We start from the raw sequence: 249,461 nt of genomic DNA on the forward strand, positions 1-249,461 counted from the left end.
TCCTTGCCCCGGTCTCCATGCGCTCTCCCGCTCCCTTCCAGCACAGAATGGGCTCAGGCAGCGCGGGCCTCCAAAGCACGAAGCCTCGCGATTCTCCACAGCTCAGCCTGCAGCAGGAAGCCGGGCACACACCGGTCCATTGCACGCCCGGCCGCACAGCCCCGCTCCCACCATGACCTTTGGCCGCAAGCCCGGCGAACAGAGCGCTGCGCGAACACGAAGGAAAAGCTGAAGCGGGAACAGCTACAACGGAGCGACCCAGAGCCGGGCAACCGCACCGGCTTCCGCTCCTCGATCCGGCCCACGGCCCGCCTCCGGAGGCCCCGACCACGCCGCGCTGACGCCGGGGGCCGCGCCCGCCTCGCCGCGCCGCCGCAGCTCGGCGCGTACCAAGCCAGCGCCGCGCGGGGGGGAGCCGCGGCGAGGCGTCGAGAGGCGGCACGCACCACCGCCGCCAGGCGGAGGGGAGGCGGCTGCATCCTCCCGTCGCGCTGAGGCGGGCGAGGCAGGAGGCGCGCTGCGACACACCCCTGTTTGCGCGGCGCTCTTGGTGCCGCCCGCCCGCAGCCCACGTGAGCGCTTTCCCGGCGCTCCCTGCGCTCGGCCCCCGCCGCAGCTTCCCCCCGCGCCAGCTCCGCGGCCCGGCCCCGCGCTCGCTCTCCGCCGCCGGCCGTTCGCCGCTCATCTCCGCTCGGCTCCGCCGCGGGCCCTCCATTCCTCTCCCTAACCACCCGCTAATCCCCATTCCTGGCCGGCGGCCGCCAGGGCGGGCGGGAAAGGGCTCTCGGAGGCGGACCCGGCGGCCAGGATGTCCGGAGGGGACTCGGCGGCGGCGGCGGCCACGGCCTCCCCGCAGCCGCTGCCGTTCTCCCTGCCGAAGCCCCCTCCCCTCATGCAGCTGACGCCGGGGGACGCCGTCCGTCCCGTCGCTTCGGCCGCCGACCAATCGCCGAAGGGCACCCGGCTGGCGGGGCGCCCCGATTGGCCGGCCGGCAAGCCGGTCAGCCTGCTGGCCCCGCTGCTCCCGCCCCGCGGGGAGCCCGAGCCGCTGATGCCCTTCGGCCCCTCGTCGCGGCAGCCACTCAGAGGGCGCCTTCTTGGCAGGTGCGGCGGGGGCAGCTTGCTCAGCCCCTCCATGCGGCCCGGCGCTGTGGACCGCAGCTCTCTTATGGTGAGTGCGGGGGGGAGGGCAGGGCGCGGTTCCGCCCCGGGAGGCGGCGCGGTTCTGCAGGGCTCGGGGCGCTGCGGGGCGGGAAACCTTCGTGTGGTGCTGAGGGGGGGGGAGGAGGGGGAGCCTGCAGGTCTTGGGTGTCTTACTTTAATGGTTCTATGACACTTTTTGTTTGTTTGTTTTTCCTGTAAAGATCCGTTCTGGAACGGTCGTTTGTTTAGGGACTGTTTTCCTATTAGCAATTTTAGGGCATTTACACGCATACAGAAATACAGAGCTAAGCCTTGTAGTTTTCAGAGTAAAATCCTTCCAGCATGTGTCCCATTACTACCGCTGGTGCCAATGGCTAGAATGGAGTCGTAGAGCATCCTGATTCAGAATGGTCATCGAGTCCAGCTCCTGGCTCTGTGCACAACCACCCAAACACAAGGCTTTTGCTGCATTTTGATATATATGCATACATATATATCTCAAACATTTCCCCATCGCCATACCAGGTACTGGAACAGCAGCAAGCCCCATGTTTGAAGGAAAATAAGTTAGTGATGATCATATTTGGTCTGACTTGATGTATTTTGGTCACAAGGAGCAGGAGAGGTGTTGCTCGTCCCACAGGGTGACTTGTGTTGATCTAAGTTCAGTGTGTTTTTCTGTGGCAAGCCATAAGATAAATAATTATCAGAGTTTTGTTTCCTGTTTGCGTGTTGATTTTGAAAATTTAAATGCCCTTGTTAGTTCTCAAACTCTGACAGGGGGATGGATGTAGGAGACTGAATGCTATTTGTCGTTACCTTGCTTGCTGCCAGGCAGGATTGAGCTAAAAGCCAAAGTGAAGTACGTAACTTCCAGCTCGGCGTTGAGCATCTCTTTGTTATCAGTGGTTTTTGAGGGACGGGGGGCTTGTTGGCTTCATGCTCACTTGTTGTTTGTTGCTGTCTTTCAGATGGGACACCCAGGGATGCCGCATTACCCGCCCATGGGAATGCACCCCATGGGGCAGAGGCCACCAAACATGCCTCCAGTTCCACATGGCATGATGCCTCAGATGATGCCCCCGATGGGAGGACCACCAATGGGGCAGGTGAGCCATTTTTATGATTATTTTTCTTTTTTCTTCCTATAATGATGTCAGGTCATCCAATGTAGGTAAGTTGCATACAGTAGCTTGCAAATGAGGTTAATAATTCAGGGTGTTCTGTGCCACTGTTCCTATCCATGCAGAAAATGCTGAAACTCTTCTTGTTGTAACAGGTAACTGATGCACTTTGTTTAGAACTTTGGTTGTAAATAGATGTAGGTATTAATCTTTTTTTATGATTTTTTAATAAAAAGCTCATTGCTAGATTATTTTTTTTTAGATTTTGAAGAAGTAAAAACATCACCTTAATACATACTGGAATCAGAAAGGTTTGGTTCTTCTCAGGTGTTGAAATAAGAGAGCTCCTTGTTTCTCTAATTCCTGGCTGTTATGTGCATGCAGATGAAGGCTGTTAAGGAGATGCAGGGGAGAATTAATTAAGACTTGAGATTTGCAGAATTCCCTCTTGAATCCTAGAGAGTGAATTGTAGCTGTGTAATATACTGTTGTTGCTAACATATTATGCAGTTTGAAAAAGAAACTTGGCTGTTCAGATCAACGCCAGTGAAAGTAAGCTGACAGGTAGAGTAGCCAGAATCAGAGCTGTGCCTTTTGCACATTTAAAACTTTATTCTCAGTGATGAAAGAGCCTTTGTGCTTTCTGATCAATTTTTGAACTTGTGAAGGAAGCAGTTCTCTTTCTGTTTGTTAGGAATGCTTCAGTAGTACTGCTGTCATAGCAGCTTGCCTTAGGAGAAACCGAGGGTTATCAACTAGATGGTAGAGAAGAGAGGGTGATGTGAGTGATTAATGCTCTGAGAAGAGCCCTCAGGGCCCTGCTGGCAACTCCTTGCTTGGTTTCCTTTGCAGTACCTTGGGTAGAGGCTGTGGATGGGGCTTTTTGTCTTGCTCGTGTGTAAAAGCATGAGAGGAACCTTCAGCATAATTCTGCAGCCTGTTAGAATGGCAAAAATAATGCAGTAGTAGATTAGGAGAACTTGACCACTGGTATGACAGTTAACAGTGAGAATTTTTCTTTGTATATATTAAACTCAAACAGCAATTTTGTTTTATTCCTCTGCTTAAGAGGTATGCTTGTCTTAACTTCTGTTCCACTGTGCTTACTCATTCTGTGAGTATTTCAGTCTGCAATATTTTAATGAGCAATAGTGATGGAGAGCTCAAGAATAGAGTAAAAAGCTTTACTGTAGAGTAAAAGGCTGCAGGTAAATGGCTTGGCAGTGAGGGGCTCAGTTATCCTATGGCTTTGAGGATGGGACAGGACAGTGGCACACTCACACCAGAAGTATGAAGGTGTCAGCTTATGTTGGCTTGTTTCCTTGGGTGATAACCTCTTTCTTCCAGCATCTGTCTGAGGTTTATTTGTAAAACTTTGCAGGATGGAACGTTCCTGTAGCTTGTTCTTCTCCTTTCTGAAGAGAACCACTGCAGGGCAAGTGACTGCACAGGCAATAGCAACAGTAGTATGACCTGGCAGCATCGTGCAGAGCAAGGCCTTATTTTTTCCTTTCCTGTGTTGGGCTGGCATCACACAGAGCCCAAGCAGCGTTCAGGGTTTCTGGAGGACCTGGGCTAGGGCTTTTAAGAAGCTGCAACAGTGTCCCAGCCCTCTTAGATGGAAACAGCAGTGGGGCAAGAGTGCTTTCTGCTCCAGCTTCTACAGGATGGCGAGGAACAGGAGGGGCTGCCTTCATGTCTTTCTTTCCTTCCTCATCCTCCCAAGAAAACCTTATGGAATGAGGGTGAAGCTGCAACCCTACCCCATATTCCTCTCTCTGCACAAAGTGCAAGATGAGGAGAGCGGTACCCTGATAGTCCCTGAAGATACAGGGGGATGGGGTCACTTGGCCAGCCTGCCAAGGACAGTGAAGGTAAAGGGACATAACTGAAAGGATGAAGAGGGTTGACTTCTAGAGGTCTATCTGGGGTCAGTGAGCAAAAAATCCAGTAGGAAGGGACCTGAATTAAATATTTTGTTGCTTTTGTCATTTTCTTTTAATGGCTTAGTAGTTCTTAGAAGCCACATCAGCAAAAAAGTTAATGGTAAGCATGCAAAATATTAAACTTCCAGTACAACTTTTCAGTATATATCACTTCAGTGCATGGCTTCTGCATAAGCATCCCTTTGAGACTGTAAGCAGAAGTATCTGAGCAAAGCTAGCTTATCTGGGTAGCAGCTCTGTGGCTCTTCTTTTGTCTCATCAGACCTCCCAGCAAACTCAGATACAAGTCTAGGCTCAAAATTCTGTGATACTGTATGTACCCCCACTGCCAAGTTCACGTTGTGTATGGCTTCATATTGAATGTCACACCAAGGGGTTTTGTTCAGATGTTTTGATGTTTACATGGAATAGATCTCTTCATACTGAAGTCATTTGGAGAAATGCATTCTTCCAGTGTCCCTGTCAAGTGTTTCTTCTTGCAGAGCTAAGAGGAAAGGGAGACAAATTGAAAGCAGCAAAAACCTGTGAGCAGAACTAATCAGAGTTTACCTTTCCTGTGTTTAATTAATTCCATGTGGCCTTGGAGTTTTGAGGAGATCTTTACAAACCTCTGTTTTTCCTGTTTTAACTTAGGATTTCAGTCACAGCTCATCTAAAGGATGGCACGTGGTATTTATTGTTGCTCTTCTGTAGTTACAGTAGCTGTGTTTGTTATTACTTCATACGTGACTTTGGAATGGGGGGTTGTGTTGTTCCTCATGTAGATTTTGTAGGAATCAGAAGGGAATCAGAGTTCTGCAAGCTTAACTTATGTTGCCAAATTCTTTGTAAGTGGTTTGTTTTGAAGTGTAGTGTCATTTAATTATTTGAAACCAAACCAAGAAAAGAATTATCACATTAAATGTCTGAAATATCATAGAATGATAGAATGGCCTGGGTTGCAAAGGAGCACAGTGCTCATCCAGTTCCAACCCCCTGCTGTGTGCAGGTCGCCAACCAGCAGCCCAGGCTGCCCAGAGCCACATCCAGCCTGGCCTTGAATGCCTGCAGGGATGGGGCATCCACAGCCTCCTTGGGCAATACCACAAGGTGCACTGTTTAATTGCAGATGCCTGGAATGATGCAGTCAGTCATGCCTGGAATGATGATGTCTCACATGTCCCAAGCTGCTATGCAGCCTACGGTTCCGGTGAGTTTAATTTCACTTCTCCCTATGGTGACAGGTCTGTATGTCTCTTGGATTAGCATAGCTATGTCTTTGTTTTTCTTCAGCTAGGTACGAGAAAGGTGGTGCTGATGGCAGCAATAGAGAGGACACTGCTCACGTTGAGGTGTGCTGGGTGACTGAGTGTTGGTGCTAGGGAAAGGATGTCAACTGAAGCGTTGGGCCTTCATCAAGTTCCTGCCTCTTAGTTACAAGTCTGCTTCTCACTGCTGCTGTTTGGTGTTTCAGGAGTTGTGTGTTACACTCAGTGTCATTTGAGTGAAGTTTAAGAACTCCGGGGGTAAATTCATGGCAGCAGTGCTCTGTTAGTTCCTGTGCTCATGTCAGTACTCACTAATGTGCTGAGTGTTTCAAAAGCTGCCAAGCACAGAGCATGTTGGTGATTCTCCTCTGTCCCCATGCTGAAGTCATTACGGATTTCTGATAACTGATGCTTGAGATATTTGGAGATGAATCTGAAAATGCTGGAGCCAAAAGAAATTGGAAAGGAAGGGAGGAAATCAATGCTAAGCTCAGTCTAATTTATTTATGTTCTGTTTTTTTTTGTTATTGTTGCTGTTTTTACATATTCTGGCAGATTGCTTTTCTGGAACTCAGTCAGGGCTGAATTTTTGTTCAGTAGGTGGATGTGTGATGTTCATGAGGCAAAGAAGCATTACAGAGGGCTCCAGCTTGTAATTGCACGTGTAACCCCCTTGGCAGAGATGGCAGGAGCTCACTCACACCTTTGTGCACATGTGAGACAGTGTGTCTGTTACAGCAGCACCCTTGTACCTCTCTGCAGTGGCAAGCACACCACAGCCTGCAAAGCATTTTAAAGCAAAGTTTTCACTATTTCTTAGCTTAAAATAATCTGTAGGTGGAAAAAAAAAATCATGACTTTTTTGTAACCTTGATGACTTGCCTGGTAAAATTCCAACTTACTGAGTTAGTGTTGGCTGTCTCTTGGACAATGCCATCTCCAAGTCCCAAATGTAATCTGAGGGTCACAGAGGCCAGCAGGATTGTTATACTCCCATCTTTGTTCCATAGGAGTGTGATGGTCTTTCACCCACTGCTGTGCAGGTTGGCTCTGTTTCGTGATCTATGTGAGCAGTCATTTGCAGGCAGCTGATGAGAAGCAGTGTGATTTATTTTGCACTTGCCCTTGCTGGGAGAAGCACTGTATGTACTGATGGAGTTACAGGTGCAGTCAGCACTTAAATATCTTCCTTTGTTTCCACAGCCAGGGGTGAACAGCATGGATGCACAAGTAGGTAAGTAGAAGTTCTTTGTTGCTGTTTCAAAGCATTTCCCAAAGTCTTGAAAAAATATGTCCATTTCTCTGTAAAACATCATTTATCTTCATTGTTTCTTAGAAAAACATACACTCATTGAAATCTTTTTGCATTCTTGTATGAAAAAATAAAGCAACCAAACTTTTCTTTTTATTGTTTCAATTAGGTGTGACACCTCCTGGAACTCAGGTAAGTGGACACCAGCATTCTGGACATCTGTAAGTGTGGTGTTGTGCAAACATTGCTTTGCAGATGCAAAATAAAACCTTGTCTTTCTGTTTTTTCTTCTTTGCTGCTCTGCCTGTGACTTAAGGTTTCATTATCAATCTGAAGTTAACACTCAGACTAATAGCTGCTGGTGCTTTTCTTCTGCTCTGTCAAGTACAGATGGTCGCCATGATTGTTTTTGTGACCTTAGCGTTTTCATTTAAAGGGACTGAGCTGGAGCTAAAGCAGAAGGTGCTTTCTGCTGCGTTTACATCCATTCTTTAATGGTGAAATTATTTATTTGTGGATTTCCAAGTGGAGGTGGCAGCTCCACATGCCCTTCTTTAGGTATTTTTGACTTACCTGAACAGCATGTGAATTATAGCCCAGGTACTTTAAAGCTGCCTCTTTTCAAATTAAAGCCTTTGCAAGGGACTGAAGCAGAGTGAAAGTTGCTCCTTTTTTTAATCCCTAAATCCCCTCTGTGTATCACTGAGCACTTTACAAGCAGATTTTTATCTCACGTTGGGGTAACTTCTTACATCTGCCATACTGATGAACGTTTTGCTTTGGCAGTTCCAGTGCACGTGGTAGAAATCTGTGTGCAGTTCTCGTGCTGTTCCTTAACACAGGTGTGCTTTGCAAATGACGTTTACTGGAGGCAGTGCTGACTCAAATTTGTTCAGCTGTTGTTCTGCTGCCTTTCTGTCCCTACTGAGTGGTTTAGTGTATTTAAAATGCACACTGAAATGAAAAACAAACAGTAACCAGAATGTCTTTTCAGAGCTCTGTTTTGTTTCACCCTCAGACAACACATCCCGTGGTTTGTGCAGCTCAGCAAACATCCACGACCAACAGTTCAGGCAGCGAGGAGCACTCTAAACAGGTTTATCTGCTTTCCATTTGCACTGAATTTGTTTTAGTGGCTTTCAGCAGCATCCTGGTCAGCATTCATCATTAATGCTCTGCTTCATTTGCCCAGAAATCGACGTGGACGGAGCACAAATCGCCCGACGGCAGAACCTATTACTACAACACTGAAACAAAGCAGTCCACGTGGGAGAAGCCAGATGATCTTAAAACACCTGCTGAGGTAACAGTTCAGACAGACTGCTGTGTGACTTCGTGTGAAGGCACAGTTCACTACCATGGCTACCACATGGCAAAGCTGTGCCAATGGATTTTCATCAGTGGCAGCAAATGCCTATGCAGGTTTTTTTTGCAACTTTTCTAATTTTACCACCCTCCTTACATTGGTGCACCTTGAAGCTGCAAACTAAACAAAATTCTAAGCGTTTTTTCCTCAATTCTAAGGTAAATTTCCTTTACTGAAAGGATGGCACTGGTATCTCAGTGATGTGTTTGTGTCACTAGAGAGTATCAAGGGTCAGTGAACACAGTGAACATGATCCCTTGTGTTCGTTGGTCCTTAAATTATCACTTGGCTGAGGAGTATTACAGGCTCACTTCTAGCAACCTCTTTAGTTTTAAAATATTACTGTAAGTTTGATTTTGTGTCTTTGTTTTTTTGTCCATTAGCAATTGCTGTCTAAGTGCCCCTGGAAAGAGTACAAATCTGATTCTGGAAAGCCATACTACTACAACTCCCAAACTAAGGAATCACGCTGGGCAAAACCCAAAGAACTCGAAGATCTGGAAGGTAATGGCTGTGACAAGGATGAGCTGAGGGGATGGCAGAGGATTGCAAGCTGTGCTATGGCAAAACATTGTTTTCAGTGTATAGGAGTTACAAATCTGTTAGGCAGTAGTTAGAATGTAGCATGAGATTTCTACAGAGCGCCAGGTTGTGTTTTCTACCTCACCAGCCCTTCTTCCTTTATACCCTTCATTTTCCCCTGCTTATGTGGCAGCAGCAGCTGCTCCCCCTCGTGTCCATAAACGGGAACTGAATTCGTATGGAACTAAGCTTGTTCAGGCTGGGTGAATGCTCTGTCATTGCATCAGGCAGTGCCTCAACTCTTTCTTCACTTCAGACCCACTGCAGACCCGTTTTTCCTTACTTAGCAGTCAGCCCTATAGAAACTTTTAGTAGGACTTCTGTTCAGGTTGGTGAGGGAAGGCAAGAATTTAAGGGCCACTATAGCAATCCACCTTCACTTGGGGCAACAGGATGAAAGGTGCTGGATTTCTGTAGTGCTGTGCAGCTCATAACTGAGTAAGAATTACTGACACTTTGTTGTGATTTCTTGGAAGAATTTGAGAAACAGTGCTATGCTTCATAATGAAAACAGAGCTTGTCTACTGAAAGGCAGAATTGTGTGCAAGGCTTTGCTTCGGTGTTATTTGCTTATGTGTCTTGAAATTGTTTGGAGCAGCTGGAAATGCAGTTGGTGGGTACACTTGTACTGCTATTCCCTGTTGTAAAGAAAGTGTCCCTTGGCCTTCCAAGCATAATGTGCTCTTGTTCTTCACTTTTAGCACAGTTTGTGTGGTGTTGTGAGGGAAATAAGGTCTTGGCAAAAAAGAAAAACTACAAAATCAGCTGAGTATGAAATGAGTACAGAAAGGTCTGCATAGAATAAACATCAGTGACTGTTAGAATAAAAAAGAAAGATGCATTCCAGTAAGCCTGACTTTATCTGTTCTTTAAACGTGTCTGTTGAAGTTGGAATAATTATTTTAAATGGAGAAATGTACCTTTAATCTTTACTCAGTGGGATTTCTACAGTTTGTTTTAGATGGTATTTTTTCCAGTTTTTAAAGGGGAATAGGAACAAAAATATTTAAAGCCAAATTGTCTACAGCAACTCTTTACAATGCACAAAACAACTTTTTCTAAAGCTGTGTTTTAATTGTTGTTTGTTTTTCCCTTTCTCTTCTAGCACTGATCAAAGCTGAAGAAAACAGGTGTGTTGTCACTTTGATACTACTGCTGTGTTTTATAATAGGCTGTCTGTTACTTTTTTAAGAGTACAATCTTGTCTTTGAATCCTGAAACATGGCCCTTGCAGATTTTCATTCAAAATAGTGCCTTAATATATAGAAATTCTTAATTATCACAGAATGGCCTGGATTGCAAAGGAGCACAGTGCTCATCCAGTTCCAACCCCCTGCTGTGTGCAGGTCGCCAACCAGCAGCCCAGGCTGCCCAGAGCCACATCCAGCCTGGCCTTGAATGCCTGCAGGGATGGGGCATCCACAGCCTCCTTGGGCAGCCTGTTCCAGTGCTTCACCACCCTGTGTGTGAAAAACTTCCTCCTAATATCCAACCTAAACCTCCCCTGTCTCATTTTAAAACCATTCCCCCTTGTCCTATCACTGTCCACCCTCACAAACAGCCGTTCCCCCTCCTGTTTCTATTCTCCCTTCAAGCACTGGAAGGCCACCATGAGGTCTCCCTGCAGCCTTCTCTTCTCCAAGCTCAACAAGCCCAGTTCCCTCAAGCTTTCCTCATAGGAGAGGTGCTCCAGCCCTTTGGAAGTGAACTGGCTGGTCTGCATAGATAAGCAGATTCAGTAAAGCATTTCCTCTTTCAGAGCTCCTCTGAGGCATACCTTTTGTACAGCTCCTGAACATCACTAACTTCCTTTAGCTGCAGCCTTCCCTAAGCTGTCACCTCTTAAATGTGATTGTTTCCACTTTTTGTACCTGCAGCACCAAGACTGAAGAATCTGCTTCAGCAGCTTCTGCTGCAGCCGATGCAGCCAACGCAGCCACCACAGCCACGGCTGCTGCTGAGGCTGCCACAGCTGGTGCTGCTGGTGCTGCTGCAGCCTCCGAAACAGAAAGCACTGCTGCCTCTGCTGTGGTAGAAAACGAGAGTGTTGCTGCAGCCACAGCTGAGGATCAGGGGCAGCAAGCAACTTCAGCTCCTGCAGCTCAGGAACAGGGTGCAGAAGGTGCTGCTAACGCAGCTGATGACTCCAAGCAGGACGGTTCAGCAGAGTAAGTCCTGTTGTGTGGGATTCAGCTCTCCTGCAGTTATTTCTTTGCAGATTTGGTTCACCTCCCGTTCCGGCTGGCTGATCTGCTTTGACAACTAGTTAGTGAAACATGAGCATCAATCTCAATGGCAGTGCAGAAGGAGGAATAAGAGGAAGGAGCACTAAACCTGTTTTTAGGAAAATTAATGCCTTCCCCTTCCTGGCCTTCACCCAAAGCTCCTAGAGAACTGCCTGTGGTTCAGACACTTGATAAACTTTCCATAGTGCTCTGGGATAATGTGATATGTTTACCTTGAATGGCTCTTTGGTGGTTCTATCTTAAGATAAAATGCTTAAATACTAAAATCATTAGTTTTTATTTATAGTGCTTCAAAGAAGGAGGGCGATGATGCGCAGCCAGTTAAAAAAACCTACACCTGGAATACAAAAGAAGAAGCAAAACAGGCATTTAAAGAACTCCTAAAAGAAAAGGTATTTCAGTCAGCTTTCTTTCTCCTTTATAGCTACCAAAGCTGCATTTACCAGGAATGGCTCGAGGTCTGTTGTTGTTAAAGAGTTGTTCACAATGAGGGGAGAGAGATTTACAAGAAATCTGAGAAAGGAAGCATGGATGGCTTAAGCCTTTACCAGGAACATTTTGAATGAGGAGCAAAGTGTCTGATGTTCATCAGAGCTCTCAGTTGTTTTTCTTTTCTACCTTTCACATGACGCATCATAACCACTGTAATGTAAACTAACCTCTGTAATGTATCACCACTGCAATGTGTCACCACTTGGTGTTTCTCCAGAATTCAGTCTGGAGCAGTGAGTGATTTGATGGGCACCTTCAGCAGGTGCTTCAGAGACAGGTTAGAGATCATATGGAAGGATGACAACCTGAAGTTTGGGACGCAGCATTCCCATAAGCTGGTCTGTTTTAGAGATAGTCTCTTCTTCTGTGAAGTCAATTTCCAAACAGAGAATGTATTCCTAACCCCAAAAGTGTAGTGCATTGCTCTTTCACTGTTGGATGTTGATGCTAAATGTGATCAGTAATGATGCAATGTCTTGACAGCGAGTACCATCCAATGCTTCTTGGGAGCAAGCCATGAAGATGATCATTAATGATCCTAGATACAGGTACTGCTTGGTTCTTTACTCATAATATCTGTAAATGAGGGACTGGACTGGTGTCACTGATGTGAAGTACAACTCCTAGCATTAATTCCTGACATGGGAAGGATGTGGCAGTTGTCAGTGCTATTCTGTACAGTCGATGTGGTTTGCTTAGGAATGAAGACACACTTTTGATCATGATGGAGATAAATCCTTTCTAGGTTATTTTGGAATGGGTGCCTGCCATAAACATTCACAGAAAGGGAGCTTATATCCACTGTAAGAGTAGTATTGCAGTGTGAAATGGGTGAATACAAGCTGGTATAACCCTGAGGGGCAGGCAGGTCTGTGACTGGTGGCCTAGATCATATTTGATTTCATCTCAAATATTTGGGTTACTCAAATCTGTTTCGTGCTTTGGGTCTTTGGTTTTGATGTTTAAATGTAATTACCTTTCCTGTAACTCATGTTTTCTTTTTGATACGAAGTGCTTTGGCAAAGCTGAGTGAAAAAAAGCAAGCCTTTAATGCTTACAAAGTTCAAACAGAAAAAGAAGAAAAAGAAGAAGCAAGATCAAAATACAAAGAAGCTAAAGAGTCCTTCCAGCGTTTTCTGGAAAACCATGAGAAGATGACATCCACAACACGATACAAGTAAGGCACCCTGAAATCAAGTTCTGGTCTTGATGACCTCGACAAGTTTGTCCTTAAGTCTTTCCTGGCAATGCTTACCTTGCTACGTGCTCAGCCTTGTAAAGCCTGTACCTAAAATATTGATAGGAAGACACGTGTGCTCAGTTTGAAAGAATGAAAGTAAAATTCAGGTTGGTTTTTTGTTTGTAAATCAAAGAGAGGAAGCTGTCACCCAGGCTGTCCGTGACAGAAATTAGGGAGATGTTGCACAAAAGAATTACTGCTTATGAAACAGTTGATTAACGTGATTGCAAGCCAGCAGGGCATTTAAAATCAGTTATGAGCAGTAAATTATTGGATGCTTTTTCTTTGTTTTGTACAGAAAAGCTGAACAAATGTTTGGGGAGATGGAGGTCTGGAATGCAATATCTGAGCGTGACCGCCTGGAGATTTATGAAGATGTTTTGTTTTTTCTGTCTAAGAAAGAAAAGGTAACTTTCTTTCAGACTTGCAAGTACATTGATCAGTTGCACTGAGTACACAAATCTTGCAAGCAGTGCAGTTCTGTGCATTGCTCAGGGACAGTTGAAATGCAGGCAGAAGGGAAGGAATTTGTAGCACAGATGTTTGAGAAGCAGGTGAGAGCATTGCTGCATTACTGCATTTTCTTTGCAGGAACAAGCCAAGCAGTTACGGAAGAGGAACTGGGAAGCTCTGAAGAACATCCTTGATAACATGGCCAACGTCACTTACTGCACGACTTGGTCAGAGGCTCAGCAGTACCTGATGGACAACCCTACGTTTGCAGAAGATGAGGAACTTCAGAGTATGTAAAAAGTCCATGCATTTGTTGTGAATGAGGGAATGGCTTTGTGGGGATTCCTGGTTAAGGTTTGCTCTCCTGCAGTCAGGAGCAGCTGTGACAGCCAGTGAGCAGCAGGAGTAGAGAGATATGATGTCTTACTTTTGGGGGAGCTGAGTCAGCTTCAGAAGGCATTGTTGATGCACCCTCAGTGATAAAACAAGGGGTTCCTTTTTCCTGGAGATCCAGCTACCTCGGTATTTGTTACCCCCTGAAATTTGAAGAATTATTTGGCAGCATAAGCAGTGTGGCAGATAGTTGGGCTTCCTTCTGTTAGACTGAGGTCCTGCTGTGTTTGTTTACTTAAAAGTAACCATTACTCTTAGAGTGAGAAAGTAGGCTTTTTCATTCTGACCTGATTTCCTCATAAATGGGTTGATCCTGCATTTTAAGAGCAGCATTTCCATTTGCACAGCCACGGAAGTATTTGACAGATGCTTTGTGTTCTGACTTCCTCCTCATGTTTGTAAGATACCTGGGGTAGTAAAAGGGAGATTGTTTTTCTCTTCAAGACTTCTGTGCTCTGTACTGACAGTGAGAATTTGGGCAGGTTGGAGGGGAAGTGGGTTGGTTTTGTCGCTGCTTTTGGTGTTTGGTTTTGTTGTTGTTGGGTCATTTGCTGCACAGGTTTGTCACATATTTCAGTGGCCAGTGAATCTTCCTTCACTCCATCACTAATAAATTTGGCAGCAGTTAGTCATCTCTTAAGAAACACTGTAGTTAGTGTCACTGCTGAACACTTACTATTCTGTTGTTACCTGTTGCTAGATATGGATAAGGAGGATGCACTGATCTGCTTTGAGGAACACATCAGGGCATTGGAAAAAGAAGAGGAAGAAGAAAAACAGAAAAGTTTACTGAGAGAAAGAAGGCGGCAGCGGAAAAACAGAGAATCTTTTCAGGTTGGTGGAGCTGCTGTTTGTCTCAGACATGGTCAGATGATGACACAGCCTGTGCTTTGTATTTCTTGGGGATAAGCTAATGAGCAGTGCATGTATTTCACAGATATTTCTAGATGAGCTGCACGAGCACGGACAGTTACATTCAATGTCCTCTTGGATGGAGCTGTACCCAACCATAAGCTCTGACATCAGATTCACTAACATGCTTGGTCAGCCTGGTAAGAATATTTCCAACCCTGTAAACAGTAAGGCGTAAAGCTCTCAGGTGCAGGCAGTGTGAAGCAGGGTTGTTTGTATGTTGTTTTAAAATTAAAAACAATTAAAAAAACGCAGCTCTTGTATTAGAGCTAGCTTTTGACTTATCTAGTTTCTTCATCAGGATCAACAGCGCTCGATCTCTTCAAGTTCTATGTTGAAGACTTAAAAGCACGTTACCACGATGAAAAGAAGATCATAAAAGATATCTTAAAGGTGAGAGGGGAGATTGCTGTCTTTCTTCTAACGACAGATCTCCCTTTCTTTTGGAAGATATGCCGTGCACACAGTGGGAAGCCCCATGCTGTGCTATTAGTGTGACAGTTCCTGACTCAGCCCCTTGCCAAGAGAGTAAGTTTGTTTGTTTATTTACAGGATAAAGGATTTGTAGTGGAAGTGAACACTTCTTTCGAAGACTTTGTTACAGTCATCAGTTCAACTAAGAGAGCCACCACTTTAGATGCAGGAAATATCAAGCTGGCTTTCAATAGTGTAAGTATGAACAATAGGAGTGCAATATGAGATCCCTGTAAAACAACAGCCAGCACTTATGTTCCCTGTACCTGTGTTTGAGAAACGCCGCTGTGTGCTTTGAGGTACTGGGCAGTGATAAACAGAACTCCAAAGATGAGCTGTCTGTTGGGCTTTCCAGAAATTGCATGAAACTGAACTATGAATCTTCCCTTCTGCTGTTCTTCAACTGATGTCACAACTTCATGTCACGCAGCTGCTGGAAAAGGCAGAAGCCCGTGAAAGAGAAAGGGAAAAAGAAGAAGCTCGCAAAATGAAGCGGAAAGAGTCTGCCTTCAAGAGCATGCTGAAACAGGCTACTCCTCCCATCGAGCTGGATGCTGTCTGGGAAGATGTATGTATTGCTGCTTGGCTCTGGAAGTCATTCCAAATGTATCAGCCACCTGAACACATGCCAACAACTACGCCTAGATTCTCTGTGCTGGAGGTTCCTGTCTATGCAGCACAGACCCATAGGAACGAGTCGCCTCTTCAGCAGGCATCAGAATTGGAGTTGAAAAATTTAATTCTACCAATACCTGTTTGGTTTATTTTTAAGTGAATGGTTTAAGAGGAGATACAAGCACTCTGCTTAGCTAAAAGCCTAACTTTGTCCTGGTAGGATTAAAACCTTTCCTGTCAAAGCAAACTTCATGGTAGACGGTGTGCTTTTACTTAGCTTGTGAGGCATGTGCAGAAAAAAACCCAATTCTGCATGCATGTGTATCCATTTGTGCAATTGAGTTAAAGATCCTGCTGGTTACAAAGCTGACAAGAAACAATGTGACCCTTTAACAGCACTGTGGCTTTCCCAGCTGGTGCAGTTATGTCATCTTTAAACTTCAGAATGTCTGCATTTCATGTCAGTACTTCATTGCTATTTCTCTGACAGATCAGAGACAGGTTTGTGAAGGAACCAGCATTTGAAGATATCACTCTAGAGTCTGAAAGGAAAAGAATATTTAAAGATTTCATGCATGTACTCGAGGTAATTCTTATTTTATCTTTTCCTGATGAGAGAATAGATGGTGTGCAATACTTAGTTGATTGGTTCTTAAATTCTACAGACAGGGATGTTCTGCATTGCCAAGGAGCACAGATGTTAAAACCTCACCTTGAAAATAAGGCAGAGAAGAAATGTCTTAGCATTATTTGATCCATGGTTGTTCTGATGTGCACTGCAAGGATTTTCAGAAGTTAACATCAGGATTCCCTGATTTATTGTAGAGCTGTGGGGAGTTCACATTTTGTCTGTTTGACTGTGAACAGCTTGGTGGTGGTGGCTGGGAGGGTTGTAATGTAGTTTCACCGTTTCACCCTTAACTTTTGGATCAGCCAAAGATGTTAAGAGTTGATTTGCAGAAATCTTGGCACTTCAGTCTTGTTCAGAAAGGTGTTATCTTCGATAGGTAATGAGATCCAATGTTTGTTTGTTTCACTCGCTGCAGTTTGTACACGTTCAAATGGTTTCATTTCAGAATTTCAGATGTTGCAAAGCAAGGCTTGCACTCTGTTCTTGGCCAACCCAAGCAGTCACTTCAAATAGGAAGCACTGCAGCAGGGATATGGGAAACAGAAGCTGTGTGCATCCATGCCTGAAGCTGCCTGTTCCCTTGCTGCTGAAGGCTTGTTCTAACTTTAACGTGGCACTGCTGTCAGTAATGCTGTTCTGTAATCACTGCTAGCTGTGGGTGCCCTGTGGGTGATGGGAGACGTTGTTGGTTTCACGGTGTGCCCTGCAGACTAACGTTTGTCTTTTCACGTTGTGCTCCAGCACGAGTGCCAGCATCATCATTCAAAGAACAAGAAACATTCTAAGAAATCCAAAAAGCACCACAGGAAGAGGTCTCGCTCTCGCTCGGTAAGGGCTCTGTGGTGCCTTAACATCTGCTCCTGTCACTGTGGAGGCCTTGCTGTCCTCTTGCTAACCACATCTTGTATCTCAAGGGCTCGGAGACAGAGGATGATGATAGCCATTCAAAGAAGAAAAGGCAGCGTTCAGAATCTAGATCTGCTTCTGAGCGTTCTTCCAGTGCAGAATCTGGTATGAGACTTTTGTTTCTTTGCTTTAGAATGACTGTTACTGATTTATTGCTGGGCAATTGTCATAGAATCAGAATGGCTTGGGTTGGAAGAGACCATAAAGGACCATGAAGCTCCAGCCCCCCTGCTGCAGGCAGGGCCACCAACCTTCACATTCAATGCTAGATCAGTATTAAATTATAATCAAATCATAACTATTGATTTCCCTCCCTCCTTTTGTTTGCAGAGAGAAGTTACAAGAAATCAAAAAAACACAAGAAAAAGAGCAAGAAAAGAAGACACAAGTCTGTAAGTAGAGCTGACTTTTTTTGAGTTGGCTTAAGGCTCAGCTTGACACCTCATGGCCAGCCTCAGTAATCCTGTTTGTTATAAACTGGCTATAAACTTGTTACCAGCTGGCTTCATAGCAGGCAGTTCTCTAGATCAGACCTGGTTATGTGTAACTTAAAACCATTTAGAACAGTAACGTGGGGGGCTTTAAACTGCAACTACAGAAGCAAATATGAAGGAGTGCAGTATCTTGCCATTGGCTGCTTGTCATTGCAGTGTGTCTTGGAGTTACTTCTGCTGTGGAGTGCTGGATAGAATCCCAGCATCTTTTCCTTTCACCTCATGCTGAGCATCAGTCCTTTCGTCTGCCTCAGTAGCAGGATTGAGTTAGCAGCTCTGACATCAAATGAGCAGCAGCATCAATAGAATGTAAAGAGTAGAAAGAGAGCTTTCATCCTCTGTACGTCACTTGAGGCCAAAGTGTATTTTTGGTGCAGGTAAAGGAGGGAGTTGATGTCTCTGAACTCAGGTTGCTGCAGAACTTTTCAAAGCGATGCTCTGTTGTTTCTGTAGCACGTGAGCAGCTGGCTGTGCCCTTCAGTGGACAGCATTCACACAGAGATGGATACCAGTGTTAGACATTGAGTAATGTGTCGGTGCCAAAGGACTGCAACACAGACAGGGTCACATCAACTTAGCTGGGATGAAATGCAGAATGAAAACAGCCACAGCACCTGAGCCCTCAGTGCACAGAAGTCCAGGAGCATGAGAGCATTCAGAGGTGGCAAAGCAGCCACATGAACAGATGAACAGTTAGCAGACTTCACCCTTTGCAAAGCTGTTATGGAATGAGTGGCACGTGGGTACAGAAGGGATTTATTGCATGGATCCAGCATGCCCTGTCTTTGCATGCACTGAAAATGGTGAACGTTTTTCAGGACTCTCTCCTTCTGCAGTAACTTCAGTAATGTTTCTGCAGTACTTATTTCTGCCCTGGTTACTAGGATGTGTTAAACTCACAGCCACTTCCAGCAGTTTCTTTCTAACGTGGCCTATATTAGAATGAAATCAGACATTCTGAGGTGTATTTTATAAACCATAATACCTAATACATTTAATAATAATATTTAATATTTTCCCTTTATTACAAAGGATTCACCAGAATCTGATATTGAACGAGAAAAAGACAAAAAAGAAAGAGAGAGAGAAAGTGAAAAGGATAGAGCTAGACAAAGATCTGAATCAAAACATAAATCTCCGACTAAAAAACGACCTGGAAAAGATTCTGTAAGCTTTCTTATTTCCTTTTTATGTGATGCCTTTGGGCTTTGTATATCAGTGGGATGCTAGAGTATGCAAGCTCTATAGCTTCATAAAGAGTTTACTTCAAGTGAGGTGTTAAAGCTTTATTTATGTTCTGATTCCATATGTAAAAGAACCAGATGCTCAAGCAGAGCCAAATCATGCAGATTCTATGCCCTCACTTAGTATTTGTTACTAATGGATTTATTATTTGGCCCAATACTGCTTATTGCTGGTTGAGGTAAGGTGTGAATGAGGCTGTCTGTTTTATAGATGGTACTGAAGCTTAGCCCACAGTGTGGCAGAGTACTGTTTATGACCAAACTGCTTTTCTTTTTTCCATCCAATTTGCCAGATTGATCTCAAAGGAGATGAGGACAGCTGGTTAAACGCTGAGGTGATTGTGCAGCTCTTCCATTCTGAAATTTGAGTACTCTCAGCACTGCTGTAGTAGTGCTGGGCTGCTGCTGGTCTCATACTGGAGGAAAATCTTAATTCTTGCACGTTTTGAACTGGAAAAGTCACATAGAAGCATAGCTGTGCCCATGGTCTGACTCTTTGCTGCGATGGTTCTGTGTACAGTTTGTTTTGGAAGGGTCAGAGCAGTGTTTCAAAGATGTGTTTGAATGGAGAAAAAAAAAGAGTGGAACAGCATTGTTTGGGTTTGATGAGGGGCAGTGCTCTGCCTCACCCAGCTCAGCTGCGCTGTGCTGATGGTGCTGTCCTCTGTACGATTCACCGTGGAGGGGTGGGAGGCAGACAGCTGCTTTTTGTTGTGCCTTCTGAAAGTAATCCGCTTTGGGCAGCCCAGATCCGTGCTGAATGCAGACATCTGCCAGGAGCAGGAGCTCAGCTGTGGCTGTGAACACAGGCCCAGGAGGAGCTCAGCCCTTCCCCTTGCAGTGCCTTGCTCTGAGCGCTGCCCTGTGTGCTCTGGGAGCTGACACCAGAAACACCAAACGTGAATGTGTTGCATTAAAAATACCTGTAGAAAAATCCCTGTGGAAAACGTAGAGCCCATCTGTGTCTTCCTGCACAGAGCAGGGTGTGGGGGCACGTGGCAGGGCTGCAGCTGGGAGCTGGGCAGCCTGGCTGAAGCTCTCACCACCCCTTCTCTCCCTGCAGGGCAACTGGGACACCTCGGGCAGCGAGCTGAGCGAAGGGGAGTTGGAAAAGCAGAGGCGGACTCTTTTGGAACAACTGGATGAAGATCAATGAGAACGTTATTTATACCAAATATGTTTACATTGTGGCATAATAAAAGAAACCAATGTTTAATTCAGGATGTGGGTTCTGATATCCTGAGTTCCATTGTTGAAATTAGGGTGGGTTTTAATTTTACCACATAAATACATCCAAGTATTCTTACGGGCCCGGCCCCAAACCTACAAAAGTGAATGAAATTCTGAGTTAAGCCGAATGTCGTTGGGCAGCACGGGTGCTCTGCTCCCCTGGAGGGAGTCCTGGAAGGGAACAGCGCCATGGAAGACGCCTCGGGTCTCACTGGACCTCACCTGCAGGCTGAGCAGAGCCTCGGCACCTTTCTAGCAAAGCATCTCTGCGGTGCACTCCTTCCTAGAAAGGCAGTAACTGTTCTTCCTGGCCGTGCAGGCAGGTAGAGCTTCGTTTTTTAGAAAGATTCTTAATATAGTTTCTTGTGGCTTAATTTGTTTTATGAATTTGTTGTTATTTTTGAAAGGGGGAAGGCAATGGGTGTAATGAATCCGTTTCTTGATCTGTACTGCAAAAAAAACCTGTCAGCTATTGGAATTGCTCCTTCATGATCCGCGTTCCTACCCAACCCGTTCCAAGCACTTATGTGAAACAGAAGACTGCTGAGAGATTCCTGTCCAACAATCACTTCCAAGTGAGATTGTACAGTAATTAAAAGCAGACGTGGCTGATGGGACTGCATTCAGCCTCCACTGTGGCATCAGCAGAGGGTGCTGCCGCTCACAGCCGCCTTCTGTGTTCACATAAAGCAGCTCCGGATGTTCTCTCTGTGCTTATCTTCACTATCAAAAATCAAACTGTAAGTTGAGACGTTGCCTTACAAACCTGCTGAAGAATGTACCAGCCCCACACAAACAGCAGCTGCAGCATCCGTGCAGGACGTCAGCGTCAGCCCAGCCCTCGCAGCGCCGTGCTGCTGTGGTACACCTTCTGCAACCTTTGATTGGAATATTTTTGTACATTTCTAGCAATTATTAAACCTTGTCTTCTGCTGTCTACTGGTATTTATTTCTACTTCAATGCTGCGTACAGCTCTGATAATTTTTTCCTGTCAATGATTTCTGGATTCAAGCCACCTCTGCTTACAGGAAAATACTCCCAAGTCCAGCTTTAGCTTTTGGTTTCAGTGCGTTCCGTGTTGCTGAGCAAATGCTCCTCTGGAAAGGGTTACCTTTATTTTCACATTTAATAAAATCAAGGTGTTCCTGGGGGTTCCTGTTGTTCAGGTGTGGGGTCTTCCGGGGGGTTTTTTCCCTACTTTTTAATCAGCTCTGGCACCTTCAAATAAGACAACACCAACCAGAAGCAGAATTTAATTCAAAGGCTGTGAGAAAGCACTTGGGGGGGGTTTGCTTTGGCTGTTGTCTATCTCCCTGTCCATCTGTCTGTCTGCCTTTCTGTCGTGTCCTTTGTATGTCCATCACTATTTGTCTCTTCTTCACCTGTCCATCCCTCTGTCCTTCCCTCTTTTTCTGTCTGTCCCTCCATCTTTCTGTCCTTCTTTCTGCCATCCAAGGGACAGGAAGATGGAAGACAGATGGACAGGCAGACAGACGGATGGGCAGATATGTGGAAGGACAGGTGGAAGGACAGATGTTAAGACAAAAAGGAACAAAGGCAGGTGGATGGATGGAGGGACAGACAGGGATGAAAAGATGGACGGAAACACAGAATAACAGAGGGACAGACTGATCAAAAGACAGGCTGATGGATGGACGTACAGAAGGATGGATGGGTGGAAAGACTGGAATATGTACAGATGGACAGACAGACAGCTGCTGGTAAGTCACCCTCCCTGGTTGTGCTGTTAAACCCTCCTATCAATTACAGCTCAGGTATAGCACTGGTTTCTGTAAGTTTAGGACTTCAATACTCTACTGATGTTTTTCACATGTTTAGGGGGAAATACTCACCAGTGCATCTCTGTGCATGAAGCACTGACTGCAGAACTGCTGCTGGGGGCACAGCGGGGCTCCTGCCCTGGCTGAGCTGCACCGCAGGGCTGCTGCAGGGCTGGAGCCTCTCTGTCCATGGCAATGCTGGGCAATGGGGCACGGCCCCATCAGAGGGCAAGAAAACGCTGTAGAAGTCACTTAAAAAAGGAAAGGAGGGATTACAGTGTAGTAGTGTAAATAGTTTATTTGCTCTTATGCCAGGGACAGACCAGGAAAGTAACATGAACTGCTTTTATAAAACACTTCTAATATTGCTAAGAAGCAGATCTATGACTAGAAAAATATGAAAGAGAACATGCCAGCGTTCCATTCCAGTCAAATGATCATTTTTGTCTTAAATTTAAAAACAAAACCAAAACAACAAAATACCTTTGAGCACAGGAATGAGGCAGTGGAGCTGTGAGCCCTCTGACCACCACTGTACCGAACTGCTGGCCCGACTGAATGCTCTCCCAGTGCAGGGAGGCAGTGGCATGTTCCCTTCAGCACACGGTGCTGTGAGTGCAGGGGTGGCTGCTGATAAAGGAAACGCTCTGGAAATGGGTGAGCAGAGGTCAATGCGGTAACTGAGCCCCCAGCTGTCCATTTAGTTAAATATAAAAACAAAAACTATAAGTTAAAATAACATTCGGATTGTATAGCACAGGATGATGCTTTTTTTTTTTTTTTTAAACAATATTTACAATATTACCCAGAGGCTAAAGTGGGAGTGAAAGAAGTGTAAAAACCATAAAAAAAACGGCACCGATTTTGTAGCAAAATATCTGTACATTTAAAAACAGATTATCATATAACTACACATTATCCAAGAAAAGTGGGACCTTCACCAGTGGTTCACGTAAGCACAACATAAAAGAAAAGAAATTCAGTGGTTAAATACTATACAATAAATTTTACAATTAACATATTGATGCGGCGATGCCAGGAGGGGAAGCTGTGAGCACAACGAGCTCGGGAAGCACAAACAGAGCTGCAGTCCCACTCCTCCTCTGGGCCGGACAACCGCCGGCTCCAGGCGGCGCTGCAGGCTCTGTGGGGCGCAGAGGGCGCTGCTCCGTCCCTGGGGAAGCTTTCGGAATGTGACACCAAACCTTGCAGGGCGGCTGATGGACGCGTGAGCCCTGAGACTTAACTGGAGCTGGATTGTCAGAGGGAGCTGTGGGGTCACAGCGCAGCCGGAACCGCGGCCGTACGGGGCACTAATGAGATCTCTGTGCTACTACTGAGCTGTAATGGTCCTCGGAACCCTAATACTGATTACTGAGATGTTAATACCTTAGTGCTAATTAATAAATACACTGTTAGATGAAAGTGCCTCTAACTGAAGAGCAGGCAATGCGTTCTCTGCCATTCGCACGCTGCGCACTTGCAATGCACCGCTTCCCCCGTACCCCTCGTGCCTCAGCCCCGCACTGCACACCACCAAACCCAGAACCTTACAGCAAACACAGGGTTCACTGCCAAAGATCTCACCACAGAATTACATTACCACGTCCAGCTACGGCGCATGGAGTCTGTATGGCGGAACGAGGTACGGAGCTCTTCTTGTTGCTATTTCCCTACTAGATACAGAAAGCCCTTAAATGTTCTGTTTCTTTTTAAAAGAAAAAAAGCCAGTAAGTGCAGCTGAAGCCAAGGTCAGCCCTCGGCCAAGGACAGGAATGCATGTAGAAGCCCAGCAGCAGAGCACATCCAGAGTTACCTCTTTCCAACCAGTCGGGATCCAGGTCCGGCCAACAGAAGACCGATCGCTAAGTTTTCACATAATCAAACCCAACTAAACACCCAAAAACAACACATACTTTACTTTTTGGTTAAAAATACTGAATAACGTATTGGTGTCAAAAGATACCCAATCAAATCAAGTCCTATTGCTTCGATTAATTTGAGCAGGTACTTCCATTTTAGGCACTTGTTAGCTACGGCTGAGCGGAGAGCCCATCGCTGACGTTCCTATGCATTTCTAGGTGTCTGAGCCCTTTAGGGGTAACCATACTGTTCCCAAGGCGGTCAGGGAGGGGCACCGCTGGCAGCCCGGCCCTGCGGAGGCCTCAGCTCACATGGTGATCTCAGTGCCGTTGGCAGAGCGCAGGGTCTGGTCGTCGAAGCGCCGCCTCACGCTCCTCCTCAGCGCGTCGGCCCGGCGGTACGGCTGGTTTCGAAGATCTGCAGGGAGGAAAGCGGCCCCGGTCAGCGTGCACTGCAGGGATCGGGCCTGCTGGAAGCCAGTCAAAGCAGCTTGGGTAGCAACGGGAGGAGGGAGTGGGTCCTAGCAGAACAGCTGATGGGCCCCATGGCAACACACCGAGCAGCAGGCGGTGCTGGTGTGCGCCCCAAGTGCTGGGGGCACTAACGGAGCAGCGCTGCTGGGCTGGGTGTCTGCCCACCCCTGGGCAGCTCGTATTCACTAACACTGTTTATGCAGCCTCTAAATCCCTGAGATGAGAGACATGGAACTGGGGGATGGGGTCAGAAGGGACCTTACAGATCGCCCAATTCCACCCCACAGCCTCGGGCACCCCAGGGATGGGGCACCACACAGCACCGGGCAGCAGTGCCAGGGCCTCACCGCCCTGCGCTGAATGAGTTCTCTGATGCAGGATGGAACACGGTGAATGTGAAACACAAGACACAATGGGATAAGTGCTGACCAAAACAGGCATGCATTTACGTGGCCCATCCGCCCATTCGACTGTCAGAAGGTGCCCTGAGAAAAAGCAGGCATCCCCCTGCGCCCAGCCTGCAAGCCTGCAGCCACAGCTGCCACCCGAGGGGTGCAGGGCTGGGCTGCTGCTGGGGCTGGGAGGGGAGAGGAGGGCAGTACTGAGCATGCGATGGAGCTAACAATGGAGAAAGCCGGCAGTGGGGGTTTAACAAAGCCCGTGTTAAGAGCGTGGTGAGGACAGGTGACTGCTTGGCTTCTTGTGCTATGGAGATGAGCTACACCGCATGCTTGGTGCACCTTACACATAATTGAGGTAGAAATTTTCTTTTTTCCTGGGAGAAAAAAAATGGGTGCTTCGTTGGGGAAACCCTCCCGTGCACTCCCTAGATGACTTACAGCTCACTCTAAACCCCACTTCCCAACTCCTCAGCTCTCATCACAGCAGAAGCCACCCATGCTGCCCTGTGCTCCCAGTCTTCACTGGTGCCCCTTCCACGGCCGCAGCACCACACACCTGCGTAGCACAGGCAGCAGGAGCTGGGTGCTACAGCCAGGGATTTACGGGCTGTAACAACCTGGGACAAGGCTGCCTACCTCGGGCTCAACTTGGAAGAGAAAGGGCCAAAATCGAGAGAGCAGGAAGGTGGCGACCAGCCAGCAGGCTCAGCAACCCCCTGCCACACAGAGGTGGGAACCAATGGGCTGAATGTCCGCTGCCTTCAGGCCCTCACCAGCACTATGCTTAGCCACAGCTGCTGCCAGGCTTCGGGCATACAGAGAGAGGAGGAAGCTAAGTAAAAAGTGATGCTTGCCAGCTCTGTGTATCCTCCACCACCGATGTGCTAGAAGAAATCCTTACCCTCGAGTGAACATTTGGAAATTTAGTGATATTATTCTTCTTTAGGGCTAAACAGAAAAAAAAAAAAAAAAATGATGGTTAAGTAAAAAATGGGATGGGAAATGGAGAGCAAGTCAACTGAGCGTTCAAAAATGGCAGGCATGTTAGCCAGCAGAGCGAGAGGAGGGGTGAGGCCGAGGCCATGAGAGGTTAGAGGAGGAGAGGAAAGGACACGAGGGCCACCCTTCCCTCTTGCTAACCAAATTCCAAGCTGCTTTGAAGATTGGCTCCAGGAAGATAATACAGCAATTAACTTGAAAGAGCAAATAACTGTTGAGCTGATTATAGTTTGCAATTTTATTAGAAGCATTCATAAAAATACATATTGCCAAGTGAACACTGTTGTCTTCTTAAGCCATCCGTCCTTAATTCAAGACAACAGTGTTAAGAGACATGCAGGGTTAAGCACACCCTCCTGACACTGCACACCACAGGATTATGGTGCTCAGTTCCATGCCAAGCTCTGCCCCGTGCCCATAGCTGTGTGCTGGCACATCCCAGCCCTGCTGCCTCCCACCCAGCCCAGCTCTCACCCCACGCTGTTACGAAGCCCACGGCACCGTGCCGGCCTCTGTGAGAATTGGTTAATGCTCAGCTAACATTACCAATTTTAGTTTGATAAAAGTTGGCATGGAACTGAAAAAGTTAGACGTGGATGTGAACAAATGAGAGAAGATGTACTCCATTCTGTGTCTGACATGCAAACGTGCAGGCAAGGGTTAGAAAGGCCGAAACGATGCTCCTTGCACAGGGGACACATTACCACAGATAACCCTTCCAGACCAGTAAAGCAAAGCCCAAGGAGGTCCCACCAAAGCCATGCACAGTTCCCCCTAGCTTACAGCTCAGTTATTACATGCAGACTACTCAGGTACATTTGCATGCAGAGGAAGATCTGCAGCCAGCAGAGATGACATAGAAAAGCCAAGTGAACTGTCACAGTACGACTGTGTTTGTCCTGAGCCTTGTCCATCCTATGGAGCCAGCACCAAATCTACTGTGACTTCCCCCACTTGCTGTTCTATGGCACTTGTCACCAGGGTTAGCAATGCCTCTGAAATGTGAGGATGGCCAAAAGCATCCAACACAGACTGAATGGGATGAAATAAAACGTTACTGAAACACAACACATGCAATGAAGGTGACATCGATACGACTTCAGGCGGACGCCGGACATTGCTATACACTCAACATTCACACGATCCTGGCTGAGGTCCATACAAATGGAGAAGTGTCAAAAAATCTACAGCAACCTTTTTTTGTCTAAGAGCATCAGATGTGAAAGAGGAATAGTTTAGTAATGGAATTCCTCAGTGAGAACAGGTTCGCAGAAAAACCGAGAGCCCCGCTTGGCGGTTCGAGCTGTAAAGGGCACAGTCTTCAGCACTGCATGGGAATAACAGCCAAACAAACAGAGCAGTGAGAAGCACAGATCGATGGCATTAGTACACGGTTAGCGCGTGGTTAAGGACAACCAGGTACAGGATTGCACGTTCCAACCAGCCCATGACACCGCAGCGCAGGAGGATTTGGTAAGGAGGCAGTTTTAAGTCACTGAGTATCTGTCTCTGGTTTTGAAAGACTGTTGCTAAAGGTAAAGGCTATGACTCTGGAAGAGCGTGGCTTCAGACCGCATCCCATCCTGTCCCAGCCAGCAGGGCTTCCCCGTGCACCTGATGAGGCACTAAGCCAACATCAAGTGACACCTCTGATTATTTCCATGCCACTGCACGAGCTGTCACAGGCTGCAGCCAAGTGACCTCAGTTCAACCTGACATTCTGTGCCTCATGTGTCACTGCACGGCCCAGGGCCCCGGGGCACCCCATAGCTGGAAGGGCTGGGCACCACAGGGGATGGTCAGGTTGGCTGAGCCTGGCATGCTGGCATGGGGCTGCACGCAGGCTGGCATCATTTGCACCATCTGTTTCTCCCACTGAGCAGCAGAGACACTTCGCCAACTACACCAGCTTCCAGGAGTCCAAAGGAGACGTAGAAGCAGGAGTGATTGGGTATTACAGCAAGTCTGCCTCTTACATGGAGAATATTATCATAGGAATCTCTTAATCAAACGTTAGAAAGAGTTGTGAAAGCTTCACTAAGAGCATTCCAACCCTCTCATGCAGCTGGGCAAAAATTCCTCACTGAGAGGTAAAGCAGCTCTCCTCTTCCTCCCAGAGGGAGGAAACAATATGACAAACATCTGGGAGAAGCAGTCAAGGCCGTATCGCTCAAAGATTGTTTTGCTGACTTTCTGTGCAACAGAATTCAACTGCTGTAAAGCCATCAAAGTGTTACAGTCTTGATCCTTCCACACCACAGGTGAAGAAGTGCACTAAAATCCCAGCACTGCAACGAGAGCAGTGGCACAGACTGCTGAGCACAGCACGACTCAGAGGAGCTCTAGCAGCTCACAACGTCCCTGCTTCCCTAGCACTGATGGTGGGTTCTGTCCCCCCCTGCAGCCCAGTGGTGATCAGGGCAGACTTCTGCCAAACTGAAAAGCAGTAAAACCAGAAGCTGCTCAGGGCCATCCATTATTCAGGTTTGACTAAATGATTTCCTGTAAGTGTGCAATAATGTGGTGCAATTACTGCTAGTCCATTTTAATGAAAATGCAGGCTCTTAATAATGTTAAACATCTGTCATTCATTCCAGTTACGGGAAAGTAAAGATTTCTGGGAAAGATCTGCACAGCATGCATATCCCCACCGAATATCAGCTGAGATCTGAGCTGCTTACTCTAGAGATCAGAGACCAAGTGTGTCCCAACATGCTGAAAGAGAAGAGGTCAGAAACAGCACGTGCCCCAAGTCTGTGCTTGTGACAAACACGGGCAGCACCAACAGTGAACACGCAAAAGCAGGTTACTGGGCTTTGTCTGCTCCCTTAGCAAAACCTTCTATCACTGATTCACGTCATGTAAACAATCTCCTAAGCTGTGCTCCAGCAGCTCTACAAGAATCACATAATGCACGTACAATAGCTATTAGGCAGATACGCATTTTTAACCTTGGTGAAAGGGCCTCTGAGATTATGGAACAAAAGGGCTTTACCTGTTATAATATCTTCAATAGCACCATCCTTCCCTTCGTACACATGCCTGTTATCCTTGACCTGCCGCCTCCTGAGCTCTGCAATTAGCTCCTGCTGCTGCCTCTTTGTTTTATGAGAAGGAGACTGAAAGCAAAGAAGAGAGGATTTGTAACGATCTGTAAGGATCTTTGCTCCAGTTCTTCTGTCTGAAAGACCAGGTGACCCCACCTGCAGCAATGAACACCAGTAACTGCCACCTTTCTGCCCAGTTTTGCAAGCCCAGGGAAAGACGTGAGCATGGCGAGCTCAGGAGCTGGGGGTGACAGCCAGAGTTACAAGCTAACTTGGCCTGGCTGCCAAGCTGTTTCTCTTTCTTAGGTTTGCAGTTCCATCCTAAACCTTCTCCTCACTTGGAACAAGACTCCAAGCCTTCTCCTCCAAGTAGCATTAAGTGAAGGAGGAGAACAAGCTTTCCATCCAACAGAAAATGCCTGGCTGGGATTAAGGGCACCTGTTAGGCATGAGAGTCGCATGAAGCAGCTTCAGCAAACACAAGGGCCATTGGAGCTGTGGAAATGCTCCAGCACATCTAAAGCATTCATTTAGGGAAAAAAATAAAACAAAGAAAAGGTCATAAAATTCGTATCAAGTGGTAACACAGGGCAAACTCCTGCTGGGATGCTCAAACAGGGAAAGATCTGGAGATCCCTGCAAGCAACGGGGGGCTCTGCACAATGAATACAGAGGGGATTTTTAAAACAGTAAAATGCCAAAGCAGGAAAAAAGTGTGGCCAACAGCAACACGGGCTAGGTGACTTTTTGTCTGTTTGGCTTTCTGAATTTTGCAAGCTCTGAAGTAGAATTAGAACACACTTGGATTCTTTCAGTCAATTTCAGCTTTCCCCACAAAACGAGAAAACTTTCAGAGACCACATTTCTGGGTCTGGGTCATTTCTTCTAAGTCTGGGCAACTCAAGCACTGCACAGAGCTGCAGGTTCTGAGCTGTGAAGAAAAACAGGTGAATGCACCCCACCTGTAAGACCTGTCTGCTCCATACCTTTTGGTCCTGTTGCTCCATCATCGCTTCCTGTTCCATAAGTTTTTCCATTAAGGCCTGTTCCTGCTTTTTTCTCAGTTCGTTCTCTTCTTCTGCTTGCTATTTATCACACACACACACACACACAAACATACATAAAAAGACCCAAAAAGTTACATCTTTAAATCACTACAAGGAACCTGAATGTTACAAATGAACTGCATTTTCCAAGGAGGCAAACTGAGGGTGCAGCAATTCAGCTAAGCAAAGTCTGAAATCAGTGGGCAGGGAGAGACTTCCAGGTCACACAAAGCCCCTGACCCTGATCCCAAAGGGTCAGGGTTGAAGGTGAGAACTTTAATCTCACAGACGTTGTTTCTGAGGACTCTTCTGGCATTTCAGACAGCAGTGCTGCCTTTCAGCCCTGAAAATAATCCCAAACCAACTATTGGTGCAGTCCTGGGCTGGTGCTGCTGTGCTCGCATTGCATCGAAGCTAGGGGGAGCTACAAGCTGTGCTGTTGGGAACCTTGAGACAACAGATGGCAAACCATGCTGAGAACGACAGAAGAGAAGGGGACGATGCTCCTGCTTACCTTATAGGCCTTCACAAATCGGACAAACACTGGGAAGAAAACTGAGGGAGGTGTTGTCTTCGGATTCTCCCCAAAATACTTCACAGCATCATCAAAGGCATCCTACAAAAAGCACACACTTCAAGATATGCTCACCAGCATATCAGAACTTGGTGTAAGGGGTTGACATTTCCTCCGAGTTGGAATCCCTGGCTGGCATGAGCACACCTACACTCAGCATGGGGACAGGAGCAAACACAGAACTGCACCTCCTCCTCCCTGCAGTGTATATAAAAGCAAGCACTTGCTGTGACATGTTGCTACTCATTCGTGGCTAAAGCCTGTCTCAGAAGTGAGCAGGAGAGCTTGAACCAGAGTTTGTCAAGAACGTGTGCAGGGCTGTCACCAAGCTCATGGAAGTAAGACGTATCTGCAGCTAGAAGAACTGCTAGGAAAAACAGCAGCACAAGCAAATAACCTAAGGGTGGCCTCACCACAAAAGAGAAAAAACGAATGGTAAGAATGCATGAGGGCAGCATCATGGGAAAAACTTTTATGCACCATGACAGACTAATAATTCCTCATTTCACAAGTAATGCACATTTTATACATTCACGTCAGAACAAAGGAGAGCCATGGAGACTCTGTGCCTCTTCACTCAAACCCCACTGCAGAGTAACTCAGTGTCAGCAGAAAACACAGAGTGCTCTGCTTCTCCAAGTCATTCACACCCCAAGAATTAAGAAATACCTGGGCAATTTTGGCATCATCCTGCAGTTTCTTCAGCTTTCCTTCATTGTTCTGAATGAACTCCTTCAGCATCGTGTTGTGGTCATGCATGGTGTACTCACGCTTCGTCAGATCCAGGCCTCTCTGGAGCTCCTTCACATCCAAGAGGACGTTTTCTAGAGACACTAGGAAACAAAACAAAACTGCTGAATCGCTCCTGCTGTGCAAGCACCCAACCCACAGCATGACCAGCTCCCTACTACAAAGTGCCCCCAACCACAGCAGTGGCTGCCACTGCCCCTCACCAAGTAGGGGAGGTCACTGCTGTGATGCTAACAGCACCAATCCCTGCTGTGCGTGCTAGGCCAGGCAACCTGCTGGCACTAAGGGCCCTCCCTAAATTGGCTCTGCTACCACACTGGTAGATAACACTGAAACCACCTGGTTTTGTTCTTAGAATGGTCCAAGTGGGAAAGCACTGAGAGCCCAGCAGGTGCACTAAGGGCACGGCCATGGTTACAGTACCTGCAGCAGCCTTCTCCACGTAATGAAGCTCATTGTAAAAGAGGGATACGTGCTGGTACTTCTCCTTGACAACATTAGAAATATAGTGCAACAGGGTTTGTTTTCGGTCTGTTGACTTTGTTTCTAAGAGCTGAGGAGAAAAAAGCAACAAGATTGCTGGGTTAAGGTGCAGCAGACACCAAACAAAGCAACTGAAAGGGTGTTTGTTTTCCCGAGTGTTTCTCCATCTGACAGAGATGGCTGTAAAGACCCACACACGTGGGTGGATTTCCACAGCGGTCTGAGGATTTGTGGCCTCCTTGTGAGGGGCCACCAAAATGCTGGTAAGGGTCATCTCAGAGGGAGTGCAGGGAAGAGCCTCCCCCTGACCGCTATGCTCTACTGCCTCTGCCTTTATTGGCTGGGGACTGATGAGCCCCGAGCAGCCACTCTCCATTTAAAAGGATGCATTTCAGCTCATGTCCCCTCGTTGCCTCTGGTTTACTCACCAGGTCTAGACTCTGTAGCTTAAATCCATACACCGCTCCTCGCTTACTGCTGTTCATGTAGTTACCGAGAGCCAGGATTATCTGCCAGAGCAAAACAGAGCAGAGAGGGAATTTTCAGGGCAAATGCACAATGAAACCTCACTTTGCCCCTCACTGCAAGAAAGATATTGAGGCCCTGGAACGTGTTCAAAGGAGGGCAACAAAGCTGGTGAGGGGTCTGGAACACAGGGCTGATGAGGAGAGGCTGAAGGAGCTGGGAATGTTCAGCCTGGAGAAGAGGAGGCTCAGGGGAGACCTTATTGCTCTCTATAACTTCCTGAAGGGAGGTTGTAGTGAGCTGGGGGTCGGCCTCTTCTCTCGTGTCATTAGTGATAGGACCAGGGGGAATGGTTTCAAGCTACACCAGGGGAGATTCAGGCTGGACATGAGGAAGTATTACTTTTCAGAAAGGGTGGTCAGGCACTGGAATGGATGCCCAGGGAGGTGGTGGAGTCACCGAGCCTGGGGGTGTTCAAGAAAAGGCTGGATGTTGTGTTGAGGGACATGGTTTAGTGGGAGCTATTGGGAATGGGTGAACGGTTGGACTGGGTGATCTTTTAGGTCTTTTCCAACCTTGGTGATTCTATGATACCTCTGAGAGTCTGTACACCAGCATCCACGTGCACTTTCAGTACACATAAAGGGATGCAGTGGTGAGTGGTTGAGCACAGCCAAAGTCAGACATACCTCCAGTATTTTCTTAAGCTTCTGAGACGACTTTATGGAGACAGATGCAGCTATAATGGCGTGAAGTTGCTGCAAGTAAACACAGGGAGAATTTTGGTTAATGCACAACCTGAAAGTAAAATTAAATTCAAAACACTTCCACTGTAAGGAAAACAAAAAACCAGCAACGTTTTCAATCAATTCAGTGCGTCCCAGCATGAATGCTACCCTGCCCTGGCATGTCAGGATTTCAAAAAATTAATTTGCACTGCAGATTTCTAACACTCAGATGTGGTTGAGGAAAACTATTTATATTTCAGTCCTTATGACTGTGAAAGATGCATGGGACATACTTCAAAGAGCCCTCAGACCAGCACTGAAAGTAATTTTCTGTGATGGCACAGACACGTAGATTTTCATTGAAACTGGTTTTAAACTTCTACAGGGTAAAGAAATAGGATGATGTGGAGCAGTGCAGGGTATAAGCTGCCACAGAAACAGTGCCTGGGATCTCTGAGTCACTGTTAGATGAGAATATACCTAGAAAAGCACTTCTTCATTCATGCAGTTGTTTCTCATTCTGCCTCTGTGAGAACTCAGAATGACTCTATGACACTCAAACCATCACTGTGTAAGGAAAATTAAGATCTCTACAACCTGCCCTGGCAGCCCCATGTCAGCACCTGGCTGCACTGTGCCCTGCAAGCCTGACTTGCACCACAGAGAGCAGCTCCCACATTTCCCACCCATGTGGAAATAGTGTCCCACACCCAGACACCCCCAGGTCATTTCCCCATGACTAGCACATCTCCAGGGCTGTCTCCCACTCACCGGGGTCAGCATCTGGATGCTTTCAGCAAAGTTGCCTATGAATGCCATGATGGTCATCTTCTGCATCAGCCTCTCAATCTTGCTGAACTGCATCATGAACCGATCTTCATCAGACAGGTTCTCAATGGGTTTCCTCTCCCGCTCGTAGAGCCGCAGCACCTTCACCTCGTTCTCGGTGGGCAGGAACCTCATGAGGCACTCAACAAAATCCACTGGCAGCGTTTTCAGGTCAAACCTACACGACAGGATGAGAGGTGATGGCTTCATGTTGTGCCAGGGGAGGCTCAGTTTGGATAACAGGAACGATTCCCTCTCCAAAGAGCAGTCAGGCACTGGCACAGGCTGCTCAGGGAGTGGGGGGCCACCATCCCTGGGGGTGTCCCACAGCTGTGAGCACAATCCTGCCCATGAAGCTGTCTGCACATAAAGATGTTAACCTGCTTACTGCGCAGAGACAGCACGGACATAAGTGCTGGTGTGAATGCTGCTTGGCACCTTGATTCTGTTTCCAAAGAAGGAGCTGGCACAGCTGGAGGGCTGGAGCTGGAAGGTTGGGTCCATACCCTGCAGGATGGGGCATGGTAGGATCCTATGCTGCAGTTATGCTTGGACACACCTGTATCACATTTGGGTCTGGCACTGCGTGGGGTGATTACATAAACCTCACTGCGTGCAAAATGCTTCCAGTGCACTTGGACTCAACTTGTGCTTTGTGGAGCAAGCTGCAATGGTAGATACTCTGCCTCTGGAGTGTTCATTAGAACAAAAAATACCATGTACATCAAATGAGAAATTCAGTATGCAATGACATACTGTGGATGAACACAAATTAGCTTATTTAATGAAATATGTGTTAATTTGTTAAGCCCATATAGTGATAGAGCAACACAAAACTGCAAGTTAACATACTGTAGTACAAGGGAATCCGATTTGTGGGAATTCAGATTGGTTCCATCCTTACTGATGGATTTTTTCCAGATGCAAAAACATTTACATCAACTGCCAATTCAAAGCCATTCCACTTACCAAAAACCACAGTAAATCTTGAATATGATTTCTTTGCTGACAAGTGTTTTACTTACACGTGAATAGCTTTGCATATTTCATCCGCTGTCTTTCCAGCTTTCCTTAAAGTGATGGCAAGATTCTTGGCCCTGTTTGCATCCAATAATGTGACTTTGTTCGACCCTTTCTGAGTTATTTTTTGCTTGCTTGATGTAAGATCAATGGCCGGACCTTGGGCTTTTGTTTTGAATATTTCTTCAAATTCATCCACATTTAAATCCTAAAAAGGAAAGAAAGTGATTTATCCTTCCCACGGCAAGTATTATATCCCACACTGCCCAGCATCATACCAGAACTGCAGTAAGACCCTGTGGCTGCTGTGGCTGCAGCAGAGAACTCCAGCCAGGGGTTGCACAGTGTAGTAAACATGAGCTCCTGAGTCAGTAATCAGGAAATTTGGCCTCCAGCCCCAACAGCCCTATGCGTGTTCAGAAGTTCAGGCAAACATTCACGTTAGCACTCTCACTTCATCCAGCCACGTGCATCTACCTCATAGCACAGGGACCACACAGCACCTGAGTGCTCAGCCCTGCTCTGGGCTGCTTTAGGCCTCTTTCCCTGGTACGATGCCACACACCAGCCCTACCCCTAGCTGTTGGCCACAGTACATCTCTGCAAGGGCCAATACTGAGCTGTGGACAGACAGGGGGAGCGGAAGGCAGCCAGCACTGCTCGTACCTCCAGGATCCTCTCGTCGTCTATTTCGTTGAAGACCGTCCCGTTGATCTGGTTGGGTTTGAGGGCCACCCAGTTGAACACCGGCATGCGGAACTTGGTCTTGATTGGCTTCTTGATTTTCACAGCTAAAGACACCAGTGGAAAGGAAATGATCAACTCCCCAGCAGCTGAAAAACACCCCATGTGCCCAGACCGTGATCTCTATAGAGCTGGCATTCCAGCACTGGAGGAAGAACTGGCCATAGCTAAATGATCACCCTGAGAAGCCTGAAAAGATCCTGCTGCCTTGACAGGCAGGCAGTGCAGAGAGGCTTTTATCCAACCCTCTGGCTGCTTCAGGGCCAGCGTCTGCAGAATGGGACTGAACGCCAGAGGCTGTGAAAACTACACAAAAGGAAATGTGTTATTACTTTTATTGCCCCGTGTTGTCTGGGCTGCTTTAAAAGCCCATGTTATTTTTAAACACTAAAGAAAACTGATGGAGCAGCCAAATTTAACCCTGTCCTGCTGGCTGCAGAGCCCACCTCGGCACAAGCTGGTGCATGGCCACGCACAGTGTAGGGCTGCTTGAGCACGTGCAGCCCAAACCCAGCTGCTAACAGCAGCACAGCAAGCAGCACCATCCACATCAATGAAGGCATGGTGGCCTCAGCCCTTAGCAACAGCTAAAGCTGCCAACTGAGGACACACCTCCACCACTGAGGTGGAGGATGCGTCACTGGCAGTAGATGCATCACAAAATTCAACCCAGAACAGGTGATAAGAAGGAAAAAAGCTCCTTTCCCAAGGTTCCACTGCTGCAATGGGGCAGTGCTCTTTCAGAGGGGTCAGGGCCACCTTTTAAAGCCAAAACAGGGGGTTGCAGCACACATGAGCTTTCGCACACTTTAAGTAATGGCTTTCATCTTTTCAGGTCATGCAGAATTCGTGTCTCAGTAATCCACATAGAGAAGCTAAAGAAACTACTCTCATTCATCAGTGAAAGGAGTACAAAAAGTAACATAGGAGCAAGCAAAACAACTTCATTCCTATTCCTAACAGATCTGGAGGGCACATGAACATTTCTGTTAATTCAGTGCTCAGTTCTTTGTATGCTGATGAAAACACGTAGCTGCTAGTTGCTGCAAATTCAGGATCTTCATTGCAGTGATTGATGAATGTGGCACTCCAAAAGTTTTAGTAAAGAAACCATTTCTTCCCAAACTGCAAAGAAGAAACAGAAGCCCCTCATCTCCAGTGCTGGAGAAAAGAGCCCCTTTCCTGTGAGCAGGGCCAGGCAGGCTGAGCAGCATCATGCCCATGTCCCGACCCTCCCACCCAGCTCTGGGCTCCCTGCACCGCACAGCAGGTTCACATCTCCCCAAGGTGGGGACAGTTTGTGTTTGGCTCAGCTCAATTCAGCGCTTGCTCCGAGGAAATTCTGACTGCTGCCTACCCTGCATCCATAGCAGGGGCATCTATTCGACGCTACATAGAGATGCTGGATTATCTTCTCCTTGATCTCACAAGACACTTTCCCAGCTCGCAAAGCACTTGAGCAAATAACTGTTTTATTTTCCCCTACTGATGCTGCACGTTTTTGCCATGACAGATCAGCAGTTTCAGGACACAGCCTCTTGTGCACCAGAACCAGGTGAATGCTGAAAACACCACTCTTGCTTTGTCCCACCACTTCCAAAGCAACAGTTGAGTTGTGTGTCCGTGTACATTCCAAGTCATGTTCCTTTTTGCAAGGATGCTGCAAAGAATAAATTCCCAGCTAGAGAATTTGCTCAAAACAAATGTCTGTGAGTGACAAGGAACGTACACAGTATTCAGCCTGAAAGTCTGAATACTCTGAGAAATATATTTGTCCAACTGGAAGACATGAACACCATCAACTTCTGCTCATCTAAACCAAATGGCTTTACACTGTGTACAATGAATGTGTTTAATCCTAAGTAATTCCCAAAATAAAAGACTTTTTTCCAAACTAAAACTCCCATGAAAAACACATCTTCATCTCATGCATACATTGGAATAGATTAGTAACTGCTCCCAGGTTATTTCAGGACAGCTCCCTCACTCAGCTGAACAAAATGCCTTCGAAATCTCTTCCTTCAAAATCTCCTCCCTTACCAAGACACGCTGTCAGCTGGCAAGGTGATGTCCTCAAGAATTGCACTGCTCAGGGCAGCGCAGCGGGGACATGGTCGTGGCTGGAGGGCAGCCCAAAAGAAGCCACATCTTAATTACGTGCTGAAGTGCTTTGCTGGATCAGGGCCTGGGAAGGCCAAATCCTGCTGGCTGGCAGCAAACCCAAAGCTAATGCGTGCCTTGTGTCCACCAACCCCTCTGCACCCACCTCGGCCCTCCCACCACCTCCGGGACACAAACACACAGTCACAGGCACACACAGGGCACAGCAAAGCAGGACAGAGGGAAAGGGAAAAGGTAGTTAAATACTTAGCAGAAAGCAACCTACAGAAGAGCTTGATCGGCCCGTCTTACCAGGAAGCAGAAAGAATGGAGAAAAATATGTTAGCAGTGGTCAGAACAGCAGGATTTATCGCTGCACCCACTTCCCCCCAGCCCAGAAGGGTCCTGCCCTGAGAAGCATTACTTGCCATGTAACTGGTTTATCAAGAAAAGGCGCTTTCATTTTCCCTTTCAGTTCTAATCCACTACAAAATGCCCACCCTGCCTGCCTGTGGACATGTCCCACCTGTACCACAGCCACATCAAACACCCCCTGCCATCAGCCTCTGCATACATAACTGGGGAACCTTCTGGATACTCAGCTGGGTTTTAAACATTCTGCAATCTGACATACTGCCCCAGCATCTCAGTCCAAGTGCAAAGCTGGCAGCAGAAACCAGAGAGGCATTGTAAACTGCTCTGATGAATCCTCTCCCCATGGCACATGGTAAAGGACACAACAAAAATCAAGCCAGCAGCTTTGGAATGAAAAGGCAGCAAGGCAGAACAGCTCTGACCACAGATACATTGATGCCAACCCCTCCATGGATCCCTCTCAGCCCATCAGCACAGGAAACTGCTGGGCAGAAGGGCACACCTGCCTTTCTGTTGCTGCCCCAGCCATGGTGCCAATGAGCTCTGCATGCTGCAGAACCACTGGGCTGCTCTGCAAAGCCCATTGGGGAGAGTCAAGGCTCCTAAGTCTCTCTTTCTGAAATCATAATGTGCTTTTGAGATTTCCTGGAGGGGAAGGAGTGTGATACCAATTAACAGCCATTTGCTGCATGGGCTGCTTGGCATAGGACAGAGTGTACATAAAAACACGATTAAAGACTCTCAGGAAATTTTCCTTCCTTCCAAAACATTACAAAAAGTTTGCTATTCTTCTGCACAGATTTTTCTTCATCGTGCACTGGGAAGAAATCAAAACCATGAAGTTCTGCACTTTTGCTCACTTAAAGCCAAAAATGATCACGTTAGAAAAATATTTCTGGCAGCAGCTTCAGTTTCACTGAAGAAGCTCTCTCCTACAGATCAAACCAAATCTGTTTAATTGATAAATCATCTTTCCTTTCGCAACCCTTTCTAAGTATAACAGCAGATAGACATGACGAGTATTACCCAGGGGACTGAGAGAAAAGAAGTCCCACCTCTGCATCCTGCCCCCCCAGCCAACACTCCACGTGCCTGGCAGACACACGGCTGCCTTACCTGCAAGGCCTGAGTTGAAAACCACGGTGGGAGAGGCGGTGCCAGGCAGGGGGGGTGCTGATGGTGGGGGTGGTGGGGGCAGAGGGGCGGCAGGAGTCGTGTCCAAGGCAGGACCCGGCAGCGGCGGTGCTGGGGGCGGCGGTGGAGGCGGCGGTGGAGGCGGAGGTGGCACTGGCACCGTCACAGGGCCATTTTGCACTGTGGAAAGGAGAGGACAAACTGAAGTGCACAGGAACCAACATGACACAAGCAGACGCAGAACAAATCCCAGCGGGGCCCACTACCTTCCCTGTCCTGACTGCATCTCTCTACCAGCCCAAGTATTTGTTGGACCCTTCACCGAATTATCTCAGTGTACAAACATGGGAGGAAACCACCCTCACAAGGGGAGTTAGTATTTTCCAATGCCTAATTAAGAGCTCAGAAATGGATCAGACAAACACGGTCTGCAACCTCGTAACAACAACTGATGGTGTTTTTTCAGCGCAAGGCTACTGTGACTGACCCCAGAATAACAAACCACCTCCAGATCACAGCCAACTTGTGGCTGGGGGACACGACGCTCCTTACCTGCCTCAGATGCTGCTGCTAAGGCTGGTAATGGTGGTGGAGGTGGTGGCAGTGGTACAGAAGTTGTGGCTCCAGCAGTGGATGTGACACACGTGCCAGCTGCAGCCTCTGCCCCTGCCGGCACCATCCCAGAGGCCAGAGCAACAGGAAGGATAGAGATGTCACCATCGCCTTTCTTTTGGATCTTAATGGTCCCCTGCTTCTCCAGTTCATGAATCTTTTTCTCCAGTGTTGACTGTCGCTGGATGGCTTCCTCTTTTTCCTTCACCATTTTCCTCAAGGTGTGAACCTGGCTATTTGCATCCTTGTAGATTTCCTGCAAATGCCACAGAAACGAGCGATTTGCATTTGTATTCACAAAACAGAATACCAGCACCAGAAACAGAAGGCAGCCTGACACCAGACCGTGCACTGTGCCAGGCATTATCTAACAAGGCATTTTCATGCAAACCATACATCTTCAAGGGTAAGGAAGAACTTGTTTTATGTTTTTCCCACGCCAGCATTAAGGCTGTGTGCAGCACTGAGCCCTGTGAGAAAACTCACCAGATACCAACACCTGGGGACACAGAAATTCTGATTGCTATTTGTTTTATTTTTATAATGCCTCCATTTCTTATGTTAATCTTAAATACATAGAATTAGTATGCTACCTCGATTTTTCCTCTAACACAGAGTATCAAGCCTTGCTGGTTGCTCTGCCTATGAGCAGATGTTGACCCATAAAGGGAAGTAGGAACAGAGCTCCTGATCCGAAGCAGAGACTGAATCTGCAAGTAGCCAAGGCAGACATTCAGAAGAAAACCTAGATACCAGTCATGCTGTGGGTCAACATTTAGGCTGAGGTTAGTTAATATTATGTTATTAAAATAGCATGCTAAGAAATAATGTCTGGATTGTACACCGAAAGCAGGTTGTGCTAGATACTTTGCAAACTAAGTCTGGAAGATTCCAGTTCCACCCTGAACTCCTCTCCAAAGCCAACCACATGTGCAAAACTCAACCAGGAACACTACAGACCTGAGCAGTACGATGTACTCGTCTGGATCGCTGATTTGCTGGCATACTGAGCGAGTTAAATGCCCATCTTTGAGAGTACAGACAAGACGTTCTACTTGGATTCTGTGCTATGTTCAATATTAGAAAGCTAGCAGAAATTGCTCAGCCCATTAAAACAGCCATTGCCTCCCAGACACAAAATGCACACCAGATCCCTCCCCTGAAACGTGGCATCCAGCCAGAGTTTTCCCATCACGCTTACCCGAATCACATCCAGTTCTTTGTTTCTCTGCATAAGCTGTTTTTCCAGTTCCACAATCTTTGCCATGGCTTCATTTTCCGTATCTTGGAGTTTTTCAGATAGCTATCATAGAATAGAGAAACAGATTATATAAGTAACAACATCTTTCTCAAACAAAATGTCATCAACACTTGTTGGAGCAGTGGTACGTGGTAAACTATTGATGTCCACCAAATCCTGAAGTTTTTCTTGTGAAAGAGAAAGGGCTCCTGTGTGTGTGGAGGAAGGTGGCACTAAGTGCCCAGCTGCAGGCTCCTGTAATGATGAGCATTACCCTTCAGTTATGACTAGCAGGCAATCTGGCTGGACTGCACTCGTGACCCTGTCCAGCTAAGAGAGTCCACCCTATAATAAAGAACTTAAAATGCAATTATTTGGAAAAAACACTGAAGCTTGATCCAAAACACACAATATTACAATGGCACTGTTGCAAAGTCAATAGGTGCTGAAGTGGTAACACCTATAACGACTTCTATATACGACTACCTATATAGGACTTCTCGCAACAGAGCTAATTTAATAAGCAATGAATGAAAGAGAATTTGCATGTTGCTATTTTTTTCCCTGTGGTCTTTTAATTTATTAGTATCTTTTGCAGGCCCCAGAAATCCCTGGGGTTTGAAAGCCACGATGCTCCTGTGCTGCACAGCCCAGATCAAACTGTCCCTTGATATACAAACTGTATGGTGAGCCCCACATTAATAAGGCCATTCCAGTACTTTACAGCAACCTGGGGACTGAGTGAAATAGGAAAGTAATTAAAAGGCAAAAAAAAGACATTTTCTCATCAGGTCAATAAATACCTTATGAACAAATCTTTGAAGCAAGTGATGCACCCATTAACACAAATATGCCCCACATGAGGTTCAAAATACAGCAGGGAAACACCCCAGGAAGTTTACCTGCACGAGACTTCCTTCATTTGCCAAATATCTGAACATCACCCATAAAGAAAGCACAGTAGTCCACAAGCTTTCCTGAACACCCCAGAGATTCTATCTAGCTACACCTGCACGTCCACCTCCCAGAAGAGAAAGGTGATACTGCAGCACACAGGAAGAGCAGGCTGTGCATCACTCCACAGGGAAAGGTGACTTCAGTTTTGTACTAACGTGGGAAATGTTTTCTTCCAGTTCTTCAACTCTCTCCAAGGCTGCATTCTTGGTTTCAGCATCCTCCAGTAATGCTCCCACGTCAAAAACGTTATCCAGATATGCTTGAATTTGCACCTGCAGTTTGTCACTCTCTGTATGTTTCAGTTTCTGTATAGCCAAAAACAAAAAGGTGTCACTCAGCACCAGCAGCAGCCTGAAGCACCAGAACTGCCCACAGTGCAAAGGGGAGGGAGAGCAGTGGGAGTTTGGCCACCTCCATCATTCAGGAACACACTCTGCATTTCAGCATTAGCTGAGATCATACATGAAAAGCAATCATTTCCAAAGACCACATGCAGGAACCTGCTCATACTCACGTCCAAATACTCATCCAGGCCCAGCTTTGTAAATTCGTACTGCAGGTGGACCCGGAAGTTCATGTCCTCCACTGAGTGCACAACGATGTTGATGAACTGCATGCAAGCCACCTGCAAGAGGAGCCACCACACATCAGCATGTCACGGCCCTGAGTCATAGAATCATAGGATGGCTTGGGCTGGAAGGGACCTCAAAGACCATCAAGATCCAACCCCCTGCCCAAGCACTAGGGCCCTGCCCAGGGCCTCATCCAACCTGGCCTTAAACACCACCAGGGACGGAGCACCCAGCACCTCTCTGGGCAGCTGTTCCAGCACCTCATCACTCCCTCAGTAAAGAACATCTCCCTGATATCCAACCCAGATCTTCCTTTTTTAGCTTAAAACCATTCCCCCTTGTCCTATCGCTATCTACCTGTTGATAACTCTCATGTTTATAAACTCCCTTTAAATACTGAAAGGCTGCAATGAAGTCTCCCCACAGCCTTCTCTTTTCCAGGCCAAGTAAGTCCAGCTCCTTCAGTCTGTCTTCATAGGAAAGGAGCTCCAGCCATTTGATCATCTTCATGGCTTCCTCTGGACCTCTCCAAAAGGTCCCAGTCCCACACACTGGAGCCCAAAGGGATGCCAGGTCCCCTGGGCCAACCAGCACTGCCAGGGACTGCATTTTGCTATGGCTACTGCCAAGGAAAACTGCCATTTGCTATTCTGCAGCTTTCTACCCCACCAGTGTTGGATTCAGGGTTGCAAAGACTTCATAAAAGGTGCTTTGTTATTTGTAGGAAACATACTGTGGATTGCATCCCAGCACAGTGCAGGCAAGTCAAGGCCCTCAAGTAAAGGGAGCCAGAGCCCCTTGGACAGCAGGGTGAGGTACCTGCAGAAAGGCAGGAATCATGCCTGAAGCCCCACACAGTTTTGCCCCACTGAGGAATGTAAGGCACAGCCAAATCCCTCTCTGCACATGCCCAGCACTCCTTCACCTCTCCAGTGACCACCTCCAATCTGCAAGAAGAAGCCGTCTACCTCATCCTCGGTGGGTCTGAGCAGGGCAGAACCCAACCACTGTAGATGCAGAGACAGAAGTAACGCCAACTTCTCAAAAGTTATTGAGATAATTCTTCCCAGAGAATAAACTCACGGGGAGGTGTTTGCTGCCCAGCAGCCTTTGACGGCAGGTTTGGCTGGGATGCCCACAGTGCTTGGGTTCATCAGGGACCATATGGACATAAACTGTGCTACTCATGCCATTAACTTCTGAGATTGTGCACAGCAGAAGACTCTTTCTAGCTCCCCTGGGGAGCTCTGGTTCCTCCTGGTGCTGGAGCTGGCCTTGGCCAGCTGAACGCTGCTGTCCTGTCAAATCACCCATTGCCAAGTTCCTGTATTTCAAAAGTGCTCTTGTTATACTTGCTTTGGCTCTTGCAGCACTGGGGCCAAAGTCTCATTTCCTTTCTCAGATCCTTACATATACAACTAAGGAATTTATCAAGTCAAAAAAAAATTAATCTAAGAAAGTTGCTTTTAAAATGAAGTATGTCAATGTCAACAACAGGAACCTTCCCCAAAATACTTCTGCCTTTTTATTTCTCTTTCCTCCCATCAGATCAGTGCAATTAACTGCAACCCCTTTTAGCTCCAACTTCACAGACAGCTTTCGTCTTCTCCATCTAGGGCAGCCTGAAAGCCAGCTCCTGCAGGAATAGCTCTGTTTGTGTTCAGCCCTTGCAACTACTTGAATTACTCGAGCTTTCACATTACATCCTGGAGATTTGGCTCCAGGACCTGTTTGATTCCATCCTGCAGAAAGGAAGGATTGCTGCCTTAGTACACCCTTGGCAAGCGGCGCAGCCCTGCGGTGCAGCAAGGCAGAGGGGCGGATAGGAGCCCCAGCATGGCTCCTCACAGCCCCACAGCCCTGCTCACCCCCCAGGAGCACTCCTCGGGTGCTGCCCACAGCAGCATGTGGAGTGCATCAGGGCCAGATGGTGACAGGAACGAGCAGCCCTGCCAAATCATTTGTCATGAGCTCCCTCTTCGAGCTTTAGCCTTGCCAGACATCCAAGCCCTCGGCTGGTATAAGCGACACAAAGATGCAGGCTTCATAAATATGTGGGCAAGTTTCAAAAAACAAACCAAAAAAAAAGTATTTATCCTTTTTCAAAGAATTCACCACTACCTTCAACCTACAGCCTGAGAGGACCAGGGAGTTTTCCTGAAGATGAAACAGAACGCCCAGATGGATGCTGGATATTCACAGCTCACTGGGCTCATGCTCACACTCCCTACTCCATCATTATCACCACACCACTCCTCATGTTAACTAAAGGTGAGGGATATTCTTAATAACAGTGGCCAAGGTAGCAAGCTGCAGGCTGCTCCCACTGTCTTGCTTCTGGCCTGCACTAAGCTGCACTGCTCTCCTGCTCCCAGATACCTGCCCTGTCAGCACGGGAGAAACAACTGAGTCGGGCACTGGGGACAGACAAATCTTTCTGCTAAACTGCAGGCTAACTAAAAGTACATCTGAGTATACTTAACAACACTGTGACTAGCAACATATCCTTACTGGGACTGCAATAATAAGGAACAAAACCAATGTGATCTATCACAGAGTTACTGAGAGCGGCTTGCTAACTTTAGTACAATTGCAGAGACCTCTGTAACACAGCTTTTTTTTTGGACTGTGAGTAAAAAAGGTCATCCTATCTCGCTCTTTTTATTTTGCCATACTCCCACGGTGCAAGCCTGGCCTTGCCCACTGGGGCTGCAAGTCACTGGCACCCACATTTTCATGGCCCATAGGAGGCACCAGAGCAGATGATTCTACACCTAATTGCTGGCAGAAAGATGCCTGTAACAAAAAGCCTGCACCTGAACAGTATGAAGTGTCATGCACGCTTAACAGAGACAACAGAACAGTCAGCATCACCAGGTGGGAAACCCTTCTGCTCTTCCCTCACTTCCAGATGGGATCATGTCATAATAATGAGCAGTGCATTACCATACCTGAGCTGCATCTGTTCTGTAATTAAAAATGGAAGTTCTAATCAGCATGACCACTCACTTGCCACAGACTTAAAGAAATGGACACAAAAATATTTCTGATATCAAATTTGTAACCAGCTAGCTTGTCCTCACTGTCCCAACCCTCTGCCTTTCACATGTTTGCAATGTGCAAGTTGGCACTGTCATCTGTGGGTGCCAGTAAGGCCTTCCTCTCTTGCTGTTTTCTGCTGTGCTCCAGGGAAGTGGATTTGGTGAATAATCATGCACATGCACAATGAGGAACCAAAGTGGTGAAAACTACTGCTATATTTACCCCCAGATAAGGACAGACAGCTGCAATGAGTCTCTCCCACACTTCCCTGTCTGTGATTTTGAGGATGTTGGCACACGTACAGAATATGCTTCTTGATACTGCAGATGCTGCTATTCTGCCACATAGAAACAGTACAGGCAGCCAAAAGCTCCTTTCCCGTTAACCTCTCTATGGCACTCGACATTTCTTGGAGGTAATTAAACTGAACCTAAGCATGAGAGTTACACTATGCAGTTTGGCAAGTGAAAAAATGGTACTGCAATAATTTCAGGCCAAGGGTCAGAACCACGTACATCTGAACGCTGCACGTGACAGCAGGAGCACACAGAGCCAGCACCAAAGCCAAAGTCCACAGATAAGGAGTGCTCACCATGAAGTCTATGTTGTTGTCCTCGTTTCGGAAGTGCTCCATCAGCTTCTCAAAGCGCTGTTTCTCTCCACACACCTACAAAAGAATCCCCATCTGTTTGTTAAACTGAGCTTGCAAGAGAGAACATTGAAAACATTTAAGAGCAGCCCCTGTGCTTGCTCAGTACCTTTCTGGGCAGGTTTTCTGTGTTAAAAATATTCTTTGTGACGAATCCAGCTGAGGTATCACAGGACAACACCTGTGCTGCAATTACATATAAAGGTCTCTGCCTGCCTTTCCCCTAAAAATGTAATGACACCACTGCTGGCACAAACGTACACAGCAGCTCCAGCAGGCTATGCCACAGGAAGCCTCGGCCTCCTTATGGCTCAGAACTGGTTCTCCATTGTAATGTAATGTAATTAGGAAGAAGACCAGATTACAGAGAGGAAAAAAGGAAAGTTATCACAGGCTAAATGAGGAGCGAAGTACATCAGTGTAATGATCAGCTGGTCAGAATTACAGAGCCGTAACACAGGCCTGGTGGAAACACGTCCAACTTGAGGGAGAAATCAGATCTAAGATAAAGCAGGTCTCTGAATATTGCTTAAATCTTATTACTTCCCCTCTCTGGTTTGGCTCTAGTTTTCTCAGCAGATGAATGACTTGCAGTCATTCACAACAACATCCCAAAGCACCAAATAAGCTGAAAAGCCAAAGGGAGGGTGAGAGGGCACTGCTGCCCTCCTTTTGTGTGAAGAGCAAACTCCTGGGAACTTCCTTTCCTACCCAGATATCAGCCAAACATCTGGGGAGTGCTGGGTGTTCCCACCAGGCAAACACAAACCCCATCACCATGATTATGGTAGGAGGAAGCTGGCCACTTCCAACAGTGGTAGTAGCTCCAGCCAGCTATTGCCACAGCTCCTCACTTCCCAGCTGAGAACACCAGCTGCTGCTTCCCTTGGGAGCAGCTCATCGTGCAGTATTCCTGTGAAATGACCCAGTGAAAGGTGAGGAAGGACTGGTGGCAGCCATAGGTACTTCTTTAGAAGCTGAACTCTCTGGAGCAAGGATTTCCACAGCATCTCCTACAGTGCAATCAAATCCCCAGTGCAATGTTTCTATTCCCTCCCCAAAAGCAAACTCTACAAAATATGCATTATTATTACCATCTCCCCATTAGATCTCTCTTTTCAACTCCATCTGCCCTGCAGTGTGCATCTCCACAGAGACAAAGGCCCTGAGCTCAGGGGGAGTCCTTGCACAGACTTCATGGGAAGCTGAATGGAGCTGATCATTACATCCGCAAAGCACCTCATGCACTGGGCTGCTGGGTGATCTCCCTCTACGTGTTCTGCTGTCTGCTATAAAATATATTACTGATTACTTATATGGCTGAATAAAATATATTACTAGTGTAAATCACACATTTCCTATCATTCCTACGCAAAATCTTCCTAACTGGGTTATTATTCAGCTATATGCGGTCAATACCTGACATCAGTGGGAATTCTGCCAGGGGATCTCCGTCAGAGGTTGGTGACAGCAGTTCCAATGAACCTTCATGAACCTGCACTTCAGTCCAATGAACTCAATAACGCGCCATCAACATTCATGGCCTCATCCCACAGCCTGCACCCATGGGCAGGCCCAGCAATCCACAGGCACCTCTATGCAGGGTGCTCAGGGAGCACTCACTCACAAACATGGTATTTACAAGAGCAGCGTGCTTCCAGCTAAACCCCAAAAACTCAGGAGACAGAATAAGCACACTTTACAAAGCATGCACCTTGTGAAAAAAATGCCTTTGTTGGCCAAGTGCTGGGCTCAGGGCTGCAAGGAGGCTTCCACTAGGAAAAGCTGAAGAGAAAACCAGGAGCTGGCAGAGCCTGGGGAGCCCAGACGCTCTGCAAGCATCAAAGGCAGCAGCTCCCAAAGCGTAGTTCGACTTTGGAGATGTATTCTGGGCCTGATCCAGCCCCTGCTCCAACTGAACCCAGAGAACCTTCTTCCTCAGTTCCCCCATAGGCTGCTCAGCTGCACTCACCCCTGCGTTAGTGCCCAAGCCATTTATTTCCTGATACAGCACAGCTGAATACTGCACTTCAATCCAACCAACTGCAAGGCCTTCCTATGCTCTCTGTGCCCTCCCATCCCCACAAAGCAATCAGAGCTGATACAAGAGCAGAACAAAAAGGTTCATCTCAAGCTTGAGCTCAAAATAACCGTCTCTCTCTTGCACCCAACTCAGAAAAACTGGAACGGATATAAAAAAGGTCCCTTCTGTACAATGGAAAGAACCTAACAACGGCACACATGATCACTCAACAGTAAAAGCCAGAAGGGCTGATTTCTGGGAACTCTGTGAACAGTTTCACGTGGGTGAGAAGAGCTGACACAAACAAGTCTGAGCCATTCAGGGCTGAGGAATTCAATGCTGGAGCAAGCAGCAGCCCCGAGCCCAGCAGCCCGCTGCCACCCCGGGCTCCAGCAGCCCTGCCTGGGGGCAGCTGACAGCAACAGGAGGAGCAGCAGCAACCTGCAGCTTTCGGAGGCTGCTGGCAGCTATCTCACACCATCATCAGATGAGTCAGAGCTGGGAACATGTGCGCTTCAGGAGACAGCGAGCTGACTTTCATGAAATGATATAATTTATCCTGGAAGATTAAAGGGAGTGAAACTGTAGATGAAGCCTCCAGCCTGAAGATTGGCCCAAATCCAAGATGAATGCTGAAATCAAATCCCACCGCATGAAACCATATGTTGCCATTTCTATTTGAATACATTTCCAAGGTCTGTCATTTGCACTGAAAGTATGGCTGGGACTAAGAAAGACTGATCTTTCTTTTATTAGCATTATTCTGTGTAAGAAGAAAGATTAAACAGGCTACCACAGCTATAAAAAACCTCTGTCTCCACTTAGGTTGCAAAAAAATCCTTTTAGGTTGCATCAAGCCCACGTCATGCTGGAAGAACAATGTGGCTTTATGGGAAACCACCCACGAAGGGTCCTGTCCTGGGAAGGGCTCCGAGCACTAACGAGGTACGCCCCGCTCAGATCCATTACAGAGGTACAATGCGATCCTATGAGGAAGCAAATAGGATCAGTTATGAAAAATGCAGTGGCAATTATACCTACACCACCAGGCAATGCTTTCAGGTCGCACTGTTCACCCCAAGACCACCCAAGAGCAAAGTTCAACCCACCAGCCCTCGCAGTGCTCCCACTCACGTGGCCCCACTGCTAAAAAGCTCCAGAAAGGCAGCCGGGCTATTCTGAAAACAGCACTGCTTTCTGTGTGGAGTCAGAAAGTGAAAGCCCAGGCTGATGGGAGCACCTCATCCTCCTGTCCTGACTGCTACCTCACAGCACAAAGCACCACTGCTCTGCTGGAAAGCACAGCAGAGAATCTCAGAGCTGTGGGGGTTGGAAGGGACCTCTGGAGCTCCCCAAGCCCAAGCCCACAGCAGTTCCCTACAGCAGCTGCATACACTGTCCAGGTGGGTACAAATATCTCCAGAGAAGGAGAATCCTCATGTCTCTGGGCAGCTGTGCCACCATAAGGTGAAGAAGTTTATCCTCATGTTTGTATGGAACTTTTCCTGCTGTAGTTAGCACACTGCTGGCTCACAGTCAGCCTGCTGGCCACCAGGACATCCAGGTCCTTCTCTGCAGAGCTCCTTTCCAGCAGCTCAGCCTGGTACCCATACTGATGTGTGTGGCTGTTCCTCCTCAGATGCACAACCCATGCTGGCTCTTGCTGAACCTCATCAGGCTCCTCTCTACTTGTCCAGGTCTCGCTGAATGGCAGCACAGCCCTCTGGTGTGTCAGCCACTCCTCCCAGCACCAGGCCATCACCAAGTCTGCTAAGGAAGGACTCTACCCCTTCACCCAGCTGACAGCCTCAAGTCCATACAGAAAGTGAAATCATTCTGTCTGCATTTACAACTGAGGTGAGTATGGTGTGACACAGCAAAGGACCTCGAGCCAGAGAGGAACAATCCTCTGAGGGATTTAAAGCACGTAACCTTTAGCAGGGGCTTAGGTACAAGACATTTTATGACACAGAACAGCCATCTACCCACGTGCTGCCCAGGGTCACTTCAAGCTGCTCCCTCCTCCTTCCCCAGCTTCTGAGAGCAGCCCCATCCCAATGCAGACACACACAGCGCAGCACACAGCCCATGCTGGACACGGTGTTATGAACAGCCTGATGGATATGCAGCTCCAAAATTCCCAGAGCCTTTGTAAACCTTTCCTCCTGCCTGCACTGCTTTGTCCCAGCAGCACAATGCCTGCTTTCTCTGCCCCACAACAGCCCTCTGTGGGCAGCCGCCCCTCCGCAGGCAGGCAGTGCTCACAGGGCACTTTGTTTTGACTGATGCTGCTGATATTTCTGCAGCGTGCTGAAGAACAACAAAGCAATTTTCTCTTAAGTTACTGGTTAAGTAAACAGTTGTTCATGCTTACTAGGTTAAAATACCTTGTACTCCTCTACCAGCAGGGTTAAGGCTCTCAAAATACTGCTGGGGGGGAAAAGACAACAAACGTATTTACATTTTCCAGCGCTTGCAAACTGTTTCTTCTCACGCTGGGCTATTACAATGGTCAGGAAGAATAATTCAGAACTGCTGCTTTCACTGCTGTCAGTCATTACTCTAACAGAGAAATGTGACTGAATTAGGTATTGTGAAAAGTTAGGGCTGAACAACATGGTCTCACTTGGCCGGAGTGACTACAGGGAGGCAAACAATGCTCCTGGGCCATGCCTCAGCTCAATGCACAGCCACTCACACCCACCTGCCACGGCGTGCACACAGAGCCATAAGCAGACAGTGTGAGTTCTTCTCACCTGTCAGGTAGTGCACAAGTCAATCAAAGTGATGTTAAACGAGAGGGCATCCCAGGCCTGCTCCTCTCTGATCCCAAGCTCCCCAAGGAATGACGCCGACTCTTCTCTGCAGAGCACAGATGTTGGACAGCCACCAAAGGATGAGCTGCCCTAAAGCTTACTGGATTATCTGAATTCCAAGTGTCTTTTTGGCATTTTCTCTTGTCTTGCAGCAAAATGAGGGGTCTCGTGAGAAATACAATCCATCTTAGGAAAAGCACCTGTGTTCTATTTTGATGTACTAAAATTACTTCCCATAAGGAGAAGCACACAAGCATACCCTCACCTTTCCAAATGCGATTATTTTGGTAAATGCTTACATAATAATCAATTTAGCTGCTTTGCTGGATTGAAGCCAAAGCAGGCAGTGCTTCCTGCAGGGAGTCAGGACTGCTCACAGCCCTTCTGTCTCACAGCACATCGCAGACAACTCTTCTTCCTCCTGGATCTGTTCTAAAACTACCATTATGCCTACTGCAAAGGGAGAAACAGAAGAGTGGTAGAGACCTCTGGTCCTCCCTCAGAAAAGCTTACTTGTTATTAAAGTACATTCTGTATTTCAAATGGAGATTAATGAAAAGCTGAGTAAGGATGGAAGATTCTGCTTCACAAAATGCAATTCGGAGTGCTGTGCAAAAAATGTCACTTTCAGATCTTCACAAAAATGGAATTTATATTTGCAAACAAAAAAAACCAACAAAAACACCCACAATTTCTTTGTAACCCTTTCCATTATGCAATCTCATTAGAGCTGTTGGATTGGGATTTTTCTCATCATATCTGTAAATGTATTCAAGTCATTCATCTATTGGGTACTGCACCTTTAGTAGAAGAGTTATAAAGCATACAAATAAGACAGCAATTAGAAATGCTGAAAAAAGATATGGAAGAAAAGCCACAATAATAGGAAAACAGCTTTTAAGGGTCGTTGAGCCTGCGAATGTAAGTTTCATTTAATGAGAATTTTTTGTTAGTTCTATTTCTGGATGCTCTTAGCAGTTCTCATGCCCAGACTCCTCTGTAAGCACAAGGTCCTTAAAGCTAACCCAATAGTCAGAGGTGCATATATATCCACTGACATATACACAGATATATGTTGATCACAGCATCACAGAAACAAAAAGGCTGGAGAAGCCCTCTCGGATCCCTGCATGAAGGGCAACACATTCCCACACTCACTTCACACCCCCTGGATGGAGGCCTGGCAGGATGCAGGCTGCCCCAGCCACAACCCCTGGGGGTGGAAGTGCTGTCTGAACGGGAGATGGGCACCTGCACCTCACTGCAGAACATGGGAACTGCAGCTTGGATACTCTCCTGTTCTTAGGGACATGGCTTAGTGGGCACAGTGGTGATGGAGTGACCTGGGCTCGGAGATTTTAGAGTCTTTTCCAGCCTTAATTACTCGATGGTACTGCGATTCCCAGCTCAGTGTAACCTTCACCTTCCAGCAAGCACCAACTGCGGCCAGATGTTTCCTGTGCAATCTATTCTCTGCACAGAGGTGCTTCAGCAGAATCTGCTCCACGGCACCAAAGATTAAATGACAGTCTCAAGTTGTACAATCTCATCAACAAGACAGCATCCTTCCTCGAGAAGGCAACAGTGGAAAGAAAGGCATTTTGATGATGGCAAAACTGGACAGCTTCGGGATGCTGCCTTCTCTGCACCCCAGATCAGACATGTGGTGCATGAAGCAGTGCCTGTGTGCAGCAAGCAGAGGTGATGAGGGGCTGCATATGAGCACCACGAGGCTCCCACAGCTCCTGATGCCCACTGCAGGCTCGTCAGCACAATGAAGCACTCAATGCCCACAGCCATACGGCCCCACACCACCCTGGCACGGCAGCAAGTAATGATATAACAGCAAAGCAAAGCCAGCAGTAAGAAACAGCAGCTGTGTTCTCTGTATGACCACATGTACACTCACACCATTAAAATGAGTTTACTCCTCTGAATAAGCACTAGGAAAATATATCTTGTTTTCCAACAGTGCACTCAGCCCACTTCAATTTAAATGGGGCTCAGGCTCTCGGCATCTCCTCTGTGACCCACAGCTCCTGCAAAGCCATCCTGAGGCTAACTCTCCTCATTTTCCCCCAGGCATTCTGCTGAAGTGCATTTGCTCATCCCCTGACACAAATCCCAGGCAACTCGGATAAAACGGTGTAGCCAGTTCTCACAGATCCATGGAAACAAGCACAAAGGACCCAGGAATATTGCTAAGGAAGCCCAGTTGCAAGTGGGTAAATGCAGGGGTGGTGGCAGGGCTGAATAGCTTGGGCAGCCCAAGCTGCCACAGCCACGCACACAGTTATGCTTCAGTGCCGGGAGGAGGGGCTGCAGGGAGCACCAGCACGGGGCCAGCAGCTCACAGACACAGCAGGGCACAGGACTGGCCCTGGCCCTCACCATGGTTATGTGCGACACAGAACTCCCCACCATTCCCAAAAAGGCAGCAGCATTCAGCTAAGCATCACCCAGCTCCCACCTCTTCTGCCCCAAACTGTTCTTTCCCACCCGGATCCCATTTCCCATTACTTACAACCGTTGAGCATTTTTCCCCATTGGGATCTTCTGTACCAAATACCCCCTCGAGCTCCCAGGCTGTCACACACTCCTGGCGGCTCCAAGATATCCAGGTGCTTCCATTTCCAGAAAGGACCCTTCCAACATCATCCCAGTTATTTACTGGAAAGAGAGCGCAGGGCAGCGCAGAGCTGGGTCCCTGCACTCCAGAACTGAGGGTTTCAGTTCAAGTAAGTGAATCCCTTTCAAGAGACACCTGAAGTAAAACCACCCATGTGAACATCCTGACCCCAGACAGAAAAAACCTGGCCCATCAAATCATTTTCAAAGGAAAAGCCATTTTCAAAACGAGTCCTCAACAAGACTCAGATCAGCTGTGGTTTCCCAGCTCAGTCAAACCCTGAGAACCAAATTCTGTTCTCATTTACATCACTGCAAAGCTCAAAGCCTAATGAAATATTTGATGTTCACCCTGATGCAAATGAGAGCTGAATTTGGTCTGAAGTATCCTGTTTTCCTCTTGACTTTATTGCAGGGTGAGCATGAGACAGGAGTTTGGCTTCCTTTGAAGTTATTTCATGGCACAGAGATAGGGTGGCAGAGATCCTGTCTGACCATCCCAGTGGCTGGGATGAAGGAAGAAGGCACACTGCAACACAGGCTCATGGAAACCTGCAAACACAACCTTCAGCCTAGGCTGCTTGGAGGTCCTTAGTATTCCAGCTATAGAACCATGAAGGCTGGAAAAGACCTGTAGGATCATCAAGTCCAACTGCCATCCCACCCCACTGTGCACACTGACCACATCCCAGTGCCACGGGAATGAATTTAAAACATGCTTGAAACTAATACTGAAGGTTGCCCAGGAGGAAATTGGAAAACAACAGTACACAGTGAGAATAAGCAGAACAACTGGGTAAACAGCAGAAGAGCTGAAGGAGGAAACTGGAAAGGTGGAATTCCCCTCCTTGCACAGCTGCTTCTCCTGCTCCATCCAGCAGTTCCACAATCAACAGCCCAACCAGGCACCAGCAGCAACAGAACAGAGCAATACTGCAAGACAAGCTGATGGGGCTACGTAAGAATTTCTGCCCAAGACTGCCACTGGATAAACCAAAGGAGGAACAAACTGTAACTCCAAGCTCCAGCCCTGCAGACCTCATCCCATTGCAAACTGAATGCCTTATTTTCACCCTCCCTGCTGGGCAGGTCCCACCAAGCTGAGGCTGCAGCCCAGCACACTCTGGTGACGACGCTCTGCTCCATCTCCATGTGCTGCCAATCCTCCCAGCACCACAGCTACAGCAGGGACGTGTGCTGGGCAAACACAGCAGATGTAAAACAGAGATTGGTATCTCTTCACCAGAAGCAACTCCCAAAACATAAAAAGAAGGGGAAAAAAAGAAACAACTTGGCTTGTTGATCATCTGCACCAACTACCTATGGCAGCAACGGCAATAAGGAAATAGCTGCTGCATGTTCATACACAGTCCAGCCTGGACTCATCAAGTTTAACCATTTTGGAGCTGGTACGACTAGATTCATTTTCCCTTTGATAATAAATCCACACCTATACCCAATATTCACAACAACTGGAACCACAGCTTGCTTGGGCTGCATTCCCACACCAGTAATTCTGAATACAACCTTCTCAAGTCCCATTAACCACTGTATGCAAACGTGATACACTTGGATGTATGCAGACACAAAGGACAGCTTTACACCAGCTGAACAAACCAGAATGCTTGTGTTAATTTCAGCAGACAGGGATACAGAAACTTGATTTTTGAATTTCCTTATAAATAAAAATTCTACTGATTAAAAAAAAAAAACACAGGAATTTTGCATCTCAAAGGCTTATGTAGACGGCCCTGAAAATGGAGGATCTACACAGCAATTCCAGTTATTTCACCTAAAAACATACAAACACATTCAGTCAGACCTGCAGTAAAGCTCTCCAAATCTCCATTCCTTTTCCCATTCAGGGACACAGCTCAACTGGCCAAAGGGAGAAGGAACAATTCACAGACAGGATTCACCCTGCTGGGATTACAGCTCTAGAACACAACAGCACAGAAAACGATGGCACAGACACTGCTGCTGTCTATGCATGGAAAATCTGCAGCTTATGGAAAACCCTTAGTCTAAGAAATAGAGCTGAACACGAAAGCTCTAGCTGAGAGCTAGGAGAACTAGAGACACACACATGAAATTCTGACAAAGCAGAACACGTACCTCCTTGAAGTTATCAAACGCAGACAAAATGATCTCATGACCTCCTCTGACGAGACAAACAGCAGCCAGGAGCTCGAGGACAAGGGCCTTTGTCCTGCAAAGAAAGCAAGCCAAAGCAGTCAGTGACGAGCTGGTGAGGAATACCTTCTACCTGTTTGCAAAGTGCTGTGCAGGCACCGGGAGAAGTACTTTGCATCCAGTGGTTCAGCCTCTTGAGACAAGCAAACCTGCAGGACACAGAATGCAGAGCAGTGTCTGATCCAGGGTAGTTTGAGCCTCCCGGGATCGTGCAACTCTCCCCCATTTTAATACTTCCCAAAAGATGCACAGATTTACATCACAAATTGTACTTGAGGAAATCCAAGCAAACCAATGGTGTCTGCATCAGCCTGGCAGCTGGCACTGTGGGAGCTCTCCTGCACAAACCCACAGGGGGAGGCACAGGGGGCCCCATGTGGTCCATGCAATCGCTGCTAGGAGCAGCCCATGCCTCAGCCCCTCTGTGGCCAGGGCTTTTAGGTCTATGTGCCCTGCCCTGATGCACATCTCAGTTATTCTCTGTGACAAGTTGTGTTACTCACAGCCACAAAAAATGCAAGGCGCGGTTTGCTGAAGTGAAGCAGGGTGCCTTAGCACACCTCCCCCTCCAGCATCTGAAACCTGGGTGCTGACTGACAGCTAACACAGCGTATCAGGGAGGGGAGGATACAACTGATTGCTGAAAGAAAAGCATGCAACTCTTCGTATAGCTCTGACATAAATAATCCCCAGTTCTCTCTTACAGAGTTCACGTAAGGCAAAAGCACCAATGGGATCTTACAGCCAGATGAGCTGGGAGCAGATACTGAAACCATGCAGACACACATGAAATTAGTCTCATGCTTGAGCATTAAACCAGATGTTGCAGAAAAAGAAATACCTTTTGGCTTTCAAAGTGTCAAGGTTATCTTTGGAAACCAGATAAAATGTTCACTTCCCCAGGAAATTTTACACGGATCACTTTCAATTCTTACTCATCCGTTTTTTTGTCCTGCCACAAGAAGAAAACCCAAGCTCTTTCAGACAGGCTTGTGGAGCTCTCCCTATGGCCCACTGGCAACATCCTCTAAGGGCTGTGAGCTACAGAGATGCCAGGAGGATGCCCAGGTCTCAGCATCAGGTGCAGCACCCACTCCCCTGCTGCATCTGCGATGGGGCAGGGATGGGGCAGGACACTGCTATGCTGGCATCATTCATCCCTTAATCACCTGATTTGCAGACACAGAACACCACAAATGATCACAACAAACTTCCTGTATCCTTCCCATCCATGCTTGCTGACTTAAGCCTAAATAGAAGAGAGGAAGGAAGGACCCACTTCCACCAGGCCAAGGTTTCAAGCAGTACACTGCACAGCAAGCAGGCAGCTCAGGCAAAGGAGTTCTCTCTATATGGTGCAGTGTAGTTTTGTCTCATCCCTGTTTTTCCGTTCCCTAGCAAACACCAGAACTCAGCTCTGGCATCATCAGGTATATGGGATGCCTGCAACTCCAGGTCTGGCTGGATGTAGGTGCCAGCTCACAAATGTGTACAGCGAGGAGAGGGGATATAACCTTGCAGCAATCAGTTCTACAGTGTGATTACAGGACTGCTGCTGTGGTTAAAGAAACACCTGGAACTTAGTCAGGCACTGGACAGAGGCAGAACGAGTATAAAATGTGCTCTTAGAGGAGCTCAAACCTGAAGGTGGCTTCAACAAAATTTACTGCAGAAAATTTAGCTTCTTCAGGAAAACCCCATGCAGAGCTGCTCCTGATCAGCAGGGTCTCCTCTGCACTGCAGCAGCAGTTGAACTTGAGCAGCAAAGGCAGAGCTGCAGAGTGAGCAGCTTCTGAGACCAACGGAACCAAACGGCAATCGCCCATCTAACTGCACTGCAACACAAACTGAATCTGAGTCAGAGCAAAGGCTGATTTTCGCTGCAGCTCTGTACGTAAGTCCATGAAAATCCTTCTACTCTTCACTTTTCTGCTTCTTAAACTCTCTAACAGCAAGTACAGCCTACCTGGGATTCTTGTTGTTCAGGCTTAGTGCAATTTCGTTAACGGCATGCGGGTGCGACATGACCATATTGAATCCATACTGAAAAGAGAAGAGGAAAACATCGTTTCTGCTCTGAAACTGAAATGATTCGTTTTAAATCCCAGCAAATTACCCGTGTCTGACCGGATCTGGCTATTGAAATCACCAAGACACACTCAGCACACTCCTATCTCACACCATGCCCATCAGCTCCCCTGTCACCACCGTGCCCAAAGCGCTCGGCCTGGCCACTCAAAAGGGTCCCAGGGCTGATCCCACCCCACTGCCAGCCCCTCTGCCCGTCCTTCCCCAACACTGTTAACATTGACAGCCAAGCATGCCATTTCCTCTTTAACAGGGAATGTGCAGCTCAGCTGCCAAAATCACTTCTACAACATGCATGCTGCCACGGAGCAACTGCTGCATGCAGCTACTGCGTGAGTCCTGCTGGGTCTGCTTCCAAAACCAAAGAAAGGAAATGCTTTGGAAAACACAGCATGGGTTATTACCACAACTGCACTGTTGCTTGCCACCTTCCCATCAGAGGTAGGGAGCTCTGTCAAAGCTCCCATGCAGCAGTGCCAGAAGCCCCCTGTAAGGTCACACAACTCATGCCAGGCTTTCCTTGAAGCACTTAACTGTTAGTTGTTACTGGTTTAGCAAGAAATTCAGCATCTCAGAAACTACCTGGGCATGCCATGTGACCACAGCATGCCTCCAAGGAGAGAAGAAACTCATGGAAACACGATTAGTTCGGTGCAGTTTATTCTTGGACTCGCAGTTATCGCAACAGCCCCGCAATCGACATGCAGCAAAGTGAAATCTTCTCTTTCCCACCAATGTCTAACAAGAGCACTCCAAAAATCCTCCTATTTCCTCCAGGTTAATGCTAAACTCTGATAGCAGTTACTGTGCAGGTGCACGTCCAATGAGTTAGTGCCAACAGAGCCCAGCACTGCAAACAGGAGCATGCGTGTGCTCTTATCTGTGTCCTCACGTGTGCCAACCGTGCGGGTGCACAAGGACTGTGCCAGGCAGCTCCCAGCTATGCTGTCTGACAATAAGAATTTCATCCTTCACATCAGTTTCACCTGAATCATGTGCAGCTAACCTTTCCCCCCAACAACAACGGTGCTGCGGGCCAGAAGAACAAAAAGGGCAATACCTGGTAGTTCATGATGGCACGCAAACACATGATGCAGACGTGAACGTCGTCTTTCTTACTCACTAGTCTGGAATTTTTCAGAGTTCTTCGGCTTGGCAAAGTATTGTACCTGCAAACAGAAACAGCCTCCATCAGTCACAGGGCTATTCTTAGGTGGGAGGAAGAAAGGAATGGGAATATTCCTCCATTGGGTTTAATGCACACACTTCTCAGTTGTGTGGAAAATCCAAGCAGCAGACATCAGGGAAGTGCAGAGCATCCCGACAGAACGAAGAACTGTGCCTCTATTCTGTTCTGCAGCCGAGCTTCCTGAAAGCTCTCCAAACTGAGGAAACCCAGCCTTTAGGAACTGTCCCCAAACACAGGCATTAATTATCCTAACTGCAACCCCTAGCTGGTAAATCAACCTTGAGTTCAACTCAGTAAGTACATGGAATAAAACAAAGGGAAATCTTTCGATCTGCTGCTTCTACGACATAGTAAATGAAACCCACATTTCAGCTCTTCCCAAGATGCTGCTTATTTTCTTTAAGGAAAACCATGCTTTGTGAGCTGAGCACAGGCAATTGGAGACAAGGAGACAGGCTGCCATATGAAATACATGTATATTCTTACAGCCATGTACAGCGTTGAATAAGCAGCAAATTTTTAATCCTAACTTACTCCTATGTAAGAGAGAGGTGAGAACAAAGTGACAGAGCCTGAGGCTGGTCCTGCATGTCCCCAGCTGCAGCCCAGCAGAGGGGCAAGGCGCCGACACACTGCAAATTGTCACACTCTGAACTGAAAGCCGAGGAAGCAAGCATAAAATTCTGCTGAAAGGCAGGCAGAAAGGAAAGCAGCATGACGCATGTGCAGCTGAGAGCTCTGCAAATTCTGGCATTTGTTACACAAAAGAAATCTGCAGATGAAACTTGACTGGCACAGTAAATACTGGTAAAGCCAAGGCTACTTCAGACAACTGCAGCTTCACCCCACCAGTGCCACTCTGCAGCCTGGGCAACAACCACAGCAGTCTTAGAACTATTAAGGCTGGAAAAGCTCTGTAGGATCCCCATGGCCAAACCTAACTCCCCCAATGCCCACTGCCCTCATCCCTCGGTGCCACATCCCCACAGCTCTGGGACACCCCCAGGGATGGTGATCCCCTACTCCATGGGCAGCTGTGCCACTGCCTGACTGCTCTTTGGGAAAGAAATGTTTCCTGTCACCAAACCCAACCATCCTCTAGCACAACTTGAGGCCATCACCTCTGTCCTGTTAAAGAGGAAGGCTTCTCTTGTGTTGACTATGGGAAAAAACTTGGGGATTTCAGTATCCCTAGCTATGACCACATCCCCAGCCTCAGTGCAAATGAAGCAATGTTGGTACCCAGCAGTGACCCAGAGCACAGCTGCAAACGTTCCAAAGCAGGGCAAGTTGAGCTCTGACATGGATTTCTCTGCTGGAAGAGGCAGAGAGAGCTGCTGCATTCATGCAAGTGTGGGCAACGTGCAGGCAGTGCATGGGGAAGGAGTTGTCCTTATGACTTGCAATGTGGGAACCAAGTGGCATCAGATGCCATTCCCAGGTGATGGGATGAAAGCAAACCTGCTCGCTGTACGGCTCCACAGAGCGCTGCCAAAGCACTCAGGCTGATTCACAAAGGAAAAAGCCACTGGGAGCTATGAACACAGGATGGGCTGACAGATAATCATCCTTAGGTTGGGAGAATTAAATCTGAACTGCCAGAGATGGAAGATGGAAGAATGTACCAGAAGAGAAGCAATCCCCTTACTGCCAATGCTGCTGTGCACTCACTTGCTTCATTCATGCTACTCATTTTGCTTAGAAGTGTAGCTTTAAAATCAGTGATTAACATCATTATTAATAGCCAAGGTTAATAATAGATACAGGAACAAGCAGTAACAGGGCAGGAAAGGGGAAGCACAGGGAGCTCCAGCACAGCACAGAACCAGCCTGGCCTGCACAGAGCTGTGCTTGCACTTTGCCTTCTTTCCCCAGCAGCACTGACATGAAAGAAACCCCAAAATTCAAAGCAGGATTCAGTCAAACAGCTTTTTTTCTTTCCCATAGACATGAATGCATAAATCAGCTCAGGGCACTCCAGAACGATTTGGGTTTGTGGGAAATTCGACCCAGTTTTGCCTGAGCCCAAGAGAGCGCTCAGCTTACTGCCAGCGAGTCCCAAGGAGCCCAGCACACGGACAGGGGAAGCAGTGAGCTGGGAGCAGGGGACTGATGCAGGGAAGATCTGGGTACCTTGGGATTTGGTGAACGAAACCCCACAGGTGCTGGCTTTACCCTGCTGCTCATTCCCTCCTGTGTCAGGGAAGGCTCTATGGGGCCAGCAGCCTCACACCAAGCTGCCTGCAGCGTGTCCCATAATAGAATCATTAAGGTTGGAGAAGCCCTTTTGGATCCCTCTACCCAACCACTCCCCCCACTCCCCCATGCCCACTGCACACATCCCTCAGTGCCACATCCCCACAGCTCTGGGACACCCCCAGGGATGCTGACCCCCCACTCCATGGGCAGCTGTGCCACTGCCTGACTGCACTTTGGAGAAGGAATGCTTCCTAATACCAACCTGACTCTCTTCTGGTACAACTTGAGGCCATTACCTCTTGTCCTGTCCCATCCCAACCATTGGGGTGCTTGGATGCTTTGTGCTGCTGCTCCCTGTGGGATCAGGGATGGCCAAGGAGCCCCAGCTGCATGCTGCAGGAGCAGGCACACTGGTGCTGCTATGGGCCCTTCCCTCCAGCTGTCCCCAAAACCACAATGCATTCCCAGAACTGACACAGAAAAACCTCAAGCATCAATTCACCAAATCACAGAATCACAGGGGTTGGAAGGGACCTGCAGATCCTCCAGTGCAATTCTCTGCAGATGGATGGGATTTTCCTTTTAACCCACACTGTGAGGAGCAGAGCTAAGGAAGGCTTACCTACACCTGTACTTGGGGGAATATTGCTCAGGTGACAGTCTCTTGAGTTGCCTGTAACTCCTGGGTGTCAACACACAGCTGCACAGCACGTGAGCACAACCCATCACTTCCACAGGCAACTCCCTAAATATGAAAAGTGCCTTGATAAAAAGATGGAAAGCCTTTTGCAGTCGTACAGAGCTCTTTGCTATAATGGCTTATCTCAGGTTGGAACTGCTAAAGGCTGCATACATTACTTTCTTTCAAATTTTAATAAGCAGAGCAATGAGATCTGTATCTAGAAGAAAAGAGCCTCCTCTGTGTCTGCTGCACCATCTCCCCCCATTTCAGAGTGCCTTCACACACCTACCATGTGGGAGCTGGGCTCCCCCAGCCAAGAGAATCAAGCACGAAGCTGCAGCTTGCAATTTCCAGCCCAGTGCCCATCAAAGCCACCCTCCTGCTCTGGGGCTGGGAAACAGGCAACACACCCTGTGCCCATCCATGCCTCTGTGTGGCCGGGCTGAGAAACCCACATGCAATCTGCAACTGAGATCTGCAGCACAGAAAAACATCCCCAGCACAGATAGGATTCTGCCCTACATTTAGCTAGGTTTCCCTGAACAGATGCAAATTTCTTCTCACAGGCATGAGTGCCAGGAACTGATGGACTTTTTCTGTGCAGAAACCCTTTTACGATGATGGGATCAGGGACTGTGATGCTTTCTGTCGCTGACTGCAACACCCTGGGTCTGTTCCCTCCCTGGGCAGGACAGGCCAACAGTAGTCCCCACCCCCTCCCTTCACACAGTGTGGACGATCTGCCTTCACTCCATTTCTTGCTAGCAAACATCAAGCATCTGGGCAAGCTGCTGCTTCTGATTTCCTGCCTGCTGCAGGTCAGAGATGCGTCACCAAGAGCGTGTTTATTCTACTAATTCAATTCAGATGGCTCCGCTCTTGTTTTCTCCGCTCCTCCTTTAAGGGAGAACTATAAAACCCTACTTCTGAAAACAGCAGCAGCAGAAACCCAACCACGTGTGGCTGTGTCACACCTTGCAGTGCCAGGCGGTGGGACAGGGCTGGGCTGTGCTGGCACCCAGTGCTCCCCAGGGGGACAGAGCAGCCACGTGGGAGCAGCACCGCCAGGAGAGGATCGAGGCAGGATGAAATGCAGTGCCGGGTCCTCCTCCTCGCCCAGGCTGCTCTGGAAGAACTAGTTCATCAGTTGTACTGAAATGCAACGTGTGAGAGTGCAGAACAGCTCATGTGGATGCTGAAGGCCCACGTACAGCTCATTAAAACACCTACACAAATGAGGATGCTCCAAGTAAAGCCCTTCCCAGCATGGTAGGTGTGTACACAGCTCAAACCAAGCTGCTGCCACCTCTGGCAGCTCTGAGGGGACCTCCATGCAGGGGACAAGGACATGCACCCAACCCATGGCACGGAGCCCCACTGCACAGCATTCACAGCAAACAAAAGCTCCAGCAGCTCTCTGCCAGCACCCCAACCTTACTCCCTACTGCCCAGCAGAGTGGACCTGCATGCAGTGGGACTCCTGGTTCCATTGGGGTTTTGGAGGTGTTTGCAATAGGACGCTGTTCTGATAGCAGACGGGGGCTCTGAAAGGGGGAGGCCCTGCTGTTTGCTGCACACTTGGGATTTCTCTTGTGGATGGGTCTGCTGGTTGTGGGGATCCCGAGTTTGCACTCTGTGCAGGGTGCACAGGGCCCCCACAAGGACTGTGCTGCAGTCAGGGCACAAACACACTGGGTGACACAGAGCAGGTGGCCACGGTGCCCAAAATTTTCCCTTCTGTCATTCCAAACCAAGGCAACAAGGTTTTGAGCCACAAATGCGAAGAGAAGGAATGACCCTGAGCCTCCAGTTTTTGTCTTATCTGATGGAATCTGGGAAAGTCATCCATCTGGAGAGCTGCAGAGAACTTTGCTGCTTTGAAAAAGCCAGAAAAGCAATAGAGACAGCCTGCTTTGGATTCCCCCTCCCTCCCCAGCCACTGCACCAGCACAGAGCCAGCAGCAGTGCACAGAGCCTGACACAGGGATGCAGCTGCACAGCATTAATGGAAGTGTTCAAATGCAAACATGCAGCATAAGAAGCAGTGCCAAAGGGGAGTCCAATTTTTCAGTGCGCTCAAAGCCTATTTTTGGATTAAAAAAAAAAAAATTAAGTTTCTGAATTGAATCCATATAAAAACTGAAATATCTGACTCAGAAGAAAGGGAATTTCTAATGGGCTGGGACATTGCTAAGTCTGTATGAATATTTATCCAAAAGGAAAGTCTGACTCTCATGTCAAAGTACTGCTCTTCTCACTCCCAAAAAGCAGCAAGAAAATCCCCTAAGATTCGTCCCCATTTTTTATTCTTCTGCCCTCATTTTGGTGTTTGCCTCCCAAATCCCTGTGCCTCTTCTTGAAAAAAAAATCTCAGTTGCCAAGGAAACACGGAGCAGGGAATTGGCAAGGTCTAACACTGCTAACGAGAGCTCCAGGAAGTCAAGAAAAGTTACAGATTGAAAACGGAGAGCCAGTCCTGCAAAGGGATGGATGGAAAGGCTCCAGAAGGGCTGTGCTGCAGAGTACCTGGCTCTCTGTGTGGGCACCTGGCTCTGCAGCAGGGCACCTGGCACAAGGCACTCTGCACTTGGCAGCAGGCATCTTGCACAGGACACCCCACATCCAGGGGGGCTGGAGCACCTCCCCTATGAGGACAGGCTGAGGGAGCTGGGCTTGTTCAGTCTGGAGAAAAGAAGGCTGCGGGGTGACCTCATGGCAGCCTTTCAGTACCTAAAGGGAGCCTACAAACAGGAGGGGAATCAACTCTTGGAAAGGGGAGATAACAGCAGGACAAGGGGAAATGGTTTGAAGTTGAGGGAGGGCAGATGGAGGTTGGATGTCAGGGGGAAGTTCTGTGCTGTGAGAGCGGTGAGGTGCTGGAACAGCTGCCCAGAGAGGCTGTGATGCCCCGTCCATCCCTGGAGGTGCTCAAGGCCAGGTTGGATGGGGCCCTGGGCAGCCTGGGCTGCTGTGAAATGCGGAGGTTGGTGGCCCTGCCTGTGGCAGGGGGTTGGAGATTCGTGATCCTTGAGGTCCCTGTGATTCTGTGATTTTGCAGCAGGGCACCATGGCATGGCTACTTGCATGGGAACCATTTGCTGCAACAGAGCTGAGCCGCTTGCAAGCATGCAAGGATGCAGCCCTGCCCAGCACTCCAAGAGTGATTCTGTGCTCATCACCTGCTACCTCTATGTGCACACATCCCAAGGGCTGCAGTGACTGCAGTTGCAGGCATGCAGAGAGCAGCACTGTGACACTGCAGACAGGCAGCAACTCGAGAGAACCACATGCTAAAGACAGCACAAAACGTGTCTGTTCAAATCAAATGTCAGCATTTAATTTGGGATGCGTGTGTAGCACACAGTATTTATAAATTCATCCAAAAATTATTAAAAAATAACTCTTAAAAACACCCCGTGCTTTTACTTTTCCAATCATACATAGCCCCCATCCACAGAAAAGCCACCTCCTGCAGAACACAGGCCTTCGTGCAACGAGGCAACACACAGAAGTGCTGTCAGAGAATCTCACAGTGCTGGGCACCACTGGAGCCCCAGCCCAGGTCACCCCCCAGCCCAGCAGCCCCTGCCCACATCGAAGAGTGAGCCAACACTTCAGCAGCAGCTCTATTTAAAACATTAACCAAGGCACACAACAATTAAAGCTGGGTGTCTCAGGGATAAAACTTTTTGCAATACTACAAGCAAACTAATCTCTTGTTTCAAAGTAAAACGTGCTTTATTCCCTCCTAGCTAAGCCCACTACAGCGGGAAGCTACAATGCAATAAGCACACGGCGTGGAGGCTGAGGCTCCCCAGCACTCAGGGCTGCTCCCCACGCAGTGTGATTATGGGACTATAAGGCATGGGAGCAGCACAGGGCCTCACAAAAGGGGCAGCCCCATGAGGTGTCACCCTGGCACTTACAAGGTTTTCTGGCTCGAGGCCCCATCAGCAGTGTGCCAAGCGAAGCCGCTCCAGAGGCAGCTGGAAGAAAAGCAGCTCTGGTGGTGTTTGAGCTGAAGCTGCTCAGGTAGGGAGACCATGCTGATGGCACGTGATGGCAGGAGGGTCACGGATGCAGAAGGAAGAGTTGGGAAGGGAGGTTTGGAAGAGGGAGGGAAAAGGAGGATGTGAGGAAGGGGATGTGGAAATGGAAAATAAAAAAAGGTAAGAGGGGGATGTGAAAAAAGAAAAAAGGTGGAAGGAAACGAAGAGAAAAAAATGTAAGAGACATGTAATGCATAGCTGACGTGCATTTCTGGCACAATGAACCGCTGACATGCCTCCCAAAGACAGAGAGCAGCATCAGACCCCCTCCTGCAAACTTAAGGCCATACCTCCTCTGCTGAAGTACATAAAAATCACAGCACACCAACAGCACTGAAATCACCTTTGCAGCATCAAATAAAAACAACTCAACTGATTCTGCTGCACTCCACAGCTCACATCTTTTGCCAGCACTCTGTGCCTACCTCCTCCTCTCTGCTTTCTCCCTGATGCCTTTGATACCTTCCAGATACCACACCCATCACTATTCAGCTATGGGTAGCAGTCCTGAACACAAAACACACAGCCCATATTAGCAGTGACAAACCAAAGCTGAGCTTGGGCTGGAAGGCAGCAAAAATCTGCTCACTGCTTCCATCTCTGCAGGACTCCTTTGTGCTCACAGCACCGTGGAACAAAGCTCTACAAAAGCCCACAGAGTCAGAACATGCATAAAGAAAGTCCCATCCAGCACTCTGAGCTGCGGCCCTAATGAACAGTGCTGCTATAAATGCTAGCTAGTCTGGCTTGTAGGAGTGAAGAATTGTAAGAACGTGAAGTTCTGTAACACAGCTGACTGCCATTCACTCCAGGGAAGTGATCTTGCCTTATCTACAAACGGGAAGAAAAAAAAAACCACCAACAAATATTCAAAAAGGGAGACTTCAAAGTAAGGCCTGATGTGGTGCTTGAGTTACCAGAAGGTTTGAAGGATGGAAACGGCCTTTAACAAATAAACCTTGTTCAGCACAGAATGGAATGGATACGCTTTTGGACGAGCCCTTACTGAATGAGGCACCAGGTCAGAGCTCCAGCCTGGCTGGGCCCATGGAAACGCTGACACACAGTTTGGAGAGCAGTAAGTGCTTCCTCTGGGCAAGGCACATCAGACCTGACGGAAACGTATTCTGCATCCTTAAACCACTCAGCCACTGGAAACAGAGGCAGCACTGCTCATCTGACTTCCTCAATCGCTGCCCTGCGCTGTGAGCTTAGCACTTCCTTCCACCTCAAAACCATCGCTGCAACGACAAGTTTCCTACATGTGCCAAGCCTGCACTGTGCAAAGAGGGAAGATGGAAGCCAGTGTAAGCAGAAAGCCCCATGGGCACGGGGTGCCTGCAGGCCTCCTGCACGGCTCGGTGCCTTACCGCAGCGTGGAGTGCCGGCCGGAGCGCGACGCACTGCTGCCAACTGGTGAGGGCAGATTGCTGCCCCTGTGCAGGTCCTCGATCGAGCGGCTCCAAGGCTTGGACTTGTCCATCGAGTTTTCCACGTTGTTCTCCAAGCTTTCAAAGTCAAACCTAAAGGAAATAGAAATGTTGGAGCTGGGTTAGACGGCAAAGATGCACACAGCGTTTTCCTTCCTGTTAAACATCTGCAGATTTTGTAGCTCCCTAAAGACTCTGAAAAGAAAGGAAGAAAGCGATGCAGACTAATTTCCCTTCAGCTGCAGTTCAGAGCGAGCTTCAAATCCACACTGCAGCAAATTTGGCCCCTGCCAAAAGAGGGAAGCTAACCACAGCTCAGAAGGATCAAACAGCCATGCGTTATTGTACTTCAGTGTAAAATAAACTGTGCAGATGAACAGCTTTGTCTTGAAGGAAAGAAGAAGAACGCTCCAAGTCGTCTCCATTTTATTCTAATAAATGGATATGCTGTAAAAGTACAGTTTCCTCCCCTACAGAGCGCTCACACCGGCCCATCAGCCCCCACCAGCCTCAAGCATGTGTGATGTATTACCATCATCACTGAAGATTCTCCTTGATTTCTGACTCTGTGCCCACCATACTGCTATTGCAAGGAAAAACTGCTTGTTCCCCTTGCAGCTCTTGAGGTTATTACTCATGTTTACCACGTTAGAGAGGGAAAAAACCCAGCAGGATAACATGCACGCATTCATATAATTTTAGGAACAAAGTCTTTATACAAACCCATCTTTTTGCTGTGCAGTATTTTCCAGTGTTAGGGACATTTTGAAACATATAATTTTCCTTCATTAATTTTACTGCAGCTCCACCAAGAATCTCATTTCTGTCTGATGGCACATGTACATCTGATGGCATCGTTTTAAAAAGAAACCATCAGCTCTGCTCAAGTTCCCAACTACAATGGTATCTTTAACTCACCATTTATTTTCATACATTTTGTAATAAAAAATTGCTATTGCTCCAATATATCAAAAGGAAAATGTGCAGACACACAAAACCAGATCCTCATCTGAGCATGTATTTCAAACTGTGATCTAACGACTAACGAAAACGGATCTTCTCCTGATTTGTTTTAGCAGAGTGTATTCAATGATCTATTATTACCTAAATGACCAACTCTGAGCTGGCCGGGTGTCAGAATGGCAAAGTGGGGAGTGGTCAGGGTGGGGATGCGGCTTGGAGCACAGCAGGCAGTGCCTGAATTGGTTTTCCACTGTAACTTAAGTCTGAGGAGGCTCCAAAGCTAAAATCCATGTCAGAATGGCCTTAAATATAATCATAGAACCAGGGAATGGCTTGTGGTGGAAGGGATCTTAAAGATCACAGAACCACAGAACAGTTGGGCTGGAAGGGGCCTTAAAGATCACAGAACCATGGGAGAGCTTAGTTTGGAAGGGACCTTAATGCTCCAGCAGAGGCAAGCCTTACTCACGTGACTGCATACTGTGCAAACGACAAGTACTCCACCAGTACATCCAGGCCTTTGTTTTCTTCATTCAAGAACTCCCTGACCCACCTGTTAGAAAAATCAGGAGACATTAAAGCACTTCACTGGGTTTGTGCAACTACTGGAGTTCTTTTCAGAGAAACTGGAGACACATCCATCACAGGAAAGACACCCAGGAAGGAGCAGTGCCAGCCAGGGTCAGATCTTAACACTGATCCAGCCTTTTCTTTTTAAAAAGTTGTGACCTATGGCTGTAAATTTTAGTCTGCCGACTCTACGCATTAATCTGAAATTCAGAAAAAAATGATTATTTTCCAAAGCTTTCAGAAATTTAAACATGTCAAGGTAGGTTTAAATCCCACTCCCAGGCTGTGCAGGAGCTGTGAGCCCCAGTAGCAGGCAGGGAGCTGGGGGGGGACCACAGTGCAGTCAGGTTGGCTCCTCCAGCCCAGCACAGTGTGGGTTTGTTACCTCCAGCCTTCAGGCTTTCAATCTTTTGCAGTTTACATGCTAAAATAAACAACTTGCCATCTCTGTAACACATCTTTTGAAACACATCCTCCAGCCAGGTGAGCAAGATAAATAAACGTTGCCCTCGCCCGTCCCCTTCATTGAGCTGGTGCACTGCATGGGTTCCTCCTGCATGCCCATGAGCCATCACAAAGCCCCACAGTGTCTCATTTGGGATCTGCACATCTCTGGTGGGAAACCCTTTGTGCTGGAAAAGGAGGGAAGCAATGCAGAAGGCAGCCCAGGGGTGCCACAAATGCCCTCGTTCCTGGCAATGAGGGCAGCATCCTGTAAAATGGGTGTAAGTTGGCTGGGCACACACTGGGATCACAGCACAAAAATCAAAGAAACCATACAGCCAACACACCGAGGCTTCTGGTGCTGAGACCCTGAGCAGACAGATGGAACCAGCCAGCAGAATGGCTCCACCTCTTCAGTGGAGTCTGAAGTCCCTGTGATTCTTTTACTTTTGCTATGTGAGAAGAATTTTCTGCTTTTTGAAAGCCAAATACTGGCAACATTACTTACGGCCAGGCTTCACAAACCATATTGTGTTAAAGCTATAAACCAGCATGTTTTAATATACATATTTTTATAGCTGCAATGCTATTCGAGAGCCAATTATTCAGACTCCTGCTCTGAGTTACCAAAGATGAGCAGAAGTTGGTTGCAAACTTTTCATGGCCTAATGGAGATGTGCATTAACCCCAGCACAAAAGGATCAGGGCTGCCCAGCCATCCCTACCCAGGGCCCTTCAGGCTCCAACAAGGGAGCTGTCACTGCTTAGCAGCAAAGAGACATCCTCTGAAAGACATCTACAAGCAGATGTAAATGCAACGAATGCAGAGGGCATCAGAAATTCTTACCCAATGTGGTTTGTTCGCAAAGAGATTTCCAGTTCTCGGAGTACTTGGGTGGACTCTTGGACTCGTCTCCTGAATTTCTGTAACGGAGTGAGGAGGCAAAAATAGCTCTTAGGACTCCCACGATGCTATGAAAAATATCAGCATCTCATATGGCACAGATTGAACAAATACAACATTGGGGTAAGCTGAGAACTCTCTAAATCCTCAGGAATGCTACAACAATAGCCAGGCAATCAACAAAAACAAATTCAGAAAAATAACTTCTGGTCCCATGCACGTTTTTGAGTTTCCAGGATTAAGAAAATGAAAAGCCTGTAGATAAATACACATTTCTTTACAGTACAAGCTTTGTTTCAGTATCAAACTGTCCACTGAGAGCTGCAGTGTGTGGACTTCACCCTCAGCCCCGTGCTTTAATCTTGCTTCTGCAACTCTATACCCACACCAAAAAAAGGCTGCAATTTCTGTGTAATTACCAAACTCGTAGGTGCGAGTTGATAATGAAACACACATGTGCTCCCATGTGCACAGTGTAATAATTTGTGCTCCCAAAATAGCATCTGCAAAATCAGAAGCTGGAAAGAGGCCTTCAAATGGCAGCAGTGAAATGCTGGGCAGCAACACAGCACAAAGATGCTTGGTGTCACCTCCACGTGGGAGCAGCAATGCAGCAGGAGTCCCAGGTTCAGAGCAGGCACTGGGGAGGCAGAGATCCTCTAAACACACACATTAAATGCCCCATCCCAAGCCAGGAGAGCTCCTGAATCCCCACAGAGCCTGCAGCAGGGCTGCCCCAGAGCACAGCAGTCCTGCTCTTCTCCCAGCTGGGGAATACCTGTGGTTTTCTTCCTGCTTTGTGCTCCCTGTGCTTGGAAGTGTACCAAAGCAGCCCCCAGGATGAGAGGGCCTTACTCTGACTTATCCTACCTAACCCATGCAGATATATTATCCCAGAATAGTAGAAGTGAGTAAGAATAGAAGCAGATGGATAATGAGCATCACCCTGGAACTACAGCATTTGCAAACCAACTTGGTCACCATTAGAGCACACACACGTGTGACGTGCTGGGAAAGACTGGTAGGGTTATGAGCTCCTAGGACACAGCGATGCTCCAAGCACTGTGCCCTGAATGGTTTTCAGGAGTGGATGGATTGAGGTGGGAATGGTGAAAGCCCAGGACTCGCCTCACCTTGATGGCCTACAGAAGGTTACCAGCAGCCCTTTTCATGAGGGTTGTGGCACAGCCCAGTTAGTTACCAGTGGCTTACTGGGCTCAGAAGACCATGGCTGGCCCAAAATGAGTCTCACTGTGAGGTCCTGGTGGACACAGGGCTCTGTTCACTTTCACTTTGAAATAGATGGTTGCAACCAGACCTAAGGTTTCTCTGCACGACAGAGAACTAGCTCAGAGTACAAAAACCCAGTGCCTCCTCTCAGAGAGAGCTGATATAGATACAATATAACCACAGGCAGTAAAATCTTACATCTCTAGAAGTAAAGGGTAAAGGGTAAAACAGTGATGTAGCAGGGGGTAGAGACAGGAGCCAGGGTAGAAGGGCACAGTAGAAACAGGCAGCCCGACCCCATGGGGTTTTTTGGCAGCCACGACGGCACTAAGTGCCTTGGTGCCTTACTGGCCCTAGAAACCTCCAAACTGGAATTTCTTTTAACATGTCTGATCTCCACATTTCAAGTTTTCTGTGTCCAACCTCAGCTCAGACTGAGCTGAAGTCATTGCTTTCCTGGGAAGTCATCAGGGTCCCAATGACAGCCCCAAGTACACAGATGACAGCAGTGCTGAGAGACTTTCTCTTGGCCGTGCTGGGAGTTACAGAATCACAGAATGGCCTGGGTTGCAAAGGAGCACAGTGCTCATCCAGTCCCAACCCCTGCTGTGTGCAGGTCGCCAACCAGCATCCAGGCTGCCCAGAGCCACATCCAGCCTGGCCTTGAATGCCTGCAGGGATGGGGCATCCACAGCCTCCTTGGGCAGCCTGTAACAGTGCCTCACCACCCTCTGGGGGAAAAACTTCCTCCTAAAAGCAAGAGTGCTGACCCAGCCCCAATGACAGCAGTAATGGGGTATCATTCTCCCCACAGCATCTGCCCAGAGGTTCTCTTGGAAATCCTTCCCACTCCAGGCCCAGGCTGAAGGAAGGCTGCTGTTGGTACAGAATAACGCAACAAAAGGGAGAAACTCAATGCAGTTATTTTTAGGCTCCTTCAGTTTTGTCATTTGTCATGAGACTCTTAGAGCAGCATTAGGATAAGAAAGGCTTCAATGTGCGTTCACCACAGAGCAAAGCCAAACACTGAACGAATTTCAAAAACCCTGCAGGAGAAAAACACAAAGACCCCTGTTCAGATTAAAAAACAAAACAAAACAAAGCCAAACCCACATAACCAGCTACGGCACAATTCAAGGTTTCCTCCTAAATGGCTTCCAGCTCCTTGTGGCAGCCTCCAACAAGAGAAGTGCTGTCGGAAGGCATTAATGCAGCCCTCGGGACAGCAGCGAGGAGGTGTGGGCAGCAGGGCAGGGTGCCCACCTCCTGTGCCTGCAGAGCAGGGTGCACTGCTGCCCTTCCAGCCGGCCCTGGCCCCAGCAGAGTGCCAGGATGCACATCTTACCCCCGGGCACTCAGCTGGGTTAATTGCACTGCAACACAAAGCAGCAATTGTCAGGGCAGCGCAGAGAGCCAGCCGATGGCAGGAACTGCTTGCCCTGCTGCCTTTTCTTTAGGCTGTTGTAACAATCAGCACAGGATATGAGCTGATGTCCACCGTGAGAGAATACCAGAGGTTCAGTGATGGTCCTCTAAACGGGGATGTGAATTTATGCTGTTCTGAAATCCTAGAGGCTATTGGTAAGCCTTCAGGAGAGGTGCAGAAGCTTCAGAAGCAGCCAGCTCTGGAGATGTACTACAGGGAGATACAGACAGGGCTCTCTGATGGCTCTGCCAGCAGCAGGTGACCGCTGTGTGCAGTCACTTCATGTGCATGCCCAGAGAACAAGACACAGAGCTGCAACACCCCGTCCACGGGGTGAGAGAGGTGCCAGAGACATGGGATTTATCTGCCACCAGTACTGCCCACGTGGGAAGCCAGACCTGGAGCACAGCTCAGCGACAATTTGTCAGACTGTTTATTGGAGCTAAAGATATTAGAACAATTTGTTTTATGTGTCAGATGGCCCTCTTCTTTGCAACATCTGTTCTGCTTTCTAAGCCACAAAAGCCACAGTGTCTTTCCAACCTTCCTCTGCATTTTGTTACATCTCCAGGACTTTTCTGAGAGCTCCATGGGGCCTTGCACACAAAGGCAGGAAGGAATCAGGACCCCAGGAGCTCCTCTTGCACGAACAAAGGACAGCCAGGAGGAAACAGGATGCTCCTCACCTTCCTGGTGACAGCCGGGTCCAGATAGCCCTTCAGCTTCTGGATGTACGTGTGTGGGGGATTCTTCACTTGGAACCTTTCCTGAAAAGGATGTAAGAATAAACATCAACCATCTTACAACATTTTCTGTATTTACTTATGATATGTATGAAGTGCATGCATACACGTACATATTTAAGCAGAACACACACTATAAATATATACGTACATACCCTATATTCATCTATAATCTCCACATGTACCATATGCATGCAAATAAACCATCTTTACATGTATCTTGATTTTCTGAAATTTGATATGTATATTGGATGCATAAAAATACGGCTTACATATTCAATTACAGTTTTGAATTCCAGTTACAGACACAAACAAACACCTGGGACTGCAGAGCCTCTGTTCAGCAGGAGCATGGAGGGCAAGAGAAGTGCTGCAGGAGCAAATACTTGCCCGAGCTGGATTGAAAGGCACCACCAAACAGAGCCCGGCCCCATCCCCTGCCCTTCAGCTGTGGGTCAGAGCTGCTCAGACCCCTCAGCCATCTCTCCTTTGGGTGCACAGCTCCAGGGCTCTCAGCTTGTCCCCATCAGGAGGTGCTCCAGGCCCCAGCAGCTCTGCAGCCCTCCATGGGGCTGCCCCAGAAGTTCCCAATCTGCCCTGAATTGGGGAGCCCAGCACAGAGTACAGTGCTCCAGCTGTGCCCCCTCAGGGCAGAGCAGAGGGGAGGAGCACCTCCTGCCCTGCTGGCCATGCTCTGTGCAACACACCTCAGGGTACCATGGGCCTCTCTTGGCCACCAGGGCACACCACTGGCTCACCATCGCCCTGCTGTCCACTAGGACCCCCAGGTCCTTCTCTGCAGAGCTCCTTTCCAGCAGCTCAGCCCTGTACCCATACTGATGTGTGTGGTTACTCACCCAGCTTGTTCTCAGCCCACCTCGCTGCCCATTCACCAACCCTATGCTTGCCTACAAGGATGTTATGGGAGATGGCATCAAAGCTTTGATTTCAGCAAGGCACACACCTCCCACTGCTCTCCCCTCATCTCCCCAGCTCTATGGAGCTGCAGTGAAACAGGAGTTAGTCTGCAAGAAGCATGCTGTGTCCATACCTGGTAAGAGCATTACCAAAAGTTCTGATACTATTTGCATCTTGGAAGAATTTTAAACTATTCTGTCCTTTCCCTTGAGGAAAGGCCTCATAACAATTTCCTCCTGGTGCTACAGCTTCGCATTCTGTAGCTGATACCTGAAACCCTCACATATGAGGTCAGGATGCAATTCTGCCTGCATTATCTGGACGTTATTTCCTACCAAGGAGCATGCTGCTGCCAGTACCAGAACGCACTGTCTGAACACCAAACTTGTTCCTGTTATTATCTTGCTACTTGCTGTAAAAAAAGCCATTTATCATGGTCAGAGAGGAAAAATGGACTCACAGATCTATCCTGCGGTCCAGCAGCCCCAGGCTATGGCTCCTTAAGATACAAAGCAGACATTTCTGCCCTGCATTATAGTAGGATTGCTTCCCATGCACCCTCACAGATGGAACTTGGCACTGCCTTTTTATCTCAAAAACAGCTCAGGAACCACAGAGCTGTGCACCCATGGTCAGTCCCTTCACTCCCTCTAAACCTCAGGGAAATGAACACAATTTGTGGTGATGGAGGTGAAGAGGGAACATTTGGATCACCCAGCCCATAAAAGCAGAGAACAAGCCATCATGTAGCAAGCAGCCACACACAGGACTGGTTTCAAGAAGCCCAATCTAACTGCTGAGAGAGGAGGCAATCACTGCTACAAGCTCATTACCTGGCTGGTGCATTGCCAGGGGGCCAAGGAAGCTCATATGTTCACAGAACCTCTCTCTTCCTTAGACTCTTCTATCTGTGTGCCTCAGTGTGACCGCTGAGGAAATGTCACAACTGTAGTTAAATTGCTGTTAATTGGAAGTGCTGTCAGGGTGCTGGGAGAGCCAGGTGCAAGAGGCAGCGTGGCATCACGGGGAGGGCTGCAGATGGGTGTAAGGCTTCAGCACAGCTCCTGCCCTGCACGGAGAGCACCTGCTGCAACCCTGATCCTTATGAAGAGAGACAACAGAGGCAGGAACCCAAGTATGTTGTCGGGGACTTCAGAATACAGAACATTTAAGCACAGAAAGTAAAACATCTAAAAGTATAACATGTCAATGTTCAAAGGTCTTTAACTGCTAGCTCGGTGTAAGTGCTTTTTATGGAACAGTTGGGACAGTTTCACATTTAGACATCCAGCTTCCCCAGGACAGAGCCCACCATGGCTTTGCAGTGGGCAAAGCGCACAGAAGTGATTTAGAAGTAGTTCCATCCATCAACTCATTTCAGAACTCCTTTACTCTGGCAGACAGACAACAGAAGCAATTTGCTCTGAATGAGAACACGTCCTAAGGAGTCACCAGAGCTTCAGGACCACCACTGGAGCTTTGTGTCAGCTCTGGAGATATCCCAGCACTCAGCACTGATGTCCTCCTCTGCAACTGAACCATGAGAGTATCAGTGTGCCTGCTGTTCCCAAGCACTGCCCTGGGGCTGCAGGAGGGCCGGGCCATCCTTGGAGGCAGCAGTGGGGGGGGGGGTGTGGGCAGCAAAGGGACAGCTGTGGGATTGATCCTCCTTTTGGGGAGCTCCTAGTGCCACCATGGCTTTGATGTGTTATACATAATCCTCTAGAGAAGCTGTTTTACTCTTTCAGAGTCATTTCTTTCATTCAGGAATGGGGCATCATCTGCTAAGTGGCACAAGCTTTCCCAGCCCTGGGGTCAATAACTGAAGTCTTCAGCACAAACCACTTGAAGAGACTCAGCAAGCAAGCCCAGCAGTCTGTGACGCAGATAGCACACACTTTTGTGTGTTTGTTTTCTTGAAACCAGCCATAATTATGTACTTGTGTAATGATCTCTACAGCAAGGTCATTAAATAAATACTGCTCATTATCACATAGCAGAATTACTTGGGCCGAAGGACTGAAGCCTGCAGCCATCACCAGGTCCCACGCAGGGAAATGCTAGTCCCTTTCCTCTGCTTCCTCAGCTCTTCCTTCCCTAAGGAGGCAAGCCCACTGCTATCCTCCCCTAGCCCTTAAGAACCAGAAATAACAAGCTAAAGCTATTGCTTTTACCCATCCTCTCCTCCTCTGGCAATCCATAACTGTTCATTGGCCAAATCTGTTTTCAAAATAAAAACATCTCAGGCTGTGAGTCTCACACTGTGTGAGGTTGGGGGTCTCCCCCACAGACACACAGTGCTTCCAACTCGATCTCACCTCCCCAGATTTCACCATGCAGGAGGCAGGTGGCTGCATGGAGCAGAGCCGGGCAGACACAACACTGTTGTGAATCCCAACCAAAAGCTGTTTTATCTGCTCTGTACAGACTCGAGGCACTGCTGCTATCTGCAGCCTCGACATCAGAAAGGCATGGACCAGCAGTAACCGCCCTGCCTTTGTCCAACCACGTGGTATGGAAAATCATTTTGCAGAAATAATGGGCCCTTTCTTACTTACAACCTGCTGGGGAACCTCAGCCCAAAGGCTGAAATGGAAGAGCACTGTCCAACACTGCAGTGAGCCGCTCTGTGCCTCCCTGAGAGGAATGAATGATGGAGAATGATTCAGGGAGAAGCTCGGGCTGGGGACACAGCACTGCTCCCACTGCCCTGCATCAGCACCTTCTCCTGGTGGATACAGCAAGTGAGGCCAGGGGTTTCACTTCAGCAGTGAGGAGGAACTGCTGGATTCCTGCATTTCCTCTTCCATGCAGTCCCACGAAGAACTCGATACATCCCTTGTTCACCTCAATCTGGGAAATGTATTTATTCCGAAACCAGGAAACTGTGGCTTTTCCAGAGATATTCTGCTTCCAAAAACATTCAGGATGTTTTCTGTGTTAATGACATCTGTTATTATTGTTACCCTTGCTGGCTCATTCTGCTCTCAGGGCTCACACAGGCCAGGTAAGCATTCAGTGGGTCTGACTCGGCACTGCTGGGGAAGCTGTGTGCCATTTGCCCTTTGGAAGGCTGTAAAAGCACATGTGGGCTAGGCTGGGCAGCATGAGCTGCTGTGAACCTCTCTGTCACCATGCAGCTTCTGGCAGGATGGAGGGCTCAGCAATAAACATTTCTCTCCTCCTAAGAACATGATCTAACAACTACAGCCAAAGCTCCTTTCAGCTCAGTGCCAATGAAGACAGTCTCAGGGTCCCTCTGTGGTTTAGATGTTCTTCCACGGGCTATTTGGAGCACTGTTTGTTTCTGATGGTAAAACCTCAACACAGCTCATTTCTGGGCTCAGGCTCACGCACAGCCTGGCCTTCAGCCCGGCTCCCTCAGGCATCACCAGCATTGCTCCTTGGGCACTGCAAGCCCAGGAGAAGCTACCACCATCCCCGTGACCCCACACCGGCCACCAGCCTGCCAAACTGTCCCTTCCTTCCTCTGGAGTCCCAGCACTGTTGGGAAAGGGCTCCAGCAGCAGCTCAGGGCTGAAGTTCGGGTGCCACCACACTGCTTCCATCTTGGTGCTCTTCATTAGTTGCTCTCCATGCACCTCCAAGGGACAGGACACGATCTCCACCCCTGCCACAGCTTGCCATTAGAGGGCAATGAAGAACCTCCTAAGATGCTCACAACCTCTCAACATTCATGTCCCCCCAACACTTCAGCGCACACAGCTGGACCGAAATGCCAGCAGTGCCACTAAACACTCCATGAGAGTGGCTTGGCTCATCAAGCAGGGCACATTATCTCCTCTCCCTGCCTGGAAGTCGGCTGCTCACATCACATCCTCCAGACCTGGTTTCATTCTTCTCCTCCTCCTTAGATGTATTCCTTGTTCACCGACCCAGAGAGGCAGGGAGCAAACTTATAGGGAAGCTGCAGCAAAGCGTGGATGACTTACAAGGACAAAGGAGAGGGAGCACCGTCCTGGCTGATTCCCCACAACCAGCACTGCAGCCCCTGCAATGGCTCACCAGAAAGCACATCCACCTCGTCAGAGCAGACACAAAATTTATTATTATAGAAAACAGCAATCAAAGTTTGCTTCCTCTCTAACAGCTTACGTTCCATACAGAATCTATTTCTAGAAGTGTTTGCAGCCACGTACCATAATTACACGGACAGATATAAATATTTCACACACCATATGCTGTGCTATGGTGCTGTTACAGACACCTGCTCCACGCTGCTCCAAACCTCAGTGGCTGGCGAGCACCCAGCAGAGACGTGGGGCAGCTGCAGCAGATTGCAGCCGTAAGCACATCCTCTGGGACAGTGGGACCCTGGGAAGGGTGGATTTGGTAACTGGATTTCATTGGAGGCTCTGCCACTGTAATGGGTATAAAGGAAGTGTCCCACAAACCTATTCATAGGACACTCCTAACCTCACAGCATGACTGTGCCTTCTGCTGAACCATCATCCTGATACCTGTACTGCCATCTCAAGGAAGCATCCCACTCTTTCAGCCCTGGATCAATCACTTTCATTAGCAATCACTTTGAAGTTTATGGCAGATCTTGCTGCTGGCTCACAGATGCACACCCCACCTTCCACATGCTTCACTTTCTCTAAAGAATGCTGTTTTTGCCCATTTGTTACAGCAGACCAACCTGTTAATTGCTACACACTGCTGCCAAGCCTGCCCTGCACACAGCTGTGCATGAGGGATACCTCAGCATATGGTGCTGCTTAATCCCAGGCTGCTGCTCAGGCTCTGGAGGTGAAGGGGAGTTCAGACTGCATCACCATTTGTCTTTCACCAAAGGTGACAGCTACGGCCATATGGGGCAATGGCTCAGGACAGGGAAAGCCACGCGCCCAACTGCATCAACATCACTCACTGACATCACACAGCTTACTTACAAGGTGAGAACCCATCCACTGCACACAGATTCCATGAGTTTGTTACCAGTTACGAGCACGAGGCCAAAGAAAGGAGTGTCAGAAACCATCCAAATGCTCATCTCCTACAAGGTGCCCTTTTAGGGTCCTGCACTGACAAACCCCATGCGTGCTGCTAACGAGGTGTGTGCCATCAGCCCCCCGGCCACCTCACCTGGTCGCAGATGAGCTCCCACTTCTTCTCATTGTCGTACTGCCGCAGCAGCCGGGCTTTGTCGGGAGGCAAGTTCATCGCGTTCTGCAGGGAGAGAGAAAGGAGCATCAGGTAGTGGGCTTGGCTTTGGGAGGCAGCAGATGTGGGTGAACCGAGGCAGCAGGGCTGCACTCACCCTCATTGTTTTATGTGAATTCCTGTTGACAGCATTACTCAGAAACATTCCCTCTCAGCATTGCCTTTGGCCCCAGAAGTGCCAGCAATGCCCCTCGTGCTGCAGGATGCACTGGGATGCAGCGGGAGCCTTCCAGCCCTGAGCACACTGATACAGCAAGCACCTGGTGCCGGGCACTGCAGAAGGCTGCTTTTCTCCAGACGAGGTCCTTAAAATCCATTTCATTCTATTTAAACAGCAAGATGCTGTTCAGGTTTCCAAATGTCACCACACGCAGCCCTATTTGCTTTATAGTGTAGCTGGAAGCACAGCTGCCCACCACGACACAGTGCAGGACAGCCCAGCTGGGTGCCTACCACCCAGCACACTTTGGAGTGGCAGCACTCCAAAGCTATTTGCACAGCACAAGGAGAGCTCTGCAAGCACCACATCTCGAGAGCCTCCTATCAGCAGGATGCAGCACAGGAAGGCCACTTGCCAGAGCACAAAGCATCTCTCCAGCTGTAGCTCACATATCTCGCTCTGAGACACAGGCACCTGCTCGCCCACCCCAGGCCCCGCTGCCTTCCCACCAGACCTCACTACTTCCACCAGTGGATGAGTGTCACCCGCTCCCAGAGCCTTTCCACCACTCTGTTGCTGCTCTTCCTGAAGCTTGTTTTCTATCAGATAACAAATACTCTTCTCTTTGCTCATCTGTGCTGTCATGTCAATAGTATTTACAGGCTGTGATGCTATCTGCTGTTGATTCCCCTCTCAGTCTCTCACCATACACCTTATCAGTTCTGCTTACCATACACCTTATCAGTTCTGCTTATCATTTTAATGCACTCCTTGGTATTTTTCCTGGGGCTCTGTCAAGTGCCATTCCTTACTTGTGACGATGCAAACGTGTTTCAGAGCTTCACTGGGCCTAAGCTGTAGGGGAAGCCTCTCTGTTTACCTGCAATGCATGTCCTGGGACCAGAAGCCATCCTGGAGAGCTCTGCAGAGCGCAACTACTCTCTCCAGCTCCTTGAAAAGAGGTTGGAGCAAAGTGCAGGTCATCTCTGCTCCCTGGTAACAGTGATAGGACAAGAGGTGATGGCTTCACAGTGCACCAGGGGAGGGTCAGGGTGAGTATGAGGAATAATTCCTTCTCCAAAGAGCAGTCAGGCAGTGGCCCACCACCAGGGAGTGGTGGTCATCATCCCTGGGGGTGTCCCAGAGCTGTGGGGATGTGGCACTGAGGGACGTGGGAGGGTTAGGGATCTCAGAGTTCTTCTCCAACCTTAACAATTCTGTGAGTGCAGCCTGAAGGAGGGAAACAAGGCCCAGGCAGCGATTTGGATGAACAAACTTCAAAACAGATTAACTCTGATTTCATTCTGAAGTGTGAACTCCCCCAACTCTACATCTCTTGCATCAGCAGCTATGGCACAGAAAGCTGCTCCATCGCCTTGGCTCAACCCTTCTGCTTGCACAGCTTTGGCTCCCATCACAATTAACCACACATAATCGCAGTCTGTATTTCTTGCTCCCCGCAGCCCAGTGAAATGACTCCCAGGCATCTCTTAGCCACTTCCAGGTCCTCTGGTTAGGGGCATCACACACAGCAGCACTTTCTGGCTATCTGCAGGCCCAGCACTGCCAATCTCCCACCTTCCCCCTCCATGCAGCTCGCGCTCGGAAGCCTTTGGCATTCAGCTCAGAAGCTGCAGCTCAATCCTGTCTGCAGAGGCCGATTCCCGGCTGTATTCTGGCTCCAAGCACACATAACTTCTCTTTTTCCCCACAAATTCCAAAGTTATTCATGTCTACTGTCCACGTGCCAAGTCATATAGGTAAGGTTTCCATTTCGTTTGCTCTGGACTGGCATTATAAAGCTACAACTTCATTTAATCACAGTAGCAGATGGAAAACCAGGGGGAAATACTAGCAGGCCCACAAAATATTAAATTGCCTAAGAGTTAAAAATAAAACTAGCGGTGCATCAAGGAAATATACACATTTAACCTATTGGACAAAGCCCAGCTCCATCCAATTCAGCACCCCCACAGCAACCCCAAGCTGCAGAGAGGCACTGCACCCCCAGCCCGGCCCGAACCACCCCAACCTCTCCCAGCTGCCATGCAAGGACAGAACTCAGCTTCCTCTAACTTATTCTTCATTTTAATGACAATGTACAGGCTTATTGTTTTGGAAAACAAACGTGGCAGCATCTTGAGTGACTTAAAAGCATAAGCGTTGCTAATTAATGGCATTAAGCTGTTGCTCTTTCTTGCTAATCTTATGATCTTTAAGTCTAAATCCTTTTTATTTATGAATCATGACATAAACGTGCCAGCATCAAACAGGACAGGCTCCTCCTAATCCATCCGCTCACAGCAAAGGCCCCGCGTGCATCAGTAAGCCAATTAGAGCACATCCATCCCAAAACACGAGACCTTGCCACCAGCCTCCAAGCACAGAAAACCATTTCCTACTCATGGGAACGTCCATGGGAGCCGTGCCCAGTAGCCCGAGGACACGGCCATCCACTCCTCTGTGTGAGAAGAGCCTGAGAAGAGCCCTGGGGACAGCAGGACGTGGGCAGCAGAGGAAGCACCCAGTGCCCATTGCAGAGACTGTTGCCGTCTACCAGAGCCCCACACACAGCCAGCAATGCATCCCCTGAATTCCAGCAGCAGCTTGGCAGGCATGATGTGAGCGCAGGAGAACACAGAACACATAACTTCCCATAGCTGCAATGGCAGAATTAAACCCCAATTCTGCTAATGAATCCTCTACACCGGGAAACCTCACGCGCTGCTCCAGTGGCTCCACGGTGCAGCTTAACGCCAGCTCCTCTCTGAGACGTGGCAGAGCAGCTTATATTCCCAAGCCCTAATTCCCAGCTCACTTTCTCCTCCTTCCCTTCCTCTGAGTGGGATTATTTCCGATCCGCACAACCACAAGAGAGAGGAAAGCAAACCTTTGCACATTTTTGGCTTCATGGTAGTACTGATGGAACAAACCGGAGCTTCCACAATATCCTTGGTCTCGTCAGATTCACACTAAGCTGAGCCTTGCTCATTTCCTCACCTGCTGACTCTCTCACCTGGAATGTCCCAGCTCACAGTGGCACTCCCTGCAGGCTCTGTGCACAGCACTTGCTGACTGCCCGGCTATCGCCTTCTGCCTCCAGCACTCCTGGCTCTATCTCTGCTGCCTCCATGATGATAAGCTGCACCCTTCATTTTTTCTGTGTTATGGCCATGACTGTTTTATGGCACTGCCTGAACTATTTCAAGCTTTTTTAATGTTTAGTGAGTTCTTACAAAGTAAATCCAAAATTGGTCCGTAAGTCAAATCCATACCTCCCAACCTGTAGAACTGAGAAAGAACAGGCATCCTTCCAGCAGGGAACCTGCAGGTCAACGAAGCTCTGCTGCAAACTTCAGAGCTTGCCTACTAAGGCAGCCCTCTGTACTTTGGTACAGTGTTACAATTTAACTGCAGGATCCACAGTAAAAGAGCCCTTCATGTTCCTGTATAATACTAAAATTCAGCTTTCTGTAACTCTGCATGGCTTCACTTCTCAGTCCTGCTACAGTGTGTTTATTTAGGAAAGCTAGAGGCCAGTGAGGCAGTTCTGGGTGTGTTGACTTTACGAGGAATCCATGCAAGGCTAAAATTAAATCTACTTATTGTTCTCATCCTCCTTCTCCCCTTTTTTTTCCTTATTAAACCATTCTTTGATCTGGAAGCCCAGCACTCAGCACACAGATGCTCCCAGCAAGGCAGCTGTCCCGGCAGACATCCATGTGCAGGGCTGGGACTGAGTGCAGTACTCTCATTTACACTGTGTGCACCCAGGACTTCTCAGCAACCCCACATACCCTACCTGACATCATTCATTGCTCCCTCCTCTGTGCTCCCCACTGAAGCTGCTGTGCTGCTTTGCACATCACTTCTTTGCTTCCTCAGCAGTAACACATGCATATTGATTACACACTATCCTAACCTGAGAGCTCTTGGAGATGTGAATCTCATACTGCTCCACTGAGACCCCCACTAGCATCAGCAGTGCACAAACAAGAGCAGGGTCGGGATGTGTTTCACCACGCACACACGGGGATCCCATGCAGACAGCCTGTGCACGTTTTGGGGAGCTCAGCTCTTCCCCAGTACTCCCAGCAAGCACTGGGAGCTGCAGCTGCAGCCCTGGGGCAGGAGCAGAGGTGTGAGCCAAGCCGGGTGCTGCTGACATTCGCTGCTGGAATTCCATCTGAGAAGCATCTCGAACGTCTTGGTGGCCAGCGACTGCCGCTCTCACCACAGGGCTGTTTATACCATTCAGAAATTCAGACCCAGACTAATACTTTTCAGATTCTGGAAAAGCTGAAACCTCATTAATTCGACACCGAGAAGCCGTTTCACGCTGCAAAAGCCCCAGAGCCCAGCTCACAGCTGACTCACCCATCCCGGAAGATCACCGCCTCACTGCTTTACTCACTCATTCAAATGCACTCACCACTGATAAGGCACACCACAGAACCCCAAATTAAAGAGCTTTCAGTGAAACGGCTGGGAAAGTGCATTCCAGCTCGAGCCTATGCTCACATCTGCCAGGAGCCGGGAGCCGCAGTACAGCAGCATGCACCCAGCTGCTGGGAGCCGTATGTCGGACGCGGTGGGAGATGCACAAAGGAGATGTGTTGGACATCTCATTTCTACCACTGCCATGAAATGCTGAACACGCTGTCTGGAGCAACCCACCTCCTGTCTGTAGGCTTGCACCTTCCTGATCCCCTGCCAGCACGCAGCAGTGCAAAACAGAAGGTGAAGGCTGAGCACTGGGACAATCAGTCTGCTCCCAACTTGCTGATGGGTTTTTCTTCTTACAATTTATTAGTTTTTATCAGCTTTATAAGGATTCCACCGAAAAAAAAAGCTTTGCTCTAAGCAGAGGATTCCCATCCTGCACGACACTGTTCACTACAAAGCCCTCAGAGCAAACACTGCAGACCCAGCTGTGTAACTGAATAGCTGCCTATCAACTACTCTGCTGAAAAGGAAAAATTAACAGCACAGACAGCAGCACCTATCAGTGAGTGTCAAAAGCCATCTGTGCAAGAGGACTGCACAATCTCAGCACAAAAGCAGCTGTAAGGAACAGTCAGCTCGGAGGCCTCGCTCTATCCAGAGGTGTAAATCTCATCTCCCAAACACCCCGGTGCTGTGTAACAGAACACAGCTCTCAGAGAACCCCATCCTGCAGCTGAACCACAGTACAAGGACAGAGGCAGCCCCTCCATGCTGGCACCTGCACCACTCCCCACCCCGTGCACGCAGCCCCAGCCCTGCAGCCCTGCCCCACATCCCTGCCCAGCACCATTCAGTGCAGGGCTGAAGTTAACCACGCTGAGCCAGGCAGCAGGTGATGAAGTGAGAGCAACTCTCCCCACGCACGCCTTCAACACACTGGAGTACTGGAGGTGGTTTGCAGAGGAATGGCTGTTGTGCATCACCTCCAAACTTGCTGCTAACTCTCCTGGCCAACAAAGCTCCTGCCCTGCTCACTGGCAAGCTGCGAGGTCACCTCGCTGGGGAAGAGCTGCAGCTCTCAACAAAGTAATAAAAGAGCAGTTAAAGAAATTTCCCCTAACTGGAATTTTAAAAGCAGCTGAAAATCACAGCATGCTACTAAGAGATAAGGAGAAGTGTTTTCCCAACATGACAGCAGCAGCAGAGCCCCACTGCAGCCAGGATTGCTCGTGCTGATGTACCTGAGCAAACACCACCCGTGGTGCTCACCCATGCACCAGCAGCCAGGCCAACCCCAGCAGGATCCATGTCACTGCTCTGGATTTTCACTTATTTAGATAATAACCCACGTGAGGACCTAATTATGGTAGATTCACTTCCCACTTCACCATTTGCTTCACACTAAGCCCACCACCAACAAATGTTCCGTGCTGGTATCCTTGTTCTGGAGATGCACTTTCACTGCATCCATCCCATGCCCACCAACCAGAGTGGGCCCACTAACAAAACACAGAGGGTGTTACAACCACAGCTTCATCAGTTAATTAACAGTACTAAAAAACAGCCTGATTAGTTGCAAGCATTTAAAGCACGCAAGTATCCAGTCTGGGCCTACCCAGCCTCTTCTGTCAGATGAAGCACTCAGAGGGTGGTGAGGCACTGTTACAGGTTGCCCAAGGAGGCTGTGGATGCCCCATCCCTGCAGGCATTCAAGGCCAGGCTGGATGTGGCTCTGGGCAGCCTGGGCTGCTGGTTGGTGACCTGCACACAGCAGGGGGTTGGAACTGGATGAGCACTGTGCTCCTTTGCAACCCAGGAAAGCCATTCTATGATTCTGTGATTCTCAGGGCTCACCTCCCCAGCCCTGTGCCCTGCACCCATCAGCTGGAGGGGATGCTCACCAACAAACCACTCTGCATGCACTGGACCAAGGCACACGTTGGTAACATTCGTAAATAACTCGAATTCACAAAAGATTTCAGTGTCAGAAAGCCAAAGCTCAGGAGGACCAGGAACTCCACGAGTCATACTTGGTGCTTTAGACTAAGCAAACGAAGCTATAAACAGTGAAACAAGCAGAAGTGATAAGCACTTCTTAAACACTGCAAACTATTTACCTCCTCTTTTCTGCATTCAAGTACTTGATGAACTGTGAAGGCAATTTATCTGAAAGTTTGTTGTACTGAAAAATGTAAACATGAGCAAAAGCTCCCATATGCCAGGCTCCAAACCCATGTGAATTTTTACAGGCGTGCCATAAACTCCAGTTTATACTGGAAATATTTACAGGTCTGAGTACTGCCAGCACCACTGCACCCAACAGAAGAGGCAAATGGCCAAAGAAAACCACAGCCGTGTGACTTTCTAGCCATAATGAGAAACTCCTCGTGCACTGAGGTTGCTCTGTCTCCCACTGCACAATATCTGACCCCCAGGGCTCTCCCGCCTTACGTCTGCTTGTGTTACAACAGGAGTGACTACAAACATAATGCACACACACACTTATCTACACGTCACATGAGTAATTCTCATGCCTAAAAATCAGGCGTCTCCAAGCCACCAGTGCAGATATCTGTTGTTTCACCAGTCGCATTTTCACACGGACCTTCCTGTATTTTTTCCATTGCCCTTCAGTAACCAAGTGTTAAGTTCCAAGGACTCAGCAGCTTCCTGCAGAGTGGCGTGAGGACCTGCCTGGATGATCAGCTGAGCAGATCCCTCTGTTTCCCAAGGACAAGGCAGAGCTGTAGCTGGCAGGGAAGCCTGAGAGCATCACGAGAGAACGCAGCTGCCCCACAGCATCATTAAACATCGCCTGCAACAAGCAGGTAAAGCAAATCACCAAAAAGCAGTAAAGCTCTGTTTATGCAATTGGCTGCACACACCATGAGGCAATTGGCTGCATTTGTGAGAACTCAATACTCACTTTGAACACGTGAACCATCCGCAGCAGACTGCGTGGGTCTGAGACGTGGCAGGGTCGCACTGCACCAGGCCCAGTCCCAAACAAGGCTGCTCTGTGCTGGGCAGTCCCAGCTCCCTCCCAGCACTCCCACCGAGGCCCCAGGATGCCTTTTCACTAATGGAAAGTTCACAGCCATTTTACTGCAGGCTTTTATCAAGCTGCAGGAGTAATGGGATGGACTGCCCACCAACCGATGGGGTCTCGCTCTCAAGAGAAATCAGAACAAGGCTACTTTTAAGGCTGCTTTTTAAAACTAACTAGGTTTAAAAATAAAATAGAATTGACAGACTGTGAAAGTGAAGCCAAAATTCAGCTCTGCTAAGTGCAGCATGCTTTGAAAGACAACAGCAACTCTTTGACCTAGGTTAGTGGGAAGGAGCAAGAGCTCGACACCAACACCTGCCCATCCCCTGCCCTCCCAGCCAGGACCCCCCTGCACGTAGGATCCCCCCTGCTGCAGCTGCATCAGCAGTGCTTCCCTTGGCAGACTGATGTCCTTGACAAGAGACCAGTGCTCTTTCTTTTTGTACTGTCATCACAGCTCCCAAGCAGCAGCCTTCAGTTTCCCTCATATTATTTTGGCCTCATTTGGGAAATATAACTGATTGCAAAAAGATAGCACTGTGAACAAAGCCCATTCCTTTCCTGATAGCCTGGATAGCCACAGGCTGCCCTTGCCCACATCCATAGCCAGGCAATCCTCATTGAAAAGCTCCTGCTCTCCTTCTCCGCCTCCCAGCTCACTCACCATCATGAGATGGAGATTGCACAGCACTCCCAGTGTCAAACTGAGTACTACATTAGCTCTTACACAGTGCACACACACTGCCAGACACCCTGGCATGAAAGATGAATGAGGAGCTGGTGCAGGCAGAGGCAGTCTCCAGTGCTGCACAGTTCCTTGCAGGGCACTCACACAGCACCGAGCCAACACAACCCAACAGCAGATATGTGCACTACGTGTGTCACAAACACTGCTTCTAGCAGCTTTCAGACTGGATATTAGGAAATATGTCTTCTCCAAAGAGCAGTCAGGCAGTGGCACAGTGAGTGGGGGTGTCAAAGGGCTGTGGGGATGTGGCACTGAGGGATGTGGGCAGTGGGCACGTGGGGTGGGTGGGGTTGGACTTGGGGATCCAACCTTAACGATTCCACAATTCCACAACTGACTGCTACATGAATAGCTGCCATAGCAAACAGAGCACATAGTGACCCAATGCACCTCACCGTCCCCAGCTTCGGGTTAAGGAAATGGAGTTTCTCCAAGTGTCAGCCTTCCCCACTCATCCCACTTGAGCACCACCCCTGCAGCCCCAGGATGCTCTTCTCAGCACAGGAACATTATCAGTCTCCCTGCTGTGCATCCCCACGTGTACAGCCACATCCCTTGGCCTAGCGGCACTCTGCTTGGTTTTCCTCCCAAAATCTGGAAGCGAAGATGTGGAGCCTGGCACTGAAACCCCTGCAGCAACATAGAAACTCTTCTGAGCTCTGAGACAGGGACAAAACTCCCCTGGGAGACATGCAGTAACTGAACGACTGCACAGGTTTGGTTATTCTTTAAACACTTTTACTGCGGCCATCCCAAAACCAATCCTAAAGTTCAATGCTAGACCCATAAAAGCTTCTCCATAAAAGCTTCTACTAGGTTACTTTTTCCAAATAAAGGCCTAACCACATTTTCTGGGCTTCTGCTTATGATCAGCATGCTGAAGTTTCCAGTGCACACCGCAGTCACTGAACCTTCATGGATTTCATCTTTCCAGGGCCTAAAAAGCTGTGCTGCTTCTAATCCACTTCCAACAAACTTTCACAGGATGTCACTGAGTCACTCACAGCATGCATTACCTAATGTCACACTCAGACATGAACCATATAAAATGTAATTCATGCAGAGTTGTGCACATTCAAGGACTGTGCTCAGATACTGGAAAATAGTGGGCCATTCTGGATGCTATTTTAACCTCCGTGAGAGGCCAAACACCAAACATCCGAAGCACTGCACTGGTACCACGCCAACACAGACACCTGCAGCCAGAAACACAGCTCTACTCTTCATACGTGCCATACAAAAGCAGTTAAGTGCGTTCAGTGCATTCCACGAGGGCCTCTCTCTGCAAAAGCCCCGAGCTGCACACAGGTCAGGTGGTGGCAAACCCACTGCAATGGACATAGCGATGGGACGAGAGGTGATGGCCTCAAGTTGCACCAGGGGAAGGGCACACTGGATATGGGGAACAATTTCTCTCTGGCTCCAGCCATACTTCCAGGGTCTTCCTTATTCCTGATTCCTGCAGGTTTTCTCACCTGATGATAACACACATGTTACAATGGCCTTTGTTTACCCACAAACATGCTTCTTGTTTCAATTTCTCATCGCAGAGATCTTCCACCAAGATATCTGCCTCATGATTTTCACAGCGCAGTACGTGAAGACTGTAAACAGAACTTTGTATTTCATCAAGAATCCCTTTGATGTATGTTGATAAACTTGAATTAGAGCACCCATAAATGTGCCTGCAGCACTGCACCTCCTGCCTGGAGCAGCCATGGGCAGGGTGGAGGTGCGGGGCAGAGCAGGGCTGGCTGCACAACCAGGGCACAAGGGGCACTTCTGGAGCTGGTGCAGGAAGGCAGGTTATCCACAGTGACTGGAGAGATGCTGGACAGCTTTGTTTAATGACTGCGCTGTAAGATCCTTCTAGAATCCCCCACTCATTGCCAAGGAGATGGAGAAAATCCACAGGTGTTAACAAAACTGAGGTCATATTTACATCTAATGAATATACAGACGTTTTATAACTGTCCAGCTTATGCTGTGAAAGCTGCCTGCTACCTGCCCATGAATCTCTCCTGAGTTAATCATAACACAGTGTATTTACTGGGGAGTGAGCTGTGCTGGCTGTGCTGTGCTGCTCCCTGCAGCCCCCGCAGTTCCACAGACCAACCCCGGCTCACATTAACCATTAATACAACACCATATTCCTATTTTCACGCCGGCAATCCACCAGAGATGAGAGCTCCATCCCTTAGAGCTCAGTCTGGGCTCTTTACAGCACGTGGAGATCCGACAGCTTCCACTGCCATCTGGTAAAGCTCTCTCCTTCGAGGTCCCAGCAGTGCCCCCGCACCGCTCCCCAGCCCTGAGCTCACACAGGCTGCCATACGCCTGCAGACTGCAAGGGATGTTGTAGGTTCACAGCAGGGGAAAATCCAACCCACTGCCTTGTCACTGCGGTGGGAAATGATACGGCTAGCAGGGAGCAGCGGGGCTGTTGCACAACTATCCAGACAGGACGTAGGGTCTCATTCCAGAGCAGCTTTCCTGGGAAGCGCTGTCTCAGGCCGATGGCAAACAGCTCACCCCTCCAGAAGGGAGCCGGGAGCGTGCAGCCCTCCCCTGCCTCTGCTCTAATTCTCATTTGATGACCTTGACACTGTAAACATCGACAAAAGAAGAAGAAAAGGAGGCTAAGCTACCTAATACCTCTCCAGAAGGCTCCACTGTTCATTAAGAGCCCCAAATTAAGTGCTAATGCTCTTCTGATTAACCCCCATTAACGCCAGCACTGTTAGCAGAGGTGTCTGGGATGAGCCTGGAGTCACAGGCTGTGGGGCATTGGGACAACCAAGAACTGAGAACAGCTATTTAACAAGGGGCTCTTTTCTGCTAATGAGCACGTTTTAGCCCCTGTTGCACACCACATCACGTATCCACGTGGAGGCACACAGCCTGCTACACAAACCAAGAGGCACCTACATGCAAGGGCATCTCCCAGCACCAGTGACATTCTGTCCTTTCTGTGGCCAAGCTGCACGCACTCAGAGCCCTTTGGAACACCAGGATGAAGACATCGCTGTGCAGCCAAGCCCCGACTCCCTGCAGCTTTCCAGGTTGGATGGGAACCGGGTTAAACCACTGACACAGGAACCAGGCATGGCACTGCATGAGGATGAGCCACAGCTCTCGGGCAGCATCACCGAGCTGGGAGCAGAATGAATCCTGCCTGGCACCATGGAGCAAAAAGAGGGACCGGGTGCCGAGCAGGAAACCTGAATTTCTCATGGAAGCACATCTGGTATTTATTAGAGGGATTCAGGGGATCTAGTTACATCTATTTTTTCCTCCTTAAAGCAACAACTCACCAGGAAGTATTAGTATGAGCAAGCAGCACATGCAAATTGGTGCAAGAATCTCCAAAGCACAAAGCAGCAAAGCACACAGGGAGCAGCACAGGCTGCCACAGGACAGGGCTCGGCTGCCCGCCCCCACCCACCCTCAGACTGCCAAAAGGTGAAGGAGGATCCACCACAAAAAGGGATTAAAAAAGGGAAGAAAAAAGGACACTTCTGTACTGGGAGGGCAGCTGCAGCCCTGCACCCTGGCAGGGAGACTCCAGAGTGCTGTGCTCCAGCTGCAGGCAGCCCTCACCCTCTGATGAAGATGGCAAGGGGAAAAATACTCCTCCCTGCACTCGTGCACCACTGCCATGCTCACATCCAAGTGCTCCCATCCACACAGCTCAAAGACACAACCAGCCAGGTCTGCCGCGCAGCTTCACTGCCTTCCTAATAAACACAAACGTGATTGGGAATGGAGTCGCTCCGTGGCAGCAGCAGCCTCAGAGCCAGCAGTCGCACTTGGGCCGCAGCTCTCCTCGGGGCAGCCCGTCAGTTCTGCCCAGCCTCAGCGATTAAAGGCAGGATCCTCCCAGCGCTGCCTCCATGCTGCCGGCTGCTCCTAGAGAAGCCCCTCCCGCCATGTGTTCGGCCCTCTGCCGCTGAATGCCATCGGGCTCTGAAAGCAGAAGCAGGACAGGCCAGCAGCAGGCCCACAGGCGCTGCTTTGCACCAACCGGGAATACTGGGTCGGCCCAAAGGTGCTGACAGGCACCAGCGCACAGCATCCTCACACCTCTGCTACAGAAAGGTCAAAAAGGCACAGAGAGATGAGTGAAAGCTTTCTAAGATTTATCTGCTTCAAATGAGGCAGTAAATTCAGGTTTTAATAGGCCAACTCTCACACGCTGCATGGTCTCTCCCCCATCCCCTGTGTCCATTTATGTACAAAACTGAAGTTCAGCTTACAACAAGTCTGGGCTGCGCTGTGAATGTGAACTGCAGCCTTCCTGAGTCCAGTCACTTCTCCCTAACATGGGACACTACAGCCAGGATGAAAGCATGCTTCCAACATAGCATGTTTCTGCAACAGGACCTACCAGGTTGCTCAGTATTTTGACCGTTCCCATCCCCATTGCACAGAGGGCACGCCATACAGGCAAGCACCGAGGAACGTCCTTGCCCAGCCAATCCCAGCTGGATTGAGGTGACCTCGTGGCCATGATGCGTGAGGAACCGTGCTGTGAGCTCCATGCAGTTCAAGGTGGGAGCAAATCCCTGAGCTTGAGCAGAACAGTGAAAACTGCTGAGCACAACTAACTCCCATAGAACAGTGTATGTATTGACAGCTACACTCGATGGGATGGAATTATTTTGCTCTTCAGAAAAAACACAGTTGGGTCCAGCTCAGAATAAAGCGCAGAGATGGCAAAGCAACCCTCTGCAGTCAGCACTGGCAGCATCATGCAGTGACTTCTGCACAAACAGCAGCAGTTCCTGCTGTACTGGGATTTAAGCGTAAGCATTCCCAAGAAATGGCTGGGTCAGGATGTGCGTGTTCACAACAAGTACTGCCAGGCTTAAGAGACCCACGGAGGGGAACAGTGTAAGGGGAACTGCTCCCTATACAGGCTTGCAGGCTGGGAGCTTTCACAATGTTCTTTTATAAATATTTGCAAAGCCTGGTAACAACGGAAACATCCAAAAGATTTTTCCTTCCTTGGAAGCAGCAATGAAGTCCTGTTATAAAGTTCTGAAGCACCTGAGGAGGGAAGATTTAGGTTGGATGTCAGGGGGAAGTTCTTTGCTATGAGAGTGGTGAGGTGCTGCAGCAGCTGCCCAGAGAGGCTGTGGATGCCCCGTCCATCCCTGGAGGTGTTCAAGGCCAGGTTGGATGGGGCCCTGAGCAGCCTGGGCTGGTATTGAATGTGGAGGTTGGTGGCCCTGCGTGTGGCGGGGAGCTGGAGCTTCATGATCCTTGAGGTCCCTTCCAACCTGAGCTATTCTGTGATTCTGTTATTCTGAGATGTTCCTCTGCTCACTTTCATCTCACTCCGTGGGGTTCCAGAGGGCCAATGGGGCTGAGCACAGACAGCTGAGCCATCCGTCTTCAGGGCTCTGCCCCATCCATCCCCGCAGTTGTGCTCTATCCAACCTCAGTGCTCTGCCCCAGCCCTGCACAGGGCTCAATCCTCAGGGCCCATCTCTGGAGCGGGTGGGTAATTCAGTCCACAGGCCACTTCAGGAGTGGGAGATGAGATCACTGTGCTTCCCTGCTGCATGCCAGAAGGCCCCTCCCAGCCCAGCAGGGCTGTGCTCCCAGCTCAGGCTTTGACATCCAGCACAGCGACAGCACCCTAAGGGTGAGGAGACCAGAGGCCATCCTGGGGAACGCTGAAAAGAACAACCTGAAGACTTCTTTCCTTAAAAGTCTAGTAGGAATCATTAGTAAAACCAGCCTCTAAAGCACACAAGTCAGGCCCTCCTGTGAGACCAGGCACAGGAAGGGGTGTGGAGCATGAGTCACGGCCAGGGTCACCTGCTTGGAGGGGACACACAGCACAGAGCACCCAGCAGAAGCTCCCCAGAGCAGCACCCTGAGTGAGCACTGAGTACAGGAGCTGGACGGGGACATGGCAAACCAGTGGCATCTTCCCCACATCTTCCAGCCAGCACTGAATGTCCTGGGGCAAGTCCAGCCATCGCTTCTGCCCAAAGTACTCATTAGTGGGGCGGCTAGAAAAGAGAGGCGCCTTCAGAGGTAAGCATTACTGTTTCACAGCCAGTATTTCCCATTAACTGCAATTGGTACCATTAAAATGGGCAGCTTTGCTGCTCAGCTACACTTCTCATACCAGCCAAAATGACGCGCTGTTAGTTTAAAATGAGACAGAAAGAGAGCATTATAAGGCTGGTGTGAAACTCCCTGAGCACCACATCCATCTTAATTCCCCTCTGCAGGAGCCAGTGCAGATCTGGCTGGCTGATGCCCATCCTAGAGCTGTGCCAAGAAAAACACAAAGCAACCAGCTCCTTCACAGCACCAAGAGACTAGGAAAGATGATCAATTCCCGAATCACACAGCTCAAAAAGCGGTAATTAAGGCTCCTTCCAGGCAAACACGTTTGCTCCCAAGGCACCAGGCTCTGGCAGCTGATGGCCAACAGCCTGCAGCAAATGACTGGGAGCAATAGCAGGGGCTCCTCAGCAACGTGCTGCCCTGCAGGAACCCTCCTGCCTGCGATCTCCGTACCATCACCTCTGCAGCAATGTCCATCAGCATCAGCAACCCCTCTGAGAGCAGCAGAGCAACATGCAGGGAGTGGGTTGACAGTAACAGGACAAGAGAGAATGGGTTGAACTACAAGAGGGGAGATGTTAGGAGGAAATTCTTTACCCAAATGTAGTGAGGCTCTGGCACTGCCCAGAGCTGTGGTGCCCCATCCCTGGAGGTGCCCCAGGCTGTGGATGGGCCCTGGGCAGCCTGAGCTGGGGGAAGCCAATCCACGGCAAGGCTGGGGCTGAGGGCTGTGAGATCTCTTCCAACCCAACCATTCTGCAGCTCTAAGTTCTTTAAGGCCCTTCTAACCCAACTTTTCTGTGGTCCTACGATCCTATGAAGCAGCAGCTATAAATCTTCCACGTGGAAGCCTCAAATTTTGCAGCTGAAGGACATCTGCATTCAAAAGAAGAGTCCATACGCCCAAAAATGGGAAAGGAGTACCAGAAAGCAGGTAGGACCAGACACAAAAGGTCACACTGGACAAAAAGTATCTGCTGAAGAACAGAAGGATGCTTAGTGCATTCCATGCACCACATTCAGCACCTCTGCCCACAGTCAGGCTGCGGCAGCACCTTTCCCACTGCTCCACCGCTATGCTCTCAGTGCATGCACCGTGCCTCCAGATCCAAGGCAATTCTGTACCAAGAGCAGAAAGCAGTGCTGGGATCAGCTCAGCAGCACACACAGAGCCTCTCCCCTTGGCCGGGAGGTGCCCCTGCGTCCTTGCTGCTGCCGGCCAGCACCTCTTGTGCAATCCTCTGCTGCGGCCGTTCTCTTCCAAAAGCATTTGTCAGAAGAAAAACAGAACCACCCAAAATTGAACATCACTCAATTGCTCAGAAAGAAAAAGAATAAATGATGTTCACTTCCAGCTCTCCCAGAAACAGAGCTCATCCGCAAAGCAGCCAGAACATGGAGCCAAACCCGGCACGGCGATGCTCCGGGCAGCAGCAGCCATGGACCCAGGCATGTCCCACGGACCATCCCAAATCCCTGTGCACTAAGTGGGCTGGGAACATCCCACCCAGCAGTCACAAATCTAAGTCTGACATTGGAGCGGTCACAGCGGGTACCCGGAGATGCTCTGTGCCCAGCCCAGTGGTCACAGGGGTACAAGGAGATGCCTGGTGCTACAGCCAATTGGGGGCAGGCAGAGAGGGGTTTGCTGTTTGGTGGCGGATGCTGGCACCTACTGCCTGTCCCAGCACCCTTCCAGCCCACCCACCAGAGGCCCAGAGGAGCTCTTACAACCCACTGCAGGACCCTACGGGCACTGGGCCACATCTTCCTGCAGCTACACCCAGCAAACCCTGCTCCAGCACCATCAGGGCGTAGCTGCAAAGAGATGTCAGCCTTCCTGCACCTCCTATGTTCCCTGACAGTGTCTGGACAGCCAGCCAAGCATGAGGGCAGAGGGCTGCTTAAACAGAACATGTTTTACCAATTAGGACCTTGTGATATCCACCAAAATATCTAATGCAGAGCAGGAAAGCCACTAATAAAACTTTGTGCACGTCCCAGAGTTTTACAGGCACCATTTAAGCTGCAGGTGCTTTGTTCTAAGGCTGCAAGACAGCCTTCAGAACCCCCTGAAGTTCGTTTCAACAGGCTTAATTAAGCACAGTTCTCTGTTATCCATTTCCCTATTTGGATGCACTTAAAACTCCACTGCCCAGCACTGCACTCCTTCCCACCCCGTGCTGCTCCCACAAGCACAGTTCACAGAGCACAACACGCACAGGGTTAGGATGCAGCAGGATCCTGATTTCTCCCAGTGCCAAAAGAAATTTCTGATGATGTTACCATGCAGACTGCAGAACTCGTCCCTAGCACTACTGTCACCTGGCTTCCACACTGCCCTAAGGGAGATATTCTTCCCCACACTCAGCTTAGTTTTGTTCTTAGGGAAGTCCAACCCATGCTGAACTTCTGCCCTCAGTGCTCGTACACATGTGGAGCCACCCAACCCATCCCACAACTCCAATCAAGTATTTTAAAAACAGCACAGCATGTCAGCGCGTTGATCTTTTGATTTCCTGATGCAAGCACATCAGCCAGGGGCTTAAAGAGTGAATTGGTTGGGTGAACCCTACCCATAAAGCCAGCAGGCACTGATGCTGAGCCGTGTCACAACACAGGCAGGTGACAGCAGAGTGATGTGATGGTGCAGCTCCAACACTGCCACATCCCTCAATGCCACATCCCCACAGCTCTGGGACACCCCCAGGGACAGTGACTCTGAGCAGCTGTGCCACTGCCTGACCGTTCTTTGGGAGAATAAATCATTCCTAGTATCTCAGCATGGATCTACAAGGCCAAAAGAAAACAGCCCAGGGACAACAGGTGTGGAGGGGACATGCTGCACAGTGAGGGGCCTCCTCTGTCTGGGTACCCCTAAGGGTATGAGGATCCTAAGCCACAGATGCCTGGATGCCTGGGGGGCATTTGCCCCCATCCCTTAAAAGCAGTTTCCCATGGAAACCAAGCACCCATCAGCTCACATCAGTGCACACCACACCCCTCACTCCCAGCCACCATGCCACATCTACGCTTTATCTCCATCACCTTCTGCCCACATCTCAGAGCTTGCCCTCGTCTCCCCAGCCCTGCAGCACCGTTCCTCTCTCCCAGAAGCCACCTGTGCCCTGCACTCTCCCTCCCATCCCCCTGCCCGCAGCCCCCAGCGCAGGGACACACAGCAGCGCCATGCCCCAGAGGGCCAGAGCACTCCAACAGGCGCTGCAGCTCTGCACGATGCCGTGCCCTCGTGGCTCCCTGCCTGCACAGAGCGTGGCTCTTATTTGGAAATGCCTCATATTGATTTCCTGGCACACGACTCCTGCTGACATGGGCGTTGGTATTAGCTTCCTGTCTGAGTTGTTTTAAGCCAAAGTACAAAGCCTGATATTTATGTCGGTGTTTATTTTGCTAATATGTAGAAGTTGTGGTTTGATTTATTTATTTTTTTTAATCAATACAATAATTTTACTATATTTCACGAGAGCAAGAGCTACGTTGCAAACAGCCCAAGCCAACAACTCCCACTGAAGGCAGCAGGTCAATATTTTCACTACCAGCACTCCAGACAAGTGCTGTTCCTTACCCTTACATTCTACAGAATTAATTAGTGCAGCCAATTGATTAGTGGAGGACATCTGCACAGAAGGTGAGAAGCCAGCTCTGAGTGCTGGGTGCTGACCAGGTCCATGCATCAGATCCTACAGACACAGGAAGGGGCTATACTTACTTCGTCGAATACACGTAGATTTAGGAGCCTACCTTGACATCCCAGCAGGATTCCTTAACTGCCAATGAAATAGCAACGAAAATCGTTAATAAGATGGATAGGACCAAGAGAACAACCCATGGAAACAGCAACAGCAGGAGGCTGAGCAGCCAGCCTCACCAGCCAGACACTGAGGGCTCAGCATGGATGCTGCTCCATCCCATCCCCTCCAGCTGAGGCTCCTCCTGGCCCTGCAGTGCCACAGAAGGAGTTGGGAGAGCCCAGAGACTGCAGGCTTAATGCACCTTGCTGCAAGTCATATTTCAACATTATCTCTCACTTCGATGGCCCAATCTCCAAGTTATTCTCTGCCCAAAAGATGTTTTTATAAGAAACAGCAGCAAAACTTTCCACCTCCTGAGAAAGCACCAGAATGTAGAATCTCACACAGCCGCCGTGCTGATAGAGCTTACTGATTAAAATATTAGCAGGAAGAAAAAAAACAAACCCTCGTAAGACTCTTCTTTAATTAGATTTGTTTACAACAGCAACACAGATATTCTGGGCAGCCTCCTGCCAGAAGTGATTTACCTTCCTCAATAGCAGAGGTCAGGCAGGGTGCAGATCTAGCACTTCCCTGGACATCTGCTGATGTATCCGGAAAACAAAGGAGGAGGCAGGAAAGGCTGCAATGGGCCAAACCCTCCGAAATATGTTATCGTACAAACAATTTTTTTTTTGTGTATCCCAAGAACAATAAAGTAAACTTGGCTGGGCGTGTTCTCCGCTTATTAAAACTGGCAGCCCTCTCTCCAGACTCTGCTTTTTATTATTGCGAAACCAGAATGGGGCTGAGCGCTGATGTCAAGCTTTAACACGCTCAGTGAGCAGACAGTGTGGGTGTAGGGAGCGGTGCGGCCGCAGCCGGGGCCAGGGAAAGCCATCCCAGCACTGCTCTGTGTACCCAGAACACCAACTAAGGACAGCACGGCCGGGGGCTGGCACACACACAGCAACAACCTGAAACTGCTCACTGCTGCGCGTCCTTCGCTCGCGGCTCGCTGGGCTTGATAACCTCCAATCAATCTTAGCAAAGCCAGCGTGCATCTCGCACCGCCTCACAGATCCTTCCTCAGCAGCTGAGGGATGCACTCTCCTACAACGTGCCTTTTGGAACTATGGACACGCAGCAGGATGTTTCAGAAAGCCCTGTATCTCAGACTGAAAACAGGATGCACTTACAGCATGGCGCCGGGCCTGAAACCTCCCAAGAAAGGCATATTCCTCTGCATTGCTTTCCCACTGTTAGGCTCTATCCTTAATTCCAGTTGCATAAATAATTAGTGCATAAGTCCCCTCGCCTTCCAAGCACAATAACCCAGTGGGCTCCGGGCTGCACGAGCTGAGCCCCAGCACACCAATGGCCAGGCCATGGGGTGCACCCTGCTGGGCACCACTGCTGCCCAGAGCAAACACAGTGTGTTTTGTGACCATACACCAACACAGGACTTGTCCCCATTCGCACACAGTGCGCTCTGCAGAGGAGCTGCCTGTGCTCCAAGGGGCTTCCAGGGGCCCCGAGGCGCCTGCAGCAGAGGACAAAGGAATTATTTGGAAGCTTCACCAGTTTCAACAAAAGCAGAATCTGGTCCCAAATAATTCCAGGCAGCTGCTGGTGCCATGTGTATACATTTGCAATGGTAAAGTAAACAATTATTTTCTGGACAGAAATAAGAACAACAACTTTACGTTGGGCCTTTGGCATTCTGCTGCTTAGCTCAGTCCTGGAGCAAAAACACAAAGCTGTGGAAATGCAAACTGAGAACAGCTAGAACCAGGTGACAGAGGCTCTCCTCAGTAAACACAGTCTTGCAATATTGTGACTACTGCAGAAGAACCCTGAGCTCCAGCTACTGCACACCATGCATGGGATCTCCCTCCTGCAGCAAGGTGCTGTGCCTTGCTGGTAGGAACACAACGAGGCTACATGGCTCTGCGAAATAATCCTCACCCTTTCTGTCTTTTTGCTGCTGTTTAAAGGCCGTGTGCAGACCCTGCTGCAACTCGTGCCAAAGCCCCACGTGGCCACAGATGCTGCGATGCCCATAAAGCAGTGTGCCCAACTCACAACACAAGGCAGAGTGACTCAACAGAACACCACTTATTTCCAAGCAGAGCCCTCAGCCACCTGCACCTCCCTGCCATGCTGTAGGCACCCACAACAAATGCTTGAGCTGCTCAAGCTCATTTGCCCAGCTCAGGCCAAAATACTGCTCCTAATGCAGCTACACTGCCATCAGAAATGACCACATGTGCAGAGAGTGTATGGAGCAGTAGGAGCAATGCTGCAGGGATGAAGCAGAAGCAGGGCCACCATCCATGAGCCCACTTAAAAAATAAGTGGAAGCAACACACAAGATGACAACTTAGGTGCACCCGTGGCTCATCAGAAGAGAGCGGGGCTACAAAGCTGGGGATGGGTCTGGAGCACAAGCCCTATGGGGAGAGGCTGAGGGAGCTGGGATTGTTCAATCTGGTGCAGATGAGGCTCAGGAGAGACCCCATAGCTCCCAGCAGCTCCTGAGAGGAGGTTGGAGTGAGGTAGTGGGACAGCCTCTGCTCCCAGTGACAGTGACAGGATGAGAGGTGACGGCCGTAAGTTGCACCAGGGAACAGTCAGGGTGGGCATGAGGAACAACTTCTCCTCCACAGAGCAGTCAGGCAGTGGCACAGCTGCCCAGGGACAGGGTGGTCACCATCCCTGGGGGTGTCCCAGAGCTGTGGGGATGTGGCATTGAGGAATGTGGGCAGTGGGTGTGGGGGTGGGTGACTCCTAAAGGACATTTCCAACGTTAATGATGATGAGATTCTATGAGGGAACTGGGTCCTGTTACTCTTTTGTGCTTGGCTTGTGCTGGTTGTGCTTTAAAACAAGAGGTTGGTACACATGACTTCCAGAAAGAAAGGAAATACACAAAGGACATCCCTCCCAACCTAGCCACAGATTTGCCATACCTTTCTATCAACTTCTGATTTGTTGGTTTCCTCTCCTCCTTGTCCCCTCCCCTCTGTGGAAGACTTGCTATGTGACAGTGGAGCCACGGAGCAGCCCATGCCTCATGCAGAGCTGGCTGTGCCTTCCTGCTGAATGCATCAGTGCCTGTAGCAGCTGTGAGCCGCAGCAATAACACACCAGCACTCCCTGCTTCAGGGCACAGCCCTGGGGAAATACAAGACAGGAGAATGGAAATGCGAAATTTCTGCAGGGAGAGCTGTAGGGCTGCTGGGTGCCAGCTGGGAGCGCAGCAGTTGCAGCACAGCCCCAGCAGAGGTGCAGGCAGTTCTGTTTCCTGCGCCCAACAGTGAAATCAGACGAGTCAGTTCCTGAAGGCGGCCAAAAAAATACACTGATTGGAAACATCTGGCAAACAATGCAGCGTTACCTCAGCTTAGTTGGCCTTACACTGGCTGGTCTCTCCCACCAGTCTAAAACAAAAGGTCTCCTTCAGGAACACGTAAGGGATGTGTTTTTCTACCAACAGAGCTGAATTCTGCCCTGGCAGCTGCATGCAGGGCTGCTGCAGGCACGGCTGGAGCACAGGCTGCATCTGCATGGGACACTGCCTCACAGAGAGCAGCATCATGTGGTACCAAGCTGCATCATTAATACAACTGTAATGAAGGTTTCTGCTCTGAGATGGAGGGTACGCACACAGAACAGGAAAAAAAATAGGTCTTGTTAAAAAAGAAAGAAAAAAGAGAGGCAAAGCAGTAATGAGTGGGGTTTTCTCTCGCCTTCAGGCCGGTCAGATTCAGGTCGCTGGCACAGAGCTTCAGGCTGGCGCTGACCTGCAGCAGCCCTGCTGGAAACCGAGCCAAGAGAAACGCGACTGCCCCAACACCTTCCTCTCTTAGCTTCGGTCAGTGCATTTCCCAGGAAAACCCCAAAGCCATCACTCCACAACACTGTGTACTTTTACTTCTTGGTTAAAAACCAGGGGTTGGCAATGCAGCTTCACACAGCTGCACCTTGTGCTGCCAAAGGAGAGCTAGAGCTGTGCTGGAACACAGCAGCTCCTTGTTCCAGCTCACCTTGTCAGCAATTCGAGCCCAGAGCGCTGCACAACCACCCGAGAAAATTTGATGGAACTGAGGATGGTCCCAGCAATCCCCACGCAAGGGCCAATTTTTGAAGCAGGAGCCATTCTACTGCAGGAAGGATGAGGATGAGGAGCGGGCCCAGGCAGGGCTCTTCATTTTCCTTCTGAACTGTTCCACCTCTCTAAAGAAATGAGGCATTAGGAGAAAAGGACAACTAATCGGGACTGACAGTAAGACACAGAAGAAGAAAGGGAAGGAAAAATGCTAACTCAAAGCACCACGCAAATGCTCGCACTGTAGCTGTGCGACAGAGCAACCACTGACATCTGTTGGGACCGCACTCTGATTTTAGGAAGGACCAGCAAGGGGACTCAGCAACTTCCGTGGGCATCTGCGTGTGCCTGTTAATAAAAGAAAGCCGCATCGCTCTTCGCAGGAGCTGCTGGGACCCATCTGAACGCAGCCACATCAAGGCAGGAAGGCGGCAGCCATCAGGGGTCCGCAGCAAAGCTGAGCCAAAAGGAAGGGAGCAGGAAGGGGGGAGCGGCTCCCGCTGGCACCAGGCTGGAGCTGTCACAGCCCCGAGGCACACCGAGCTGCTGGGACCACGGGCTGCGGGCTGCCAGCGATCAGCACGAGGGCAGTGTCTGCCTCCTGCATCGCTGCTCTGCGGCACCGAGCTTCCTGCCATGCCTCCACACCACAACTCTAAGCACCTCGGCAGGAAAACAGTTTTTCTTTCATTTACTACGCCTCTATTTCCCTCAAATATCACTGCACGCCACAGTCTGCCTTCCTTCCTCGGGCAGTTCTGCCACATTGAGGTCTCCACGCAAAACAAACCACAGAGAAGAAATGCTTTTGAGATCCTTTGTGTCACTTTATAGTCTTCATGTTCAGTATTTTTAATAACAACAGTAATCTGGCATACTGGTTTTCAGACCTCTTCGTGCCCTTTCATTCCAGGGAAAAAATATCTCCAGTACTAATTCAGCAAAGGCTCCAAATTAAATTATGGTGTCTTCTCTAATTTTTATGTCTCCTTCTGTAGATGATGGCTTCCTTATGGCTACAGGCTTGGTTTTAGTTGACATTCAGACTTGGTGATCTAAGAGGCCTTTCCCAGCCCTAATGATGCCATGGTTCTGTGATACAAACCCACACCTCCAAGGCTCCAGCCAATGCAGAGCAACAGGGCACTCAGTGCCTTCCTCCCCCCCAGAACTAACGCAGCCCAAGTGCTCAGCCCCAAGCACTGCCATTCCCTGCACTACACGGGCCCAGCTGGGATGTGACCGTCCCCACAGCCACGCACAGAGGGACAGGGAGGCCCTCGCTCTGCCCCAGTGCCATTTCCCACCAACTCAGTGCCCAGTGTGATGGATGGATGCTCTGAGACCTGGCTGCTCCTTCACCACTTCAATGGGAGCCGCGCTCTTTGGAAAATCCAGTCCTGAGCAGCCGCCGCGCTCCCTAAGAAAACTGGTCCTTAATCTCCACATCTCAGTTTCCTCACCTTTAATTAAAGGGAATTTAAGATATTAAACTCCTCCAACGGGCTCTGGGAGGCAAGCTGGGCTCTGTTTCCCTTCCTGGAAAGGATTGTGCAAGGGCTACTTTCAGGGACGCACAATGGCATTACTCAAAAACGTATCATCTCCAGGAAGAAAGCCCATGAGCATCAGCCCACAGCTTAAGCATCTAATTCCATCTCTGGGGCTCTGCTATTCCACAACCACTGCATGATCAGAACAGAGGCAGCAGGGCTTCTCTTCCATCCCAAGTACAAAACCCCGCACATTCTGGCACAGGTGAAAATCTCTTTCCAAGGGCAGCCAGGCAGGAAAGCAGAGAGCTCAAGAAGGGGCAGAGTGGCTGGGCAGCCCAGCGAGCCCCCAGCACCATCAGGTGCACTCATCTGCACCAGCACTACATGTTTAAATAAAAAGAATACCAAACAAGCCCACAGCTAGCCTACCAGCATGCAAAAAGGCACCACTGACTTAAGGGTTGGGCACTTGCCTGGGAAAGACTGCTGGTGTCAGCTGCGACCACATCCCTTGGCAGGAGCCTATCACCGCAATCCTCAGAGATGGGCTGCATGGGACTCTGGTTTCCTGCCCTTGCAGTTGCTCCAGGCTGTCCCCAGCAGCAGAACATCACAGCCACAGCACCTTCTGGCTTTTATTCTATGTCTTTGCAGACCTCTCCTGACCCTCAGCCCCAGATGGTGGCAGCTCAACGAAGCAGCAAGTCCGGAAAGTGGGAGTGCTGAGGGGCAGGCAGGCATGGAAGAGATGGCAACGATAAAATAGATTACGTCCTCATCTGAAGCCTGCTGAAGACTATTTATATAAAACACAAAAGCTTTAAGCAAACATTGAATCCACTGCAACCAAAACCAAAGATAGGTCTTGGTGAAGCTCAGCCCTGTGGCTGACAGCCTGAGCCTGCCAAGAGCTCCACCAGCCCGGCCCCATCTCACTGCTCTGGCTGAGCCAGGGTGGCAAGCAGCTTTATTACACTTTGCCACAGAAAACTGCTCAGTTCTCAGCCCCTCCCTGAGACACCGCTTCCTCCTCACTGCAATGACCAAGCACTGAGAGCATCCTCCCCACACATCTCACCAAGGCCACTTCTGCACACAAACACAACAGCATCCCTCTTAAAGCAGCAGAAAATGCTGTTTTCACTGCTCTAACATTTCCCATTACGTCGGTTCTGATGTACTTTGTCGCTTCAAGGAGAATGATAACCCTCTTAGGGTTAGGTAAGAAAACTGTACAGGGCTTTTCTTTAAATGATGCAAGTGGCAACAGAACATCACCAAGCCTCAGACTGTCTGATCCTAGACACAAGGGCAGAGCAGGGCATGAACCCATAGCTATGGCCTACTGACTGTTTAGAGGATCATGACAGTTCCCAACTGCCCCACGCACAAGCTAGATGCTTCCATTTAATCAGATCCTTCAGATGTGCTGAAGGACTGCAACATCAATGCTCCTTTTGTAATCCCTTTGGCTGACTTCATTCCTAGCATACATCCGAATGGAAGAAATTAAATGACATGACAAATCCATGACATTTTACATCTGATGAATGCTAAGGAGAAATGCACTCAATGGGATGAAGCACATTTCACTGCTGCCAAGCGCGTATCTTAGGGAAACTGATAGTTACTCTGCCAAAGGGTGGGGGGAGACCAGATTCCCTTCCTGTCTATAAATATTTTTCTGCAGCTCCGCTGCCTTAACAGAGCTCTTCCAGATTTATGTCAGAGAAAAGAGGGCTGGAACTGTCTGCCTGACGCAGCCTGGAGCACCTCCAGCCAGGCCCATGCTGCACAGCAGCAAGACTGCAGGAACAACCATGCACACCGCTGGCACCCACTCTCACCGCTGCTCCCAAACTCCATCAGTTTCTCTGCCCCGCTGGGCAGTAATGCTGGGCCATCCGACTCACCCCTGGGTCCCTGAGGATGCCCCAGTTGCCCCCGGTTGTGGATGGAAGCAGCACAGCCACTGAGCTCTGGGGACACTGCCGCCCTCTGCTCCTTGCTGCCCCAGCAGCGGCTCCTCTCTCACTCCTACAGATGACTGGTCGGGGTTCAGTAGGACAAAAAAAATGGTTCCCGCTTGCTGTCACCTTCCTCATCTGCACCTCAGGATGGGTTTGAGGAACAACTCCTTCTCCAAAGAGCAGGCAGGCAGGGCACAGCTGCCCAAGGAGTGGGGGTCACCATCCCTGGGGGTGTCCCAGAGCTGTGGGGATGTGGCACTGAGGGATGAGGGCAGTGAGCACGGGGGGGGGTGGGCTGGGGGATCCCAGGGGACTTCTCCAGCCTTAACGGCCCTTTGATTCTCTGACTCTAAGCAAAGCCTAAGCAGGTGGCTGGCAGCATGGACATGGAATGCCTCCACCCACTGGCTGCGTTTCTGGAGCCTTGCAGTCATTTAAGCAACATGCAGGGGAGAGGAACCCAGCAAGATTGTGAACTTTTTCACTAAAGGGAGGTCTCCAGGTCATATTTTTAGAAAGCAAGCAAAGAAACTACTATGCAAACACTAAAGGCTTGTACCTTAAATCTGCTCACCAGATGTGAACTTCAAAAAGTCTCCAAGCACAATTTAGCTGTAGAAAATAGCTCTTCGAGTCCTGTGCTGCATGCATCTGACCTACATCCCAGCCTCATTCTTTACTTCTTCAGCAAAACTATTTCTTTTCACTTGACCTCTGATTGTTTCCCGTTTTATCCCAAAGGCTTAAAACCCAGAAGAAAGTGCATCGCCAGCAATTTACAAGCAGGGAGGAGAGGTGCGCAGCTCCAGCGAAAGCCCTTCTTTTTCCTGTGATACCCCCGAGGGCCGAGCACTTCACAGGCAGACATCTCAGAGCCCTCTCTCTACAAACAAACCCGAGCTGCTGCTCACGGGAAGCGGCAGAACAAAGGCAGCTCTCCGCAGAAGCGCCCAGCTCCGATTTTCTCTGCAGGCTCCCCCAGCACACAGAAGGGCACAAGCACTGATGCTCAGCACATCTCCCAGCCCTGCAGAACAACCCCCAGCTCGCCCCACGTGTGCTCACGCAGCTTTCTCCCCTGCTCCGATCTCAAGGATGCTCAACGCACTCTGCCCACAGACCGCATTACCAGCTTATAGATTTACATGTAAATCTTCCAGGGAGCTACCGGCACCCAGCCAGGAGAGTGAGAGGCAGCCTGGGAGCCGTGGCACAGTGCCACATGGTGTGTCCAGAGCAACAGCAGGGCTGCACAGTGCAGTGCTGGGGCCAGCCGAGGATGCGGACGTGCTGCTGACCCAGTGACACCGTGACCACAAACGGCCCAGCACCACGAGGATACAAGTAGGGCTGGTGGCATGGCTGTGAAGGAAAGCAGAGGGTGCCTTCTTGGTGATGCTGAAGGATGAATGGAGAGACTGAGGCAGCTGCTGCTCCAGGATTTTGGGAAAAGGACTACTGCAACATCACCAGCAGACGTAAGAAGAAAAGTATTTCTGCAGCTACATCCAAAGTTGTTTACCCCAATATATTATCAATGCTCCCACAGAAACACCTTTGCTGGCTCGTTTGCAATTAAGCTCTCCCATGAGCAACTCCCTGCAGCAGGGTAAGCCAGCAGCTCCCAGAGCACCAACATTACCTGCCCCAAAGGCCACACGCAGCACGAGGCCGGCAGTCGTAGGTGACAGGCGCTGGGATGCACAGCCTCATACACCCCAATGGCACTGGCACATGGACATGGGGCTCACTGTGTGCACGGAGCACAGCTTACTGCCAGATGGGGTGCCACCCACCTGCACAGCCCTCATCCCAGCAATGATCACACTGCAATGTTTCAAGCACCACGGGGCATTCACTGCACAGGATGCTGGGGAGGTCTGGGTGCTCCCGCAAGCAACATCTCCCTTTATTTGTAGACACAATCTATAAAGCAGGCAACTTGCTCCCAAGAGGAACAAAAGCATCCATGTATCCAGTGACAAAAGTGTACCCAGAATCATATCAGCACTAACCACTTTTCTCATTTTCTTAATTTGTGTGTGTCATAAGCACAGCAGAGACACACTTTGTGTCTTTGCTGCTTTCTCACGTTCTGTGATGACAAATCAGACAGACAGATGGGAGCTTGCACCACAAACCCTCCAAACCAACCCGAGTTCTGTCATTTCCCTGGGATTTACTGGAAGCCCCCACTCAGATGCTCCCAGGAGCAGAACAGGAGTGTTGTCCATGTCGTGCTGCCCCACAGCTCAGCTCGGGCACACACAGCCAGGCAGTGATGCAGCCTGGAGCACTGAGCTCTGCCTGCAAGCACAGCCCGGCGCCTGCTGCTCCATCACCACACCAACCACAACAAAAGCACCCATTTGCAGAGGGATTTTTTTTAACGAAAGAGCGCTTTCAACTCTGAGAGGTATGGCAAGGAAGTAAACACACATGTGGGCGTAAGAAAATAAAGAGTTTTCGTTGAAGCCACATTTAACATAATCTCCAAAACAAGGAGCTCCAGGTGCGTTCCTGCCATGGCACGGCCTGCCGTCCCCAGGAGCCAACTGCTGCACGCAGCCCTGCACCACGGCTGGAAGCGCCTGGCACTGCTGACACACAGGAGGTGGATGGGTAGCAGAGCTTCTCTGGTGCAGCTAATTGAAGAATAATCACAGAATCATTAAGGTTGAGAAAGACCTCCAAGATCACAAGCCCAGCTGTCGGCCCATCACCAGCTGAAGGTCTCCTCTCTCGTAAGGCGCTGAAGAAAACCAGGCTTGCTTCCCTTCTTCCACCTCGCTCCTAGAAAGCCAAACACCTCGGAGTGAAACAGGAGAGCCTGTACCGCAGCCACATCAAAGCATGAGAACCTCATCTCCTCAGCAATGCAGCAGAGCTGTTTGCATCTAAAAATACCCCAAATTGAGCAACACCGAATCATTCAGAGAAACAAAAGAATTCACAAAGCTGTTTTCAGCTCACTCCAACTCCCAGCCATTTACATTTCTTCACCTTACTCTGCGTTTTCCTACTTCTTGCAAGAAGCTCAACCTTAGCCAAACCCAAGGAACGATTCTCTGCCTCTACTCAACAACAGCCCCAACTGGGATGTGTTTTAATGTGGCTTAAATTAAGAGAGCACCAGCAATCCCTGCAGCAGCAGTGAGAGGTCAAGAGGAGCCCAGGTGCCTGCTGAGCACAGCTGTGACACGGCAGCAGTGAGATTTTGCACTCCCATTTTGCTTTTCACCCAAATGTTTTTTACTGAGATGGGGATGTGACGTTTTGTGAGTTTGAGGTGAAGCAGGGAAGGCTAAGCTTGTTTTACCTTTGCAGATGAGGATTTCAAAGAACCACAGAATAGCTTGCCTTGGAAGGGACCTCAACAATGATAGAGGCATAGAATGGCTGGGTTCAAAGGGACCTCAAAGATCACAGAACCACAGAATGGTTGGATTGGAAGGAGACTTACAGCCCCCAGCCCTACCCCTTCCATAGGGTGGTTGCCCCCCAGCAGCTCAGGCTGGAATAGGGGGGAAAAAAACAGCAGCTTTGAGGGCAAGAATGTGTTTCAGCAAGTCCAGCACTGAAGCTGTAATTTCACAGAAGGAAGAAGCTCCCGTGAAACGCCTTTCCGTGAACAGAGGCAGGTATTTACAATTATCCCAGCACAAAAATGCAAAAAGTATATGTTCAGACATGTGATCTGACTTGGAAGCAGGGATATGTCTGCAGTGCGGTTCTGGAGCACTGAGTCACAGGAGATGTTCCTCCTCTGGTATCATCTCCTTAATTTTTAGTTAGGAATCTATTTAATTGGCAAGCCTGGCAGTAAATGGCTCAGAATCCCAGACATTTCAGGATAAAGCATTTTAATCACCCTCTTCCTTTATTTCAAGGTTACTGACTTGCTGGGGTTTTTATTTCATTTCCAAGCACAGCAAACTGACTTCATTAAACTCAATGAGCCTTCAACAGGGAGCTTTTGTATCGGCACCTATAAATCACCCCTGTAACAGAGAGGAGAGGGGAAGGAGCCAGAGCCAGAGCCCGCCTGCCGTGAGCTCCTCGGCCATGCCTGGGGGCTGCCCCACCAGCTGGTCCCCACCAGCACCGCCCTCACCTGGCCTCACCCTCTTCTCCCAGCCTCCACAGAGCTGCTGCTGCTTCATCTTCCCCTCAAAAGGCAAAAGCAGAGAGGTGCAGATCCCACCCTGCTCTTCTCCAGGAATACTACAACTCCAACCCAAAGCGTTATGAAAATATGCACACTGGGCCGTCAGCAGGTTTAAGAACCTGCCCATCTGCCAGCACACCTCCAGCACCACAAGCAGGGCTCACCGCTGCCTGCCACGCATGCAGCACCCACAGGGCACCAGGGCAGTGCCTGCAGCTCACTCTGCTTCACAAACAAGACATCAAAGAAGCAGGAAAGCATCCAAGCTGAAAGGTGCGATTCCTGATTCACTCACATGTACAAACCCAGCCGCAGCCAGGGAGCAGAAGCCAGCCCGTGCTCCTCCAGCCAGCCAGCGGGCAGGGCATGAGCAGGGCACCCACAGCACGCCTCACCCTGCACACACACAGAAACACAACCCCCAGCCTGCTTCAGCTTTCTCCTGGCTGTAACGATGCCAAATTAAGAATGTGGAAAGAGCAGAGTGAGAAACTGTTGATGCTGGGAGACTGCAAAACTTAAACATCTATCATCGTTCGTATGCCTGGCTTCACGACCTCCCACTTCACATGCATTTGCGCAGCGTGCAACAATAACAGGGCAGGAACACTAACCAGATCTGTGTGGGATAGGAATAAATTTGGGTCTGAAATGAGGGGCATCTGTTCTTTGTAATGACAGACACCAGAAATCTCTCCGTGAGCCAAAAGGAAAGCAATAAATGTGCACAACCACAGAGAGCCGCACTGCTCCGTGCGCTGCCTCTCCTGACGTCAATGAAGTTGTCTATAAGTTAACTGGAAACAGAATTTGACCACGGATATATACAGAGCCCAATGTGAATTAAATGTAAATTGAGCTCTTCTAAGGAGGCTGCATTCTGCTAGAAAGGAAAACACAGGAAATACAAAGGATGAAACTGATTACTCAGGAGATGCCACCAGAGGGACAAAACTTGCATCCTTCCTGAAAATAAATCACCAACTGTATATGCACAAATGTAACTTTGGTGCAATGGTCAGGAAATAAAACCTTTGGTACATGTCCCTACGCTGCTTCTTGTACAGTTCTGCAGTTACAAGGTACAGCGTGATGTTACGAAGGGAAAAATGAGCTTTCATTATGGCACGATCCATCATTTCCTAAAGAATGGGTGAGCACATTGCAAAAGCCTGGGATACAAGTCTAACCTCCAAGCACTGCTAAGACACAGAGGAAAAAAAAGGAAAAGCCACAAGAATCAGCAGGTATGGATCACCTGCACAGTGTTACATTATGTGTTATTATGTGTCACCAAGAAAATGCAACAAAATTGATCCAAATATCACTGATGTCACCACAGAATCATAGAATGGTTGAGTTGAAAGGGACCTCAAGGATCACGAAGCTCCAACCCCCCGCCACATGCAGGGCCACCAACCTCCACATTTAATACCAACCCAGGCTGCTCAGGGCCCCATCCAACCTGGCCACAAAAATGTTCACCAAGGATCACCAAGAGCGGGCCCACGTGTGCTTAACAGGAGTGGGGAATGCCTCTCCTTCACCCTGACTACCAAACAGTAAAGTCACCAACAGTCCAACGTGACAGAACTAAATTACTTTAGGACACAACTCGTTTGGGATAAGGGTCTTTATTACCTACAAACCGAGCTACTGCCCTGGAAACTGGGAAACAACTCATTCCTCTGCAATGCTGAGGAGCCTCGCTTACACCCCACCATTGCAACACAGCCCTTCCCTTTCCCTGAACCAGGACCTCCAGGCCTTTGCCTGCAGAGACGGCTGGTGATTACAGAGCTGGCCCCAAGGTAAGGCCAGGCGGCTGCTCGAGCTGGTGCCCACCTGCAGAGCCACAGGGAAGGCAGCCTTTGAGGAACAAGGCAGTGAAGAGCCAGCAGCAGCACGTGGCACAGAGCTGGGCAGAGGGACGTGCTCTGCTCCAGGCTCAAGATATCACTTCATGCCGTGCTCCTGTGTTTGTCTCAAGTGAACAAGGATTCTATAAAACAGACACAACGTACAGACACCTCTTCTAATCCAGTGTCAGAAAAGCTCTGTTCAGGGTTTTGTTTGCTTGTCAGATCTCTGTATCTCCTCTCCACTGTGTTTTAGAAGAGGCAAAACCAGCTATTACTGCCTCTGTGCCTAATGACCTGCAGTCTTTCTGCTACTCAGTTACTTTTTCTCTCCTGTCTGCAACGATTAGGAAAGAAAAGGAAAAGCTGTGAGGAAAAAAAGAAATTACTGTACCACGACTGTTCAAGTCGTGTGCTGCTTTCCATCCTGTAAGCCAGGCAAGGGCTCCCTGCAAAACTCAGCCATGCAGCTCCCTCGGTACAGCACCCAAACAGCAAAGGGAAAAAAACCACATCATTATTAAACACATTTTGAGTTCCTGAGGCCAGAAGATTGCAGGCATCCACAGACCTAAGGCTGCTGCTGGACGGATGATTCCCGAGACGCACTCACACAGGGTGCCTGCAGAAGGTGCAGTAAGCTGGGGCTGCCCACCCAGCAGCACAGGCTCTGAGGGCTGCCATGAGCACAGATCAGCAAGGGGAAACCTCCCGTGTGCTCACTGCTCTTTGTTAAGCAATAACAGCAAAGAGATTTCCCACTGTGCTCCGGGAAAGCTGATCAGCTGGACTAATCGGCAGCGCATGCACCGCCTGCAAACAACATTGCAGCAGGCACGGTAAAAGCCTTGCCTTGGGAGTCAAGTGAAGATCTGGGGCAGAAAAGGAGTTTAAATGGGAGGGAAAAGGAGAGAAAAGAACCTTGGCATTTGACAAAAAGAAACGGAGCCAGAGAGACGCGCAGTCTGAGGCTGAGCAAAAGGCCATTGTCTTCCCTAGCGGTTTGTTAACTTGCTGTCATGTGTGTCTTTTGGGCCTTTTCTTGTCCAGATAGACTCATTTATTAAGTCCGTCCAAAAGCACTGCTGCAGTGCAGGCTCCTCACAGGTCCGGCAGGCTCACAGCCGGGTCTGTCTCACTTGACAAGGCAGCCCAGAGCCTGGCAGGGCCGCAGGGCAGCCGGGGCAGGACTCAGCGAACAGATGGCCGGTTGAGAAACAAGGCCTAATTAGGCTGAAGTGTCTGACCCAAAGTCTAATGGCAGAGCACAATGAGCACCGGGCTACAGGACTACTGGAGCTGGGGTCCTCCGTGCTCACTCTCTCTGATTCGCTGCCTGCCACAAAGAGGTGTCTCTCCATGCTGCACCCTACTTCAGTAAAATTACTTTGATTATTCCCTCGTTGTGCAGAAAATCTGAACAGCAATTACATTAATTTACTTTAGGAGAATGCCCCATTTTCCTGATTAACATTTTCCATGCCCAACAATAAGCACCTTTCAGTGAATCCTCTTTTGCAGCGCTCCACTCCATCAGCTCCGTCACCGGGCAACTCCTACAAATGGGCCAAAATAGGTAACTTTTATACTGCTGAAATAATGCCTTCTCTGGTCACTGCACCCATTCCACCTTCAATCACCAATCTGCCTGGAGCTGCCCTTAACCACTCGTTTCCCACCCTCCCTAACAACTGCTCTCAGGAACCAGGTTGTGCCACTCCTGTGCTATACAGCCAAGCTTAGCCAATGACTGCCAAAAACCACAGCCAAACATTTATCAAAGAGAGGAGCCTCCACCGTGCTATAATAGGAGTCAATCAACTCTTAATTATGTATGCTTATACTTATGCATATATTCCTCCATCACTGAAGCACCCCTACCGGAAAGGCCAGGTGTTGTCAGAAGCCAGCACTGGGCTGATGGAGCCAAGGAACATCCCATCTTTTCCGATCCATGTCCAAAATTAATGACCAGAAAGATTATTATTGCTGCTTTTGAGTTCTCACTACGTCATTAATGCTGCTGCCTTCAAAGAAACGCGTGGAGATTCACTGCAAGAAATGTGGCAGGGCTGAGCACAGCTGGGTGTGTTGCACTGCTTGGCTGAACTACTGCTTGTTTCTTTAAGTTCTGGTCTTTTAGAAATCACTGGAAGAGAATCCCTGCTCAGAAAACACAGAGAAAACACAAAACTCCATGTATCTATTTGTGATTCAATCACATCCTGGAGCTGGATGAGTAAACTGCATATTGCCTCACAATTGTATCGCTCTCAAAGACAGCTGTTTGGTGCTACAGTATTCATCACCAAGCATCCGTGGCACCAGCTCAACAACGCAGCCTCCAAAGCAATAAAAAGACCATTTTTGTTTTCCATAGTCCAGGAGTTAACCCCAGCTGAGAAGGAAAGACAAGCAGCATGATTCATTCGAAACACATGTGAGCCAGAGGCACGCTTCTTTACGTTGCGCTGTGTTTAGGTTGGTTCCCAACCAGGTCTCTTGGCAGAAGGGCAGCGATCACCAGCCCAGCTCCTGCCAGCAGAAAGCTGCAGCTCAGAACGCTCTGCCTCCCTGCGTAGTTCCCTGCTCACTGAACGCATTGCCAGCCCTGCTGCAGCTCACCAGCACCCCTCTGCAGTGAGCTTGGCCCCAGAGCCATGCACCAACCATTTCTGTGAATGGAGAAGCGATGCTGTGCTCTGTAGAGCAGGCAGCTCGGGGTGCTGTGCCCCGATACCATGGCCAGACCTGCTGTGCAACACCAACCCGCGGGCAGAATGGCTGCAACTGCACATCCCAACAGGGGAACTGTGGCAACTCCTGCAAAACTCTCCTCGTTGTGTGCAAGCTATGTGAGGAGCCTGCCTGTAGGTCTGCACAGCATTCTGGAGAGAGATCAGACGGTGCTGGACCTACAGTGAGGATGCAGGAGAGGGCCCAAGGGGAGAGGAAGGCAGGCAGTCAATCGGGAATGGAATGGGAATTCCCAAATTAAAGGGAGTTTTCAGACATCACACTGCTACCTGAGATCAGGGAGACCAAATGTTGGTCAGTTACATCCCTCACAGCTCTCAGATTAAGGTTAGAGCAAAGCTCCCTGTGTGTAACTGCGGGGATGCAGAACACAGGGACTAGATGGGGCACACACACTGAAGTTACTGCACCACCAGGCAGCAGCTGACAGAGCCAGAGGTGGCACATGGCATCCCAGCACTTACTGTGCAGGAGCCCTACTCATCTTAATGCTTACATCAACCCAGTCCGTATCCTTCTGGCAGAGCAGAGATGAGGCAGGGACGGACTTCCCCTTAAGGAGGAAGAAAGAGAGCCTTTCACAGTCACTGAAGGAAGGAAAGAAAAAAGGGGGCATCCAAGACAAATACAGCTGAGAAATTCAACAAAAGGAACAGACAATAGCAAACCTCTTCCTTGTCTTCTCAAACGTGAAAACAAGCCGATAAAGCTGTTGCTGCAAGTGAGGAACATGATGGGTATTTAATAATTCATAGGAGCTCAATGTATTCACAAGGTATTTACTGCTTGGAAGTAATTGATGTTGCTTTAACAGACTGTTAGTGTATCCTGAGAAGCAGCTTAGGAGGAAGAAAGAGTTATCCCAGTGCTGCACACCCGTACTGGTGACAGTAACCACCACTGCAAAGTTTTGTGTAGAAACGCGCTGCATAATCTAACAGCTTTGCTGAGAGAGCCCCTGCCATCCCCTCCACACACAGCAGTAATGCCCAGCATCCCCACGGCCCCAGGCTGAGGGACCAACTCGTTTCCCTGGAGGCACAGCAGGGCAGCACGGCGCCCAGCTCCCCAGGACTGACTGCTGGCAGCCTCTCTCCAAGCCATGCTGGAGGTGGGTTCCAGCTGCCCAGCACAGTCGGAGCACTGGGACACAGCTCGGCTGATGGCTCACCTCGACCTGGAAAGCCCCGGCCCAAAGCCCCGCTGGGTTCCATCCTGCTCATTCAGTTTCCTCAGCAAACACATTACAGGACTCTCCCCAAAGCACCAACGTTGAAGAGGGATACGTCCCATTCAGTATTTACCATTTTTCCCAGTGATGTGTCCTTCACAAAAACAAACTTTGGTGCATTTCTAGCTCTTCCATTCTAAGTTCAAACACAACACGCTCACTGGAGAGCTGGCAGTCAGCATTCACATCACACATCTTCAGACAGAAAGCATCCCGAGCTGTGCTCAGAAGCAATGCTGCTGGGGCAGCACCCACCTGCGCTCAGCCATGGCCACAAAGCACCCCGGGCTGCTCACAGCCTCTGCTGCTCAGCCCAACGGGACAGAGCTTCCTTTCTCATTAGGACTTCTCCCCGAAGTGGTTATTAAGTGACTTAAGGGAATGTGAGACTGCCTGCTTTTGGTCTGTTTCAAAGGCTGCTAATCCATTAGCTGCCAATTAGCATACATCGTTCTGCTCCAAGTGTTGTTTCTGTTACACTCGACCCTTCTAACTCATTTTCAGGATACTAAGAAAGGGAATACATGAACAAAGCTGTGTGTTTTTTTCTATTATTCAATTCATCTTACACATAAATAGTGGTAACAGTTTATTAAGTCTCATTTGAGGTTTTAGTGGCTTCTCGACACATAAATTAATAAAAATTACTTGGCACTTAGAAGGACAGCTTTTCAGGATTTGACATAAGAAGTTTGGTGGATAGGGTTCATAGTCACACCTGCAAACAATGCAGCTCCAGCCAAGCCCAGGTTACCACCCAGCTGGCACTGAGACCTGCACTGCAGCAGCTGCACTTCACCGTGATGGCTGGAAACTGTGATATTGAAGCTAAAGCTCCTATCCAAAGAAATGCATTAACCAGAAATCTGTATATTAACAGCCCATAGGCTGGGGATGGTGGACTTAGAGGTCTTTTCCAACCTTAACGATTCTGTGATTGTGGCTGGGGCTGAGAGCACCCCTAACCCTCAGGTGTGATTTCTAATGGGTGACCCAGAGGAGACATCCAGCCTGGCAGCTGTACCCACAGACTGCAGCTGCACAGCTGCATCCACAGCCATCAGTGTGCCGGGGCAGCAGACCACTGTCCCCATCCACCACTGCAAACCCTCTACCAGCAGACACCAGCCCAGCAGTTCTCAGTGACATGACTTATATAGAAAGAAAGGGAGAGAACTTGAGCTCTGAGCTTGCTCACTCTTTGCATTACGATACCAGCAGGCTCCAGAAAGGAAGCGTGGGGCTGCCACGCTCAGGCAGAGGGCTGAAAGCTTAGCGGGTGAAGGGAGTTTCTCAGCACTGGGAGATGCAGTGTGGAGCTACTGCAACTCTGGGCCATCTTTGAAAGAGACATTCATATGGAAGCACTATATTCTCCTGCATCTGAAGGCTTGAGCACGTAACAAAAAGATAGAAGTAAATAATCCAACTGTAAAATGCCATCCAGAGAGGTCTGCTCTTGGAGCATCATCAGTATGGCTACGCTTTTTCATAGAATCAACAACTTTCTCATTTCACAGTTGTTCATACAGAACATGCTGTATTCAGAAATCACTATGTGCTATAAGAAGATAATATCCTAAACAGCAAGGAGTTGGTTATGCTCCTACCTTTTCAATTAGATTGCTATTTGCAATGATCTGAAAGTCATTATTGCTAGGCTAACAGCACTAATTGACATTCTGTCCCTCCTGTTGTTGTGTGGGGGGCCATCTGCCTGGAGCTGCGCCGTGCAGCAGCTTGTTGTCTGTGAGAAGGAGGGCTGGGTGCTAGTTCAGCTGTCTGAACTTCACTTGTGTTTATAAATACTTTATGTAGAAAATGCAGAGCTTTGGTGTACTTTGAAGCACCGACTGCGTGCATTTCTAGGATGAATTCTCTCCAATTTAAGAATACAGTGTCGTACATTAAAACTAACAAAACACAGAGCAAATTCTGCCCTCAGCTGCCTCAGCAGAGTTCTTTGGAAGAACTGTGGGTAATAATTTCATCTTATGTACCCAAACAAGTGAAGGAAAACCATTTGCCCACTCCCTAATCCCAAGCATTACCACGCCGTGACAGGAGCCTGAGCTGCTGACCCAGGAGGAGGAGCAGAGGTCACCTCTGGGGTCCAGGAGCTCCTCCTAGGTGTGCCAGACGAGGACAACAGATTGAGGTTTGCACCTACAGACACATCGCCACCAACTGCCCTCGCCAGCCTCGGCACAAAGACTTCTCACAAGTTGAGGCATAGCCCCAGGCACGACCACAGAGCACAACTCTAAACCAAGTCCAAGCCCAGTTCTTGTACCCCCAAGATGCCTTTGTATCGCTCTTGGAGTGGGAGAGCCTTTAATGTCACTAAAACCAGGCCCTGTGAACGTAATGAAAAGCATCTTTCAGAAACATCAGCAGCATTCCAATTCAAGGCAATAACCACCAGATGTTACAAGCAAGCCTCACATTTCACCCAACAAAAGCCATCAGAGCAGGGGAATAACATTTGTTTCAGCTGATCTTGCTTACACACGGAGCAGTGGCACACACAGCCTACAAGTAATTAAAACAAAAAACAAAAAAGCCCTCCTGAGCGCATCAAGGCACCTGTACAACACTGAGTGCCATCACAGCAACACAGCTGTGCTGCAAAGGACAGAATGACAGCAGCAAGGAGCACGGGCAGGGTGAGATGGGCACAGGGCAGCCCATGGTGCACTAGGTGGTGTCTGCAGGGCCCTGGTGGCACAGCATGCACGGCTCAGTGTGTCAGGGGGTAACACGCCAGCAAGGATGCCGCTCACTGAGCTGAGGCATTCCCACCTCCAGCTTTGCCCATCAGAAGGATGCCGCACTAAGTGCTGTCAAACAGCAGCACGGCAGGCAGGCCCTGCCCCCAGCTTCCCACCATCACCATCCACCAGACAGAAACACCACAGTTCAGCCTCCCACTAACACAAAAACTCCAAGCAGCGCTCGCTCACAGCATGTTGATGTTTCTCCAGCCACATTCCCTCCCACAAAGTCAGAAATGCCTGTAAGATAACCAGGGACAGAGAGCACAGGCAGCTCCTAAGCTGAGTCGACAATGCCTGCCCATGGCAGAGCTGTGCCTGCAGTGCAGCCGGGCACCCTTGGCTTCTCTAATGGGCACACGAGGTGTGTCAGCCTGCAGCACGGCTCCTCCCTGCCAAGCGAGACCACAGCACTGCACAGATCCACAAAAAAGGCTCAGCGCCTCAAAACCTAGCCTGTGTAGGCCAGCACTCGCAGAAGTACTAAAATGCACTCAGAGGTCCCACCCAGACAGTAAGTAACGCCTGCAACCGCTGAATAATGCCTGCTTCTGAGGGCTGGCACAGTGTGCTCAGCGCCCGCAGGATGCCACGTAGCACAGCTCCTGCAGGAGCAGCAGACACAAAGGTCAGAAGATCTCCGCTGGAAGTCCCCGCGCTGTGCTGGCAGTTGCACAGCCATGCAGAAAGCCAACTGTACCCTGCGATGCATCACCAGCAGCACGGCCAGCAGCACAGGGAGCTGGTCCTGCCCCTCTGCTCTGTGCTGGTGAGGCCTCACCAGGAGCACTGCGTCCAGGTGTGGAGTCTTCAGGACAGGAAAGATGTGAACCTGCTGGAGAGCATCCAGAGGAGACCACTACGATGATCCAATGGAAGGAGCACCTCCCTACAAGCACAGGCTGAGAGCTGGAGCTGTGCAGCCTGGAGGAGAAGTCTTTGGGGAGACCTGAGAGCAGCCCTTCTGTATCTAAAGAGTCTGTAAGAAGGATGGGAAGACTTTTTAGCAAGGTCTGCTGTGATAGGACAAGGAGAAATGGTTTCAAACTAAAAGAGAGGAGATTTAGACTGGATTTAAGGAAAAACATTCTTTACAATAGGGACTGCAAGGCACTAGAACAGGTTTCCCAAAGCAGCAGTGGTGACCTGTGCCCAGAGACACTCAGGGTCAGGCTGGACCAGGCTCTGAGCACCTGATGGAGCTGCAGGTGCCCCTACACCAGATGGCCTTAAAAGCTCCCTTCCAACTCAAACCACTCTATGGTTCTACAGCAGTGAGAGCCATGCAAACACAGCGCCTGCAAAGAACCAAAGTTTGCTGCCAGCTGCACAGGGACCTGCACAGACACATCCAAGGATGGAGCCTGGCCAGGGAGAGCCATCAGCCTCCCGAGCTGCTCTGTGCTATACTGCCCAAAGCCCTCAGTGCTGCAGCTATGTGATGCTGAGCAGCACCCAGGTCCCACCCCCGCTTCTGTAAGGAAAGGCAATGTGTCAAACCCAAAATTGGAAGCTCCTAGCATCTCGAGCAAGCAGCAGCACCTTGCAGCCAAACACAGGGATCGCTGAGAACCAGACATCTTATGCAGGCTTGTCCATGCTGCACAAGCTCACACCACACACTAAACAGGATGAGCACAGCCATATGCAAGGCCTCCATCGGTGTTCTGACTATGCTGCTTTGCAGCTCAGCAGAATGTTCCCTGTTTTGCACCGGTATCTGGGTGAGAAGAGCTCTTGCTGCAATGAACAGTGAGCACTCCGTGCGGCTCAGCACAGCCTGCAGAGGGCTCCTTGTGAGACACCAGCATACAGCCCTGGGGAGGGGAGTTTTCCCAGCACGTCATTCTGAAACTGACCGCTTCTGAAAACAAAGTAAATCCGTACCGGGACTTTCTGTGGTGCTCGGAGCTGGAGCACCCAGCAGCAACCTGCTGTAGCGCTTCACTGATCGCTGCCCAAGTGCATCAGGATAGTTCTCACATCACACACTTTTTAGCCTTTAGCAAAGATTTCTTATCAGAAATAAATGTTAGCAAACAAACAGAGCCGTGAGCTTTACCAAAAGCCCTTCTCCATCACAGGTGTATCTTGCTTCTCTGAGCCCAATGTGAGAGGAACCTTCAGTCCATCTGTGCCTCCCAGAGGTCTGTGGGCATCTGAAATCCTCACCTAACTGAAAATACAGCTGCCAGCCCGTGACCTCTGCATCCCTGGGGCTGCAGGAGCAGTGTCTGCACATGAGAGCTGTGAGCTGCTCCTGCTGCCCCGCTCTGCAGCAGCAAGTCCACCCACATGGCAGCCACCGAGCCAGGACTGCACTGCTGGGAAGGACCCAGCTGACATCAAGTCTTGCACAGCTTCATTTCTGGGTGTATTTCTGCTGCTCCTGCAGTGAGGTACCAGCACTGCCGGGAGCACCACTACCCTCACGTGGAAGGGAAGGCCAGCAGGCAGGTACCTCAGCATGCAACTTCACGTGTGCTGATCTTTCATTTTAATTAACACAAAGTTAACAACTCCGCATACTAAACTTCTCCCTCTCTCCTGCTGTTTGATCCAAGCCAGCTGAATCTCATCCTGAATGCAACCAGCACACAAAACATGCACGTGGAAAAAAAGCCCTGAACGCTTACTCTAATGCCCAGGATTTGTCATATAAAAGGATATTTTCCAATTACAAAGAAAAGCATTTTCCCCTAGCGCTTTGTGCACATCATTCATCTGCTCCGATGCCTCTGCACTAAAGAAGAAATCGGTTGTTCTTCTCTGGACAGAAAACATAGAACCAATTCCCAAGCCGAGATGATTGCTCAGACCCTCACGACCGCCCTCCATCGCCCCTTCCCCAATGGGACCCAACACAGCTCTGCTGCTGCCTTTGCTTCCCAAAGAGAAACCACAGCAGCAGACAGCTCTGTGCAGGTCAGTGGAGCCTCTCCCACCTTCATTTGGACTCACGGGTCCAAAAAATGCAACATATGCCTGAGGTCATCAGAAAAACATGGTTCAGCACACATGCATACACACAGAGGGACAAAAAATAACATTTCACCTCCGGATACAACAGAAAACAAAGAACAGGAACAGAAGGTGAAAAGCAAACAAGACCAGAGGAGATGATAACATGAGATTTTTAAATACATCAAAGAGAAAAGATGCCTTAAAATGCCAGAAAATAAACTCAAATGCTGCTCTTCAACTTCTGTGTAACGGAGCGAGACAAATGAAAGACTTGAAAGGAAAGCTCATATGGATCTGCAAAGGTGACTTCAAAGAGCCAAATGCCAGCTGCCAGGCCCCACGTTGCCACGCGAGCTTCAGGCACAGCAGGCTTCCCAATGTGTCAAACACATGTCCCGGGGGCTGCAGCTTGGCCGCTTTCCTTCCCTGGTGGTTCAGCAAGTCGGGAGACAGTCATTCCCTTCTGCTGCTCCATTTTTTGGGGTGGTCACAGCAATCCAAGAGTCCTTTTCAAAGGATAACCACAATAACCCACTCCTTGTCTTCCTGCTGCAGCTCACCAAGGCTTGCAAGAGATTCACAGGTGAAAACTGCTGTCAACAAAAGCTCTTGTTTTATTTACCAAAAAGAACACTGTACATTTACCACATTTAGATGTTCATTTTGTCACCAATAAGAGAACAGGGAATTGCATTGGAGCTCTGAAATGGAGCAGAACAGTGATTTCAGAGACACACTGCCACTTGATGAGGCACTGGAAGAGGAGCAGCAGGAGATGTGACAACTCCTGGGCTACTTCAAGGAGCTGAATTTTGAGATGATTACAACAATTCCTGAGAGTTATCTGTCATGAAAGGATTAACGTCAGCACCAAACTCCTCCATGCTCACTCCACAGCACATCTTTATAATTATCACAAAGCAACATCGACTTTATTCTGTATACCTTGAGTATTGGTAGCAACACCTTATGCAAGTGCAATGAATGATCTCTGCACTCCCTTCCAACCCAACCATTCTGTGGTTCTATGATCTTTGTGGTTCCATCCAACCCAACCATTCTGTGCCTCTATGATCCTTGCAGTCCCTTCCAAGCCAGCTATTCTGCAGTTCTATGGTCTTTAAGGTCTCTTCCAACCTATTCCATCCTATGATAAACCTCCAAGGCAATGCCCTTTGTAGGGGTGGCAGCCAGCCAACCCCACTACCCTAAGAATTGTGACAGTGTGGGCATTACCTGCTCAGGGCTGACCTCTCCCAAGAAGGCTGATGCTGCTCCAGGTGGATCCTGGCCCCCAGCACACGTTCCATTCTGCGGCCAGGCATCACATGAGCCCACAGATAAGGGAACTCCTTTACACCCTTTGCACTTAACAACGTTAGGCTTGTTATTATTTTAGATGATTTTTAAGATCCCTTCCAATCTAAGCCAATCTACGATTCTCCGTCTGAGGGAAGGAAAACACTCCAGTCATGTAACACATGTGCAGCCATGCAGAGGGTCTCATACACCACATCAAAGCTCTTGCTCAGCCACGCTTTAAGTTAAATATTTGTGATAGTTAATTTATTTGATCTTCTGTACTTGTGAGGCTCCCAGGGCTGGGCAGAGCCCTCTGAAGCACACCCAAACACAGAGAGCTATTGGGAAGGTCTGTCAGAGAACCGCTGCACACCAGCTCCGCTGAATGAGCTCCATCATTTCCAAGACCCTTGGTACTGCACAGCTCTGCCTCCTGTGAGAGCAGCTCGCAGAGCATCAGATGGGTGAGCAACCAGAAAGTCTGCAATGAATGTTTTGCTTCTTCATTTCAATTACTGGCTTCTGAAAACCTCCAGAAACTCTGCCAGTTTGTGCAACCCTCTATTCTTTGCTTTTGGCCTCAACCGTGCAGTCATTTTGGAGGCAAACAAGTAACAGATGTACAATCTATACTCTCCCCAAGTCCTTTTATAGTAAAATGACTTCTGGCCAGATAATGTGTATTAAAAAAAAGAAGAAGAAAACAACAACACTGATTTCTGTATTTTAAGATATCTCCCACGACACCCAAATACACCCTAAAAAGACTGAGGCCTCTTCACTGCCTCCCATAGGTCTCTGCAACCTCCGACTGGGAGCAGTTTCTGGCCTGAGGCTCCTTCTCACATGGGAGCTTTCTCCAGGGCACAGAACAGGCTGTGCTGACCCTCATCACCTTTGCCACAGTCCGTGCACATAGGCTGGAGCATCCTCCTACGTTCACTTCCAAGAAAAGCAGGAAGGCACTGCAGAATTGAAACCAGCACTCGTTTGCTGGGAAGAAACGGGAGCATGAAGGGCACCTCTCACAGTCCTTCCTTCTACCTGAGCAACAGAGCAGGCTGCACTCCTGGCACGTTTCACACCTCTCCTGCCTGACTCCCCGCATGCGTCCAGAGAGAAGTGCAGGGTGCTGACAGCACACCCATGTGCAGGACAGCAATGTACGACAGCACCATCTCACACATTCCACTCCGTGATGGAATCACCAAGGTTGGAACGGATCATCGGGTCCAGCGCCCAACCCGCTGCCCGCACACCGCTACGCCACGTCCCTGCAGGACTGCATGCTGCTGGTGCTATCGGATGAATCCCACCCCAGCCAGCCAGCCCTGCTCGCTCAGAGGTGCCCCCTGTCCCCAGCACGGCCGGGCACGCTCCCAGCTCACGTCCCGGCACACAGAGTCGCTCTCAAGAGCAGCAAGGCACAGCCCTGGAGGTCCACGCCTCGCACAGCGCTCATCTGAAGACCATTCATTTCCAACACAATATGACTATTGTGCTGCTTTGTGAATATCCTCCCCAAATATATGTTTAAAGATGCACAGTTACAGAAGACAAGCACTTGTTTTGTTACAAGGGATCCCATGGTAGATTGAAAACCAACATGTCTCTAATTTCTACAGTATGTTCGTTACAACACAGCACGGGCAAGTTCACAGAATCAAGTTATACATTATCCGAGTCGTTATGCAATGAAACACTTGAGAAAGGCAAAAAGACTATTTTAGGAAGAGATAGCGTCTGGGACAAATTAATGCTTGCATTTTCAAACATATCCACACATTATGCTGTGCATCTAGAGTTTTAAAACTAAGAAGAGAATGCTCAAGGTCAGAACAAGCAGTGCAAGGGAAACCACAGAACCATTCAGGCTGGAGATGCCCTCTCTGATCCCCACATCCCTCAGTGCCACATCCCCACAGCTCTGGGACACCCCCAGGGATGGTGCCCCCCACTCCCTGGCAGCTGTGCCACAGCCTGACTGCTCTCTGGAGAAGGAACTGTTCCTCAAACCCATCCCTACACTCCCATGACACAACTTACGGGCATTACGTCTCACCGCAGTCAGCGCAGGTCAGCACACCTTGCAGCAGCCCAAGGCTGAGGCAGAACATCTGTCAGGGCACGGCAGTGTGACCAAGAGTTCAGCCCTTCAGCTGCACCTGATGAAATCACAAGAAGCCCAAGAGCCAAAACGTTCCTCATTTCATCACAGTGATCCTTCAGAACGGAAATTGGCAGGGTATGCTATGTGGAAACCATACTTTCCGAACAACATCAGCTGAAGTTGGCTTTACCTGGCTAGCAGGCTGAGGCCTTCAGCTCTGGTGATGCAGGAGCTCTGAGGTGCTCAAGGTTTGCGCCAGACTTTTTTCTAACACAATTATAAATCAAATTAAGTGAGTCGATGTCACTTATTTCCCCATACCAAATTCCCAGACGGACTCTTCCAAACAAACAAAAAAGAAAACAAACAATAATTCAACTCAGTCAGAAATGCAGCTCCACACTACTGGCTGCAGAAACCTTCCAACCAGCTACTGCCACCACTTTGCAATCTCTGCTGGGAAGCACGTTTCAAAGCCCTCCCTTGGAAAAGAGAGCGTGCACTTCTGCCTCTCAGTTCTGAGGCTTTCTGTGCAGCTGCCAGTGAAAACTCCTCTGTCAGGGTGTTGCATTTTTCTTAGCAGTGCCAAACGCTCCCTCTCCACGTGCCGGGCCCACCAACAGGCCTGCTTGGCCACGTGCACTCACAGCGACGAGGCAGAATGCTGCAGCAGCCCTGCCTGTGGCACCACACGGCTCTGGCAGCACAGCCCGGAGGGGACCGACAAACGCAAGCCCTGCTCTCGCTATTTTCTTCATGGTCTCCCGCATCAGAAAGCATTTGGAGCCTGATCATAATGCGCTTCATTCAAACGCGTGAGACAGCCCAGATGCTTAAAAATAAACTGGTGCTGGAGAGTGTTGCTGAATTAGCATGTTTTGCATAATTGATTTCATTGTGCTGTGGAGAGCTCTCCAGTCGGCGCTTCGTACAAGGTCAGGGTGCAGCTCCTGCACGTGCTGCAGGCAGAGCTCAGCTCCAGCGCACACAACCCAGCAGAACCCAGCCCACTGGAAGGCCGCTCTTTGGGAAGAGACAAGCAGAACACAGGACTTAGCGCTTGTTAAATGCTTCTAAATGTGCAGCTTCTGCTATTTAGGAATGGTGTTTAGGAGCAGCCCTTCAGCAACTTGACTTACAAGCAGCTTAAAGAGAAGCCAAGCTGAGGACACCACTGTGCCCCACGGGACACGGCCAGCCCTGCTCCCAGGGCATCGCTCCAAAGCAGCAGAGGGAAAGCAAAACTGGGAACTCACGGGGATTTCCTACTTCTGAAAAGGAGAGGTAGAACAGATTCATTTTCACTTTTCTGTTACAGAGTTGGAAGGAGCAATGCTGAGAAACGAGCAGAAATCCTGACTGCTCCTGATTAAGAATGTATTTGCGAGAAACGTGAAGAGCTGGCACTAGATCTCCTATTCAGTAACGCTCCAAAAACCAAACAAGCAACCAGAAAGTGAATGTCAAAGCTCAGTTTCATTGTAATGGGAAAACCAGGAATTGCTGCACGTCAGTCACACCCCTGCAGTCAGAGCTGCTGGCTGACAACACCTTCACCCACCTTCTGAGCAGCCTGGGAAGAACACTGCTCTATGGAGCTGGGGCTGGGCTCAAGGCACCTGCCACAGCAAGGAGCACCCGAACCAAAGCATCTTTTGGAAGGAAACACAACATCGTGATGGCATAAAAAGCATCAGGAGAGGCTCTCCCCCACCATTAGCCAACTGCACAGAGCCAGGGGGCAGGTTTCCATGCCCAGCACCCCAAGCACCCTGCAGGACCCCTCAACACGCCACTGCCCCCAGCACACCGCAGTCACAGGGCAGTGACACACGCAATCTGACAGAATGAGTTCATACCTCTGTCACAGAGGCCTGACAAATTAAGGCGATTATTTTTAGGTGGAAGTACAGCACACTGGAAAATACATACATATGCATCCTTTTAGCCATTTTTCAAGTCTTCCACGTTCCAGCACTGAAGTTTCAGCAAGGCGAATCTCCTGCTGTTAGCTGAGTACCCACTGACCACCCTTGTGTCTCAGCCACCCAGAGATCTGCAAATATTCTACGGCAATTTCCGGGCAGAAAGACTCTCAAATGTCATTTACTCACACGCCAGCCTGATAGATGTTTTACCATGAAGTGACAGTTCACCCCGTGAATGTAAGCCATCAGAAATATCTGGTTTTAGGAAATGTGATTTATTAGCCTGCTTCTTCCAAAAAAAGCGTCACTGCTTAAATCACTCAAATGAGACCCTGAGGAAAGAGGCAGAAATCAGCCAGTGAGGCCTGAGCAAGAAAACACAACAGGTCCTTACAATACCTAAATTTTAGGAATCTATTTTCCCAACGCTGTTCCTAAGGCTAACCTAGCACCCCTCAGTCTCCACAGTATCGCTTTCTGAACCCCATAAACCCAGCACGAACTTTGCCTGATACAAGAGCAGGTGACTGACATCCACGTGAGCCCTGCCATGCTGAGGAACCGCAGCGCAGAACCCAGCGCCCCAGCAATGCCAGCGCCCAGACATCTCCTGCAACAGTGTCACACTCCTTAATGGTTTGCAGATGCTAAACTGTCCATACTATAACACAATGCATAATATAGCTGATAGAGGATTAGGGAAAAGAATGGAGAGCAGCTGGGAAACGTTTCGGACTTTTCACACCAAGCTTTCAAATTCTTTAGCAATAGACACTATGAAACTCTTGCCTGGATTGGAAAAGGACGCTCAGACGCACCTCCCTGCAGAAGGAACCTGAGCCAGCACGAAGAAGCTCCCAGCAGCAGAGCTGACACGCTGCCCTCAGGTAGGAGCATCCCCTCAACCAGGAGCAGAGCTGGGAGCAGGAGAGCAGAACCCCCTGCACAGTGCAGCCCTGCAGGCACATCGCTCTGTCCTCCAGCACCAGGCACAGAAACCCCCTTTGTAGAGCGGAGCACCGCTTGGTAGGGATAAGAGGATATTTCCTGTTAACCTCACTGCAGATATGTAATCCAGCAGTCAAATTATGTCAATCACAGCTCATTAGGCAACAATTCACCCTGCCAACTTTGTCCTGGCTGCTTCCTCTGAACCATGTGTCATTTGCAAACACGTGAAGCCGCTACCGGCTCAAGGCAGACCACCCTGCTGTGGGAGCTGCTGGCTCCTGCACCCCCAAGCTCTCCCAGGTACCGGTGCCATCAAGTCTACGTGCACACACTGCACAACACCTTCCTATTCAGTATATCAGGGCTAATTACTACAGTTACTGATTTATGCACACTTGCCTGCGTGTCCATAGCAGAAAACCAGAAAAATCCAACACAGATGAAGAGGGACAGTGCCAAGAACGGACACCAGGAGGTGGTGCTGGTGCTGCTGGACTGTCCTGCACCCCTCGCTGGGACCTGAGAACGCACTGGAGGAAGGCTGGAACCACAGTGCCACCATACTGGACCTTACCCTGTTGCACAGGCTTGAAACCAACGGGTCGTCTCATGTTCTAACAAAAGGGAAGAACTCCTGTCAGTTGGATGGGATGGAAAAAATGACACTCAGCTCACAGAGAGAAACCTGGATCTCCCTTAGATTATTCTTCACGTTTTTCTGTTAAGTGGGTCCCATCATATGCACTGTATTCTTGAAACACAGCAGGAGATGACACCTGGTCCTCAAGCAGAAAAGAGTAAAACCTCATTGCCCCAGGGAATCCAGGGAAGCGGGTTTACTTCATCAGGCAACACAATCCCAGGGAAAATCCTCATGTCGCTCACTGCAGGGACAGGAAGCACAAGGCAGCCAGAGCTGGCACTGACATCCCTCACTCACGTGCTGCACACACGCTCAGCCCATCCTCAGTAATGCCAACAGCACCATTACATGTGAAGGAGCCCATCAGCACCAATAGATTTGGAAGCTTTACTGAAAAAGCAGCAACCTGGAGCACTTCTCTATCACCTCCTGCGACGTGTGCACCTCAGACCTAAAAGCGTGAGGCCAACAAGGAGGCAACGAGATGACCATGTGTGCTGGAGGTGGGCAAACTCTTCACCAGAGACCTTCCTCCAAAGGATGGCTGCTAAGAGCTTAGCAGAGACCATGTCCAGGCACTGTGCTGCTGAGCTGCTGGCTGCACAGACCACAGAGGGATGCAGAAGGTCAGGGCAGCATGCTCCACGTGGAACAAGTAAGATAATGACTAAGGTCACAGCATTTACGGTAGTAATATTGCCATTCTGCACCCTTTTAATGGTGTGTGTGTGGTTCTGAGGGCTACGGATCATCATGCTGGTTTTGCAGAAGAATGAAATTTCCCAGTGCTTTGGTAAGGCAGCACGGGAAGAACCTTTCCTGCATGGCCCCACTGTTTATACACAAATGGAGCACGCAGCTGCAACATCACTAAGCTGCACGTCCGTTAGAGTCAAACACGGTCTTTGGAGTGCCATTAGCAGGAAGAAAATCACTGCTGTCAGCAAAGCCCTTCGGGATGTCGGCAGTGTGCAAGGCATGGCTGTGCCACGCTGACTTCCCAAAGCAGTGTTGAGGTGAGATGTAGTCCTGCAAACTTCAGCCTTCCTGCCTCCACACTCGGCACTCTCGCTGCAGAACATACTCATTTATGGTTTCCTCCAACTGCCATTCCTTTCCCATTTATCTCTGCTTTCCTACAGCTTGCCCAGCGCTGGGTTTAACCAGAAGCACAGCGCTCTGAGCTGCAGAGAAAACCAACTAATCACAGCCTCGAAGTCTGCTCCTCCATAAACCTTCCCCAAATGACGTCTCCACATTTAACCAAGCCAGACACTCAGTCCCAATTCAAAACCACCACTTTTCTCTGCACACACAGACCTAGCCAGATCCTTCTGGTAAGCAGGATGACCCGAGCCTCCAACACATCCCAGCGGCACAACCACCGTCGCTCTCCCCGACGAAGCACGATGAGATCAGGCTTTTTCCAGCACACTAATAATCATAACATCTCACTCGCCATTTGGCTCACCAGTGGGGGTTCCCGGCTGAATAGGCTTATTCTTTTCTTAGACACGATAATCTAATTGGGTCTAACCGGCAATAATCCCGAACTCGCCCGCGCGGTCCCCACCGGGGCGCTCAGCAGAGCGGGGATGCCGGCGGGGGCCGCAGCCCGGGGAGCCGGGCTCCTCGCAGCCCCGCTTCTGCGTTTCGCATCGTTCCAAAGAGTTCCACCGAGGAGTTACGCATTGCCGCAACCCAGCGGCACTACCTATCGAGCGCCCAAACGCACTCGGCGACTTCTGCTGCCGGACGCAGCTCTGCCCTTCCCCGGGAGCAGCCGGAGGAGCGCCGTTCCGGCCGCCCAGCCCTTTGTGCTCCCCAGGTGAAGGGAAAGAGGCGGCGAGAGCCGAAGTCCCCAAGCCGCCCGCAGGTGTCCGCCCCCCGGCAGCGCTCCCCGCGAGCGGCGCGGCTCCGGGCGCCGCCAGACAAAGCCCCGCGGCCGCTGCCCGCTCCGCCCCGCCGACCCGAGCCCACCTGCGGCCGCGGTGCGTCTCGGGGCGGCCCCGCCCGCAACTTTTCCCGTTTCCAGCCGTTTCCACGCCGCCCCGCAGCCCCTCGCGCCGCCGCGGAGGCCGCCGGCCGGCCCGCCCGCCCCGCGCCCCGCAGACAATGGGGCCGGCACTCACCAGCACGACGGCGAAGCGCTCCTCCAGCTCCCCGGGCTCGGGCATGGGCAGCTTGAGGGGCACGCCGTGCGCCCTGAACTCCGTCTGCTGCGAGTCCACGCTCCCCGCGTTCCCCATGGCGGCGGCGGCGGCCCCTCCGCGCTGCTGCGCGCCCCGCGCTCGCCCTCTAGCACGCCGCGCCGCCGCCCGTCATGGCTCGCCGCCCTCGCCCTCCCCCCGGGGCGGGCTCGCTCCGGCTCCGGCTCCGGCTCGGCGGCGGCTCCCCCGCATGCCGCCGCGCGGCCCGCACAAAGCCCGCTCCGCCCTCCCGGCCCGCGGCGCGCTGGGACTCGTAGTCCCGCCGCCGGCCTGTGGGAGAGAGGGATGGGAGGGAGGGGGCGCGGGGTGGGGGCCGGGGCCGGGCGGCTCAGCCTCCATCTTGCCGCGAACTCGGAGGTTCCCTCCCGTCGGGGCTGCGACGTGATGGCCGAGGGCGCTCCGAGAGTCCTCCCGGCGGCTCCGCTTTGTGCGTTCAAAGTCGGCACTACAAACTGATAAATCCCGCAGAGCTGAGCGCGAGGCTGCCGAAGCACGGCCGGGCCGTCTCACCCTGCGGGTCACCCTTCTCCCCACGCACCGAAGGCGCTCTCTCAAATGCTCCTGTCGGACTTTTCCACCTTTCCTGCCATCGCTGTCCCCACACGAGCGCTGTGAGAAGGCCAAAGTCAAGACCCGTCGCTCAGAGCTGGGCTGCTCACCGCTCTGCACCCCACCGTGCGAGCCCGTGGGTTCTTTAGTGAGAACTATCGGTGATGGGTGGGTGGTTGGACTGGATGATCTTGTAGGTCTTTTCCAACCTTGGTGTTTCTGTGATTCTGCGACTCAGCCGAGGATGGCATCCACTCACATGGTGCCAACAGTGCTGTAGCTCTCCATCAAAGCCCTAACTCTGTCCCTTCACTGCAGCTCTGCATCCCTCTGATTTAGTGTTCCATCATCCATCCAAAGAGAATCAGTTGCCACTGAGCTTCACCCCCACGAGGGCAGGCTTCCTGCAGTGCTCCCGCTTCAGCATTAGGACGGGTTTGCACGTGCTCACTTTGGCACACAGCTTGAGGTTACAAGTAACACCACAAGCACCACTAAAGGCACACAGCCACCGTGCGTGGAGCTCTGTGTTTTGCTGCCGCCTGGTTTGAGAAGTTCAGTGCATGCCAGGAACCTGTGACACGGGGACTTAGCAGCACGGCTAGCTGGCAGGCAGCAGTGAGCGTGCTGCACGCAGCAGGTGAGCTCAGCCATATCCATCCATTGCTGCAGGAGACTTTGTGGCATCACCCGGTAGGAGATCCCAGCAATCCGTATGGAGATTCATTCTGGGGAAAGAACAGCAAGAGGAGATGCATTATTATTCAGGAGCAGGAGAGAGTGGTATGGTTGGAAGCACTCCTGTCCAATGGACAAGAATTTCATAAGACTGCTTTGCTAAAAGCCTAAAATGCTAACAATAACCTTAACAGACCACATTTTAAAACCAGAAATGGCTTTTAGGATCTAATACAGCACTGCTGTTGATAGTGAAGGAATAACACAGACTTATCAAAAACTACCAAAGGTCTTTCTTTCAAAGATGAATAGTCTGTTCAGCATTAGGACTCTAACCCAGCGTTGGAGGCCTGCAGGTATGAGTTGGGGGCGATGGGGCCAGCCTGGCCATGGGCACTCATTGTGTCACTGCAGAGCACGACCTCAACAGGCTTTGCTTTCCAAACAGAGAGAAAATCATCACAGCATTTGTACATCCCTTGGGATGAAGGAAGGCACTGGGGCCCGGGAGCCGCTGCTGGCCACGCATACCTGGGGAAGGCGAGGATAACTGCAGGTCAGACCGGATCCCTTGGCTTATGCTAAGGCTGGAAGCTGAGAGCTGTCCTTCAGCTCAAAATCATGCTGTAAGGCATATTCAGTTCAAAACCAGACTTGCAAAATTTTTAATGAAACTTAACCATGCATACATGCTGACTGCTTAACATAAACAGAACACAAAGGGAGGGAATCCTTTTAAGAGAACAAAATGATTTTTGAACAATTTGTTGTAGTCTGTAGGTAGGATGTCAATGTTTGCAAGCGTGAAAATTAGCACGGCAGCATTGCTGAATTGAAGGCTATTTAGCTGGCTCGTGCATAAGCTAAAGAAATTATTCTGGGATAAAAATTAACAGGACCTGAGTTTTTGCAATAATTTATTTAATAACCAGCTACACCGTGCACAGTTCACAGCGTCCATCCCAGGCATGCAGGGTGCTCTCACTGGGTGATGTCACTGTCTGGGCCGGGGCTGATGGCTGCAGCAGCCTGGTGAGGGCTCCGTGCCATGATCACATGTGGAATTTGGCTGCACGGTGAGACAAATACTTCTCAGCCTGCAGCAGAGCAGTACTCTATCACCAACATCTCCGTGTTACAACAAAGCTGGAAATTTGGGTTCAAGTCTTGCTTACATTTCTCTGAACCGGTGTCTATCTATCTATGGGAGAAATTCTGAAGGGAAGAAAGAAGTCATTTTGTGAAGCTTCAATGCTCAGCATTTCCAGATAGATCCTCGGCTGACACTTCTGTGGAGTTCTGGACAATTTGATTGAACGTTGTTGAAGCTGGAGGGTCAGTGTCAGCTTTTAGTAAATAGCTAGGAACCAGCTCAGCAGTGGCAAAGGTGGTGTTCATTCCTAATAAAGATGTAGTGCAGCCATAAACTCCCCTCTGAGCTGAGCGGTGTACGCTTAAGAAGAGATTATTGATGGCAGCACAATAACAGCTGACCTTGCCTGGGAGATTACAGAGGACTTCTTCTGAAACGCATGCCAAAAAAAAACAAAACAGGCTGCATTCTGAAAATAGTCTTCTTGAGGAAAATCAGCTTCTGCGGTGATATTCTGATGAAGGGAAATCAGGAACTTAGCAGATAATCTTTATCTTGGTGCACATCGGCTGTTTGGAGGAGGTTTCGCTGAGGTTTGCCATGCTTTACCCGGGACGACATATCTACTGATACGTCTTGTATCTACAGCAATTTCCTACACGTACCAGAAACCTGCCTTATCTGGCCTCAACAGATTGTAGAAATAAGTTGTAAAATCATGGCCAGGCCTGTCAGCCTTAACAGTACTGCAGGTTGTCTTAGAACAGAGTGTGTTTGGCTTGGAAATTAATTCAATGTGAATCTGAAAACAACACAGAACCTGAAAAGTTCACAGTCACTCTGCAGGGCCGTACTGCTCATCACACTGCCATCTCTCCTAGAAGCATTTGTACACTGGCTTCAGTCTGCCTGTCTGCTAACAGCTCCCTCTATGCCAGCATCCACCTCTTCCTTGCACAGCTTCTACATCTTGTGCTGAGATCTGAGCTTGTGATTACAGATGCAGATGAGTCCTGGTTATTAGGTCTGTATCTCATTAGCCCACTGATTTCTCTTTGTTTAACTTTGAATCTGATTTACTTGCAGCATCTACGCTCTGCTGTAACCAACTGTGCTGACGTCCTTGCACTCAGTTCCAACACTAGTTTGAGTAGAGCAGTGGCTTGCAGAAGCCACGCCGTGACATCAACAGCACTTGCCTGTGCTCAGAACCATCTCTCAAGGCACTGAATCCCACATCCCGTGAAACACGTGCCCGCCCAGCCCATGACCATCACCAGCAGCATGGGGGGTGCAGACCAGGAGGGGCCAGCTGGGTGCCCCTTTCTCAGCACCGAGATGCATTATGGAGATGCAAAGAAGGCAGCATAGGAGATGTGGCACAGTGATTTTGTAGCTTTCCTCCAACTGTTGGTTTGCTCCTTAGAAATATTCAGGCTCAGACCCAGTGCACAGCTGTATGGCAGCAGAGCCATCTGAGACACAGCGGGGAGAGCTCTCTCTAGAGTTCACAGAGTATAATTTTCAGAGCAAATCTGAACACGGATGTGAGCTTGGTGGAAAAAGTGCAGTAATGGCAAAAAGATCTATTTGTGCAGTGCTGGTTTACTGACCTGGATTTCTGCAGGTGAGACAGCGCTGGTTCAGCAAAACCACAGCTGTGTGCCTGCACCTAGGGCTGCCCAGCACTGTGGGCTGTGGAGATCCAGCCCAGGCACTTTCATCGAATCTCCTATTTTTCTGCTTTCTAGGACAGCCGGTCTGAGCAATCAGCCCACAGTGTGAAGGAAAATTCAGCTTCAGCATGAGCTGAAACAAAACAGCATGAGCATTTGTTCTGTGGGATGGAGTGCAGAGCATCTGCACCAAACACAGATTTGTACTAGCAGAGCACAGGAGCTCAGTGCCAGTCTCAGTGAATCCCTCTTGTGAGCAAAAGCCTCGTGGGGTTGTTTGGGGTGCAATGTGCCCTGGCTGGGAGTTCTCCATTACTGATGGTTACAGACAAAATGCAACTTCTGAATGACCAGAAAGGTGAAGAATTTTAAATGCTTGTGAAAATGAGATAATGGAGCAGAAAATAATAGGAGGGGATGAGTCAATATTTAATAGTGCTCATATCTGAACGTAAAACAGCACTTTCTGCGTGCACATGGGCAAAGGCCAGGCTAGATGCATGTCTGTGTACCCATCTGTCAGCTTCAAACCGGCCGCAAACACTGCGTTCTATCAAAGAAGTGTCAGAGGCAGTTTTAAGGCAGGGACATCTTTTAGCCTCGGTGAATTGTTTTTATTAATTGCAAAAATATTCTCCTCTCCCTTCTCTCCCAGTGCGCCTGGTAGCGCGTGGGCCCCAGAGCTGCCCCACAGCCCCAGCGTGGGACAAAGCCGTCCTTGTGCCGGGACGGGAGCGTGGCTCAGGGCGCTTCCACGCAGCGCTTGGGTGCGAGTGCCACACAAGTTTCCATTGTTTTGCTCTCTACAAAGAACTCCCCAGGACTGTTAGCAATAGGAATAAAATTAGTTCAATTTTTTTAGCTGATAGAAGCTGTTTAGAGACCTTACATGAGTTTCAGAACTCACGAGATGAATATAGATTTCAGTTTGCAGGGTTGATGGATAACATTTGTCTCTTGACAAGTAGGGGGAAGCTCTGTGAGCGCTGAGATTGCTTATCACTGCAAACACCATGACTGGAGCCTGCGTTCTGAAGCAGGTTCCCAGGTCCTATCAGCTCTTTGTGCCAAGATCTCACTGTGCTCTGAGCTCCCAGCGGCTGCTGGGATGACGTGGCATGGCAGCACACCTTTTGCCTTCGCTTTAGAATTGTAGAACCACAGAATCATTAAGGTTGGAAAAGATCTCTAAGGTCAAGTCCAGCCATCAAGCCATGCCCACTAAGCCATCTCCTTAAAGGTAGGGACTTCCAGCTTGCCCAATGAAGGACGCCTGTACTCGCACCAACTCAAGGAACATGACGTGAGCTCTGTTGGCAGAGTTTTTGGGGTTCCACCAACCCGTCACCAGTTAAGGATGGAATGCAGGTTTCCACGTGCAGCTGCAGCCCACAAGGTTCTGCCCTGCCCCAAGACCATGAGGAACAAAACCATTATCCCAGCCTTGGTCATCACCAAACTGCCATGCCCACCATGCTCTTCAGCACAACTTTTGGTTCCAAAGCTAAATGGAACGAGATCAACAATGCCAATTCTCCCATACAACTTCCCCAGTTCTAAATGTCCCCACTTCTGTTTTGAGGCACAAATAGCAAAAGTTCACACTGAATCTTTTACTGCCTCAGTGAAACAGGGCTGAAGGCAGCCTGGTGTGCTTCAGCTGAACCCAGATGAGAGTGAATGGATACAGGGAGGGTAAGGAGGATTTGCTGCTTCTTTAATAGCTTTTTAAAGAAACCAGCCCTGAGGGTTTGTCGATAGCTGGCACCACCTGTGAAGTTCCCAGTAGCAACCCAAAATACAGCACATCTCTGTCTGATGGTCACAGCCATGTGTGGGGGCAGCAGCAGCATAGGAACACCACAGCACTGGGCAGCTGCATCCCAAGCCCTCGTGCATCTGGAGGAGCATCAGGGATGTCAGGGCTTGCAGACAGGCTGCAAGACCCAAGCCCAGGCTGCCTGGCTATCTGCAGGGTGACTAAAGCACATTTCTCAAAACAGAGGATGGGGTGACAAATCAGCTCTTTTCTCTGCATAGTGTAGAAGTCGGGCTGAACAGAGGTGAGTGGATGTGTGTGCCCATTGCATATTTTTTCAAGACACGTGTCTGCATATGCATGCATGTTAGATCTTCAGCCTTTTTAATGGTTCAAAGGAAATGAATCTGTTGCTAGAGAAAACACATACAGATGGCAGCAGTCGCTGCACCCTTTTGGCTGGTGTAGGAGTGCTTGCATTGCAAATCATATCATTCAGCCAGAAAACCAGGCCGAACTGGCAGTTATTGTTGGCAATGTAAAATGGGAATTGAGTGTGACCAGTGGCTGTGCAAAGTGCTAGGATGTGTGTCAGGGAAAATGCTTGCTCGGAAGGGTTTTAAGCAGTGTCCTGGAATGGACTGTAGCAGTGTTACTGCAGCCATCAAGCAGAGCACTTTTCCATCCATGACTGCTGCCTGATTCCTGCCAACTCAGCTCCTCTTTGTTTTGCTTCTCCTTGCTGGCCAGAACAGAGATGCTGCAGTGCACGGCTGGGTGGGTGACCTCAGCCTCAATGCCAAATGGATGACTAAAATGAATACAGAAAACACAATCCATTGTCGTCTCTCTGAAATGCCAGCTTTGTTCCACGTGGAGCTGTGGCTTATCATTATAACCCCTTCGATGCTGCACTGGGACACAAGCCCTGCAGTCCCTGTCCCATCAGTAACTCTGCACTGACAAAAGCAATGGTGTCACGTCAAGGCTCACCATGACATGGGACAGACATATGGGGTGCCAGGGGGATGGAGCCCACAATGGGTTGGGGTCCCCACCTGGGGACTGGATGTGTGAGATCCATGCAGGCTCAGGGTGTTATGGCTAATTCCCAGCAATGATTCCATGGTGGATTGCAAACAGGAGAAGGGTTACTCACGAAGCAGTGCAGGTGCAGCCTCAGAGCACAAAGGTCTGAATGCAGGGCTGGGACACTCCAGGTGGCGGATCACTAGGGGAACCTCTCTGTTTTACAAACACATTGCTCAGCTCATCCCCTGCTGGCCATTCCCAGAGGTACCAAGCTGGCCGGCTGGCTGGTTGGCTCCTGCCCTTTCAGGTCCTAATCACTTTTCCAGCCAAAATGACCAGATCCTGCAGCTCAGATGAGCCTGGTGAGACACCATTACTGTTTACCAGCAAATAACTTCCCATTTTACTCTTCTTTACTGCTCACTGAATCTATAAGCCACATTCCTGCATCAGCCCCAGCACTGCTGAAGCATTTCTGAACTTTTTTTGAGCTGTTCCTGTCACTCACCACAGTCCACATGAGCCACAGACCCCAGCCCCTGCTCTTGGGGGTGGAAGAGCAGAATTTGGCCATAAAGGCTTTAGCACACAGGCATTACAACAGAGCAAAGCAGACGCACGCCTAGGGGGTGTCCCAGCTCCTGGGATGGTTTCACAGCATCGCTGTCCGTCTGTCCGCCCCACTGTGCTTCCCAGAGGCTGTGTCCTGCTCTGAGAAGTGCAGGCAGGTAAACAGCCAAACCCAAACAGAATCCACCCTGGCCAACTCCAACCATGCCTTCCTCTGAGAAAAATGGGTTCATTGGTTTTTCATGGCGTGGGTGTGATTAATGAACTTAATCACAGGACACTTTGATCCAGCTCCTGTTTGCAAAGGATAGTCAAAAACAAGAAGAGCTGCTACCCTTTGTGCTTTTGTAATTTTGTTAATCACGGAAACCTGTGAGGCTTTTGCATAGTCAGCAGTTGCATGCATTAGAAAATACATTTGCAAAACACAACAACATTTGCTTTCATATTCTGAAGCCAGAGAGTATATCCTAGTTGGCAGAAAGCTCAAAGGCAATTTATGAAGACCCAAAAATCTTGCAGGAATTTAATTAAACTTTAAAATTGTGCTAACACTCATACATAACAGCTTACACAGCACGATCATAAGGCAAAGTCCTTCACGCTCAGTGTCTCTGTGCTCCCCACACTCCGTTTTCTGGTCACCCTGCCTGTTTACTCACTCCTGCCTAGCTGTCCTTGTCCCTTTTGCAGAGGAAATGGCCTTTCCCTGCACTCCACTTAACAGGGTTGTGCCTTGTCTTGCACAAGGTGCTACTGAGCAAGCAAAACCTGCAGCTGGAAAGTAGCGATTTTTAGCTAATTTGCATTTTGTTGCAAACAAAACACAGCTGGGGCTGCGTCTCTGCAGCCTTTGGCGTGGAGCGTGGCACATCTGCCACCACCCCCAAGGCAAGCTGTTCCCTTTGGAACCATTGATGGGTCACTGCTGGCTCTCAGCCTCACCTTTGCCCCTCCACAGAGAATTTGGGGTCCTTTTAGAGAAGTTTGGGCCAGTTTGGCCTCTCTCGTGGCAGTCTGCATTCCAGCCAGCCCTGCCCACTTCCCACAGGCTCCAGTCTTCCAGCTCCACTGCTCTGAGAATCAGTGAGAAATTGGGGTAAGCCCCGACAGAGGGAGATGGGATCTGGCCGTGCCCGCAGAAGCCAGGCAGAACGTGTATGTAAAGGGAGGAAATGAGAGGAAAATTTAGACTGAATTTTAAAACTAAACTTTTTTAATTAGTAAATTCTTTACCAAAGAATTTACATTGGCTAGTATATGATTCTTCATTGCTTAAGGGATTTAAAACCAGACTACTCTCTGCTCCAAAAAAGTGCTATAAGCAACAGTTCTTTGCTTATAATGAACTGGAAATACTGGCAAGTCTCCATCCCCTTCAAATATTTTCCCTTGTCTCTCCAGAGGTTAAAATAAATTATCCTGAGATGTACCAGATGTAGCAGGCAGGCAGGGACATTCCTCCAGCCTTCCCAGCCCATTTTCTCCTGTCCACAGTCAATGAGCAGCAGCAATGGCTGACAGGATTGCTACAACACGGGGACTCAGCACAGCAATGGCCTAGCACAGCGATGACCCAGTACAGCAATGGCCTGGCATGGTGACGATCCAGCATGGCGATGTCCCTGTGCAGCAATGACCCAGCACGGCAATGTCCCAGTCTGGTGATGTGCCAGCACAACAATGACCCAGCATGGGGATGTCCCAGAACAGAGATGTTCCAGCACAGCGATGTCCCAGAATGGCAACGTCCCAGCACAGCGATGTCCCAGCACAGGGATAACTTAGCACGGTGATGCTGCAGCCTCTGGCACTGCGGTCTCCGTGGCTCTGGGCTTGGCACTGGTGACTCACTCAGTCCTGGAGTCTTGTTTTCATCCCACCAGGGTCTTCTTCATGAATCTCTCAAGCCCAATGCTAAACCAAAGTAGATTTTGTTGCCTGAAATATCAGCCATGCAAATCACTCCACCCATCAGCACTGGTATTAATCAGCCTAGAAAGCACTGCTGTAATAGTGGTGTTCTTCCAGCAAACTTCTGTGATGCATTAACGACGACAGCTATGGCTGTAGGGACCGGAGCACTAATAACAACAATGACAATTGAGGGCTCATGGCATTTTCTTAAAGCACAGCCACTGCACAGCCACCTGTGTGCACACTGCTGGGCTCCCTGTGACCTGCATGGCATGGGACAAGCTGCAGCCCACAAGTGCTCAGAAGAGGGATGTTTTGTGGTTCTGTACTTAAGGCAGGACCCATTGCAGGGAGCAGCAGGACTTGCAGATTGGCTATTGCTAAGAATCAGGTCTGCAGCTGCCCTGGGTGCATCCAGAGCTGAAGCCTTCCTGGTGATATAAACAACACAGCAGCAGCAGCCCTTCTATAACTTAAACAACCCTTGGCACCATGCCTTCTCTTTCTATTTTTACAAATGCCAGAAGAATTTTCTGTATAAAAATGAAAATCACCGCTGGCCAAACCACCAGAATTGCACTGTTGGTCCCCATCCTAATGGGGTGTGAGCGCTGGCTGCTGCCTCGGGAATGCAGGTGGCCAGCGATGCTTATTTGCTGATTTGTGCTCATAAACCCTTTTTCATCTGAGGATCTCAGAGCAGTTTATAAACATGAATTTAGCCACTAGACGCCCAAGCAGGCCCCACCTCATCATACCTGTTGAACGAGCGTGCAATCAGAAATAGATCTCGCCCAGGTTTGCACAGCAGAGGACATCTCCTTACAACTGGGAGAATCTCGTACCACGGCAGGTCCGAACTACAAAAAAGGCAAGGCAGGAAAACTGAAGGAAACATTTTCTCCAAGACATACATCTATGGGAAATGCAGGCAGTCTTCTTCAATGCTGTGTTAATCGCAATGTTAATGGTGTACCACACAGTGCAGTAGCACAGCTGATCCTGATATGGGATCCAGGAACATTCCAGCAATGGTACTAGAGCTCTGCTCTCAGGGTCCTCTTGCAGGTCTCATGCAGTGACAGGACATCACTGCCTCCACCAGAAACCGAGGCTGACAGACAACAGCAGCTCAGGTAAATACTGTGGCATTCACAGCACTGAAGCAGCAGCTGTGCAGCTAGAAGCTGGGATTTCTCCTTAGCACAGGAGGAGTGAGCCCAGATGTCTTGCTGGATGCAAGTTTGTTTGCTTCCTTGTCATCTGGTGACCGCTTTGGGGAGGCCCTTTGGCAGGTTATGCTCTGTCTGAGGTGTCCCATGGAAGATGGGCAAAGAAAAGCAGGGTACAAGGGCCTGGGGCTTGCAGAGGGATTTCCCTGTTCTGACATATGCAGTTTTAACTCGTGTGACCAGTTACATGCAGAAGTTCATTCTGTCAGATTTGCTAATGTGTCCCAACCCTTGTCTCATGAACCCCAAATCTCTTTCTGACATGGTTCTGTTTTGATTTGTTTTGTTGAAGGAGTGGAACAAGACGCACAGCACAAACCAGATACGCTTTGTAATTGTAAGTCAGCTGCTTGCTAGGCATACATGACACAGACACGCTCGTGTGCACCTCTGACACGGTGCCTACCTGTCCTGGTGCTGTTTTCTCTCCATATAAACATCCATGTGGGTGGAGTGTTTGTGTTCTGAAATAATTAAAAATGTACATTTGCATGTTGTATGCTGTCTTGTTGACTCCATGCTTCAAGGCACAGTAAGAATGTGTAGGCATTTGATCTTGTGTTAGGATGAGAATTTCAGAGTAATGCACAACCTTGCTGTCCAGCACTGACCTCTGTTTGCTGCTGTGGCTCTGAAAACCACGAGCCAGCCCTGTGGCTGTCATTTATATGTGTTATTATAAATTCTTAGCAGTTATTTGTTAGGGATGTGTTCTACATGGAACAGAGCAAAACTGGACTTCTCCCAGCACTCCAAATGCATTCAGACTTTAACAGAGGTGCAGACAGACCCAAATCCAGTCTCTGGATCTACAGAAAGAATTGCTTACATGCTGTCTAGGCGCACGCTGCCCAGGGTAACGAGGTGCCTCTCATTCACAGCCCAAATGCTTGCAGTGAAAGCACAGTCAGCTTTGTAGCTGGGGAGAGGAAGCATCTGATCCAAAACTTGGCTGGCAGTATGAAACAATTGGGAATGTGTCGCAGCCACATTCCTGGCTGGCCATGCCTTTGTTCAGCAGCAGGACGTGGCTGGAGGCATATGGTGCCCAGAGAAAAAGATTTGTCAACGCAACCTGCAACTGTTTAGCATCTATTGCCATATGGGGTGCGCATGGAATTCCCCACATGACCTCCATTTAAATTGCCTCTCTGCACTTGGATGTGGTGCATTGAGATGCTGGGTGAGTGCTGTGCATGAAAGAAGGGGGAAAAAGCAGGATGCATCCACACTGGCTGCCAAATCTCCCTCTTTCTCCAGGTGGCAGGTGTAAGAAAGACAAGTAACACAGTGAAACAAGTACAAGGAAAAGTACAAGGAAATAAAATCTTTAGCTATTTAGAAAAATAAATGTATGTATGCCAGTTACACCAGCTTGTTTCCAAGTGTACTGCAATAGCCATCCATGAAATGTGCCTAAGATGCTTGTATGAGGAAACTTGATTGCTTGAGCTGAATAACAAAAGTCTAAGGAAACTTAACAGTAATGAATCAAAGTGTTTAGGCAGTCAGGGTATGTTCCATCGAGTGGCACCAGGCTGTGTGTAAAGTAAAATTCATTATTAAAAATGCCCAGACTTTTCCATACTTGTTTAACGCAGCATCTTTTTGCATGCAAGAGCACAGGGCATACAAAGTCTGCTCATCTGCTGAGCAGAAAGCAGTAAAAGCACAGACTGCTAACACTTGCAAGAGTGTGTTTCTATCTGGCTTCCTTCATCACAAGCCTCACCTAATAGCAAAATCAGTACAGAGCAGGAGAGAGTCCTCACGCACATCTTGAAATGCTTTATGTAGAATTATTTTCAGCATTTCTCTGCTTAATCAGCTCCTCTGTTTGCATGACTCCTACACAGAGCACCGAGGGAAAGCAACCATTATAAAAAGAGGAAAAAATATTTCAGTAAACCACAAAAACTGGCCAGTGAACTAGGGGGCAGCTGGGGAAACACAGAGAACTCAGTCAGTTACAAAACAAAAGTCAAAGTCCTAGCGAGCCACTTCTGTGCTTTCAAGCACTAGGAAAAAGCTCCCTAAAGAGCCACCCAAGTTTTCTAAAAGCAAACATTTTGGATAATATTAATTGTCCTTTAAAACATCCATTACAAAAACTGAGGCTCAAAATTAAATATTATGACAACACGTTGTTACAAAAGCGACGTGGAAGGACCAGAGTTGGCCCTTTTGATGTGTATATGGCAACCTGGAGGGAGCAGCACCCACTTCCCCAAAGCCCTACAGATCTGCTACGGGTACAGAAAGCAGAGCTTGCAAACAGCCCCGGTGATGGTGAAATATCCACATCATAGGGGCAGGGAGAAACTGCCAGGTATGGAGTCAGGAAAAACAAGTTCAGAAATAACTTCTTTTTTTTTTTTAAATCGTAGTTTTTCTGTCCTCCTCAGCAATGCTTCCTAGGAGTTCTTAATGAATAGCTTGTTCCTGCAGGACTCGAGATAATTGGCAGTGCCCTAATTTTTTTCTTCCCATGTCTTATTATTGTGGATTTAATTATTTACTGAGGAACTCAGGTTCATTAAGCACCACTGGGAAATACCCTGCGGCTTTGGTTGTGGTGTCACCTAGAGCAAGAGATCTGTAGGCACTTCTGCACAAGTATTTGGAGCCAAGGGGGCTCAGACTCAGCACAGGAGGCCCTGCCCCATCCTGCACTTCTAGGGAGTGGGCCAGCTCTATGGTGCCTCACCACAGCCAGGTAAAAAGTGGAGCACATGTTTAGGACCTGATTCACTCGATGCAGTATCAAGGTGACTATAACAACACTGTAGGATGGTAAGAAATGACAAAGATGTCCATTTACTTGCCTGGGCAGCTGCTGCGATAATTGCACCACATGCGATACTGTGGAGAAGAGCAGAGCTGAAGTTAATGAAAATGAGAACTCATTGTGCAGAACTCATTACATTTTTCTATTTCAGCCAGACAACATTAGTGTTTACTGTATTTCTGTACAAACTGATTCATCCTTCCTTTTTAAGGCAATTAAACAAATTAATTCTATTTTTACTCTGCTTTATTCACTGAGTGAAATTAGAAGTTTCAATTTAATTCGTAAATTTAGGGCCGGGGAAAAAGTGCTCCATTTTGCCATCAAAATCTGACAACGAGCTCATTCCCACTTCAACTTGGCCGCCAAAGTGGAGGAGCGGTGCCACCTGCAGACCGCTGCAGGCCAGACACAGAGGAGAGCGGAAGCTCCGCAGCCCGTGAGTCCTTAAGCTGCTAACGCAGCCTCACCACCAGCAAAGCCAAAGGCATTTGATAACTAGCCCTATGTGATTTGAAATAAAGGCTTTTGATCGACGAAATATTCAGGAAACGCAAACTGTCTTCATTTTTCAAGAAATGCCAGTATGTTCTTCAAGTTACACTCAATTTTTCACATACAATCCAGAATTCCTTGAAAGTATTAGTTTTATTGAGATTGCTCATGTTATGAACTTCTGCCTGTGAAGGCAGATGTCTTTACCACAAAGCCTTTTTATAAAACATGATGTACAAGTATGAAATGAATAAATACAAAACAATCTCTTCTACCTTTCTCTGGGCAGCCTAGTCTGCTGGTTGGTGACCCTGCACATAGCAGGGAGGTTGAAACTGGATGATCATCCAGAAAAGGTGGTCCTTTTCCACCCAGGCCATTCTATGATTCTACACTCAAGGAATTTATTTCTCATCATAGAGCAGCTTGGGCTGGATGAGACCTTAAAGATCATCCAGCTCCAACCCTCTGTGTAACACGTGCAGTGCTAGGCTTTATGCATCTGTCTCACAGCTGAGACAAAAGCGGTGGTGACAAACATTTGAAACATTTGGTCTAAGATTAAATGTGGAGGTTGGTCACCCTGCATGTGGCAGGGGGGTTGGAGATTTATGATCCTTGAGGTCCCTTCCAACCCAGGCCATTCTGTGAGTATGTGAAACAAAGGGGCACAAAGCATCACTGAATCATACGGAAATCTTTCATGAAAGAGTTCTAGGCCGTGCCACCGTTCCACGAGCCGGGAGTCAAAGCAGACGGTGACTCAGACTCACACCGTGAGACGTGGCCAGGAACCCCGTGCTGGGTGCGGTGCGGTGACTGTGTGTGAGGTCACGGCCAGGATCTCCGGAGCTCGGCCACGGCTGCACACAGGCCGCCCACAGGTCGCTCAGCGCAGCGTTAGAGGAGCTCTGAGCAGGTGTGTGACTGTATGGCTGTGGGGATTTCGGCAGCCCCCTCCCTGCAGGCCACAGGAAAGGCCTCGAGCCGTACGGCGAGGCTGCAGCCGGCGCTCCGTAGCCACATCCCCTCAGGGACCGCCGCCTCCTCACAGCCACACCCCCACAGCGCCGTGCCTCCCGCCTTCCGACACCCGCTGCCACACCGCCACCTGGGCGCTCAGATATCTTTTAAAGCCACATTCTGACAGCAGGGGGCTAAAAAACCGCCCCGCGATGCAGCTTCCACAGCGAAAACAGAAGCAAAGCAAACAACGAACGCACGCCCACACACCTCAGGGACCGCCTCAAAATGGCGCCCGCCCACCCGTGACGCCACGCGCCAGAAGCGGAGGGGCGTGGCTGAGGCGGGAAAGGGAGGGTCCCGCCCAAAACCCGGCCCTGCGAGGCCCCCGGGCTGCCCCAAGCGGCGCCTGACTCCCCGCGGCACTCGTGTAGGCGCCGCTGACGGCTTTGGGGGCCTGCGGTGGGACGGCTAGGCGCCGGGGCGAGGGGACGCGGCGCAGCGGGGCTGTGCGGCCGCCGCCGAGATGCCGCTCTTCGCCTCCAACCCCTTCGAGCAGGATGTGGGTGAGCGAGCGGGGAAGGGCGGGCCGGCCGGCGGGACGCTGTTCGGCTCGGTGCGGCGTCGGGGCCCGCGGCCGCGGCTCGGGCCTGCGAGGGGGGAGCGGCGGCTGCGGCCGTCCGCCTCTCGGAGCCGCAGTGTGTGCGGCTCGTCGGTTCGGGCTGGAAGTCGTGGAGGTGAAGATCGGCCTCGTTGGGTCTGGTTGTGTGCGCTGGGTGTCCGAAGGGACGCGGCCCCGGTTCAGCCCCAGCTGGTGCCGCGTCCCATTGCAGAAGCGGGGGCAGCGTGGGCCGGGCTGGTGTGGCCGTGACTCAGCCGGGCTGTGCGGGTCGGGCTGCGGTCCAGCGCTGCTCTCCGGGTCGTCCAGTTTGTTCCGTGACTAGTTTTTGTCTTTCTGGTTTTTAAAGGCCTGTTTCTAGCATTACATAATAATCGTAGAACCATAGAATCACAAGGTTAGAAACGACCTGTAAGATCATCTAGTGCAACCGTCTTTTCATCACCACTGCTACCACAAACTAACCCATATCTTGCAGCTCCTCATCCAGACGCCTCTTGAGCTCTGCCAGGGATGGCGACTCCACCACCTCCCTGTGCAGCCATTCCAGTGCCTGACCATTCTCTGAGAGAAAAAGTTTTTCCTCATGTTTAACCTAAACCTTCTCTGGTACAACTTGCAGCCATTTCCTCAGGTCCTGTTTGTTGCCTGGGAGAAGAGGCCAAAGCCCTCCTCATACAGCCTCCCTTCAGGAAGTTGTAGAGTGCAGTGAGGTTTCCCTTGAGCCTCCTCTTCTCCAGACTAAACAATCCCAGCTTCCTCAGCTGATCTTCATAAGATTTGTGCTCCAGACCCCTCACCAGTTTCATTGCCCTTCTCTGGACATGCTCTGAATTGCACTGTAGCGAAAGCAATAAAAATAATCTAGATAACCGGGGTCAAACTTGCATTTTCTTCACCTGCCTAAAACCCCAGGGTTTTAGGTACGAGTAGAATTCATCATTATGAAATCACAGAACTTTAGGGGCTGGAAGAGATCTTGGAGATCCCCCAGTCCAGTTCCCCAGAGCGCACTGCAGGTTCTCTGCATGAGGCTGCAGGTTTCCTAGGGCAGGATTCTGGCCACTGACAGGAAGAAGCGGTGGCTGTCAGTGCTCGCGTGAACACCCCATTTTCTTCTCGTGAGTGTAATTCCTGCCCCTCTACTCTGTGCTGGTAAAGCTCACCTGGAGTGCTGTGTCTACGTGTGGAGTCCTCAGTACAGGAGGGACATGGAGCTGTTGGAGAGCATCCAGAGGAGGGCCATGAAATCAATCTGTGGAATGGAATGGAGCACCTCTCCTGTGAGGACAGGCTTTGAGAGCTGGGGCTATGCAGCCTGGAGTAGACAATGCTCCGAGGTGATGTGATAATAGCGGCCTTTTGGTGTCTACAGGGGAGCCACAGGAAGGAAGGAGACACACTCTTTAGCAGTCTGTGGTGATAGAACAAGGGGAAATGGCTTCAAGCTCAAAAAGGGTAGATTTAGGTTAGATAAAAGGAAAAAGCTTTTTACAGTCATTAGTACTGGAACAGTGATGTGGTGGACGCCCCATCCCTGGAGACTGTCAAGGTGAGGCTGGATCAGGCCCTGGGCAACCTGACCTAGCTGTGGTGTCCATGTTCACTGCAGGGGAGCTGGGCTAGATGGCCCTCAGAGGTCCTTTCCAACTCTAAGGATTCTGTGATAAGGTGTACTGTTTTCTTCATATGCCTTCAGTGTTTGTATACTGAAGGCACTGCCTTCAGTTGACTTTGGTGTTGACCTGTGGCTAAAATGAAGTAGCAACCAGCTAGGCCAGCTTCAACCAGTGCACTTGTTTCAAGGAACTTGTTGTGTACCTTTCTCTGATGTATTTGCACAAGTTGAGACTTCTTGAACTGGAGACTCACAGCTGTACAGAGCTCTTTGCCAAACTGGAAGGCTGCAACGACTCTAAAGATTGTTGCAAACTGGTGGTCAGTATGCCTGTAGTTTCTTGAACACTGTACTGTACACAGTGAGTAGAACTGCTCACATGTGCTACAATTAAACAAGTGCAGTGGGAATTTCATAATTATTGAGGCTAAATCTTACAGTCCCTTGCTGAAGATCTACTTTTTGCCACTAGGAGCTTTTTTCTTTTAGTTATTATAAGTAAATCAGACAACACCAAGTATCAAATTAGTGGTTGTGGTTGCTCTGTACTTTCACTGGTGGTACTCAGCTGAAGCTGCTCATGCTTTTGTTGAGCTTTAACTTTACGATTTGAGGTTTTCTTTTCTCATTCATCTCTTTGATTTAGAAAAATAAAGGTGCATGCCACGAGCGTAGTTGAGCTCTGCTGATGTCCTGATGCTACTGGAAAGGAGAGCTCTTCCATGTTCTCGTCTGCTCAGGTGTTGTGGGTTGCTCTCTGGGCTGATTCAGTGCATTCTTTTCAGCAGAAAGCAAATTCCAAAGAAGTGTTTGGCTGACAGATGAGATCATCTGTGAAGGCGATGAAGTTTGGTGGCTTGAATCAGCTCATCAGAGGCTGCGAAGTGGCAGTGACAAGGAGGGGCAGCGCTCCCTGGGAGGGTCGGTGGGGGAAATGGAGCCCTGCTTCTGGTGGCAGTGAGAAATTGGGTTGATTCACATATCTCTTCACACCATGCCTTCGGTATTGCAGCTTTCTTGGGAGGGGGCCTTTAGAAATTATAGATAAACACAGCTGCAGCTGTTGTTTTCTTAGTTCTAAACTCATGTGTTTGCTTTTCAGCTGATGTGAGTAGGGTCTTACTTCCTCAGCATTTGCTTTGGTTGCTTTGTCTGTGGTAGCAGTTCCATGAGATTAACCTATCTAATATCAGAAATTCCATTCCTTTCACCTGTGGGTGTTTTTTTTTATTTTTATTATTATTTTGGTTGAGAGGATACCAGAAGGCTTCAGTTCTCTAAAGGGTTTGAAGCATTTTAATTTCCTATCTAAATCTGTTCATCGTTAGCCCATATGCACTTGCTGTTTTCCCCCTACTGCAAGCCTTCTTCTTAAATAACCTTCATCTTCTAAAAGTAGTAGCTCCTCCAGTAGAGGACAAGCCTACTGCTTTTCATCCTTGGTTTAGTTAGCCTTCTTTTGTGAGGTTGTTAATACAATCCCGGGGGTAGGAAGTATTTTTTCCTGTGTAGTTTGAATGGCATCCAGAATTGCATGCCATGTCACGGGTTGCTGGTAACTTGTACGATCACATTTTGTTTCCTTGTTCTTTGCTGAAGTGTTTACCTGCTGTGTTTTATTCTAGTGTTATATTTGTCTTCTATCTGCTTCATGTGGTGTTCTGCATCCTCTCGTGCTTGCACTTGGCGTGCTTGTGCTTCTCCTCTTGTTTCCAACCACTGACATCTTGTTCCTGTGAGAATCTTTGATAGACTGGCTGTGTGAGTTTGCATTTTGTCCTGCTGCGATCTTGTTCTGTCTAACCCACTCATCAGTAGTTCACATTTCTGCTTATGTGACGTCCTAATCTTCCCTGTTACTGATAATACCTTCCAACTTCATTAGCTTCCTTTGCAGACCCTTACTCCTGCTGCCAGTGCCTGCCAAAATATGTTCATTTCAAGACTAATTCTTGGGGCGTTCAGCTCCCTGCCGTCTTTAGAGTGCTTTACATCACAACGTGTCTTCCTTATTTTGTGAACCGATCCAAGAACTGTAGCTAACAGCTCACAGGTGGCTTCCTATGAAACGTTTCACTGAGTGCTGGACAGACCGGTTGATGCCTAAATTAACCCTTGGCACGGTGTCCTGCCTGAGGAATAGCTGCATTCTGTTGAAATTCACTGTGGTTCCATTTCATCTCAGTGTCTTTTGACGTTTGGCCTAAGGTCTTGCAAATGTTTGTGGACAAGCTAATTGGTGAGGGGTTTTCGTTCTTGCTCAGGTCTTTTTCTCTTCTTTAAATCTTTTAAAAGTCTTCAATCCGTACTTGATTTTGATTGGAGCGATACGAATTCTTGGATTCTGAATCTGCAGTTTCGTGTCAGTTCTTTCTCATTACCAAGACTGCTGCTTCCAGCCTCAGCCCTGCCTTGATCACTGCATGTCTGTAGTGATCACATTTCTAATCAGTAAATAAAAGTTAGGTTATTATATTTTTGCCTTTTCACTGATTTGGATATACGAGGGCAAAGTAAGCAAAAGAAGGTGTGCAGGATTAAATTTCTGCTTTCCAGAAATTCATTTATGTGGCTCTGGCTTTTCTTTGGGGAAAGAAAACCAGCAATCTGCAGTAATTCTCAATTTATTTTCCCCAATCTTTCACTTTTATTACACAAACACTGTTTTTACATACACAGAATGGCACTGAGTAAAACCTGAAATATGTGTGTCCCTACAAGCTTCTGTTTCACATCGCTTTAGGATGCAAATCAGTCTCTAGAAAATTGTCATTTAGTGATCAGGCTGTAACGAACAGCAAATCAAACTGAAAGGTTGTTTGCAAAATCAGTGTTTGACTGCTTGTTTTTCCCTCTGTAGTGTAAAAGTTGACAGAAGGAAAAAAAAAAACCAGCTACGTTCTTGTGTTTATTTTCTTGGCTTACACGTGGTATGGTATTGCAGGCAGGCTTTGCTCAAGGGAATTCATAGGAGATAACGAAATCCTTTGCAGGTGTGGAGGCTGTGCATGCAAAGCATGTAGAGGCAGAGCTGCCAGCAGAACAGGGCTGCATGGTGTGCACTATGTGGGATGGAGATTTCTGGCAGTGTTGGTCAGTGAGAGATGTGTGCGAGGTGTGCTGCGTGTTGGTAGGACGTGGTGTTGTGCTGTTACGGTGGCAGGGATTGCTGAGCAACCAAGGAACGCCTGGGAGCTGCGAGGTTCTCCCAGTGCCCTACTCTTCTTTCTTGTCATGCTCACAATACGTGTTGGAAGTTCCCTCAGTTGCTCATGTGATGTCCCCTTGCTTCCTGCTATGGTGCGTGTGGATCCAAGCCTGTAGCAGTGACCGTGCACCAGCACTCGGTTATTGCTGATCTGCACACATGATTTGACGTTGTGCCAGGATCTTTAGAGCTGGAGGACTGGATGTTTGATGAGATGTGACCAGGAATGCTTTTGGAGGTTTGCCGCACTGCTCTTTTACACATTGAATAGTAATTTATTTTTTTTTTCCTGCCTCTTGGTGTTATTTCTGCGTATTACTCATCTCTTGGGAAATAAGGGAAGCAGAATGGGTGCTGTTGGGCTGGGATGTGCCCCCGGGTGCTGTGTGGTGCAGGGAGGGCCCAGATAAGCTCCAGCAGCCCCCCATGCTGAGGCATTGCATTGCCTTCCCTCCATGAGGAGCAGGTGGCTGTGTTTTAAGGCAGTTCTACTGGCAGTAATACCAGTGAGCAGTTCCCATCCCCTCCCCAGCAGCTCATTTTAGTGCTATCTCCTCTCTTGCGTTGGCATGATTTCTCATGCAGCTGCATGGCAAATCAGATCAGGGAACTGATCCAGTTGAAAGTGATTAATTGTGGGTTGGGGGTGGTGGTAGGGTTTGGCTTTTTTTTTTTTTAGTGTTCAAACTGGCAGTAAAAATAAATATATCATAATTTTACCATCATGCGCAGAACTAAGCTTGAACTCAGTGTTTCCTCGTCAGCTGGAGAGCTACAGAGCATAAGTTGTGACTTTTTTCTTTATATTCCCTTAGCACGGAGGAAATGTTGGAAAATGCATCTTCCCACATCTGTTTCCTCTGATCACAGTCCATGTCCTAGCATCTGTGAGGTAGTTGTCCTTTGGGACTGTTCTTCAGCTGGAGCTCGTGTTAAGCAAAGCGACAGATGCTGTTAAATTTGTCATGCTGGCAAGGAGGAAAACCTCAGAAGTTGTAAGAGTTTGCCATGGGGCAGCCTTCCTATTTCCTGCAGGACCACATCTGCTCTTAGAGTGATGAACATGGATATAAGAAGAAGTCTGATGCACATCCATGCATTTATGTGTCAGGAAATCATTACTACAGGCTTTTGCAAGCACTTTTTTTGGATCTGCGTGACTGTGTACAAAGAGAAGTGCTTGGTTCAGCATTGCTTATGCTGCACAGTTAGCTTACAAGCTTGCACTTCACTGGCTTATAAACAAAGCTGCTTTGAATTTTCTACATGTTTTTGTGCCCAAGTGTAGTGGTGTGTGTGATGAACAGAGCACAGACCCCTGGCAGTGCCCATCGGTGGGCCTGCTTGCTAGTTGTGCCCACCTGTACCAAAGCACTCGGGTGTTGAAGGTGAGCTTTCATCCTCCTGAGCCAGCAGGCATTGCTGAGGTTGGGAAAAACCAAAATGCAGTGTTGGGAATTTCAGAGGAAGACAGGCTTCGTAGCAGTGTGACTGAAGGCAGGCAGTGGGATTAAATAACGCGCCGCCTCTGTTCTGTTGGTATTGGTGCCATTTGTCATCATTATCTGCACAGCTGACGGCTGCTCTTGTCAGTGAGATGGATTCGTGTGACTGATGGGCTCTGCTGGAAGGGCTGGTGCTGCTGGGGTGGAGGTGTGCTGTTAGAAAGCAGCTTCAGCTGCCAGAGCTCTGGAGCCAGCATCGGGCTGTGCTGTGTGCACCCAGTGCTGTGCTCTGCTGTTCTGCACGTTCAGCTCACACAGCCGGGAAGTGTTGTGCATGTAGGGACTCTTTGTTTTTTTCTGATTTCTTTTTTTCCCCCACTAAATTGCACCTTAAACTGTATGAAATTGCAGGCGCTCGTTTTGTTTCAAGAACAAGTGATGAATTTTGTGGTTCTGTCCTAAAAATATCAATGTACCTACAAGAAAATTCAACAACTGTGTCTTTCCAGGAGAAGTATTTTAAGGTTAGAGCCGTAGGAACATGCTTTCAGCGCAGGATTTGCTTTCCTTAACTAGTTATTCTAGACTGTGAGGATAATGTAGGGCCAGAATTGCACCTTTCCATTCCTCCTCTTTGCTCTCTGTGCTTCCACCTGCAATAAAAGATTTTCAGGGGCGCTGCTGTGCTGGTGTTTGCTTTGTGGAAGCCATTCTGCAGCCAAGGATTGCTACAACTTTTGACCATAAAACTAAGTAGTGATGCTGATTATTGAAAGAGTTGCTTAATTGCACATCCAGAAATGGGTTTGTCCTGAGGCAGGATTGCTGTCAGCAAACCTTGTAATTTGGAAACAGCTCCTATCACAGAACACCATCGCATTAATGGAGAGGGACCATTGCGTTCTGCTGTAGTCTGCTAAGCAGCCTTTTACTTGCTCAGTCCCAAAGGGACCTTGTGGCTTCTCAGGCTGAGACGAATGTTGTTGAAGTAACAATTAAGGTACTCTCTTGATTGTTTATGAAGTTCTGATGGAATTAATTCTGATGGAATTAATATAGGACATAGAAGCCTTTGAGTTCAGTCAGAATATTAAAATGGCACAGTAAAATTAAATCTTAAGGCAGCAAATGGGATATGTGGAATATTTTCTTTTGTGAGTTATTCTGATGCTATTGCAATATTAACCTGGCGTGAAAATAACATCAAAAACTTAAAGGGGTGTCAGAAATAAATAACATTAAGCTTTATCAGTTCACGTATGGATTAAAATGCTGTAAGTATTGAGTAGAGTTGCATGCTTTTGAAAGGGTGGTTTGTTTTGTTGGCTGCTTCTGGGACCTTTATAACCCTTCCATCTCATTTCCATCCCTGCAGGCATTCAAGGCCAGGCTGGATGTGGCTCTGGGCAGCCTGGGCTGCTGGTTGGGGACCTGCACACAGCAGGGGGTTGGAACTGGATGAGCACTGTGCTCCTTTGCAACCCAGGCCATTCTGTGATTTCTCATGACACTTGTGATGTTTGGATGTCCAGAGAAATCTCACAAGCTGTCCTAAGGACAAGATCTTGTTCTTTAGAGTCCTCAAGAGATTTATCTAATTCTCTTGGAACAGCCACGTGGAATACATCATGAGTGCCAAGATGAGATGACCTTGAGCAGGCTCTAAATTAAGGCTCTGACCTAAACCTGGAGTAACTAAACAAACTGAGCAGAAGCAGTTTTCTTTTTCGATAACATTACACTTCATGTTGTTTTGTTCTTTCAGATCTTTTAAATACTGAATGCACTTGTTATTCCAGTACTGTTCTTCCTGTGTGAAGAACTTTATGAAGTACCAAGCAGTAGCACTAATCTCAGTATCTTCTATGTGGGATTTCTTTTTTCATGTGACTGTCAAAGAATGTGCTTGCAGGAATCTGTATTTAATAGAGTATTACGCTTAATCAATCTTGTTTTCTTTATAGAAAAGGCTACGAATGAACACAACACCAGTGAGGACTGGGGTCTTATTATGGACATATGTGACAAAGTTGGAAGTACTCCCAATGGGTAAGCTGTACTCGGCATCGTGACGTGTGGTTTCACGTTGGTGTGAATAATACTGCTTCAGAAGTAACGCATCTCAAAACACTCCTTGTACTCAGCTACAGGAAGCACTACAGCTCCAGCACTTCTGTGAGCCCTACGGATGTGTGTGGTTGGCTTTAAAGTTCTTGGAAAGAAATACTCCAGCAGGATTTCCAGTAGAGCACTTGGTAGATGCTGAGTGTGTTCCAATTTTAGGAAGTTCTGCACAGTAGACCAAATTATTCATATTTAATAATCTTACATATGTTTTGCAAAGCAACTGTGCCAGTAGGAAAACGTGAACTAGTTTCTTTGCAGGGAAAAAAGCACATAGAGCAGTTATGATGGGGAATTTGCTTATTTGTTAGGAAGAGTGGGATTGATGGAGGAGAAAAAAGGAGGAAAAACTGGGATCAATACTCATTTTGAATCAGTGTTTACCTTCTGTGGTAATACTGACACAAAAGTGGTAATTCGGTGATCTTATAAATGATAAAAGTTAAGGTGATCTTTCTGAGTTATAAAATGTTGTAGATTTTGTAGTCATATTCACCTAGAACATATCTTGAATTCCTAAATGATGGTAGATTTCTCTCTTTTTGTAACTTAGGTGTAATATTTAAGGTTACAACATGGAGAAAGTTCTTTATGCGTTCTGGAAAGAAAGAAGGATTATTGGCTACCCTTAAATGAGTACATAGTGGAACAACAAGTATGTTGAACTTGTTGAAGGTCATGAATTACAGGCAGATGTACTCAATGTTAGAACTACACCTAAACTTCTCTGGCCATGTGTACATCAGCAAGTAACTCAGCACGCCAGGACTGCAGTGGTGGACCAGAGTAGCTGGTACAGAGGCCACCACATCCATCCAGTGGAACATTTGGAGGTTTTCTTTCCCCTTCAGAACAGGTTTCATCAATTCTTCTGAACTGAATATCCACAGTGGCAGTGGTGCACGTGTTTCTGTGGTACCTGCTGCTGGATCTGGCCCTGTGGCTTCCTGGGAGTCTGGAGTGCTCGTGTTGTGCACAGAGGTGGCACAGCTTCTTTCAACAGAAGCCTAATTTTGCTGCTCAGAACTGTACTGTGAGCTGAGTGAGCACAAATAACACATGCATCAGCTCCTGTAGCCCTTATGTGCCTTTAGTGCTCATTTTCACGCATGCAGCTCCTTAGCAGAGTGACATTTGAATTGTTATTATTCAATACTTACCTCAAATTGTACTGAATCAGATTAAGAAATGGTGACGTATCTTAAGTGTCTTGAAAATGGGACCCGGGAGCCAACAACCTGTGAACATGGCTTTGAAATTCAATCTATAGAGAGCCTTTATTGTAGCCAATTAAATAACCATTTAATCACTGCTGCTCTTGATTTAATTTTTTAACATAGACATTTCTTTCACTGTCTATTTCAAATCCATTTCCTCAGCTTAGTGGCAGCTGCTCTCTTTGTGACCTATTCTGTCGCTTTTATGGAAATCAATATTGAATGCCAGCATAATCATGGAGTCTTCCAATCCAGTACACTTGTAAGAACAAGTGATGTGCCAGGTATTCTTCCAGACCCATTCTGCAAAAAGTATGGGTTAGGTTATGTTTTTTTTTCAGCAGAGCCAGTTTTGTTCGTTTACCAGATACTCGTGTTCTGTGAAATTTGTTCTACAAAGTCATATTTGTCACTAGTACCTTCTTCTTCTTTTAGGGCAAAGGATTGCCTTAAAGCCATCATGAGGAGAGTAAATCATAAAGTTCCCCATGTGGCCCTGCAAGCACTTACAGTGAGTAGCCTATCACTATCTTCCAGAACTGCTGTGTTTCTTCATGTAAGGGTGTCCTGATCAATCATAAGCTTCTGTAGAAGTCAGATCTTCACTAGAAGTCAGTGAGGGTGTACGTGCTGAACAAAGGGTGGAATTTAATTTTTCTGTATGCTTCTGATTTGGATATTGTTGTCAGACATTTTCGTAATTGTGTTTCTGTTGTCAGCTTCTAGGAGCCTGTGTATCAAACTGTGGAAGAATATTTCACTTAGAAGTTTGTTCTCGTGATTTTGCTAGTGAAGCTCGAGGTATAATAAATAAGGTAATCTTCTATAACTTCAGCTAGTGGGGTACAATTATTTTTATCACTGCTTTGCTTTCTCTCAGCACAATAATGGATTGCCAAAACAGACATTTGAGTTGATACTCTAGTGATGTTTAGTTCTGGTGCAGTTGCAGATATTGCTGGCTGTTTGTCTCATCAGTGGAATTGGTGTGTTTTCATTTCTACTGTTAAGCAAATGAAGGCTGATACTTACTATCAGCTCCCAAAAATTACATGAGCAATTTTAATTAAGATTTGTGACTCTATGTTAGTTTGATCATAGTGAAGTAGTTTTCTTTGGAAAGTTATTTGGCTTTAATGAAATTCATAAGCTGAAGTGCACAAGGATAACTGAAAACTATACTTGGACACAGAAAAGAGGAAGACATCAGACAAGTTTCCCAGTTTCTAGAGATTATAAGAACTCTGAATGAGGAGGTTATCAAGAAAGGAAGACTGAAATGGTGCAGCTGATGGGATCTAAATCCAGATATAATGAATTGAATAAGCAGAAGCAGCTTTCCCATTATTATTGCTCCAGTTGAAGACAAAAATGGCTAAAGAAGATAGCCTTCAAGTATATGGGAGGCCTGGAAACATCAGAGGTTGAGCAAAGCAATTAAGGAAACTTAATAAAATTGCTGGGAAGCAAAATGAGTTCACAGCTCTTCTGTTTCTCCCTTTCTGTGGAAAAATAGGTCTTGAAGTCCTCCCCTTCATTCTCATTAGCCACAGTCCATGCTGAAATAGAACATTGACCTTCATGGACTGACAGTGCTTGTGAATGTAAAAACAAACCTTAAATCCCACTGAAGAATTGCCTACAGGAGCATAATGTATTTTGTTGTTGGGAAATACTTGTGTTTTCCTCTGTCCCTGACCCATTTGTGGAAATAATCATCAGAGGGCCTGTGAAATTTGTGCTTTCTCCCTTTTCTCTGAAAAAAAAAAAATTAGTTCAGACAAGTGTAACAAATACCTTTGTGCTGATAATGAACCTACTGGGCTAAATGTCTTCTTTCACATAAATGCCAGCTTGAGCCCAAACTTGTTGCTGTTCTTGCTGCTCAGCATGTGTTTGGCTGTGAGCCACAGGCTTATGCTGTGACTTGAAGTACAATCTAATGGGAAGTCTGGGCTGTACACCACAGCTGTGTGGTCCCAAGCTCTGTATCTTCTTAACTTGCCTCGTACAGATGAGGTGGCCCACCAGCTCCAGAAATCTTATTCATCAGCCTGTGGTTAGTTTGCTTACTTTGGCTTTAGGCAATAGTCTTTTCATTAGCTGGAAACAAAAGCAGAAAGTGTTTGGAGTCTAAAGTGCTTTGGGCTGTGTTTGACCCTTGTAGTGCTGGCATAGCCATCACATGTAGCTGCTGCAATGGAGAGTCAGTCTTGTTGCTGTTGTATTTTTAACACCATTACAAGATTAGCAGCAGCTCCAGTGCAGTGTTGCTGAGGTATGCTCAGAAGTGTGTCCTTTAGCCATATCACAGTGATGTGTGGCTGACTTCTGCAGGTGGGTTATCTCTTGGCATGAGGTTGTTAGCATGTGAAATTTGCATATATATATTTAGGTTGTTTTCAATTCTCATTTTGTTCAAGACAGTTATGGATATTTATAGCAAAATGGTTTTGGTAACAATGTTTGAAAACTATTCCTGCTCACTTTAAAGCATAAGCATCCCTTTCTATGCAATTTTGTCTTCTAGGCTCATCCAAAAGTCAGTGAGAAGCTGAAAACTCTAATGGTGGAGTGGTCAGAAGAATTTCAGAAAGACCCACAGTGTAGCTTAATATCTGCAACTATTAAATCTTTAAAAGAAGAAGGCGTCACTTTTCCTGCAGCTGGATCACAGGTGAAAGCTCAATTAGGAATACACAGTGCTTCTCCTGTCAGACCTCTGTCAGTGAACAGCAGGAAGAAACCATGCATGGATCTTTTGATCAGAGAGAAGTAGGACCCTTGTTATAGTCTGGTTGCCTCCTGACACTCAGGTTTATTTCATTCTACTTTTTAATTTCCTTGCCCACTGAGGGAATGTGAGAACAGACTAAAGGTTATTTCTTACTGTCTTTGAATTGTTTCATTTTAGATCTGTCTTCAGATAAATTTTTTTTTTAGAGTTTCATCAACCTGTCATACCTCAAATCAGAGCAGTCCTACACCCACCCCTTGCACTTGGTGTTTCATGGTTCTAATGGCTGACTTGGAGCACGTTTTTGTGTTGTTTTTTCCTTCACAGAGCCTCACAAAACAATTGGCAGTATCTGAAAGTGAGACATTTTATTTGGAAATGATGTTCTGTGCTCTGCTTTCCTTTCTCAGTCCCCATTTCTTGTTCGTGTTTTTTTGTCCACGTCAGGAGTTGCCTATCTCTGCAGTGATGGGTGCTCCAGTCCCTAACCTCACTTGCTCTTTCTATTTTACTTGTGGCATGCTGTGTCTGATCATCCAGTTGGCAGTAATGGTGACAAGTTTTCTTTTTCTTATTGCTTTATTATTTAAGCTTCTAAATATTATCTTCAAAATGAGTTTGGTGAAGAACACTCCTTAAAATCAGAAACATGTCTTCAGTTACATATCCCTTCCATGAAGTTCACATTTCTCTGTATTAAACACAGGTGGTGAATTTTGTGTGCTGTTTTTTTTTTTTTTTAAATTCTACAATCTTTCCTTCCTCCACAAAGATGTTTTCACCTCTAAATGTAGGATAAGTGTTAAAACATATGGCAGAAACATGGAAGATGGGGAGTGCTGGCAACCAGTTATGCTTTCTTCCTACAGATGCACATAAAAATGACATCTTGATGTCTCTGCATCATACGCTTCACTGCAAAAAAAAAACAAAGCTGAGGGTTATTAGTATAGTTGTACAGAATTGGTTCCTAGAACCATGGATGATCCCAGTATCTGGAACCGGTTTGTTTGTTCCTGCACAAAGATGCCCTGTTGAAGTGAAGGATTTCATTATGCTCTTATGGAGACTCAAATTATTCAAGTCAGAAGCTCCCAATTTGATAGACATGTGCTCTTCATTCTCACTCTTCCAAAAACAGAGGAGGAGGGTAGCTATTAGCTGTCATGTGGAGAGAAATCTCCTTTTAGCAAGTCCACCTCCTGGTTAATAACTTAACTTCACAAACGTGGGACTGCAGAGAGCTTTTCTTTCCTTCTGAGAGGTGAGGTGGAGGACAAAGGTGGGAAGTCTTTTAAATGTGAGTTGTTTCATCTAAGTAATGCTACCAACATTGTTATTTAAATGAAATCCTTAAATAAATGAGATCTGATTATTTACTTTACTTTCTTTTCTGAAAACTAAATGTGGATGAGATTCCACAGTGAAGTAATTTTTCTCTTGTAGAAAATCATCCTGGGTCAGTTCTGAAATGCTCAAAATAGGCAGCTAACAGGGAATAGCTTCTTACTAATTTTAAGTATATAATTATAGAGCTTTCTTCCCCCTTTGTTAACGTGAAGTTATTCTATTGTTAATACATTTGCAGGCTACCACAAATGCTGCTAAGAATGGTTCTTCATCGAGCAAAAACAAAGAGGATGAAGATATAGCTAAAGGTAAATTACTAGTCACAGCCTTGTGTTTGACTTGTGCTCTGAGTTGTTATGCCAAAATGCATAGAAATATGAAGCTGCACTTTATTCTGCTGCATGGAATCGAAAGCAAGGGCTCAGCAGGCTGAGGATTGAAGTTTGGTTTTGAAATGTTTCTTGTGCACGAGTACTACTTGTCTTTTAATTCTATTGCAGTGCAGAGTAAAGCTGTCATAATATAAAACAACAGTCGTGGTTTGGAGCAAACAAAGATTTTAAACTTGCACAGACCATAATGCTAAAATATATATTTCTTCTGGTTAGGAAAGCAATAAACCTTTCTATAGAGGGATAAAATACATAGACTTAACTGCTTGTTTTTTCCCCCTCCTCGTTGTAGCTATTGAATTGTCCTTACAAGAGCAGAAGCAGCAACAAATGGAGACCAAATCCTTGTACCCCTCGGCAGATGCGCAGCAAACCAATCAGAACCTGAGGAAGGTGCGAGCTCTCTATGACTTTGAAGCTGTCGAGGACAATGAGCTCACCTTTAAAAGTGGAGAGATTATTTTTGTTTTGGATGACAGGTACAATACACTCAGATGAAGGTGCCTTAATTCTGCAACTGTGTTAGGCTAGCATTTTTTTCCCCTGATGCTTTCTTTTCCACAGGTGTGTATTGTCACTCTGGCCTTCTTCACATCCCTTAATCATCCACTATTCTTTACATACATTTTCCTGAATTATTTTATCCCTTAAAAACATTCTGAATCTTGCTTTCCTGCAGAGCCTTCCTTGCCCTCCTTCCCTAGTTCATGTACTTCTCCAGTGATTGGATGTTTCTTTACCTCTGTGTGTTCCTTTAGGCAACACTCGTTCTATGGTGTAGGTCCAACTTGTAATTTTTATGTTAATGGATTATAACATGTCATAAGAATATATGTACACACATTACAGTGCTGAATTCTAGCTAGTTCCAGAAACTGTGAGATCTCTGGCTATCAAGCATTGCATGTGTTAGGAATAAAACTGAAGAAAAATGCTTCAGTAATTATTGTTAACTGTTGTCACTGTTCCTCCAGCGATAGCTAAGGAGTAGAACTTGCTTATGCTGCTCTAATTTAATAGACTTTGACAGATCAATTATTTCTAATGTTAGTCCTCACTTGTGTACCTCTTGTAAGCTCTGAGGTGAATGGGCTGTCATCTAGTCAGTGTAAAGAACTGTGCCTTAAACTTGAAGTGATTGATCATCTCCTCCACAACCCATTCCCAGCTCCTGGCTTTGGGTTTGCTGCTGTACTAATCTGTACCTGGGCTCTCTTCTGCCACTGTTTTTGGGCATGCAGGGAAGCAGTGCCTTAGATATCAAGGTTTCCTATCAAAGCACAAAATGTCATTGATGCTGAGCGTTAATGTTACAAGTTTGTAACACTGCTCTGTCTCCCCAGTGACACCAATTGGTGGAAGGGTGAAAACCATCGAGGAGTGGGACTGTTTCCATCTAATTTTGTGACTTCTGATTTAAATGTTGAACCTGAGGCAGGTAAGTTAGCTACTGAAAGCTAACCTGTTACATTAGAAATGTGGATTTATGGTGGAACTGCTGATTGGCTCATAATCAGCATAACTTCCTGATACCAGCCTGAGAAAAGAATTGAGGGAGAAATCCTGAAGTTGTGTCAAACCAGCAAGCAACTGTTTACCTCTGCTGTAGCTTGTTTTCATGGCATCTTTTGGTTCTAAGCTGTTACTTTCTTCTTGTGGTACTGGGCACATCCTTATGTAGGAATAAGGTATTACTTCCCTAGCAGATGGTTGTGGTCCCAACTTAAAGTACTTAGTCAAATTTCTGTGATATTTAAAAGTTTGGTGCTGAGTGGGTGGAAAAATAATAATACCAGGTAGCATAAAGCTAACAGAGTTTCTTTTCTGCTGATGTGTTACTCTTGGTTCTTCTTTTAGCAACTGTAGATAAAAACTGTGTTCCTGAGGATGCTACAGAAGAAATTAAGAAAGCAGAACCTGAGCCAGTTTATATAGATGAGGTATGCAGTCACTTCAGTATACAAAAGTGCTGATATTTTAAATTGTTTAAAACGTTATTTTGATGGTGACTGTTAAAAGGTAACTATTCTATATAAGACTTTTAATTTGAAGATGAAAAGGCTCTCTGTGCCACACTTTGGAAATAGCTGTCCTTAATCTTTTCTTCCACCTTTCAGGATAAGATGGATAAAACGCTGCAGGTGCTTCAGAGTATAGATCCTACAGACCTGAATCTTGATTCAGATCTTCTAGACTCAGAAGGTACTTTGAGCACCCAGTTTGCTAGCTCTTGTGTTGCTTCCTATGATTACTTTCCATGGATTGAGTTGGTAATTCTTTTGTATTTATTTTAAGCACAAAGAAACCAGGGTGTGTATTATTGGTGTGCTGTAGAATGGTTAATTTCACAGTTGGAGCATGGAGCTGTATGTATGCCTCTGCATTTTCTCATAGTTGCCAAGCCAACTCCGTGTTTAACCAAGCAATTTGCTTTACTTCTAGTGAGAGTGCTTTGCCTGATCCTTGCAGGATTTATCCACCTGTCTAAGCTCTGTAGAACATAAACTATTGTATATAAAAAGGTACAGCTTGCTAAGGGGGAAGGGGGAGTTCTGTTCATTTATGATCAGCTCAGTTCGAAGCATATGGGAACAACTAAGTGTACTTCCAGGGGGGGAAAAGGTGGGAGGACGATCTGGGGAGATTCATAGGCAGTCCAGGGATTCCAGTATGAGGTAAGTCATAGACCTTGTGCGTGGCAAGCAGAAATGCAGAATTTTGTGTGACTTTCATCAGTAGTTTTTTTGTTTGGAGAAGGAGAGACAATGAAGGATGACAAAGTAGAATAAGCAAAGTATTTTCCTTCTTTGTTTGGGGTGGAGGATTTGGACTGCCGTGACAACTAGATCCACCCTCTAATTTTGGATGCTTTCTTAGTGTAGTTGGATAAAGTATTTTTTGGTTATGTTTTAAAATCAGTTGTGCAGTATGTTAACTGCTTTGGCTCTCTTGTCTTTACAGTTATTTGTCAGCAGATGGGTCCACTGATAGATGAAAAACTGGAAGAGATAGATAGGTGAGTCATAACGTATCTGCATAATGTACCAATACTTCAAGTCGTGCCACTGTATTCATTTTCCTCTATATTCTCCTTCATCTCCCAAGGTAGGAAGTGTTGCAAGAATTACCATTCTGCCTGTTGGTGTTTGACACCTAGATACAGAAGCCTTGTTTGTGTACTGAGGCTTGGCTGCTGCTCTCCTGACTTACTGCACAAGTTACTGGGTGCATTCTGTATTAGCACTTACTGCTTGTAGGCTTTTGCAGTCTGTCTAGATGTTCTCAGTCTGCTGTTCACTGTCCTCTGTGCAAGAAAAATTGGTCAAACAGCACCTTCCCCCTTTTCCCTCAAACTCTGTAAGGGATATTTAATGATGAAAAGGTAATTGCTGCTTTATTATGACTAGGGAAGGATTGTTGTTCACCTTTTTGACCTTTCTTCCATTGCAGTGGTGTAAGAAGCAGAGTAGGTTCTGGAAGTTTTGCAGTACAGACGTGTCAGAAATCTGCCATCTACCTTTGAAGATGATTTTTTTTTTTCTTTTATACTCAGATCCCTTTAATGACTCACTGTTGTGTTACTATCTGACACTAGATGTTGAAGAAACTTAGTGTTTGCACGTATTTATTTTGAAACAGAAAACATTCCGAATTATCTGAACTGAATGTGAAAGTTCTAGAAGCTCTGGAGCTCTATAACAAACTGATGAATGAAACACCAATGTATTCAGCCTACTCCAAACTCCACCATCCTGCACAATACCCTCCTACATCTTCTGGTGTTTCAGTGCAGGTCAGTATCCCTGTCTGGAAATAGAGACTTTCCTAATATAGTTTTCTATTTAAAAAGATGACAGCAAAAATGAAGTGTAGACTTCCTGCTAGCCTACGAACCATCTGACATTGCCTGGTGACTTTCTGTAGCTTTCAGAATAAAATAGCATTCAAGCAGTCAAACAGAGTATTTTAGTTTGCAGTTAGTAGCTCATGCAATAAGCTATAGATCTTAATTTTACTCTCCAATTAGAAAGATGCTTTATTGAGAATACTGAAACGACTCTTTCTGTGATTTTCCCCAACCCCCCATTAGAATTCTGTGTTCCAGGGTCGTTCAGCAGCTTGGAGGATATTCTTGCTCTGAGTCATGTTCTCACTCTTAAAGTAATGTTGCCTTCTTATCTAATAGGGATGTGAGTGAACTTTGATATTAGTGCATTAATCACGAGTGCAGTGCACTTTTGCTAAGCATAAAAACCTTAATCTGGTTTTAGCTGTGGATTTCCTAAGGCAGGGGGTTGGGAAGACTATTACATTAGTGGGTGTAGTTGCACAGAATTGATTTACAGTATCTCTAGGGTGCTACATTGGTGTTCTGAGAAAACAAAGATGGAGAAGAAAGAGGGATTTTAAAGATCTTTTTTTACAGGAAGCTTAGAATGACTGGTTTTACTTCTAGTGAATTTTATTTAATGTTAATTGTTCCCTGGGAAAAGAATAGTTGCTATAGCAACTGCTAGATCTGAAAATGTCAGTTTAAAGTAATTCTGTGTCCTTAACTTCTGGTTATGGTGGAAAATATCGTTATATTTGGAGGTTAAGAAGTAACTGAAGCCAAAAAGCAACAGGAGGTTACTACTTCTTTCAAGGCAAATGCACCCAGCAGTGAAAAATAGAAGATAATGGTATCTGTGCTGGGCCTAATATTGACACACACTTCTGTTCCTTCAGTATCAGTACACAGCCATACCAAGTTCAAAAGCAGTGAGCAATATAGCCTTGTGTTAGCAAGCTTTCCCACTTGTTCCACCAGCTCTGAGTGAAGGCTTAGCTTAAACCAGAAATCTGAGAAGCTGAAGTTTTTGCTTTCCTTCTGTTGTAGTCTGAGACTATTGTTAAGTTTTGCAAAATGTATAAAATAACAAATCTTGTATGTTGCTCAGCTCCCCACTCAGCCATGTTTTGTGTGTCAAAATATGCTGAGAATTGAAAAAGACCAGGCAAATGGGTGAAAAAGAAAGAAGGTTTCTGGGAGGTGCAGAGTTGGCGTGTTGAGCAAACAGGTTGTTCTCTCAGATAAGGAACCACAGAGCTTGTGAGCAGTGCATTTTTGAAAGAGATGCCTGTGATGGAATAAAGGATGCCTGTTACAAACCTGTGTGTGTGTTAGAAGTTGTATGTTTTGTTATTAAAACCATGTTAGGAAAATAAATTCAGAATCAGTTCGTTCGGACTCTGAACCCCAAAGTATTTATTCATTGTAGTTGCATTCTGTGCTACATTTACTGCTAGTTAAATAAAAGTTATACCTTTCTTTATTTTCATTATTTAGTCGTATCCTGTACAGCCACCTAGTGGGAACTACATGATCCAAGGTGTTCACCAAGTCACCGTTTCCCAAGGTTATGGCCTAGGACCTGATCAGATGGGGCAGCTCAGGTCTCTGCCTCAAAGTATCAATTCTTCTGGAACAACTCAGCCTGTACAAACTGCTTATTTAAGGTATCGGTCACTTCAGCAAACTCTTATGTTACTCTTTGCATAGAATTGTGGGCTGGGTTGCGTTGGAAGGGACTTTAAAGACCATCTGGCACCGATCCCCTGCCATGGGCAAGGGGAGCTGTCAGCAGGCCAGGCTGCCAAGGGCCCTGTGCATGGTGTGCAGCACCTCGGGAGACAGAGCACCCACAGCTCTGGTCAGCAGTGCTGTGACCTCACCACCCTCACAGGGGCTGTGACTGTGGGGTTTTTACAGTGATGTGCAAATCTGCTTTACCGCTTTGGAAACGTACAGGAAGCTTTGGGACTAAGAAAAAATGCTTATCAGAGAACCAGATGTGAGCTTGTCTTGTTTTGTTACAGCCCAGGACCAGACTCTGTGTTAAACCAGACGTTTGTGACCCAGAGCCCCGGCCTCCCCACAGCTGCCAGCACAGCAGCGTACAGCCAGCAGCAGATGGGCTCGGTGGATATGGCAGCTTACCAGAGTAACACATCGAGTTTGCCTCAAGGACCGGGTTATCCCATGGCAGTTCCTCCTCATTCCATTCTACAGCAACAAACCAATTACCATCAACAGCCTCTCCTTTAAAAACAGACCAGGCTTGTTTCCAAAATAATGAAGAGAGATTGCTGAATCTAATGGTTTTGATTAATACCTGTCACAGATATCAAAATACATTTTCCTTTAAAATAACCCAACTTAGGGTGATGCTGAGTAACAGTATGCATCGGATCTGATTGTTAATCATTTCCTTAATGATAGTTTGAACTACGTGAGCTAATGATTTAAAATAATTTCAGATTGCTTTGAGCCCTTGTTTCAGTGGTTTCAAGAAATGCCGTTTGTGTCTGAATTCAAGTGTCTGAATTCAAGTTAAAAAAAGCATCCAAAATTAATTTTATGTGTTTCTAGAAATGTGAGGATGCATAGGCACTGTTCTGTGTTGCTCTCGTTACGCATCGTCTCCTCTGGTGTCTCGCTGTAATCTTTCCATCCAAGTAGCTTTACAGAGCTCCCCTCTGCTGATTCAGACACCTCCTCTCCGCACTGCCGTGGTGAGCTTTACAGTATGGTGTGTGCTGCATAATTGGAACAGCTGCACAAGTGAAGCAGATGAGAGGAAGAGAAAATGATTTGATACTGTGACAGAGAACCACGTACCTACAGATATAGGAGAAATGACGTTTTTATAGTGCTGCCTATTAGATTTTGGGAAGCTGCAGCTCCTGATGTGTTTCTCTTGAAAGGAACTGTGGGAATGGGGCAGTTGATGCTTGAACTCTCTAGTGGCTTTGGGCACAGGTGGTACAGCAAGCACACATTGCCTTTGCACAAGCACGCAAGGGATGCTCCCAGCGGCCTGTGTGGGTACTCTGGATACAAGGTGCTGTGCCAGGAACTTGCACAGAATAGATTTTCTTTTCCGTTGTTGTTGTTGTTGTATGTAGAAGTGAAGGAGAAGTGTAGTTCTGTGTGGTGACAGGAAGGACTCCAGAATGTTTGACGCTTAGGACTGTGGGGCTCTGCCTTTGTTCCATTTCCAGTGGGGAGGCAAGTGGAAAAGCAGTTGTCCAGACCAGAGGGTTCTTGCCTCTATAGGATTTCCTTTTGTTGCCACCACTTCCGTGTCTAAATAAACACTGGGTACAGTCAGAGAGAAACTCTTAAACCAGGTGAAAGAAGTCTGCTTAACACACTACGTATGGGCAGCAATGGGATTGTGCTCCTGACCTAACAGCAGGAATCCTTGCATATTGAAAATGAGAGATGTGTCTGTGGTAAAGAAATTACCTTGGAACTGTGGAAGTGTCGCATTTGGTGGCTAAGAGAAGAAATGTAAGGATTCCTTCCCTGATGCACTTTTTAATGGGTGGGTTCTTTTTCCTTTTACAAGAGGAGCAGGTGAGTTATCCTCCAGGAATGTAGGATTTTTTTCTTTTACTGTTTCAGCCTTTGGAAAAAAAAAAAATCACTTAATTCTCCTGTTTACCCACTCACCTTAGCAGTTATATTTATACATATTTTAACATTATTATGATGAGTAATAATCTTTACATTAAGAAAATAAGGCAAGGAAATAAGTGATGAAGCATTTTGTTAAATATATAAAACTCCAAATGTGTCTCAACAAGCACATCTGGTATGAAATTTTTCTACCAAATGAGAGCAATCGGACTGCAGGCTGTTGTTGAATATTACACCACCCTTCACTCGTTGCCACCTTCATTTTTGCATTTTATGTCATTCTTCAGTACCAGGATGTTACTCACTTGCAGCCTTGTGCTTATGGAATGAATGAGGTATTCAGTACCTGCTCTTTCAATCACCTTTGTTTCAATTTGTGCAATTAGAAGGAAGCTGTCTTTCCTTTTGGTGGGACTTTGTCTGTATCCTTCCCTCTGAAGTAGCTTAGTGTAAATGACACTTGTTGCAATACTGAAGTATTTTGGTAACTTTTTCCTCACCTTTGTTAAGAGGAATAATAATGAATTTCAATGCTGCTGTTCAAAATTCTTCTTGTTTTGAGATTTTTTTGGTAAGGGTTTACTTTGTTCCAAATTGCTGTGTAATCCAACTGAACTGTGCTGTAATTTATGTAGTTACTCTGTGTTTATCAGTAAATGAGAGGAAAGGGCGCGTGATCTGATTGGATTCCAAACCTTGATCCAGCAGAACCGTCGAGGATATTAATTGGAGATGGCCAGATCACTTTAGTTAATTATTCTGTGGGATATAAATAATGTACATACTCATTTGTCTGAGATTTTCTACACAGCTACGTGTATGCATACTGTTAAAGCCTGGGATTTTATAAAGGCCAGATTTGTGATTGTCGTCTCTTATATTCCAAATCCTGCGATATGCAACTTGTAGATAGTGTACAATAATTGAATTATGATTATAACAGTGTCTCTAGAGGGCTTTGGTGGTGTTTTTTCCTCTGTGTACTTCTGTACTTTATCATATTTATTTTTTAGGCCTCATTGTAACTGAACATGCTGCCAAAGGGTTTATCTAACTTTGGATTTCTACGTTAGGTTTATACCTGCTGTTTTGTATCAGGAATCAGTGGTAGAGAAGCTCAGCTCTTTCATATAAACTCTCAATGGCTAACATAGAAATCGGTGCGACTTCATAATGAGAATTTTCTTGTGATAGGTTTGTTCCATGGATGTTGAGAACGTCCATACTAGATGCATTTTCTTCTAGTATGAATTGGCAGCCATGTCTAAGTTACAGTCAGCTGAGAGCAGCAGTTCCATTTGCCTGCAGTATCACCATGCAGAGGTGTGCTTTGCTGCCATTTTGTTATGGCCTTCACGTGGCACACGTGTTGTCTGTTTAATTTGGGATGAAGATTACAATCTTAAGAAGTCGTTTCTGTAGCAGGTAGACCTTAAAGTATCGTCCTGTGGTCGTTCAGCTTTCGTTCATAGATGTCCATAGGCATGTGGAGTGGTGACTCTTTTGAGGGCTGTCCTTCAGAAAGGAGTGGCTGAGCGGAGCATGGCTGCAATCTCTTACTGTAATCATCTTCTGATAGGAAAGTTGATTTCTTATTTTTATCTATGCATCTTTTCTAAGAAATAACAGGCACTACTCCTGCTGACATGGAACACTGTGACAGAACTGTTGAATAAATAACTTTTTAGCACTCCTGGCTTTTACCAGTTCAATTTTACGTGAAACTGACAAACTCTTTTGAGTCAACAAAAAAAGAGAAGCAAAGGAAAAGAAACAGAGAAGGGGCAGTTTGAGTGATCTGAGAGCTGTGCTGGCCCCGGCACAGCACACCTGGGCTTGGACTCTGGTTCTGTTTGGCTTGTGGCTCAAGGTGAATATGTGCTGGTTAATCGAGGTATCACCGTTCTTAGAGAAAAATTACCATAGAGTTTGCAGTATTAGGAATAGGGGATCTGTTTTGATGGAACATTTGGCCTCTCATCTGCAATATGTGTGCATTGCCTTGTGTGAATAAACAAAGTTTATTTAACAAATGGGTGAAAAGTCTTCTGTTTGCAACGCAGGTAAATCCTTGCCAGAAAGATGGGCAAGAGAGCAGCTGTGGGCAGCCTGCTGTGGGAACCTGGCTGCTGCAGCCTTCCCTGCCTGCCTCCCTGTGTTCCTGTGTGCTGCAGCACAGGGAGCGAGCAGCTCAACTTCATAGCCATGCTGATGAGCTGCTCTTACTGGGAATCACTGCTTGTTACCTTCAGTTGAATATAAGGTAGACTTGGGGTGCTGGAGAACATTGCTGTGCACCGGTTGTTAACCAATATATTGCAAACCAACACGGGGAATAGAAGAGAATGATCTCAGAGAAAAAGGTAATACACTGATTATACAGAAAACAAATACCTTGCTCTAAAGTGTGATTGAATTGCACATCCTAAGAAGGAACCATAACTGCTTAGTGCTTATTAGAGCTTTTCAAGGAAACGAACCAGAAAGCAATTTGTAACTCAAAGTAAGAGTAAATCCTTGTACTGTGGAGATGCCTTCTGCCAAAGCTGTGAGTGGACGCTAAAACAGTCTGCAGGGAGCATAGTGCACTTGGGACCTGTGCTGTTAGTAGGCAGCAATTACTGCACTGCATCATTTCCTTACAGCCCCTTCTGGAGTCACTGGCCCTGCTGGGTTGGTTTCAGGTCAATTCAGGCTACATATCTGAATTGTACAAAGCCAATGGAATGGGTCCAGAGGAGGGACACTGAGATGGTCGGAGGGCTGGAGCACCTCTCCTATGAGGAAAGGTTGAGGGAACTGGGCTTGTTCAGCTTGGAGAAGAGAAGGCTGCGAGGAGGCCTCATGGTGGCCTTCCAGTGCTTGAAGGGAGAATAGAAACAGGAGGGAGAATGGCTGTTTGTGAGGGTGGACAGTGACAGGACAAGGGGAATGGTTTTAAACTGAGACGGGGAGGTTTAGGTTGGATATGAGGAGGAAGTTTTTCCACACGCAGGGTGGTGAGGCACTGTTACAGGTTGCCCAAGGAGGCTGTGGATGCCCCATCCCTGCAGGCATTCAAGGCCAGGCTGGATGTGGCTCTGGGCAGCCTGGGCTGCTGGTTGGTGACCTGCACACAGCAGGGGGTTGGAACTGGGTGAGCGTTGTGCTCCTTTGCAACCCTAGACAGTATCTTAACTTGGGAGGTCAGCCACGTTTACAGAGCAACGCTTAAAGCATCCTTGCTAGAACCAATTTAATGATTTAAGCAAATTCAGAAACAGTGTTAATTTAGTCCTCAACATCCCTGACCCACATCCGTGTTTGATGAAGAAACCAGGCTGCCTCATTTCATCCAAGGACTTAAAAAAGCCACCTCTGCCGTGAGAGGAAGAGCGGCATTCAGCCCGTCGTGCTTCGGGCTGTGCTCGTTCTGCACGGAGCCCGCGGTGCAGCTCCGTGAGTGCGCTCCTGTCGTGAGGGTCCCAGCGGGTGCCTGGGGAAAGCGATCGTAACCTCTGAGTGGAAACAAACTCATTACCGTGCTGGAGAAGTTTGGGTGCTGCTCCCAGCTTCTTGCTTGCTGTGTTTCCCGGCTGCTCGGAAGCTTTTTTTCCAAGCCAGCTGTGTCCTACACCTCCCGCTGTAGCGGTGTGTTCTCGTCCATCTCCGTGCGACGTGTGCTACAAGCACGGCAGCGGGAAACAGGGAATCCAGCTCCCACTCCCCAGCTTTCCAGTTGGACAGCAGACGGCTCGCCTCACCTCTCGGTTTATCTTTGTCTCCTGAAAGCGACGGCACCGCGCGCGAACGGGAGCTGCCGCCGCTCGCACAGAGGGGCCCGCAGCTCCTGGCAGGGATCTCGAAGCGCGGCTCGCGCCCCTCCCCGAGGAGCCGCGTCGAGGAGCGCCGCGTTGGCCGCCGTCTGTCCGGCTGGGACGCGGGGCCGAGCCGCGCCGATCTCTCCCCCCTCGCCTCCCCGGCACCGCCTCGGGGCCGCCCCGCGCCTCCCAGGTGCCGCCGCCCCCCGCCCCGCTCCTCCTTCTCCCCTCCCTCCGCCCTCTCCCTTCGCTCCCCGCACTCTCTCCCCGGCAGCGCTGAGGTTCGGGGCCGCCGCCGATCCTCGCCGTTATGGCCGCGGTGGGTGCAGCTGCGGGGGGCGGCGGGGCGGGCGGGGAGGGCGGCACGCGACCTTCACGTCTCCGCTTTCCCCCGGCGCAGGTGACGAGGGGCACGGCCACGCGCCGCAGCCGGCTGAAGCGCTCGGACGGCAGCACCACCTCCACCAGCTTCATCCTGCGGCAGGTGAGGGGCGATGGAGGCGGGGGGCGGCGTTTCCAACCGGGGGAGCGGAGCCGACCGAGCCGGGCCGGGCCGAGTCCGCGCGTTGCCGTCGTCTTGGGGGGGGGGACGGTGTGTGCGAGCCGCGGTGCCCCGGGGGCGGCTCCCTTGGGGCCGAAGGCCTCGGAAGCGGCTCTGTGCTGCGCGGTGTCGGAGCGTCGCTCGCTTGCTTTAAAAGTCCGAGAGGTGAAACGTTTCTCGTAGCGTGAGGCCGTGCTCGTGCTGTGCCGTGAGCCGCCCGGCCCCGCTTCACGGGAGAGGGGGAAGCGCTGCACGTGGAGCTGCTGAGCCTCGGAGCGAGGAGGGACGCGAGGTTGGCTTTCACGGCGTCCAACGCCTCATCTGCGGCCGGAGTGCGTCGAAAGGTCGCCGGCACTTTGAGCTTAGGGCGCACCGCTGTCAGAACTGCGCGGAGACCACGAGCGGCTCGCGCTGTGCTCCTGCAGGGAGGGAGGCGGCGTTGTGTGAGGGCTGTTCCGTGCCCAGCAGCCGCCGTGGCTTCCAGGGCTCCGAGCTCAGCGCTTCAGGTCCCGGTGTGCACGCCGTGCTCAGCCCGTGCACGTGGCAGCGTCGGGCTCGCGTAGCAGTGTGTGTCTGTGTGAAAATACACCTGCAGGTCAGAAGGAGGGCTCCTGAACTTCAGTCCTTCTGGAAAAATGACGGCTTGCTTGTTTTAGTCGCTTTCTAAGATGACTTTTCAGCCCGCAGAGATTTGGGCAGCGCTGCCCCTCGGTGTCCCTGCAGCCCTGCGAAGCAGGCAGGCGCAGTAGTGCTCTTAGCGGGATCTGTAGGAAGATCTCGTTGGGATTGTGTGAGCTGCACACCGAAAATAACTGCTGGGCTCCCTCCCACCTCTGTGCCGAGGGAGCGGAGCGGAGGAGCTGCCTCCAAGGAGCGCTCAGGTAAGGTCACAGCAGCTCTCCCTGTGTGTTGAATAGCAGGCTCCTCTCCATGCAGCAGTTCCACTCCTCCTCACAGCCACGTGCGGCTGCTCCTGTAGTGCAGGAGCCCTTTGCATCCCGTGTTCTTGCTGTGGGATTTCAGCTGTGTGCCAAACAGTCCCAGCTGAGCTGTGTGCGCTGTCCGTGTGCGGTTCCTCTGCTAACAGCCTGGCTTTGGGGACATGGGGGGAAAAGTGTCCTAACAGGGATTGCCTTCAAGTAATGCTCTGCTGTATGCACGTATTGTTTCCCTTAAAGAAAAGAACAATTCAGTGGGAACTGTTAATATCTCTTGAAGACTTTCAGCCTGTTTTGGATCTTGCGTGTTTTGAGCTGTGACTTAGTTTTACACTACCAATGGAAGTTCTGTCGTCACTTTCCTTTTGCATAAAGGGACGGATGCACGAATCCCCCAGGCTTAAACTCTTTACACAAGTTTTCTTTATGTTGTGTTTAATTACTGGTTTAAGTTCATCAGTAAGTTTAATTTACAAGAGGATAATTGCATGGACAAGCTTGTGAGTTGGCACTGCTGTCAGCACCACGTGGCAGTATCACGGGTGTCACTTTGAGCTGTGTGTGTCAGCAGTGGCAGAGCTGTGGGCCTCCAGCACTGGGCTTCATCAGCCCCACACAGAAGCAGGGTTACGTGTGATGTGTATAGGATGCCTCTTGTGAATGAGGACAGAAAGGACCTTTTTGGACTTAGAAGGCAGCACAGTACGTGTGGATATCTGGCAGTGCCTACGTGCTGTCACTGCGGCTCTGGGCAGTGTCTGATGTGGGGCCAGCTCCAGGGCCACACTGTGTGAGGATCCATGGGGAGAAATGTGGAAGTCACATCGTGCCACCAGTAACCATCAGTTCAAGTGCAGATTCATCAGCAGTCCTGCAGCAGTGGCCCAGAGCTGGGGCTGTTCTGTGGGCCCTGAACAAGGCTGGCTGTGCAACACCGCTCCTCTGACAGCCGTGCTGGTGCTGCTCGGCTGTGTTTCAGAAGCCCTTAAGGGACAGAAGTCAATTATCAGTCTGCTGGAGTAAGGGAATAAGTAGGCCAGCTGAAAACATATGCTTACAATTTTGCAGATGCTGGAATATAGTTTACTGGCTTTTTTTTTCCTCCACAAGACTTTGTTTCCATCTCTTATTTCAACTTGTAACGCGGTTTGTTTGCTTGTTGGTTTGACTTCAGGTATCTTAATTTCTATTACCTGCCATTTTCAAATGGAATTTATTTGGTTGAGTAAAGGTAAGCAACAACAGCAGTAGCACAAAGGTAATGTTACAGCTCTGCTTCCTGTGCAATGGAAGTGCCCAGTAGGTGTGCTGTGGTCTTGGTGCAGGGCAGAGGCAGGTGTGTGTGCCTGGAGTCGTTAAAGCCTTTTGGAATGCCTTAATGCAATCTGGGAGGAAAAAACTCATGGTAAATGGCTGTATCTGTGTTACTGGACTAGGAGTCCTCAGGGATACCAGTGTCTGAAGCAGAGACTTTGATAGTCGGAGATGAGGGCTCTGCAGGAGAATGTGAGGCCCTGTCCCTTCCCCCTCTGCTGCCCTAAATGCAGCCCTGCCTGGGGGGCTGCTCTGCCCTGGGGCACAAAATGCTCACCTGCATCTTCTCCTCCAAGGTCTGTGCTCCATCTGCCCTCCTTTGTAGAGATGTCGGATTGAGTCTCATGAGCTGAAGGATGGGTGGGTGGGTTTCCTCTTTGATGGAGAGGTGTCAGTTTTGAATAGCTCAGCTTTTGAAGATGCAGCTAAAACTGAAGTCTGGCTGCAAACCTCGTGGTTTGCTCTTGTTCTGTAACAGCCTGGTTGTGTGCCCAGTTGCCTCTAATTGCAAATGCCTCGGTGATTTAGGTGCTTGAAGTGAAGCACGGGGCTGTGTGCACCTGAATAGCAGCAGGGCCTGGTGCTGAAGTCTTCCTGACTTTGAAACACTTTAGAAATCCCTCTGAGCTTTTGCCAGAGTCTTCAAGTAGAGAGTCCGTGTCCACTTCAAGCATGTTTAACTTCACGTAAAATGGCATTAAGAAGTGCAGTTTGTTTTATGGAAGTATTTTTGCTGATTATTTTTTAGAGACAGTTGGAGTTAAAGTCAGTTTTCTTTTCAGGCTTTTCTTTTCACTCGCTGTTGCATCTCTGGCTGTGGTTGTGCTCACTACTTTTTCATCTGCAATACATAGAGGAGAAGAAAGCATGTCCTTGTGTTATTTGAGCACTTCTCAAGCCATGGCAATGATTTAAACAAAGAATGGCATTCTAGCCCCTCCCCTCCTTCCAAAAAAAAAGAAAAGAAAATCAAAAGAGCTTTGTGACTTTGTTTTCAGGTCAGTTTTTCCAGCCTCTCAATGTGGGATTGTGCTGTTCCTTCTGCAGGACCGAGGGGTGCACTCTGGTTGGTTGTTGGCATCTGTATTCAGTTATCTTCTGTTTTTTTCAAGACAAAATTGCTTGCATATCAGATTTGGAAAGATGGGTTGGTGATGATACACACTGAACAGGCTGCCCAAGGAGGCTGTGGGTGCCCCATCCCTGCGGGCATTCAAGGCCAGGCTGGATGTGGCTCTGGGCAGCCTGGGCTGCTGGTTGGTGACCTGCACACAGCAGGGGGTTGGAACTGGGTGAGCACTGTGGGCCTTTGCAACCCAGGCCATTCTGTGACAATGAGTTGTTGCTCCTCTGACTTTCAGATAGCAGAAGCAGGAGGCACTGAGTAGTGTTGTCCAAGCCAGCCAGATGTGCAACAAGCGAGGCGTTCCTCAAAATCAACTGCTGATGAGGGTGATAAAATGTGTATCTGCAAAGGAGCAGGTTAGAAATTCAGTAATTTACAGGATGAGCTCAATTCTACGATGAGTCATTAATTTCTAAAATATAACTTACTGCAGAATATGATTATTCCTTAGACAGAGGGCTGGATCATTATTTTTTTTACACAGCATTTAGCAACCCGTTAGGCATTTGACAGGTGAATAAAAGATTCAGCCCTTTGCCCAAAGAACAGCAGCCTTGATGGCAGCACAGAGTTGCTGTAAACTCATCTCTGTTCTTAAACCAGCGCAGTTAAATGGTTCAACAGTTACATCTTTTGGGTCAAACCACCCTTACAACCAGTTGGCTTTGGCTTAACCTAAACCTGTAGGCTTGCAGAGGGCAAAACCATCACGAGTAAATTTCTACAGAGCATCTTGGTCCATAACGTACCAACATCCGTCTGACTTTGAGGCCGGTTTGGGGTCTTCTCTTGTGTGCAGCACCATCGGGTAGGTGTAGGAAAGTGCTGTGAACTTTGGAGATGTTGGTAGGTGTCCTCCACTGATATCATCACAGCCTGTGCTTTGTTTCCAATGGAAGGGATAGCTTGGAATCGTAGAATCACTGGAGCTGGGAGAGATCTTGATGACCATGAAGTCCAACCTTTGGACATTGATCTGTCATCGCTGTGCCCACCAAACCATGTCTCTCAGTATCTACACACTTCTTGTGGGGATAGCCTGCTGTTGGAGGGCACTGTTGAGGGCATTTGACCCTCAGGAGCCTGTGGGCATCCCTGGCACGATTGGTGTGGGATGGGATGTCTGTGGTGACCTTGGTGAGACAAACAGCCAGGGCTGTTGTTATGAGAAGTGCTGACACCGTGGAGGCTGTCAGACCAAATCAGGCTGTTAGTGCTGCTGGAGGGCTGGGTTTCTGGGTTGTATCTGGGCAGCTCCCAACCCCACACTGGCTGGTGACTTTCAGATGACAGCCGCGTCCAGCCTCGCATCCCACCAGGTGCTGCTGGTGTGGCTTACCTCACAGCCATGGGATGTGTTGACGCGCTGATGGTTGCACTGGATGATCTTGTAGGTCTTCTCCAACCTTGGTGATTCTGTACAGCTGAAAGTTGTCCTGGAGTTGCCCTGGGTGCTCTGAGAGGCTTCATTCCTGTAGGCACCCACATCTGCCTTGTGCTGTCCTTTATGATGGCTGCTTTGATCCCAGCATCCCAAAGTCTTGCCTTGGGTGGGCTGTTCCCTGCATGAGAAGGAGGAGGTGGGTGGGGATGAGCATCGTAAGCAGCAATAGAAGGGAGTGCGGATGGATTTTCATGCTGGGGGGGGGGAAGAGAAGAGTAGGAAATGTGGCTCCTCTCCTTGGCTGTGCCTGCCAGGCTCACTGCTGCTTCTGGAACGTGAGCAGAGCAGCATCGCTCCGTGTCACCAGGAAGCTTAATTGAATGTTTCTTAATGCGCTAATTGAATCTCAAATTAAGTTCCCCCTTAGCGTTCCGCTAGAAAAGGGAAAAGGTTTTTTTGTCGTCGTTGTTTGCAAGCAAATACGGATCCTGATTGCGTGGTGTTGAAATAAGTAATAAATAAGAGTCCCCGAATTATCCTCTCTGTTTGTTGGTGTTCAGAGCCCCGGATCAGCCGCCGGGGCGGCTCTGAAATTCTCACTTCAAGACGTGCTCTCCTGTTCTTCAGCAGATGTGCTGACCGGCTTATGGTCTCCGTGGTAACAAGGTTCCGTTTTTAAAATAGCCTCAAGTCGCACAAGAGAAGTCGGATATTAATAGCAGAGGCAACGTAGGTATGAATAAAAAAATAGGATTTGGCTATTTCTCATCCAAAATTTCCTGTATTTTGGAGTTACCCGTCTCTCTGTGTGGCGTGGGTGTTTGTTGCAGTGCATTCTCCTAGTGTGACCCGTGAGATTAATTCTCTTTGCTGTGCAGTGTGCTTGCAGTGCAGTGCTTTCCCTGTTACACTGGTAGCACTGGGATGCCAGTAATGTCACACCAAGCACAGGGTGCTCACAGGTCAGCTTGCAAATCCTTGGCTGTGAAGATGTGTTACTGTGGCACAGGGCTGGGTGTACTGCTGGCACATAGCATCACAGAATGGCCTGGGTTACAAAGGCCCACAGTGCTCATCCAGTTCCAACCCCCTGCTGTGTGCAGGTCACCAACCAGCAGCCCAGGCTGCCCAGAGTCACATCCAGCCTGGCCTTGAATGCCTGCAGGGATGGGGCATCCACAGCCTCCTTGGGCAACCTGTGCCAGTGCCTCACCACCCTGTGTGTGAAAAACTTCCTCCTCATATCCAACCTAAACCTCCCCTGTCTCATTTTAAAACCATTCCCCCTTTTCCTATCACCATCCACCCTCACAAACAGCCGTTCCCCTTCCTGTTTATAGGTTCCCTTCAAGTATTGCCCAGAGCACAGTGGCAGCACTGTGCCCACCCAACCTCACTGCCGACTCCAGCCGTGTGATTACAGCGTAGCAATGAGAACTGGAGCCATTTTCCCAGGTTTTGGGGAACTAAAGGCATGCGAGGCTCTGACTGCATGTGCTGTCATGCAGTTTCTATGGACACAGATGGCTTGTGTGCAATGCAATCTTGATGTGATTGTCTGTGCTGAATGTAGAGGAAGCAGAGATGATTACATGGGACTCCAAACCTGTATTTGTTAAAATATGTTCTGCTGCACTGCAAAACATATGGTAGAGACAGAAATAGCTTTTCCCTAAAATTATTAGGCCTCGGGTGACCTGCAGAGTTGGATAAATAGCTCCTTGACTCTTTTCTGTTGGCTTCAGGGCTATGTGGGAAAGCCTAATGTGTATAATCTTCAGATTTCTGCTTTTTTTCTGCTTTTCAGAGGTGTGGAAGTAGATCTCTAGCACAATTTGTTACGCACAGGTTTGGGTAGGAACTTCAGCCACCTCCGATAGAGTCACAGAATCACTCAGGTTGGAAAAGACCTTAAAGATCATTGAGTCCAACCACAACCTAACCTACTACCCTAACTAAAGCCCTTTGTTAAATTGTGTCCCAGAGCACCACCCCAGATGCTCACACGGTTGGAGGCTGGTTTTATCACATCTGCCTGTTACCCAGTCGCCTTCTGATGGCTTTTGGCTAATTGATGCAAGATAACTTGAGGTCCTCAAATGAGCTTTCAGGGCTCCTCCTGCAACTAGTTTTGCTTGGTTTGCCTGTGGAAGTTCTTTAGTTCTTGGGTGTTGTAAGCACTTCACATGTCTCTGTGGGTTCCTGTGTGGCCTTAAGCTTACATCCTGACGGCTGTACTTCTGTACAGTACTTCTGTGCTTTGTGTGCTCCCTTGGCTTTGTTCCCTTTGCTTTCCATCAGTGGGTGCTCTCACACCTTTCTTTGGGTGAGAAGAGTTTTGTGAACTCTTCTTACCTTGTGGGTTCAGTGCTATTTTGTCCTGTATCAGGTCCTGGTGGTGATGATACACATTATATGTATGTGTTCTACTCCAGTTTTTGTGAAGGACTTTTGGAGCCTACATACCTGGAATGTCATGGCTGGAAGTTTTGTCGTTCCCGAAGAGCAGCTGCCTCTGTAGGATGGGATGAACTGGCAAGCAGTGGAGGGGCCACCACCAGCTTCTGTCTTGTCCCTATGGGCAGCCGAGGGCGCAGCACTGAGCCACCAAAAGGCTGGTGTCCTCTTAGTTAGGAAGGTTGTTTGGGGACCAAAAGGGCACACAGTCCAAGCCCAGTCCTTATGATCAGATCCTTGTGCCTGGAGGGGCGTTCGTTCCTTAGGTGATCTGTTCCTAGTGACTGAGGCTGAGATTCCCATTAGGAGAAGAACATAAGGGGATGTTGTGTTATTATTTTTTTTTTCCCCTCTTTTATTCATCTTAAAATGATAAAAATGACCTCAGCACAAGACATTTCTTAGGGCATAATGACCAGTTGGGGTTAATGGCCCAAGATGCATTAAGCTTCCATCTGGTCATTAAACTTCAGAGTACTTCTTGGCAGTTACAGCTTAAATATTATATTCCCTTTTTGGTTTTGATGTTTTGGGGTGATGCAGAGGAAAGACTTGGCAGCGAGGTGCTGGAGGCAATGAGGCCCATCCCCACAGTTTCCAGCAGGTCCAGGGTGGGCATCGAGGGCCACCAAATGTAACCTGCTTCTGTGAGAGGTGAAGGCTGTGTTGGAGATGTGAGGGAGTGAGGTGGGGTCAGGATGGCTGAGGGGAGGTGGGAGGGCAGGGGCTGGGTGATGGGAAGGGTGCTCATCAAATGAGCAGTGCAACATGGAGAGTTGAAAGGAAAGTTTAAAAATTGAAAAGCGAAAGTAAACGTGAGTAGAGGAAAAAGGAGAGAGGCATTAGGAGGGGGGAAAGGAGAGAGGGAATAGGAAGAAGGAGAAAGAAGAGGGCAGAATGTGTCCGTAGCTGTCTGCAGAACAAGGAGTATAATAACTAGCAATGTTAGCGGGCTTGTCAGAATGGGAACTTTTGCACAAATTTTGTGCAAGTCTTCTACAACTTTATTTATCTTTGCTGATAGAAGAATCTGCCTCCCCTCTTTCCTTCAAGGAGCTGTTGGCAGTTGGATGTGCCTTACCCGTGTTTGCTCATACTGCAGCAGTTCCTCGGGTTTTGTCTCCTTTCTACTTTGTTTTCCCTGTAGGGTTAGAGACAGAATTGGTAGAAATCCTGGCAAAAAGGAGACAGCAGCAAAGCCAGAGGAACATGCTTTCCTGCAACCAAGTGATGGCTTTCCTAGGGGCCCTCTACAGAGATCTCTTTCTGTTTCTTCAAGGTATTTTTCCAGATCTGGGATGTAGCTTGTGAGACCCCTGCAAAGCAATGAGATTTTCCCCAACATCTTGACTTCAGCTCACACACTCCTATTTTCTCAGTGGTAGCAACGAGGTTACTCAGTGACCAGACCTCCAGAAAGCAAAGCAAAGTTTACTTAGTTTGAAAGCCTTGCTGAAAATGATCCTTTGCTGCATGCCAACCTTGTCAGACACTCATCCAGGTTCCTGCAACAAAATGCCACACACTTTCCTTTTAGGCTGTGCATTATCTTGGTCATGGCTCCAAAGCTGTTGCTTTGACCACCTTCATCTGAGAAGAAGGTGGATTTCCGCTCACTGCATTTTGCTGCAGGCTTTTTGCCTCGTCTTACATCTGCAGTTCAAGGTAAAACCAGCCTGAGCAATTTTCTTAGGGAGCGACAACCCCAGATGTGTGCTGCTCAACAGCACTGAGGGTTTGCATGAGTCATTCCGTACAGGCACTTGAATGAAGGTCACATGAAGCCAAGGATACGATTCCTCTTCAGCAGATGGAGATGTGCACGACGTGAAATGAAGGTGGAGTGAGGGATGGCTGCAGCTGTGTGCCTGGCAGGGAGCGTGGGGTGCAGGGCTGCCTGGAGTGAAGGACAGCGGCTCCTCTTCATGCATTGCTGAGTTTGCCCTTTTTTTCAGTGAGAACATGAGTTACAAGTCTCAATGCTGAGCCCCTTAACACCAGTCCCAAGCTCTGATACAGAAGTGGACACTCAGGGAAACGGGTGCTTTATTCTTCGCCTTACCCGGCAGTCAGGAGGTAGATGGCATTTGGTGTCAAACGTGATTTTCAGAGCCCGACAGTGCATTAAAAAAAAAAATGAAAAAATGAAGTAAGCATTGCTGAGCAGAGCACACCCATCTGTTTGGCTGAACATCCAGGCCTTCCTTCCGAGAGTCTTGAGAATGAACTTGCTTCCTCTGATTGATGCTGGAATATCCGTTACGTAGGCAGGAGAGCAGCACGCACATGCTGTGTGCCCCTTCCTGCTCCTGGCCCGGTTAGTTCCTGATGCCTTGTCCTCCTTTGTCAGGCACAGAGGTGCAAATGTGTTACTGATGTCCCTGGTGGATGGATATCTCTGTGCAAGCTTCATGTTCCTTTTTAGTGTCTATCTGCAGCACGGCTTCTTGCTGAGCAAGTGCACCATTGCCTGCAGTTCCGTTCTTCCCTTCTCCCAGACCTGCTGGAATGGGAACCTGTTCACATCACTGTGTTTGTTCTGCACAGCAGATTCTCTTGGCTTTTATCCTTATCTACCCTTTTATCCAGGAGCTGAGGGGCCTTATTTTTTCATTTTAAGGATTTTTCTGCTTTAGAGCATAAACAAGGAACTGAGCTGCTTGCATCCCTCCATGACAAATCACATAGTGCTTTAAACTTCACTATAATGGGTGCCCATCCCGGCAGGCATCCAAGGCCAGGCTGGATGTGGCTCTGGGCAGCCTGGGCTGCTGGTTGGTGACTGCACACAGCAGGGGGTTGGAACTGGATGAGCATCGTGCTCCTTTGCAACCCAGGCCATTCTATGATAACCTTGTGCTTTGGGCCCTCTCTGCACTTAGTGCTGCTGGTTTAGAAGCACTTCTGTATTCTGTCATCAACTGTGGTTATCAAAAATGAAGTAACAGTGGGAGGTCACCACGTAATGGTCCTCCTACTGAATAATATTTCCCTTTCCAGTTGTCTTGGACCAGGAGCTCCCGTCGAACCTGCAGCCGTTCCACCATTACGTACTCTGCTCCCATTTGCAGATGATCCTGTTTTCCATGATCATTAAATGAGAGGTTACCGCTTACATGGGGGAAAAACAGGAGTGTGATGAATTACAAGGCAGTGTAATTTATGCAGAAGCAGCGTGGGGGAAATTGCGGCCCACTCTTGTTCCGCATCAATTATGCATGTACCTCCTTGAAAATAGCTACAGAGGGTGTTGGGATTTTTTTGGCTAATGAATCATGCCCTAAATTCCTACAGTACATACATTGACTCAAACGTCTCCCTTTGGCCCCACCTTTATTTTTAGCTCATCTGTACACTGTGCTGAACACGCAGCTCCGGATGTTCCCTTGCTTCTCTCATGGCAGTCCTGCTCACCACAGACCCTGTTTTGAGAAGGGGTTTATAGAATCACAGAATGGGTTGCAAAGGAGCACAGTGCTCATCAGTTCCAACCCCCTGCTGTGTGCAGGTCACCAACCAGCAGCCCACGCTGCCCAGAGCCACATCCAGCCTGGCCTTGAATGCCTGCAGGGATGGGGCATCCACAGCCTCCCTGGGCAGCCTGTTCCAGTGCTTCACCACCCTGTGTGTGGAAAAACTTCCTCCTCATATCCAGCCTAAACCTCCCATCTTAGTTTAAAACCATTCCCCCTTGTCCTATCACTGTCCACCCTCACAAACAGCCGTTCCCCCCCTGTTCATACACTCCCTTTGAGTACTGGAAGGCCACCATGAGGTCTCCCCTCAGCCTTCTCTTTTCCAGGCTACACAAGCCCAGTTCCCTCAATCCTAATAACACAGTATGTCCCCCTTCCGCCATAGTCAGTAAAATTGAAGTTTGCTGCCCCTGCACATCTCCATTTTGCTAAATGAAGAGAAAGCAATTGTGGGAATGGCACCAAAAGCAATTTGGTTTACAACAGGAAAATGAAAAATGAACGGCCCGCGGGGGACCATGTATGACAGCAGTTGACCCTTTGCATTTCCTCATGTTGCAGTGAGAAGGAGCTTTTGTGCAGCCTGCCCTGCCAGGTAGCACCGGGCTGATGAGGCCTTCTGTTGCTAATTGGTGTGCTAATAATAGTGCTGGATGTTACAGCTCAGCCTTTAAGGGCTCTGTGTGGATGGATAATGCACCACGTTAGCAGGCAGTGAGCAATCCCCTTTTGGGGCAGTTTGCTCCAAGGGGCAGCAGCATCGCATTTACCAATACACAATGTAAACTACGTAACCTCTCTCTTGTCAGGACGTGTCTTCAGAGCTCAGATGATTGCTGGACTTTATTTCTGGATTCTTTCCATTTTTTGGCATCTGTCCCCAGCGTGGGTAATAGAAGATGGCACATCCAGCAGCGCCTGCAGCAAGGTCACTCAGCGTCTCTCCGATGGCCACTCGATGCTCTTTTGTTGTTGTCTGGGTTTATTTTGGTTCTGCTCAGGCCCCAAGGGCTGCGTTTCCCTCGTTAATGCACAGCAATGTGCTCTGACTGCTCTGCCAGCCTTTTGCACTCCCCTGTTTCTCCCCCAGTGCTGCTTTATTTTGGAGTTTGCTGGGGCCGTGCTGCTTTGTGCCCTTGGAAGCTTTGTCTCCCCTAGGCCTGACATTCATATTAAGCAATCTCATGAAAGCTCAGGGCTATCGATTAAGCATTTTCTAATCTCTTTAATACAGACTATTGATTTTTGGCAGATCAGTCCTTTTATTAAAATATCATACAGATTCCAGTCTGGTAGATTTGGAAGAGAACCATATCAACTTGTTTTTGTATGTTGCCCGGTGAAAGCCATCTCAAATCTGATTTACTTTCACTGCAGCTATTATTTACATTATTTTGCTCATTCTCTTCACTTTTTCCACAGTCGTGTTCTGTGTTAGGCTCCCCAGGATGTTTTTTGGAGACCATTGCAGGTTAAATGATGACACCTTGCTACCTTACTCTTAGTCCTATGGCAGTTCTAGTGGTTGCCCAAGGAGGCTGTGGATGCTCCATCCCTGCAGGCATTCAAGGCCAGGCTGAATGTGGCTCTGGGCAGCCTGGGCTGCTGGTTGGCGACCTGCACACAGCAGGGGGTTGGAACTGGATGAGCACTGTGCTCCTTTGCAACCCAGGCCATTCTGTGATTCTATGATCCACTGCAGCACAGGCTTAAAAATAAGCAGTCAACCATTACATTTCAAAGAGTTTTCTATTTTAATAATAGATTTTTGTGAAAATGTTGTCTGCTGGCATAAGAATTAATACTAGTTGTTGTTGCTCTTCTTTCTTACTTACAAGGTAACTGGTGCCCTGCTGAGGACTCAGCTTGCATTAGCAGGGAGCAACGTGCTCCTATGAGACCTTTATATTCCCATGCGGTTTCCAAACTCCTCTTTGCAGACCTGCCAGGTGTGCAGTCCTGGTATTTTGGGAAGAGAAATGTTATTTAATTCCATGGGAATTAAGTATCTGATCCTGAGAAGATAGGTACATGAGACTTGTAGGCTTCTGAGCTGACCATTTCTGTACAAAGTCACAAATTATTACCCTGTCCTACATTTTAAAAGCCTTTTTTCATAGATTTTTTCCTCTGAGCTCCAGGCAGACCCTTTGCTCTTCTGTTGGTTTCAGATAGGGAAGCGTGGATGAAGCTGCTCAGGGTCACTGTTTGGTCAGCACTTGGAAGACAATGAGTTGGGCTTTCCTGCACCACTAAGAAGCTCTTCTAGAATTACTAAGAGGTGTTTTGTCACTTACGAAACACACGATTCTCACTTCTTCACTATCTTACTGAAGTTTATGCAAAAATGCGTTTCCAGCGGCTCGGAACTGAGCTGCGCCGCTCGGAGCTCGAAGCGTTGCAGTTCATGGAGGCGCCGCACGGTGGCGCTGTTCCCCCGAGCGCCGCCGCAGTTCCGCGCTCCGCGGCGCAGCGTTTGCCTGGAGTGGAATTGCATCTCATGCGTTCAGAAGCGAAGTGCGTGCTATCGGACCGCCAATGTACGTGTAATTTATCATCAGACCTCTCGATATGGAGCTCGTAAAAGCAAAGAGTGCAGATGCAGAAGTTGTTTTGCTCCTGGCACTGTGATGTGCCCGGATACACAGCTATCTGCTGGGCAAGGCAGGGCGGGTCTGCAAGGTACGATGTCGTTACTGAGATCTGGAGTTCCATAAGTTTAAAGCAGATTTGTAAAACGATCAACTCTGGCTGAATTACATTATTTAAGAGAAAAAGAAAAAACTAGAAGAGGAAACCAGATTTCCTGCTGGAAATGAGGCTGTTTGTGCTGTTTTGGCAATGCAAAGTAGTGAGGAATGAAACGAAAGAGCAAACAAAACACAAAAGCAGTCCTGGAAGCGTAACTTTCACAGCAGGCAGAGCGCCCAGCTGGCTGTGTGCTGCACTGAGGGGTCTTTAGTTTGGGAAAGGAGGTTGTTCACAGCGTGCTGCGCTCATGGAATGATTCATAGAATGGCCTGGGTTGCAAAGGCCCACAGTGCTCACCCAGTTCCAACCCCTGCTGTGTGCAGGTCGCCAATCAGCAGCCCAGGCTGCCCAGAGCCACATCCAGCCTGGCCTTGAATGCCTGCAGGGATGGGGCATCCACAGCCTCCTTGGGCAGTTGTTTGGCTCACACTCAGATGTTTGGCTGTGTGCTCTGGGTCAGGATTGTGGCATAGGTTGTTTTGGTTTGTATGCTGTGTCCTAATTTTTGTTGTTATTATTGTTTTTAATCCAAGCTTGCTGGGCCCTGGGCAGTGCACGTGGAATATGGCAGAGGAGAACATCTCCTGGTGTTAGATGTTCATTAGATCCTGTGCTTCACGAAATCTCCAGCCACTGCAAGCAATAGTAAGATAGTATGGAGCTGTGTGCCCAAAACTGCAGCAATTATGACGACACAAATTCATTCTGGGTTCTGCTGATTACCATGGTAACCTACATCCAAAATAGCAGCATGAGGCCATGCAGCAGAAGGGAAACGGGGTTTTGTCCCTTATTAACTGATGCACGCTATAAATTTTAGCATAGGAATCCTTAAAATGGAGGCATGGCCCTTTTTAGTTGCTGTCGTGTCCCAGCTCCACATGTCTGACCTTCTGCTTTGCGTGCGATGTGCTGTGTGTTCATATTGCTGACTAACAGCAGTTGGTGAGGGAGGACAGTGGCTGCTGCCAGCAGAATTCCCAGCTTAGAGGATGGCCTATTTGGGGGGCATGGTGAAGGCAGAGCTGTTCAGCTGTCCTGTAGCATCCCTGGGGCTGGGATACTTGGGCTGTGTGATGGGTGGCGCAGGAGGATCCCATGCCAGTGTCATCTTGGAGGCTGTGGCTACAACAGGAGCTGAAGGAGTTGGGCTGAGCACAGCAAAAGCAGACAATGCTTTGAAACAGACGGGGAAGAAATGAATTATTTGAGGTGTAGGAGAATGGCAAGGATGTGATGGCACGAAAAAGGACGAACTGAATGGGTGCATGCTGTGGGTTTCTGTTTCTCTGTGATCAGTGAAGTGGAGCAGGAGTGTTTTCTGTCTTTCACATCCTCCTGTTGCTTCACTTGGCAGTGTGTTTGCAGCAGTACGGAGGGAGGTTGTGTGAGCAGTGCTGTTTGAGGCGCTGGATGCCTGGAAAACATTCTGTGAGGTTGACATGTAGTTATGAGAATGCAGTGCACAAAGCCTTTAACAATTTGCTTTTGCACCATGTCTCCAGCACTTGATACGTGAAGTTGAAGCTCAGTGTGTTTGCCTGGAACACAGGAGTGGAGGCTGCTTTGTTTGTACTGTAGAACCTGGCTGAAACCACACAGTGCTCCTCTTGCAAAGAGGCTCTTGAAATGCTTGCTTAAGGGATGATAGAGCTTTGCTTAATGAATGATAGAGGTGATGCATGCAGCTATTTTCCCATGGTGCATGTAGTCAGTGGTGCCACTTCCTCGCTCCATAAGGTCATTCCAGGTGATTTCGTGGCTCTGCAATGCCAGAAGCAAGCCAGCAGCTGGGTGTCCTGGCAGTGACCACAGCTTCCCACCAAACTCTGCAGGGACCAAAGGCCTCATTACCTCTTGTGAAACAAGATGGCACAGCACACGAGATCTCCCTGGTGCCACCAATGCCTGTCATTGCTCGTTCAAGGGACTTATGAGTGCGAAGTACCTGTGAGGATAATACTGGCACCCGAGGACACCCTGAGGCTGCTTGCTATTTGTAGTTGGCAGACCATGCCTATGGCTCTTGCTACAGTAAAAGCTTTTCTGGAAATGGTTCTTCTCAGTTTCCGAAAATGGATGCATTACTTTGCATTATGGACATGAGCAGGACGGAAGAACCTTATGGGAGCTGATGGCTGTTAATGCTCCAGGGAAGAGCAAAAGTTAGTGTAGGTAGAAGGAATATTTTCATTACCCTGTACCATAGAGCATTTAAGATAAAGGCATTCATGTCTGTTTTAGGATCTGCACAGAACTGGAGACGTTTGGTATTTTAAGAAAACATTTCCATGAATGTGTCAGAGCCATCACGCTTCACCTATTGAGTCACATTCACAAGTTCAGGGCAGCATTCAGCTCGCTGCCATTCCTTTGTCACCTGGGCCCTTGCCACCTACGTTCCCACCCCGAGGTTCAGGTGGGTTCTTCAAAAGGTGAATAAAGGTGAATAATGCTGACTTTGCTGTGTGAGGAGCTCTGGGCTTTTGGGTTTGGTGGGGAGCAGAGGTGTGTGTGTGTGTGGGAAGGAACGGGTCCGCTGACAAAAGAAGCTATTTGATCTTTAATGCTTGCTTCCTGCTGCTATGAAAAACTTTTGTGAAAGTCTTTTTTTTCCATGACTAAGTCTGTAAGTTGCAGTACTGAGCATTAAGTGCCTCGCTACAATAATCATAGAGTGGCCTGGGTTGCAGAGGCCCACAGTGCTCATCCAGTTCCAACCCCTGCTGTGTGCAGGGTCACCAACCAGCAGACCAGCCAGCTCAGAGCCACATCCAGCCTGGCCTTGAATGCCTGCAGGGAAGATGCTGCACGTTCTCACCTGCCTGAAAAATCGCTTCCAATTCTGGAGTTGGTACTGCCTGGCTGTATTGCTGTTTCAACATATCCCTGCAGGGAATTTGACTTAAATACTTAATTATGCTGCTTCCTGCAAAGCAGTTGCATCTCATTACATTCAAGAAGTCGCAGCAGCAAGAAGAGGCGTGAGTGATGCACCACCAGCCAAGGAGGCAGGATGGGACAGGGACGCAGTCTGCCTGCAGTGGGAAGGCAGCCTGGGGAGCAGCTGGGTACGTGGTACATCACATTAATCATCCTGAAATCATCCTCCTCTTTGGCCACCCGCTGTCCCCCTCCTGGTCGGGGCAGGGAACCCATGGAAGGGATTTGGCAGCTTATGAACGTGGGCAGGGACTAAAACGCTCATCAGCTGCAGAGATGCAGTTGGAAGGTGAGTGGCCTGAGGTGCGATTGAGCAGATGGATAGTAAGAGAAAGGGAGGGAAAGCCTCGTCACAAAAGGAAGCATAAGGTGTGTGTTATGTTTTTCTGAACAGCATCAGTCTTCTTTAAAGCAGTACTCCATGGAAGTGCCAGTTTAATGCTCTGCATCTTGTCTTTTTGTTCAAATGGTTAGGAAAACAGAAAGTTTCAGTGAGGTTTTTCCTCATGAGCTGTGCACGTATGAAGGGAACAGGTATCTTCAGTTAGCTTTCCTTGGGATGCTTTGGGTGTGAGGAGCTCTTCCCACAAAGCAGAGGATGAAGGTCTCTGAGCTGAGCTTCTATGGCAGCTGTGGGCAGCATTTGGCTGCTGAAGATGGTTAGCCTTTGCTCCTGGAGGAGAGGGAGGTTGAGGACTTGTCTTTTCCTTGATGTCTTCAAGTTCAAAGCAAATGCCTCCCTGGGAACTGCTGTTACCTTAGTGGCAGTTATTGTTCTAACACAAAATCAAGGGTCTCTGTAAAGGCAGTGGTGCACGGGTGGAATTCTTTGGCCTACAGCTTGACACTCAAAGCAGCACAAGTAGCATCGGCTCTTGTACCCAGCAGAGCCTGAAAGCAGCTCTAAAAGCAGGGGTTTCCCAGGGCTGAGGGTGAGCCAGGGGGGCAACAAGTGAAAGCTGCTCAGGTGCTCCGTCTGCACAGCGTGAGGCAGAAATCTGATTCTGCCATTATTTTCTGCTGAACCAAGAGGTGGCAGCAAGATTCACTGCTAAGACATTTGCTGTGATCCTGTAGCATAACGTTCTGTAGCAGTAATGAGGGGTCAACCCTAATTTCACTCAGTCTGAACTGGAGCCAGATGAGTTTTTCGTCTCTGCAGAGGTGTCGTGGTTGTAGTATTCACATCAATGACTGACTCCATATTTTAAAGAGAAGCTTTATAAGCTTTTTACTCTCTCGTGTATTTTAAAATTCAGATTTCTTCTACAGTTTGGATAAATATTTTCTCCTACCAGTTTTGAGGGCTTTGTTTAACCATTTAATTCTGTGCTTCCTCATCCAGATGGTAGAGGTGGCAGAGATGCTGTTATTTATTATTCTCAACACTTCCAATTATGATATTCTGTTTTCCACTTGTAAATTGGTCAAGCTTAGCTAGTCAAGCTGAATTTTCCCCACTCACTCCCAGAAGACTTTATTTTGTAGGAAAGCTTTGTTATTGTAATGGTCTGCTTTGGACCATAGCAAATACTGGGCCCTAAATATTGGTCTTTCTCTATTTATTCTTGCTATTTGTTTCCTGTCTCTTGGGCAGTTTTACCTATGAGATGTAACATTCCTTTCAGCAATCTATTTAGGCATTTTCTTTCTTATTCTTAAAGTGGTCTCCGTAAGGATCTTGTCAAAGGCTGGAATCAACTAACCATCCTGTATCTTTCAATGCATGCCTGTAGGATTTGAGAGATGAGGGATGATGTGTATCTAACAACTGCATGAAAGAGGCAGGGGAAAAAGAGTAGGGTTGGTATAAACGTTCATACCATCAGAAATTATGTGGTCTGATCAAGCTTCTGAATGACACCCAAGCTTTCAGACTGGCATCTTAACACCTTGAGCATTGGTGCTTTGCTACCAACTGGGGATGTTAAAGGCTTACGGATGAATTCAGACATCTTTGCCTGGAAGCTGAGGAACAGATTCTATTTTAGTAGCTCCTCATGCATCAACCCTCTTTACACACAGGGCTTTTCATACCTGTACCTTGCGTTGCCGCAAGGATTTCTATAATTACCATTGTTCTCTTTTGTAAGGAAGAATCAAAGGTATTTTTAGTGCTCCCTACAGCCCCTGGTTTGTACAAGGACTCGCACAGCCTGCTGCCATCCAGAGCACTTGGGGGTGCCACAGCAATTGGAATCACAGAGCCAGTAAGGTTAGAAAAGGCTTCTAGGATCCCCAACCCATCCCACCATGCCCACTGCTCACATCCCCACAGCTCTGGGACACCCCCAGGGATGGTGACCCCCGCTCCATGAGCAGCTGTGCCAATAGCTGAACCTCTCCTGGAGCAACCTGAGGCCGTTCCCTCTCATCCTATCACTGCTTAAGGGAGAGCTGCAACTGTTTGTCGCCCTGCATGCAGATGACTCCACATCCTGGGTTCTGCCTGCCTTTCTCTGCTGGTGCTGAGCACCCCTGGGCTCACACCAAACTGGGATCTCCATGTAGATCAACCTGCTCAGGGGTGTGGGCTGGGAGGAAGAGGGGCTGTGTGGCTGCTCTGCACCTCTCAAAATGAAGCATGTTAGGAATATGCTTTAGGATTCTTCTACTGGCTTATGTGTTCCAGGAGAGTCCCATGATGATGATGAGCAGCCATCGTTTTCAAGACTTCTTGCACAGACTTTTTCTGCTTTAGGATGGCGAGAGTGTCCCAAATTGATCATTTCATTGGGCAGATGAGCAAAGGTCTCTCGGAGACTGTAGAGGCAAGAGCTCCTCTTACTTAAATAGGCACTAAAATCTTTGTATCTTTTCTCCACTCGGTTCTCAGCGGTCCTGAGTAAATATTTAAAGACATTGGGTTGGATGAGTGGCTGCCCGTTCATTGATCTGTTGTTTCTGCATCAGCTTCTCCATTTGGATGGGTGTCATGGAAATCTGCTGAAACGAACTGAAGCTTCTTCCCACAGTCCCTTGCCATGAAATTCAAAATGCTGTCTTGCAGTATGGTAATGGGATTATAAAGCATAAGGAGATGCAGTAAAATCAACAGGCTAATCAAGCCATCCCTGTCAAATCCCAAGGAGAAGCAGCAAAGTACAGATAACGTTCTGTCAGTTTGCCTGGCTTTATTTATTTTTCCCTTTAACTCCCTAGCAGGAACAACAGAAGTGCTCCTCAGCTTTAGGACTAAAAGCTCTTTGGCTGACTCCTCTTTATACACCCTTTGTCCTAGTCTAAGCCACCCTAAATGCAAAATAGAAACTGTAGGTTTACTAATTTTTCTAAATGGAAAATTCTCCAGTGAAGTGATGTTTCTTTTTGCAGACATTGGCAGTTCGTTTTTAGCTGGCAAGGCCGTGTTTGTCCATCTCCAACTGCTCAGCCTGGGCCTTGTTTTCTCTAAAGAGTTATTACAGGATATTTGTGATTTATGAGAAATACATTTCAGTCACATCTGTGTGAACGTTTACTGAGAGAACTGCAAATATTTGAATGCCTCTGGGAAATTTGCATGTCTGGGAGCTTTCTGGGCTGCACATCTGTTGGGCGGATGTGAGCACCATGTTGTCCTGCAGCCTCCCATTGCAGTGGGGCATTCCTTCCCCAGCCCCAGGTGGGAACTGCTGCTCTTTTGGCATGAAGGGCAGTGTTTCAGTGCTGATGAGGCTTTCCAGAATGCAGGGGTAACTTCAGCTACTTGGGTGAAGTAGCACCAGCTTCCCATAAGGTTACTAATTGGCTTTTATTGATAGTTTTCCATAATTCCATCAGTTGCAGGCTAAAGTGGTATTCAGCAATATTCAGCATCAGCACTTATGGCAGTTAAGGAGATTGATTAACATTCATAAGAAGAGAAGAGGAGCTTAAAATAAGAAACAAAACAAATGCTTAATCCTCTGGCTGGGATGCTTTTTGGCATGGAAGATATAAATGTGGATCTGCTCTGAAAACAATCCCCGTATCTTCCTTCCAACAAAGAACCACAGCACAACCCCAGCCATAAGGCACTGTCATTTTGGTTGGAGCTGTGAAGGCAGTTGGTATTTCGGCCCGGTGGATGCTGCTTGCTGCTGATAGATGGATGTTGCTGCAGGGAGATTGCTGTGCCTGCTCAGAACCCACAGATCCACATAGGTTCTTCAATGCAAGTCCTGAGCTCTTGAGGGGGACGCCCATGTTAATGCAGTGGTAATGCCATGGCTGTGTCTTGCAGTATTTTGCAGGTCATTTCAGATTTGCCATGCTCATTTCTTCACACCATTGGAAGCCGTAATTAGAGTAGGGCTGTCTTGAGCTGTGCAAACCTGAGAGGACATTCATACCTGAGATAATCCACTCTTCTTTATCAAATGCACTATGGAAGGCCGCAGCTGTGGCTTGGAATTTCCCACAGCTCAGCTCTCTGCAAACCTCCTCAGAGCCTGCAGCAAAGAGAAATCTCACAACTGGTTAAATATAGAGGATACCTACCAGTGTCGTCAGGTTACCTCTCTCATTGCAGGTGCTTTAAGCTGAGAGAAAGTGGCAATGAAGTCTTCACACTTTCTTTAATTATAGCAGCCTTTATGTAACAGTGTCAGATAAATGTGTTTCAGTACAGGTGGCACCTCGCTTCCTCCAGAAGAACTGTCAAATTAGACCCTACCAGGCTAATTTATTACTTGAAATTCAAGGAATTAAAGCATACCATCCAGGTCTCTCTTTGAATTAAACCTTTAAATGCAGAGGATCCTCTGCACCAAGACATACCCTAAACACCACGGTGCTTCTTTCTTGTGGAGCACAAATACATCCTTATTTACCTGGAATCTCTAGGACTGTGAAACATCACAGATGTCATCCAGTTCTCATTGCTCATGAGATGTTAGAAAAGGAGGTTAGTGGGATCTCAAGAGGTTGTCTTGTTCTTACTTCCACCCCAAGGCAGAAGCTGTTGTTGCTACAACCATGTGCTTATCTAATCTGTATTATAAAACAGAAAAAGAGAGAGGAAAAAAATAGATTGCTGTAGAGGGAGAAGGATGAGGAATTGGGCTATGCTAAGTAGCACAGAAGAGTGAGGAGCTGGCCTCCTTCCAAGCGATGGAAGCAAGTCCTGCCTTTGGTGGATTGCTGGAGAATGCTGACGGTCCTCTTCCTTTATATTAATGAAATATATACCTGAGCTGTTCTGCTGATTTCAGCAAGAACAACACATGGGGAGAGGAATTTTTTTCATCAGGACCCGAAATTCAGGCACTGAAAGGTCAAACCCAATGCTTACATTTTGGATGAAATATACTGATAAATAGAGGAGGTTTTGTGTGCTGAAAGATGTTAGAAGGAGCGGGTTCACTCTCTGCAGTTAGTATCTCATTAGTCCAAAGTAATGCTACGAGGTCAGCACTGCAGCCTTGCTGTCGGAGTTGAAGAGCCTTCAGAGAACTTCAGTCCATCCTCATGGAGGCACTTTTGGGTTTTTGCATCGGGGTGAATCCTTGTGTCCATCCTCAGCTCTGCAGCGGGGTGAGGGCACGGAGGTGTGCCATCCTTAGCAGCACAGCACACGGTGAAAGTGAAATCTGTGAAAGCACAAAAGGCAGAGAAGTTGCTGACTTATATTCTGGCTCTGCATGCTGCACTGCTGAGGTATTTACTTGGTTTTGTAATCCAGTTACCCTGCGTTTATTCAAATAGCAAATAGTTCATTGCTACACCTCCTCAAAGAGCAGTGCAAGTGCTGCCATTGCGTCGTGTGATCATTTGATTGGGCTTTGCACACTATTTCCAGTGGTTCTGTACAAAATTTGTGCTCTGGGAAAGCCACTATTCCTACCTTTGGATAACTTAGAAATGGCTGGGTAAAGATTTGAGGATATATGGATGTGTGTCTCACAAAGGATTTGTCCTTTTTTCTTTGTGCTTCCAAAAGAGTCAGTTCCAAGCAGAGAAAAGGGAATGTGGATAATCCCAAATGGCATCAGAGGACTTGGGGGGAACCCCATCTTTGAGAGGTCTGTGGGATGCTCAGCTATTCTGACTTCCCTTCCTCTCCATTGCCTCCTAATGTTGGTTCCAAGCACCGGGAGCAGCTTAGCACTGAGCCTGTCCTTTAACCTGCGTGCTTCCAATGAAGCCTGTAATAAGTCCTTAGGAGGAGGAGTCTTTTAATTAAGCAGCAATAGCAACACATGGCCCTTAGGTGATTCCAAATGATACCTTCACTGTTAAGCTATATGGACTCGTTACACATCCTCAGCAGACACATTAGGTGAGTCCTGTGGAAACCAGATTGTCTTCTGATCGTCCGTCTGCATCTTGTTCAAAGTCGGTGCCCATGGGGATGTGTGGAGCTGTGGCCTGAGATCAAAGGATGATGGATGCTCTCTGCATGCAATGCTGCACTAAATCCACAGGAAACCTAATTCACAGCAGTCCTGCCGAGATCACCAGAGGACAGCAGTCCTTGCTGGGGAATAGCCCACGTGTTAATAGAGATTGCAGTGCCTCTGATTAAATCCCAGAGAAGTGGAGACCAAGCTGCTTGAAAATACTTATTTACCACTCTCTGAAGATTAATATGGTAACCAAATTGGAAGATACAAGCAAGATGTATAATTCAGCAGCTGACGCCATTGATCAAGGCCAGGCTGGATGTGGCTCTGGGCAGCCTGGGCTGCTGGTTGGCGACTCTGCACACAGCAGGGGGTTGAAACTGGATGAGCACTGTGGGCCTTTGCAACCCAGGCCATTCTATCATTCTACGATATGATTAAAAACACTTAATTCAGATCATCTGCCCATTGCATGTTATCACCAGGTGTGCCCTACCTGTGCACACAACCCATGGGTGCTGGTTGCCCATCGCTGCAGTGCTAGCCAGATGCAGAGGAGAGCTGACAGCTACCAGAGCCTTTCTCTGTGGCCTGAGGCAGTGACATTCCCTGCCTGGTGTTATCAGAGTGCCTGCATTCTCTCCCAGAAACAGGCCAGGAAGGATTTTCATCTCACAAAGCCTTCAGTTATGTGTGCCCAACTTTGGTTACTGCAGTGATTGCTTGTTTGTTTGGGAAGCTGCCTAGAAAGGTTGAGCTTGCAGCTGGTTTTCCCTTTTGCCTGCACCAATCTATGCTGTAAGTTAAACCCAAGAGAGAGGACTGTCTTGATTTGGAGTTCCTGTGTATTACAGGTGTTTGCAGCCTGTGTCTATCGAGATGATGCTCGTGGTCAGCACCAGCTGACTTTTTGAAGGTTGTGCTCTCCAAACCAGCCCTTGCTCCACAAATACCCATGGATTGAGATGGGAGGTTTAGGCATGGAGGCAGATGTCCCTTCTGTTTACATCTTTCAAAATGCAGTCCCTATTTAATGAGCCACGTGGTTTTTTATAGCATCTTTTAGGAGCCTTTCAAGTTGAGTCATGAAATATATATTTTTAATAACCTCTGTATCTTGAAAGGACAGTGTGAAATGTAAGTACTGGAAATCAAGCAGCAATTCCCCTGACTTCTGAGTTAAATTATTTCATTACAAATTTATGTGAAGTTGAGACACAGTTTTTTTTCTCCTTCTGATTTCAGATCCGTCTTTTATTTTGAGCTGACAAATGATTCTGATGTTGCACTTAGAAATTCCTTCCCATTTTAAATTTTAATAGTCTCCCACTGCTGAGGTATTTATTTCTTTAAAGATGGAACATCACAGATCTTCAAGGTGGGGAGGAGGGATCGGGTGCTTAGCTCAGGCCCTAAGCATCCATCTATTAACTCCTGTAAAGGGACTTCAAAGAGAACTTTAAAAGCAGTCTCAGAAACTGAAATCCTCTTCCATCTGCTTAAGGGGGTGCCCCAAAACCTGCAGGCTGTGCTCTCCAGCCCTGACCCACCTACAGGTGGACAGCCCTGAGCAGCAGTGGGGCAGGGCAGGCTGTGGGGCAACCATGGCCAGGGAAGGAGCCGGGTACATCAGCTGTAAGATGTGTGTAAGATGTGCTTTTTGCCCTCAAAACAACTGCTCCACTTGACAGAAGTGCTGCCTCCGTTTGAAATGAACCTCTGGAAAGCCATCCAAGCATCTCTGTTAATTAACAGGTGCTTTGTCTGCTGGTTTAGCATTGGCAGCAAGCTCTCTGCGTGGCCTAGAGATGAAGTTACTCTTTGGAAGAGCTCATTGTCTGAGGGCTCGGCCCTGGAAAACACTTCAGGAGAGCTAAACTTTACCAATGAGATTCTCCCATGGTCAGCAGCACTGCACTGCTTCCAGTTGCAGACACGCAGCATCCGCAAAGCTCAGGGCAGCATGGACAGAAGCAAGGAGTGCATTGATAGCACAGGGAGGTGGGAGGTGGGGAGCAAGATTTGTTGTAATGCTGGGGAGTTTCTGAGGAAATGAACAACTGATATGGGAAGAATAATGCCTTTGGCTTTGCTGAGGTGTCTGTCTCTTCCCAAGGCATCAGTGGTCAATTTGCAGAATGAAGTTAATCCTTTGCAAGGTAAAACAAATGGAAAAGATGGGAAGTGTTGATGAACGCAGGGGTGTTTGATCAGGTTGTACTAAAAATGCTTTTTTGGAATGCTTTTAATAATGTTAGGAAGTGAATGGTAAGCTATTCCAGAAGTATTCAGAAATACACATACAGAAAATAAATATTTCTCAGTACTTCCTGTCCAGTTTTTGGCTCACACAGGGAGCTCACGTAGCATTTTGCTTTGCCCACCGTGAGGCTGGCGAAGGAGAAACAGTGTGTGGTTACATATGAGATGGAATCTGAGAGACATGGATTGCTCACCTCGCTGACACACTGAGGGATGGTGTGTGCAGCTGATACGCACAGACACAGACGGCTCTTGGACAGGAGAAGCAGAACTAGAAAGGTCCAGGGTAGAGCTCTGGTAGGATCGGTTTTCCCAAGTTGGTTTTCAATAAGGCCAAAACTTGTGGTTTTTCAATTCTTGGCACTTGGGGTTTGTTCTGTTTGTTTGTTTGCAGCTCCATCGTAGAACATCAGGAGAAAACTCATTTTATAGAGTGGAAGAGAAATTACTCATCAGAAAAGCCTTCACACCATTATTTTTACATTAAAATCTATAATAAGCGGACACCCTCCCAGCGCCCGGCAGAAAACACTGCTATTCTGGGCACGCTGAGCTTGGCATGGGCTCTGCTGCTGCTCTGTGGGGTGTGCAGAAGCTCCATAACCAGGCCTGCCACTGCCACAGCACATCCTGCACTGCTGCCAGTGCACCAGGAGCAGCAGCTCTGTGCCTCATTGCCCACTCCTGCTCAGAAAGCTCCACGTTTTGTTGCTCTTTTGATATCAGGAGGAAGTTTTTCACACACAGGGTGGTGAGGCACTGGCACAGGTTGCCCAAGGAGGCTGTGGATGCCCCATCCCTGCAGGCATTCAAGGCCAGGCTGGATGTGGCTCTGGGCAGCCTGGGCTGCTGGTTGGTGACCTGCACACAGCAGGGGGTTGGAACTCGATGAGCAATGTGCTCCTTTTCAACCCAGGCCATTCTGTGATTCTGTGATTCTCTTTCCTCACGCTGTTATCTGCATACAACATAGTAGCAGCGGTCCTTGGCACCATGTGCTCCCACACACCTCGCTGGGGGCTGCACTGGGGGATAATTCACGCCCTCTCTGCCGCGAAGGTTTCCAAACGCGGTGTTTCCTGAAAGGGGCAGGAGCGGGGCTGCAGGCTCTGGAGGCGCAGGTCCCGGTGCCGTCCCTTCTGGCCGCCGCAGAGGCGATGCGGGGGACGGGCGGCTCTCCTGGGGCGCTGCTCGGAGCCGTACGGAGCGCGGTGCCCGCGGAGAGAACGGGGCGCGTAGCAACGGGGGCGGCCGAGGTCGCTTCGGGGGGGACCGCTTCTCCTCAGCACCGAGCGGCTGAGACGGAGGAAGGCGCGGATCGCCCCGTTCCCCGCAGCTCTCCCAGCGCCGCTGCCCGGTTGCCGAGGCGCCGAGGAACGGCGGCGCTCCGGGGCGTCCCGCACGGCGGAGCGGCGCAGCCAATGGCGGCGCGGCGGCGGCCGGGCTCGACCAATGGCGGCGCGGCGATCGTACCGCTCGACCAATGGCGGTGAGGCGGCGCGGGGAGCGGGCCGCGGCGGGAGGCGGGCCGGGGGCTGCGGGGCGGCGCGGCGCCGGCGGGGGCACCTGCGGCGGCGGCGGTGGGCGCGGGAGGCGGCGCCGCGCGGCTGGGGCGTCCGCAGCGCTGAGAGGGCAGGCTCGGGCCCGCGCCGCAAAGGCCTCCGCCCGCTCTCGGCCCCCCGCCGCCCTTCGCAGCGGCCGGTTCCGCACCTCGAGAGGCGCCCGGCGTCCGCGGAGCTCCATGTACGACAATTTGTACCTGCATGGATTTGAAGACTCGGAGGCGGTGAGTGCCGCGGGGCGCCGTTACGCAATGCGCCGCTGCCCTCCCGCCCGGGCCGCCCCACGTTCCCGGCCCGGCGGCGCGGGGCGCGGGGCGGCCGCGTTACATAAGGCGCTGCGGCCGCCTCGGCGAGCAGCGGATCGCGGCACGGAGTGGAGGGTGCGTCAGTGCGGGTGTGCGCGGCGCGACGCGCGGGCTCTGCGGAGAGCGGCGCGATCCGTGCCGGTGAGCGGGGCTTGCGGCGTGTCGGAGTGCCGGAGCCCTTCATGCCGCCGCGTCCCTTCCAGCTGCGCTGCTCCGGGGCCGTTAGGAAGCGGGCTGGGATGCGCGGCTCTCGCCCTCGCGGCTGGCCGCCGTCGCGCTGTGTTTGCTTCAGAACCAGGCGTCTGCCGGTTCCTTCAGAGCCACGTCTGGGACCCCGCGCGGCGTTTATGTGCGCAGAAAGCAAAGCGGGAATCCCTGGGAGCTTCTCACGGCACGTGTTGGTAAAATAGATCTTCCCCGAAGTGCAGGTTTGCTCTTGAGAAGATTGAAGCACGGCAGCCTGGTTGAGGGGTCTCGCTGCTGGGTGGTGCTTCGTCTGCAGAAGCCGTGTTTTAAAGGTCTCCAAAGAGTGCAGCCCCGCTGGTTGGGCTCCGGGCGCTCCCGAGCTGCCAGCCCGCGTGTATCGCAGTGAGGGGTGCTCTGCTTGCTCCTTGTTCAGGTAAAGCGGTTTGTATAAAGGCAGTGAAGCGGAGATGTGCAGCCACACAGCTGCCCTGTGGGCTGCAGCACTGCTGGGATGGGGCACTGGACCTTCGGCCGTCTGTGGCCACCAGTGGAAAGAAGTGATTGCTGAGGTTTCTTTATGCTCTCTTAGTTAGCTGGTGGTGTTGACAGCCTTTATAACTTTACAGTCTCTTGGCATTCTCAAGTATTATCAGTAGGCTTCTAGAATCGTGGGAATAGGTGAGAATTTTGGCTTTTGTGTAAGAATAAGGCAGACTGAGCCCTGAAAACAGCACAGAGCTCATAGCTGTGCAGAAAAGCAAGAGACCACAATTCTCAGAGGCACAGACACAGGCAGGTACCGTTCCCCAGGTGCTGCTTTGCTCTATGCTCCCACACTGCTTACTTACAGTGCTATACCTTACTGTTATTGGGGCTTCCGATTCATGATTTAGGAATGCCAGCTGGGGCAGCGTGCTGGCAAACAGGTAGAGTGGTGAGGCACTGGAGCAATGCTTGCTAGCCAGAGAGAGCCTGTGTAATGGAATTAATACAGCAAAAACCAGATCGAGGATAGTGTTTTCCTGTGGGTAAGGGAAAATAACTGAGTGTGCAAAGAGGAAAGAAGAACTGTCAGTACCGTCTGGGCTTGGGAGCTGGAAGGTGCAGCTGCTGAACTGAGGGAGATCTGTCAACTCTTTGAAAGGGTAGATAACAACAGGACAAAGAGAAATGCTTTGAAGTTGAGGGAGGGAAGATTTAGGTTAGGTGGCAGGGGGAAGTTCTTTGCTATGAGAGTGGTGAGGTGCTGGAACAGCTGCCCAGAGAGGCTGTGATGCCCTGTCCATCTCTGGAGGTGTTCAAGGCCACGGTGGATGGGGCCCTGGGCAGCCTGGGCTGCCATGAAATGTGAAGGTTGGTGGCCCTGCGTGTTGGAGATTCGTGATCCTTGAGGTCCCTTCCAACCCAACCATTCTGTGATTCTGTGAGATGGGAGCTGCTATCCTGGACTTGCTGTACTTTCATCCCCTGAAGCACAGGGAGGTGTGATCGAGTACTTGTGCTACTTGAAATACTTTTAGCACAAAATAAATCATACCAAGATGAGTCACTCTAGTACAGTTAGCATCTTCCTAAAGTAGGTATCTGCCCTTAGGAAACTCATGCAGCAGTTTCCTGTTGTGGTGGCCTCGTCTAAGAACACTGCAAGAAATGTGAACTAACACAAGGACGTGGTGTGTTTTGTTGCTTTGCTGGCAGGCTGTACTCATAGTGTTCTCCACAGTGGGGGCTGTGTTGCAGCTGGGGGGCACATAGGATCTCTCAGCCTTAGAGGGCAGCTGGCTGCATGCTGGGGCTCTCCCAGGCAGCCCTTCTTTCCTATTCAATCCAGGAGGAAAGATGGTGTTTTTCTAAGACTGAACTGATACGTCAATGATGGTTTCTTCTTTTTTTTTTTTCAGCTGAAGTTATTATTATGGTGTGTTTGTGTGTATATATGAAACGAATGCAAAAATACGTATTTATTTATATTACATTTAGAGAAAGAAATGGGTTCAGTGTGTGCATGGCTATTACAATCCATTACCAGCTGTGATGATTAATGCCAAGCAGATGATGCACTAGCTAGTGCGAGGCTTTTTGGAGGAGGAAAATTACACTGTTCAAGTTGGAAGAAATGCTGGTGGTTGTATGCAAAAAGCACTAGGCGTGCTGAGGAACAGCAGAAAGAGAGGTGTAAACAACTTGTATAGATGTGAGTACGCGTGCAATGAACACAGAGTTCAGGCATCATCCTAATGACAGTTGTGGCTTTGTTGCCCTGCCCTGTCTGATCTGGGGGATACTGCGGGCTGGTTGTAGTGCTTTGGGTAGCTTTATTGTAAACAAGGTCACTGTTGGGGCTTGAAAACTTATTTGCCTTGTATGAAACAGGCGTCTTAAGTTCTTGATTCCAGGAGAAGAGGGCACCAGATCACTGTTAGCACTGGCGATGTCCATTGCATAAGAGAATCATGGTTTTACCTTCCCAGTTGAGAACTAATCCCTGTGATGGTATTTACGGTGAGGAAAGATCTGCATGCTGCTTGGTGTGTTGGCACAGAACCTCCCAGCTGCAGCACAAACTCCATCTTCTTCAGGAACAGACTTTTAACACAACTTTTCTGTAAGAAACCACGTTTTCTGTAAAATCCTCATTTCCTCTGAAGCAGCGGTTGTGGTGGTGGCTGCCAGCTCCACAGTGATGGGCAAAGCCAGTGATGGCCTGCAGTGCTTGCTGCATGTGTGCTTCTCTGTTCAGTAATGCCAGTTCCCCTTTCATGTTGTCTTCCGTCATTTGGGGTGGCAGATAATTCACACTCACTCTGAGCTGTCTTTCTGTGCCCTGCTTTAAATGTATGCTTTTTCTCCTGTCCCTAAGCCTTGCATATGATCTGCATTATTTATTTATTTCACTCCTCTTAGTCTTTAGTCTGCATCCAGCCTTGTTTTGCATTCCCTTTGTCTCCTTTCTATCCCTGCAGCCTGCTCTGGGTGCCAGAGTGACTCTGGGGCACTGGGGAAGCAGGGCGTCTCATTTACTGCTTTGTAAGCCAACAATGCACTTGCTTCACTCAAAGGTACTGTGTGAGTTCAAGCTCCATATCACAACAAATTAAATAAACGTTTCAGTGGGATTTGTGCCCAGAAGCATTTCAGATTTTGGGAGTCCTTTGGTGTTAACAAGGCCTGTCCAGCTGTGAGGCATCCCCTGGTAGGCAGTCTTCAGAGTCTGCCATTAAAAGGGCTCTGAGGGACTTGTATACAGAAGCCCACCATGACAGGGTTGTTTCAGGGAGCTGGGACACCGCATCTGGCAGTGCAGTGCATGGTGTGGCAGGGTATAGCAATGTGGTCCCTCAGTATGTGTGTGCTAGGTGTGCACTGCATCCACAGTGCTAACGGCTTTCCATCATGCATCTTGTTTGAAAGCTGTGCTTGGAGCCATCCTGTTGTACCGGTGCACCAGTGGTGCACTTCCCTGCAAGTTGGGGGAGGGAAAGCTGCTGCCAGAGCTAGCTGGCATCTGTGTTTGGTCCAGGAGCCAGAAAAGAGGCTGCTGAGACACAGGGCACGTACTTTGTTCCACTGTGCAAAAGTTTCATGTGGCATCCATGTGAAAGCTGTCTGCAGTTCCTGCGTGTGGATTTTGAGACACTGCTGAGAGTCCTCAGGTGGAGTGCTGGATCAGGAGCACAATACTGTGAGCTCCACTGCTGTTCCTGAGTTCACACACTGCTCCTCATGCTGGTCAGCTACTTCTTGTGCTAGTGTAGGCTCTCGTTCAAAGCAGTTGAGACCAGAAGATTTCTGAGTGCTGCTTAAGCAGAAGATCACGATTATAGGAATGCAAACACTGCTTGGAATCGGTGCTTGGTCTCTGCGTGATCCTTCTCTGGAGCAGAAGGAAGACAGTCGTGTATTGCCCTGCGTATCTCTTCCACTTCAGTAAGTTCAATATAAGAAATAAGCAAAACACGTACAGAGAAATATTTTTCATCCTTGTCTTGGGTGATTATACTCCAGAACTCTTCCTGTTGGTGAAATTGTCAAGACTTAGGCTTTGCATGCCATTTGCTTGCAAACTGCCCTCCAGCACTGCTGTGTAGGGCTGCGTGGAAACTCAAGTCTTTCATCCCAGAGCCAGTTAGCGTGGGGAGTTCTGCAACACCGAATTCATCTTGTGGAACACCTTTGTGTGATGTAGCTGAGACCAGGCAGAAGGCTTTGTACAGCTGTCAAATAAAATTGGGGATTTCCAAAGGGCTTAAAAGGGTTCTGGTGTTTGTGGGAGCACTGCTTCTGTAGATCCCTTCTGAAATGTTCAAGCTGAAGGTGGCAAGTTAGTAATCTCGATCTGGTGATGGTGTCCTTCAGGAGGGCTCATGTCATGGGGCAGCACTGGAGGTTCTGTGGGGTCCCACAGGGCTCCAATTCCCATGCTGTTTTCTTCTGGTTTCAAGTGCACACTAAGGTCTGTCTTCAGTGAGAATGTGTCAGATAACTTATGTTCATGAGAGATTATCCTCTGTCTGTGACACCTATTGAATTCTCATCAAGATTTGTCTTTTACATGGTTGAAGTAGTTTCAAATCTGTTTCCATTAGCTCTTAATAGATTGCTTCAACTAATGAATCATCATCTGCCTAACATGTTTCTTTTGTGACAGAGCTGGGAAGTTGGCTTGTTTGCTGTTTGCAGGTTTGCTTGGGTCTTTGTGTTTTCTTCCTGCTAAAATTTCCAAGTCCTTATGCTGCTCCAGCAATAGCTGTTGTTACTGTGTCTGATGTTTGTGCTCACTTCTAGAATGGTTTTGTACCTGACTCTGCTCCTCCGTTAAGCATAATGTTGTTGATAGTGCAGCAGTCAAATAAAACTTCCAGCATGAATAATGTTTTTACAAATTAACATCTGCTGTTTCCATAGAGATTTTTTTTCTCACCAAAAATACATTAAAGTAGCAAGCAAACAAAACACAAGTGAAGTGATCATGTCATCTAACCAAAAGGAGAAGCTATGGGGAATAGCTAAGTGCATGCATTCAGACTCAGCTGTGTGTAATTGTAGGCACTCACTGGATGGGATGGCATGTCTGGTGCCAGGGCCATCCTCCTGGTGACCTCTTGGGTGACCGTGGCATGCAGCCGAGTTGATGAGGGCTTCTCACAAGTGTGCTCATCTGGGTTGAGGAAATGTGCCTGCTGGGAAGCATCAACAGCTCCCTGAGCTCAAGGGCATCTGAGGGGGAGCGTGGCTCTTGGTGCAGAAGTAACAAACGGCAAGGGGACAAGCTTAGCCTTAGATTTGCTGATGTCATGGCTTGCTTCTCTATCTCCCCAAAACACATTCTGCTTGTGAGATACTGAGCTGTTAGATGATTTTCTTTTGAGTGTGCATTCACAGAGATAGTAGAGCCTGGCTTTAAAATCAGCCACGTGCACAAACACAGATTGCTTTGCAAGCAGGACAGCCTGACAACTGCTGGTGGTCATTTGGAATCCAGTAATTAACTTCAGAACGCCGTTCAGCTGGCTGAGTGCTGAGTTCGCAGGTGGTGTCGAGATTTGCTCACAAAGTTCCCTCAGATCCCAGTCTGTATTTTTCCACAGTGCTTTGCTGGGCTGTGTTGTGCCAGCAGTGCCCCTGCTTCCAGCTCCCTGCCACTGCTCCAGTGCGCCCTGCCATTTGACTGCCCTACCTTACTGGGGCTTCTTGTTCATAAGCCAGAGCAGAACTTTGTAAACCTGGAGCATCTCCCTTAGTGGTGGCTTGCTGGGGAACTCCTTTGTGCCCGTCACTGTTGCTGGGCATCGGGAGGGATCTCTCCTCCACAAATGAAGGCATGAGAGAGCAGTCCTTGAGCCAGGAGAGGGGTGGGTGAGCTGGGCAGCTCTCCATGTCCAGCAAGGCAGCGTGGCTCGGTGTGTGCTGCCAGATCCTGCATCCCTTCCCTCTCCCTGAATTCGTGCACACACAGGACTTCAGTCTGCATTTTCCATCTCTGCCTAAAGCTGGCCGTGTCAGCAAGAAAGGGGGTGATTTATTTTTAGGAAAGGACTGTTTCAGATCAGCAGGCCACAGGTTGTGCTCTGAAAGGCTCGTTCCTTGTGGCGTTTTCCTTAAGAGCATCAGGTAGTGCAGAAGCTGCATGAGCTGTGGATCTGAAGCTGTTTGGCTGTGCTCTTTCACCAGCATGGAGAACGCGGGCTGGCGGGGGATGTGATTTATTGCAGCAACATGGAGGAAATCATGGGGAAGAAGCACTATGTATCATCTTGCTGAGCACTGAAGTGGTGAAGCACACGTCTGAGCGAGCTGCTAACACTTCATATAAAGCTTTGCAGGCCTTTCTATTTTGAGACAATTCCACTTGAACCAAATCTGTTTTCCCTGCAAGTCCTCTGCTGTTTTTTTCCACACTGGGCTTCTTCCCTTCTCCCATGGATCCCCATGGGCTCTCACTGTTGGGTGATGGCCACGGGTGAGCCCTTGGCTCTCTGCTCCTGGGGATGAACTGCCCATGGGGATGGCTGGGCGCAACACAAAGGCCTCTCACCTGTGCAGTCAAACAGCTGTTTCAGAACCTTCTGTCCTCTCATCTGTTATCGTAAGAACCCAGAGAACAACACTGGGTTCCTAATGGTTATCCTCTGTTCTATTTCTTTACAATCCAGTGCAGGATTCCGTGATGATATCTTTTAAGCCGTGTTCCTCCTGAGATTAATGCATCCCCTGAGGAATACTGCTCTCTGCTTGGGAAAACGGTGCATTCTGGCAAGTTACTCTTTGCTGAGGTAGCTTTGTCATGAGATACCACAACTGAATTTAATCTTCCAGAACAATCTGTTGTGATCTCATCTGATGCTGATGTGCTCCGGCTTCGTCCTTAGGTGAAGAAGTATCAGTTATGGCTGAGCTCACAGCGGATCAGAATCCAGTGGTGGGGGTAATCTGTTGCTGTTTACGTACTGTCTGAAGGAGCAGAGTGGTAGGAAGTGTTCTGGTGTTACATTCCAGAATGGGTTTTTAGTGATGCATTAAGTAATCTTTCCCTTTATTATATTAGGTCTACTGTATGTAAACATGCAGCATGAGTGGGAGTGTAGGAGAGGAAGAGCCGCAGTCTGGAATGTCTCCCGTTAGACACAGAAAATTTATGGGATGGTGGTGGATACACAGAAGTTGTTTTGCTGAATTGAATTAATAATTTGACTTTGGCTTTGAAAATTGGCATTGGATGTCATTTTGTGCTGGTGCTGCCATTGGTTGTAACTACACTGAAGACTTCTATCTATTACAATACTTAAGACGTTGTTAAATGTTTAGCCTGACTCCTCTGTTCTGAGTATAGCATGTGGCTTTTTATCAAATTTGTGCCTTTCCACTGTGAAACCTTTTTGTCTTTAAAACAGAGGCACTGGATCTCCCCCTGGTAGCTCATTCGGTTACAATGTAGGCCTTGTGTTGGGCAGGCATTAGTGTGAGGGCTTTGCATGATGGGTCCTCTACCCACAAAAGCTTTCCTTGCTGCTTTGCTCTCTCTCTGTCCGCACACTTTCCCACTGTGTTTGGCTATTCTTCGTGTTCTTTCTGAGCCTCTCATTTTCCTCTATTGTTTCTTTAGAGAGGGGAGGAGTGCCTGGTGCTGTGTGTACTCTCCAAATCAAACTGCATTGGCATGGGAGGAATGCTCACTGGCAGCTCCAGGACTGCATGTATTTCATAGAGGCACTAGGCAGGCTGGAAAAGACATCCCAAATCACCAACCCTGACCCATCAGCACCGTGCCCACATTTCCATGTGTTTCATGGGCAGAGCACTGTGCTTCATGGAGAAAGGTACTCTGCCTCCCGGTAGCTGCTCTGTATACATATGGAAGATTGGAAATAATGAGTTTATGTTATACTGAGAAAACATGTGCAGGATGAGAGCTTTGCTGATAATGTTGTTACTAACTGAGGTCAGCCAGGAATGAAATCGCCACATCAAATGATTCTTTGTGCGTGCGGCCCCGGGCTCTGAATGCTTTGGTTGATCCTCAGCCATTGGTTTTATACATCTGAAGACAAAAAACATCTTGGGTCGTTAGCTGCTTCAGGCCAAGCGTGTTCTGGCATTGACCCAATTTGAAGTTATAGTCATGAGACCTTGGGGATAGCTGTGATTGTCATTACAGTGACAGTATAATGCTAAGCAACATACTAAAACCTATTGCTAAGGTGCCCAGGCGTGCACCCAGTGGTGCTGTACTTCTGTGCTTCTCGGGGCCTGCAGGAGGAAGCTTCTTACTGAGCTGCTGTGTGTGCAGCTGCTATCTGCCGAATGGCAGGAAGCCTTCAGGCGAATGGAGATCTGCCCAGGTATTTCATGTCTTTCTTCATAACCAAACATTTTGTTTATAAAAGACTGTTGAAATTTACTTGGTGTCAGAACCCAATATCTTCCATTCCCCAACAGAAACTATTAATAAGGTCATGATCCCTTCCTTTTCATGCAGAAGAAGAACCCTTTGTATCCTCAGGATAACAAGAAAGTAGATAAGTAAAAGCACTGTGGCGTTGTTGTGTTGGAAGCTATTCTGTGAGAGGAATGTTCTCCTTAGCCCTGCTTCTCGGACTGTTTCTGAATGTTTCCAATCTGAGCTGGCCTCACACATACCTGTTAACTCTGAAATCTGGGGCCAGAGCTGAGCTAGGGGATGAAAGTGAGTGCCTAGGTTTCAGTGGAGCTAGGCTAACGTATTTCAGGGAGGTGCAGCCCCAAAGTCCTGATTCCTGCTCAGTTCTTCCAGCCATTAAATACTTCCTCCCATTGGTTGTGTTGTCTCTTCACCCAACTGCAGCTCTGCGTTGCTTATAGCAGTGCTCATTCCCAGCAGCTGGAGGAAGATTAGCCATCCTTCACCCATCAAACCTTTCCAGGAAGAAAATCATCAGACTGGTTTCTGGAGTGCCTGCCTGCCTGCCTGGATCTATGCTGCAGTCTCTAGGGATCGAGAGGCCTTGTTTTTTTCCACCCCCTTTTCATTTCATTTCTTTCTTTTCTCCTAGAGCAAACCCTGCTCTGCCTGTGCTCCGCAGTGCTGCTGACACAGCCTGGCCCCGAGCGCTTTGCTCTGCAAGAAGCGGAGGCTGCCTGTGGGGACAAGCCAGACCTCATTCCTGTCTGCTTTCTCCTCATAGCAGCTGCTGTTTGTCCCTCTGGTCAAGTGGTGGGGATCTGTATGAGCTGTTGAGCAGTGCTCCGCTGACAGCTGCTTCAGGGTGACAGAGAGATGCTCTTCCGTAAGGCTCAGTGCTTTTTTCCTCTTACTTCTTGGGTACCTCTTACTAATTTGGCTTTGCTGTTTCAGTACTATGGTTTGCACTACTCTTTTCCAGCTTGCAGGCTGACCTAAGGACTGCAGTATGGAAAGATGTAGAAGGGCTGGTGTTAGGGCAGTTCAGATACAGATATGTGGAGCAGTCCGGCCTGCTGGCAGGATGCTGGGCTCAGGGAGAGGTACTGCTTTGCCACACCATGGCGATGCTGCAGCCTGGTGGAGCTGATGGCAGACAGGGCTTTACACAACAGACAGGGAGAGAGCTCTGTAGCAATTGAATTCTGCAGGTTTTGTGCTGTGGGAAGTAGGATGTGCACAGCCGGCACTGCAGCCAAGCACAAACTGACTCCTAGAAGAGGTTCAACCCCAGGGCTGACAGCAAGAGCTCATGGCACAGGAAACGTGCTGATCAAAGGGTGCATCTGATGGAAGCCTGCCATTCCTGCTGGCACTGTGTGGGGCTCACAGGCAAAAGCACTTTCAGCCACTCTGCTTCGGAGTTTTATCTTTTGGACTTCGGTTCTTTACCTGCGTTTCTCCTTTTCTGCTAGTGGATCTTTAAATGCTGATTTCTGGATATACTCAGACCTTTGCCCAGGCCTTGGCTTCACTCTAGCACCACTCACGTTCCCTGTCTGCCTTTCTGCTTACATCTCAGTATGGATTTGTAGGACATCAGCAAAACCCCTGACACGGTAACGTGTTTTGGAACAGATGTACGTCTTACAGAATATCCCAAAATAATGGCAAAAGCTTAAGGCTAAATACAGGTTTTAAGTCGTCTCAAGATTTTGGCAGGTTTCTCTCCTGACAATCCTTTTCTTTCCTCTTTCAGTGAACAGTATTATCCCGGTGCTTCAGCCAGAGCTCTTTGCTCTTACTGCAGATCCATATCACTGATTGCATGTGGGAATGTTGGTAGAGATGGAGCCTTTTGCAGAGTCGGCTCTCGGTGTCTTTCTCTTGTATTGCTTTTGCCAACTCATAGACATTGTGGGTATGGTAGTGATTCCTTGGGGATTTTCTTCTTGTTGAAATGCTTACGGGATGCCAGTAATGGGAAGTATTAAGCTCTTGTTTCTTCCAAGCCATTTAATTAGGAATCCATTTTGAGATAATGCTTAAAAAACAAGGTTGTAACTTGGAGTTTCTAGTTTCTGTTTATTAACCCCCTAAATAACTGTCATGCTGTTGTATGACAAACCATTTGAATTCTACATTGTACATTTGTGGGAGTCATAAAAATTTGGGAAAGCACATTCAGACCGTGCTGTCTTTGGAAAAAATACTACAGTGTCTGCAGTGTAGACATGGACTTAAGGCATTGGCTTTGTATTTCTGCCTGATGTAACGTAGTGCATTCCCAGTTGACCCCAGTAGTGGAGGTATCCATATCCAGAGAGGTTTTCCCAGCAGCATGCCCAGATTTCTCTGTACCCTTGGGGTTTGGTTGGTCTCACTGTCCATGCTGAACCTTTGTGGGCTGGTGGGCCTGTGAGGACAACATGTACCTCTCGAAACGCTTGTGCATTTTAAACACAGACTAATACCCAGTTTTGTGTGTCAGTGCTTAACCACCCGGTTTGCCTGGGAACGTGTGCTGGCAATGTGTGCTCAATGCCTGTTGCACAGCCTAGGCGGGCAGCAGCCCCCAGGCCTGGGACGTCCTCGTTGCCCTGCACTAATCACTGCAATTAAGTTCCACTCCGATATTACCTCTGTGGGTGACAGCAAGATGCCCTTTCACTTCTATTTTGCTCTCAGCATGTACGGTTGTTAGATTGCAAGATTTTTGGGAAAGAGGTTGCTATTTACAGAGGGCGCGGTATTTAGAAAATTAGGGCTTTTTCTTATTGAGATATTCCCAGCAGTGTGGAACAGCTTACTGCTGCTTTGGCAGGTGTGTCATTTTGGAAGTTGGTCCTTGCTGCAAGAAACACAGAGTTGTTAAGGTTGGAAAAGACCTCTAATTACCATCACATAAAGATAGGAAGAGATTTTAGCAGCTGAAGGAAGGCTTCTGGGAAAGAAAGAGTGGAAAATGTACAAAGAAAGAAAAAGCAAAGTGCTCTGCTCAGAAGCGCTGGTTATTGGCTTCCTAAACCTCCCAGTTTGGGAGCTTGTGGAAGGAAAAAGGCAGCTAATTAAAACCACAGAGCAGCACAACAAACCGAACCTCAGCCCAAACCCTCTCTGTTGCTTGGCTAAAGTTAAGCAGCGTGAAATTCATTCCAACAATACCGTAACAGCATGGCACAATTCTTTCCCATTCGCTACACAGCGTGAGTATTTTAAACAAAGTAATTTTCCTATAATTACCTTGAAGATGCAAGCCTGTTTGGGTTCTGATTTTTTGTGCCCTGGTGGGGCCTTTAGCAAAACCTGTAAGAGGTGGGCATAGGCAGAGCGGATGGGATGACTTCAGAGGAAGTCATTGCCACCTAAATATAACTTGTCACAGCAGAGAGCTGCAGCCCGCTGGTAATAAAGGAGTTTGGCTGCCCACCAGCTTTCTTAGTGGCAGATCACAAAGTGTGTGCTATTTGGCATTTGATTTCTGTGAAACAGGCCTGGTACAGAGCAGAATACCTGGTACCCCGCAGCACTGCGGGTCTGGTTGCGTCTGCCTTTCTGGTTGTGTCTAATGGGTGGTCAAGGCCAGCCCTGTGCTGGAGCACCATTGCCGTGGTTGCGTCGAATCAGCTTCGTGTCACGTTGTTAGACAGTTCAGCGTGTTCCAAACAGCTTCTGTTTGAAAAATAAAAAGGAATATTCGGGGTTATTTTGGTTGTACGAAGTCTGATGGTGTGGGAAGTGGTGACACCACGCTAGAAGGAAATTGGGACGCTGTAATCATAAAAATCCTTAAAAAGATGCGAGTTGTTGAGTTGAATAAGGAGAAGCATGCCATGAAAGCAGCCAGGTGGCTAGGAGCTTCCTGGCAATGGGGTCTTGAGGAAAATTCCACTCCTTTTCTCATATTTATAATATTTTGAAGCTAATGTATTGACTGTTCTTGCTTTGGGGCTGATGTCTTTCTTCTGTGCCTATTGGCAACCCAAGCAGAGCTGTGTTTTCCTGCAAGGCTGAGGAAGACCTTGTGGACAGTGAATGGGAGGGAGCCCCAGTGGGATGCTCATTGCCCCTCTAGGTCGGTGGTGGCCTTCTTGCCTGCTCTCCTGGCTGTCAGCAGCAGGCAGGGCCCCATCAGTTGCACACCCAGCTGCCATTTTGGGGTGTGCTTCCTGGGAATGGCTTCAAACATGTGATAAGCTTGAGTGATCTTACGCCTGTGGTGATGATAACATGGCTCTCCCTCTTCAGTTCACTGGAAAAAAAAAAAAGGGGGGAGTGATTCATAAAAGTCTCAATACCCCTCTGGCCTGACTTGGAGGGAAGTCAAGCTGAGGGCAGCTGCAGCCTGGTGTGTGCGAGGGGTGGTGGTGCGGCACGTGGGGTTGAGTGCCAGGTCAGGAGGGCAAAAGGTGTCAGGAATGAACTTAATCAGAAGCAGATAATTGCATGAGATTATGCTCTCCCAGATCTCTGACTTCAGTGCCCTTGGTGTTGTAGAAAGGAGATAGATGTAGATGTGTCTACAGAAGTGCTCTGCTGCTGTCACCAGGAGCTCTCCATCACTGCCAGCAGAGGAAAACGGCCCTGATATTTACAGACGTGCTTGGGATACTGGAGTCTTGGTGTGAGGAACTGAGGAGGTGTGAGTACCAGGACTTCATTCTGCAAGGCTGGCCCAGCCACTGGCATGGCTGGCAGCATGGTTATGTGTGGTCTGGGGACAGTACTTGGCTCTTCTTTTCACAAGGATGAGGAACATTCCTGCCTTCCATTGTGCTCCTGGGGACAGATACAGGGTTTGCTTCCAGCAGAGTTCACTTAGGATAACAGGTGCATTTTTATTAGCTGCTATATTATTATCAGGTGCCATAAAGCCCAACAGCAGTAGCTTCCCTGGAGCCTTGTGAGGATCACTTGATGCTTTCAAGAGCCAAAGTAATTAGAAACGAATAAAGCAGCTTTTTTTTAAACTGTAGCAGCTTTAGCATGGTATCTTTTATCACTAAAAAAACACCTTTTTTTCTCTCCTGGGTCTTCTGAATAGCTACTGTGGAAAAGAGGGACCAGCTGCAGAGATTAAAGCAAAACCAGAGCTAGAGGTGTTCAGCTGTTGGCTCCATCGCGCTCCTCCCTACCAGCAGCTGGAATAAAACACACATCAGAGTGTTCCCAAACAGATTTTCACTCTTCTATGGCTTGAATCAAAAAATGGAATTTGAGAAGTTTGCGTGTTACTCAAACCTTGTGGTTCAGGTGTTATTTTAGAGAATAGGGATGTGAGCCTTTGGCTGTCTTGCTGATGTGGATGCTTGTCTTTTCAGGTTGCTTGGGACATGGTTAGTGGGCACAGAGGGGATGGGGTGATGGTTGGGATAGATGGTTGTAGTGGTCTTTTCCAACCTTAATGATTCTGTGATTGATTATATAATTTTTGTTTCCAGAGATCTTTAAACTGCAGGCCTTCTGTGTGTGTAGCACCCAGCAAATGCATGCTGTAATTCAAGTGAGGCCTAGTCTTGCGTGGCTGCTGTGTTCATTTGAATGTTACAGCAACAGCCATAGGATTTTAGCAGTAAGTCTATTTATTTCCAGTACTCTTTATTTTTTACCAGATTTTTAGATGTGAAAACACAATCTGTGCTGAACCGAAGGCTGTTAGAGAAAAGAGATGTGACTGCAAGATTTCAGATTCAGAGAGGGATCATGAAAAGAAATGATACAACAGTTGCCCTATTTTCTAATAATTAGTATTCACAAAGAGGAAACGTGTTCTAACTACCTAGTAATTTCCAAATTGCTGAGACACCTAATGAGTTGTCTTAAATAAATTTACCAAACATATAGAAGGAACTAATTACTGAGCTCTTAATTCCAAAATCGCTGCTCAGAAATGGTTACACAGCTGGCTTGTGTGTGTGCTGGTTATTCAGCAAGAAGATGATTTGATTGGGAGCTGACCCTCATTCTGGTGGGCTTCTGCTTGCACATCCTGCTGGTGGCCTGACCCCTGGTCAGCATTACAACAGCTGTAACGTATTCCATAATTCAGGAGGACACTTAAAATAAGGACTGTGCTTCCTCTGTAATCCCTGCACCTTGTTCTGCAAAGCCTCTGTGCATGGAAATAGCCCTTTGGTTTGCTTGGTGCATAGGGTTGCAGGGTCCCAAGTGGCATCGGAGATGTTGTAACAAGGGATGAAAAATGGAAAAGACAAAGCAAGTGAAATCCAAATGAAATCCACCCCCCCTTTCTTCTCTCCAGCTCCAGGTGTGATGCTGGGGATTGTGGTGACTCCCAGTAAAACTGCAGTATTCCACTGGGGAAAATCTTCTAGCACACAGCAATTTCCTGGCCCTCCATCTGGCTGCAGCGCAGTAATGCTTTCATGCCAAATGAACAGATACCCGCTGGTTTGCATTTGCCTCTTAATTATTGGGCAGGTGATGTAATTAAATATGCCTGCCTGCTGTCAGCACTAGGACCAGGTGAGCACCAACTGTGACCAGCAGCAGTGGCCGTTGTTATTAAAAATGTTTGGGTAATTCTAAATCCGTAAGGCCTTGTTTTTTGTTTTCATCTAAAAAGAGGTTTGCACTTATCCTCTCTCTTGCTTACACTGACAACCTGACTGAAGTAAGCCTGCGTTTTTGGGCACAGCACATCACATCCCCTCATGAGACTGTGATTGTGTTGGTCTTGGAGTGAGCTGTTGGTCTGTAACGAGCAGAACTGCCATGAAGAAAGAAATGCAGACACAGGTCCTGGCAGCACACAGTCCTGCAGCCAGCGCTGTGCCTGCTGGTGCTCCTCCAGAATGCTGGTGAGTTCTGTGCGCTTGCCAAGGAGGTGTGCAGCCTCCTGTGAGCTGTTTGCTGACCTCGATTCTTGCTGAAAGGTGCTGAGGACATTTGGTCATTCTTCAAGTTGTGCTCCAGTTCTTAGTCATTGGGACCCTAAATGTCAAGCTGAATTCCTTTTCGTGTGTGTTACAGCCAGTTAGAAACCAAGTACTGTGTGTGTTTGCGTGTGCAAGCCTTCATGTGGGAAAGGAGCATCTGGGGAGCCAGAATGGAAGCTATTTCTTCTACAGGATAGCCTGGGGTTTTCAGGTCAGTTTTGTTCCATTCTCTTGCCATCTTGTGGAGAATGGCATCTTGCTCAGTGCCGTCTGCTATATGCTGATAGACTTGGGGAGCTTCTGGAGTGCTGTGTTGTGCCAGGTTGTGTCTGGGTTTGTGTGCTGATGAAGGCTCTGCTGACTTCAGGCATCTCCCAAAGCTGCAGCAGGGCTGGTGTTGCAGGGCTGGTGTTGCAGGGCTGGTGTTGCAGGGCTGGTGTTGCAGGGCTGGTGTTGCAGGGCTGGTGTTGCAGGGCTGGTGTTGCAGGGTTGATTTGCTCTTCGGTTCCTCTCGGAAGGGGTGAGTGCAGCATGTGCTCAGAGCAAAGTGGGATTTGACTTCTCCCATCACGGCCTTGAGTTCCCCATTGAGTTCCCCATTTTCCCCTTGAGTATCCCAAAGCTGCACTTCTGTTTGTAGCTGTTGGTTTTCTTTTGATGGCACTGAATGCCACAGCCATCCCTTCCTTGCTGAGAGCAGGATGCTGTTCTTTGATTTCTGTTTAAAAGCAAATGAGAAGTTATGTTGTTAGGAATACTTAAGGACTTTTTATTTGCCTTTCTAAATCTCAGAGATACCATTTCCTGCCCTGGAATACCTCATTTTTCCCAGTTACCCAACTCTTGCTCAGCTTGTTGGGATTGAAGAGGATTAATGTTCCCAACTGAGGAATTCCTGGCAGGTGGGAAATGCTGCCCTGTGGGGTGCATTTTGCTGAGAAGAAATATATTTAGAAAAATAGTCTTCAGTCCTTTAAGCGATTGTGGATGTTTCTCCATTGCATTCTGACAGCATCATGGTCAAAATGTCTCTGGCCCACGGCAGAGCTCTGCTCTGGAGTTAGTCACCTTTAAGATATACCTTTCCTTCTGAGCAGTTCTGATGTCTAAACCATGCTGCAATCTGAGTGGGCTGCGTTTGCTCTTTATTGAAGAAGGGGGTGTAAATGATGACGTTTTATTGGGATTATTAAAAATAATGATGATAATAAACCAACAGTTCCTGCAAGAGCACTAGGAGATTCTCCAGCCCTGAACGCAGCACTGCCCTGCTTCCCTGGGCTATGAGAGTGGCAGAGGTGTGGAAGATGTGGATACAGAATGACACCTCAGGATTCTACCCAGAGGTCCACTTCTGATGCTTTCGATTTCTTTGGTAGCAAGGCAAATGTGAACAAGCAAGCAAACAGAATGCAAGAAGCCCAATGACTGTGTCACCGCTCTCCCCTGGGGTATGTGGGAGCTGCAGCACTGGACAGGTATCCATACTTTCACATCTGCCTGCAAATGTAAGCTTTACTTGTAATTAATTAAGAAGCCAACTTGTTGCAGTGCACTGTCCCACTGTTGGCTGTCCCCAGGATCCCACAAACAGGAACATGCCAACAAAAAGTAGCGTGGAGGGGAAAGTTGCATTCTGCTGTACGAGCTGTGTTCATCCTCGTTCCAATAGAAACCATCTGGATAGCAGTCTTGTTTTGTGCAGTAATATTCTCATAAGCTCCCACTGTGCTTGAGTGTCTACCAGCAAGTTTTGGTCAAGGTCTCCAGCAGCATAACAACATGAAGTGACGTCTGGTTCAGCCCCCCTGGCTCCTTGCTCTGCTCTGCAGCCTTGGCTGAGCTTTGTTGTGCCTGCCACGTGTGCTCAGCATCTGCTTGTTCCTGGGCAGGGGCATCCTTTGCAAGCTCACACGGCTCTTCCCCTGCAGGATGCCTGCAGCTAGAGGATGCTGCTAAGGGCTGAGGCAGAAGCCATCTCCAATCAGGGCATGGTTTCAGAAATGCTTTCTGGTTAAGATGGGCTCTGTAGCACCCTAAATCTTTTCAGAAGAAACCACTTGTCATCGGCTGACTGGAGCTTCTAACGGATTGATGCTTTAATTGCAGAAGCTATGTGACAGAGTGTTACAATTTACGGCTGGATGGAGAGCAATTCAGATCTGTCTATTTCTGGCACTTGGAAAAAAATTATTTGCAACCTCAATGAAATAAAAATATGCTATTTTCTGAAACCCTAACAGCTGAAAGTCGGTCTTTTCTTTCATTCTTTTCTTCACCAGCAGCTTTTCAGCCCCGTTGGCCCTTGGAGGCACTGCATGCACTGCTCCTTCCCAAGGTTGCTCTCTCTCTTGGGGGATCGTGGGGCCAAGGTTATGTGGCTGTGATAATTGGCCCTCCAGTCTTACGGATGAATATGGAGTCGTGGATGCATGCTGTATGCCCAAATAAGCAGCTTGCCATTGTAAGCAACAGAGGAATAAAGAAATAAAGGGGATCTTTCAGATTGAAGTTTCAGTGTACAGAGAAATGGAAGTATCTTCTCCCCTCTGTTCTTTCACTCTGCTGTAGGCACCCGGTGCAGTTTGGTTCTCAATGCATAGGTCAGACAGTCACACTTTCCTAAGGGCATGGAGGCATCTGAGGCTTTGGTGCCATCACATCTGTTGCAGTTTCTACAGATGTGGGCTGTCAGCCCACCTTGCTGCTGTTGGTGCTGTACCTGCACCAGAAAACAAAGCTTAAATACAAGATGCATTGCTTTTTTCCATATAGTCTCAAGTAGCAGCAGCAGCTACTTTGGCAAAGGCTACTTTGTTCTGACAGCTTAAAATAGGTCAGTGCTCAGCCAGAAACCTCTCAAAGCCAGCATGGGAAAATGTGTATCCGGCATAGGCATCCCTTCCCAGGAAGTCCCTGGTGGACTCCCCACAGACCTGTGCTCCTCTTGCAGTGCTGGGCAGCACTCAGAGGTGTTTTGGAAAGCAGCCCCCTGACTGCTGTTTCTCATCTGTATTTATTATTACACTTCCTGATTTATTATTCAAAGGCTGCGATTACTTTCCCTTCTCTCTTTTAGCTGCTGCTGAAGCTTTGTTGCCTATATGGTAAGAAAGGCAGTGGTGAGCACTAGCAGGCATTTTGCATCCTCAGTGCATTCAGTGGTGAGCGTTCGCTGCTCTCATGCAGTGCTGTGCCTGGCCCTGCAACTCCAGCCCTGCCTTTCCTTTTGCTCTAATTACTTTGAACAATGTATGGAGAGCAGGCTGTCATTTTAGGCCTGCCGTATTCGGCCATATAGATGCAGTCTCCTGCTAGCAGCTTTCCCCTTTGGTGGGGGAAGGCGGCAGTGGCCCTTACTGGGCTGTAGGGCTGCACTGGGAGCGTGTGGTGGCAGTGGGTCATGGCCAACTGATAGGGGCTCCCATCTATATTTAAGAGAATGTGCCTGGTGTGGTATAAATGCGGAGGTTGGTGACCCTGCCTGTGGCAGACGGGGTTGGAGATTGATGATCTTTGAGTTCCCTTCCAACCCAGGCCATTCTGTGATCTGGGATTCTGTTTATATGGACGATAAGGGGACTGACTGTTACGGTAGGTTACATAGAAAGTATGTCTCTGTGCTGCAGGATATAAAGCAATTTAAGGGAAAAAGCAAAAAGAACCATTTGAAAGACGTAATGCTGCCATGGTTCTTTGGAACAAAGGTAGAGAGAAAAACTTCAGAGCTTTGTAGAGAGAAAGATGTGTATCTTCAGTCTGTTGCTAGAAATGCGATGACTTGAGAATGATTTGTTCATAGAACCACAGAAAATCTCAGGTTGGAAAGGCTGCCTTTGGCTCTACACAAACTGAAGCACGTGGCACACCATGCTCAGGATGCTGTGTGGAAGGAGCCCACCCTGCAGGTTATGCCTTATTCCTCCCAACGCACTGTTACATTCTGCTTCATTGTGCTGGTTTTCCTTCATAGCGTTGCACAGCCTTTGTGTTGCCCTGTTGGAGTAGCTTTTAATAGTGTGATTTTGCCACTTTTCTGCTCTTGAAGAAAAGAACGGTGCTGTGTGTGAGTGGCAGCGCGCAGCAGGGAGGGAAGTGCTGCACAATGATGCTGCATTTACAGGGAGGGCTGGCTCTAACAAGCCCTGTGATACCTTAATTGTGTCTGATGTGACCTAACCCCTGCCAGTCCTCAGTCTGAGGTTGTCAAACAGGGTTTGAAATCTATAAAGGTGTTTGTACAGTGCTGCAACCGAGCTGGATGTGACTGCATGGCTGTCAGTAAGGTAGCAGAGGCATTCTTTGGAAGTGGAGAGAGATTTTTCTTTTTTTTATCTTTGGTTACAGTAAAGCCATATATTTCTCTGCTAAGTTCTGCAGAGCCTTGTGCTAGAAGCAATATGTAATAAATAAACCCACCAGGTAGGATTAGGAAAGGTGTTAGCATATTTTAAAAGCATCTGTATCTGACTTGGGCTGGGGGTTCTGTTTCTCAGGTTTGTTCTTAGCAATGTGATTTTCCTTCCAGGGCTCAGCAGATTCGTACACAAGCAGACCCTCAGACTCTGATGTGTCTTTGGAAGAAGATAGGGAAGCAATCCGCCAGGAGAGAGAGCAGCAAGCAGCGATACAGCTTGAAAGGGCAAAGGTGCTTTCTTTTAAGCTGTAGTAGCAACTGGTTATGGGGCATTTGTCATTTGCCTGGTGTTAAGATTCAAACTGTTGATTTCTAATGGTGATGGCATCTTTTGAAGTATGTTGACAATCAAGTGAAATTTCCTGCAACCAAAATTGGGGGGAATATAATGTAAATATTCTTGTATAAATGGGGGTCTTCTTTAAGGAACTGCCCTCTCTGTTTCACTAGTTGTGTGAAACTATTAGGTCTGAATTTTGATGTATTTGGAAATACCCTCCACTAAATTTTTGGCAATTTGATACAGAAAATTAATTCCTGATTCAGAAAAGTTTCCACTGTTCATAATGTGTGTTTCTGTTTGCAGTCCAAACCAGTAGCATTTGCTGTTAAGACCAATGTGAGTTACTGTGGAGCACTGGATGAAGATGTCCCTGTCCCAAGCACTGCCATCTCTTTTGATGCGAAGGACTTCCTGCACATTAAAGAGGTAAAAACGTGTGGCAGTTATTCCCTTTAAGAAGCCAGGGGCTGCAGTTGGAGCAGTCATGTCTGAACTGAAGTGGAGAAAACTGAAAAAAGACAACTGAGCAGGAACAGGAGAGTACAGCACACACATGGGGTTAGTGGTGCTGTGATGACACTTCGTTCTTTCCACAGTTGAAATCAAGTATGTGATGGATCTGATGTAACACAAAGGGGTTCTGTTGGTCAGGGCGTTAAGTAGCAGCAGTTTACACCTGCTCTTTGTGGAAGGCTTGTGGGGGAACAGGCAGAATAATAGAAGAATGAAAGAAAATGCTGACGAGGCTGCAGGACAAAAATATGTTAAAATAAAGAGAAAGGAATGGGAATAAACAAGCCCTGAATATGGCTTTTGTAGAAGAAAATACTTTTATTGCATGTTGAGCATATTTTCTGCAATTAGTTATCTGAAGTGAGCCCTTCAAATTTGCATAAACTCCTGTTGTTTTGTAGATTTGTTTTTAGACTTGCTGCTTGCAAATATGTTTTTTTAATCTCTGCGTTCCGTGTGTTTATTTTTGGGTGTTCAGTATTAATTTTTCCCTTTCTTTGAACGTTAGCCCATCATTGCTTCAAAGCTCTCATCTCCCTGAGTCTGAGCATATTTGGGAGGGAAACACCTGCTGCTTCATCTCTGGAGACAGAGATTGGTGGTAGAATAGGGGAGTTGTGCTTGAAGTTCTTTGTCCCTGGGCACAGGAGGGGCAGTTGATTTGCATGTTCCCTTTTCTAAGTTTGCTGGAAACAGATGGAAGTTTGATTTTTTTTTTTTTTAAAAAGCATTATTTTATTTTTAGTTGGTTTCACTGTATTGTTTAGTGTGATTGTGTTTGTTTTTTTTTTTAATATATTGATGTGGAACAGTCTTTAAGCCCATGTTGAGGAAGCAGAGCACTGTGAAGTCTGACTCTGCCTCTCTCTGTGTAGAGTTGCTTTTCCCCTGTGCTGCATGCCCAGGAATGTGCTCCTTTCAGTCTGGCACCACACCTGAGCTCTCCTTCCTGAACCCATCTTGAAACCTTCTCCCATCAGGAAAATGTCCTTTGCTGCACTCAGAGCAGAGCTGGCTGCAAACAGCTGCACTCATTACAGCAGAGATCACTTCTCACTGCCTTCCCTGACATGTTCCCTTTCACACCAGGAGTGTACCGTACCTGGCATGCTGTCTTTCTCATTTGCACGTTGCAGCTGTTCAGGTAGCTCTGTGCATCAGCATTAGCACAGTATTTGCTCTTGGTTTCCCAGCATGTGGCTGCATTCATTGTCCAGCCTTGAATGTGCTAAGCTCCTGTTCGTGCTGCCCTGTACATTTTTCATGAGGTGTGTCACAAGTCTGTGTTATGGCTTTCTGTGAGCATTCCTCTGAGGTCTTAATGGCCAGGATCACACTCTCTCCATGCATAAACCATCTGGCTTACAGGTGTTCACCTGCCCTGCTAGGGGTTCAGCATTTCTTTGTTAACGCTGAAGCCTTCAGCCTGCCTGAAGCTGTAACTCAGTACGATTTGGGGAATGGTTCATGGAAAAAGGCTTTGCAGAATTCATTTTCCAGTGATCTGATGGGTTTCCCTGGACAGGAATAACCATGATTTAGATTAGATCCAGATTTTAGAATGACACCAAACCAGGTAGAAGTCAGGTCGCCCTGCTGATGAGATGAAACATCAGCAGTAACTGATGAGTTGCTATATTGAGAGTGTGTCCTGCATGTCTCCTGTGTCACCTACAAGACTATACGTTACATGCTTACTTCAGAGAAGTGCAACAGCTACTGACAATATGGAAGACATTATGGGCATGGCAACCAGTAGGAATGAATTGTAGTCCTCCCACGTGCTGAATGCAGAGAATAGCTTATGGAAGGTAATGATCTAATGCAAATAGCCCTGCTTCCCTTACTGCATTGTTATCAGTTGTGCTGTTCAGTTATTCTCAGCATAACCCTGATGCTGATCTCTTGTCTAGAGGTGTCATTCAGAACTCCACGTCTTGCTAGTAGAAGAAAAGTTCCCATGTTCAAGCCACACGTTTGGAACCAAAGTCAAATAGTTAATCCTCAGAGGGCTCTGATTTGAGAGTGATGGCATCACAGAGTGGTTTGGGTTAGAAGGGTCCTTAAAGCCCATTCAGTTCCATCCTCCTGCCATGGCCAGGGATGCTTCCCACTGGTCCGGGTTGTCCAGAGCCCCCTCCAGCCTGGTTTAAACCTGTTCATCAGAAACAGCTCATGCTCCTTGCATCTCCATCACCCTCAGCCCCAAAGTTGTGATATCAGAGGAGAAGTCACAGCAGGATGTTTTGGAGCAGTTCAAAGACAGTTACCTTCACTGAAATTTACTCAGACTGTCTGCTGTTCAGACTTCAGTTCGAGTCCTGTTTTATCAGCCGGTACGGAGTTGAGGATTGCAGATAAGATAATAGGGAGTTCTGGATATGAAGCAAGGCCAGAAACCTTTCTGTGTTCCAGAAATACAATAATGACTGGTGGATAGGGAGGCTGGTGAAGGAGGGCTGTGAAATTGGTTTCATTCCAAGCCCGCTTAGACTGGAGAATATCCGCATCCAGCAGGAGCAGAAGAGAGGACGTTTCCATGGAGGGTAAGGATGCTGTAACCTTTTAAAATAATTTAAAATCTTTTCTGACACTGGACAATATCTTTCAAAGGTCACTTGATTCTTTTTTATTGCAGTATGTATGAATGAGTGTTTGATTTGGGATTCCAAGCGAAAAGATGTGCTTGCAGAGGGTAGGCATATTAGATGTTGGCTGTGAGAAGGAAAAAATGTGTCTTGGCTTTAGAAAAGAGAAGTTATACATTATGAGTGGTAACACTCAAAGTTTCTGAAGGGAGAGAGAGTTGTGTCCCCATGGGCTCTGAGTCAAACCTTTGGTGCTCTCTCATATTGGCAAGGTTGTGGGATTTTTCTTTTTTTTCCCCCTCTCCATTTTTGCCCAAACCAGACTTTTGAGATGTCATAGAGATGAGTTTTGCATTCGACTTCCTTTCCTCTTCATCTTCCAGCCTGGCCCTTCTACCTCTACACACTGCTGCATCTGGAGATAGCAAGGCCTGGGAGAATACAGGCTTGTGTGCAGGACTGGGGAGTAAAACTTGTTGCTCCTGGTCTCAGTTTGGATATTGAAGTATCTCTCTTCTGTAGGCTGAATAATGGCTAACTCTTTTCTCTTGGGAGCGGGGAGATTATTTTGCTACTACTACATTATTCCCACTAATTGAAATTGAAATGTAGATAAGAAGGAACAAAAAACTGTAATGGAGGAGGGAAAAGAAGGGTGAGCCAAATGATTCTAGGCCTGATAGTGAGCAAAAAGGGAAGCATGATTTCGCCTGTGTAGTGCTGTCAGGGAATTAATGCAGTTAATCAAGGTTGGGAATCATCTCAAGTGTAAGCCGTCTAAGGAGGTGATTTTTGGAGTGATTGAGCAGCACGAACTGAGCTTTATTTCAAATTGATTTTACAGTTTCTGAGAGGGGTTCACAGGAACCAGTGTATTTCAGTGCATGGAAGGAGGGGTATCACATGCAGGAGCTGCTAAGGATAATGATTCATACATATCAGCTGAAGAGTTCTCTGCTGGTGTGAGTGGACGTGACTCCACTGCAACAATCTAATCTCACCTGCAGAGAATACTGGGAATAAAACCCACTCTGAAACAGGAGAAATATTGTAAAATAGACAACATTGAGATTTTACATAGTAAACAGACCCAGAAGTGTTAACACAGACCAAACCTAAAGAGGTTTTTAAGTCCTTGAATGATGAGAACTGCTGCTATCAGTTACAGTATCCCAAATGTTACAGCAGTGTCCAGGAGATGCATGGAATGGTTTTGTCATTAAACAGTCCTGCTCCAGAGAGAGCTGGCAGGAAAGTGAGGGCAGAACTCTGCTTTGGCCTAACATCCCCTTGCTGGTCGGTCTGCATGTGGCTAAGAATACTAAGTACTCTTTCTGATACTGCAGGAAATCAAGTGGAAATTCTTCTTCAAGTCTTGGAGAAATGGTTTCTGGCACGTTTCGAGCCACACCTACTTCCACAGGTAAGGAGAACTTTACTTAAGGCAACTCTTGCTATTTCTGTTACTTCTATTTTAAAAGTCATGTCTGAAAAGTGTGGGTTTTCCCCCTTTGCATTATTAAGATGTTCTGCTGAAAGTACACGTGCAGAGGTGGAGAAGGACATCTATTTCCAGACATGCAGTAGTTGCTAAGGGACTGGGAGTAAAAAGCCTCAGGAAAAAGGGCAACTCTGCCCAGAACAGAATGAGTGACCAGTTTAAGTAGCGCTGATGGAAAGCAAGAAGTGTGGAGTGAAAGGAAAGGAGAACAGAGTGGGGTTTTGCTTGCAAGCGTTACGGTTGCTATGCACAGTGTGTGTTTAACCAAGTTCTTATTTGGTCTTTTAGCAAAACAGAAACAAAAAGTGGTAAGTACCCCTTCTGCTTTTGTTCTATATTCCTTATTTTGAATGCATAATTCCCAGATTTCTCAGTTTGATTAATGATCTGAAGGAATGCTTTCCTCTTGCAGACAGAACACATTCCCCCATACGACGTGGTGCCATCTATGAGGCCCGTTGTCTTAGTGGGGCCATCGCTGAAAGGCTATGAGGTATGTATCCCAGCGTTTGCAGTCAGTTCCCAATTTCTTGCCCATGGTTTCCTTTGATGCATTTGGTGTGTTGGCCTGATTAGCCAACCAGACATCCGTACACTACACAATTTTAGTCAAACTAGCACGTGCTTTGAGCTGAATTAACCCAAATTTAGAAGACATTTCCCCTGTAAGGTGATTCGCATGTTTTCACTTGTGAAAACTTCACGTCTTCCCACAAAGCTCAGTGCTGGCAAGCAAAATAGCTGGGCTGTGGTAGCACATCCATATCTGTTCTGCAGCACCTGAAACTGAACATGGGGACCAGTGAGTGTCATTTCAGTGTGTTTTCTTCATGTTTGTTTTCTCATTACCTTGCAGTATTGAAATATAAGGAAACCTTTAGCCCTTCTTAATTATTTGCCTCTCTGCAACATGGAGGTGGGTGTGATAACAGGTGCAGATAAACAGGAGACCCATTTGTCAAGATTGCTGCAGATTCAAAAGAGCATTTAGCACATGCTGAAAGACCAGAGGCTTTTAGCAGGGCCTGTCAGTGAACTTACCCATCTGTTAAGTGCTTTGCCAAATTAAGATCTAAATTAACATGAACATAAAATCAAGGATACGCTTCATTTAGCTTAATTAATGCTGTTAGTACTTTATAGGATATTATTAAACATTGGAATGGCTCTTTTCAGAAGGTTGCAGCAGGGTAATGTTAGCATAATGCGATGTTCTTACATCATTTTTTTTAGGAAGAATGATTAGAAGTGTAGTTTAGTGAAGCAGGAATGAGGTACTGCATTTTCATCTGCCTTTTTAATTTTACCGTGGTGTTTCGTGATAGGAGTAAATGTCAGCCATTGGTTTTGATGGTGCTCCACCACAGCTTAATTTGTCTGGGCACTGAAGTTTGGTGGGGAGAGGAGCCGTCTGTTGAGTGCATACCTCTGTACAAGTATGTTCCCCCTCTTTGTGTTAGAAAATAATACTAAATCTGATATCTTGAACATATGAAGGTGTATAAATGGTATGCAGTTAGGGTGTTTTCATCCCAATTTTGTTCTACACAACAGAAACACATTGCTCTTACTTTGCAACCTGTATGGAAAAGTTTAGTGGTATTTTTTCTGACTAAATTCTCTGAGAAGCACTTTAAAGGTAACCTGGGAGAATTAAACTGCCGAAGGCCTGGGGCTTTGGTGCAGATCCTATCTATGTGTCAGTAGAGTTGTACTGAAAGGAACAGTCAGGAAAGCAAATGATGTCTGTTGGGGCTGAACATCTCTCAGATGCTCTCCCTGTTACAGGAGCAGAAACATGTTTTTTCCTCTTTGTAGGCATCTCAGAGAATAGTTTTGCTCTTACAGCAGCCATCCGACAGAACAGATCTTGTATCTGAAGTCTTATGCCAGTAATAATAACGTTACTGTGGGGGAAAAAGCAAGGGATTTGTTCAACTCAAAGTCCCATGTGGTTCTGACATGTGCTGAGTCCTGCTGGGAATGGCATTGCTTTGGAAGGTGATGAGGTGTGCTCCGATGCCTCAGAGCAGATGGAGGCAGGAGCAGAGCAACAGCTCTGATGTCTTTTGGGCCACATTTTGTGAGTGAGTCAGAAAACCTGCAAGTGTTTGTTACAAAGCTGCTTCCAAGAGCATGGTAATTAAATGATTGTACCTACAAAAGGTATTGATTGTCGGCAGTATCCTTACCTTTTGCTTACCTCTTCTTACTTTTGACTTCTCTTTCTCCCTGTCATTCCTCTCTGCTCAATCTTCCTCACCTCTGCAAAGGTGACAGACATGATGCAGAAAGCTCTATTTGACTTCCTGAAGCACAGGTTTGATGGGAGGTGAGAAAGCTGTCCTTTCCTTGCTTTTTTTCCACGTGTTACTTACGCTTTGGTGATATTTTTTAATGAAAGGAGACGAGTGCATGTTCCAAACTGATTTATGGTATCAGCAGCAAAGCGCAGCTGACTGTGGGTTGAAGCTGATACATCACTAGGTGTGCATGTGTCTTTGTATTATCTGCTGTGTCCGTCATAGGATTTCTTCATTTAAGTGAATCATTTTGCCTCAGTGTCTCATAAGAGTAGGGCTGCAGGAGAAACCTAGATGAAAGGTGAGCTGGAGCACGTGGGAAGTGCCAGGATACCTTTGAAGGTGGCATTTCCAGGCTTGGCTATTCAGCATTGCAGTGGGAAGCATGCAGTGCCAGTACAGCTGGGAGTGTTGGGGAGCAGTGCCAACCTGTGAATAACCCTTTGGGCAGAGCTCAGCTCCTGGTTTGTTTTGTGTAGTTCCAGGCTCCTGTCCAGCAGGATGCGCTTCAGATAAAACTACTTGCACCCAAGCCCTGCAAGTACCATGTTGAATTGTGCAGAAACAGTCCATTTGACTGGAGGTAGTCACAGTGCTTCAGGCTGGCATCTGCAAGAATTTAATTCTTGACTATTGTTAGTAATCAGAAATAATTAAAGCTTGAAGATGGAAATGCTGAGCACTGAGATACACAAAAAGGTGTTTTATAACTACAGCTGGAGCAAGAAGAATATTTCCTGAAGAGCTGTGATGGGGAACAAGTTTGTGCATTTCCTTGTGAGGAGGAGAGGGTTGGTCCATGGCGTCCCTTCCTCACCCCTGAAGTTCACCCATGGTTGCAGATCTGTGCTCTGCCAGTGGGATATTTGACCCTTCTTTCACCATAGTGTGTTCAGCATCTTGTACCTGCATAGCAGGGTGCTTGTGCTGCACTGGTTTAGCTGCCCCACCTTTGTGACAACAAGGAAGGTTTGTAAAGCCTAAAATGCTGGTGATGAAAAGAAGTTTCCATAGTTTAGAAGAGGTGGAATAGGATTTATGTTCAGAGCACCTTTTGGGGTGCAGCACAGAGGTGGTGATGCTCAAATAACTCACAGCTTAAACAGAGCTTTTTATAAGCAACCTTTGTGCAAAATGTTTGTTCCCTGCTCCTAATAGCCCAGCTGAAGTGGTTTTAACACATTCCACAAAGGCAGTGATGGATTCCAAGTCTGACAGTTGAAGCAGTGACTGTTGCAGCCCACAGCTCTGTTCGCTGTGTTTGTTGCATGCTGTCAGGACACTCTCTCCCCCTCCTGAGCAGTTTGACTGATGTGGTTTTGCTGCAGCTCAGCACAGCTCTGGAGCACGTTTCCATCAGGGCAGATGCAGGACTGCTGCGTATGTTCCCTCCAGCTCCTGCCACACACCTGTCAGTTTGCAGTGTGCCTCTGGTAACTGACAGTCATTGCTTTTGGTGGGAAACCATGGCAATGGGATGTGATGCGTCGAGTCACCAGGACACGACTGCTCTGCAGTGTCTTTTTAAACCATATTTGAGAGCCTGCTCAGCAGAGGCTGAACCCACATGGGTCAGCAGTGCCTTGGTGTGGGAGATGAAGATGTAGCGCTGCCGAGGGGATCAGCACCTTGCCTTGTGCTGCTGTGCTCTCACTGCTCTGCTGCCTGGAGTGAGGTGGTGCAGGGAAGTCTTCCTGCTGTGAGACACGTTGGCAACTAAATTAGGCAGACACGAGGCATTTCAGCTATGAAAAAGTTCAGTGCTACATACAAGCTGATACCATTGACTTCAAGTTTGAATCACTTAAAAAAATCAATAACATTCATTCTTTGGAACCTGAGCTGCTGCTTGCTCCTCCTGTCTTTATGTTGTGTGCAGTGGCTGCTGGTCATTTTCAGCCTGTTTTCTTCTTGTTACTCATGGCTCTTTAGCTCATCACAGTCCTTCTCACTGGATTTTACATGAGGCGATTGCGTGCTCTTTGTTTTATAATCTGATTGAAGAACAAACTCTCAGATGCAGGTAAATAGCAGTGCCCTGTTCTGCACCCTGAATGCCCGCACACAAGGCACAGGAAGGCTTCAGCAGCACAGCGGCTGTGGTTCACCTCACTTTTCTCCTGTCTGACCTCGAGCCAAGTCCCTGAGCCCCCTGCACAGCCCTGTCTGGACAAGGAGCTGTGTGCTGGAGATCCAGAGCCAGCAGCTTCATTTGGTGACTCAGATGGGAGTGGCAAAGTTCAAATAAGGCCCTTCCCTACCTGCTGGCAGTGCCAGCTTTGGTTATGCCACCTGGGAGGAGTGCTGCCGTGCTCTGTGCCCTGAGACTTGCTTTAGCTTGTAGCCAGGTATTGTGTAAATCCATGGGTGGTGGGATGGGGAGACGTGAGCTGATTAAGCAGAAAAGCAGGAGCTGTGTGAAGGGTCTGCAGTAGCAAATAATTGTACAATTACTCAGCATTTCTGTTTAGCTGTTCTCTAATGCGATGAGTGGTGTTTTATTGGATTTGCACTTTGGAATGAAATGTGGCTGTAAATCATGCGTGGCACAGGAAAAAAGTAATGACTGTGGATTTGTTTTGTGCTGTGTTCTTGCCCGTAGGATATCAATAACCCGAGTGACAGCTGACATTTCTCTTGCTAAGAGGTCTGTTCTGAATAACCCAAGCAAGAGGGCAATAATTGAGCGGTCAAACACACGATCCAGTTTAGGTAAGACATGGACACAGCTGTAACTCTGATCGTGGCTGCACTGCCCCCAGTTCTGAATCCATCTACAGCATTTTAGTGTGTAATTCTGTGTTTCACGTCCTCTGATGGGTGATGGAATTTTCCTGACAGAGGAGTGGCACAGAGCACAGTGTGTTGAGTTAGCATCCTGTGGAGCAACGCCTGGGCTAGAGCAAGCAGGATTACAGCTATTGTAACTATTCACCTGTGCTGACTTTATCAATTTAAACTTGCTCACATGCATGGGAATGGTTGAGAAAGGTCAGATTCATCATCTTCCTTCTAGTTCTGACGTGTTCCTTCCTTTTTTCTGCAGACAAAAGTGCCTTGGTGTGAACGTTGCCATCGGTGCCTTTTTAAATAATACCCTGACAGGATTTATCATAAACAGATCTTTGTGCTTTTGGGATTGTATGGTCACAGTTCTAATTTTTGTACAGATTCTTGTTTAAGTTAAATCAGAGCTACAATTTGCAAACAAAAAAAGTCCTAAGAAGTATAAATATATTACTGTCAAAAATAAATATCTTATGACTCCTGAGATATTTTGCAGATCTGAAAAATATGCCTGAACTTATTTTGAGTTAATAGAAAGATACATTTAACTGTAGTGTGCACACAGTGTTTTCAGACAATGGAATTGCCTCAAAAGATGACATTAATTTAAAAAATCCTTGAGTAATAGATTATTGTGTGAAAATTACATGAATTCACGTGTGGAATGTATAGAGTTCATGAAACTGAATGGGTGATGGTATTTTCCATGTGTCTCTGGGCAGCCTGGTCTGGTAGTTGGCGACCCTGCACGTAGCAGGAGTGCTGAAACTGGATGATCATTATGGTCCTTTTCAACCCAGGCCATGCTAGGATTTTTGTGTAAGTAGCACTGGGGTTGAATGGCTTTCAATTGCTTTATTTTCCTCCTCTAGCTGAAGTGCAGAGTGAGATTGAAAGGATCTTTGAGCTGGCCCGGTCCTTGCAGCTGGTTGTCCTGGATGCAGACACTATCAATCACCCCGCACAACTTATCAAGACATCTCTAGCTCCAATTATTGTCCATGTTAAAGTGTCTTCTCCAAAGGTAATGTATCTCACCATCAAATTATTTGCATTTGAGTTTTTCAACATCTGCATGGCATTCGTGTACACAGGATAGGATGTTTTACTCCTCCAACAATCACAGCAGTACAGAGCTTGAGGTTGAAAGATCCTTCTGGAGCTCTGTCAGCACTACTTAATGCAGTAGAAGTGTGTCAAAAGATGACTAATGTCTGTCATGTATTGTTCACTTCTTTCCTCCCATTCAATCCCTAGAGGACAGAGTTGGTCACGTAGCTCTCTTTCTTTACAGCTGCCATTTACATTGCAGCTAATCCTGCATTTGGCATGTTGTTCATGAAGATGCCAATCAGCATTTTACAGTCACTGTTTTCCCCTGAAGCAGGTGTTGATTGTCCCCATTTCATCCTCTTGCGTGGAGAGGCCACTTAAAGAGAAGGGTGGGTTCAGTCCTTGGCACCATGTGCTGCTGCCCACAGTGATGAAAGTTTTCAGGATGACTTGTAAGTTCTTTATGGGAGAAAATAGAGTTACATCTCAGAAGACATAAAAAATAATTAAATCATTTGTGTTTTCTAAGACAGTTATCCTTGCTACACAGGATAGAATTCAGCACAAACTGAATGCAGCATTAGAGCAGCCTGATTACGTTAGCAGAGCATTTCACTTGACCTAACTTACCCTTCTGAAGCAGAGCCCACTAACGCAGCAGTGCTTCCCAGCTTGATGGAGCTGGAGTGAGGACTGGGGAGAGGATACCCTCACAGTGATGCTCTGGGTCAAAGCACTGTTCCCTTCTGGCTTTGGTTTTTGCAGTCCCTCTGCCGAGCTCCTCACAGCTTCATTGCTCCCTGTAGCAGCAGTGTGACACTGCTCAGCAAGCTGGCTGGGCAGCAGAAGCCAAAGAAGGCTTAAGATGCAAGGGAGTGGATAAATGGCTTGTGTTTGGGCTTGGGTATGTAGACAGGGCATTGCACTGTGATGAGTGGATATACCCTGCCCCGTCTGTATGCCTGCACTGTAAGAGAAGATGCACTTTAAAATGCTTTTAAAGCTCAATTTGTATTGACTGAAGTCAATTTGGTTACTATCCAAAGGAATTCCATTAGAGCTGAGAAGTTTCAGAAATGTCTGCCGTGTGTAGTGAGTGTGATGGAACTCCTGCAGAGTTCATATGATTAGAAGACAACTTTGCTGGTATAGAAAGCCCTTTTTGAACTGTTCTCTCTGTACCCTTGCTACTGGCTCTCTGCAGCCAGCTCCTCACATCTCTGTGATCTTTCCCAACCTATACTGAGCCTGGGTAACTTGAATTTGCTGATTCCCAGCTGGGTTTGTTGAGCTCAGTACAGATGAGTAGCACTGCTGGCACGTCTGGAGGAGGGTCACATCCCACAGGGACTGATGGTTAAGGCTGGGGAAGGGAGGAAAGGAAACAAATGTTCATGTAAGTGTAGGTGTATAGGAAGAAAGCATCTGCCTTCACCTTCCTTTTGAACATGCCTTTTTTGACCACTGAAGTAACTTCCATTTAATTTCTTTCTGGTAATAATGACTATTTGGGAAGCTTGTATACGGAAAAATCTGTCTCAGATTTTCCCCTGTCTTTCCAGGTAAGTAGGAAGCAGAGGGAGATCCTTATTGCCTAAGAATAAACAAACTCTCCACAGTGAATATTACATGAATTGCAGCGTGCTGCTTAGATAGGGCCCAGCAGGAAATGACACCTGACTGACCTGGCTGCCTGTTGTCATGGGACGTGGAAGGAGCTGTGGGTGTTGCTGGCCTTTACAGCAGGGCTTTGCTGCACTCTCCTGTAGGCAAATTGCTGAGATACGCACTGGATGAATGTGAATTATCAAAAGGGTTTCAGACTGAGCAGATTTCTGGGTGCAGGGTGCAAAGTCTAACTGTTCCTGGTTATCAGGGGTCACCTGGGGGTCCGTAGTGGGGCAGCACAGCTCAGTGTCTTTGTTAACGACCTGGCTGATGAGTGCAGTGCACTCTGAGTACATGTTTGTGGGAAATGCCAAAGTCTGGGGCAAGTTAATGTGCCAGAGGGTAGGGCTGACATTGAGGGGGACCTTGGCAGGCTTTTACCAGCATCCTGAAGTTCTTCAGAGGGAAATGCCAAGTTCTGTCCCTGGGCTGCTGTGAGCCCCTGCTCAGTTGGGGCAGTTGTGCAGGTAGGGACGTGGGCTCCTGGCAGGCAGCGTGGGCACGAGGGAGCAGTGTGCCATGCAGCAGAGACATGGCTGTGTGCTGGGCTGTGTGAGCACGTGCTCGGTCCTGACCCACAGGGGTTACCCCAGAACTCAGCTGGACAAAGAGCTGAGCACTGTGATCCTGCGAGGGGTTTGGCACAGAGACCTCTAGAGGTCCTTCCAGCTTCAATAATACTCCGTTCTGTGATTCTTTAATTTTCTTTGAGACTTTACAGGAAATCCTTTAAATTCTCTAACTGTTCTGACCCTGAAGTTCTAATAGTGGAAGAAACAAACAGAGGAATTTATGAACTGTGTGCGTAACATTCCTTCTGTACCCAGAACATTCCTTGGAACAGATACAGTCACAGCATTATTGCTACACAGCATAACGTGCTCCTACTGCTGTGCTGCAGCCAGTCCTCTGTCATTCTCTATGTGTGTATTTACATTTCGTGCTCTTCTAGAAGATTACATTGGTCATAAATAGCCTGTCACTTAAAGCAAATAAAGCAAAATTGCTGTTTCCATTGCTATTGAAATATTTGTTAGGGCTCGAATGTGATGCAGAAGGAAACACCCAGCTCTCAGGGAGGCTCTTAGCAATGTTTATGTTTCTATTCAGGGAGAGTATTTTGTCCATTTTGTTAAACGTAATAGAGAGCTTCTGAAATTGGTAATCCTCCAGCGCAATGTCAGTCTCTGAGCGTTATGGACATGATTCTTAAACTCACCTTTTCCTCTTTTCCTCTATCAGGTTTTGCAGCGACTGATTAAATCTAGAGGAAAGTCACAAAGTAAACACTTGAATGTTCAGTTGGTGGCAGCTGATAAACTTGCACAATGCCCACCAGTAAGTACAGAAGAAAGGCTAAAGAACTTGTGATGTGTGCAGTCTGAAAGATGTCTGCTGTCTCGGTCCTTTATTATAGCAGAGTTCAAATGTTATCACTTCCCTTTGTGGACAGCCCAACACTGCAACCCGAGCTCAGCTTTTGTTGCTGAGGAACAAAAAAGTGTGGTACTTTCTTCCTGACTGTCTCCAAAGCCGGGTTTGTTTTGCTCTTTGGCCAGATGACAGGTCAGAAATGACGTGTGTGGTAAAACTGATCTTCCAGCAGCACACGAGCAAATTACATCGCTTGCGGAGCAGTGCTGTCTCAGGGGCCGAAGTCTCAGAGTCATGTTTGGGAGGAGGCTGCAGGGGACTTTCCTTCAGCCACGCAGCGAGTTCCTGCACAGCGTGAGGCACTCGTGGCTGCACACACGCCATCCCTGAGCCTCATGGCACTGCAGCACCTGGAACCCTTCCAGGTGCTTTATCTGGAAGCCTGGTCACTGCTCAGGGCCATTGTATCACAGGTGCTGATACTCACCTCAATCAGTGTGCTTCTAAAGGAGCTCAGGTCTGAGATAGTGGATTAGGCAGGCAGTGCTGTGCAGACAAACTGTGCAGGGCAGCTCAGACTTGCCTGTATTTGTGAAAGCCATTGGTTCCTGTGACAGACAGCTGTTAAGTACGGACATGGTTAGATGAGGGCTTGCTTTCTGAAAAGCACCATTTCCTACTGAAACTGCAAGGGAGCTTCAATTAAGTTTGCTCAGCAGCACCAACCAGATGGAAATGGAGGAACAGTTTACACAGGTCTGTCAGAACATTTAATATTGGGAGTTTTGCACAATGTTTTGGTGTATGTTCAGGCTGGATCTGCATGGAGGTGTTGGAAAGCAGGGGAAAAGGAGATAGGTTTGACTGAAACTTATCTTTGTCTGAAAAATGAATGGGTTAAGAACATGTCCAGGATGAGACAGATCTGATTCAGATTCCTCCTTTACCAGATACAGAGCAGAAATTCAAATATTGTAGAAAAGTACTGGTGATAATTGTTGGGGCATATCTTGATTTCTGCAGCCAAATGTACTGTTTGCAGTGCTCACTGTGCCCAGACTGCACACTCTGAGCCTGTCAGCTCTGCATTTAGAAGCCTTCCTCCTTGCCAGTGTCCACTGTCAGAAGTGGAAGATGGTGACCGCACATATATATGCAGCTGCTTGTGCTGCAGAGCCAGCCATCAAGTTGAATGCAGCTTTGAAGCATCTGACTCCTTGTGTGTGTTCTGCGTATTCCCCCAAGCTTTTGTCCAGGGTTTCCTAAATGGGATATCATATAACCATAGAATGGCCTGGGTTGCAAAGGACCACAATGATCATCTGGTTCCAACCCCCTGCTATGTGCAGGGTCACCAACCAGTAGACCAGGCTGCCCAGAGCCACATCCAGCCTGGCCTTGAATGCCTGCAGGGATGGGGCAAGGCATCTCATGCAGGAGCCCTTCATACTATTGAGACTTGCTTCTGCCCTCTGCCAAGCACAGTGTCACTCTCCAAGCTGCTGGCTATAGTATCTGTAGGTTGTTTGCTGCCTCATCCTTGTCTTCCACTTGGAGCAGCACTGAAAGATGTCGGAGCTACCTCCGGTTCTGCAGAAGTCAGCAGTATTGTGTTTCTCACACACAGTTTACACTGAATTGTTATGTCTGAAAAGGACAACAGGGAATTCCTGTGAGCCATGCAAGTCCAATCAACTTAAACAGTGTTGGTAGTACAAAACAAGTTCTGTGGAAGTATCTGCCTTCCTCACTCTCAGTGGGTATGAGCCAAGTGAATGGAGTTGCACCTGCACCTGTTTGAATACAGCTGGTGCTGCTGACACTGAGCCATCCCTGCAAGTTTGTACACAGCGCCTCATTTTTCATTCTTCACATCTTGAAAGGTGCATTTATTCTTCCACCTGCACAGAGAAACTTGTGTGTGTTCCACAGCCTGAACTGCTCTTTCATTCAGTCACTTCCTCTTATTCCACTCAGCTTTGTGCAAACCCGTTGAAATGAAGCAGTGGCTGTTATTGAAGTGCACATTGTGCACCATGTTGTGTGAGCTGTAGCTCGTTTGTTGCATCACAGCACTTGGGTTGTGCATCTCAGGGTCCACTAAACTCTGCCATAATCCTGGGTGCTGCAGTTCTGCTGTTGCCCAAGACAACAGCGGAAGACCCTGCCTGAATAAGAGAAGTGTTTCCATTTTTCTGAGTTGCCTGCACTGTGCCTGCTGCTCTTGTGGGTGATCCCATAGCCCCAGCTGGCAATTGGGAAGAAAAGAACAGGGTCTGGAATCTTTTGTGTAATTTAGGATGAGTGTCTTCCTGAATTAAGCAGTGTGGTGTTTTTTTTAAAGCAGCATTTGAAGTACCTGGAAAAATCTTCTGGCAGTGATGCTGCTATGGAATCTAACTTGGGGTTATTTTGGTATTGCCCACGGGCTGTGTTGAAGCCAGCAGGGCTTTCCCAAGCAGTGTGCGGTGCTGGCAGTAAGTGTTGGTTTGTGCTCGTGAGCAACTAGGTTTGATTGAGTTAAAATTAAAGGGCCAAGTTGATCCATGATTTAATTAAGTACACTGCTGAGACCAAAGACGTTGCTGTCTGTCTGCTGCACCAGGCCCTGCTCTGTCTGTTTGCAGGCTGGATTCCTGCAAGAGCAGCGTTTGTTTGAAGTGGAGATACTTGTGAGCCATAAAAGCCACAGTCTGTTTCATGTGCTGCAAGTCAGTCTTAAGCAATCAGGTGGTGCTGTATTGTCTAGACATTATAAAAATAGCTTTCTTTCTTAAGTTCAGGAACTGCTTTCATTATTGATTCCTTGCTAATCTCTCACTCCAGCCACGGCTGCCGCTGCGTGACTCCGTTAAGCAGAAATGTGGCTCAAAGACACGTGAGCTGTACTAACTGTATGCTTCAGGTGTGCTGGTCATAGGCATCCCATTCTGGTTTCTCTGTACTTGACCTAGTGCACTTAGGATGCTTTACAGTGTGACACACTGCTTTCCCCAGAACACGGTCACGTATCGCACTGCTGTTATGGTTGTGCTGCATTCTTTTTGATATGCTTTAGTAAAAAAACATTAAAAAATAAGTTTTTTCTACCTTATGTACATTAACTATATTCTATATTTTATGAGGGCTGCTCCAAAAGTAATGCCTTCTGTATTGTTACGTTGGTGGTACGGCAGCAGAGGCAGAACCTTCCTGCCATCATCCCATCAGGTGCTGTGGCTGTGTGACAGATGGCAGCAGAGGGGCACTGTGACCAAATGGAGTCTGACGTGGAAGTGCAGGTGGAGCAGAGCTGTCACGGAATTCCTCCACACGGAAACGTGGCACCTACTGACATTCATCAGTGCTTGTGAGAGTCTATAGAGACTGACCTGTGTGTGTGTGAGCACAGTGAGGGGTTGCTGTATTTCAGCAGTGGTGACAGCAACAGCGGGTCTGACTTCTATAAGCGTGGCATGCAGGCTCCTGTTCTTATGGCAAAAATGCAGAGCTAATGGTGGTAACTGTTGAAAAAATAATGTTTTATAGCTGGGAATTTGCTCTGTCAAATAGTGTTATCGTGTTCTTTGTAGCTGTTGTTGTTTCAATGGGAATAAATAGGAGGCATTACTTTTGGAGCAACCTACATGTATATGGACCAAGGCAATTCCTCTTCATTCAGCATGGCCCAGGTAAACCCAAAGGTTGGATACCCGTGGTTAGTGGATCTTAGCACTGAAAGAGTGTTAAGCACTTGCTTGCAGAGGAGGGCACATTTCTCTACCACACTGATAAGGAAGAGGAAATCAATATCAGGGTTGTAGGGCTAAGTGAAGTTCTGGAGCAGACTTGCAGGCAGCAGGTAGGTGCAAGTGAAGGTCTTGCACTTTTGAGTCTTATCTTGGAGAAATCAGCTTAGGACAGGCCTGACTGTGCAAGGCAGAGCAGCACGGTGTGGGCTGTAGCAGCTCCTGCGCCACCTGCACTTCTCATTTCCTGTGGTGTTTTCACAATAGTTGTTTTCTACAGAGGTGAGAGAGTTAAGATCACAGATGAAGTACAGCATTTCACTGCTGAAGATACGTTTTATCTTTTTCTTGAGGAGCTCTGTGGTTCTGTGTCAGCATTTCACTGCTAGCACTCACTGCCTGTAGTGTACTTTGGCTCCTTGGGTAGCACAGAGCCTCTTGGCCCCAAATCCCTCTGTGCTCACCAGGAAATGCTCCTCTGGGATTTTGCACTGAAAAGGCCTGAGGCAAAATGCCAGGATTTGCATTAATGCTTCAGTAATGATCCTGGGTGAATTGAAAAAGGTGTGACCTGCATGGCTTTGTGGATGTGAGGACAGAGGTGGGGCCGTGCAGATAGCTGGCAGAAGCAGAGGTGCTGAGTGGCACTGCACTGTGCCTGGGCAGAGCCCTGCTCTGCACTGCCATCACTGTGTGAAATGCTGTGCTGAGCGTGCTTCACTCCACAAACGCATTCTGACTGGGATGTGAGAGGCAATGTAAAGTGTCCCAGTGTTGCTCTGACAGACTGCTTTAGTTCCTGTCTTCTGTTAGAATGCTTTGAGCAAAATAAACTCTTTGCTGGAGTCCTGTGCCTTCAGGCGTGCTGGGCAGCACAGTGTCTGGTGATGGGAGAGCTTTGGTGTTGGGTGACAGAATCACAGAATGGTTGGGTTGGAAGGGACCTCAAGTATCGTGAATCTCCAACCCCCTGCCACAGGCAGGGCCACCAACCTCCCCATTTCATAGCAGCCCAGGCTGCCCAGGGCCCCATCCAACCTGGCCTTGAACACCTCCAGGGATGGACGGGGCATCCACAGCCTCTCTGGGCAGCTGTTCCAGCACCTCACCACTCTCATAGCAAAGAATTTCCCTCTGACAGCCAGCCTACATCTTCCCTCCCTCAACTTCAAAGCATTTCCCCTTGTCCTGCTGTTATCTACCCTTTCAAAGAGTTGACTCCCCTCCCATTTAAAGGCTCCCTTTAGGTACTGGAAGGCTGCAATGAGGTCACCCCTCAGCCTTCTTTTCTCTAGGCTGAACAAACCCTCTCATGTCCTTTGCTTTGCACTTGCAGTGCTCTGGTTGCTATTTATTTAATTCTAAAGTATTAGCATGATGAGAATTGTTTAACGCCTCTCTCACTTCACCCATAACATTGTAATGAACCAACGCTTTGTTGTTGTGATCAGGAAATGTTTGATGTAATTTTGGATGAAAACCAGCTCGAAGATGCTTGCGAACACTTGGCGGAATACCTGGAGGCATACTGGCGTGCTACACACACCACCAGTAGCACACCCATGACTCCTCTTCTTGGGCGAAACCTAGGATCCACTGCACTGTCCCCATACCCTGCTGCGATCTCTGGACTGCAGGTATGAAAATACATTTCAGCCCCCAAACGGCAGCGGAGGTCAGGTATTTTGTTGTTTTATTTTTAATTTTGGGGGGAAAATGGTGTACTGTGTTGTGTATAGCATAAGTTTTACGTGCTTCAGTGTCAACTGTTTGCTGTTTGGCCACAGCCAGCAGCAAGAATGCAAGCTGGAGGCCCATAGTCAGCGCAGACACAGCTGAAGCACTGGGACAGCTCTGGCTTAAGTGGGAAATAAAACAGCTGCACACATTGCTGCCATTTATGCTGGTATCACAGCCATATTAAAAAATGGCATTTTTTTAATCTGGAAAAAATGCCATTGCCAGTGGGATGCTCTCAGGTTGAGAATACACTGTGGCACAGCAGTGGAGCTCGTGGCTGCTGTAATTGGGAAGAACAGTTTCTCTAATGTCCCATTTTCTAACTCATAACTTCACAAAGCATTTGCATTTGGGTGATGAACATCCATACTTGTCTCGTGTCAGCAGAATGCCTTCACCTTTTGAGTTCTTTGAGTGTGAATAATTCCCATTTTTTTTACCCATTGAAAAAAATTGTGACCATTTTTCTTCGCAGGGATAGCTCAAAAACGGCTGAACTTTGACACTTCAAACGTGGCATGTAAATAGTCCTTAACGAGAAGTACGTGCTTTACTAAGTTTGAAAACAGAACGTGTTGTTGAAGTAATAGTTGTGAATGCTTGGGAAGATCAGGACCGTAGTGAACTCTAAAGTCTGAGCATTTCAGAAGGTGTTTTGTGCGTGTGTGACTTCCTAGGAATGTGCACTTTCTAACGTATGTCAAAAGTCGATTGAGCCAATGAGATTTGATGGATAATTCACCTGACAAATTTAACCTCTGTTCTGCTTGTAGAATGTCTGGAAGCAGGTAACGCTTTTGAAGGAGGTGACTCGTTGTTGAGTGTTCCCAATGAAAATGAAGCTATTTTTTCTGTGGGTGAATGGCACTTCATGAAGGTGCATGGTGTTTGGTACTCACCTTTCTAATGATGTGCTTGATTCTGTTAGGCTCAGTAAGCCGCTGTTTCCTGACTGGCTGAACGCACAAGCACTGTTCTGTTACTAATAAAGCACACATGTAAAATGTTGTCTCCATTTTCACTTGCCTTAAAATTTCAGTTTTCCATCCCGTCATGACAATAAAATACCATCTGTAGAACTGTCACCTCTTCAGTTTCATTTTGAAAACTGGGTGTATCCACAGAATTTTTTTCAGGCATTTATTTCTCTCTGATCAATGGACACCAGCAGTGACTGTGAAATGTTGCTCCATTTACTTAGGGAAAACTCACACTGAAGATGAAAATCACCCCTGTGCAGTGGGCTGGCTGAAGGTATGCATCACCTAATCCCCACTTCACCCTCATTGTGAAGGCTTAGCTGGGACTTGAATGGTGCTAGTTCTCTGCAGAGGGGTAAATTTCTCCCTGAGTGAATGATGCCCAGTTGAGGACTGCAGGACGTGGCTCTCTGTGCTACTCCAGCACTCAAAGAATTTGGGGGTTTTCACACAGTTGACTTGAAGACTTCCATCAATGGAAGCGCTTACCCACCGAGAGGATGTGTGCTAATTCCAGCCTTTGGAAGCATTTGTTTCAGTTGTAAATGTTCTGGTGTCATGGTGGTGATTGAAGCCCTCACACATCCAAGGAACCAAACTAGCTTAGGTGCCTATGGTTATTTAAGAGTTCATACTTCGTACGGCCTGGTGGCTCCTCTCTTGATACCTCAGGGAACCAAATACCAGAAGCCCCAAATACTAAAAGCCCCCAAGCTTTTTACAGCAGTCATATCTGAAACTGATGCAGATTTGCTGGGGCAGTCTGTTTGTGTTTTACCCGATCAGAATTTGGGGGTGTCTCTTTCTCACTCAACTGTCACTTGAAGTTTAGTTTATTGTGATTGAAGCTTCTAATGTAATCTGTACCTTTGGGCTTCATGAAGGTCATCAGGGTGAAGTCATTGGCATATGTACAGCTAAGTCAGACCAGCAGCTCCAGGTGTGTCCCATTACAGGTGTGTGGTGCACCTTCTAAAGCCTGTGGTCACTCGGTCCTTGGCTGTGAGCTGCTTAGTGGGGAGTGATGGGGATGCTCACATGTATTTGCAGGCCTCAGCAGGATGAGTGAACTGTCAATGCCAGCTGGAGCCAGTGGTTAGCGTTTGTGGCTGAGCTCTGGTTAGGTCTAAACGTATGTAGTTCGTCCTAATTCTGGTGAACAGACTTGCATCCTGCAGTTCAGGTCGTGGGGATAAGTGCTCCTTAGGCTCCAGAGGCATTTTAAGGCAACTACCGAAGGCCGTGTCATGCAGACAGTGCAACCAGATCAGAAGTAATTTGGGATACAACAGCAGCATGTAACCACACCAGGTTTATGCCATGGTTATGCATCTCAGGAGGGAAACAGTGGGATCAGAATTACTATGCAATCACAATAAAGACTGAAAGATTTTAAGAAAATAACAATTTGCATCCAGAGAAGAAATTACTGCAGTGAAGAAGGAGAACATGAGCATAGGAAGTTAAATTTGCAGCTCTCTAGTGAAGAAAATACATGGACTTTGACATACAGACACTGCTAAGACATGATGCTGCAAGGAAAACTTGGGCAAGGCATTGTAGAGTTGCTGCCCTGTAATTAAGCACAAATTTGTAGATCAGCAGCTTTTCTGTGTCAGCTCACTATGTGGAGTTTCTCAGTGCATAACCTTGGTAGCATCGATCCACACTGGGAGACGAGACATCCTATCTGCTGTGCTGTAATGTACACCTGTCTGCAGGGTTATTTACTTCCCCACGCAGACAAGCCTTATGTTATAAATTATGCAGTTTAACAGTTGCCACAGAGAAGATGTAGCGATGGGAGGAAGGTTTTAGAGCATGGAGAGCCTTGCCCGAAATTTCAGAAGGGAGAGGAGCAGGGAGTGCTGTGTGTGCCTGTGAACCTGAGGCCACAGGGCTGCAGCCGTCACAGCAGCGTTCTGCTGGCACTGCCAGGATCAGAGCAGGGACTGTTATCTCAGGAAAGGGAAGCACAGGCCACGTTTGTTCTGAGCTGTACGGGTGAGAGGCTTAATGTGATGGCAGTAAACCGGGTTGTTGTCTGCATAGACCCCTTCAGTGTGCTACTTCATTGGCAAAATACATGAACCAATTTTTTTTTATGTCATAAACGTAATACGTCATTTTGGGAATGTGAGGATAGAAGAAGCTCATTATCTTACTTAAAATACTGCATTTTAGCTGGAAGAATTTGTTAACGTTTTAACTATCGCTTTGCTGCCCAGTTAGCTGCTGTCACTTGTTGGGTCATGTGAAGTTTTTTACAGAGAGCTCAGGGAGCCGAACCTTTAAAAACAAGAGGGGAAAAAACCACCTTCAGCTGTTTTCTGAAGATCCCTAAACCTGTGGCAAACTGTTTCTAAGCAGAATAGAGGCATGAATGAGACTATGTTCATGATCAGAGAAAGGTGATAAATGCTGAATACATCAGCTCACTTTTCATGCTAAGCGACCTGTAGTGTTTAAGGTGGTGAATGCCGTAAGAGACACGTTGTAATACCATGTTTGGTCTGCTTGCAGCTCTAGGAACCAAACTATTCTTGTAACCCACTCCTGTAAGCATACAGGTTTTAATATAAAACGAATTTCACAAAAGTGGATGGATGTTGAAAGACCTCTATAAAGTTTCAAAACTAGCTTAAAAGTACCCAATTCTCTTTATTTGTGCTAACGCTTGGATTCTTTGATACTCGTAGAGCCAGCGTGTGAGGCACAGCAGCCATTCAGCAGAGAACTCTCCAATTGAGCGACGAAGTCTCATGACCTCAGATGAAAATTATCACAACGAAAGGGCTCGGAAGAGCAGGAACCGCTTGTCTTCCAGTTCCCAACACAGCCGAGATCACTACCCTCTAGTGGAAGAAGAGTACTCTGACTCATACCAGGACACTTACAAACCCCATAGGAACCGAGGATCCCCTGGAGGATATAGCCATGATTCACGACACAGGCTTTGAGTTCAAGAACCTGGGGAAAAATAGTATTCATCAGTTGATAACTTGCCATAACGTAGCTAGGAAAAGCAATTCACCTTGATTTGGCAGATGTAATGCGGTTATACTGAGGTTACACTCTGCTGTCATTTGATGTTCAGTAGGGGACAAAAGAGTTATCATGCCCTTACGTTTATGCCCTGTCATATAGATTGCATTTTGTTGTTGTTGTTGTTTTTTTAGTACAGCATTTACATTGATAGCCATACCTTTTCTCATCGTTAGATATTAGGCACATCAGTTTGTAACTTAGGGTTATTATCGAGGCACTTATAAAGTAATTTCCTGTGCTGGAAATTCCAAATGACCAGTTCCAGTTGGAACCAATTTATAAACCAATTCCTGTTGGAATTTGGGTGAATTGACTGGAAAGTCAACCTGAGCATGTTGCAATCAAGTGAAAAAGATAAAAATGAAGAATCTGAAAATTAGAAACCAGTAGAAGCCGGAAAGTCAGCTACAGTATTTGTTTGCCGGAAGCTCAGTTTACATTTACAGTTAGAATAAAAGCATTTTATCCTAAATACTTCCTTCCAGAATGGCTTTTTCAGACAAACCAAATGTAAACTGTTGAGAGTGCCAAAATCACAAATTATTGCAGCAGTTACAAAATACTTTCCAGTTTGAAATTATTTTTAGAGCTGGCATAAGTGTTGCAGCAAAATGATTTCTTTAGTTTAGCCAGTACTGACTTTTGTGTTGGGGTCAGCAGTGATGAGCTATGACACGACAAGGGGAAACAGGAACAGGAAAATGAACAAACTTTAGGACAGTTTGTGTGGTCAGAGGTTGAGAATAGTCTTTTTTTTTCCCTCTCTCTCTTGTTTACCTGAATACAGCTAGTAGTCCCAAAATCATAGAATCACAGAACCATAGAATGGCCTGGGTTGCAAAGGCCCACAGTGCTGATCCAGTTCCAACCCCCTGCTGCGTGCAGGTCGCCAACCAGCAGCCCAGGCTGCCCAGAGCCACATCCAGCCTGGCCTTGAATGCCTGCAGGGATGGGGCAAATGGAGGAGGAGGAAGGAGGAGTACCAAAACTGGTACCGAGACACATAGTATTTTTTCTCCCATTTTGAGTATCCTGCCTTTTTAAATGGAAAATGCTACTTTTGCAACCCAGTGTGTAGAGTACCTCCACTCCAGTCCATCTGAGTAGCTGTGTGTTGCAACCTTCAAAATCTGTCTCTGAATGTCTGAAAATTCCAGCGTCGCACAAGAACTCTCCAGAAGAACATCAGTTCAATCCCAGTAGTGAAATCTGAGGAAAGGGGGGAGGTTAAGGGTCCCTAAATGATAAAAGTGGGAATAATACGCTCATCAGAATTAGCATGCAATAAAAATGGAGAACCAGAAAATAATCGCTCACGTGTAGAGCTGACATTTTAAATTCAAAGAACTGCGATAAATCCTTGGAGATATCGCTGCCTTATTTCCTGTTGATCACTTATTTCACCTATTGAGTCTTCAGGTTTTTTTTAAATAGGTCAGTGTCTGTGAGTAGACCTCACGTCTTACATCATCAGTGAAGCCTTAGATCCAATACGATTGAAACAGTGAGCAGAACTGGCAGTTTTGTACAACACAGCAAGGTCTGTAAGCAGAGACTCCCGAAGTTCCACACTGCTTGTTTTCTTAAATTGACAGAACTGTGCTGAACGTGCGTTTCTGTATGCAGGTTCATGTCAAAAGTTTTTTCAAAGCTGAGGGTCATTGACTTCTGTATCTGAGTATCTTCCCCAGGGTGGGCTTTAAGAGCACCTAGCACGAATTTCAGGGGGGAAATCCTAATTATTATGGTTTCTTCCACTTTCTGGACCAGTTAACAAAGATCACGGATATTTTCCACCACCACTGAGCCTGGTTATCTTCTTGATGTTAAAAACAAGAAAAGTAATTCATCTCCTGTCTGGTACAGCCAAAAATGACGTACATCTCTAGCAGCATTAGAAGATCATGGATGCATGACTGATTTGTTAAACAGTTCTACTGCCTCAGAGGCAAACCTTAAACATTACTGGATGATTCAAGTGGGCCATTGCCAAGAAAAAAAACTATTAAATACCTGCATCCATTAGAGAAACAAGTGTTAAGAATGGGTATGACAGACCTGATCCTGTTGGATTTTCTTCAGCTGAATGCTCACAGATTCCAAAAGTGCATTTAGGCTGAGAAAGCACAGCAAGATGTGGTCTGGGAGTGGTAGCTACAGCTGCCTTCTCTAATATTTTCTGCTATAGCACAGTGGAGCATTCTCCAGTAATTTTTACAAATCTTTGTTACATGTACAGCACACATACCTGCATGAGAAAGAAGGCATTAGGCAAAACATATTTTCTATAAGCTTTAATAAGTTTCTTGTTTGTGTGCATTAAAGTATTAATTGCAAAGGATGCACTGAGATGTATAAAGCTAGATTAGACAGCTGTTTATCTTTATTCTGTAGTAGCATTAGGGATCCGATCATTTAACTGCTTGAAGATATTTGCATTTTAATGGCAGGTAGCTGTGAAGCACCTGCATATATTTTCTAGTAAACAAGGTTACTGCTTCATCATTTCCTAGGCAAAAATGGCATTTATTTCTAGAGCCTTTTGGAGCCTTGTTTTTAAGTCTTCCATGTCATGCTAGTAAAGGGAAAGATCGACACAACACATAGGCATAAATTCCATCACCTGCAGCATCTGAAGTGCCAAAACAACTTTGTTCTAATAGAAACAAGCTTGCGAGGGATGTTATGTATTGTCTTGGAAGAACCCATGGAGATCCTTCATTAGATGGGTTTAAGGTTACCGTTGTATGTAATTAATTTACCCTCTTCGCTCCCATTGCCCACTGCATTTTAAATATAAGAAATCAGTTACAAAAGGTCCAGCAGATCTCATTGCTTGGTGTTTTTTCTTTTCTTCTTTGAGGACAGGTATATCTTTAAGCACAAATATACTGGACATGCTAATAGGTGGTTAATTTATTCTAGATACAAGCTACTGGAACTCTTTCATTTTACACAGTAAATTATTTTTAGGAAACACGATAACCAGTAAAAGCTGCAGTGTTGATCAGGACGTGTTAACTCATAGTGTTTGTATTAGAAGTGCAGCAGTGCTAGGCAGCTGCATTGTGATTTATTATGCAATGCTGCTATATACAGCTGTGAAGTTCTGTATTCCTCAGTGAGTACGAGTAATTTTCCAGTCCTCGTACCATTTCTTCTTATTATTAAAATATTATTAAGCAAAGGTTGGGGTTCTGTTCCTAAGCTCTAGCTTACACAGAGAATGTTAGCTGGCTTTTTTGTTACCTGATGTTTTTTTCATTAGGAGACTTGGGCTAACAATAGCTCAGCCAATGAAAGCGATACGACAGTCTTCACATCTAAAGACAATATAAGGTGGTGCATTCGTATGTTTTGGATGAATTAAAACATTTTCAAACTCTTGAAGGCACTTTAAAGACAATTCATTGTTAAATTCCTAATTTCAAATATTTCCTTTTTGGCAGGTTGCATTTAGCAGATGCACGGGTTCATTTAGTGGCCACGTAGACGAACATTTATCCCATGGGGTGTGCAACTCACAACTGGCTGTATTTCTGCAGTGAGTAAATTATGAAATTGCTGTTCAAAGGAACACCATGGAAGCTATTCTGTATAAAATTACAGTTTTATAAACAGCGGGCCAGGTTCTATGGTTGCTTTCTAAACATTCGACCTGGTAAAAATCAGTTCCTCTGCTTGAGAACTACTAGTGCAGCGTGGCCCTACACCTAGATTGTACCTCGAGAAATCCTCTTAGCCCCAGGCTGTGTTCATGATGAGCAGAGCAGATCCTGGAGCACGCCCTGGCTTAGATCTGATGTTTCTGGCTTGCTGTGCTGGACACAGGTGCACTGGGTATGGTGGGCTGGGAGATGCTCTGAGCTCCAGCAGGCGGTTGCTGGTGGCCGTACGCAGAGTGGTGGTGCTGGCTTTCTGCAAGGAGAGGCAGTGCCACTGGTTTTTCTCTAGGTTTGCAAGCTTTTTCTCAACTTGATGACTGGGGTGGTAACCTTTTGCACCCCTTGTAAAAGAACGTTTACACATAACTTGTGAGAATGAAAATTGCAAGCAGGGAGTGGTGGCTGTAGGAGTAAGGAGGCAGCGACAGTTGATTGAGATGTGCACAGGCCATCAGCTTACAGTTCAGTCTGACCGCAGGTCTTCTGAATCCCATTTGGTCTCAGTACTATGGAGTCCTCTGAAACCTCTCCAAATCACTTCACTGGCCCTAACGTTCTCAAAATAGTATTGCTAATTTAAGTAAATGAGGGCTTTTGTTGGTAGTTTGGCTTTGAGAATATCTTAAACGTCACTCTGATAGATTTTGTTGTCCAAGTTGAGTACTTGTGAAGCCTGGCCTTGACTCCATGGTCTTCATTTTTTTAAAGCAAAAGTAAACACTGTGAAGAAGAAGAAAATCAGATGCACGTTGGGTAGAATATCAGTAATACAGATCTGTATTCACTCCTGAAAGTCATTCCTATAAAATTGAGTTACATTCCCCAGTTGGCTTTGTAACACCACATTTGAGTTAGTTTTCTTCCTGGATGAATGTTTTAATGTCAGTTTAGATTCACGAGGTGAATCTTTTGCTGCAGTTGCCTCTCATTCCTTCAAACCTGACTTCTCCAAAGGGTAAGGAACTGTAAGGCAATGTAGTGCAGCCAGCTTTAACTTTGGGGGAAAAAATGAAGCCGAAAGTACTTTCCTTCACCAGCAGTCATCTGAATGGTGATTGTTGGGTTGCTATTCAAATCCAGTTTATTTTACATAGGAAAATAAAGGTACGCATGTCTTTAAAAGTACAGGGATATTTTAATAATGCTGTCAAGTACTTGCTTAAAAAAGAGCTGAAGATTCTGCTGTGTATCAAAACCTTTGTTAAGCTGGAGACAGAGATGTTTTTCCTGATGCACAATCCATATAAAAAGTCCAGAGAGACATTCCAAGTGGATCCACGCAGAGGTCTGGGAGGAGGTGGGAATTATTGGAGACAGTAATGAGTGTGTCACTCATTTCATGATTCATAGCTAATTCCTTTGAGAACGGTGAAGCTAGAAGCAGCACAGCCTTGGTCTCAGTGATGCTTCTGGCTTGCATTCGACCCCCAGGTTTCTTGGCAGTGAGTTACTGTGTGGCCTGGGCCCTACAAACACCTGCTGCTGGGCACAGTGGGTATTGCTGCCTTGTCTGAGAGTCAGTGCTTGCAGGGTCTAGCCATAACTGTCATGTACCACTTATCACACACCTTACAAATGGTTCCTGAAATACAAAGTAAAATCAACTGAATGCCAGAGCCCCCTTTTTTTTGCTTCCACTCTGTATAAGCAGTAGAAAATCAATATAGTGAGGAAGTAATATTGTACAATACAGAATCGTGTGTTTTGCCAATCATGTAAAAACGGAGCAAGGGAAAAGAAGCACATTTGTAATAGCACAAATTTACAGTAATTCCACTATTGCATTTGGCATTGTGTTTTTGAAAAAAAAAAATAGGTATTTTGATCCAGCATTAATGTATTTATTGCATTTTCAATCCGTTTAACTTGTTGCCTGATACTTAAGCATTTTATTTCTAAGGCCTTGCATTTTGCATATGACTTGATTTTTCAATGACTTCATATTAACTAATGAAGAAAGAACCTTTTAAAATTACAAAATCTTGTATTCATTTCTGCTGATTTCCTCCTCAGAACTGAAGTTCCATAAACAGAAGCAAACTTCCAATTCAGTGTATAGATTTTGGCATCTGACTGATGAATATAGCACTCCTGTCCGAGCAGCCCAAGGTCTGGAATGAAATTCCCTGTGAGCTCTTGGGGCCGTAGTGCTGCATGCTGTCGTGTGCCAGGTGAGGGTTTGGGGGAGAGAACATTGCACCTGAGCTGATTCAGGAGGGTCAGCCTTACACTGATAGTGCTGTGCGTTCAGAACTGAAAGGACAGCAACTGTTCAGGCCCAGGTTGGGCTGCCATTTGAACAGCCCGGTCCTCCTCTCGTGCACACAAAGTGAAATTGCACAAGAACAGCACAGGAAGATCAGGCAAAGTGCAGTTTTATGTACGTGTGAGAAGCAGAGGGGTAACGGAAAGGTGAATACTGCTCAAACTGCAAACCACGGACCTTGGGCTTCTCAGTTCCCCAGAAGATCTGTTCCTCACCCTAACTAGTTCCCAGTGCCAGCTTGGCAGTGCCCAGCCCCACCAGGAGCCAGTTTGGGGGCACTTTGGTAAAGACATGGCTGCCTTTACTCAAAAATGAGAGCCACAAATTCATGTTTTCTGTTCTGCTGATTTGCCCCTTTCGGTTTTTACTTCTAGATACTGTATGTGTAGCATTCTACAAGGCATGCTAGGTAAAATATACTATGCAAATGTGTACAGTGTTGCATGCTTTGCTCTCCCTCTGCTTTTAGTGGCTTTCAAAGAAAAAAAGAAAGTGTTGTTATTTTTGTGATCAGAATCATTTAAAAAAGAAAATGCAGACTGCATGCTGTTAGTATCCTCATTTCTATGGATTTGTTTTATGGGATTTAGATGTACAAAAATGAACTGCATTACAATAACTTTTCTACAATAAATCAAAAACTACAAACAGCACTCAGCAGCCTTGTAAGTCTCTGTGTTCAGCACTCAAGACTGGGAAAGTGCTCAGAAGAATCACTGATGGAAACAGTTCTGAATGTTGTGGCATTTTTATTGTTTGATGGTAGGTTTTGGCAGTGGTTCCTCCCGTTAGCATTTTTAGTCAATATCAGTGAGGCTCTGAAGAAAGACATGCATCTGGTCTGTGAAATGAGTGGTGTTTATTTTTAAATCTATCTGCTCTTAAATAATCACAGCTCAGAAGCGCAGAAGTCTGCGTAACATCTCACTGCTCCATCAAGAAACAAAATCCTTCAGCCAAAGGCTGGAAGATTCTCATGACCATAATGGTCTTTGGAACCAATCCTCAGTATGACCTCATGTTAATTTAACACTTGTTCCTAGAAAGAAGCAACTATCAGAATATTGTGAGATATTAAGAAAGAAGCAAACCCAGGTTGTAATACCCTGAAAACAGGAAAGCACTGAAAGATGCTACCTTTAGCTAAACCTGAAAAGCAGTCGTGGGAGTGAAATTACAGGGTGAGTTCTGTTTTGGAGTTGTTCCATGGGGAAGCAAACAGACTTATTTTCTTCAAAGTGCATAAGCAGCAACCCAACACAGTGACCACGTAAGAGATCTGGGAGCACTGTGAGCCAGGGTCTGCACAGCCACACAGACGGAGCAGCTCTGAGCCCAGCAGTTGTGCTGCTCGTCTGCCCTTTGTACCCACCTGCTGCTCCTTGCTGCTGCTGGAGTGCCACCAGGTGCTCCTCGTGCCTCCCCAGGCTGGCTGGCACCCACAGGAACCAGCTCTGCCTGCTTCACAGCCCTCCTGCCCTGGGCCTGCCTTCTGCGGGCAGAAATACGGGTATCAGGTAATCTGTGTGCTTGTGGTGGGAATCGCTTTAAGTATCTAATATAAATGCAGCATTTTAAACACAAATTGAGTAACTTTGACTGTTCAAAAGTAGATTCTAGCATGTGAGTTTCAATCAAAGCTGTTTAATAAAGAGTTTGTGGCCTTTTTGAATAAATAGGGCAAAAAATACATTCTTTTGTGTG

The 249,461-nt window shown here is 47.8% G+C and overlaps 4 protein-coding genes across 24 annotated transcripts; 3 read left to right on the top strand and 1 right to left on the bottom strand.

Moving 5' to 3' along the window:
* Window positions 1-590: 590 nt before the first annotated feature.
* PRPF40A (pre-mRNA processing factor 40 homolog A) lies at window positions 591-20,927 on the top strand. 6 transcript variants are annotated; one of them, XM_048953347.1, is made up of 27 exons: window positions 591-1,171; window positions 2,115-2,252; window positions 5,322-5,402; window positions 6,664-6,694; window positions 6,882-6,904; window positions 7,731-7,808; window positions 7,905-8,015; window positions 8,462-8,582; window positions 9,766-9,790; window positions 10,538-10,828; window positions 11,193-11,298; window positions 11,882-11,946; window positions 12,411-12,575; window positions 12,937-13,045; window positions 13,230-13,380; window positions 14,185-14,318; window positions 14,422-14,536; window positions 14,686-14,789; window positions 14,949-15,065; window positions 15,301-15,438; window positions 15,976-16,071; window positions 16,858-16,944; window positions 17,031-17,127; window positions 17,353-17,414; window positions 18,549-18,683; window positions 19,054-19,095; window positions 19,824-20,927. In XM_048953347.1, the coding sequence occupies exons 1-27, from the start codon at window positions 809-811 to the stop codon at window positions 19,914-19,916; spliced, it is 3,078 nt and encodes a 1,025-aa protein (XP_048809304.1). In that variant the 5' UTR covers window positions 591-808; the 3' UTR covers window positions 19,917-20,927. The 6 variants fall into 6 exon arrangements, with proteins under 6 accessions (XP_048809304.1, XP_048809308.1, XP_048809305.1 ...); XM_048953348.1 differs by having other exon boundaries at window positions 592-1,171; window positions 14,698-14,789; XM_048953349.1 differs by lacking the exon at window positions 19,054-19,095 and having other exon boundaries at window positions 592-1,171.
* Window positions 20,928-22,052: 1,125 nt separating this feature from the next.
* FMNL2 (formin like 2) lies at window positions 22,053-130,396 on the bottom strand. Of its 9 annotated transcripts, none has more exons than XM_048953343.1 (28): window positions 130,195-130,396; window positions 79,479-79,562; window positions 73,395-73,475; window positions 69,996-70,072; window positions 68,604-68,687; window positions 67,112-67,264; window positions 58,683-58,791; window positions 57,501-57,577; window positions 55,457-55,550; window positions 45,818-45,892; window positions 42,126-42,236; window positions 41,767-41,916; window positions 40,616-40,717; window positions 39,355-39,670; window positions 38,785-38,982; window positions 37,580-37,600; window positions 35,116-35,240; window positions 34,455-34,657; window positions 33,373-33,607; window positions 32,563-32,631; window positions 31,837-31,917; window positions 31,349-31,478; window positions 30,845-31,008; window positions 30,116-30,217; window positions 29,542-29,640; window positions 28,504-28,627; window positions 25,411-25,457; window positions 22,053-24,052 (listed from the first exon to the last, which is right to left on the bottom strand). In XM_048953343.1, the coding sequence occupies exons 1-28, from the start codon at window positions 130,309-130,311 to the stop codon at window positions 24,014-24,016; spliced, it is 3,267 nt and encodes a 1,088-aa protein (XP_048809300.1). In that variant the 5' UTR covers window positions 130,312-130,396; the 3' UTR covers window positions 22,053-24,013. The 9 variants fall into 9 exon arrangements, with proteins under 9 accessions (XP_048809300.1, XP_048809296.1, XP_048809299.1 ...); XM_048953340.1 differs by having other exon boundaries at window positions 23,942-24,052; window positions 25,364-25,457; XM_048953341.1 differs by lacking the exon at window positions 25,411-25,457 and adding an exon at window positions 26,703-26,835 and having other exon boundaries at window positions 23,943-24,052.
* A 14,997-nt stretch (window positions 130,397-145,393) lies between these two features.
* STAM2 (signal transducing adaptor molecule 2) lies at window positions 145,394-168,889 on the top strand. Its single transcript, XM_048953358.1, has 14 exons — window positions 145,394-145,590; window positions 153,879-153,963; window positions 155,691-155,766; window positions 155,975-156,070; window positions 157,786-157,932; window positions 159,581-159,650; window positions 160,027-160,213; window positions 161,078-161,172; window positions 161,592-161,674; window positions 161,852-161,936; window positions 162,696-162,750; window positions 163,374-163,527; window positions 165,064-165,233; window positions 165,594-168,889. Exons 1-14 carry the CDS (start codon window positions 145,551-145,553, stop codon window positions 165,820-165,822), a joined length of 1,572 nt encoding a protein of 523 aa, XP_048809315.1. The 5' UTR covers window positions 145,394-145,550; the 3' UTR covers window positions 165,823-168,889.
* Window positions 168,890-171,238: 2,349 nt separating this feature from the next.
* Window positions 171,239-248,410, top strand: CACNB4 (calcium voltage-gated channel auxiliary subunit beta 4). Of its 8 annotated transcripts, XR_007378619.1 has the most exons (16): window positions 171,239-171,318; window positions 171,400-171,483; window positions 218,372-218,491; window positions 218,847-218,969; window positions 221,472-221,602; window positions 222,991-223,067; window positions 223,434-223,453; window positions 223,558-223,638; window positions 225,419-225,477; window positions 228,051-228,160; window positions 229,108-229,259; window positions 232,199-232,294; window positions 237,510-237,695; window positions 238,274-238,339; window positions 239,000-239,052; window positions 241,478-241,538. XR_007378619.1 is itself a non-coding variant. In XM_048953362.1 (15 exons), exons 1-14 carry the CDS (start codon window positions 171,310-171,312, stop codon window positions 239,048-239,050), a joined length of 1,299 nt encoding a protein of 432 aa, XP_048809319.1. In that variant the 5' UTR covers window positions 171,239-171,309; the 3' UTR covers window positions 239,051-239,052; window positions 241,478-241,590. The 8 variants fall into 8 exon arrangements, 5 of the variants coding, with proteins under 5 accessions (XP_048809319.1, XP_048809316.1, XP_048809320.1 ...); XR_007378620.1 differs by lacking the exon at window positions 239,000-239,052 and having other exon boundaries at window positions 241,478-241,529; XR_007378621.1 differs by lacking the exons at window positions 239,000-239,052; window positions 241,478-241,538 and adding an exon at window positions 238,572-238,993.
* The last annotated feature ends 1,051 nt before the right edge of the window (window positions 248,411-249,461 follow it).

The sequence above is a fragment of the Lagopus muta genome, chromosome 8 (assembly GCF_023343835.1).
Source record: "Lagopus muta isolate bLagMut1 chromosome 8, bLagMut1 primary, whole genome shotgun sequence".
In the NCBI taxonomy this organism is placed as follows: domain Eukaryota; kingdom Metazoa; phylum Chordata; class Aves; order Galliformes; family Phasianidae; genus Lagopus; species Lagopus muta.

Coding starts and splice junctions, on each gene's coding strand:
- PRPF40A (XM_048953347.1), top strand. CDS start 809: ATGTCCGGAGGGGACTCGGCGGCGGCGGCGGCCACGGCCTCCCCGCAG. Junction 8,016..8,461: donor ATCTTAAAACACCTGCTGAG/GTAACAGTTCAG, acceptor TTTGTCCATTAG/CAATTGCTGTCTAAGTGCCC. Junction 14,537..14,685: donor TAACATGCTTGGTCAGCCTG/GTAAGAATATTT, acceptor TGACTTATCTAG/TTTCTTCATCAGGATCAACA.
- FMNL2 (XM_048953338.1), bottom strand. CDS start 130,311: ATGGGGAACGCGGGGAGCGTGGACTCGCAGCAGACGGAGTTCAGGGCG. Junction 73,476..79,478: donor GGGAGCTCATCTGCGACCAG/GTGAGGTGGCCG, acceptor CATCCTTTTCAG/GAAAGGTTCCAAGTGAAGAA. Junction 37,601..38,784: donor TTTCAACTCAGGCCTTGCAG/GTAAGGCAGCCG, acceptor CTTCCTGGTAAG/ACGGGCCGATCAAGCTCTTC.
- STAM2 (XM_048953358.1), top strand. CDS start 145,551: ATGCCGCTCTTCGCCTCCAACCCCTTCGAGCAGGATGTGG. Junction 156,071..157,785: donor CTCGAGGTATAATAAATAAG/GTAATCTTCTAT, acceptor TTTGTCTTCTAG/GCTCATCCAAAAGTCAGTGA. Junction 159,651..160,026: donor GGATGAAGATATAGCTAAAG/GTAAATTACTAG, acceptor TCCTCGTTGTAG/CTATTGAATTGTCCTTACAA.
- CACNB4 (XM_048953359.1), top strand. Junction 223,454..223,557: donor CAAAACAGAAACAAAAAGTG/GTAAGTACCCCT, acceptor TTCCTCTTGCAG/ACAGAACACATTCCCCCATA. Junction 232,295..237,509: donor AACTTGCACAATGCCCACCA/GTAAGTACAGAA, acceptor TGTTGTGATCAG/GAAATGTTTGATGTAATTTT.